At 39.4% G+C, this 235,157-nt stretch overlaps 9 protein-coding genes, 1 long non-coding RNA gene and 2 pseudogenes across 16 annotated transcripts; 7 read left to right on the top strand and 5 right to left on the bottom strand.

The window, feature by feature from the left end:
• Nucleotides 1-1,858: 1,858 nt before the first annotated feature.
• On the top strand, nucleotides 1,859-7,306 carry LOC127654099 (protein transport protein Sec61 subunit alpha-like 1). The gene is made up of 12 exons (XM_052141088.1): nucleotides 1,859-2,021; nucleotides 2,980-3,047; nucleotides 3,217-3,282; nucleotides 3,414-3,492; nucleotides 3,741-3,872; nucleotides 5,234-5,343; nucleotides 5,551-5,704; nucleotides 5,802-5,962; nucleotides 6,117-6,314; nucleotides 6,439-6,630; nucleotides 6,758-6,834; nucleotides 6,929-7,306. Exons 1-12 carry the CDS (start codon nucleotides 2,015-2,017, stop codon nucleotides 7,113-7,115), a joined length of 1,431 nt encoding a protein of 476 aa, XP_051997048.1. The 5' UTR covers nucleotides 1,859-2,014; the 3' UTR covers nucleotides 7,116-7,306.
• Nucleotides 7,307-8,906: 1,600 nt separating this feature from the next.
• chchd4b (coiled-coil-helix-coiled-coil-helix domain containing 4b) lies at nucleotides 8,907-12,486 on the top strand. The gene is made up of 3 exons (XM_052141487.1): nucleotides 8,907-9,071; nucleotides 11,687-11,785; nucleotides 11,993-12,486. Exons 1-3 carry the CDS (start codon nucleotides 9,050-9,052, stop codon nucleotides 12,346-12,348), a joined length of 477 nt encoding a protein of 158 aa, XP_051997447.1. The 5' UTR covers nucleotides 8,907-9,049; the 3' UTR covers nucleotides 12,349-12,486.
• Nucleotides 12,487-13,636: 1,150 nt separating this feature from the next.
• Nucleotides 13,637-21,695, top strand: uroc1 (urocanate hydratase 1). Its single transcript, XM_052141213.1, is given in 21 exon segments — nucleotides 13,637-13,713; nucleotides 13,804-13,934; nucleotides 14,610-14,740; nucleotides 14,884-14,977; nucleotides 15,329-15,388; nucleotides 15,486-15,596; nucleotides 15,598-15,615; nucleotides 15,738-15,799; nucleotides 15,935-16,001; nucleotides 16,718-16,861; nucleotides 17,067-17,155; nucleotides 17,250-17,312; nucleotides 17,392-17,571; nucleotides 17,682-17,779; nucleotides 18,125-18,197; nucleotides 18,276-18,465; nucleotides 18,947-19,045; nucleotides 19,133-19,232; nucleotides 19,687-19,768; nucleotides 19,941-20,040; nucleotides 20,121-21,695. Coding segments are annotated over 20 exon segments (2,028 nt in total). The 5' UTR covers nucleotides 13,637-13,713; nucleotides 13,804-13,808; the 3' UTR covers nucleotides 20,262-21,695.
• Nucleotides 21,696-29,650: 7,955 nt separating this feature from the next.
• On the bottom strand, nucleotides 29,651-49,184 carry LOC127653658 (uncharacterized). 4 transcript variants are annotated; one of them, XR_007971848.1, is made up of 5 exons: nucleotides 47,759-47,787; nucleotides 38,674-38,777; nucleotides 35,486-35,629; nucleotides 32,278-32,501; nucleotides 29,651-31,146 (listed from the first exon to the last, which is right to left on the bottom strand). It is a non-coding gene; the product is annotated as an uncharacterized LOC127653658 (long non-coding RNA). The 4 variants fall into 4 exon arrangements; XR_007971850.1 differs by lacking the exons at nucleotides 29,651-31,146; nucleotides 47,759-47,787 and adding an exon at nucleotides 49,064-49,184 and having other exon boundaries at nucleotides 32,009-32,501; nucleotides 38,674-38,755; XR_007971849.1 differs by lacking the exon at nucleotides 29,651-31,146 and having other exon boundaries at nucleotides 32,009-32,501; nucleotides 38,674-38,755; nucleotides 47,759-47,888.
• On the top strand, nucleotides 34,633-62,643 carry LOC127653656 (6-phosphofructo-2-kinase/fructose-2,6-bisphosphatase 4-like). 2 transcript variants are annotated; one of them, XM_052140426.1, is made up of 14 exons: nucleotides 34,633-34,977; nucleotides 54,081-54,197; nucleotides 54,288-54,384; nucleotides 54,491-54,557; nucleotides 54,792-54,866; nucleotides 55,019-55,075; nucleotides 55,471-55,592; nucleotides 56,710-56,917; nucleotides 57,085-57,231; nucleotides 58,896-59,000; nucleotides 59,102-59,231; nucleotides 59,322-59,384; nucleotides 60,756-60,820; nucleotides 60,905-62,643. In XM_052140426.1, exons 1-14 carry the CDS (start codon nucleotides 34,926-34,928, stop codon nucleotides 60,962-60,964), a joined length of 1,365 nt encoding a protein of 454 aa, XP_051996386.1. In that variant the 5' UTR covers nucleotides 34,633-34,925; the 3' UTR covers nucleotides 60,965-62,643. The 2 variants fall into 2 exon arrangements, with proteins under 2 accessions (XP_051996386.1, XP_051996385.1); XM_052140425.1 differs by lacking the exon at nucleotides 34,633-34,977 and adding an exon at nucleotides 48,506-48,727.
• An 87-nt stretch (nucleotides 62,644-62,730) lies between these two features.
• Nucleotides 62,731-127,251, bottom strand: LOC127653657 (inositol 1,4,5-trisphosphate receptor type 1-like). The gene is made up of 59 exons (XM_052140427.1): nucleotides 127,160-127,251; nucleotides 126,530-126,600; nucleotides 118,359-118,474; nucleotides 117,756-117,842; nucleotides 116,911-117,069; nucleotides 116,489-116,587; nucleotides 115,744-115,827; nucleotides 114,781-114,927; nucleotides 114,560-114,655; nucleotides 113,591-113,745; nucleotides 113,403-113,502; nucleotides 113,108-113,268; nucleotides 112,238-112,379; nucleotides 111,941-112,099; nucleotides 111,587-111,759; nucleotides 111,164-111,283; nucleotides 110,812-111,006; nucleotides 110,220-110,471; nucleotides 109,991-110,132; nucleotides 109,579-109,726; nucleotides 109,154-109,338; nucleotides 108,563-108,689; nucleotides 108,428-108,482; nucleotides 108,175-108,340; nucleotides 107,885-108,052; nucleotides 107,696-107,773; nucleotides 107,441-107,578; nucleotides 103,746-103,871; nucleotides 103,440-103,640; nucleotides 103,163-103,278; nucleotides 102,722-102,857; nucleotides 102,426-102,551; nucleotides 102,207-102,335; nucleotides 102,004-102,124; nucleotides 101,605-101,789; nucleotides 101,291-101,439; nucleotides 99,007-99,118; nucleotides 98,465-98,500; nucleotides 95,415-95,459; nucleotides 95,021-95,144; nucleotides 88,999-89,171; nucleotides 88,589-88,772; nucleotides 88,164-88,417; nucleotides 87,736-87,936; nucleotides 87,489-87,599; nucleotides 87,116-87,211; nucleotides 86,425-86,553; nucleotides 86,157-86,252; nucleotides 85,797-85,989; nucleotides 84,895-85,017; nucleotides 80,510-80,685; nucleotides 80,269-80,433; nucleotides 79,853-80,042; nucleotides 79,652-79,741; nucleotides 79,154-79,263; nucleotides 77,606-77,771; nucleotides 77,325-77,485; nucleotides 76,461-76,622; nucleotides 62,731-66,171 (listed from the first exon to the last, which is right to left on the bottom strand). The coding sequence occupies exons 1-59, from the start codon at nucleotides 127,249-127,251 to the stop codon at nucleotides 66,085-66,087; spliced, it is 8,088 nt and encodes a 2,695-aa protein (XP_051996387.1). The 3' UTR covers nucleotides 62,731-66,084.
• A 13,093-nt stretch (nucleotides 127,252-140,344) lies between these two features.
• On the top strand, nucleotides 140,345-141,995 carry LOC127653763 (formylglycine-generating enzyme-like; annotated as a pseudogene).
• A 131-nt stretch (nucleotides 141,996-142,126) lies between these two features.
• Nucleotides 142,127-167,657, bottom strand: LOC127654118 (uridylate-specific endoribonuclease A-like). Of its 2 annotated transcripts, XM_052141128.1 has the most exons (11): nucleotides 167,620-167,657; nucleotides 166,355-166,425; nucleotides 161,545-161,581; nucleotides 153,055-153,193; nucleotides 151,552-151,677; nucleotides 148,533-148,689; nucleotides 147,881-148,086; nucleotides 146,142-146,255; nucleotides 145,940-146,046; nucleotides 145,631-145,773; nucleotides 142,129-142,966 (listed from the first exon to the last, which is right to left on the bottom strand). In XM_052141128.1, the coding sequence occupies exons 4-11, from the start codon at nucleotides 153,113-153,115 to the stop codon at nucleotides 142,852-142,854; spliced, it is 1,029 nt and encodes a 342-aa protein (XP_051997088.1). In that variant the 5' UTR covers nucleotides 153,116-153,193; nucleotides 161,545-161,581; nucleotides 166,355-166,425; nucleotides 167,620-167,657; the 3' UTR covers nucleotides 142,129-142,851. The 2 variants fall into 2 exon arrangements, with proteins under 2 accessions (XP_051997089.1, XP_051997088.1); XM_052141129.1 differs by lacking the exons at nucleotides 151,552-151,677; nucleotides 161,545-161,581; nucleotides 166,355-166,425; nucleotides 167,620-167,657 and having other exon boundaries at nucleotides 142,127-142,966; nucleotides 153,055-153,241.
• Nucleotides 154,162-157,913, top strand: LOC127654120 (elongation factor Ts, mitochondrial-like; annotated as a pseudogene).
• LOC127654121 (myosin light polypeptide 6-like) lies at nucleotides 157,937-163,160 on the top strand. 2 transcript variants are annotated; one of them, XM_052141130.1, is made up of 7 exons: nucleotides 157,937-158,060; nucleotides 158,386-158,413; nucleotides 159,574-159,717; nucleotides 161,011-161,184; nucleotides 161,958-162,035; nucleotides 162,139-162,174; nucleotides 162,762-163,160. In XM_052141130.1, the coding sequence occupies exons 1-6, from the start codon at nucleotides 158,058-158,060 to the stop codon at nucleotides 162,165-162,167; spliced, it is 456 nt and encodes a 151-aa protein (XP_051997090.1). In that variant the 5' UTR covers nucleotides 157,937-158,057; the 3' UTR covers nucleotides 162,168-162,174; nucleotides 162,762-163,160. The 2 variants fall into 2 exon arrangements, with proteins under 2 accessions (XP_051997090.1, XP_051997092.1); XM_052141132.1 differs by lacking the exon at nucleotides 162,139-162,174.
• A 14,197-nt stretch (nucleotides 167,658-181,854) lies between the features above and the next one.
• Nucleotides 181,855-206,271, bottom strand: LOC127654228 (SWI/SNF complex subunit SMARCC2-like). Its single transcript, XM_052141323.1, has 26 exons — nucleotides 206,157-206,271; nucleotides 201,659-201,778; nucleotides 200,750-200,835; nucleotides 200,085-200,166; nucleotides 199,865-199,957; nucleotides 199,037-199,106; nucleotides 198,864-198,933; nucleotides 198,712-198,787; nucleotides 197,891-198,135; nucleotides 197,688-197,812; nucleotides 197,546-197,602; nucleotides 196,344-196,381; nucleotides 196,086-196,216; nucleotides 195,882-195,953; nucleotides 195,638-195,751; nucleotides 195,353-195,506; nucleotides 194,899-195,015; nucleotides 192,806-192,865; nucleotides 191,908-192,166; nucleotides 190,432-190,593; nucleotides 190,272-190,339; nucleotides 189,887-189,995; nucleotides 188,796-188,959; nucleotides 188,568-188,702; nucleotides 186,394-186,706; nucleotides 181,855-185,950 (listed from the first exon to the last, which is right to left on the bottom strand). Exons 1-26 carry the CDS (start codon nucleotides 206,265-206,267, stop codon nucleotides 185,886-185,888), a joined length of 3,096 nt encoding a protein of 1,031 aa, XP_051997283.1. The 5' UTR covers nucleotides 206,268-206,271; the 3' UTR covers nucleotides 181,855-185,885.
• Nucleotides 206,272-216,756: 10,485 nt separating this feature from the next.
• On the bottom strand, nucleotides 216,757-229,055 carry LOC127654272 (complement C1q-like protein 4). The gene is made up of 2 exons (XM_052141394.1): nucleotides 228,510-229,055; nucleotides 216,757-216,936 (listed from the first exon to the last, which is right to left on the bottom strand). The coding sequence occupies exons 1-2, from the start codon at nucleotides 229,047-229,049 to the stop codon at nucleotides 216,757-216,759; spliced, it is 720 nt and encodes a 239-aa protein (XP_051997354.1). The 5' UTR covers nucleotides 229,050-229,055.
• Between the last annotated feature and the right edge of the window lie 6,102 nt (nucleotides 229,056-235,157).

The following is a 235,157-nucleotide window of genomic DNA, read 5'->3' as shown; positions in this document are numbered from 1 at the left end:
GTGTGTGTGTGTGTGTGTGTGTGTGTGTGTGTGTGTGTGTGTGTGTGTGTGTGTGTGTGTGTGTGAGCGTGTATTTATCACTTTGTGGGGGCCAAATGTCCCCATAAGGATAGTAAAATCCGAAATTTTTGACCTTGTGGGGACATTTTGTCGGTCCCCATGAGGAAAACAGCTTATAAATCATACTAAATTATGCTGTTTGAAAATGTAAAAACGCAGAAAGTTTTCTGTGAGGGTTAGGTTTAGGGGTAGAGTTAGGTTTAGGGGATAGAATATAAAGTTTGTACAGTATAAAAACCATTATGTCTATGGAAAGTCCCCATAAAACATGGAAACACAACGTGTGTGTGTGTGTGTGTGTGTGTGTGTGTGTGTGTGTGCGAACAAACATATATACACACACACACACACACACACACACACACTGGTGGCCAAGAGTTTGGAATAATGAACAGATTTTGCTGTTTCGGAAGACAATTGGTACATTTATTCACCAAAGTGGCATTCAACTGATCACAAAGTATAGTCAGGACATTACTGATGTAAAAAAACAACACCATCACTATTTGAAAAAAAGTAATTTTTGATCAAATCTAGACAGGCCTCATTTCCAGCAGCCATCACTCCAACACCTTTTCCTTGAGTAATCATGCTAAATTGCTAATTTAGTATTAGAAAATCACTTGCCATTATATCAAACACAGTTGAAAGCTATTTGGTTCATTAAAAGAAACTTAACATTGTGTTTGTTTTTGAGTTGCCACAGTATGCAATAGACTGCCATGTCTTAAGGTCAATATTAGGTCAAAAATGGCAAAAAAGAATCCACTTTCGCTAGAAACTCATCAGTCAATCATTGTTTTGAGGAATGATGGCTGTACTATGCTTGAAATTGCCAAAATAACGAATATTTCATGCAAAGTTGTACACAACAGTCTTCAAAAACAAAGGACAACTGGCTCTGACAGAAAGAGATGTGGAAGGCCCAGATACAACTAAACACGAGGATAAGCACATCAGAGTCTCTAGTTTGAGAAATAAGACACCTCACATGTCCTCATCTGACAGCTTCATTGAATTTTACCCACTCAACAACAGTTGCATGTACAACAGTACAAAGAAGACTCAGGGGTGCAGGCCTTATGGGAAGAATTGCAAAGAAAAAGACAATTTTGAAACAGAAAAACAAAAAAAAAAAGTTAGAGTGGGCAAAGAAACAGATATTGGACAACAGATAATTGGAAAAGAGTGTTATGGATCGTAACCCCATTGAGCTTTTGTGGGATCAGCTAGACTGTGAGGTGCGTGAGTAGTGCCCGACAAGACAGCCACATCTATGGCAAGTGTGACAGGAAGTGTGGGGTGAAATGTCACCTGAGTATCTGGACAAACTGACAGCTAGAATGCCAATGATCAGCAAAGCTGTCATTGCTGCATGTTTTTTACGAGAACTCTTTAAAATAGTTTAAGAAGTTCTGATACATTTTTCAAACTGTCATAGTAATTTTTCACATTATTAATGTCCTGATTATCCATTGTGATCAGTTGAATTCCACTTTGGTGGATAAAATACCAATTTTTTTCCATAAGAGCAAAACCTGTACATTATTCCAAACATTTGGCCGCCAGTGAATATGAACGTGGTACTCATTTAACTAATTTAACGGTCAGTTGAGTTAACTTTGAACCTTCTTTATTCTACAAATAACAGTAAATTAACAAATAAATTTACGTTGCAAGTTTGAAAACATTTGGAATACATTCTAGTGCGCCTCGAGATGATTAAATCACTGGACGTGAAACAGAAGATCAATCGTGGCTCGCGGTTGATCTGACGTGTAGTAGAGTCGGTGTAGTGTTGACGTGTCTTTAAGAGCTCTACTCCCTTCAGCTGTTTCCCTTCAACCCTCTGTCTTTTTCTTTCTTCCGGGCGGCGGTGCGCACCGGCAGGGCTGGACTATTCGTAATTCTTTGGAACTTTAGATAGTGACCGTGACTTCGGGTAATCGACACCATGGGGAGTGAGTAGAGTGTTTTGAAGCGTTTCTAATGTGTTTAATAAAGTAATCCAACGTGCTTTTGCGTTTGTACCACAGTCCAGATCTGTTAGCACCATTAGCACGCTAGCCGAACAGCTTTCTTTGATTTGGACTCGTGATGTAGATTTATTTACCTCGGGTTACTTCTGTACGTGTAAAATATATAAATTTTTGCCCTTAAGATTATCTGTTTGTCATTTGAGTTGTTATTTATGAGTGAATTTTCTTGTTCAATGCCTTGATGATAGCTAATGATTACATGGCTGCTGGCAGTACCTGCGTTTGTCTGTGTCTGCCAGCTTTTTTTCTTAAAATCGTAAACGATACCTTCAAATATTTATGGTAAGACATTTAACAATTATTAACGGGAGATAAACCGATTTATGCATTTGTTGGCTTGACAGACCAAAGGGAAGTTGACAAATGTTTAAGCTAGTTAAGTAAGCTAGCTAGTTATTGGAAGCTAATTGTGTCCATTATTTTATAATTCCTTGTCAGTTCCCGATTACTCATTATGCACTATCAGATAAATCAGTTTATTATTGGGTATGTTCAGTGGTGAAAACCTACTTCTGGCAGACGTAGAATTTAAAAAGTCGAAAATCTTGATGACGACGCTTTGATGCTCGGCATTTCCCTTCTGTTGACTGATGTAATATAACACTGGATTTGGGAAGAATGTTCTTTAGTTGGTCATTAATTTCCGTATAAATCTTATAGCTTATGTAGTTGTATAGGTTTTCTACATTTGGTCTGTTTTTGAGTTGGTGGCATGAAAAGCGAGAAGGAAGTTCAGTTGATGTTTTTCTGCTTTTAGTGAAATTGTCATGTGTATTTTGTGCAGCCTATTTAAATGGATTTAGAATATTAAGCTGGGCAAATAAACATCATGTTTTGGATGTCTGATTTTCTAACAGTTTTCCTGTTCTTTAATTTCCAGTTAAGTTTTTGGAGGTTATAAAACCGTTTTGTGCTGTTTTGCCGGAAATTCAGAAACCAGAACGAAAGGTATACCAGTGTACGCATATATGCGTGTGTGTGTAAAGAAAAAGAAAAAAATATATATATATATATATATATGAGCATGCTTCTATATATGTAGCATGCTTATTTTCCTACTTGAATTAAACTCTTATAAATTATTTCATTTTAAACCATACTTGTCCTTACATTTCAGATCCAGTTCAGAGAAAAGGTGCTATGGACGGCCATTACATTGTTCATCTTTCTTGTTTGCTGCCAGGTACGTTTTATTTTTCATTTATGAAAAAATCAAACAAGCATTTTGTTTGTTTGAATCATGTCGTGAACCATTACATTCAATGTAACAAAATATTGACTGCTTTTCTCTGCCTCTCTTTCACTTCACCACAGATCCCTCTGTTTGGGATCATGTCTTCAGACTCCGCAGATCCATTCTACTGGATGAGAGTAATCCTGGCCTCCAACAGAGGTACATGTGCTTCTGTACATGTTAAATACAAAAAAGTTATGTTCATAGCTAGCTAATTCAAGCTTGATGAATATAACATTGCTTTGAGCGCAGCCTACATAACATATTTCCATGATGGTCATCTAAACTCCGCTATGACCCATCATTTTGTTAACGAGAAGGATATTTTGAGTTGAATAGGGTGCATAGTGTTCTCAAGGTGGGGACTGCCGTGTAGTGAAGTTAAGTAATGTGTGTGTTTTTTTTAGGTACTCTGATGGAGTTGGGTATCTCTCCCATTGTGACCTCTGGTCTAATCATGCAGCTGCTGGCTGGAGCTAAAATCATTGAGGTTGGAGACACACCTAAAGACAGGGCACTCTTTAATGGAGCTCAGAAATGTAAGTCTCTTCAGAGTTTTGATGTTTAAGGCACCAAGATCATATTTTGAATTTGTTAAAAAAAAACAAATGCATACAAATGTATTTAGATGGGTTATAGGTGATACTAGACATGTTTCCATCAAAGTTGCAAATTTTATTTATTCGAAAAACCATAATATCGCAAAACAGTTTGCAAATAAAGCCATCCTATGTGTTCAGAAGAAAAATATCGTTGCTTCAGGAGAAAGTGTAGCCACTATGACTCTTTTATTAATAAAATACTCTTGGTTTAGAGCACACAGACAAAACACTCTTAAAGCCTGAGTATACTTCCGTTGTCGATGTTGCTGATCGCTCCATGCTCAGTATGCACGTAATTTAGTCATCAGTGCAGTCCGTGCGGCCTGACCATGCTCGGCCCAAATTTTCTCGACCTGTGGGTGCAGTCCTGGTCTTTGCGTATCATCTCTGCATGCACCGGCCATTGACTGTAATGAAAGATTGTCACAAAGCAGCTGTAGTGGGCATGCGTCGAACGCATTCTTATTTGCTCGCGGTCAGAAGAGTATCCTCAGTAAGGCAACGTGTCTGATGTGGAATGTAGAAAAATGAAGTTTACTTATGCCTTTAAGAACTTGTAACATGTCTGGCAGCAACAGCGCATAGCACAGTTCTGGGAGCACTATGTGTATGCGTTCCTTCTTCCTTATGTCTTTGCCGTGTGGATCTAGAATATATTTTTTAAAATTGTCAAACCTGCTCTTTGGCACATTTCAAATTTGTATTCGACTTAATTGCTCTGCAAACTCTATGCAGGATTTGGAGTTTCTATACACCGTTATTTCAGGATGAGCGGAGCAACATTCAGGTGTGATGGTTTGATTTTTAGTCCAGTTATGAACTAGTTATTCAGTCACGTGCCTTTTTTGGTGTGCATTTTTTATTCCTAAAAAATTAAATAGGAGTTTATTTGGTAAATGTGTTCATTATGGTTTATGCACATTTTTTCTTCTCGAATAAAATATTTATTCTCCTCAATCAAGCTTAATATGTTTTTATGCAAATTTTGGAGATTTTATTTGCATCTTTCTTTCCAGCGGTTTTTATGCGATTTCCCAAAATGCGCATAAGAATACGTGGATGGGAAACCCAGCTACTGATAATTACAAAAGTTTGTCAGGACAAATGTTGATGTTGGCTTTACAAAGCCTTGTCTGATAATCGGTCAACCCCTAGTTTGTAGGTCTGTGCAGATTTTGGTGGATGTAGCTTGAAAGTTTTCGAAATTAGTGTTATACATTTTGGTCTCTGTTTAAGGATTTTGAAAAAAAAAAAAACCTGAAGCCAACATAATGATGGTAAACCCTTTTGTTTTTCAGTATTTGGTATGATCATCACTATTGGCCAGGCTATTGTGTACGTCATGACTGGAATGTATGGAGACCCTTCAGAGATGGGTGCTGGCATCTGTCTGCTAATCATCATTCAGGTAAGAAAGCATGAACATGCATTTATGTGCATATATTAGTTGAGTGGCTTTTCTTGGGACAGATAATCCATATGCAGTTTTGTAAATGATATCTGACTTTGCATGTGTGTTGTGATACAAGTGTGTGTGTGTGTGTGTGTGTGTATATATATATATATATATATATATATATATATATTAGACATTAATTGAAGTGGTGTGCTCTAGTTGTTTGTGGCAGGTCTGATTGTGTTGCTGCTGGATGAGTTGTTGCAGAAAGGTTACGGGTTGGGCTCTGGTATCTCACTTTTCATCGCCACTAACATCTGTGAGACCATCGTATGGAAGGCATTCAGCCCAACCACAGTCAACACAGGCAGAGGTAAGGATTCTGAAGGATATTGTATGGGACCATTCTTTGCTGTCAATTTTGAGTGGTGTTGACTCAATCTTGTGTGTGCGCGCGTGCTCCCATTCAGGTACTGAGTTTGAAGGAGCCATCATTGCTTTGTTCCACCTGCTGGCCACTCGTACTGATAAAGTGCGAGCTCTGAGAGAGGCCTTCTACAGGCAGAACTTACCCAACCTCTTGAACCTCATTTCTACAGTCTTTGTCTTTGCTGTGGTCATATACTTCCAGGTCAGTTTTATTAAAAATATTGTTGCAAAGCAGTTAGAACTAATTTAATGTAATTAACTTGTATATGCAAGCAATATAAATGGCTTTTAACCTTTACAAATGCAATGTAAATGTGAGTAAACAAAGATTTATTTTTGTTTTGTTCTCATCATAGGGCTTCAGAGTTGACCTGCCCATCAAGTCTGCACGTTACCGTGGCCAGTACAACACATATCCAATAAAGCTGTTCTACACCTCCAACATTCCCATCATCCTGCAGTCTGCTCTGGTGTCTAACCTGTACGTCATCTCTCAAATGCTCTCCACCCGCTTCAGTGGAAACTTCCTGGTCAACCTGCTGGGGACTTGGTCTGTAAGTGACATCTGACATAAGCATAAAGTGCTGCTTTGGTTTTTCAATAAATTGTATAAACCATGTAAAATTAGGTAAATATGAGATGCGCCATCACTAATGGCTTGTCATAATGTTTTTGTAGGACACCTCATCTGGTGGCCCAGCCCGTGCCTACCCTGTAGGTGGTCTGTGTTACTATCTGTCCCCTCCGGAGTCGTTTGGTTCAGTGCTTGACAACCCAGTCCATGCAGTTATCTATATCGCCTTCATGCTGGGATCCTGTGCCTTCTTTTCCAAGACCTGGATTGAAGTTTCTGGATCATCTGCCAAAGATGTAAGGCTCTAGTTGTGTTTGTGAATGTATGACTAACTGAACCCTAAAAGAAGGTCAAGCAAGTTGTCTAGTACTTTTTCCTTTGTGAAATTTGTGCATATTCAGAATTAAGCAAAATGTGTTTCAGGTGGCAAAGCAGCTGAAAGAGCAACAGATGGTGATGAGGGGGCACAGAGAGACCTCCATGGTTCATGAACTCAACAGGTGAATCACAAAAACACCTGCATTATGAGCTCAGTCTTTTATGTCTTTATCAGAACTTTCATTCAACTTTGGGGTTATCTGGTTGTTTATGCAGGTACATCCCCACAGCGGCTGCATTTGGTGGGCTGTGTATCGGGGGCCTTTCAGTCATGGCTGACTTCCTGGGTGCTATCGGCTCAGGAACAGGGATTCTATTGGCAGTTACCATCATCTACCAGTACTTTGAGATATTTGTGAAGGAACAGAGTGAAGTCGGCAGCATGGGAGCGCTACTCTTCTAAAAATGGACTCTCACAAATCCTACACTCATTCTTGCTGACACCTTATAAAACACTTTTATTATTTTTATGGTTCTTGTCGTTTTATTTTTTATTTAGGTGCAGTTTATGCATTCAAAATGGTCTGTCACCAGTGCTGTCTGGGGAGAATGTGTTCTCCCATTCATCAGAAGTGGCAAAACATTTCTAAAATTCACTGATTTAAGCTGAACTTCAGTGATGGGACAGTAAAGGTAGACTCCGTGAGCTCTGACTAAGAATATTGAGGAACTTTCCCTTCCTGGTCTGTCCTTCCTCTGTCTCCATGTGTCACTGAATTCCCTCATTTTCCTTTTTCGTTCTAGTAGAAGCCTGCTAAAAGGGTTTTCAGAAAGTATTGCTAATGTTGGGTGATTGATTACTCAACACTGACAATTCTGTCTCCACACACAAAATTGTTGTCTTTGCCGATCAGTCATATCAGTCTTGTATCAGTCTTTGTATGGCTGAAGACCTGTGAACCAAACAGAAATGTTTGGTTACAAATCAGCAGCAGAATAGTGTCAGTTCTAAACAAAACAAGATTACAGAGGAAATGCAGTGCTCAGTGTTGCAGCATTCCCTTATTGGTGTTTCTTTTCTTTGTGATGTGTACATGCTGGAATCCTTTTGTACAAAATTCATCTTACACTATAGGGAGCCAGGATTTTCTTTAAAGTGCTTTGTGTTTAGGAAAGGCTTCACTGACAGAACTATTTGAATTTGTTACACCGACAGTCCATTTACTTTAAGCCCTTATTACTGTGTCATTGGGTGTCTGTAGAGATGACATTTAATGCAGTGTGCAACCATGTAACCCCCCGCCCCCCCCCCCCCCTTCTTTGTAACTATGTAAAAAGAATTGTTCCGAACAAAGATTCAGCAAAGACAGATATTCTCAATAAAAAGCTAATTTTTGAGTGAATGGGTTTTTTTGTTTGCTTTTGAGAATGACTAACTTGACCGTCAATAACGGACTAGGAAACACAATTTGAAATCTGAATTTTCTAGCCTTCCAAAAAAAAATCTGGGCACAAACAAGTAATGATCAGGAAACTGTTTGGACATTTGTATGAAGGTGCTCTTTGATTGTAGTGGTTTCTCTGTTATACTTGAATTTCAACATCTAATTTCAAGTCCATTTCCAGGCTTTTCTACGAGTCTCGATACATTTACAATAAAATGATATTTTAAATCGTACACTCAAACGATTCATTTTATTAGGGGTTTAAGCACAAAGTGATGAATTGAAAGAATTTGTATTATTATTATTATGCCTGATCGCGCAAACTGTAAAGTCTCACTGGAACTCTGAGGGGAAACACGTGGGTCTTTGTCGAATGTTAATGACGTAAAGATGTTAAAACCGAAAGCATGTTAAATGGTATTTAGAGGAGCGCAGGTTGGTCGCGATTGCTTGCGAACTGTACAGTTGTACAATTGATACCGCAATACTTCAATCAAAAGGACAAGAAAAGCAGCGAAAGCTCTAAATTAACCCTGCTTCTACGAGTCTCAATACATTTACAATAAAATGCTATTTTAAATCGTACACTCAAAACGATTAGTTGTATTAGGGGTTCAAGCACAAAGTGCTGAAATTGTAAGAATTTATATTATTATTATTCTGCCCTTACAGATCGCGCAAACTGTAAATTCTCGCAGGTAATCTGAGGGAAACACGTGGGTCTTGGTCGACTGTTAATAACGTCATGATGATGTTAAAACCTAGAACCGTTTTGAAAGCATGTTAAATGGTATTGAGAGGAGTGCAGGCTGGTCGTGATTGCTTGTGAACTGTACAGTTGTACAATTGATACCGCAATACTTCAATAACAAAGGCCAAGAAAAGCCAATAGCGTCGAAAGCTCTAAATTAACCCTGCGTCTGCTAAATTTCCTTAGAATATTTAAATAGACATGACTGCACTCAACAAGAAAGGTAATACAGCCAGTACATTTCTGGAAGAAAAAAAAAAAGTTTTTTCTCTCTTCAATAATGAATCAAACTGAATATAATTGCTATAATAACTCCTCAGCATTTTATATATGTAAAACATAATTATAGCCATAATAGTGCGATGACCTTGGAGTCAATGAAGCCCTTGTCTTGTCATCCCAATTTCAAAAATTGACTGGAAAACGGAAGCAAGAATGGACATAGTTTGAGATTTATAACTAATGCTCTGTAATTTTATTTATCATGCATTAGACATGCATTGGTTTCCATAACGGGACCAAGCGATGAGGCCAATGTGTTGTGCGTTTGAAAGCTTAGTGAAGAATAATTCTTTTTTAATGACAACACAAGTGCAACTGAATAAACAGTCAAGCAAGGCACATGCATGGATACATTTAGTACCAACAACTCAATACTACGTTATTAACAAAATGAAATATAAAACAACAACAGAAAAACAAAGAGGGTTCTTTTTATTCATATTTCAACTAATTAAAGAAATAGTTCACCCCAAAATGATAATTCTCTCTTTTTCTTACTTTTTTTTTTTTTTTTAGTTTCAAACAGCACTTTGTTTGGCTTTCTGTCTTCCACAGAAGAAAACAAAGATATTGTAATGGAGATATGGTGTCTGTTTGTCTATACAATGCAAGTGAATGCTGACCAAATTTTCAAGATCCAAAATGGATATAAAGGTAATTCAAAAGACTCCAGTGGTTTAAGCCATGTCCTTTGAAGTGATCAAATTGATTTTGGGTGAGAACAGACCAAAATATAACTCCTTTTTTGCTTTTTATATTAACAGTCTCCTTAGAAATCATGATTTCAGGCTCAATTACACTTCCTAATGCCATCTAGAGCTCTGCGTATGCTTCAAGCATTAGGAAGTGTAATCGAGCCTGAAATCATGATTGTGCCTAGAGACTACAATTGTAAAATGTACAGTGAAAAAGTTACATTTGAATCTTTGTTCACACAAAACTGAATGGATCACTTCAAAAGACATGGTTTAAAAAACCGGAGTCATGTGGATTACCTACACTCACCTAAAGGATTATTAGGAACACCTGTTCAATTTCTCATTAATGCAATTATCTAATCAACCAATCACATGGCAGTTGCTTCAATGCATTTAGGGGTGTGGTCCTGGTCAAGACAATCTCCTGAACTCCAAACTGAATGTCAGAATGGGAAAGAAAGGTGATTAAGCAATTTTGAGCATGGCATGGTTGTTGGTGCCAGACGGGCCAGTCTGAGTATTTCATAATCTGCTCAGTTACTGGGATTTTCACGCACAACCATTTCTAGGGTTTACAAAGAATGGTGTGAAAAGGGAAAAACATCCAGTATGCGGCAGTCCTGTGGGCGAAAATGCCTTGTTGATGCTAGAGGTCAGAGGAGAATGGGCCAACTGATTCAAGCTGATAGAAGAGCAACTTTGCATGAAATAACCACTCGTTACAACCGAGGTATGCAGCAAAGCATTTGTGAAGCCACAACACGCACAACCTTGAGGCGGATGGGCTACAACAGCAGAAGACCCCACCGGGTACCACTCATCTCCACTACAAATAGGAAAAAGAGGCTACAATTTGCAAGAGCTCACCAAAATTGGACAGTTGAAGACTGGAAAAATGTTGCCTTGTCTGATGAGTCTCGATTTCTGTTGAGACATTCAGATGGTAGAGTCAGAATTTGGCGTAAACAGAATGAGAACATGGATCCATCATGCCTTGTTACCACTGTGCAGGCTGCTGGTGGTGGTGTAATGGTGTGGGTGATGTTTTCTTGGCACACTTTAGGCTCCTTAGTGCCAATTGGGCATCGTTTAAATGCCACGGCCTACCTGAGCATTGTTTCTGACCATGTCCATCCCTTTATGGCCACCATGAACCCATCCTCTGATGGCTACTTCCAGCAGGATAATGCACCATGTCACAAAGCTCGAATCATTTCAAATTGGTTTCTTGAACATGACAATGAGTTCACTGTACTAAAATGGCCCCCACAGTCACCAGATCTCAACCCAATAGAGCATCTTTGGGATGTGGTGGAACGGGAGCTTCGTGCCCTGGATGTGCATCCCACAAATCTCCATCAACTGCAAGATGCTATCCTATCAATATGGGCCAACATTTCTAAAGAATGCTTTCAGCACCTTGTTGAATCAATGCCACGTAGAATTAAGGCAGTTCTGAAGGCGGAAAGGGGGTCAAACACAGTATTAGTATGGTGTTCCTAATAATCCTTTAGGTGAGTGTATATGCTGCCTTTATGTGCTTTTAAAGATTGAAAATTGGGTCACAATTCACTTGCATTGTATGGTCAAACAGATATCACATTTCCATTAAAATGTCTTCGTTAGTGTTCTACAGAAGAAACTAAAGTCATATGAGTTTGAGACCACATAAGGATTAGTAAATGATGAGAAAACTATCATTTTTGGGTGAACTATTCCTTAAAGTACTTGTATAATCTTGGCAAATTTGCCAGCTTGTTTATTTCTCATAGATTTTTAGGATGGAATATAGTTACAAATAAATGATCTTTTAACTGAGTGGAGAACTTGCGCACAGTCACTAATTCACTCTTTACAGGGAAGGACCAAGTAATTTTTGTTACCAAGGAGGAACATGAGATTCCTAGCACCATAAAGCTCATTAAAGATGATGCAAATGAGGACCATGAAGAAAAAGGTGAGAGAAGAGACAATATGAGCATGGAAAGCATAATAACTTTGATTACATACTGTGGATATAACAACAGAAGAGACTGACCAGTGTTTAACTGTATTTTGTGTGTTTTGATGTGTATTTTACATACACAGAAGAAAGAAATACTTCATTGAACTCTGGGGTTCTGATTTGAACTGTAACCTAATATTTTTGAATCCACATCTACAGGTCTTATCTTGTCGAGTGGTGAGATAAATTGGGACTGTCCCTGTTTAGGGGGGATGGCAAGTGGACCGTGTGGAGAGCGCTTTAAAGCTGCAATTACCTGCTTCCATTTCAGTCAAGAAGAAGTGAAGGGCTCAGACTGCCTGGAACAGTTTATGAGCATGCAGGAGTGTCTCCGTCAACACCCTGAACTTTACCCAGATGAGAAGGAGCCTGATCCTCATACTGCAAACCCTGAGCCAAACTCACAGCTGAAAGACTCTGCCTCCATATCTGACTTCACTCTGACTTCACTCCAACCAAAGACTCTGACCCAATGCCAACTGAGTCTAATGAGATGCCTCCACATTTGCCCATAGCTAGTTAAAATCAGAGATTCCACATTATAATTTTTTTATGACAATCTATTTATATGAAAATAAAAATATTGAGACTTTTTTTCTTTAACAAAATCTTTTATGAGACAAATGTAATGTCTTAATATTTAACACAATAAAGATGGCAAGATGTTTAGAGATGGTATGCAAATAATCAATTTTTGTAAATGGTCTGCACATATATAGCACTTGTTTTAACCTCAGAGGTTACCAAATTGCATTCACACACACACACTCATACAGCAATGGCAGCAAGGCACTAGCCTGCCATTGGGAGCAACTTGGGGTTCAGTGTCTTGCCCAAGGACACTTCAGCATGTGGAATAGTGTGGGCCGGGAATCAAACCACCAACCCTGCGATTGGCAGATGACCCGCTCTACCACCTGAGCCACAGCTGCCTCGATTTTTGTTCATAGCCCACCATATAATGACCTCTTACACCTTTAGTGATTTATCAATCATTTCTTTTCCCCTTTTTATACTGTAACAGTGATTTTGGACATTTCTTTTCAATTTCATTCCAGGTGTAGGTGTATGAACATGTGTATGTTTAAGTCTCCTGAGCCTGTGTCAAAAATGATACAAAGCTTGGCTTTGTTGAAAGCCTATATTTCACATAATATATAATGTCAAATTATAATACAATTTATTATGGAATAACCATTGTGAAGTTTCATAGAATTGAACAGGATACCTGATGATGCTGCTTTCAGATTTGTATCTATCGTCAGAACAATGACCATTGATCAGTTATTAAACATGACACATGTTCTGTGTACAGTATGTGTTTATAGGACTAATCGTGATTCTTCTCCCTCTCAGTGTGTGGGCAGTTTTAGGTGGTTTATGAGGACTGATCATTACAAGGGTATTGTGCTATAAATGTGGTTTATGAGGATATTTCTAGTGTCCCCATAATACAAATATCTTAAAAACAAAAAAAACATACTAAATTATGTTTTATTGAAAATTTTAAAATACAGAAATTTTATGTGAGGGTTAGGGGACAGAATCTATAGTTTATAGAGTAAAAAAATCATATCTATGGAGAGTCCTCATAATGATAGCTGCACCAATGTTTGTGTGTGTGACCAATTTAAACCTCAATAGTGCTTTGGCTTGGGTTTTGTTTTTTGGAGAGTGCTACATAATGCCTGGCTCGTTCAATGATTACCTGACGAGATATTTACTGTTTCTTATTGGATGCAGCTAGAGGGAGAAATAAGTATATTGACCAATGGGGTGATGGGGAGGAGGTTACAGGGTCAGCAGGGCAGTAGTTGCATGAACAACCTCCAGACTGCACCTGAGCACAAGCACATACAACTTTAATCCACAGAGAACCTGTAAGTATAAGTCTAGACTCCTCACTTCTGATGTATATAGAGATTTCTGTCTGATGCTTTCATTTATTCAAATCTATACTTTGAACATAGGAAGGATGTCCAGCTTAACGGAGATCTGTGCGGGATTGCCCCTTGATCCTCTGCCCCCAAATCGTGGAAGAGACCCCAGCATACCTCATGCCCCTGTTCGTACACCAAACTTCACCCATGAAGAAGAACGGGTGGGTCACCAAATCTCTCTCACACCCATACACAGTTTTGTTGTTGTTTATTTTTAGGAATATCTCTACACCTATGAAAACGAGTGTTCTCTCATTAGATACAGTTTATTGTCAGTTAGCCCACATTAAATTGAGGTGGTATTGTTCTACACATATGACTAAAAGTAAGTAAATCCTGATAAAATTGTATATTGAAACATATATTTAAATTCAGTAATTATATTCTTCACTGTTTCCAAATTAGATTACATAATTATGCACTGAAAATCAGGGCTGCCTGTACCTTTAAAGTGTAATAAAATGCCTAAATGTCTAGTTGTATTTTGCAAATATATAAATATCCACATCTTCCATTGTATTTCAAAAGTATTCTGTGGTCAAGTACTAGATTTATAATGTTTTAAATGCTTCAGGTCCACTCGATGGTCAGCGATTGCTAACAGAACTTTCTTAAAAAATGACAGAATCCTCTCGAAGCTTTCCACACTGACAGTCCTGTCAATTATTAGAGAAGATAAGAGTGTGAGTTTTGATGGGAGAAAGAGAGCAATGCTTAGTGAAAGAGGGGCTGAGGGACAGAGACCAAACATTTTGTAACCTGATTGCATCATGACCATTCAATGAGTGGGTGGTCCATAATATCTCCAGTCTTTCTTTAACTTTCTCTCTCTCTAGCTGGCTTTGAGGAATGCTTTGAGATACTTTCCTCCTGCACTACATGCGACTCTGGCTGCAGAGTTTGCACAGGAGCTCAGAGAGTATGGACACATATACATGTACCGCTTCTGTCCTGCACTCTGCATAAGGTACAATAACAATCACCCATTTACACACATACACTACTGAATAAGCTACTGATGATCTGAATTACACAAGCCAATAGCATGCATGAACAAATTTGACTACGGCAGATCACACCATATCTATGACTGTGTGTGTTGTGTTATAGAGCCTATCCCATTAATCAGTACCCGTGCAGAACAAGACAAGCTGCAGCAATTATGCTTATGATCATGAATAATCTGGATCACGCAGTAGCGCAGGTAACTTTTTTACATTTGTTTATTCAACTGAATATTTAATAAACAGTATTATTTAATAAACCTTGGCATTGTTGAATTTGTGATTTTGATTCATTGACATGTTCCAAGGGTGTTGATTCATTTTACATAGTTGCATTACAACCACGCATATGCATTATTTATTCAAATTGTTTCTTACGTACATGTATCTTATTAAGAATTTCCTTATAATTCAGAAGTTCAATGCAGTATGCGGCAATATTTAATTTTAGGGTGAACTTGAATCTTTTTTTGTTTTGTGGTGCAACTATTGTATCTAAAGGATTGTCTCTCTTTTTTACACTCTTCTTTCATGTTTTCACACTTTCTCAGTTCCCACAAGAGCTTGTCACATATGGTGGAAACGGACAGGTGTTCAGCAACTGGGCTCAGGTATTTGTGTGGGACAAGGGGAAGATTTTTGTATAACAGTGTCAAATAACTTATCATATGCACATGTATGCACTTATGAATGTGTATGTATATGCAGTTCTGGCTGGTATTTCACTATCTGAGCATCATGACTGAAGAGCAAACCCTTGTGATGTACAGTGGCCATCCACTGGGTCTTTTTCCCAGCCTCCCTTCTTCCCCACGCTTGTGTTATCACTAACGGAATGGTAAGATACACACATAGATGAATTTAATTATTGACTCAATGTGAATATTTCTCAATATTTTGTTTCTTATTCTACCCATATGGAATTTAACTGAATGTATTTTTCCTCTTATTTGGTTTCAGGTCATTCCAAACTATTCTTCTAGAGAGGAATATGAGAAGATGTTTGCTATGGGTATTACCATGTGAGATTTCATCAATCCTCAATAACAAATAAGTCTCATCTAGAAAATTTGAAAATGCTCAGATGTTTCTTTGTATGTTAGTACATTTCAGCCAGTGTATTAACTGGTTTAGTTTGCTTCTCTGTTTATGGCCAGGTATGGGCAGATGACAGCAGGGAGTTACTGTTACATTGGTCCCCAGGGCATTGTCCATGGCACCATGGTAAGAAGAACTTTAAAGAAATATTCTTGAGTTGAACTCAATCGACAGCATTTGTGGCATAATGTTGATTACCACAAAAATGTATATCGACTCATCCCTCCTTTTCTTTAAAAAAAGAAAAAGAAGCAAAAATCGAGGTTACAGTGAGGCACTTACAATGGAAGTGAATGGGGCCGCTTTTTGGAAGGTTTCAAGGTAGAAATGTGAAGCTTAAAATTTTATAAAAGCATTTACATTCGTTACATTTTCAGCTGTAAAAGTATTGTTTTTACAGTCATTTTAAGATTTGCTGACATTACATCGTCATGGCCAGGAAGTTGTACATGTGTATGTATTTATTTATTCAATTTTGATTTTCAGGGACAGTGCACATCAATAAAAATATCTGTATTAGTGCCAGTTTAGCTATTACAGCTAATTTTCAACTGTAGACCCTGGGCAGGTATTTCATAAAAACATTGGCTATAACTTTACAAAGAAAAGGTTAGTATGTGATTTTATCACACATGTTTACACACATAGTTTGTCTTGTATCTAAATGTTTGAAACAGTGAAAAGAGAAGGAGGGAGAAGTCAAAATAAAATTTTGTGGTAATCAATATTATGCCACAAATGCTGTCAATTGAGCTTAATTTGTATTAAACCTGTAATTCCTTCAAGAAAAACAAATGATGAAAACCTCTTTACATTTAAAGAGTATTGTTTTGTATGTTTAGTTGACAGTGCTGAATGCAGGTCGAAGATACTTGGGCTCAGGTGACCTCAGAGGTCGTGTGTTTGTGACCTCTGGTCTAGGTGGCATGAGCGGAGCACAAGCGAAGGCTGCAGTCATTGCTGGCTGTATCGGGGTCATTGCTGAGGTCAGACAATGATTAGACTTCATGCTCATCTTATTGGACAGCACAACTAGTCTATCTGGACATTCTGTTTTTCATCAAGAACAAATCATGTTGAGAAAGAACGTGGGCCAATCAATGTGCAACTACTCAGATTAAATCACAAAGTAAACCAATATGCCTGTTCTGTGTCAATTACATAAATGTAATATAGAACTGGCATCTACAGGTTGATGAATCTCCCCTAAAGAAAAGGCACGAGCAAGGCTGGCTGATGGAGGTCACTAGTGACCTGAACCACTGTATCCAACGCATCAGGTAAAATACACAATATTACACATAAAACTTAACACTTGCTGATAAAAGTTCAACAGAAAGCATTATCTTTATCTTTTCAACTTCATTTATTTAGGGACGCCAAAAAGGCAAAGATGGCCCTCAGTTTAGGATACCATGGCAACATTGTGGATCTTTGGTTAGTCCTCTACTATGCATTCTACTTGCTATTGCTTGTGAGTTTGTTTTTCTTAGATTGTCAGTACAATATATTTCAGGGAGCATCTCTACCAGGAGTACGAGCAGACAGGAGAGTTGTTGGTGGATTTGGGCTCTGATCAGACATCACTTCATAACCCATTCAGTGGAGGATATTATCCAGTGCAGCTCACCTTCAGACAAGCTAATCAACTCATGAACACAGATCCTCAGAGCTTTAGAACCTTAGTACAGGAGAGGTATTCAACATACTGCAATCTGAAATGTTTAAAAAATAAGCATGCATAACTAAAGGTGACTGCTATTCACTGTATTTTATACTACGTAAGCTTCAAACTCTTCTGTGTAGCCTTCGTAGGCAGGTGGAAGCCATCAATAATCTGACTGATGCAGGGATGTTCTTCTGGGATTATGGAAACGCTTTTCTATTAGAAGCCAAGAGAGCAGGCTAGTAGAAAACATACATTAATGCATGCACAATACTGTATACCAAAGAATGAATAGATGGTTGTATCTCATTGCACTTCAAAAAAGAATAACAATTAAACATTATATTTTGCATTAAAAAACACACCTTATTATTGGGACCATTAAGGATAATGTCACATTGCAAAAACCTTAAAAATAGGCTTAATTTTCTTCATGCAAAATATTATTTATTTATATTTTTTGATTTTGAGGTAAAGTGTGAACAGTTCTTGTCAGGTTTCATGAGAATCACCAATCAGTATGTAAAAGGGTTCAAAACTAATTGTGTGTGTCAATAAAATAATATGTTTTGTTTTCTCTAAGGTGCGGAGGTCGAGAAGACAGGGGGAGGAGCTACTGAGTTTAAATATCCCTCATATGTCCAACACATAATGGGGTAAATGAAAACCCAAAAGCCTACAAAGATACGCATACTCTCTCACAAACTAGTTTTGATCTTTACCTCTTTCTGTAGAGATATTTTTTCACTGGGTTTTGGACCGTTCCGCTGGGTTTGTACCTCTGGTGACCCTGCTGACCTGGCTGAGACTGATGCAATCGCCACTGCTGTATTAGAAGAGATAAGCTCAACAGTAACTGAATGCGTACGTCAGCAATACAATGACAACATCCGCTGGATCCGTGAGGCTGGGAAACACAAGATGGTATGAGTCACAGATACCCACACGCAATTATGCAACCCTAAATAAATAAAGATGCATGCTTCATACTTCTTTAGAGAATGTCACACTAGACTTTCTGTTTCACTCACTTTCATTCAGCTGCATGCATATGAGAGTTTTCATCTTTCACTGCATAAAGTTCAAGTTTGATGAACTTTGACCAGCAAATTTGTATAGCGATTGTTTTGTTTTTTAAACCAATAGAGGATCTATAACCCTCATGGCTGAAAATATAAAGTGAAAGAAACTAGAGTAGATGTAAATGATGAATGTATTATTATGTAATCAAAACAGAAGCCATGGAGTGTGACATAATATCCTGCTGCTCATAATCGTTTTATATGATTAAAATCTAGTGTGACCGCCCTTTTAGTCTGTTTTATGAGCGGACAGATTTGATGTTAAGGTTGTGTTGTTTTGCTTTACTTGCTGTTGGCATAATATGGTTGAGTTTTGTGTTTAGGTTGTGGGTTCACAGGCCCGGATTCTCTATTCGGACCAGAAGGGAAGAGTGTCCATCGCATTGGCAATAAACCAAGCCATTGCAAAGGGCAGAGTCTCGGTAAAGCTGTTTAACACTGTGCATAGCACTCATGTCAAACATTAATAATTCTGAACACCAGTGCAAATGTCTCTCTCACCACTTCAGGCTCCAATTGTCATCAGTAGAGATCACCATGATGTTAGTGGGACAGACAGCCCATTCAGGGAGACCTCTAATGTTTATGATGGCTCTGCGTTTTGTGCAGGTATGTTGCTTACTCGCTCCCTATACTAACAGTTAACTATACTATTTATGGTATAATGTAGAGTCAACCATAGATTATCGCAAAATAAACCCTGATGGTTTGATAAGGTCCCTGACGTGAAGTGGAGAAGACTTTGTATCATCCTGTAGGGGTTTATTTTGCGATTATCTGGTTCTGATTGAAAATTATCCCGCTTATTTCATAGTTAAATCCCAAATGAATAAATAAATGAGCATGAAATACTGTGTTGATTTGAAATGAAATAATTTTATTATGTGAGAAGAGGCTGCAGTGTGATAGCGAGACTTGGAACTTGCACAGCTATGTAGGAAATTGGATGCCTGCGGTCAGTCATACAGTTTAGAAGTCATTACAAAATAATATTTGACCACGATTGACGAAATCAGAATTATGTATTCCAGAGAGCTTTAAAAGATTTTTACTTTTGTTATAGACATGGCAGTGCAAAACTTTGTTGGTGATGCATTTCGTGGCGCCACATGGGTTTCCTTGCACAATGGAGGTGGAGTTGGATGGTGAGGAGAAATTTGTTCTAAATGTTTTAATTAAGTTTTAATTCAAGTTCTAGTTATGTGTATTACAAAGTCTTTCTTATCATTATGTAATATTGTTTGAAAAAAATAATATTTATACAACATAAGCATTTGTGAATATGTTCATTATTGACTCATTATTGATTTTCTGTAGGGGGGAGGTGATAAATGGCGGGTTTGGTTTGTTTCTGGATGGTTCTGAAGAAGCAGCGCAGAGAGCTAGACTAATGCTGAACTGGGATGTCTCTAATGGGGTGAGTATGTGTTTGTCTGTGAGAGAGAGCATGGGTTTTTTTCTTCTCTCTCCTATATACTGATGTGTGTATGTCATTAGGTGGCCCGGAGATGTTGGTCTGGCAATTCAAATGCTTATGAGACAATTCAACGTACCATGGAGGACCAGGGTCATCTAAGAGTCACCATGCCTTACCCAGTACAAGACGAACACATTCTGGACCGTGCACTGCAGGGCTAGACTAAACTCTACACTAAAATATAATATTATGTATTAAAATTCAACAGAATTACAATGAATTCACCTTCATCATGTCTAACAGTTCAGAATTCACACTTAAACACAAAGTAACACAATCAGCAGAGTGCTGCTATTCTGTGAGTAAAGTGATACAATGGAAGGCTCATACCAGACAAATCTACCTAGTCAATTTCATTAAAGTAAAAGAGTTTCCTTACCCAAATGTACTGTGGTAGTACCCTGGCATACTGATGGCATCAGAAGGTAATACACTTTGATATATATCATAGTACTGAATAATTACCACATTCATGTATTTAAATACCTTTACATACTCCAAGGTACTTGAAAGAATTAATGTACAAAAAACATGGTATTACTATAAAGATAATTACTATGAACTTATTTAAAAAACAAAAATGGAAGTTCAAACTTTTAAAGATAAGTCCAGAGAATCATAGTTCTACCTTGCAGTTTTTTGTTAGCGTGTCCTCATTCAAACTGTAAATTGGTTGTATCACTCTGTCAGTGTCTACAAAAACAATTGATTACATTTGAGTGCTTGAACTTTGATCTTCTGTTTGTTAAATGTGATGTGTGGTCTTAAAATTGAACTAAACTGAGAATGCCTAAGTGCGTGACTGTCTTTTCCAAGAAAAGCAAGTAAGAGAAAAAAATATTTGACCTTCTGAGTAAGAGACTTGGATGTCATGGATAGATATGTAAACATGCCAACTGTCCACAATATTCCTGAGTCCCATGATGCTTCGTGGGCGGATGTTCCTGTTAAGCATACACAATCCTTATGTTATGAACTATAGCAGCATAAAAATTGAGAACAAATGATTACAGAATTATTACGAAGTGATATTGTTCTTCCCTGCCTATCGGTTAATGATTGCCAAATATTGCAAATATAAGCATTTTAGTTATTTGAGTCTTTTTCATAGATGGAAGAGCCTGAGCAGACTAACCTGAAAAGCTATGTATTCTATTAGCGCCTTTACAGCTGAAAAGCTGGACACGTTTTGAGAACTGTAGATAATTCTGGTTATTTATATTGAGTCTAGTCAGAACCTCAAGAGATTGTTGGTCCGAGATTATGTACTTACTGCAGATACAGGGGAGGTCCAGAAAGCAGGATGCTCATGTATTACAGGACTCGGGCGATAATACTGTCATGCTACCGTTTTTTGGATAAAATACAATTATTTTGCAGGAGATGAGTGTGTAGTAAGCTCAATCTAGCTTTAATATTGTTAGTTTACATACATAATCTCTGTATCTAAATGGTATAACCTACATTAAATATTTTAGTGTAACTGAACAACTGCAATACGTGCAATACAAATAAACATTTATTTGGACATACATTATAAACTTTGTACAAAAAAGATCAATGTTCTCTGTAAAGCAACTATAAAACTGTATGTAGTTATGGCGTTTAATGTTGGACAAGTAAAGTCAATTTTATTTGTATAGCGCCTTTCACAACACACATCGTTTCAAAGCAGCTTTACAGAAGATCAGGCATTAATATCCAGTAAAACTGTAATGTCTATAATGTTGATGAATCATCATTGTGTAATAAAATATGATTGTTAATCGTGTTTAAAAATAAGTAATTAAATAATAATTGTATTAATAACCCCAGTGAGCAAGCCGAAGGCAACTGTGGCAAGGAACACAAAACTCCATTAGATGTTGGTTAATGGGAGAAAAATAACCTTGGGAGAGACCAGACTCACTGTGTGGGCCAGTTCCCCTCTGGCTAGCATTATGAATATAATGTAAATATTACTTATGTATAGTGCAAGTCATGGTTTAAAATTATTAAACTAAATAAGTGTTAAGGGTCAGTGTTTAAACATCGATTTTGTTTGAACTAAGATTAATGACCAATGTCTTTGAAGTCCAGCCTGGATTAACTGCGGAAAATCATAATATACTTAATTCCAAACTTGATAAAACATCTCACTGCTGTAAATATCTCATCTAATAGTATTGAATAACTTAAATTTTTGGGCTCCTGTTGGTTATACTCCAACACTTAATTTGGAAAACTGTGCTTTTGCATAATTTTGGGGAATTTTTATTGGGAGAAATATTCAATACTTAACTCTTATGCAATGTAGTGTCACCAAAATCAGTTCACACAACAGTGGTCTCCTGTTGGTTATACTATAACACTTAACTAGAGAAAAAATGCTTTTGCATAATTTGGGGGAAATTTTATTGGGGAAATATTGAATAACATTACCGGTACTCTTATACCATGTAGTAACATCAAGTTCAGTTCACACATCAGTGATCTCCTGTTGGTTATACTCCAACACTTCTTTTGGAAAAATGTGTTTTGCATAATTTTGAGGAATTTGTATTGGTATGTGTAAAAATTGGTATCATACACTTACATAGTTTAAACCATGACTAGCACTGCACATAAATAAGTAATATCGGCATTATATTCATGATGTTAGCCAGAGGGGAACTGGCCCACACAGTGAGTCTGGTTTCTCCCAAGGTTATATTTTCTCCATTAACCAACATCTAATGGAGTTTTGTGTTCCTTGCCACAGTCGACTTTCAGCTTGCTCACTGGGGTTATTAATACATTTATTATACAACTATTTAATTATTTATTTACACAATTTACAATCATATTTAATAAAACTACACAATAATGACTCCAAGACTTTATAGATATTACAGTTTCATGTTCTTTTAAAGCATGATTTTCTGTAAAGCTGCTTTGAAACTGTGTTGTGAAAAGCACTATTCAAACAAAATGACTTGATAGAAGTGGATTGTAACAGGAGACTTTTTTTTAGAGAATACCAGAAATCACTGGAGCTATCCCAACAAAGTGGTCTCAATATGGGCTAAGACACTCTACAGAGAGGTAGCTACATCTTATATATAATTTAATGACCAATACATGAACAAATACAAAGTGAACCTAGATGAAAATGGAATGTAATCTCACATTGTCCCTTTCTACAAGTTCTGTTGCGCCCTGGTGACATGTCTAGCTGCTCTAAATTGGGAGGCAAAGATCTCTTCCCAGGCGGAGAAGGACAAGAATAGGGCCTGGCATGCCTCAGTACACCCAAAATGTATCAAGTGGAATATGAAAAAGCTGTACCAAGAAAATGTCACAATGAGATTGTGGGTTGGTCTCTCTACTGTAAATTATATATTATTATTAATAAATTATATATATTATTATATACACTACTCAAGGACAATGACAATATATTCGTTTTGCATATCCTCTCAACAGGTTCATATGGAGACATGTTTATCTCATTACCTTCTTTAGTTAGACAATTTTTAGATACATTCTAATAGCAAAAACATAAGCAGAGATTAAAAATAAATTGCGAACATTTCATATTGTAACATGAAAAAACCTGTCTCGTTTTTCTTTTCAGTTTTATTTTATTTTATGATATTTGTTTGTCTGTATATGTATTCTAGGAAGAAGCAATCAATTCGTTGGGCAGACCAAATGCTTTCTGGCATGGGAGGGAAGATCATGTGTGCTTTTACCTGCCAGTGATGACTCCTGCAATGATTTTGTTTCAGTACATTAAACGTACTGCTGCACCAAGTCCTGGAAACTGGCCTATAAATCATATAGGATACTCAACTTCTGGAGATATAGAAGCGCACAAGATATACTCACTCTAGATCTTTCTATTCATTTTTAACCCAAACATCCTATAAAGTCTTTTTTCATATTGCCAAACATGCTGCAATCTGCTATCGTTATAAAAATCCCCCCATCACTGTGTTGAACGATCAGGCTTCACCTTATTTTTACTCCAAGGACACTAATTCCAGAGACTTCAGCTCCAATTACCATATGTCATTTGATGCAAATGAAAACAAGCTTGTGAGGGATACAAGTGCAATAGGTTGTACTGTCTTAAAGGAATAGTTTGCCCAAAAATGTTAATTTGATCATCATTTACTCACCCTTATGCCATCCCAGATGTGTATGACTTTCTTTCTGCAATGCACAAATGAAGATTTTTAGAAGAATATCTAAGCTCTGTAGGTGCTTAAGAAAGTAAATAGTTGCCAGGATTTTGAAGCTCCAAAAAGCACTTAAAGGCAGCATAAATGTAATCCATACATTTCCAGTGGTTAAATCCATGTGTCCAGAATTGATATGTAGATGAGAAACATCAATATTTAAGTCCTTTTTACTATAAATCTCCACCTTTGATCAGCCCCTGACCAGTAGGTAAAAATGAAGATTTACATAATTCCCAATGATATGCAATTACAAAAAAGAATACAGACTGAAGAAAGAAATTCAGCTTATAGACATTTAACCATGTGGAGTACAAATGTAATGTTAGAAAGAAAATATCTGATAGGAGATGCCGCTTGTCATGAGTCGGCATAATGTGACTGATCCTAGGGTACATGCTGACTTCCCGTGTGATCATGCTGGATTCATAAGAGAATCAGTCAATTTGATTGATTTTTAAAAATCATGCACTAACAGATCCTTGAAAATGTATTGGTCAAAAAAATTTGCACTCACAGTACACACACTCCCTTCATTATTGATGTCTGCATAAACGGTAGAAAATATATATATTTTTGCAATTGCAGTAATGTTTTACATAACTGTTCTCTTTATTAGTTATACTTTATGTAACTGCTTTTTTTTATTCACAGCAAAAACTAAAGAAAGAATTTTCAATATGCCACGAAGTGCCTGAGACCGCCACAGAAAATGACCCACTCAATTGGTGGAGAGAACATCAGGACAGCATGCCAGTCCTGTCAATGTGTGCAAGACAGTATCTTTGTCTCTCTGCCACATGCAGGTTTTCTACCTTAGGTAATATATGTACTCCATGCCATACAATGATGACATCACAGCATTCTGATTTGCTTGTGTTTCTTGCCAGAAATCTGCAGCAGGTCAAGACCTTGAATGTGTAAACTGGTAAAGCACCTATGTGCACTTATAAACAGATACTTTGAAAGCATATTATTATTTTTCATGATTTTAACTTCTAAGCAGTTGTACAGTTTTGTTTTTATTTTCATAAAAAAAAAATGTCACAACAGAATTTGCATGTGAAGCAAATTTGCATTTAAGAATCTAAGTGTAACCTGTGGCACCTGTATTGCACTTGCATTATATGGTGTTTTTTTATTCCTTTATATTAATTGCATATATATTTACACATTTATCATATATTCTTTATATGATTTTTATGTAATTTTTTTAACAAAGCAGTAACTTTCCATTGCCTTTACTTGTACATTTGTATAAAAAAAAGCTAAATTCTTAACATTTCTCCTGCTATTTTATTTCTGCATTTGACTCTTGGTTGTTAAATTTAACTTCCTTTTTGACCGATGTAGATGTAAAAGCTAAAATATCAGAGCGAACATTTTCCCACGCTTATTGCATTGTTGTCAAGTTAACTCTTCTATGAGGAAATTATAGATATGTGTGCACATCCACACCAAGTTGCCGGACTTGACTGACTTAACTTGAATATCAGATGTAATTTGCTACTTTCTGATGGATAGATATATCTATAAGCAAAGTAAGCTTGATCTAACAATCTTGGCAGAGTCGGCAGGATTGAAAATGTTGCTGAATCCAGTGCAAATCCATTACAAATATGTGTCTAATTGTATTCTTCTAATGTTTTCATTGTTCAATTTGTGATATAAAACATTTTTATGTAAGATTTGCTGCTATTTTTAGCTATGCAGTTCTTTGTCTTGTTACTGACCTAACATTATCTTGTGAAGTTAAGCACATAATATCAAATATATACAGAAACATATTTCACATTCACTGTATTTTAACCACAATCTCTCTTCTTCTATAACAAAAACTACAGCCAAGTTTGATTCTACTTACTATCATGTGAATTTTCTATCATGTTTTGTTTAGTTTTACTTGTAGTTTAGTTTATATAGAAACATAAGAAGTAAAGAACAAAACAGCAATTCAAAAAAGAAAAGAGATGTGCAGGAGAGGTTTGAAACTGTACTGTAGGCCTTAATGTGATTACCTCAGCTTATCAGTGACATACATTTACTGCATCTTAGAGAAGAAGTAAAAGACAAACAAATAAAAATAACAACAACAACAAACAATCTTTCATGTTAGAATTTAATGTATTAATAACTTTAAAACTTGTCTGCTCACAGTGCTTGTATGTACAGTATGTGTGTGTTATATTAATAGAGGTCTGTTGTTTCTCCAGACACCATCATATTTGCATTAGGAAGTAGAAAGTATAGCTATGGGATTTGTTTGCACTTGTGTGGCGGGTGGCAGCATGTCAGTTATATTCCATTATGTAGATTATAGATTAGTGCACCTGTAAAATAGAAAAATGTGAACAGCACACTGTAATAGAGAGCTGGCAAGGACAATGAGATGTCACGGTTACTAAGTCTGCTCCTGTCGACTCATGAAAATTGCCTTCTCTGCAGCTCTTGACAGCAGCGTGAGTGCACTTTTTTCGTTTGTTTTTTCCCTTCTTCCATAACTATTCCTTTATTTTGTTGCATTTTTGTACATATTTATATCAGTTCTTAGAGGGTATTTATGTGTTAATGTGTATTTATATGGAGGGTTGTGAGGGTTACTTTTGAAATGTATTCCACTACAGATTACAGATTCTAAGAACACAGGATGAGATGTTACTATCCTTGTGCAAGCACTTCCAAGAGTTCATGAACAGTGAGCCTGGTGAAATTTGGGGAGCGCATCGTCAGTAGTGTACCTTTGGTTCCTAGGGTGTTTCGGCCTTTCACACTATACACCCTCCCCAAAGGCGGCCAGTGACAGGGTGATCAATCCTATGCTTGCGTCCCATTCCCAATTAGTCATAGGCGTTGCCTTGTTGTTGATAGCCAACATCCCATGGGACTATGCATGGCAGGGTCGCCCTCCTCCCTGAGTCAAGCATTGTTGACCGCATACCTCCTGGCCCTCTCACTTCGGGGCCCAGATGGGGTCTCTCCTCTTCATCCAGAGCCACTGACTGCTGCCTTCTGCCGCCTCCGACACAGCTCTGATTGCCAAACGCTGGCTCTGGCCCTTAATTCCCAGGTCTCGAAGCAGTCTGGTTGTAGATGTTGCCACAAAACCTCTGCAGCCCACCTCCACTGGTCAGACTTCTGTGTTCCAGCCATGATGCCGTGCTTCGGCAGCTAGATTGGCATAGCGCAGATGTTTTCGCTCATAAGCCTCACCTACTGAGTCCTCCCAGGGTACTGTGAGCTCAATGATGAAGACCTTCTTGAGGGAACGGGACCAGAGCACCATGTCAGGTCTTAGGGTGGTGGTTGCGATCTCCGGAGGAAACCCAAGTTGCCAATGTCAGCTAGCATTTTCCAGTCGCAGGCCAAGCGCAGCTGGTTACGCTCTAATGGTGTAGAGCCGCTCTTCGGTGGTTTAGCCCCTTCGCGGACAAAGGTTGTCCATAAGGGGTGTGATGCTGCTGGGGGTGATAGGGAGTTGGTGGCAGCTCGCTTGTCCTCCAGGGCGGACGCAAGGTTTTTAAGAACTTGGTTGTCACGCCAAGTGTAGCGTCCTTGGGTGAGGCTTGTTTTACACCCTGTGAGAATGTGCCTGAGGTTGGCCGGCATGGAACAGAGGGCACAGTCCGGATCTTCACCATACCATTGGTGAAGATTAACTGGTGTTGGAAGGATGTCATATGTTGCTCTGATGGAAAAGCTCAACCGCCTCGCTTCCATGGCCCACAGATCCTTCCAGCTGATCTTCCTCTTCTCCACACTGTCCCATCGAGTCCACTGTCCCTGTTTGGCAAGAGAGACTGCCTTGGCCCACCTTGCAGCCTCCTCCTGATGGCGTATTTCCTGCACTACCATCTTCCGCCGCTCTGGTGCAGTGGCCTTACTCCAAGTAGTGCGGCTAGTTAGCCCAAGGCCTCCTCTCCCTTGCTGAACACAGAATACATGCTGTGAAATTTCATTTGTAATGTATTCCATTAGATTACTCAAGGTCAGTAACGTATTCTAAATACTTTGGATTACTTCTTCAGCACTGGTAGATTTTTTTCACTTGTTTTGACTATAAAAACTCTCCCAATACAGGAGACAGACTTACTAGAAAAATGAAATTGTAATCTAATGTGAATTTTCTTGATAAACAAACATGATTCTGCCTGGTAAAATGTGCTTGTAAAACGGCTAGAAATAGCATTTTAGCTTAGCATAAGCTGACAGTTCACACTATTTCTTCTGCTCCAAACTTCAAACTTACTTCTCTGTCTGCTCGTATGAATGTAACACATCATAAGAAAGTGTTTCACCGCTGTTCAAATGCACTTTGGATCGCATCATTTATATGTATAAATGTTTTCCATCTGAAAGAACTAAATATTAAATGAAACAAATGACAATAAAATGCAAAGTAATCTCTTCAGTAATCAAAATACTTTGAATGTAACTGTATTCTAAATAATTGTAACAGTAGTGGAATACAGTTACTTATATTTTGTATTTTAAATACATATTCCCTTTACATGTATTCTGTTACTCCCCAACCCTGTTTATATTCAGAGCTGGACTTGGAAGATAAATCGGCCCAGGATTTTACATGGCAACTGGCCCAAAAGGGGGTTGTTCGCTGTCCTTTTCTGCATATCACAGCGCAGTCTTGTCCACAAAGAGTCACTCTATAAAAACAACTTTGCCTCCTATTTAGGAAAAGGATGAGAGCACATAAGACATGGTTTTAATTGATGCTGTATATCTAATTACTGAGTGGCTTCAGTTACACAGGTACTTAATATAAATGGCTGCTATTGTATTGTGGACAGCAAGAAAATTCTATCTCAGATGTGACCTCAAAAAGTACAGATAAAGAAGTTATATATGTGCATTGTTACACTAATTTCTGTTAAAAGCATGTTCCGGGTTCAACACAAGTTAAGTTCACCACAAAAATTTATTTTGACTTGTAACTCCTTTCCTTTAAAAAAAGCAAAAACCTTGGTTCCAGTGAGGCATGTAAGTCAATTTGGCCAATCCGCAAATGTTAAAATACTCACTGTTTCAAAGGTTTAGCAACAAGACATTAATGATTTGCGTGTTAAAATGATTTGTGTGATAAAATCCCTTACTAGCATTTTCTGTGTAAAGTTACAGCCAATTTTACAACTTTGTTTCAATGACGATGTAACCCTGTTTAAACCCTCCAAAAACTGGCCACATTCACTTTCATTGTAAGTGCCACACTGTAACCTTGATTTGTGCTTTTTTTTTTTTTTTAAAGAAAGAGGAATGAATCAAAATTAATTTTTGTGGTAATCAACATTATGCCACAAATGCTGTTGACGGAGCTTAACCCAGAATATTCCATTAAGAGCGTTTTATTTCCACCAAACACAGACATCCTTATTTGACATTTTTACAGAGAAATAAATAAAAGGTGCAATAAAGGTTGAGTCACTTTGAATATTGAAAAGTATCTTGTGTTTTCCAGCCAGGCTTTCTCAAGGCTCTGTTTGAGCAATGGTTTCTGTGCTACCCCCAAAACAGACTAGTGTTATGCAGAGCTCTCAGTATGGGTTGATGATGTACAATTGCTACGGAATTCTGTCCTTTAAAGGTGTTGTAAGATTTCATTGGCTTCCCTCACAAGTCTCCTTTTGGAAACATTCCACACAGCCTTTCCGAGAAATTGTCTAATGTTTAGATAAAGCTTCCTTCCCTGGACAGCTGTCCTTCAGATACACATCCTGAAAAACAAGTCTGAACATGTGATGGTCATTTCTTTTTTAATTCACAGGTCGAGGCTGATTGTAAGGAATCCATGTCCTCTTTAGGGCAATACCTTTTGTTTTTTTCTACTGTGCAAGCTTTTACAAAATGGAATTCTTTCAAAAATTATTTCTAACACAAATAATCAGATTTTCTGCGACACCTGCTCAAGCTGTGTTCTTGTTTACCATTGAAATGCATAGTTGCATTGATAAGATTTTTTATGATACATTGCTCGTGCTTTTTCTTATTTGTACGGCACTTTGGAGAAGCATCTAGTAAATGCAAATGTATGTAAATCTAACATACCGTTTTAATAGGAGTTTCAGTTTTTCCAATAATATATGACAAAAATAAATGATTACAAATGATAAGATTTGTAATTCATACAATGTTATTTGGTTGAGCCTCTTTGTCAGAGCACAGATTTTCTGACTGATTTGATTGTGGTAAGTTTGTTGTGTACGCACTCTTCCTCCATAGCCGTTATTAGAAACGTAGTACACAATATGAACAGCCACAACTATGGCTCAGGCATGTCTTTCTGTTTGCATTTTTAAAAAAAGCAGATTAACACCCTTTAATAAAAATTATTTCTGTATAAATGTAATTCCCATACATTATATATGTTCTTCTACTCTGTAGTATTTAAAACTGAATACTTTATATGTGATTGGACATTCATAGAGTCATGTGGAAGTTTCCTGTGGCGATGATGTTAATGGTATGTCTCTATCTCTGCAGAAGTCCAAATTGGTATGGGAACAGGAGCTGTATGCACCATTTGAGTACTCAGAGGCTTGTCCTTATTTTCACACCTTGCCTGGTGATGTGAGTGACACACCCACTGCTTCCAACTCAAACACTGCTTATTTTCATTTGTTTCGCCATCCTTTTCAGCATATCACAGCACAATTTTGTGGTCCGTTCTGCATAACGCGTGGCTCATTTTTGCTTATCGTGGCACATTCGGCACATTTCACGGCCGACCCACCGGCCCGCTCTGTTCGTCCAATGGCCAGTCCGCCCCTGATCGGCCCCAAAGTGCGTTCGCCCACCGGGACAATGCCCGGTATGCCAGATTACCAGTCGAGCCCTGGGTGATAAACAGAACATTATTAAAGTATCTTTTTACTATTAAGAAAATGGTATGAGAATTTATATAGAATTTAAATTTTTGGCCAAACTATCCCATTAAAACCATATGTCTCAATGACATGTGCAGATTCCCACTTCTCCAGCAGCTCACTCAGCACTTACATGGAGTTACAGTGTGAGGTCAGTTTCTGAATGGAAAAGACAACGTACAAGAGGTGGGAAGCAATACATACACACATTCAGGGACACTTAAAGGAATATTCCAGGTTCAGTGCAAGTTTAGCTCAATCAATAGCATTTGTGGCATAATGTTGATTACCACAAAAATGTATTATGCCCTGTCCCTCCTTTTCTTTATAAAAAGCAAAAATCAAGGTTACAGTGGGGCACTTACAATGGAAGTCAATGTGGCCAATTTTTGGAGGGTTTAAATGCAAAAATGTGAAGGTTATATTTTATAAATGCACTTACATTACATATTCTGTCTAAACTCATGTATTATTTGAGCTGTAAAGTTGTCCAAATCTACATTTTAGGGTTTGTTGACATTACATCGTCATGACAGTGAAGTTGTAAAATTGTCTATAACTTTACACAAAAGGTTAGTAAGAGAGTTTGTCACACTAAAAATCATGTTTACATGCATATTGTTTATGTCTTGTGGCTATACTTTAGAGAGAGAAAAAAAGTATTTTAACACTGTGTGAATAAAGTGAGTATTGGCCCCCATTCACTTCCATTGGAAGTGCCTTACTGTAACCCACATTTTTGCTTTTTATAAAGAAAAGGAGGGACAGGGCATAATACATTTTTGTGGTAATCAACATTATGCCACAAATGCTATTGATTGAGCTAAACTTGCACTGAACCTGGAACATTCCTTTAAGCTCATATTCATATATGAAGGTTCATGGAATTTATGCAAAGAAAGAAGCTTTCTCCAGAGGTGCACCTCAGCATAGGAGGGTAAAGGGGCATGTGTTTTTCAATGCGCGTTGTAACTGTCAATATTGTAGGCTTTTTGTTACAAATAAATCCAAAATCCTGCACTGGGGTAATTCAGTTGCAGCATCTCCAGAGAGCAGTCCCACAGTTGCTAGCACAATATCCAGCCAGTTGTGTAACTCACCACAAACTCCCTGCAGTTCTAATGAAGACAATCTTGCTTGCCCAAAGAAAGGGGCCCCTCCCACCTATTCCTCCTTATGTCAGAGCAGCCACGAGAACACTAATCCACATCGGTAGAGTGGAAATTTCGGACTCCACTATTCCCATTCCATCATGGGTGCCATCTCCTCCATCCTACCCAGCACCCAAAGCACTGCCAAGTTCAGTTGCAGTAAAGAAAAGTGTCTGTGAAGAACAATATATTCAGTATGTTCTCATCAAATATGACATTTAGAAATGTTTGCAAATGCATGTGTGTAAATCATACATATATATATATACACACACACACACACACACACACACACACAGATTGTATATTAACCTGAATGTGTTTTATGCAGGTTAAAGATTCATCCCCAGCTGGAGTGAAGCGCTTTCAAAGTTTTCATTTTAACAGTAACTCCTCTTCCCACATACTGTATACAAACTAAATCCATTCTTTTTAAAATCAGTTTTCTCCTTATAGTTGCACACACATAAAGGAATGAAAATAAATAAAAAATTGTAAAAGGTTTTTCTGCAATATGCTGGGTGCACATTCATGAGTGCCGCCATATTGAGATCACATGACCAGCCAAATATGTTTCTCTTTATATATTTGAACACTTTTAATTGCGGAATAAATACAATATGACTGCAAATAGTGAATTTCTTCAATGCCATTGGTAACTGAAATCTTTTGCTTTCCATGATGCTACGTCTACCGCTAGGTGTCAGCACAGCATAAACAAAACTTTACTGAGTGCAGTTTAGTTCTACTGATTATCTTACTGACATGTTTCTGTATTCGCAGGGGTCACGGAGGATGAATCTGGTTTTAATAATTACCTATAAAAATACCAATTTAACATTCCTCTCCATAACTTTGGCACATTATGACTCGACAACACAAGTCACCCCACTCTAAAAAATGTAAACATATTTAAATAAATATTTATGTTCTTATCTATAAATTGGAGTTCTGTTTTAATAATACACAGGAACATGTTCATATGCTTATTTTAGGATATTTATATGAAGGTCACGATATTGCATATATTGTTGCCTTTTGTATGAAAAAGTGCTTGTTTGTAGGTTGCTTTAGAGAAAAGCATCTGCTAAATGACTTCATGTAAATGTCATCAAAGCAATGTCATTTTCATAATGTGGATGGCATCTATCTTGACTGCACTGGTTACTTTTTAAATTGATTTACTTTGCAGAAGCTATTATGGAATACAAAATAAATACATACAATTCTACAGTGGCCCCAAAATGTATTTGACACTAAACACTAAAGCCACACTAAAAAAATTATAAATGTCATACCTTTAGGTCAGGGACCAACCCTGCTCCTGGCGAGCTACCTTCCTACAGAGTTTAGTTTCAATACACCTGCCTGTCATTTTCAAGTAATCCTAAAGTCCTGGATAAGCTGGTTCAGGTGTGTTTGATTAGGGTTGGATCTAAATTCTGCTTTAGGTCCTTGGTTTAAAGTAACAGCAAAACAATTGTTCTGAGAAAATCTCTAGTAATTTGTTTGGACATTTTGTGACTAATGCAAAGAAATTCATACATTTTTAAGGCCAGCATAAGTGTCCAGCTATTTTTTGGGCCACTGTTCTTACATTATGATGAAATCAAAACTAATAATACATTAAGTATGCATGTGTTCCACTAAGTTTGACAATTAGAAAGGCCAAATCCTTTTTTGTCTTAATTTTGAAGATGTTTTGTTTTAGAATTTACAACCTTATAAACGTACTTTTTTGTAAAATGTTTTGCTTAAAGTGTGCTTGTGCACATCTTTCTTTAAAATAAATGCCATTTGGTTTGATATTTTTATACAATGCAATTACATTCTGAATACATTTTGGGACCACTGTAAGAGTGGGAAATGTGTCTAAACTTCTCTAAATAGAAAAATAAATGCACAGTTGTAATAACTTAATGTTCTTTAAAGATTATCTTAATCTGACCAGCGATTTTAAATGTGTTTATCAGTGCGTAGTGACTTTATTTAATAAGTGGGTACAATCAATTTGATAACATCCTGCACAAAATGTAGCATATTTTGCTAGATAGTAACTTTTAATCAATTGCGTACATATTTTTGCACCTTCTAATGGATGATAATATGAATCACTGCGCTGTTATCAAATTCTGCAATTGGGTTCTTGAACCTTTGTTGACTTATTTTATAAGATATCAATTAACTTTTTTTTTCTCAAAAGATCCACAAAGCTTGTGTGCATTAATGCTAATGTACCTGTGTGTTTGAAGATAAACAAGGTGTTTCTCTATGCGTGGGTGTGACAGGGAGAGAACAGACATTTTGTAGTGGCATAATGTCTCCCCTTTATCCACAAATCATTTGAATGAATACCGTTGAAAAGCGATTCAGCATTACATAATTAGTATATGTGTAATCATAGGCGGTACTCTGTCCTCGATCTGTTTCTCTGAAGTCCGTGACTCCCATGTGGCTGTTTTTAGACGCGAGCCTGTTGTCTAAACGCGCGCACAAATCCTGGATATAAACCCCCCGTGTACCCAACGAGAACAAATACACACTCCTCCACACAGCCCGTGCCTGAGCACGTCATTCACTCTCAACTTAAAACCAGGATGATGAGGAATTACAGACGCTCCAGAGACGGACAAAACAAAGACGGGGCAGGTAAGGTACTTTATCAGCCTTCCTGCAGCTGTGAGCGTGTCTGTTCGGTCCGTTGTGTCTCTCAAAAGTACAATATTCATGTCTTGGAACGCTGTATGCGTGCTGAACGTGTGAAGTAAACAAACCCTTACATGTTGCGGACGATATAAAAGTATCTGGATTTTCAAGCAGATACAGTTGAAGTCAGAAATGTACATACAGGTTGAAGTCATTCAAAAAAAATTGTAACCACTCATATTAGCAAACTATTGTTTTGGCAAGTCGTTAGGACATCTACTTTGTGCATGACATGAGTCATTTTCCAATAATTGTCTACAGACAGATTGCTTCACTTTTAATTGTCTAGATCACAATGCCAGTGGGTCATTAGTTTACATGCACTGTGTTAACTATGCCTTTAATCATCTTGGAAAATTCCAGAAAATGATGTAAAGCCTTTAGGCAGTTAGCCAATTACCTTCTGATAGGCTAATTGGAGGTGTACCTGTGGATGTATTTTAAGGCCTACCTTCAAACTCATGGGAAAATCTAAAGACCTCAGGAAAGAATTGTGGACCTCCAAAAATCTGGTTCATCCTTGGGAGATAAACGTAGTTTGGTGTGAAAAGTGCTAATCAATCCCAGAACAACAGCAAAGGACCTTGCGGAGATGCTGGAGGAGACAGGTAGACAAGTATTTATATCCACAGTAAAAACAAGTACTATATTGAAATGATCTGAAAGGCTGCTCAGCAAAGAAGCCACAGATCCAAAACCACCATAAAAAGCCAGACTTGTTTTCAAGTGCACATGAGGACATGTTTGGCCATAATAAAAGTGGGAGGCACCTATACAAACTGTTGTAATTCCTACACCGTTCACCTGATTTAGATGTAAATACCCTCAAATTAAAGCTGAAAGTCTGCAGTTCTTTTAATTTCAAATCCATTGTGGTGGTTTATAGAGCCAAAAAGATTAGAATTGTGTCGATGTCCCAATATTTATGGACCTGACTCTATACTTTATTTTTTTGTGGGAATGCATGGGGTGGGCATAAACTCTGATGGCCTAAATAAACAAATTCATTATTATTCACATGCTGAGGCAAGAAAGGGGAACAGAATCTTTGCACATATTTTCTGTCTATGTAAAACTGAAGTGAACAAACTGGCTTATTGTCAGATGTTATTCGTTTTTTTTTTTTTTTTTTTTTTTAACTGTATAGGTTAAATGAGAATTTGGAATAATGAAATATCATACTATGGGATAAGACAGCTGGTATGACTATGCAAGACATTAATAGTCACAGTGATGGAGGTTGGTGTGACTCAGTGTACAGAATAACTTTGTAGTGACTGACAGCTTGAGAAATTTCAGGAATCTATTTATCATTCTCTTTCTCAGATCAAACTGAATTTGATGTCTCCTTGGTGCAGCTGCATCATGGCCAAAATAAAACAAACAATGACACTGATGTTACTTTTGGTGGTTTGTTTATATGTTGACGTGATTTTCTTTAAAGGTTCTATATGTAAGCTTGACAACAAGCATTTGAAATGGGTACTGCAGTCTAAATTCAAAATATTGAAGAGTTGTCTGCCCGGCCCCAGACTCGAAGCTCATGCGGGTTGCCAGAATGTTGACATGAAAATTAGCCAACACAGCATCCGTTTTAAAGGACTTCTGGGCTTTAAGCTGTCTCCATCTTCTAAAGGCATCTCCAATATTTGTTCTTGTTTTACTACCCCTCTGGTCATGGTGGTTTTTAGATGGATGACGATGCTTTTTAGATCGGGTGGAATCCGTTATCTCTGATCCAGTTCGTTTGCTGGCTTCCATGGCTGCAGCACGCATAGGCGGAAATTGCGGGGGGGGTTTGGTCAGGACCCCCCCATCTGAGGGTTGCCCCCCCCAAAATATCATTAAAATATGTGTATTGTAAATAATATAATGAGATATTCTTAAAATAATTAAGAAATAAAATAATACAAATGCAAACGGGGCAACAACAAAAAAAAACCTTGGTGTCCCCTTCAAAAATTGCTCTTGAGAATTGTTGTTTATTGTCCCACCCCCCCCAACATTTTGACGAAATTTTTGCCCCTGGCAGCATGCTTGTTCGTGTTGTTTGCCTGCAAAGTTGTACAAATCTGGCAACCCGGTGGAGTCTAAATACTATTGGTTTGTGGGCAGGCCAAAGCACAAACCGAAATCCCGGCCCGGAATGGCATTGTTATCGGAGAAGACCTTATTTCAACTTTGCATGTTTCCTAATTCTCTAACGACATATTATGGTGATTTTATGATTTAGTACAGTAAAAACATTACATATAGCCCCTTTAAAGCTGCACTACGTAACTGTGTTCTCTAGTGACATCTGTGGTTGAAATGTAAATTGCAAGCAATTTGCGGAAGAATTTTCGTGTTTCGACACTGCTGCTCTGGCGGATGAATCTTAGGATTTGAGGTTACCTGGACATCGCCTGTGTGTGATCATGACTAGAAGATATTCAGAGCTGGAGTCATAATGTGCTATTTTCATGTTTATAATATTACGTTATACAATTAAACACTCAAAACGCTTTTACATAGAGAACATGGGACTCTCCTGAATCACCACCAGTTAAAAATGTATTTTAATATGATTATTCAAGTGTTTATTGACTATTAATATTTGTATTATCAATTTAAGAGGCAAAAGTCGTGATACTGCTGATTTGAGTTCAATGTCAGACTTCATTATTTTTACATCATTAATCTTGTCAAAGAAATCAATAATGAAAACGTTTCTTGGAGAAAGGTTTTTTGATTTTGTCAAGGATGAAACATGTAAATGCTTCACGTTGCAACCCCCCACCTAAGTTCAAGCCAAATCCACACCCTTGAATTCTTTTAATCCATTAATCCAGTGTGTTGGGCATTTCTCCGCTTGCGCTGCATGAGATGAACTTGCTAACACTAGCAAAATGAACTGCTTTCTATCGGGGTAAATACCTCATTCAAATGCATCCCATTTATACATGAGATTCATCAATATATCCACAACATTTATATAACAACTTGCATCTGCACAACGAAACTAATGAATATGTGAACTTGAATTAATGCGCTAGTCAGAATAATCGTTATTTGCATGACAACTTGCACTGTGAATATACTGTTCCATAAGAAACACACTACACGCAATGTAACATCCTTTCCTGGAAAATGAACAAGTCTTTTAAAGCATGAAGAATTCAGAGAACAGTATGCTAACTTCTAAAAAGTAGGGGGTGTAACAAGGGGGTAACAAACCCTGGTGAAATATTCCTGGCCTCTGTGTAAGGGCTAATAAAACTTTTTCTGTCTTGCTCCCTGTGACCCATTTTATATGATTCAGTTCTCTATTTATCTTTCTTCCCTTTGTGCGGACTGTGACATCTACTTCTTGCACTTTCACATCATCTTCCCCTTATGTCCCTTATTTCTTGCGCATGTGTGGCACACTCTCCATCTCTGTCTTGCTCCCACTCTCTCTAGTTATCTGTGTGAAAGTTCAGCTCCATTCCACCAATCCCATTTAAGGATTCTGGTCCAGCTCTGTCTTGCGTCTGTCTGCAAGTATATGGGTTTAAGTGTATATGTGTGTATGTTTCATGCTGTGTCTATTAATTTGATACATTATATGTGCAGTGCGTGTTGAAACACTAGCTGCATATGTTGTTTTAATTCACTCACATATGCATAGACCGAGCAGGCTCATTGGTTTTCTGAGTTGAAAAGGCTCCAACGTCACAGGCTGGTATGAGGGTGTTTCCATCTAGGTATGAAAGGAACAAAATCTGTTTTTGAAAAGCAAAAAAGTTAGTTCAGTTGTACATGCTAGTAACTACTGAAAAAAAGCAAGAATAATTCAAATATACTGCATTAAATACAAAAACAAAAGTTCATTATTTCTCACAGATCTGCTTATTGTCCTGTGTTGTTTATAAAGATTATGTTCTCATTATTTCCCAAAGGACATTGTTAATTATTTTCCTATACTTGTTCAGGCATTATGCAGGTTTTACAAAGCTAAATTTAAAACCTTTTTAAGACCAACTAAATAAAATGTAAGGAATCAATGTGTGTGAACCCCTTTTTTTTTTTTTTTAAACGAGGATCATAAACATTGCATTTTGTTGTTATTTAGTACTGCCATGAAGAAGCTATTTGACATGACATCCTCACATATATTCCTCATGACAAAATGGTAACTTAATTTACACATGATCCTGTTAAGAAGTTTACATTCCCTTGGTTTCTAATATGGTTGCTTTCTCGATGATCAATGACTGTGTGTAATTGTTCATGAATCCCTGCTTTGTCCTGAGCAGTGAAGATGTCCACTTTTCTTAAGAAAAAAACCCAACTACATTAAAATTATTTGGTTTCTCTGCATCTTCTGCACATTTGATTGGCTATATATGAAGTCCAGATTTTGACAATTGAGGGACTAATACAAAAGGTGCAAACAATTATTGATGCTCAAGAATGCAACATAAGAAGAACCAAGGGGTGCAAACGTTTGAACAGTGTGATTTGTGTAAATAAGAGTAGCTACATTTTGTGATATGTAGCTTTTGAAGTGGAATACTACATAAAAAAAATATAATCTCTTTTAGACTATTTATATACATTTCTAAAAGGGGTGTGGAAACTTACAAATACAAAAGGGTTATGCAAACTTTTGCACTTAACTGTATATGCTATATACGGTAGTTTTTATAAATTTATATTTTGTTTTCTTCACGATTTAACATTTTAGCTTTTATTTTAATGTGCAAGTTCCAGCTAGCCTATCCATATGTCATATTGCATGTGTAATTATGAAATTACTTCACACAAATTCACAACATTGTAACCAAAAATTCAAAATTCAGCCCCCACATCTGAACATATAAGTGCTTGTACTTTGTGAAAAGTGCAGTGTAGCTGTCTAAATATGACATTGTCTGATTTTCCTCCATGTCGAGGGGAAATGAACATTACAGGAAAATACTCGCTTACATATGCACGTGCTGCAAGAAGACATGGATCGGTCAGTTTTATGAATGATGAAAGTATAGTCAAATCAACGTGCAACGCTTCGAAATTGCTTCTCTTCTCTGCAAACGATACAAAAGACAATAGCGAGAAGGAAAATGAGCACATAAAATGTTTGGAGAAGAAAAATAATCAGTGAGCCTACCACCTGAAACCAGGACATAATTACAATGTTTAGAGAATTGTCTGGACACCGAGACACACCCCTTCAAACGGGACGTCTGGTCACCCTACTTAAACGCACCGACAATACCTCATACAAAATTTAATGCCATGACCTTGTGAATTAAAGACTTGTTGCACCGATTTAAGGCATTTTTAAAGCCTTTTTTGCGGAAGGGCGAATTAAGACTCTATTTTTAGCGTGTGAGAGATATCTTAGTAAAGGCTGAATCAAAGTTGTTTTTCTTTCAAAACTACATGTTATTGGGAATTCGTAACATTACAAACAATCATATTCAAATAAATCTACAACAGACTTGATGATAGTAATACACTAACTTAGAATTACTAGAATTGTTGATGTAAATGTACTAAGGGTCAGAGGAAACTCATTAACAGTAATACAAATAATTAACAAACATTATATAATGTTTAACAGATCAGTTCTTGAACATCCAAAAATGAAGAAAAAAAAAAAATGTAAATACATGTTTTTAATCATATACATCATATAAATCATATACAACATGTGCAAATATTGTTCATGGTATTTCTAACGATGAATGGATTTTAACTATATTTGGCGATTTTAAGTTTTCAGTAATTTTTTTAAGATGAATCAAATGTATTTTACAAAGTCTTGTATAAGACTTGTTTTGCAAAGTACTTATACGCAGATTTGGTACATAATTCCACAAGATGGCACTATATACCTGCTCTCCTTAAACCGTTTACTGTCGTTGTGGACATCCTTAACGAATAGAATAAGTAGAAAAAATAAATACATGTTACTTGTGAGCACGATTTTGCAAAGAGTGTGTGTGATCACCAATGTAAAAAGTTTCCAGTTTGTGATGGTTTCACATTGGTTTCCCATATTTGCACTTGGCTTTAGTGCAAAAAAAAAAAACACACATTTCCTGCAACATTATTAAATTGAGCTAACAAAGGAAGAAAAGTGTCATTTATTTTTAAATGGATAGTTTACCCAAAAATGAAAAGTCTTTGTGGTGGTGGGGGCGTGGTTGAGCGCCGACTTGTGAATGGAGGGCGAGATGAGAATGGTAAGGATCATCACCCGGCAATGATTAGGCTTGTTTGAGATGCGCCTTGCCTAGCCTGAAATGTAGGTGAGAGTAGGCGGCTGCAGTGAGGGGAGGAGTGAAAAAAGTGCAGGCAAGCCGGACACTTCCTGAATCTCGCTGTGTTGTGGACTGAAAACGTCAGCAATGGAAGAGATCGCGTTCGCGTTCTTTATCGCAGACGAAGTGGATGCAATTGAAATACCACTGTTTTACACGAAGATGGTTATGATGAGGAGAATCACCGAAGGTGAACAGTGCTCATTACTTAAAATGCCTTAGCTTGTTTCTGTTCTGCCTTTCTCACTTGTTGCATTATATATGCTGCATATTTTTTATCTGTAAAAAGGAATTTCAATCAATAAAATAAAATTAATTCCATCATCAAGCAACCATTTTTTTTTTATTATTTTTTTTTACTCCCCATTCTTTATTGTCTCAGCAATTTCTTTGCTTACTGTTAATGTTATTGCTCCCTGGGAGTCTGATAGTGTTAATCACACATTCTCCATCTTGCTACAATTGTTAACTTTGTGGGTGCCTTTTATCATCAAAGCCATAATGAGAAATGATGAGCATACAGATGCTGCACTAAATTTACATTGTTATCCCTAATTATGGGTTAAACATTTTAGAGTGGGATATGGCACAGCTGATTAACCTAATGATGTGTATCCTACTTAAGGGATAGTTTACCCAAAGAAAAAAAAATATTTGGGTGAACTATCCCTTTTTTACATGAAAAATATTCTATATAAATATATTACACAATTGTTTGTCACCTTAATGTAAGTTTGAATTTCATGTTTAATGATTAGGAAAAGTGTGTACAGCAAATTATTATTCAAAAATAATATGAAACAAAAACACATTCTAAATTAAGAAATTAGCATGCATGTGTGGGTTTTGTTTACTGCACTCCAGGAATAAGACATACCCAGATAAAGATATCAGATAAAAACACACAAACATGAGGCCTAATTGTAAAACAGTCACATTAGATGTATGTATGCATGTATTGATGGATTGACTAATTTATTTAATGGAATAATGTGGTACAAAAATGTCAATGTACAAAATTAACACAAGCATACAATACAATAAAGAGAAAATTACAACAAACAGGACTTCAAACCAAGAAAATAAAAATAAAAGGGTAAATAAAGCACATGTACTAATTACTAATAAAGTACTATAGGAAAAGTAAATAGTATTAGGCTATAGGTAATGGACTTCTTAGATTTAAGGGAAAAATTTATCAGCTGACAATCGCAGCCAATGAGCATTAAGTTGTGTCGTCAGCAAGTCGTTTCCCATCATGCTTTTGATCAGCGCAGTCGGTGGAGAGCAACTGCGCGCGACTGCAGAATCCGACACGTGCGCCTTGGCTCGCGATAATTTTTTGACATACGTCAGCATGACATCAGAGCAAGGCGGACCGCTTTCGGACACATTTCTAACCGGCACGCATTACGCGCTGATCACCGGTGATCGGTTCTGCGCAGATTTTGCTCATCTCAAACAAGCCTATTGTCTCTAGCAGATGTTTGTCATTGCAGTGAGAGGGGAGACAGGCTTTAAGAGTGAGCTGGATGCCAGTGAGGGGAGAGAGAGTTACAAGACACAAGCCGAAGAGACTGTACTGATCTGTGTCCTAGGGCTGCACGATTTGGGGAAAATTTCATATTGCGATTATTGAGGCTAATATTGCGATACGCGATTTGTGATTATAATAAACAAATGGTATCATGAGTCAACTTGCTTGGTTATCAAGGAAAATGCACAAATAGATTACTGATAATGCTGAAATGTGTATTTCTCAACTCAAACTAGCAACAACAACAATGCAGTGTTTTCAAATTAAAATATTTTTACAAAATTAAATAACATCTTTGCATTACTGCAAAATTGTTATTTTCTCAATATTACACTTAAATAAAATGGAACAATAAATAAGAACATACACATTTTCATGAAAATAAGATTGTCCAAACAAACAGGGACATTTAATCAGGATGTAACATGTACTTTCTATAAACTTCTGAAAAGTGTTGTTGTTGTGTTTTTTAAATGACCAACTGGTATTTCCAAATCCTCTTTCTAAAAAGTTCTGCTTATCGCTGGTACCTCTTGTCCAGTGTGTGTGGATCATTTTCTGAAATCCCACTTCTTATCTTATGATGATCTCATCAATGATGCTACGCGCTGCAGACTGCCGGGGTGAGTGACGAGCGTTTCCGTGTTAAGGTGCGTACACACTGCCAGCGACTTTGTCGCTGCAGGTCGGCAGTGGTTGGCGGTGAAGTCGCTAGTGGGTGTTCCCACTAATGGTTGCCTAGTAATGTTTATAAATGATATTCACGGATGTCATTCCATTGCTGTTGACAGTGAATCTCTTTTCTTGCCACTAAAAATAAACATTTTGGAGGGAAAAGACTAAATATAAATGGAATCAGTACATAAAATGCTTTATATCAAAGATGAATGAGAAACAAGGCGTGCTGTTTGCCATAGCGGCTGTTTATACGAAAACGCAAATGCCGGTCTGTCTGGGTCCATAAAAACCCTGAGATCTCAGATACACCTTTCCACGCAGTATTTTTCGTAAAAATGTCCTTGTACGTGGGAAGAGACATATAGAGTACTGGAAAATTTCTAATAGCAAGAATTAGCCTTTCATCCATCTTTCCGTTACGAGAGAGAGAGCACGCACGTGAGCTCTCCCGTCTTCTCTCCTATTGGCTGTCGCTTCCGTTAGTCGCTCTTCATTTGAATAAAGTTGAACTTGTCTCAACTTTGTCGCGTCGCTGGACACGCCCACATCTAGTCGCCAACGGTCGCGACAGCTCGTGTCGCCGGAAGTCGCTGTGCTGTCATTGAAAATGAATGGTATGGAGTCGCTGGCAGTGTGTACGCACCTTGAAGAGTGCGCATCACCCGCCGGAACTTTATATTGCTCAGATTGTGTTTCTTCCGCGACTGGTTGAAGCGCACAGATAATGACCGTTTTAGAGTTTGTTTATTTACCTGGCACGCTCCCGTATTATATGAACTTTAATTAAGGATAAAATAAAGATATATCGCCAAGCTATGATCTGTGGTTTTATATATATATATATATATATATATATATATATATATATATATATATATATATATATATATATATATTTCATACACCTCTAAATCTACACCTCTCTCCCCGAGTCCCCCAAAAACGCCAAATAACTGCCCCATTTCCCATATCCCCAGCCTTCTACATGACGCCTCCTTGAAAGCTGCCACCCTCCCCATCTCCACACACCACTTCCGAAATGAGGGCGTCCAGCCTTCTATCCCCTTTAGATAAACCGTCAATTCAACTATCATAACACCGGTCAGAACCCAATTTATTATGTGTTATCCACTATATCAATGATTGCCCCATGGCCCAAAACACAGAGTCTGGGCCAAAACAAAACCCGAGTGCCCAACACATCACACACAAAACTCTGAACCTTCAACCAAAATTCCTGGATCTCAACAGACCACCAAAAAACATGGGCCGTGTCTCCATCCTCTGATTGGCATCGCCAGCAGGTTGGGTGTGTCATTAAGACCAAGCCTATACAATCTAGAGGGGGTCCAATAAAATCTATGAAAATCTTGAATTGCATAAGGCGCACCCTTGCATTTCTAGATGCAGACTTTGTTTTTTAGAATCCTAGCCCACACTCCCTCCTCCAATACAAAGTTTAAATCTTTCTCCCATAATCTCTTGATAAACTCTGTCCCCCAGACTCTGAATTAGCAGGGAGTAATACACTGATGCCTCATAACCTTTTCCAAAAGCAGTAATCACCACTCCCAGAGTATCTGCTGCTTTTAGTGGGGTGTATGCTACTCCCAAAAATAGTACAGAGCAGATGGCGCAGCTGTAAATACCTTAAAAACTGAGATCTGGGAACCCTAAAATTTTAAAGTACGTTCAAAGTATCTCCACTCTCATATAGGTCACAGACCGTATTAACCTCCCTCACAATCCACTCTGACCAGCAGAAAGGGGACTCATTAATACATAATTTTGGGTTCAGCCATATGCTCGAGGCAACATTGAAATAAATGTCTGAATTAAGCACTCTGGACACTTTTGTTCACACCGAGTGCAAATGCAAGATAACTGAGTGTAATTTAACTTCTCCGATTAGTTTGATAGAGAGGCTTTGCAATGGCAAAATAGGGGCAAGGACTTCCTGTTCAATACAAAACCAGGGAGGGCTCTCAGGTGGAAGCGACCAATGAGCCATATGTCTGAGACCGAATGCATGATAATAAAGCAAAATCTTGGGTAGGCCTAGCCCACCTTTGTCAATCGGCCTGTTACTTATTGAAATGTAATCTGGGATGCTTACCATTCCAAATTAAGGACTATCAAAGTGCTTGAAATAAGAGAGGGGGACATCTATAGGGAGAGATTGTATCAGGTAGTTCAATTTTGGAATACAATTCATTTTAATAACATTAACCTTTCCAATCATAGATAAATGTAATGAAGCCCACCTGCCCACATCGCTCAAACCTTTTTATTAAGGGGTCAAATTTAACAAACTAAATCACACAAATTGTCTGGGAATAAAATGCCCAAATACTTAATGCCCCGTTTGGGCCACTGGAAAAGCACCCAACTAAAAAGCCATTGCTGGGCAGTATGCTGTTTTAGACTAATTGACTCCGTATCCTGAGAACTTGGAAAAGGAATTAAAAATTCTGTGGAGGCAAGGCATAGATCTAGTAGGGTCGGAGACGAATAATAAATCTGTGTAGAGCAAAAATGTATGCACCATACCCCCTGCCACCACCCCTGAAAAATCATCTTCCCTTATTGCGGCTGCTAATGGTTCCAGGGCAAGACAGAATGGATGAAATGTTGGATGCCCCTATCCAGAGTAAAATAATCAGAAATGAATCTATTTGTTTGAACCGCTGCAACCGGGTGTCAAGTAACTTAATCCATCCAATAAAAGTATTCCCAAACCTGTATATTTCCAAAATCTTAAAAAGATACTCCCATTCTACCAGATCAAATGCCTTTTCTGCATCAAGTGAGATGGCAAAGACCGGAGTCTGACCATTCGCCACTGACCACATGATATTGATGATACGCCTAATGTTATCAGAAGAGCTGCAGCCCGAATGAACCCCACCTGGTCAATATGTATAAGAGATGTCATAACTTAATCGGTTAGCCAGAATTTTTGACAATATTTTTACATCTAGCTGGATCAGGGAAATTGGACGGTAACTCTTACACTCACTTGGATATTTGTCCTTTTTAAGAATCAGACTGATTCGGGCTTGTGTGGTCACGTGCGATTTTGACTACCTTTTTGTATGTGTTTTTTATTTGATCTGATTCCTGTTTAGACCTGTATTTAGCGCTGACCACATGTGATCAGATCACCTGAAAAGCATCTTAATACCAGGTATAAACAGCAGTGGTGGTTCTGCCTTTCTTGCCCTAGGCGAGATCTGACGTTGCATTTCTCATACAACATGAGAAACGGATCAATATTTCAGTCCTTACACTAAATCTTCACTTTTCACATCTGAAAGTCACATTTGGTTACGTTTCACTTTTACATCTGAAAGTGAAGTGGATAGAGTAAAAAGGTACTTAAATATTGATCTGTTTCTCAACCACATCTATCATGTTGCTTCTGAAGACATAGATTTAACACTGCAGTTTTATGAATTACTTTTATGCTGCCTTTATGTGCTTTTTGGAGCTTCAAAGTTCTGGCCAATATTCACTTACATTTTATGAACCTCGAGAGCTGAAATTCTAAAATATTAATTTGTATTCTGCAAAAGAAAGACAGACATGTTTCTGGAATGGCATGAGTGTGAGTAAATGATGAGAGAATTGTAATTTTTGGGTAAACTATCCTTTTAAATAAAAATAACTGGACCATGAATATAGAAATGGACGTGTGTGTGTGTGTGTGTACTGTATATACACATATACATGTATTATATATATATATATATATATTATCAGACAGGTAAAATATATATGTACACTGTTGATTATGATTAACTTATGTTTGTTCAGAATGTAAGAATACATTATGAACATGTATAATCTTAACCATATAGAGTCTTTAAGGCCTGTCAGGAACAACTCGGGGTACCTTTTCCCCATCGCGAACTTGCGCGCTCTGTGAATGTGGAATTTGTTCCACAAAAAAATACAAATAAAATGTAATTCATATAGGTTTGGAACAACACGAGGGTAAGTAAAGGATCCCTTCGAGAATAAAAATAAATTACCATGAATGACGTGCAGACATTTCAACACCCATGAAGTGAAATAATACTTTAATATTTTTTAAAACCTAAAATCCTAATTAACATGATATACTTGCACGTGTATAATTTATGTATTAATAGCGCAAAGTTCTTGGTAATATTTACGAGTTTGATGAAAAGGAACAAAATGTCCAAATCCTATTTACCTTTTAGTGCCCCTCGCTGCACACGCCACCACGTGCGCCGTTTCTGCTGTTCTATTGGTTGTCCCTTTACTGTCGGGGGACTTTGATTGGACAAAGACACGTCAACATTCACTACCCATGTGCGCTTCATGTGAACAGCAGCAGAACTTTGTTTATCTCAAACTTCTGCGATCACTTGAGAACTTCTTGTGTGTGTGCCTCCCTCCTCGTTCATTTGTTTTCTTCCGAGTTTGGCCTTGTCATTGAGAAGTTTTACGGTAGATTTTTGAGGATATTTTTGCCAGGCTATGTGTCTATTTTCTGGGTGGCATTGTGGTTTTTCAAGTGTACATTGTATTTATATACAGCGCATTTTTGCCCTCTAATCCAATGCTAATTTTATTATATAGAACGTTTTAAACACATTTGCATATGAAATGGACCGCATGTTGTTTATCAGTTAAATCAGTGCTTGCCTTGCAGAACATTCATTTCATATTCATTAGAACCACTAGTCCATGTCATAAGCTTGTCAGACAACGTCATTTTAAATCCTAATTTTCTGTCTAATGACAAAACTTACGTATTTGACTTAAAATAACCAACTGTTTTAGTCATAGACTGCATGTATTAAGTCATTAACAAGTAATGAATCTTCCAAGTTGTTACGAAATATATTGTTCCTATTTATTTTGGTAGGGAGGGGTGTTGTTTTTTAACATGCGCGATGTTTGGCGATAATACGGTACAGTCGGTCTTTGATATTGCTCAGCCGATATGACATCTAGACCACCGTAAGCAGTTCATTCCGCTCAAGCGTGACCGCGACGTTAAGTTCTCTAGAACCGGACCATGATAACACAGCCGGGATGAGCTCTACCGAAGACTTTATAATGCCGATTCCCCGAGAACTCACACAAAACCCACTGCGGAAAATATGGATGCCATGCAAGAACGGCTTGCCAGAAAAACACATTTCTCAAAAGAGAGGTAAGTTTGCTCGCGACGCTTTGATGCTACTCTGTCAATCATCTTTATGTTTGTTTTATTCCCGCGTAATTTAGTGTTACGGGGAAAATGCACTTCGCGCAGAGGTTTTATTGAACGCATGTAATCTTAGCGATTATGTATATTTTGTGTTTGTGGGGTAAATGTGTAAGTAATTGCATTGAGTAAATGCAATTTTAAATGAGTGCGGAGTCTGTATTCAGCAAATTGTCGCCATCTGTGTTTACGTTGGGTCTCGATGATTTATACAAAAAAAAATATAACCTATAGCGCTATGTTAGATAGATTTGGCATGTAACCGAAGCATTGCGACTATACCTTGTATAATGAACTCCAGGCGCGGCATAAGGCAGGACATGCTTGTTGCCTCAGACTGATGCAACCCGGTTGCACCGTAACCTGCTCCGACACCGGCTAGAAACAGCACAGTAAACTGACCTGAAGCGCTTATCTAACAGGGTGTGTAGGATTTAAGAGGACACTTTTCCTGGCATGTCTCCTGATGCTGAGCGAAGCATCGGTGAAGGAAACAATGGCAAGAGTAAATATTGAATGTTAATCATGTGTACAGGCAGTGCATCACAACAAGTTGAAAAGTGCTGCATCATCACCATTACCACCCCAACCTCCCACTCTATTTGGGTTTTTACTTGTCATATCAGTAACATCATGTTTGCATCCGGAACACTTGGATATCAGCAGAATATGAAGGCACTGCAAGGTGTAAGCACAGCTCGCGCATTCCCAGCACAGGTGTTGTGTCGATATCTGTTCCCCTTAGCGGTTGTTGTATGTATTGTGTTGCGTCTCTGGTTTTCAATTGGTTCACCCCTGATAGACTAGGGTCTTTGATTGGTCCATGCTGCACCAACATTTGCGGTCCAGTGGTGCACGTGAACGGCAGAACATCTTTGTTTTTCAGAGCTCATCAACTCATTGTCCCCCTAATGATAAACATGACACAGAAAGGGACGCACTGTATTGCTGCATTGCATTAGGTGCACTTAGTATTTTTCATATATATATATATATATTTATTTATTTATTTATTTATTTATTTTTTACTTTTAAGATGAAGACTCCAGACATATCAGTAACCTTACAAAAGCTGTTGTATTGTACATGGAGAGGGTCCTCATGGGGCGGACATGTTAGGATTAGGGATGAGCTTTTTCGAGTAATTTTGTAGTCGAGTACTCTAACCCACAAAAAACAAGTACTAGATTACTCGTAAATTAAAATACACGTTAAAAAAACACGTATGACACTTGCGTGAAACTTCTACTTTATTTAATTTGCAAATGTTACCAGTTATATTCAGATACGTTACCAATAAAGGCTATCATATTTTTGCAATTTCATGTGCTATTATTCAGAAAAACATGTGGTGAAAGTTACACGCGCACACATACATGCATACTGGTTTGATCGGCTTCCGAGTTCCCTTTGCATTTTTTCTACCATAAAAGTAGATCCTCATCTGTTGGTTTGCATGACTCTTATAAGAACGAGTATAATTCAAGAAGGAACTAAATGTTATTCTAAGTATTGCTTTATAATAAAACTTGACTTTGCTTTAGAAGACGCCTTGATATATAGTCTTGTATCCACAGCTCCCCAGTGGACTCAATTGTACAGGGTTTTTCCTGCATAGAGAATTACTAGGCAGCCGCCTCCATCAAATTTCGTGCCGCCTCCGGCTGTCTACAAAACTCTGGTGGGTGTCTTTGTGGAAAACGCTAACAAACGTTGCACTCGGTGGATTGTCATTTGTAACTACAAATCTCGGCAATAATAATAAAATAATTCCGTTGTCGAATAGTCGCTTGATGTCATTTAACATAACTTGAGATCATATAAAACTATAATGATGACACGCGAGAGGAGCGCTGCAGCTCGAGTGTCTGATAGAAACACCGATCACAGCTTGGCGATTTTAGCATCCTTAATTGAAGTTCAAATAATACGGGAGCATGATATATAAATAAGCACAAACTCCAAAACTGTCATTCTCTGTGCGGTCAGAGCTGCTTCAACTAGTTGCGGACGAGACACAATCTTAGTGGAAGTCGAGACCGGGAGAGATTTAAAGTTCCGCCGGCTGATGCGCACTCTAACACTGAGACGCTCGTCTCTCACCCCCACTGTCTGCAACTTTTAACTTGTTTTATCATTGATGAGATCATCATGATAAGATCAATCTTATGTGAAAAATAACACTAAAATGACAACAATGATAAAATGTGTGTGTATTTATATTACGGCTGTCGATCGATTACAATTTTTAATCGAATTACATGGTGTCCCGATTAATTAATCGTGATTAATCGCATATACAAATATTTGCTGAGAAAGCCCCTCATATAACAATAATTCAATATATATAATGATAAAATAATTATACATAGTTATATTTAAATATAAAACATATATAATGGACGCGCGTGTGTATTTTATTTTATTTTATTTTATTTATTTATTTATTTATTTATTTATTTATAAAATAAAAAATATATATATTTGTTTTTGGATAGACAAGATTGACGAATGCTTATCAATAATACTCTTATTGCTAAAATGTTTACAGTGTTCAGTGACTAAAATGTCAATATGAATTAATGTTACTAAAATGTGACTAAAATGTCAACAGTTTTCTTTGACCAAAACTACATTAAAAAGCCCAGACTTTGTCAACTAAAACTTGACTAAAAAATAAGTAAAAATAGGATACGGTTGACTAAATATGATAAACTTAAAAGGGCATTTGACATAGTATTAAGACTAAATAAAAAAAATAGCTGACAAAATTAACACTAGTATTCAGTTGCCAGGTCATTAGTAGTGTATTAACGCAAAGCCATCATTGAAGTGTTTTTAACGTCACTTTTTTATCGGTATGGTACCACCTCCGCCTCATTTTGAGCCAAACCCTGTTGTAACTGCGAAATTTGGTGAGAGATTAAAGGGGGAAACGGTGTAATTCAGCACTGCTCACAGCAGGGAAATACAGAAAGGAAAATGATTGGGCTATATTCGATATTTTGTATCCCCTTTTCTCCCCAATTTGGAATGCCTAATTCCCTCTACTTAGTAGGTCCTTGTGGTGGCTCGGTTACTCACCTCAATCTGTATGGTGGAGGACAAGTCTCAGTTGCCTCCACTTCTGAGATCGTCAATCCGTTTATCTTATCACGTGGCTCGTTGTGCATGACACCGTGGAGACTCCCAGCGTGGGGGGGCTCATGCTACTCTCCACCATCCACACACAACTTGCCACACGCCCCATTGAGAGCAAGAACCCCTAATCGGAACCACAAGGAGGTTACTCCATGTGACTCTACCCTCCCTAGCAAGCGGGCAATTTTAGTTGCTTAGGAAACTTGGCTTGAGTCACTCAGCACACCTTGGATTTGAACTTGCGACTCCAGGGAAGGTAGTCGGCATCAATACTCGCTGAGCTACCCAGGCCCCAAAAATTAGTAGTGTTTTAAATTCTTAAGTAAATTGTGCAGAACGAGTACTCTATTACTCATGTGAATCTCTAGTTAGGATCACAATGACTATGTCTGAAGACAAAGTCTGTTTCTGCAAGTAACATTCACATTAATTTGTTCTATAGACAAGCTGATTTTTAAGTAATATTTATTACCATGTAAAGACAGAACTACTTTGAGCTCTGAGGTTGTTTATCTGTGGTATAGACCTTATTCACGCTAAGCGCCATTTTTAATGGGAATGACAATGAGGCTGTGAGGGTTAGACGTACCATCTCTTCAATGGCACGAATGGTATAAAGCTGTACAAAGCTCCTAGATCACATCTGATATTCCACAACTCTTGTCTGGAGTTCATTGCATACTGAATGTTCTTGGACTGACATTTTAGGAATGTTTTGTCAGCAGAACAATCCAAAAACACTTTAAACTGCAGTACAGTCCATTGAAGAGACTAAGTCTATCCCTCACAGCCTCGTTGTCATTCCCATTAAAAATCAAAGATGCCTGTAGCGTGAATAAGGTCTATATGCCTCTGAAGCCATCGGTTCACATTAATTGAACTTCATTGTTTAAACTACATACCCATGGTCCAGCAGAGAAAGAAAGACCACCAATCAGAAAACCATGGCCAACAAAGCCCTTATTGTGCTCTAGTTCAAATTTGAGTTTAGGGTTATCCTTTAAATTACTTAGTGTTGCTTTAAATGTGCAAAAAGTACACGTGTGCAGCAATTGAGTTTTTTGCAAGATCACTGTGGGTCCATGTCAGCTGCATTCTTACAGGATTTTAAGAGAAAAGTTTATTGCCTATTAAAGAGCAGGTTTGCTGAGATGGATCTTTCCTCAAAGACTCTTTAGAATTCTGAGAATTAACCTCCCATGCTTAATGATGTGTGATTTTAATCTGATAATTGACCAAGGTTACGTTGGGCAGATTTGATCTGAACTGCATGAACCTGAAGTTGACTGAGTCCTACATTCAGCAGAAAATGACGCTGAACTCAGTCTCAGTAGGACACCATTTGATTTGTCAGCAGAGAACCGTACATTGTGTACATGATCTCTAAATTATCCATGTATCCATTTCAATTGGAACCAGATCAATGAAGAATCAGCAGAGGTTGAAAAGAGTCTGAGAACAACAAGTAATTAATTGAATAATTAATAGTAGTTATTTGATGAAGAACATAAAGATATAAAGGGAATAATACATACAAAACAGTATATTGGCATCAATTAAGGAAGTGTATAAAACAGAATTTAATAGCATTTAAATCCACCCCAATAAAACAAAAACAAAACATAAGGTTTAAACATCTTATGAATACCTAGTGTGATGTCATGCTATGGCTGACAAATCATTTGCATTCTTTCTTACAATAAAATGAATTTAATTTGTTCCAGACACAGAGGAAATGTGATACTGCAGAAGATAGAAATAGAGGATATTTAACGTGTGATCTCTAGTGATAGTTGGATCCTTGAAGAACAAGTTAACTTTTGCTAACACAGAAGGTTCATATGCGTCTGGTTGTAAATTTCTTAATAAATCCATTAATTTCTTAATTAACCAAAAGTATCAGCAAATCATATGTCAATCAAAATGACTTCAGAGACTGCAGAGGAATGCCACTGCACGTCTGTTCCGCCGACCAACAATTATCTATCTGCATGGTTGGCTCTTTCAGATTTTTCTTACTGACTGAAAATAAAACAAAGAGAGTATTCACTCTCTTCTTCTCTCACATTTGATCCTGTACACAGAACAGTCTGTGTTCATGAACCGTTTTTATTGAACCTCTGTCTATCTGTCTGTCTGTCTGTCTCTCTCTTGGCAGTTTGCATGACCAACTGTCCCACCCTCATTGTGACCGTGGGCTTGCCAGCGAGAGGAAAAACCTACATCTCTAAAAAACTTACACGCTACCTCAACTGGATTGGTGTACCAACAAAAGGTACTGTAATAACGCATACAAATACACGCATACACCCATGAACACTTCCTCATATAAGAACGCAGCCAATGAAACTGTGTGCATCTGCAGAATTCAACGTGGGAGAGTATCGGAGGGATTGTGTGAAAATCTACAAGAGCTTTGAATTTTTCTGTCCTGATAATGAGGAAGGGCTGAAGATAAGGAAGTAAGATTCTGCATATGTTTGAGGATCTTGTTTACGATTGCTTATTTTGCTGGTGTTTCTGTAATAGTGGGGTATCATATGATTTATTCTTTATTTCTGTTTTCAGGCAGTGTGCTTTAACAGCACTCAATGATGTCAGGCAGTACCTCAGTGTTGAGGGTGGCCAAGTTGCTGTGAGTGTAGTTTCACAAAAGTTCTGTTCGCTTTTAATTCAGTTGCTATAATTGTGCCACAGCCTATGGGTGTGATTTGTTGTTTTTGGCATTAATACAGTATTGAATTGCATAGCCATGATGGTTTTCTCTGTGATCAAAGATGGTCAAGAAGAATTAAAGGCTTTTCAAAATATTAGAGATTTGTGGCATTGCTTTGCCATAATGGTTATAGTGAACATGTTTATTTGTCAGGTGTTTGATGCCACAAACACAACCAGAGAAAGGAGGAACACAATCATGAGATTTTCTGACCAAAATGGATATAAGGTAAACAAATACTGCCATAACACAGTTATATGGCCTTTATATCCCTTTGGCTTTATTATGTAGAACAACAGTGTACATTATGTATATAAAACAGTCATGTGCAGAACCTCACATCAACACTTCTATCTGTTTTTATCTATTATTTTTCTTAGGTGTTTTTTGTGGAGTCTTTGTGTGAAGACCCCAAGGTTATTGCAGAGAACATTGTGGTAAGCCAGTTATTAAATATTAACAAATTATTCAAATTTCAAATATGCTATACTGTCTCGTCTTGGATGTATAATTGCTGTCTGATGTTCATATGGACATTATTCTTTTATTGGTTCCAGTTTGTAAATTCCAGATTTTATTATAGAAATTAGTTCCAGATTTTTTTATAGAAATTATAGATACATTTAAAAATGAATGATATATTTTATAAATGTATACTGTTTAGAGTTATCGGTTGATTTTTGTTTTCAGTTTATGGTCTAAAATACAGGAGGGTTTCATTGAGACATTAACATTGTTAAACATGTTGGAGGTTTTCCGCAAGACATTGATAATCATGCCATTTAAATGATCCCAGCATTCATTTCTTCTCTTGCTCTGTGTCGGAGAGCAGCAGGTGAAGTTGGGCAGTCCAGACTACATTGACTGTAACACTGAAGAAGCCATCCAGGACTTTATGAAGAGGATCAACTGCTATGAGAACAGTTACCAACCACTGGATGAAAATCTAGACAGGTCAGAAATAATTTCATCTGTGTCTTTGTAACATTGAGAAATACCTTTTTATTAGGTATTTCCCAATATTAGCCCCTTTCCCACACACAGTCCTGGTACTTTCTCCTTCAGTATCTTTTAGATGAAAACTCTTAAGAGGAACTGCTCACCTGAGGATAATTTTCCCTCTTGCATTCGCACACGTAAAAGAATCCCCTCAGTGACGTCATCTCCAGCAACCATTTTTCTTCTATTGTTGGTTGCACACGCGATTTAAATAGCAACAACATCAAAATCAACAGCATTGATGGAGGAAGCCTGGATTAGAGCTACAGTTATATTATGGCTGTTTTACACAAACTGTCTTCATGTTACTGTCATTACACTGGGCTATATAACAGGCAATAAACTTTGAACACTTTGTTGGTTATATGATATATCTGGTGGGGTAATTGGAAGAGTGGTGCAGTCCTCTGAGTAGCAGGCTAGCAGCTACTAGTCAGGTTAGCCATTGCTTCTGCTGACTCTGCATTTCTTGTTGGTTTTTGCACCATACGTGTTTGACGAATAACCGGTTTCAACACCTCCCGCAGTCTCTCTTCTCCCAAGAAGTATCTACCATAAATTAGGAGCTAAAAAGTCCCTCTAAACAGCTAGGAGAAACAGTAGTTCCTCGTGTGAAAGTGACGAAAAGTAGTAGTTCAGAGTAAAAGTATCTAAAACAGGCTATATTTCTTGCAGTGGGAAATGTCCTATTGTTTATATCCAAATTTAAAGCTTTGAACTCTGAATGAAAGACAAAACCGTCTTAGGTGAGAAGTTTGATCAACGCCTACGACATGTGTTCCACCAGAATTTAACATACTAAGTAAGATGTGTATTCCTATGGTCATAGAAAACCTGGTAATATCAGGGAAGTTTAAAATGGTGATTTAATGCTTAGAAAAGTCATGGAAGTTTTTGTAGTGTATAAAATGTTTTTCTTATTCTGATCAGCTAAAATATTTAATCAGTGAGTGTTTTTTGGATTTTTTTTTTTTTCTTTTATCACATCATGGAAATTGATTGGTCAAACATTTGGAAAGTCTGTTGTGTGTTTTTTTGTGTGTTCTTAAATGTTGTGTATTTTGTCTTGCAGAGAATTGTCATACATTAAAATAATGGATGTGGGCCAGCGGTATTTGGTGAACCGTGTGCTCGACCACATTCAAAGCAGAATCGTTTATTATCTGATGAACATTCACATCACACCACGCTCCATCTACCTCTGTCGTCATGGAGAGAGTGACCTTAACATAAGAGGTTGCATTGGTGGGGATTCAGGCCTGTCAACCCACGGGAAAGAGGTGAGTGAGTGTGTAACAGTATGTTCGTTTCCAAACCGTTATTGGTTTTGTGAGCAAATTGGCAAAAGTCTAAACAAAGAAAATTGGTAGTTGATTGGGAAGTCGGGGTGTGCACATGTTTTTGGACACTGGAGTTCACCATCTCCTTTCTTTTTCTTATTTCTCAGTTTGCTCGGTGTTTGGGCCAGTTTATTCAGGACCAGAATATAAAGGATCTTAAGGTGTGGACCAGTCAGATGAAGAGGACTATTCAGACCGCTGAGGCACTGGGTGTACCATATGAACAGTGGAAAGCACTCAATGAGATTGATGCTGTAAGTCTTTGTTTATTGTTTAATGCATTTAAATGGACTGTTCACCCAAAAATCGAAATTGTTCACAACCAATCTTGTTTTAAACCTATATAAATGTATTTGTGTGTAGATAGATCTAGATAGATAGATAGATAGATAGATAGATAGATGGATAGATCAGGACTTCTAAACTCAGCAAAAAAAGAAACGTCCCTTTTTCTGGACACTATTTTAAAGATAATTTTGTAAAAATCCAAATAACTTTTACAATAAAGGATTAAACCAATGTTTTCCATGCTTTTTCAATGAACCATAAACAATTAATGAAGATGCATCTGTGGAACGGTTGTTAAGACACTAACAGCTTACAGATGGTAGGCAATTAAGGTCACAGTTATAAAAACTTAGGACACTAAATAGACCTTTCTACTGATTCTGAAAAACACGAAAAGAAAGATGTCCAGGGTCCCTGCTCATCTGCGTGAATTTGCCTTGGGCATGCTGCATGGAGACATGAGGACTACAGATGTGACCACGGCAATAAATTGCAATGTCCTTACTGTGAGACACCTAAGACTATAGGGAGACAAGAAGGACAGTTGATCGTCCTTGCAGTGGCAGACCACGTGTAACAACACCTGCACAGGATCGGTACATCCGAATATCACACCTGCGGACAGGTACAGGATGGCAACAACAACAGCCTGAGTTACAGCAGGAACACACAATCCCTCCATCAGTGCTCAGACTGTCTGCAAAAGGCTGAGAGAGGCTGGACTGAGGGCTTGAAGGCCTGTTGTAAAGCAGGTCCCTACTAGACATCACCAATAACAATGTCACCTGTGGGCACAAACCTACCTTCGCTGGACCAGACAGGACTGGCAAAAAGTGCTCTTCACTGACGAGTCACAGTTTTGTCTCACCAGGGGTGATGGTTGGACTCGCATTTATCATCGAAGGAATGAGTGTTACACGAGGCCTGTACTCTGGAGCGGGATCGATTTGGAGGTTAAGGGTCCGTCATGGTCTGGGGAGGTGTGTCACAGTATCATCAGCCTGAGCTTGTTGTCATTGCAGGCAATCTCAACGCTGTGTGTTACAGGGAAGACATCTTCCTCCCTCATTTGGTTCCCTTCGTGCATGCTCATCCTGACAAGACCCTCCAGCATGACAATGCCACCAGCCATACTGCTCGTTCTCGTTTTCTGCAAGACAGGAATGTCAGTGTTCTGCCATGGCCATCGAAGAGCCCGGATCTCAATCCCATTGAGCACATCTAGGACCTGTTGGATTGGAGGGTAAGAGCTAGGGCCATTCCCTCCAGAAATGTCCGGAAAATTGCAAGTGCCTTGGTGGAAGAGTGGGGTAACATCTCACAGCAAGATCTGGTGCAGTTCATGAGGAGGACATTATTCCATTTCTGTTAGTTACATGTTTGTGAAACTTGTTCAGTTTATGTCTTAGTTGGTGAATCTTTTTATGTTCATACTAATATTTACACGTGTTAACTTTTGCTGAAAATAAAAGCAATTGAAATTGAGAGGACTTTTCTTTTTGCTGAGTTTACATGAGTGTGAGTAAATGACAGAATTATGATTAATTAAATTTTTTTTGTTGAACCGTTCCTGTGTTTTAATTAAAAAGTGGTGTGAGTGATGCTTTGAATCTCTGCATGTGCTCTGAAGGGCGTTTGTGAGGAGATGATGTATGAGGAGATTCAGGAACATTATCCTCTGGAGTTTGCCCTAAGGGACCAGGACAAGTATCGTTACCGTTACCCTAAAGGAGAGGTGTGTCAAAATGCTCCCATCTTATACACATGCTCAACCAAACAAGAGCCACATCTCATAACTTCCATACAAAATGTAACATCCTCTTTTTCTCTCTGCAGTCATATGAGGATCTGGTCCAACGTTTGGAGCCTGTCATTATGGAGCTGGAGCGACAAGAGAATGTTTTGGTTATTTGCCATCAGGCTGTGATGCGCTGTTTGCTTGCTTATTTCCTGGACAAGAGTGCAGGTATGTAGATGGGGCCTACATAAGTTTAGCATAGTCAGTGTAATATTGGTGATCTTAGTAAACTTTTACCCCCTTGTTTCCCTATTCTAGAAGAGCTGCCGTACCTGAAATGCCCCCTACACACCGTTCTGAAGCTCACCCCTGTGGCCTATGGTAAAGAAATCACATCTCTTTCACACACAGATGTTTACCTTCAATATTTCTGTCTGTTCAATCTCATATTTTACAGTATATACTCGTTGAGAGGTTGACCGAAAAACTGATAACTAAGGTGGTGGAAAGGCAATAGTTTTTTTAAGATTTGGTGCATAATGTGGGAATTTTAACTATAAAAAAAAGCCCAAAACAAACTGGAAACTCTTATTTTCCATTTACTGTGACTTTGCTCTGTTACAATGCTCTATATTTAAGTATTTACCAAATTAAGCCATTTATAACCTATATATGCACCAAATGAAGGGTTTTGTCTATACCTATTTCACCAGATGAGGTTTAATAAGAAATAAGGTTTATTATTGTTCTCAAGATATGAAGTTGGAGATACAATGTGTGTCGACAGGGCACATCTTTGCATGCCTTTGCTTCATTTTAGAACACTTGATTTTCTTATTAAAATATGCATTGAAGTGAGGATAAAAATATGGATGAATATTTCCAATAATGAAAGATTTAGATACAAATCCATATGCAATGTTTTATTTCACCTTTTGAGGCTGCTGCTATACTACAGATCAAAGCCGTTCAAACTGGAGAATCCTCCAGCACCTGCCACAGAGGATGAAAAAATTATATATATGTACTGTCGGCATAGATTTTTTTAGATGACTGATAGTTCTAGAAAGCACCAATTTAATCTGTCAAACCTATATATCGGTTTACACATTTTACATTTGTAATAATTCTCACAATTTTCATGTTGTCCAAAACCCATTTTTCTTTCCATGGAACACCGAGGGAATTGCAAATTGAAACATTCAACATCAAATTTTTTATTTGACCAGTTTTTACATCAGGGCTGTGAGTGTACACTTCTCATTACTCAAACAAATATTTACTGTCCATGTTCTCAAATTCAAATCCCTCTGCTCTTTTCCTTACAATGGAAGTGGATTGGGATTAGGTTTGTCCAAAAACACAAAATTAATAAATAAATGAAACTATAAAAGTAGTACATATTGTTTGCTTTATTCCAAGTCTTCTGACACCAGAGTATTGCTTTGTGTGATAAATGTTATTGAGTGAAAAGTTTCTTCAAGTCATGTGAGATGAAAAGACTTTCTGTACTGTCCTGCTAAGAATGAAACAACGGAACTAAAAGTAAAAGATATTGGGCTATTCAGCACTAAGGACACAACAGGTAGATATTTTTCCTTGCTAGAATCCTTGAGGGAGCATTTCTCCTTAGTTTTTGATTCAATTAAGATCTGTGTAATTACCAGGAAATATGACCTCTTAAAGTTTTACTTTGAACTTAACCATTATTTACTTTACTGGAAGTGTAACCTAGATTCTCTCCCACACTAGGCTGTAAAGTAGAGTCGATCTATTTAAATGTGGAGGCAGTGAACACTCACAGAGACAAACCTGAGGTATGCACCCCAAACAATTCAATCAAAGCAAGTCATTTTACATATGAATTTATTTTTGCTAAATACATTCTTTGACTCTGGCAGAATGTGGACATCTCCCGTCTGGCAGAAGAGGCCCTTCTCACTGTTCCGGCCCACTATTGACCCATGACATCACATTGCATACATCAGCAACACTCCTATTAGGCTATTCCATCCTTTGTCACTCCTCTCATTGGTTTCTATGTGCTGAGGACCATTGGTCAGAATTTCAGTTATGAGTCCTGAAGATTAGCAACTTTAGGGCTCATATTTTCTCCTCTCTTGATTACCAGATAGGTAACTGGAATCCAGTTAATGATTATTAACCCTAGTGTTGGGGTGTGAGTGTGTGGTTGTTCATACATGTAGGTCAGATCTGAAAGCAATTTAATTTCCTGAAGAATTTTCTTTCTGTATTTTTCTTCTGAAGATTTTTTTTTTTTTGCTGGAATCAATGACATAATTTGTTTTGAAACTGGGATAAAATAATTGTAGACAAGTGTGTATCTTCTCACATACTGACTGTTCAATGGAAGACTTTTGATTTATTTAATATACCATTTCTTTTTCTACTTTTTGAATTGTTTTTCTTTCTTTTTTTTTTTTAACCTTTCCTTGGACAATATTTTACATCTTAAAGGGTTGGTTCACCCCAAAATTAAAAATCTGTTCTCATTTACTCACCTGGATGTCGTTCCAAATACATATAGCACTTACTTTCCTCCCTGACAGATTCAGTTACCATTCACTTTCATTGTATGGAGAGAAATCAAATATGAAAGGGAATTCTGAGTAAGGCTATCGGTCCCTAACATTGTGCCTAACATCATCTTTAATCTTTACAAAAGAAAGGTCATGCTGGTTGAGAATGACATGAGGATGAGAAAATAACAACAGAATTTTCATTTTTTGGGAGAACTATCCTTTTAATCATTCAGAGAGAGGTTGTGGGCTAGATAAAGGGCTTTTGTGGTCATTTAATACTAAATGTTGCTCATAGAAACATCTTGGAATACATTTATTGTATTAAAAAATGACTGCAAATGTATCATTGCACTTGAAGTTTACTTTGTACAGTGTTTCTGAAACCAGCTAAATATCGCATTTCATCAAAAGCATTTGATTGTTGGAGGAACCATTTTATTTAGAAAGAATCACCAGCCATTAGTTTGCTAATGGATCTGAATCGTGATCCATGATGTAGAGATTTTGAGACTGTGATTTGCTGAACAATCGAAAGTGTCCAGAAAAGTCTGTTTAGGAAGCACAGTGTTACCATGCAGCTTCAAATATATTACCTCCAATACATTTCCTGCAAAAGCCAAAATCAATGTTTACATTTTTTTTAAAGCCTTGTTACAACAGCAGGCTAATTTCCTCTTTTTTTTCTTTTTGTTTTTGCATGTTAAGCATACTTGTACTTTTTGTAATTGTTTTTTTGTTTGTTTTGCACAATAGCATATACTTTATTGTACTTTTGAAATTGATTGATATGTGCTTAAAGTTTATCTTTGGTATACTCTACAGTCTACAATGTTTATGTAGATCGAGTGAAATGTTTTAATCTCTATCATGATCATGTTCAATAACTGGAATTTTTTAATGTTTTTCTATTATTTGAAGAGCACTTCTGAGAACCAAGTGAAAAGAGCTCAGTGAATTTGTAATGAATGTTTTGAGGGTCTTGTCTGTCTGAGTTCAGCTGACTATGCTAATGTTTGAAAGTTTATGGTTCTCAAATTAGACGCACAATGTGATATGTTTTAGGAGTTCAGACATTAAATCATTCTAAAAGTCATCTAGCACTGGATGTAAGTGATTTATTTATGTTTATGCAGCCTTATGGCAGACATATTCCCCAAAAGAGACTGTGCAAAACAGTTTTTAAACAATAGGCATTTGTGTTATTATTAATCAGTCTTCATGGTTTGCAATCTGAGCAATAAAAACTCTTGCAATAGAGAGAGACATGTAAGAAAGTCAAAATAAATATGAATACATTATTCATTTTCACACATTATATAAATATCGCAAACTAAATCCATTCTGATGCAAGGAAAACATAAGGGACATACAGTTGAAGTCAGAAGTTTACATACACATTAGCCAAATACATTTAAACACAGTTTTTCACAATTCCTGACATTTCATTGTAGAAAACATTCCCTGTCTTTGGTCAGTTAGGATCCCTACTTTTAAGAACGTGAAATGTCAGAATAATAGTAGAGAATGATTTATTTCAGCTTTTATTTCTTTCAACACATTCCCAGTGGGTCAGAAATTTACATACACTTTGTTAGTATTTGGTAGCATTGACTTTAAATTGTTTAACTTTGGTCAAAAATTTTGGTAGCCTTCCACAAGCTTCTCACAATCAGTTGCTGGAATTTGGCCCATTCGTCCAGACAGAACTGGTACAACGGAGTCAGGTTTGTAGGCCTCCTTGCTCGCACACGCTTTTTCAGTTCTGCCCACAAATTTTCTGTGATGGTGTTCTTCGGCTTGCAAGCCTCACCCTTTTTCCTCCAAACATAACAATGGTAATTATGGCCACAGTTACATTTTTATTTCATTAGGCCAGAGGACATTTCTCCAAAAAGTAAGCTCTTTGTCCCCATGTGGACTTGCAAACTGTTGTCTGGCTTATGGTGGTTTATTGGAGCAGTGGCTTCTTCCTTGCTGAGCAGCCTTTCAGGTTATGTCAATATAGGAATCCTATGGGAAGGGCATCCGTACCTGACCTCTGCAGAAGCATCCAGTTGCACCAAGTCTGGCTAGACAGACAGAAGCACGTGACCTATGCCCCCTTTACCTAAGAGCTTATAACGCGCTGCTGCTCTTCAGTTGACATTCGCTTCTCGCGACCTCTGTTTTTTTTATTCTCTCAGCTCGGTTGGATTTTGACTTTCACTAATTTGTCTACAGGAGGACACATCGCTCAGATCAGCCTCCGCCAGATGTGACTGTCTTGTTTCAGCCAGGTTAGCTGTTTCTTGTTTATTGCAAGCCGCCCACGCTCTCTTAAACTACCACCAGACTGCCCGCCTTTCTCTCTCAACTTCCCCTGCAAAGGATTTTACGGAGTCTCGCCCTAATATGGCATTTTCCAAACCTACGGCTGCCCTCATCGCAGCCAGAGACCCTCATCCCTTCTGTGTCGTGTGCATGGGTCTCAAACACGCAAAGGAGGCTCTAGGGTTTCCGGAAAACTGTAGGACTAGGGTCTTCCATGACTCCCCAGGCTAACGCCCCCACAGCCCTCCCCCAGTCCGTCCTCATTGAGGTTTGTGAGCGAGCGGCCGCTTGCCTCAATATCGAATGGCCAGCCCTACAAAGTGCCACTGACCAAGAGAGGGACGCGTATGAAGGGAAACTCCTAGGACCCCCTCCTGGCCCGAGAAAACAACTTTTCACAGCATGCGCAAAGCATATGAGGTATTTTTGGGGGGACCAGCTCGACCTCAATCACGGTCTCTCGGGCCTCGAAGTGAAGGATATGACGGCGATTGGCATGGGTGACCGACTGCCCGCCCGCCATCGAGCCCTGTATCCACAGACACCTAAATCCCTCTCAAGGTGGCCTACTTGCTTGATTATGGGATGTGTCAAATACCGCCTCCTTGGGGCGACCGTTCCCTTAACTGGCTTGCAGGACCTCACTGTGAGTGTATTGTGCAATCGGGGAGCTGTCCACGTCTCCCATAGGAGGATCTCGAACACGAGATGATGAAAGAGAACAATAGGTTACTCACGTAACCCCCGGTTCTCTGAAATATCAAGTGGAGAGATCCACCAACCTTGCCCCGCTTGCTGCACGAGAAGCGAATATACTTACTGAGGAGCAGCAGTGCGTGCAGGTTGTAATATGCTCTTAGGTAAAGGGGTGGGTCCTTCCCGAGCATAGGTCACGCGCTTCTGTCTGTCTAGCCAGACTTGGTGCAATTGGATGCTTCTGCAGAGGTCAGGTACGGATGCCCTTCCCATAAGTGGATCTCTCCACTCAATGTTTCAGAGAACCGGGGTTGCGTGAGTAACCTACTGATATAGATACTTGTCTACCTGTTTACTTCAGCATCTTCACAATATTTTTTGCTGTTGTTCTGGGATTGATTTGCATTTTTAGCACCAAACTACATTAATCCCTAGGAGACAGAATGCGTCTCTTTCCTGAGAGGTATGACGGCTGTGTGGTCCCATGGTGTTTATACTTGCATACTATAATTTGTACGGATGAATGTGGTACCTTCAGGTATTTGGAAATTGCTCACAAGGATGAACCAGACACATTTTTTCTTTGCTAATTTCTTTTGATTTTCCTGTGATGTCAAGCAAAGAGTCACTGAGTTTGAAGGTAGGACTTAAAATACATCCACAGGTACACAGAAGCTAATTGTCTGAAGGCTTGACATAATTTTCTGGAACTTTCCAAGTTGCTGAGAGGCACAGTTAACCTCTGACCCACTGGAGTTGTGATATAGTCAATTAAAAGTGAAACAATTTTTGGAAAATGACTCAAAAGTTGACAAAGTTGATGTCCTAAACGACTTGACAAAACTATAGTTTGCTAATATGAAACCTGTGGAGTGGTTTAAAAATTTGTTTTATTGACTTCAACTTAAGTGTATATAAACTTCTGACTTCAACTGTATTTCTGAGAAATACTCAACATTATTACAGATGTGAAAGTATCCTATAAAACCTTTTTTTCATACAGTGCAAAGGTTCTTTTGAAGTGATGACACAGTGCTAAAAAATAAATAAAATTGTATTATTCTCAATTGTCCTCAAGTGAGTGTACACTGATGTGTAAGTAACTTTGTTTATGCGTACCGTAAATCAGTGGTTCTCAACCAGGTGGACGGGACCCACTAGGGAAACTCATCACACTTCTAGGGAGGCCTCAAGATCTCTTAATATTATTTAAAATATGATAGGTTATTATTATTATATAATTATTATAATTCAACTGTAATAACTCCCTTCAACAGCTTTTTTTTTAATGAAGAATATACAGTTCAAGACATTTCTGGAATCACAAGTTTTAAGGAAATATCTTATAATAGATATATCTAATAGCCTGCATGGGGCAGGGGGGTATTTTCTCTGACAAATGGGAGCCTTGGAGTCAAAAGGTTGAGAACCACTGCCGTAAATTATATACTGAATGTACTGCCGTCCATGAGCAAATGCTTGCTTTAATGATGCCACTGCCATTGTGTCAGTCTGTCCTCTGGATCCACCTCTCAAGCCGGCTGCTGTGGGTTCATGTTGAGGTGGGCGGGGTTTCCCAGCAGACCAATCCGCTGCTTGTGTTTCCTCTGTTCAGTCATCTGGAAAACACATAATTTGCCTCATTCATGAAATGCAGCAGAACGAATTTCTGTGCAAATCATTCGTAAATCCGGTCTGATATAAATTTTCAGATTCATGAAAGTTTTCGTATTTTCCAAACATTAGTTGGTACGAACAAAATTTAACCCGACCATGTGTAAATTGACATCCGAACGTATTGTGTTCTTTTAGAAAACAAAATTTTGATAGAAGTCACACAAGTAATTCAAAATATTAAAAATTTAAAGTGTGAAATTAAGCTTTCTATTTATAAACGTTTATTTGCTGCTTGCATTAATTTTTTTTCAGAGTATAGTTTTACCCCAACTCTGCTTATTGTTTTTCCAGCAGAAAATCTTGACATGTTGTGAAAGTTTCATGGCGCAGTTTGCGTTTCACTTTCTCAAATAAATGAATAAATAAATAAATAATGCCGTTTAATGTGACTGGCTGGACATTTGTTTTTATATGAGTGTCTTGAGTTAATGGACACACGAAATAAGTACACAAGACTGAAAATTCATATGAAGTGTGCCATTTGGGACAGGGCCTATGACCGTGAACCACAATAGTCACATCTATGAGGAAAATATATATTAATTTATTTATAAAAATAAATAAAAAACACCCCAGAAAAAAGGGCACTTTCTCTCGAGGAAGAAAAAGTGCAGGTGCTCAAGCCCCCTTTGATGTCTATGTGTGCATGTGCCTGAGGGTGAGTAAATGATGAGAGAAATATATTTTTGGGGTAAACTCATTTTATTTGAAAGACTATCTAGGCACATAATAACACTGCATTGCTGTGACTGTTTATAACTATTTCAAAATGTACAAGCTCACACTTTAAATGGTCAGTGCTTTGATTTTTAAATCATTAAAATAGCAACAGATCAGAGAAAAAAATGGAGATTGAGTGATTATTTTTACATTTTACATGCCATTCAAAAACGTGGCATTTTACAACGCAAGAGAGAAATAAAAAAAACTTTAAATAATACCATTTGTACTTTTCAATGACTTGGGATGTCTATGTTCAGGGCGATTTGGAGCTTCAAAGTTCCAACAGAGAAATTCCCTCCCCCTCTCCTCCCCACACACACACAGACAGAATGGCAGGGCCACTATGTCTGTTAGAGAGAGACAGAGAGAAAAAACACAGAACGGGAGGGGGCACTCTGTCTGTCAGAGAGAGAAAAATTCCAAGAAATCCACATTCAAACCACAATATCTGACTTTCTGTTGGTCGGAGCTAATGACTGTAAATTAGAAAGTTGTTCGGCTTGACGAGAACAATATACACGCCGAGATTTGTAACTGTAGATAGAACTAACTAAGTTATAACACACTTTATGTGTCCTTTTTTAGTCCAATTTCCTCGCCACGGCCAAACCGTTCGAGATATCAAAAATCCATCCGGAATGTAGCATCCTCAATGTCTTGCCTTCATGCCGACCGAGTTTGGTGGCGATTGGATTCATTCTCTAGGAGGAATATATATAATTCCAGAGCATGTGTTCTCTTACGAGAGGTTCTCTCGTATTGCGTAAGCTAGCTTACGCTACGGGAAAGATTCATCTTTTCTGAGATATTGAAGCCAAAAAATTATCCTTAATTTTTGTATCCATTGTCAACGCAGTGCGACAGCTGCAGACCTTGAGCGGGCTAGCTAAGCGAGCTCATAGGTTGCTCTCGCGGCAACTGCTGCAGCCTATAGACGAGCTTGGGCGAACTCGCATCCAATGAGAGGCGTCCGGCGCTCACTGCAACAAAGCCCGCCAAAATGGGCGTGACTAGAGTGCATATAAGCGTAGTTCGTAGGCTGGAACCCTGATTTTCATCTCTTCAGCGAAGCTCTTCGCATCTCTGAACTGGAAGCGGCGTCGCCGTTCGAGGGGCATCAAGCAAGCGTGGACAGCGCTCGAAGAAGCCGGCCGTCTTCGCCACCTTCAGCCGTCCTGCGAGCTACGCCATCCGGCGACGTATCCTTTTAAAGCAAGCTAGTTCTTATGAACTTCACAAAAAGTACTGGCGTCTTTTTAAAGATGCCTCGCTCCACTTGCGCCTCATGCGCGCCCCTCTCAGCACCGGAGACCGCCACGTCATCTGCGCTCTCTGCCTGGGACTGGGGCACGCAGAGCTCGCCCTCGCTGAAGGCGGATCGCGATCTCTGCGAGGAGCTTCGATGTCGACCCTGCGGGCTCGACTTCGGCGCTCAGGACCGAAGCCGCCGCGCGTCTTCCATTCAGCCGCGCAGTAAAAGCGCCGCTCTCAAAGGCTGCGGAACCAGTGGTAGAAGCGATTGCCTCGCCGGAGCCCCTCCCTCGAGCATCGCCTTCACCCTCCCGCCCACCGGGCCAGCGCAGTTGCCGCCGGCGGCTGCTCTGCTGCCATCTCGGACCGAAGCGGAGGATAAGGGCTGTTCCATCATGGCTTCGGACAGCGAGGAGTGGTCAGGCTCACACGCCTCCTCCTCGGCCCAGGAATCCAGCAGGACCCGCGACCGAGTCGAGGGGAACTAACGCGCCTCCTCACACAGGCCGTCGACCGCCTCGGGCTCAGTGGTCACCGCCCCTGAGCAGGCTCCCAACGGACTCCACGCCGCACCTTTGCCCGCCCTCCGCGAGATGGCGGTCTAAGCTGGTGCTCCCGTCTAAGGCCTGCAGAACTACTTCCGCCTGTGTTGGCGGCGCCTATACCGCCGCCCGGCCAAGCGCATCTGCTCTGCATTCCATGGCCGTCTTACAGACAGAGGCTGTTTCAGATCTGACTAGCCGACTTGGGAGAAGCTGAGCGCACTACGGCCGCTCTCTCTGTCCGGTCTCTTCGGTTCCGCGGTGAGTGGCATTGTTGACCGTTCTCGAAGCCCAAGCCATGAATCTCTTTCTGCCTCGTCGCGCTAAGCTCCTCTGCAGGCCGCCCACGTGACCAGCCTCCTGCACGAGCCTCTTCACAGCGCCCAGCTCAACAAGCCAGACTTCTCAGCGTCGACAGGGCGGCCGCCCTCGATCGGCTCAGACAGCCGCCGCAGACCGCCGCCCCCTGCGGGCCTCGGCCTAAGATTGTACTGAAACCTGAGCAACCGAAGTCCTCCTAGCGTTGTTGAAAACGGCGGCTCAGTCCGCCGCGGCGGACCACCGTCAAAGCTTAGCCCCTGTCAGTCCCCTTCTCTCAGGCTACTGCAGTGGTGGATTCAGCAGCCAACAAGCCGGTGATACTACCCGTTTGCCTGCACTCAAGCGCCGTTTTCACGGCGACCCAAAGAAATCTTGTAAAGAGTAAACATGCCTTATGTGTAGAAAATGTGCCCACAATCCAGTGCTCACCCCTACACACAAGCATTACACATCCGTGTCCCTATCAGAGCACACTCACATAAGCGGTTCACGACCGGCTCGAGTGTTAGAGTTAATAACGCAGCCCACGAGCCCGTCGCGCTGCCCCTCCTCTGCCCGCTCTGTCACACGGCCAGCTGTATGTAAGTCCCGTGCGCCCCTGTCAGTCCCCTTCTCTCAGGCTACTGCAGTGGTGGATTCAGCAGCCAACAAGCCGGTGATATTACCCGCTTGCCTGCACTCAAACGCCGTTTCCACGGCGACCCAAAATAAAGCCTTATGTGTAGAAAATGTGCCCACAATTCAGTGTTCACCCCTACACACAAGCATTACACGTCCGATGTCCCTATCAGAGCACACTCACATAAAGCGGTTACGACCGGCTCGAGTGTTAGGGTTAATAAGCGCACCCACGAATCCGTCGTGCGCCCATTCTCTGGCGGCTCTGTCACACGACCAGCCTTATGTGTAGAAAATGTGCCCACAATCTAGTGTTCACATCTACACACAAGCATTACCGTTCCGTGTCCCCATCAGAGCACACTCAAAAGCGGTTACTGAACCACTTTCGAGTGTTAGAGTCTATAAATGCGCTCACGAATCGTCGCGGCGCCCATTCTCTGCCGGCTCTGTCACACGGCCAGCAAACACTTCTCTGTATGTAAGTCCCGTGCCCGTGGCTATGCTTGCGCATCACTTAACAGGCGTGACTCTTTCCCCATTCACCTCAATCGGAAGTCACTCACAGAACAGCCTGTCCATGCTGTCTGCGAGCAGTCCAGCATAAGCACAGTAAGCGCGCTCACACATTCTGTTCAGCGCTGTGTCGCGGCAATCAGAGCGATTTGGCCATTCACCCTCTAACATTACGCTTCAAAGCGTGGGAAGATATTCAGGGATATCCGAATGGGTGTTAAGCACAATAAAACAGGGCTATTTGCTACAGTTCGATCGCCGTCCTCCTTGCTTCAGAGCTGGCTCGAAACTACTGTGAACACGGAAGCAGCGTGCATGCTTCGTTCAGAAATAGCAAACCTTCTGTGCAAAAGGGCCATAGAGAGTGCCGCCTCCCTGAGTGAGTCGGGGTTTTACAGCCGTTATTTTCTTGTCCCCAAGAAAGACGGCGGCCTCAGACCCATATTAGATCTCAGGGTTTTGAACAAAGCGCTTGCAAAAGACCGTTCAAAATGCTTACAACCAGCAAACTCCTCGCGCATGTGCGCCAGGGGACTGGTTTATTTCTCTCGATCTGAAAAATGCATACTTTCAGATTCAGATAAATCCCGTCACAGGCCATTCTTGAGATTACGCCTGACGGCCAGGTTTATCAATACACCGTCCTTCCGTTCGGCCTGTCCTTAGCACCCGTACTTTCACGAAGTGCATGGGCCTGGCGCTCGCACCCCTCGTGAGTCAGGGTTTGCAATTCTGAACTATTTGGACGATTGGCTGATTTTGGCACAATCACATACGGAGCTTCTGTCTCACAGGACAGTTCTCCTCAGTCATCTGAACAGTTTGGGCCTTGCAGTCAATTGGACCAAGAGCTCACTACAGACCAGTCAGGCAATTTCCTTCCTTGGAATAGAACTAGACTCAGTGGCAATGACGGCTCGCTTATCTACAAATAAGTAGACTGTAGTCTGTGCAGCGACTAGCCGCGTCATTTCAGATGAACAGCCTCACACCTCTGAAGAAATTTCAGAGAGTGCTAGGCTACATGGCCTCAGCCGCAGCAGTACTTCAGCTGGGTTTACTGCACATGCGCCCGCTTCAGCATTGGCTAAACACCTGCGTGTCTCGCCGGGCTTGGGCCACAGGCGCCAGCCCATCAAGGTGACTCAGACCTGTATTTCAGCTCTGCAGCCCTGGACAGTGGCCGAATGGTATCAGCGGGGAGTGACAATGGGAGCTGTATCTCGCCGAAAAGTCATCTCGACAGGCAGCGTCCAACACGGGTTGGGGCGCGGTCTCGCGAGGGCTCTCGGTTTTCGGCCTATGGTCAGTTCAGGAAAAGCTCCTTCACATAAATTGTCTGGAAATGATAGCGGTCGAGTACGCGCTCGTGCGCTTTCTCCCGGTCATTCAGGGTCACCGCGTCCTGGTCCGTTCGGACAACAGATCTGTGGTATCCTACCTAAACCGTCAGGGCGGTGTCAGATCCAGGAACCTCTTCCATCTGACGAAACGCATACTGAGTTGGTCCCAGTGCCACCTGCGCTCGCTGAGGGCGGCGCGCGTGCCAGGCCACCTGAGCGGCGGCCCGGACAGACTGTCCAGAGACAATATTCCCCCAGGGGAATGGTCCCTGCACGCTCAAACAGTCCAGGCGTTATGGCACCTATTCGGCAGAGCGGAGATAGACCTCTTTGCGTCCAAAGAGAACTCTCACTGCCCAATATTTTTCTCGAGCGAGGATGCGCTGGCCCAGGACTGGCCCAGGCGCCCGCTTCGCCTTCCCTCCCGTCTCGCTATTGCCACAGGTAATGCAGAGGATCAGGAAGCAGCGTCACTCGGTGCTCCTCATAGCCCCGCGTTGGGAGAATCAGACATGGTTCCGGAGCTTACGCAGCTGTCACTGACAGCGCCGTGGCCCATCCCAGTGAGAGCAGATTTCCTCTCTCAAGCTCGCGGCACAATCTGGCATCCCCACCCAGAGCTGGGGCTGCATGCGTGGGTGATCAGCGACTACCCGTCGCTCTGCCAGAAGGAGTAATAAACACCATCATACACGCTAGAGCCCCTTCCACGAGAAGACTCTATGCGTCAAAATGGTCTGTGTTCTCAAAATGGTGCACCGACCGAGACCTGGACCCGCGGACATGTGGGGTGTCAGTCGCTGCTCGTATTTCTACAAGAGCTGCTGGATAAGGGCAGATCCCCATCCACGCTCAAAGTGTATGTGGCGGCCGTTGCGGCGTTCGCTGAACCCTGCACGGCCAGTCATGGGGTAAAAGCGAGCTGGTCATCCGGCTTCCTCAGGGGAGCTAGAAGGATGAACCCCAGCGCCCCCATCGGTTCCTATCTGGGATCTTTCTATAGTTCTCGAAACTATGAAAGCCCCCCTTCGAACCACTTCAATCCGTGGATTTGAAATACCTTTCACTCAAAACCGTTTTCTGACTGCCCTGTCATCAGTCAAGCGTGTGGGAGACCTTCACGCGCTGTCTGTCAGCGCTGCGTGTCTTGAGTTTGGACCAAGTGACTCCAAGGTCATTTTAAAGCCTAGACACGGCTATGTTCCCAAGGTGATCGGTACTCCTTTCAGAGCACAGGTCATTTCCCTATCGGCTGCCAGCACCGATAGCGACGCGGCGCCAATCTCCTTTGCCCGGTCAGAGCACTGAGATTGTATACTGCGCGCTCCGCCGCTTTCAGGCGCTCTGAGCAGCTTTTCGTTTCGTTCGAGGGCGCACCAAAGGTCTCGCGCCTCGAAACAGACACTATCTAGATGGATAGTGGGCGCTATTGCTGCTGCATACGGCGTCAAAAGACCTGCCATGCCCATTGGGCATTAGGGCTCACTCCACTAGAGGCATGGCATCCTCGTGGGCATGGTCCAGCGGGATTTCCATTCACGACATATGTGTGGCAGCGGGATGGACTTCCCCTCCACCTTTGTCAGATTTTACAATATGGAAGTGCCTGCTCTGCAGGCAAAACTACTAGCGGTTTAATACGCTACAGCTCCCCTGGTGAGCTGCACTGATGGGACACATTCCACACAGACCGGCACCGCCGCTCTGTCGTTCCCTTCCCACTATGTGCTTATGTATTACACAATCAATGACCCGCATTCTTGCCGGCCAAATATTATTTCCCCACTCATAAGGGCTCCCCGGGTTCCCCTTAATTCCCTGGGGCTCATACAGTGGATGCTTGGCCGACGGCGTTGACAATGGGTTCCGTAAGCGTAAGCTAGCTTACGCATATCACGAGAGAACCTCTCGTGAAGAGAACGTATCGGTTACCTAACGTAACCTCGGTTCTCTCTAGATGAGGAGCAGTATTGCGTAGCCGGCCGTGCTTTCGCGCCACGGCGACTTTTCACTTCAGTGAATGAAAACCAGGGTTCCAGCCTATGAACTACGGCTTATATGCACTCTAATCACGCCCATTTTGGCGGGCTTTGTTGCAGTGAGCGTGGGCGCCTCTCATTGGATCGCGAGTTACGCCCAAGCTCGTCTATAGGCTGCAGCAGTTGCCGCAGAGCAACCTATGAGCTCGCTAGCTAGCCCGCTCAAGGTCTGCAGCTGCCGCACTGCGTTGACAATGGATACAAAAATTAAGGATAATTTTTTGGCTTCAATATCTCAGAAAAGATGAATCTTTCCCGTAGCGTAAGCTAGCTTACGCAATACTCGTTCCCTCATCTAGAGAGAACTGAGGTTACGTTAGGTAACCGATACGTTTCATCGAGATCAATTAATGTATGCAGAAGTTATAACACACTTCCTGTTTCTCTTTTCGCACCATCATTTAGTTTCCTCGCCACGGCCAAACCGTTCGAGATATCAAAAATCCGCCGGCAATTTTTCATCCTCAATGTCTTGACTTCATACTGACCGAGTTTCGTGGTGATTGGTGGAATTCTCTAGGAGGAGTATTTCAAATTCCATTGCATGCGTTTTCCAAACAACCCTAAATAGACGATTTCCTGTTGGGCTGGGGTAAAAAGTAAAAGTATGAAGGCTATATGAAACGATGAGATCTATATGTGTACCAAGTTTCATATTATTACATGCAAGCATGTTTGATTTATGGACCAAGTTTTCGGACCCGTTCCAGGGGCCGTCGAAGCCCCTGCCACGCCCGGTACCAGCTTCAGCCCGGCCCTAATGGCACGGGTTCTGACCCTTGTGCAAAGTTTCAAGAGTTTTAGAGCACGTTAAGAGCCCCAAAAGTGCCCGAATAGTCGTAAGAAAAATAATATTCTAACGAAAACAATAGCCTTTTCAAGGCTTGGGCCCTAATAATAAAACCTCCCTCCCTATCTCTGGCACGAAGAGGTTAAATTATACTGTGTGTATTATATGACTCATACACATCCGCAGACTATGAATAACTTCCCGTCTGGTTTTCCCCATGTGGAGTTATACATTTTCATGCACACTAAAGAGATATACTAAGTCACTGACCGATGGGCCTGTGACCATATATATATATATATATATATATATATATATATATATATATATATATATATATATATTCTTATATTCTATAGAAGTGTTTTATACCCTGGTGCATCCAAGGGTGTTACATTACTTAGAGCACCGTGATGGGACTCTGTTTCCCAAAGCATTCAGCAATGTCTCGTGAACTGAATTGATAGGCAATGTCTCTGGTTACTCTTGTAACCTCAGTTCCCTGAGATGAAGGGAATGAGACATTGCAAACTTGGCCACACTACTACTTCAGAGTTTTGAGGTGCGAGTGATGCGTTCTTGTCCTCAATCAGAAAATTATGAAGAAATCGTGTGCGAGCGGCTGTTTATATAGGGCAAATTCCCGTCTAAATGGGCGGGGCTCAAACACCATTACCAATCATAAGATTGGTGTTATTATATAAAGGCTTCAACTAGGTAGTCGAAAAGGAATTCCCCAAAGCATTCAGCAATGTCTCTTTCCTTTAATTTCAGGGAACTGAGGTTACAACTGTAACCAAAGACATTTTACAACAGCATTACTGTAGTTTCCATATGGTAACTTGGTTTTAGTAATAGTAACCATATAATATCTATGGTTAGTTTTGTGGTTTTATAAAGTACTGTGCAAAAGCACATAAGATGTTTCACAAAAACATTTGTCTTAAGATGGTTATTTACATCTGCTAATTTAGTGTGTCAATAGGAAATATAAATGTTACACTCCCAAACATTCCTTTTGCAAATAGAGTAGAAATAGAAGAACAGGGAGCCCTGCAACAGATGGCATGGCCCTCACAGAGCCCCCCCACTGAACATTGGGTCAGTCTGGGATTACAGGAAGAGACAGAAGAAATTGAGACAGCCTAATTAAATGAAAGAACTGTGCCAAATTCTCCATGAAACTTGGAACACCCTATCTGCCAACAACCAAGAAAAACTGTGTCCAGGCATAAGTAGGAAAATTGGTGCTGTTTTGAAGGCAAAAGTGTTCACACCAAATATTGTTTTAGCTATTTTTCTGTTTACTGGACTTTATATGACGTTAACTGATTAATGAAAACTATTTATGTCATAATTTAAGAAATCCTCACTTTGAAAGTTTTTCACAAGTGCCTAAAACCTTTGCACAGTACTGTATGTGGCTTATACTTTCACATTTTTAAAGGGTAAGCAAAACACCCTAATAATTTTCTGCTTAGGCCTATGAATATATAAAAAAAATTAATTAATAATTTAAGTTACTCATTTTATGAGAATTCGTAAAAATTCAATTTATTGGAGGTATCGGTATTGGTATCTATATCGCGATATTGGCCTAAAAGTACTTGCTATCATATCGAAAAGAAAATAAGTGGTATCGCCCATCCCTAGACTGAAGCCTTCCTTATTTGACGTTTTCATGGCCGTGGATTATGATAATTGTGAATGAACGTGCATGCATGCTCGATTTAGGATCATTTGGAATTCACTAACATGCACACGTTTTACTAACATATCTGGGGAATACAAAGCGTTCGTGAATTCGGTGGAAAATTTTCGGGAAGCTCCATTTTACGCATAAATTACTCCAAATTTTTGGGGATATTTACGAAATGTTCATGAATGAGGCCCAGGGAGTTTAAAAACACCATTTTTTTTGTACTTTTGTACACAATTTGATGTACTTGACTCCTCACATAGTTATGAGGTATTATAACATAGTTAGTCACTGTCCTCAGACTTTTCCAAACATGTCCAGCAAACACTGTCTTATGACATTTTTGTTCTCTCGCTGTCTCTTTAATTGTGTCACAAATAAACACACACCTGCTCTTTGAGCTCTGTGAGCTGATTGGTCAGGTTGGAAACCAGCCTCATTGTGGAATCTAGTTTCTCCTGCAGACTGCGCAGTTCATTCTGCTCACCCTCTCCATCGGTGCTGACCAGTGACATGGCCCTCATACGTGGAAACCAGTCTAGATTGTGCTCCTAAATAGGGGTGAGAGATTTCTTAAAGGAATATTCTACGTTCAAAACAAGTTAAGCTCAATCGACATTTGTGGCATAATGTTGAAAAATTATTCCCACTTGTCACTCCTTATCTTTAAAAAAAGCAAAGATCAAGGTTACAGTGAGACACTTACAATGGAAGTGAATGGGGACAATTTTTGGAGGGTTAAAAGGCAGAAATTTGAAGCTTATCATTTTTGAAAAGCGCTAACATAAATCCTTATAAAAAATGTGTATTAATTGAGCAGTAAAGTTGTTTAAATCATCGGTTTTACAGTCATTTTAGAGTTATGGTGTTTACAGCTTATGTCATCATGGTAACAAATTAGTCAAATTTGACTTTACACAGAAAAGGTTAAGCGATTACATCACACTAAAATCAAGTTAGCATGCAAATTGTATTATGTCTTGTGGATTTACTTCTGAAATAGTGAGTACTGTAATGTTTACAGATATAATTTTTCTCAGACATGTTCTTGTCAGGCATTGTGAAATTCATCCACTATATTCTTCCTAACCATTTAATATCTGCCAAGATATTATAAAAAACATTAATTGCAGTGAGATTTGGCTCAATGACAAACCGAATGCACCATAAAAGTAACAAATAACCTAAATCTGTTCCTGTTAAAGACTCATGAGAAATATAATATAGAGAGTGGGCACCATAGGTCCCCTCACCTTGATCATCTGAGCAACGTAGCTCTCAGGGCCCGTGTATTCAGTGGAGTCTTTGACCCGCACCAGTACAATGAAGAACAGATAGTGCCACAAGTTGTGCTCTTCTTTAATGTGCTCCTCGAACGTTACTGTTTTATTATCAAATTTATCTCTCTCCAGACCTGGGTAAACAGAAACATATGACCTAAATTACAAGTCTATGTATATTATAGCTGATTTGCCTGCAGATCATTTATTTGCAGAGAAACATATTTTCATAGAGGGTGTGCTCTCTTTCTTACCGCAGATGAAGCATGTGGTCTTTAAGATCTCCTCTTTCCTCTGCTTCTCACTTCTCAGGTCAGCAAATGTGTCAATGATGACACCAAAGATTAGATTCAACACAATGATGATCACCAGGAAGAAGAACAGCAGGTCATAAACGACCCGTGCAGCAAACAGATGCTCCTATATAAACACACACACACACAGGTTTTGCTTGACTTTTTATGGTTTTAAAAATGTCTATTGGTATCGAGGCCATCTATATGCTAGAGTACTTCTCAAAGTTGACTAAAGTAACCTAGTTAGCAATATAGTTATAATATTTAATATCAGCAACATAGCTGATACTGAATGACTAGGGCTACTAATCAGATAAAAAAAAATCTGTATATTATTAACATGTGATGGGCGTGAGGAATTTGTTCAATATACGTTACTGAATTCATGCTTGATACATACTCTCACAAAACTTTAAACAATGCCTGAATAACAAAAAGCAATAATTCTAGTGATGAAAATATAATTATTACTTTTAGGGCATATGCAAAACTGTTCCTTTTCTTTACTTGTAAATCTTACCAAAAAGTACTGGTTATTTAAGTGTAAAATGATCCATCGGGGATGGAGTGGGAGTTCAAATCAGCCCAGCGGAGGGCAATGGAGACACCAGAATGGAAATATTAATAATTATACCCAGTCAAAAAATACATAAATAGGTTAGATACATATGCTTGTACACTGTTACTGATTACATACGAGTATTTTAAATTAATATTAATTGACATAAATTACATGTCTCTATTCTTTTCAAACATAAATGTTTAATTTTAGAGTATGCTTATCCAGTAAAATACTATTTGCCATCTTTTTACTCGTGAAATTAGATATTACATTTGGCATTTTCAGGACTAGCATTATTATACATTATATTCAGCATCATATAGAGTTTAATATAGTACAATAATCTGTAAACACATTGCAGAAGATTCACTCTAGTGCAGAAAAATCACATCCCAGTGCTCATTGTATTACATGCACTTACATGTTGAGGGGAAACTATTTCAAATACTTTTAAAACCAGCAAACTTTGAGCTCTGAGACATTTGTGCAATATCCATAAGAGCTGCACAATTGATTACATTGAAGCTGAAATAGAGATTTGATGTTGCTCGATTACTAAACCACAAAGCACTATTTAATCAAAATGATGGCACTCCCTTTATACATTGTGACCAGTTTGATTGACATGGATGCACGGGCTTGCTTGCTCACTGAAGTCTAATGGAGACTCGCTTGTGGTAAAGACAGTTTTGCACAATTTTCACTGGGATGTAAAGTGACTGATGGAGCTTCTCTGTGCTCACTGCACATATCCAACTAATTGATAATTCATTGGTAGTTGTTAATTTTCATTAACGATTATTATCGATTTTATTGATTAGATGTAGCAGCACTAAATGTGACGCACTATAATATTTTGTAATGGCAAAATAAACCAGATATATTGATGACTCAGTTTATTCGCAGAGGCTTATACAAATCTTTGAGCAATAAAATGTGTGTACCTCTTTAGACGGCTTGCGCAGAACATCTCCAACTCCACCACCACTCCTGAGACCGTGGCTCAGTACAGTAATCATACACATCCATAGTGAATCACATGCTCGCTCAACATCTATACAAACACACACATACATTCAGTACATGTTCAGTCATTTATCATTATAATATTTAATGCAAGAACTGTCTAAGGACTAGTGTATGACTGATGCGTAACGCTGAAAAAAAAAAAAATTCTTACTCAGTATTTTTGTCTTGTTTTGCAGAAAAAATATATAAACATGCTGAAATAATGTTTAGATATAATGTTTAGATGTGTTATACTTTTTTATGTCTTATACCATATTGCTTCTCAAGTAAATGTATCTTGTTTTAAGAATGTTTAGATATTTATACTGAAAAACAAGACAAAAATTCAGAGTAGGGCAATTAATTTTTGCAGGGATCATATAATAGATCATACAGTTTAATATCTAAATGCTTAGATAAGTTGCACTGCTCACCCTCTTCATCATCCACAGGCAGACATGACCCATTTTTCCCTCTGCAAACCCCCTCAGAAAGGAAACCAGAGGCCAGGTTAACTCCCTCCTCTGTGGCACACATATACAAACACCACAGAAAATAATTTTAACCAAAAAGTGGCAAAGTTAAACAAAATGAACCTTGTGAATTGTTTTGATATGTGTATGTATGTGTGTTACCCAGAGTGTTGTTGTGGATGTGGTTCACCTCCAGGATAAAATCATCTTTAAAGAACATATATCCCACAATGGAGAATAGGTACACCAGGATGAGACCTAGGACAGCGGTCAGCACGATAGAGCGACCGTTTCGTGTCACACTCTTGATTACATTCAAAAGAGTCTCCTCCCTGTTCACCAGGTCAAACAACTACACACACACGTACAGAAGTAAAATTACTCTTGTAATTATAATAAAAGATTAAATTCAGCAATAGAAACATTACATTTTCATTGTACATTTATATTTACACCCCTATTTAATATACAAGTCACATATGCAAATATTTGGTATGTATTTCTATCTTCATTTTAAACATATGTAAGTGTAACACTGTTTTAATAGTGAATGGTTAATATAATGTTTTCAGAGAGACCAGTAGACTGTAAAAGAAGACGTGTCCAAAAAGGCCCAGAGTGCAGATGAGAAGATAAAGCAGATGAAACAGGAACTCTCTGTCCATCACCATCACCCGGTAACCACGAGTGAATGTCCCCCGGTTACCCACAAAACTCAGCATGAACACTATCTTATTGCACACCTGCACAGACATAGAATGGGGATAGAGTCAAGTCAAGCCTTCATCTACATGTGTGTGTGTTTGTGTGTATTCTTACATTAAAAGCTCCCAGCAGTGTAAGCATATGTTGCAGACCCACTGAGAAGCCCAGCTGCAGAACAGTGGAGATGACCAGAACTCTTACTGCGTTCGGCCTCGGTGACATCAACACAAACCCCAATGAGCCCAACAGACTCACCCAAAGCAAGAGAGAAAGAGAGGGATCCAGTGGACCTGAAACACACACACCACAGGTAAGGTATATACATCCTCCTGAGACCTGAGTGTGACTGCTGTGTGCATTTTCTATTTCCTTTTTTTTTTCTCCCCAATTTGGAATGTCCAATTCCCAATGTGCTCTAAGTCCTCGTAGTGGCGTAGTGGCTTGCCTCGATCCGGGTGGCAGAGGACGAATCTCAGTTGCCTCCGCGTCTGAGACCGTTAATCCATGCACATCTTATCACGTGGCTTGTTGAGCGCATTACCATGGAGACAGCGCGTGTGGAGGCTTCACGTTACTCTACGTGGCATCCACGCACAACTCACTACGCGCCCCATCGAGAACAAACCACATTATAGTGACCACGAGGAGGTTACCCCATGTGACTCAACCCTCCCTAGCAACTGGGCCAATTTGGTTGCTTAGGAGAACTGGCTGGAGTCACTCAGCACAACCTGGATTCGAACTCGAGACTCTAGGGGTGGTAGTCAGTGTCTTCACTCGCTGAGATACCAGGCCCCCTTCCATTTCCCTTTTTGATTTGTAACTAGTAGCACCTAATAAACATGCTAAATAAATAAATAAATAATAATTAAAAAAAATTTCTAGAGCAGAGTTTTCCAAAAAACTGGATGTCCACATATGTGTACAGTGGGACTAAAAGCTGGGTAAACCTGCTTGGGAACAATATGTACTGGGAAAAGCACAAATAAACTAATATACAGGTGAAACTCGAAAAATTAGAATATCGTGCAAAAGTTCATTAATTTCAGTAATTCAACTTAAAAGGTGAAACTAATATATTATATAGACTCATTACAAGCAAAGTAAGATATTTCAACACTTTATTTGATATAATTTTGATGATTATGGCTTACAGCTTATGAAAACCCCAAATTCAGAATCTCAGAAAATTAGAATATTACATGAAATCAATAAAAAAAAAGTATTTTAAATACAGAAATGTCGGCCCTCTGAAAAGTATAATCATGCATATGTACTCAGTACTTGGTTTGGGCCCCTTTTGCATTAATTACTGGCTCAATGCGGCGTGGCATGGATGCTATCAGCCTGTGGCACTGCTGAGGTGTTATGGAAGACCAAGATGCTTCAATAGCGGCCTTCAGCTCTTCTGCATTGTTTGGTCTCATGTCTCTCATCTTTCTCTTGGCAATGCCTCATAGATTCTCTATGGGGTTCAGGTCAGGCGAGTTTGCTGGCCAATCAAGCACAGTAATACCATGGTCATTGAACCAGGTTTTGGTACTTTTGCAGTGTGGGCAGGTGCCAAGTCCTGCTGGAAAATGAAGTCAGCATCTCCATAAAGCTTGTCTGCTGAAGGAAGCATGAAGTGCTCTAAAATGTCCGGTAGGCGGCTGCGTTGACTCTGGACTTAATCAAGCACAGTGGACCAACACCAGCCGATGACATGGCTCCCCAAACCAACACAGACTGTGGAAACTTCACACTGGACTTCAAGCATCTTGGATTGTGTGCCTCTCCATTCTTCCTCCAGACTCTGGGACCTTGGTTTCCAAATGAGATGCAAAATTTGCTCTCATCAGAAAAGAGGACTTTGGACCACTGAGCAACAGACCAGTTCTTTTTTCTTTAGCCCAGGTAAGACGTTTGACATTTGAAGCCCATGTCCAGGACCCGTCTGTGTGTGGTGGCTCTTGATGCAGTAACTCCAGCCTCAGTCCACTCCTTGTGAAGCTCCCCACACATTTGAATGGCCTTTTCCTGACAATCCTCTCCAGGCTCACGGTCATCCCTGCTGCTTGTGCACCTTTTTCTTCCACACTTTTCCCTTCCACTTAACTTTCTATTAATGTGCTTTGATACAGCACTTTGAGAACATCCAACTTCTTTTGCAATTACCTTTTGAGGATTTCCCTCCTTGTGGAGGGTGTCAATGATGGTTTTCTGCACAACTGTCAGGTCAGCAGTCTTCCCCATGATTGTGAATTCAACTGAACCAGACTGAGAGACCATTTAAAGGCTCAGGAACCCTTTGCAGGTGTTTAGCTGATTAGAGTGTGACACTTTGAGCCTACAATACTGAACCTTTTCACAATATTCTAATTTTCTGGGATTCTGAATTTGGGGTTTTCATAAGCTGTAAGCCATAATCATCAAAATTATATCAAATAAAGGCTTGAAATATCTTACTTTGCTTGTAATGAGTCTATATAATATATTAGTTTCACCTTTTAAGTTGAATAACTGAAATTAATGAACCTTTGCACGATATTCTAATTTTTCGAGTTTCACCTGTATATATATATATATATATATATATATATATCATCAAAAAAGTTTTTCAGGACACTGTATATTAAAGATACTTTTGTAAAAATCCAAATATCTTTACAGATCTTTATTGTAAAGGGTTTAAACAATGTTTTCCATGCTTGTTCAATGAACCATAAACAATTAATGAACATGCACCTGTGGAACGGTTGTTAAGACACTAACAGCTTACAGATGGTAAGCAATTAAGGTCACAGTTATAAAAATTTAGGACACTAAAGAGACCTTACTACTGACTCTGAAAAACATTCTGCGTGAATGTGCCTTAGGCATGCTGCAAGGAGGCAAGAGGACTGCAGATGTGGCCAGGGCAATAAATTGCAATGTCCGTACTGTGAGACGCCTAAGACAGCGCAGGACAGGAAGGACAGCTGATCATCCTTGCAATGGCAGATCACGAGTAACAACACGGATCGGTACATCCAAATATCACACCTGCGGGGCAGGTACAGGATGGCAACAACAACAACTGCCCGAGTTACACCAGGAACACACAATCCCTCCATTAGTATTCAGACTGTCCACAATAGGCTGAGAGAGGCTGGACTGAGGGCTTGTAGGTCTGTTGTAAGGCAGGTCCTTACCAGAAATCTCCGGCAACAACGTCGCCTATGGGCACAAACCCACCTTCACTGGACCAGACAGGACTGGCAAAAAGTGCTCTTCACTGATGAGTCATGGTTTTGTCTCACCAGGTTTGATGGTCGGACTCACGTTTCTCATCGATGAAATGGGCGTTACACCAAGGCCTGTACTCTGGAGCGGGATCGGTTTGGAGGTGGAGGATCCGTCATGGTCTGGGGAGGTGTGCAGGAAGGGTACCACATATGGGAGGAGGATGTCTTCCCTGTAACACACAGCATCATCAGACTGAGCTTGTTGTCATTGCAGGCAATCTCAATGCTGTGTGTTACAGGGAAGACATCCTCCTCCCATATGTGGTACCCTTCCTGCATGCTCATCCTGACATGACACTCCAGCATGACAATGCCACCAGCCATACTGCTCATTCTGTGTGTGATTTTCTGCAAGACAGGAATGTCAGTGTTCTGCCATGGCCAGCGAAGAGCCTGGATCTCAATCCTATGGAGCACGTCTGGGATCTGTTGGATCGGAGGGTGAGGGCTAGGGCCATTCCCCCCAGAAATATCCAGGAACTTGTAAGAAGCATTTTACAAATCAGAAATTAACATAATTAATTCTGATACAAGTAATGATCAGCATCGTCTAATAACTACCAACCATGTTAAAATAAAATGATGCATTATAAATTCTGAATGTATGTACTTATTATCAAGGTCCCATGTCTGCCAAATATGTTGAGTGGTCCAAACATCATCTGCCGCCTGAAACTGAACTTTTGGTCAGATTTTAGGAATGAAAGCACTTAGCTGCATAGGAAAGCTATAGGATGCTCACTTACTCCCTATTTAGTGAATTACTTAACCTTCAGTGTGCTGTCTTACTGCAATGGTCTCAGAACAGTTAACATTTTGCGCTAAATTACTCAAATAAAAAATGGTAAATCGGATGAAACTAAAAACTCTAATCTTTTGACTCAAGCAGTTTTCAATGTAAACCTTAATTAGGTTTCTTACCAAATGTAGTTTTGTTGGTGTTTCTCCCAAAGACAAACACTGCTGTGTTCGATGTCATGTTGTTTTGTCACATGACTCAGTACGTCAAAAGTTTAACTCTTTACTGACACCCCAGAGTCTTAAGAGCTGAGATCAGTCAGTTTAAATGAATTTAAATGATGCATTGTGTATAGCGAAGCCAAAATAGGACGTCCACGCATGTGTACGTGGGGTCACATGAGGATATATGTACATATATAATGTATATACACTGGTCAGTGATATTGTGCTTATGAGAGTTGAATAGTAAAGGCAGTCAATAGAGGCACTCACTGTCGTTTACTCCATCCAAAGGGTAGAAGAAAGCCACCAATAGATTAATGAGAACAGCCAGGTTAAAAGACACATTACTCCAGAACGACATGTTCCGACTACACCAGTAGAGAACTGGCTGTGCTAAAAACAAGAAAGATAGTGAGATAGATGAATATAAGAAATAGATATCTGGGTAACTGACAAAATAACATGTGCATGATTTTTTTATAATGATTTTTCATCACAATGTTAGGATAACATTTTTTATCTAAGGTAACGTTTAACGAACTGAATGCTGTAATGGGTCACCATTACTTTTAATCTTTTCACAATTTTTCCAGTTCATTTAAATAGTCCTGCAGTGTGATAATAAGGTTGGATTTGTTAACATTAACATGAACTAACAATGAACAATACCATTACAGCATTTATTATTGGGCAATTTTTTAACTTTGTAAGTATACTAATCAATTTTTGATGCTTTAAGTTTTACATAATTTAACATTAGTTAATGTCGTCTGAACTAACATTAAAAATAACAAATAATATATTAATGACATTAACCAAGATTATAAATACCGCAAAAAGATTATTGGTCATTGTAATTCATGATACCTAATGCATACCTTAGTAATGTTATTGAATAGAACCTTATTGTAAAGTGTAACCACTTATTTAAAAAATTAAATACAAATATTCCATATGGTATATATCAAGTACAATAAGGTGATTAAAATTGCTTATAAGATTTTATTTTATCGATTTAGATGAAGTGCAGCATGTCACACAGTGGGATATTGTTGTCACAACTACCCATATAAATAAACATAGATTTTAATAAAGAACATATAAACAATGCTTTCTGCCTTACACACTAGAGAGGGAATGCGCTGACAAAAATCACACAGTCAGTGATATACCTCTTAGTATTTTCTGCCACCTCATCTCATTGATGAGGTCGTCTGCATGCAGGAAGAAGTCATTTATCTTACTGCCCTGTTCATCTCTCTCTGTGCCGTAATACACACGCAGTTTGGACTCGTTTGTCAGAAAAGAGCAGATGTTTGGTACAGGAAACACAATCTGCTCCATAGTGCGATCCTGACGGACTATCTGTATGCATGCACACACAGATGAAACGCACACAGTTGCTTTAAAAAGAATAAACAGTATACACGAATCAAGACAAATTCTGAAGTGTGTCTAATATTGTGTATTACTGATTGGAAACAGCAACTGTATAAATATTTTTAACGTTTGTAAGTGTTTGTGTATGTTACCTCTATCTGTGAGGTGTGTTTAGTGTAATACTCCAGGGCCTGGTCCTCTCCACCTGGTTTCAGTAGTATTTGCAACTCCTTATTGTGGCGGGATAGCTGAAATGTCAGAGGTTAAATCAAATCACACTAATGAACTGCACTGTGCTTAAATTAAAAGAGATGCTAAATGGCATTGGTTTACTGTTAGAAATGGCCACAGGATGATTAAATGTATTTAATGTTTACATGTGCATGGAGGTTTGTGTGTTTGGTGTGTAAATGTATGTACCTGATGTGCAAGTATATAGATGTTGTGTCCAACATTGCGAGGTGAGGCAGCATGGTCCTCTCCGTTCTCCTGTTCCTCATCCTCAAACTCTGTCTCCCCCTGCTGGTAGGCCATTTTCATCACCTCCACCTACAACGAGAACACACACACACAAGGCACTTGAAGTCATGCATGTTGCATCTGAAGAATGTTAATGATTGTAATTTATTGTCTGTCTTTGTAGACTTCATGAAGAAGGAAAATGTAACCACAAAATTAATTAAATGGCTAGTTAACTCAAAAAAAAATCTCACTTTTACTCACCCTCATGCCATCCCAGATGTGTATGACTTTCTTTCTTCAGCCGAACACAAACAAAGATTTTTACAAAAGTATCTTCAAGATTTAGAATAAAAAAAAAAAATGAATTCAATTTTGATCTATTTCTCACCCACACCTATAATATCACTTCTGGAGTATCACTGGAGTCTTACGGATTACTTATGTTTCTTTAAAGTGATTTTTTTTTGAGCTACAAAGTTCTGATCGTCATTCACTTGCATTGTATGGACCTACAGAGCTGAGATATTCTTGTAAATATCTTTTTGTTCAAATGAAGGAAGAAAGAAAGTCAGACACATCTGTAATGGCATGAGGTTGAGTATATGATGAGAGAATTTTAATTTTCGGGTGAACTATCACTTTAACATACCAGCTCTTTAGGTCTCATGTTGTAGAGGATTCTTTCTGCATTCTCACTGTCATGACGACTCTCCATGATGGCCAGCAGCAGCTTAGAAGCATTATTCTGAAAGTAGAGAACACATTTTTACAAACTGTTTAAAGTAATACCTACTACTTGCACACTTGTTGCCAGTTAGAAGAAAAAAGATAGAAAAATAACTTTTGTAATTAAGAAACGAGGTTAGCGCCGCTTTTAATGTAAAGTATGAACAATGTGAAATATGCTAACCAAGTGTTATATTAACCCAGGGTTAAAAATGATAATGTCAAGCTTGAAAAGGCCAATTGAAAACAAGAGATATTTCTTTCTTGGAATTTGAGTGCAAAGCCCTGTACAGTACCTTTAGCTCCAGAACTAGGTCCATTCTCTTCCTGCCTAGTGGATTAATATCATTCAAAATCAAAGCAATGATGATGTCAATGCCATTTGACTCATGAGTGGCAATGCAATTCTGCAAAAAAAGACATGCAAACACAGTTAGCATGGATTCAATATAGGAAATATGTATATTAATAAAAATGAGGCTATGTGTGCGAAAGAGAGAAAGAGAGAGGCAAGTATGATTGTGTTCATGTTTGTTTACATGCCTGGTTATCATGGCAGGGTCCTTGACAGTATTCAGTGAGGCTCTCTACAGTCTGATTAATTAAAGCCACATTATGCTGATTGATATAGAGGCCCAACAGCCCCAAACCTCCTGTTGTGCTGCCACAGATACAGTCCAGAAACTGCAGGGTCTCACACACCAGGTTATAGTTGTTCTTGTTGTTTTGACAGCGCAGAAAATTCTGTAGAACAGAAAAGGAAGTTAAGAAGCACACATGGTATGTCTAACCTGACCAAATTAATCCAAATATACAATTGCCTAGAGATCATTAAGTTACAGCTCATACCAGGACCGTAAACAAGGTCCTGTGACCCGAACTGACTGGCACTGTCAAAGTTTAAGACAGACCGAAAACAACAAATAAGAGATATATGTGACAGATGGACAGGTAGGCAATCATAAACACACCTGCAGGTCTCGATTGTGGTTCTCACATAGCAGCTGTAAGAAGCGCAGGATTGGTTGCATGATGAGAATGACAGGGCTCATTTCTCCCTGCTCTGTCCCTATATCTCCGCCCCCCTTGTCTCCGTCTGCAGTGCCGTACACTTCTTCAGGATCAGCATCTCGCCGATATGAACCAAAGGCTTTCTTGGTCACAGAAGATGCTTCTAACAGCTGCTCACGAGCATCATCTGTCACTATGATGCCTGAATCCTTTTCTAGAAATGAAAGGACACCATACATGTGTCACTTTTGTGTGTCAAATCAGTAAGTCTTTTAAAATTATTAAATAATTTGACCTGATGACATGGCAAGGTTAGTACAGGTTCTAATGATGAACAACTTGTGTAACCAGTCTTTGTTTTGGTCAATTGTGTAAGCAGACTGACCTCGCCACCGCTGTGGGCTATATTTGTCTGGAGCATTGTCATCAAACCGCTTGTTTCCCAAGTCACTGGTGTTGACGGAAACTGTGGCTTTGATCTCCAGCTGTGCTGCCTTCATTCTATCATAAAAAACTCTGAAAAACTTTTCAGAATTCTTGTCTTCTGTTAAACGTTTGAAGAAGGAATGCTGCAACAAGACAAAAATACAAATATAATCAAATATAATAAAGGTTTTGTGCTTTGAATTTTAGACAAAAACTAATTATTTCTAGAACATACCAGTGAACACAAACAAATGTGAACATATCATATGTTCACATTTGATGTGAACATACATATCAGATAACCTAATATCATAACACTCCAATTCTATGACATCATCACCCTTTATCAGAGTGACAGGCCTAACTGACCTGTATGATGGTGTTCCCGCCCTCCAGCAGTGCAATGGCCAATAGAATGCTCTCATGGAAGACACGGTCGCTGGTAGTATTCATGATGAGATCGATGACCAGGTCAGATGCCCCCTCACGGTCCAGATGACACTGTACCTCCATTAGGGACATCTCGGCTTTGCTCAAACCCCCTGAAGCCAAACAAACACATTCAAATTGTGACAAAAACAAAGGTGAAGTGTGCAATTTCTGCATCACTAGGAAGTGCAAAAATAATGATTTATTATATAGGTTTCAAGAACACTCCCCCAGTCTTCCATTGGTTCTATAATCAGATAGTCCTGCCACATTGTTGATACAGTTGACGTTAGAAGTTTACATATACCTTAGCAAAATACATTTAAACACAGTTTTTTACAATTCCTGACATTTAATCATAGAAAACATTCCCTTTCTTAAGTCAGTTAGGATCAGCACTTTATTTTAAGAATGTGAAATGTCAGAATAATAGTAGAGAGAATTATTTATTTCAGCTTTTCTTACTTTCATCACATTCCCAGTGAGTCAAAAGTTTGCATGCACTTAGTTAGTATTTGGTAGCATTACCTTTAAATGGTTTAACTTAGGTCAAACGTTTTGGGTAGCCTTCCACAAGCTTCTCACAATAAATTGCTAGAATTTTGGCCAATTCCTCCAGACAGAAATGTGTAACTGAGTCAGGTTTGTAGACCTCCTTGCTTGCACACGCTTTTTCAGTTCTGCCCACAAATTTTCTATCGGATTGATGTCAGGGCTTTGTGATGGCCACTCCAATACCTTGACTTTGTTGTCCTTAAGCCTTTTAGCCACAACTCTGGAGGTATGCTTGGGGTTATTGTCCATTTGGAAGACTCATTTGCGACCGAGCTTTAACTTCCTGGCTGATATCTTGAGATGTTGCTTTAATATATACACATACATTTCCTTCCTCATGATGCCATCTATTTTGTGAAGTGCACCAGTCCCTCCTGCAGCAAAGCACCCCCATAACATGATGCTGCCACCCCCGTGCTTCACGGTCGGGATGGTGTTCTTCAGCTTGCAAGCCTCACCCTTTTTCCTCCAAACATAACAATGGTCATAATTGCCAAACAGTTCAGTTTTTGTTTCATTAGACCAAAGGACGTTTCTCCAAAAAGTAAGATCTTTGTCCCCATGTGCACTTGCAAACAGTAGTCTTGCTTTTATACAGTGGTTTTTGAGCAGTGGCTTCTTCCTTGCTGAGCAGCCTTTCATGTTATGTCAATATAGGACTCGTTTTACTTTGGATATAGATACTTGTCTACCTGTTTCCTTCAGCATCTTCACAAGGTCCTTTGATGTTGTTCTGGGATTGATTTTCACTTTTCGCAGCAAACTACGTTCATCTCTAGGAGACAGAATGCATCTTCTTCCCGAGAGGTATGATGGCTATGTGGTCCCATGGTGTTTATACTTGCATACTATTATTTGTAAAGATAAACATGGTACCTTCAAGCTTTTGGAAATTGCTTTTAAGGATTAAACAAACTTGTTTAGGTCCATAATTGTTTTTCAGAGATCTTGGCTGATTTCTTTTGATTTTCTAATAATGTGAAGCAAAGAAGCACTGAGTTTGAAGGTAGGGCTTAAAATACATTCATAGGAACACCTCTAATTCAGTACAACTCCTATCAGAAGCTAATTGGCTAATTGTCTAAACGCTTGAAATTATTTTCTGGAATTTTCCAAGCTGTTAACATCTGATCCACTGGAATTGTGATATAGTCCATTCAAAATCTGTAAACCATTGTTGAAAAAATTACTTTACAAAGTAGATGTCCTAAATTACTTGCCAAAATGTCTAGGTTACTGTTCCCTTATGGAGGGAACGAGACATTGATTTGAGTGAAGTGAAACTAGGGGACTGTTACCACTGAACTTGAGAAAAGGCCAATGAGAATTTGGCAGACAGAATTTGCATGTCCCTCCCCCGGACATACGGGTATAAGGGGGGGTCATGCATCTGTTCAATTCAGGTTTCACACTGAGGAGCCGAGAATAAGGTTTGGATATTACAGTGGCTCGGCTCAGCGTTGTGGCCGGGAGGACACAACATCTTGTTCCCTCCATTAGGGAATGGAGGTTACAACAGTAACCTAGACGTTTTGGCAAGTCATTTAGGACATCTACTTTGTGCATGACACAAGATTTCAGACCACACGTGGCAATGGCGAGGTGGTAGATCCTACCTGCTGCAAGGGAGGAGTTGCTACAAACATAGCGACCTGGTGGCAGTGGGGACTGCCCAAGGGAGACGTGGGTCTGCCAGTAGGGGGACCGTACCGCAGATAATACACAGAGTGGGATTAATCCACAAATTAAGGCCCGCTGCTCTGAAAATGTCTGCTAGGGTGGTGCCGATGGCCAGTGCCCATGAGGATGCCACACTTCTTGTCGAGTGTGCTCGAACCCGCAAGGGGGCAGGCATGGCCTGGGTTTGAGAGGCCAAGGCAATGGCATCAACGACCCAGTTGGAAAGTTTCCTTACCGCTGTCACCAAAGCAGACAAAGAGTTGCTCAGAATATATAAAGCTCTGCGTACGGCCCACATAGGTACGCAGAGCACGCACCGGACACTGCAACAAAAAGGCTGGGTCTGCCTCCTCCTAGGGCAGCGCTTGCAGGTTCACTACCTGGTCCCTGAAGGGGGTCATAAGAACCTTGGGAACGTAGCCCAGTCAAGGTCTTAGTACGACATGGGTGTCTGCCGGACCGAACTCCAGGCAAGTGTCGCAGACAGAGAACGCTTGCAGGTCCCAAACCCTCTTGATGGAAGAGAGCGCGATCAGGAGGGTCGTCATCAAGGAGAGGGCTTTGAGCTCGACTGACTCTAGTGGCTCGAAGGGGGGTCTCTGAAGACCTGAAAGTACCATGGAGAGATCCCATGAGGGGAACAGGCATGGCCTGGGAGGGTTCAGCCTTCGGGCGCCTCTAAGGAATCTGATAATCAGATAGTGTTTCCCTAGGGATTACCGTCCACAGCGTCATGGTGAGTTGATATGGCAGCTACATAAACCTTCAAGGTGGAGGAGGACAGCCTCCCCTCCAGCATCTCCTGCAGAAATGAGAGCACTAAACCAACTGCGCATCTGTGTGGGTCTTCAGATCGGGAAGAACACCAATTTGCGAACAAGCGCACTTCAGTTGCCTGTTAGAGGGAGCTCTGGCTTGGTTGATCGTGTCTACAACAGCAGGTGGTAGTCCACTTAGATCTTCCGCATCCCGTCCAGGGGCCAGACATGGAGGTTCCAGAGATCTGGGCGCGGATGTCAGAGGGTGCCCCGTCCCTGAGAAAGAAGGTCCTTCCTCAGGGGAATTCGCCAGATAGGGGCTGTCAGGAGGAGCGTGAGATCCGAGAACCAAGTCCATGTGGGCCAATATGGGGCAACCAGAGTGACTTGTTCCGCATCCTCTCTGAACTTGCACAGCACCCGTGCAAGTAGGCTCACTGGGGAAAATACGTACTTGCGCAGCCCCCGGGGCCAGCTGTGTGCCAGCGCGTCTGTCCCGAGGGGAGCCTCCGCTAGGGAGTACCAGAGCGGGCAGTGGGAGGTCTCTTGGGAAGCGAACAGGTCTACCTGTGCTTTGCCAAACCGCTCCCAAATCATGACCGTCTGGGGGTGGAGCCTCCAGAGCATGCCCTGTCACGACAGCATGTATGCTGCCGCATTGAGGTTGCCAGGGATATGAGTGGTGTGCAATGACCTAAGTCGCTGCCGGCTCCAAAGGAGGAGATGGCGGGCGAGTTGCAACATGTGATGAGAGCGCATGCCACCGTGGTGATTTATATACACTGTCATGGCTGTGCTGTCTGAGCGAATCAAGAAGTGCTTGCCCCGAAGTAGCGGAAGAAACCTCTGCAGGGCAAGGATTACAGCCAACAACTCTAGGAAGTTGATGTGCCAACTAAGCCGAGGCCCTGCCCATTGCACACGGCACCCCAACCTCGTTTGGAGGCATCTGTGGTGACCAGAACGCATCGGGACACCTGCTGTAGGGGGACTCCAGTCCACAGAAAACAGAGGTCCGTCCAGGGGCTGAAAGTTTGGCGGCAGGCGGGGATGATAAACACATGGTATGTGCCACGGCACCATGCCCATCTTGGGACTCGAGTATGAAATCAGTGCTGAAGCAGTCCCATATGCATCAACCCCAGTGGCATGACAGCCGCGGGGAATGCCATATGCCCCAGGAGCCTCTGGAAATGTTTCAGAGGAACCGTTGTGCCTGGCTTTAACAAGGTGAGGCATTTCAGCACGATTGCACGTGCTCGTTGATGAGGCACGCTGTCATTGAGATGGAGTCTAACTCCATGCCTAGAAAAGAAATGCTCTGAACCGGGGTCAGCTTGCTCTTTTCCCAGTTGACCTAAAGCCCTAGACAGCTGAGATGCCTGAGCACCTGGTCCCTGTGGACACACAGTGACTCTCAAGAGTGGGCTAGGATGAGCCAGTCATCGAGGTAATTGAGTATGCTGATGCCCATGGGCTACCTCTGCAACCTTCGTAAAGGGGGACAGGGACATGCCGAAGGGGAGCACCTTGTTCTGGTACGCCTGGCCATCGAACGCAAACCGTAGGAAGGGTCGATGTCAAGGCAAGATAGAGATGTGGAAGTACGCGTCCTTCAGGTCTACTGCTGCGAAACAATCTTCGTGCTGAACGCAAGTTAGAATGTGTTTTGCGTGAGCATTTTGAACAGGAGTTTGTGGAATGACCGGTTGAAGACTTGCAAGTCCTAGATTGGTAGTAAGCCGCCACCTTTCTTGGGTACGATGAAGTACGGTCTGTAGAAACCCTTCTTCATCTCGGCGGAGGGACAGGATCTATCGCGTCTTTGATTAAGAGGGTTGCGATCTCCGCACGTAGGGTGTTGGCGTCTTCGCCGTGCACCGAGAGCATAAATCCCAATCCTGATAAGAGTAACATTTTCAAAGCATATAAAAGGAGTGTGTCATATTTCTATTATTTAAATTCATTGCATACTGTCCATTTACACTACAAACTCCTTATGAATGTGCTGTTTTTCTTTATATCGCTGGTGCTTGGGAAAATGGACTACTCAATAGGATGCAGACTCTGCAATGACTGGAGAAGCACCTTCGAATGAAATTGCACTTTACAAAGCCCATCAGTGCATTGCGCATGCAATTTTGCCAAACCCACTTGCACCTAGCTTGCACGAAAATACCAAAACTTCATGGTCATGCCCAGTGACTTTGCACTTATAGCATAGCGTTGCACTTAGCGCTAGTGCTCTTAAAATAGGGCCCTGTGTCTCTGTCAAAACATAATAAAAACCATCATAATACACATAAAACCAAATTTTGCACATATAATGTTTAAAGGATCTTTTATTGATTAATTAATAAGATTGCTCTGGCTCATATAAATCATGTTGACAGGACAAGTAAAGCAATTTAAGATGTCTGAATTTTGAAGTGGGAAAACACTCTCATTTTTGAATAGGCGACTGATTGACAACCATTAGAAAATAGCAGATTTCAAAGTATTGTTACATCTATTCATTTGGCAGATACTTTTATTTTAGCAACTTACAAAAGAGGAAAACATAAGCGATTCATCTTCAGGAGACAGTGGTACAAAAAGTGCCATATTACTAAGTTTCACTAGCATCAGAATAATACCATTCAAAACAGATTAAAGTGCTACAAGAATTTTTTTTTAGTGACTGGTTAAGTGCTCATGGAAAATATGTGTTTTTAGCCATTTTCTGAAGACAGAATGTGAGTAAAGTCATAACAGGACAAGGCATAAAGTTTGTTTATTTTGGGCTATCAATGGAGTTAAATAAATGTGCCTGTCAGCTGGAAAAAATGTGGGATAAAATGGGTTAAGTTTGAATAGGAGAAAGTATTTTAACATAGGAACAAATACACTCATAACCTTTAAGTTGTACTGTACACTTTACTGCTATTTACAGAAGAAGGAAAATTAGATAGTATGTAAATGGAACCCACCCGACTGGCTCTTGATTGGTCCAACATGTGTCAAGGTGGAGTTACTGAAGGTCAGACTCTCTCTCCGCCCACCACTCCTGAAGCCATAGTACCTATTGACAAGCAGCTGCCGCAGAGCCTCCCCCTATGATAATTGATGAGTGTTTCATTACAAATAAATCATAGGCAGATCATAGTTTCTTTTTTTTTTCACTTGTTGCCTTTGGTTTGCTCACTTGTAACTAAGGCACATTTCTTTGTAGATATCCATTGTTAGCAGTTTTCCATTGTAATTTTTTTGTTTTCTATTGTAATTCTGAAATAAACCTCCATGAAGTACACACACAGTATTATTGGTGTTTGGTTAGACAACAGGTTAGGTGATGTTAGTGATCAGGAATCAATTGTGACGTACCCTCTGTTCCTCCAGCTGTATGGGTGGCAGACTGACATCCACCACCTGAGTAAGTGAGCACATTAGACAACACAACACTAACAAACAGTTAGTATCATCATGCAGTACTCTCCAACTCTACCGTAGCAGCATGCTTGACTTTATAACATCAGTGTTCATAATTATCAAATCTATCTTGACAGTGACAGTTTTAGGGATGGGCACGAGTACTCGAGGACTTGGGTACTCAGATGTGGCAGCAATGATAGATCATGAAAACGATGATCGATAGTGATCACGCATGATGTGACTTTTCAATTAATTCGAAATCCAGAGACAATTATCTGACAACTAAACAAACATGTCTAATAGGGAGCTTATTTTTATTTATTTTGAGATTGATTACACTGTAACTTTGAGGGGTACATTGATTATCAGAGACTTCTCATGGCAAACAAACTGGCGAGACACACTCCCCTCCCATTGTTTGCCAGTTTATATAGCGTCCATTTGGTCGAACCACTTCCACTTTTCCTTGATGGTTCTGTAGTAACTTTTAAGTTTATTTACTTTTTCCTACACTGTTGGTAGGTCCAGTGGTAGCCATCCTCAGAGATTTTTTCGTTTTGCTCGTCACTAACGAATGGACCGTCTGCACCTCGTTTTTTGAACACGGTGTGGTTTTGCACACAGCCATTTATTTTTTACAATTCGAAAGTCGCGTGAACAAATGATACTGCTATCGCTGTTACTAACTATCGGGTTGATGTCACTTGTCGGAAATCCAGTGACGTTGGTAGTGACGATACTCCGTCACATTTAGTATTGGCTCGGCTCGCTTGGTCCTAAAAAAGAATCAGGTACCAGGTACTATTCACAGTGGAAAACCCTAAAAAAGTGAGCAGAGTCGAGTTGAACCGTGCAGTGGAAAAGCCCCGATACACACGCGTGTGGCAGTGTACCGAAGGCGAGTGTTTCAAACAGCTAGACAGAGTGAAGTTAAATGGAACACAATGCAACATCTTCAAAACTGAACTTCAACTTAACATGCATATTAAAACGCAATGGTTATGCGTTATAATACTGTTATTTGAAAATAGATGGTTCAGAAAGTCATTAAAAAACTTTGCGCACTTACTACGATTACTACGGTAACCTGAAGGAAGAACAGACAGACACGCGTTGTGCTCATTCTTTCAGATTTGGGCAGCGAAACTTCACATAATGACAAAATATGATGCATTATATTTTGATTATGCAATCTTTTGTACATTTTGTAACATACTATTTTATAACAGCCTATAATAATAAATAGACGATACACTGGAACAACAAGACACAATACAGCAGCCATAGACGTTTGTCAGATATTAGTGGCCTCACAATTCGTTTACAATTCAAAGGGTAACGATTCGATTATAAAAGGATTCTCGATGCATCACGATGCATCTTGTCCTTCAATATCTTTATTTTTTCCGTTTATTCAAAATTTGTTTTTACTCTCTATTTTTTCCCTTTCAGCTTTTTATTTAACAGCTGTTTTAAAAATCAGAACGAGAACATCACATTACATAAACTGACCTTTTACATTCAATATGAGCTGTGAACAAAACATGGAGCATCCACAAGATTAAATAAATGGTTCTATACTTTAAGAGTATCTCAGTTTTTCAGTTCCTTTCTTTAGAACCATATAAAAAATCTCTTTTAAGCACAAAAAAAATATTGGTTCTCCATCAAAACACACTGAATACTATTACGTCAACTGATAATATTATTATTTTTATTTTTGTTTAACCATTGTAAATCATTTAATAGTATTTAATTATTATTTAAAATTAATCAAAAATAAAAGAAAAAAATAATTAATTGAAAACATCACCAACATCTCCCGTACCGCTGCCTCGTCATTATTTTCTTCTGTATTTTCCCCCGTTGTGTGCAAATCAGTGCAATTATGGGTGCGAGCTCATCTTTCATGTTGTTTGTTGGCTTCTTATCATGAATAAACTCTCCCGTTGCTATGTGCATGGGTTTGTGAAAGAATTACCGGATCGTAGTTTCATTCGGGCACAAAGGGTACAGCTGGTCTGCAAAGAGTCGTGTTTGTGCACATGACTTTAGTGTATGCACTTAACTCGCATCTTTGTTTCCAGATCTGTCTTTGGCGGCACCACTGCTATGCCGTGATTTAAACTGAACTCAGAATCAATTCTGATTCTTTTGAGAATAGATCAGAATCATTTGAGTATGAATCGCGATGCATCGCTGAAACGATTTTTTCCAACAGCTCTATCAGACATGTTATTATATATACAATTATGAACATGTAATTGCCCCTTGAGTACTCGACGAGTAATTAGTCTGAGTATTCGAGTAGACAAAATGACCAAAATGCCCATCCCTATTTAGTATAGTGCAATTCTTAGTTAGTAATGCGATGTACACTGTTTATAAGTTAAATTAGGCTTAAACAGAACAAGATCATAGAAAGAAAGTACAGGCGCCAGTAGAGAGATTGAGTGCAAGTTAAGTTAAGAGTGTTAAGATCAGGTTAAAGCAGCAATTACATAATAAACTATGTTGAAAAAGATATTCTTAACAATATAATTACATGTACAGTGCACGCCCCAGCGAACACCATAAGTGGTCAAAATGTTTGGTGAATTTTTGCAAAAAGATATCCTTTTTGGTGGAATACTTTTTAGTCCAGTGAGCCACAAAACACTTCTTTTTTTTTTTTTTTTTTTTTACAATAACGTTTTGACCTATTGACGTATATTATGTAGAGCAATAATACAGTCACATTTGCAGCATAGCCTTCCTAAAGCAAAAAATACTGTGGCTAAATAAACGTGACCCAAGAAATGTACAACACAGCATAATAAGCTTTAAATACTGTAACACTACAACAGTAAATTGCACTAAACCACAACAAATCCACATCCATACAAGCATAAAAGTATATACACAGTATGCAATTGAAGCTCTTAATGAAGTAAGATCAAATAAGGAAGAGAAATGAACAAGGGAAAGATGAAAGATGTGATGAATGACAAAAAGAGGACGACCTCAGTGGCATCCATCTCATCATCAAATCCCATGAGCTGAAAAAGAGGAGTGAGGGACGGTTTAATGAAAGAGTGGACATACGTCAAATGAAGCCAGAGCCTATTAGTGAACTGATGGTTAACAGAAAGCCAGTGCATAACAAGGGTGAACAGACATTTGATCTTCATCATCTTAAACACAAGTAAACATGCTTTTTCAGGCATGCAAAAGGCCATAGTATGTGTATAGGACAATTATTAACTTCTGCCAACACTTGTGATAGTATGGAAAACATTTTAAGATGTTTTTATCTAAATACACTGTAGAAAGTGGTAACTTGCAATTGTTTTCTAAAAGAGCTATTATTTCCTGATCTAACCCTTGAAATTAGATTTGTTGTAACCTGAAGTGCTCAGGTTGATTCAGTGGTGTTAAATAATATTTTTGACTTGAATCAAACCAGTTAATTTAGATGTTACCACGTTAAGCATATTTTTAGTGTAGCATAGGTATATGCAGTTCTAATAGTCCTTTTTGGCTGTTCTTATTATGTGGTAAATACCTTCTCCCCATATCCTCTGTCTTTGGTCATCATCTCTCTGAGTGTCTGTAGGACTTTGATACAAAGCCTCTCCTCATTTTCTTCCAGAAGTTGCTTGGTATGTTTTATTAACCTGTACAGAAAGAGTGAACCAATATAATTAACACATTTGACGCACATTAGCAATGACTATGAAAGATCATATTAAAGGAATAGTTCACCCAAAAATGAAATTCCTCTCATCCTTTACTCACCCTCAAGCCATCACAGATCTGTATGACTTTCTTCTGCAGAACGCAAATTAAGATTCAGCTCTGTAGGTCCATGCAATGCAAGTGAATGGGTGTCAAAATGCAGACGCTCCAAAAATCACAGTCATAAAACGAATCCCTATGACTCCAGTGTTTTATTCCATATCATAAGGAGTGATATGACAGATATGGGTGAGAAACATATTTAAGATCAATATTTAAGTCATTTTTTGCTAGCAATACTTCTCACTGCCCAGTAGGGTGCGATATGCAGGAAGAATGTGAATCACTTGTGAAAGTTAAAGTGGAGATTGACTGAGCAGGGAGGACTATTTATAGTAAAAGGACATATATATTGATCTGTTTCTCACACACACCTATCATATCACTTCTGAAGACATTGATTTAACCACAGGAGTCTTAGGAATTACATTTATGCTGACTTATGTGGTTTTTGGAGCCTCAAAATGGCCACCATTCACTTGCATTGAAAGAATCAAAAGAATTGAGAAATTCTTCTAATATCTCAATTTGAGTTCAGCAGATGAGAGAAAGTCATACACATCTAGTGAGATAAATGTGAGTAAATGATGAGAGAATTTTTAATTTAGGTGAACTATTTCTTTATAGTAATGTTCCATGTTAAATACAAGTTAAGTTCTAGTGACACGATCTGTGACATGCTGTCATCAACTACACTACATAGTTATGACATGTCACACTGTTTGTAAAAACAAGGGGAAAACTCATGTACAGTACAGTAACTGTACAATGGAAGCCTATGGGGCAAGAGTACTAGAGAGCAGAGTCCTGCACGGTTCGGGTACCCGACGGGTGACCCGCAAATTTTGGTCAAACGGGTGAAAAATATCCAACTGTGTCGGATACGGATGCGGGTCGGACACGGGGAAACGCGGGTCTAAACACGGGTTCAAAACAGTCACGTGCAAATGTAAAAATAAATGCATATTTATCAAAAGATTCACAAATCATCATGATTCACAAATCGCCAAAAGATGACCATTTTGACATTTTGTCATGGTGGCAAGACCATGCTCACCTTTTCCCTAATATTGCCCAGATTGCGAGGTCTATCCTCGCCATGCATCCAGCGCTGCAAGTGAGCGAGACTTCTCTTGTGCTGGATACGTTATCCAAGAGCGGAGGAGTCAGCTGAAACTGTCAACAGTGGACGATGTGCTTTTTTTACACCGCAATTTAAAACACCACAAATAGGATCTAATCACCTCGCACTGGATTCATAAACGGGACAGTTTCACGGCTCGGCCCTAATTGTAAGGCTGTTTATACCTAGTTGCCGGTGTATGTAGCGTTTAGGATTCGCATACAACTGGACTTTTCTTTCATTTAAAATTATCACATAGCCTACACTGTTTGTTATTGTCTAATTTAAAACTGTTAAGTAGGCCGAAATTGCATTGTTTTGTGGTAACGTTAGCCATGTTCTGTATAGGCTATCGGCTTTTTGACAGCTTCGGCTGTTGTCCTTGTCTTAAGGCAATCCGCCAAAGGCAATAAAAATTTTAAAAAAGTGTGTCTATAATGTGATTGGCTAAACTGATTTTATTTCGGGTGCGGGTCGGGTCTCGGTTCAATTTTAAGCGGATCGTGTCGGGTTGCGGATTTTAATTAGCGCTGCTGTCGGAAAACGGGTTGGATGCGGTTTTAAGCACTGCAGGTACGGGCGGGTGCGGATTTACAAAATCGGACTCGTGCAGCTCTCTGCTAGAGAGTAGTTTAACAGCAGAAATGGGAAGCTTGTATTTTGTTCAAGCATTTAGCTGAATTCTTGAGGAAAATTTTTGATATTCAAGCTCTGAAAATCATACTGTTGAGTTGGGACTAGATTTCTAGGTGGATGAACTTATTGTGCTTATGCATTACCTACATAATTCCTGTGGAGTTCGCTCCATATGAAAAGTGCTTTAGGGGGACAGTGTTTTTCAAGGTAATCTAATATAGAAGTAATGTAGTAATATAACATTTTAATAACAATATTGAGGGATTATTTTTCAGATGGGAATTCATCATACTTGCAGATGAATCCTCCACTCTCACACTTGCGGTGAGCTTCAGTGTGTTCTGGGAACAGCAGTTCTGGCCGATGCAGAACATCTACCAATACAGACAGCTCAGCCTGAACCAAAGGTCTCAACCGCTCCTCCAAAGCAGACACTATATCCTACAGACACACATGCACACAAATGCAAGCATTCACACATAAACATACTGTATCACGCAATTTAACAAAGTTAGGCACTGAACTCAGCTGCCTTTAAATAGAATTATTGGAGAGACATGTGTTATTCTCAGCAAGACAAAGTGACACATAAAAACAATCATTCACCTGGAGTCTTTCAATGATGTTGCGGTAATCTCTGGAGGTGTTCAGAACGGAATCTCTGAGTGTAGCGTTGCGGATGGACAGTCTCCAGCTGAGGGCTGTTTTCTGAACAATGCTGTTGGACTTCATGAATAGATTGTTCACTTGACAGTCCAGATCCACTGGAATAGCTATGGCTCTACCTTTAGCTGTCCAACACAAAGCAGATGAACATAATTCATGGTTATACACCTAGGCAGTATGCAGACCGAACAAACAAGAAAAAGCAACAACAAAAACAAACAACATTGATTTCTGGTTACATTTAAAAGTGTTCCAATAACTTTTTAAAATGAAATAAATCTCTGAATCATGATCACAGTGAAGACTGTAAATGTAAACTGATGGAAATACAGTTCTTACCCACATCACTCAGCACTTTAATGCACGCCTCAACATTTCCCTTCTGACTTGGGAGCATCCAATTGCAGTGATACACACGGAAAACTCCCTGCAGCAGCTGCACAAACACTGGCTGTCGGGTCTGAGAAACAGAGAGAGAGAGTAAGAGAGATGTCCAGATAATGTGGAGAAGTACTGGATTACTGGTTAGTGCTCTGTGTTACCTGCAGGCTAGTGCTTTGGTCTGAGAATGGTGAGCTGAAAAAGGTGGTGACGATGCTCATGATGGTCTCTGTGACATAGTGCTCCAGAACTGTGTCAGCATGCTTACGGTCACTTGTGTTATTGCATACCTGCAAGGGGGGGGGTTGTCATTAATATCCTTAAGCCATTGTGTGAGTACCAAGACCATATTGTGCATACTGTATGTGTTTGAGTCTTACTCTGCAGATGTCCACCAGGAAATCGTCAAACAGTTTCCACATGTGATTACTTGTGTAAATCTCCTTCATCTCAACTTCTGTGTCTACATAGCAGTGATTCAGGAAGTTCACATAGGCCATCTTCACCTGGATTAATACACACCAACATATCAAGTAATATCTTCACAGATCGTACAATAATGTGATGATTTAAAATCAAACAAATCAGCTTAATTTTTAACAACACATGCACAAATCTTTCTATACATACATGAAGCCAAACACTTCTGCCCTTGACTCCCACCTCACAAACACACCTCAGGGATGCAGTCCTCATGCGTGACCACGCGTACAATATCATCAAGGGGGAGCAGTGAGTTACACTTTATCTCAGTGTAGACATTCTTCCCTTCAGTGCACACAGCCAGCAACTCCACCAAGTGGACATGATACCTGAAATAATCAGATTTCAAACACACAAACACACCATGATTGCAAATACTGAACATGATATGTACATCATATTATAAACATAGCTGTATATACATATATGGAGAGACAATATAGTACTATTACATAGTATTTGCTTTTGTTTTGTTTACTTTGTTTATTTTCAAGATTTTAGCCTTTTACTATTATTATCGGAAAAAATTACAACCAGATTCAAACTCAGGTTGCCTTTGCAAAACTACCAATGCACATGCTCCAAGTGCTGGAGCAAGTACAGAACACACAAAATCAAACATGCCCAAAAGCACCTGAGTGCACTGTTCTCATCTTGCCGTTCCCTCTCAAGACGCATCATTTGGACCAATGATTGAAAAGACGCTCTGTCATTATAGAACACCAGCACATCCTCACCTGCTGTCACCAGCTACACAAACACACACACACACACACACACACAAACCAACATACACTCATTTAGCTAAGAACATGATTGCCTAGTCAAACTCAACAAATAGCAGATTTGTTGCTAATAGCAGGCCAGAGTAAATGAGTGGTACACTTTTTGCAATAAGTTTTTGCACAGACCTCAGCCATGACAATGTCTTGGCATTTCTTGATAAACTTGTTCTCAGCCTTGACGATCGTCTGCAGGAATTTTAGGTAGTGCACACTGCGGCCATGCGTCTCGATGCAGTGCACAAAGTGCTGCACAACCCGTTCGTTAATCTCACTGCACAACTGGAAATTATTCATAAAGATATGCTCCATGGTCACTGCCTCCAGAATCTACACACAGAGAAAGAAAGAGAAGGAAAGATGAGCAGTGGACGTTGGAACACCTGGAATTCAACAAGTGGAACTATGCACTTTTGGCGTTTTCAAATGTCTTACCCCAGGGTTTAGGAACAGGTTAATGTGTTTGTGTAGAAGTGCCTGGTTCTGTTGGTTTCCAGCACAGAAGTTCTGCAGGAATTGATGGGCTAAAGTCATTATCTCCTGCATCTGAACATCCTCCCCCTACAACATAGAAAAAATACATTTCTGTTAATCACATGTCTGTGAAACTTGTTCTGTTTATGTTTTAGTTGTTGAATCTTTTTATGTTCATACAAATATTTGCACATGTTAAGTATGCTGATAATAAAAGCATTTGAAAGTGAGAGGACGTTTCTTTTTTTGCAGTTTATTTATTAATCAATTTCTGAATTTTGGACATCACCAAATTTCACCAAAGGGAGATTTTCTCAGATTTAGGAAAATCTTGACCCCCCAAAATAGCTAAGAATGTACACACACACACAAAGCATGATTTTTAGTGTTCTGAGATTATTTTTTTTTACTGTTCTGAATAGGGATGCATCGATAAAACATTTTCTCTTCCAATCCAATTCCGATACCTAAAATGTTAGTTCCCCGTCTGTCGCTCACGTCGACGTTGTGTCAAAAGAAGCGACACTAGGGGTCTCTCTTGAGAGCCTCACGCATCTCTGAACTTGAGAAAAGGCCAATGAGAAATGGGCAATAAAGGGAGGGAAATGCGTCTGTCCATTCAGAAATTTTCTTCGGAGTCGAGCGGTTGTGTGATCAGCGAGCTCCGATTCACAAGACTGTTCACTTCATCTCTATGAGCGTATGCTGTTGGATCTACGGCGCATATCAGCGGCTTTCTCCTTCTCTGCACAGCAGTGCAGCTTTGCCCCTGGGCGCTTCGACAGCGCTTTTAAAAGATAATATTTTCCTAAAAGAGTTTATTTCTCTATAAGAGCAATACACAGCTGGCGTTGAACGTCCTTTTCAGGACGCGTCTTTTTAAAAATGTTTTTCCGCCCCGCGCTCCCCTAAAACATTTCCAGAGGCTCCTGGAGCATATGGCGTCCTCCGCGGTGGTCGTGCCGCTGGGGCTGATGCATATGAGTCCGCTTCAGCACTGGCTCCAGACTCAAGTTCCGAGTTTATTACCCCCACCTGCCGCCAGACTTTCAAACCCTGGACAGACCTCTGTTTTTACGAACAGGAGTCCCTTTACAGCAGGTGTCCTGATGCATTCTGGTCACCTCAGATGCCTCCAAACAGGGTTGGGGCGCCATTTGCAACGGGCACGCAGCCACTGGCTCCTGGAAAGGGCCCCCGCTGCGTTGGCACATCAACTGCCTAGAGTTGCTGGCTGTATTTCTTGCCCTACGGAGGTTCCTCCCACTAATCCGGGCAAGCAAGTCTTGATCTGTTCAGACAGCACCGCGACGGTAGCGTACATAAATCGCCAAGGCGGCGTGCACTCCCGTCACATGTCACAACTCGCCCGCCATCTCCTCCTTTGGAGCCAGCACCTCGGTCCGGCAGACATTTACATCACCCTAAGACCGCAACCAGGCTACGTGCCCAAGTTTCCTATGACTCCCTTCAGAGACCAGGTAGTGAACCTGCATACACTGCCCTGGGAGGAGGCAGACCCAGCCCCTTTGTTGCTGTGTCTGGTACGTGCTTTGCATATCTATTTGGACCACACACAGAGCTTAAGACGTTCTGAGCAGTTCTTTGTCTGCTTTGGTGGACAGCTGAAAGGGAACGCTGTCTCCAAACAGAGGCTTTCCCACTGGTTGGTTGACGCCATAGCAGTATACAGAGGCCTATCACACCCAGGCCATGTCCGCCCACTTGCGGGTTCGAGCACACTCAACAAGAAGTGTGGCATCCTCGTGGGTACTGGCCAAAGGCACCTCCTTAGCAGACATATGCAGAGCAGCGGGTTGGGCAAAACCCAATACCTTTATGAGATTTAACAATCTCAGGGTTGAGTCGGTTTCATCCCGTGTTCTCTCAGGTCCGAGACGGTAAAACTTGGTAACGTGGTAACAACTGACCGGGTGTACCGCTTGAACCTAGTGCCCTTTCCCTCCACTGAGGTAATATCATGTGCTCTTATCCCAGGAGATCCCACTAACTCGGCTCCCTGGATGACTCCTCCCTAGCCCTCTGGTCCGCGAATTCCCCGACCAGAACCACTACGAGTACTCAAACTACTCTGTACTGGAATAGGTGCTCCACAGGTCGGGCCCCCGAGTGGACTTGTCCCCCTGTGTGTATTTTCCACGGTACGGTCCCCTTGCGAGTGGACCCGCATCTCCCTTGGTCAGTCCTCGCTGCCCCCCGGTCGTCGTGTTTGTAGCAACTCCTCCCTCCCAATAATGTAGGATCTACCACTGCACCATTTTCCACATGCGACCTGAAATCCCATGTGATGTATTTCATCACTCTTTACCTCCCAATGCCTTGGCAGGTGTGGTCTCTGCAGGGTCTTTCCCCCCTGAAAGAATAGGAATTGGGAAAGAACGCCTTCCCCGATGCGTGTGATAGCGTTAAGATGGCCCGACTTGCTCCCATGCTTGGCACTTCGCCTTGTTCCCCCCATATCAGGGTGTAGGGAACCAGAAGGTTATGGCGATTTTATGGGGCGTTGGGGGAGTTTACGTGCAGTCTGACATAGCCTGTCGCTTTGGCACGCAACTGCCTGCCCGCACCTGTGTCAGCAGCGCACGTACATGGTTCAGCGCATGGTATGATTAAAATTGGACCCCTAGTGTTGCTTCTTCGACACAACGTCGAAGTGAGCGACAGATGGGGAACGTCTAGGTTACTATTGTAACCTCCGTTCCCTGATGGCGGGAATGTGACTTGTGTCCTCCCGGCCACGTCGCTGAACTGTTATGGCCGAACCTCATTTTCGGCTCCTCAGACAAAATCCTGAATGGACAGATGCATTTCCTCCCTTTATACCCGTATGTCCGGGGGTGGAACATGCAAATTCTGTCTGCCAATTTCTCATTGGCCTTTTCTCAAGTTCAGAGATGCGTGAGGCTCTCAAAAGAGACCCCTAGTGTCGCTTCTTCGACACAACGTCTCGTTCCCTCCATCAGGGAAAGGAGGCATTTTGCCCGATACCAATCCCAATCCAATACTGTGTTGTTTTTTTTAGAATAATTATACTTCACTGTGTGATACTACATCTAAGATCAGAGCCATTTCTGTCCATTTTGGCACCCTTGGAGAGATCCCTATTGTTGCACCCATTCTAGAGGTGGGGTGTATTTGCGTGCTGGCAGCCTCCTCTTTGGCGCCCCCCGATGGAGCCTTAGGCGACTGCCTAATTCATTTATGTCTTGAACTGGCTCTGTCTGAGATGTTGTTTGTTTGGATCACTCACATAATGTGCACGGCTCTGCACGTGCTATGTATGTGTGTCAAACATACATAAGAGCCATACACTAACGTGCTGCGCATGCATACTGTATAATTACTTATTAAGCACAGCCTTTTGTGATTCTATCGCATGTCTTTAAGTGGGTTTGAATAAAATGCACAAGTCATATGGACTACTTAAATGGCTTTTCTGTCAGTTTTGGAGCTTGACAGTAACGAGCATAAAAACAAACAGCATCGGATTTGGATTTGCTCGTTGGACCGATACTCGATACGTCTATAAACTTAACTTAAGTATAGGAGCAGATACCGATCCAGGTATTGGATCAGTGGATTCCTTGTTCTGAGTAGAAACCCCTTCAGTTTAGGTTAAACAGGCTCACACACACCTTCTCATATGGGATCTGCAGGAGTTCCAGCACCACACTGTGAGCTCCCATGTTCCTGAGGAGCCGTTGTTGCTGTTTCTTATTCTTCTTGCCAGAGATACCCTCCAAAACACACAATTTACTCAGCCTTAGCAAGATCTACGTACAAAAACACACACACACACACACACATACTTAAACATAGGCCTGACTCCAAAGAACATTACATTTCCTTGTCAAATCCAACAAACTTAATAATAGAAAAACACACTCCACCTCCTTCACGACTCTGTAGTTTGAGCTGCTGGTGCTCTCCACTTTGGGTTTGTAAGATCTATTTGAGTTTTTGTCTCCCTGTCAGAGAAAAACATGTTGTTTATCCATCATATTTTTTTGCTTGATAGATTACAAATATATCTTGGTTAATTCTGTGCAGATATTAATGTAGTTCTTTATGGTCTTGACCTGGTGGTGAGTTTCAGCATTGACCTCTCCTGTGTCAAGCCCTGAGTCTGACCCCTGTCTCTTATACACCCACAGCTCTGATTTCTCTACTATAGACCTCAGCTGGTCCAGATCTGATTTGATCTGTTTGTAATTCTCCACATCCTGACTGGTCACCAAGAGCTGAACCTGGAGAGATAAAACACAAAATTACCTTTTTTGAAAGAGTAATTTAAAGCAACATGCCATGGTGGGATATGTGAATATGAATGTGTTTATTTCCAGATAAATAACCGGATGAATAAATATACCTGTTTGAAGGCCTGTAAGACCTCCTGCCTTTGGCTGAAGTGTCGGAAAAGCAGGTGTAGGGCTCTTGACACCAGCGGAGGATAGTCATGCATGGTCAGGTGCAACAGGACCCTCAAAAATGTCCGTCCACCATGATCATCAAGATCCAATGGAGTGTTCTCTTCACTACATACGCAAACATAAACATACTGTATGTACACAAACACAAAAATGTCAGACAAACTATTCTTAAGCACATCATTCTACTCTTACCTTCCTCCAAAAATCCCTTCTGCCTGCTCTTCAATGTGCTCAAAATCCAGCGCACCTAATAAACACAGGGGTATTCACACAACATTTTACACATAACAGCTGATACTGACACAAATACACAATCACTCATCCCACCTTGTACACTGGCAGGAGAGTCCTGGTTTACAGATGGCTCTGTCTGAGAAGTGCTCTCATCAAACTCTGTCTTAAAGATACAGAGCAGGCAGGAGATCCTGTAGTCCAACCGCACATTCAGAATGAACTACACAAAGGACGAATGAGAGATTGCATCTACTCAGTTTACTTAAACTATGACTTGCACTACACATAGTTAACTAATATTGGCATTGTATTCATGCTGTTAGCCAGACGCAAACTGGCTCCCCCAGCTGAGCCTGGTTTCCCCAAAATTATATATCCACATCTTATGGAGCTTTGTGTTCCTTGCCACAGTTGCCTTTGGCTTGCTCACTGGTGGTCAAAAGACAAATAACATATGTTCTGTATATACTGTATATATACAATTTTTAAGACATAATCTACAATTCCATTTTTTATCAAACTACACAATGATGACCTTAAGAAATTACAGACATCACAGCTTAATTTTCTGTAAAGCTGCTTTGAAATTATGTGTATTATGAAAAGAACTATACAATGAAAAATGACTTGACTTGAACTCAATTTTATGGGGCATCATATTTCAGATATTGGCTGTTATAACACCTGTAGGATCTCAATGATCTTCAGTTTGGTGTCCATCACCAGTATGTCTTGTTTCTTAGGTTCAGTTTGGGCTTTAACTTCATTTCTGTCAGGTGGGTTGTGGGTTGTAGCTGGCAGAAATCCAGCTGAAAACACCACCTGAGTCATCAGCTCTCCCACTCCATGTATGGACCGCATCACACTTCCTATAGACACACACACAAAAATGACTGTCAGGGTGCTTTAAGAGTAGAACTTTTGTTACAGATATTTGTTATTCACTTGACAACAAAGTTTCATTTTCTCTGTCAAATTCATAGTTATGTTCAAATTTAGCAATCATCTCAATCTCAAACATGTGTTCATGACTTAAAACTAGAAATTTAAATCTATACTAGGTAAAACTCTGAGATCCTCATTTAGAATAAAAGTGTGGAGTTTCTGACCTTTTCCAGGCTCTCTGTCCGGCTTGATGGTGAAGGAGGTGCTGATATGAACACAGTCTAGGATGGCCAGCAGAATTTTGGTCAACCTCAATAGGTCACTGAAGTTGTAGAAGCCAAAATAGATCAGGTTTCTCGCCAGGTTCACCACCTATAGCAGAGACAGTGGAAAAGCATTTTGGAAAATAAGTGGTATAATCTTGAAATTAAGGGAAAAGTGAAAGTAAATCTTAAAGCTGAAGTGTGTAATTACAACACCAATTCCAAAAAAGTTGGGGCAGTATGAAAAATGCTAATAAAAAGTAGCAGTTTATGACTAATAACAATTTATTTGACGCATCCCAGTTAGGAACGCATTTTAATAGAATAGAAAAAAAAATTACACACTTGAGAATGCAACAATGAGGTGACACACCTCAAAAGTGAGCTTGTTTTTCTCCTTGTCAGAGAACGGGAAATTCTGGCACACAACATCCCGCAGGTAATTCTCCACAAACTCCATTGTCTGAGAGAAGCACTCCTTCACTTCGTCACGTGATGTCCCGTCATTATCATAACTGCTCAGAGACAGAAAAACGATTGGCTAATGAACATGCCGCTCACTAACATGGCTTTATTTCACTTTTAACTAGAGTTACACTTACTCGTCAATGGCAATTTGTGAAGGGATTTCAGACCACAGTCGAGCATATTTGACAGGTGTGACCTGTTCCTGAGGGTCACGGTCCACGTGCATGTGCAGCATCATGCGGCAGAATGAGGCCCTGAGGTCAAAGGGCAAATCTTCATCTGACATGCAGCGCAAAATCAGGTCCACATCCAGTTGTGCTGAAATCTTGTTAATGGCCAAATACTGACGATCCAGACACATTCGTGCAAATAAATTCAGTTGATACCTGATAGAGATAAATAAAAATGTATGAAATAATGTTTTGCAATGCAACATTTTTTTTTTCATCTGTATTTTTGCCATGTTTATGCATAAAAAAAAAAAAAACGATTTGCCAACATGGTAAGGAAAAATTATTTTCCCTTTGTATTACATTTATTTTCCTTACTCCATTGGGTAAAATAATTTTTTTATTATTGTTTTTGTTTTAAGCATAAACCTCACTAAACTGATTTATTTATTTTTTAAGTAATTTTGCTTCCAAGTAAATTTATTTTGTTTTTAAGATGTTTGGATATTTTTACTGGAAACAAGACAAAAAACTGATGATGTATGTGTGTATAAACCTGTAATAATTGATAATTTCTTGGTCCTCTGTATGTCCCTCTTTGGCATCCTGAGCAAGTTCTCTGATGCTCTTGCTCTTCAACTCTTCTCTACTGTCCTTCCAGAACAACCACACCTCTTCTTCATCCTCCTCTTCCTCCTCTGCACTCTCTCCTAGCACAGTTCCTGCCACCTCGAACCGTGACAACACAAGCCTGTCACAAACACACACACACAATAAATCAGTATAATATATAATGCTATATCGGTATAATGGTCCATCTTTTTAATACAGTGACTAGTGATTCACTTTCAAGCTTTAAAAAGGATGCAAAAGCATAATAAAATTAGTCTATGCAACAGGGGCTGTACTTGGTTTCAATGAGAATGTCTGCATTAGCTGGGTCCAGCACAGCATTACAGATGAGCTCTTGAGTGACAGGAATGGACTTATTCATTGAAACACACAGATCTGACAAGTAGTCCAGAAATCTAGAGAAAAACAGATGCAGGATTGGTCAGTAAACACACTAGGTCATTCACCTTCACTGAATATACATATTTGTCCTTGCTTGTTCTTTTCTAGGCAATAGTGTAACTTCCTAATATGCTATACTCTCCTTAGGATGAATCACTTGTGTTGTAGGATTCCTTATTTGTAAGAAGCTTTGGATAAAAGCAACTACAAAGTCGCTATGGATTAAAGCATCGACTAAATTAATAAATTTAAATGTAAATTACCAAGAACAATGAAGAATATTTATGCAGATATTTCCACATACAACACAGACACACCTGGGCTCTCTGTTCTTGCGCACTAGACTGACGAATGTGTCTATCTCAGCAGCAGTGATGTGTTTCTCTAGGAGCTTTCTGTTGTTGTGCAGCAGAGCTGTGATGGTGTCTTCAGCAAGAACATCATATCCTATCTGTTTCTGCATAAAGCGGAACTGCTTTGCTATGTACTCCTACAAAGAAAGTAAGGGCAAAAGAAAGACAGAAAAAAGAGACAATACACGTAAGAAGATGGGAGTTTTAAAGGGTAGATGTTATGTAAACCCTTTTAATGAGTCTGAATACTTTACAATGTATTTGTTGTCTAATGTGGTGACAGTTCTCTAGTTTAGTTTGCATCTATCATAGCCACACCTGATTTTTCCTATAATCTTGCTGTGAATGACGCAGGACTCTGTAGCAGAGCCGACAAATGTGACGAAAGGGGGCGTGGCGTTGATCTGCAAGCTCCTCCAATCGCAGCATAGGGCCGTCTCCACTGTCAGTGAACGGGGCCTGCAACAGCTTAAAGATCTGACCAATCAAAGCAAAGGGAACATGGATTAACGGTTCATTCAGAAGAAATGTCAAAGAGATGTGTTTGAAACTCAAACCTATTAAACTTTAGAAAGGGAGAAAGAGTGAAAGATGAGCAAGTGAGACTAAATGTGCCTGTTTGAGGATGTTCTGCTCTCTCATGAGTTTCTGCCGCTCTCTGTTGGGTTTGTTGACTGTGATCTCCAGCACATCCTGAGCACTGCTAGGAATGTCCACCACAAAATAAACCAGATCCTCCAGCAGCTTCGTCACTGATCTGTGTATGTGAGAGTAAGGGGAGACAGTGTGTTTATGTAGGTGTAAGTAAACAAAACGTTATCTGTAAGATCTGTCCTAGAACACAAATATTACACATAGGCACTAACACTGTAGACGTTATCTTATCTGAAACTGGATGGTTGGATGGATGGATGGATGAAAAGGTGGACAGACAATCGGAAAGACAGATGGATGGATTGACTGGAAGGTGGATGATGAATGGATGATTGAAAGGTGGATGGGGGGATGATTGACAGGTGGATGGAGGGATGGATGGCTGGCAGGATGGATGGAAGCAATGATGGACAGACAGATAGATGGAAAGGTGAACAGACAATGTATTATCGACAGGTGGATGATGAATGGATGGATGGATGATTGACAGTGGGATGGATGGATGGATGGATGGATGGATGCATGGATGGATGGATGGACAGAAGATTGACAAGTGGATGGGTGAATGGATGGATGGAAGGAATGGTGGATGGCAAGGTGGACAGGCAGAATTATGTAAATTGATGGATGATGAATGATTGACAGGTGGATGGATGGACAGACAGACAGAAGGACAGATGGATGAACGGATTGGAAGGTGGATGGATGAATGGATGATTGGCAGGTGGATGGAGGGATAGATGGAAGGAATGATGGACAGACAGATAGATGGAAAGGTGAACAGACAGATGTATTATCGACAGGTGGATGATGGATGGATTCAACCTCTACCTCCTCTCATTCTGCGTAATGGTGCCCTTTTCAAGTTTAGCTGCGATGGAAGCTAACACTTTACTGGCATCATTGGCAAAATCCAGATCCCTGACCTCAGCTGGAGACACAGGCACAATGGCAAATGCCTCTTTATCTTCTTTTAGAGGAGATGTTCCTATCTGAAAAAAGAGAAATAGTGAGGAGAAATCAAAGGTCTGGGAAAATAAACATAATACATTAATCCATAAAAATGTGTTTTTTATTATTTCTCTAAACCCCACACACAATTAGCCACACACAAACAAAAACTCACTCTTAGCATGACTGGTTTCTCTTCATCTTTGTCTATTGGCTGGTTTGTGCTGTGTACCCAGGTATTGGTGCAGAGATGCCTAAGCCTCACATACGAGTTCCTGAGGTAAAAATAAAACACAAATTCAATTTTAGTGTGCTTAAACAGAAGATGTTACATGGAGCAAAGATGTTGTAATCATGCTGTACCTGGGCACAAGTGAGTCTCCCCCTCTCAGTGTGGTGGGGTCGAGCTCAAAAATAGACGAGATGTCATTGCCGTCAGGAACAGACACTAGTGTGTACATAACCTTATCCTGAGGGTTCCGTGCACGTGCCCGCATCACTTCATGCTCGGAGTTCAGCTGAGGTGCAAGTAAAATCACCATTAATCACCATTGACATCACAGCTCAGTCTGCCATCTCTTTAAAAATTGTATAATAGCCTGTTTTGTTGTAAATGATGTGAGTTCAAAAGAGACCCTCAATTTGCTCACTTATGAAATAAGAAGCTTGTATGAAGGAAAAACACAGACACACACGCAAAGAACATTGTTACTACTCAAAAGATGCTCTTTTATAGCTCAGCTAAAACACTTAATCTAGTTCTCAGTTGTTTAATCTAAATATCAACTTTGTCTTAGATGTTTCTATTAAAAATACAGGCTTCTGATAAATCCAAGATAATGCGGTAATAGTTAAATGAGAAATAGTTGAGCTCATATTGAAATCTCTGACTTTTGATTGCAGGCTTTGGTGTCATGATTGTTGAGAACTATCGAGATCTCTTCTGAAACTCTAGAGAAGACAGAGATTGCTGGGGTCTTTTTCTTGAACAGCAGAATACTTCTGCAAAAGCATCCATTTGCTCTATTATTTAATCTCATTGATGTCCAAAAGGAAAAATTGAGAGTTTTGAAGCGATTTGGGTGATTTTGCTTTACTATGGGCACACACAGTCTCTCAAGCACACACTCACAGAGGAATGTGACTCCATGCATTCTTCTTCATAGTCTGGATTTACCTGATCACAATAAGTTGAGAAAAATTAGATAAACATGTTGCCTGTTTTCTACTCTGACTACTACTGCTAACATCACACTCAGAACTATTTTTAAAAGCGCAGGTGTGTTTATGTAAGTTTGGAAACTCTTATTCTGGGTAACATAGCATTCTAACCTCTGCAGCAAGGTAATGGCCTGTCGCCAAGTGTTTGAATCTAAAGAGGCTGTTCCAGTAGCCCGCCCCACCTCTGCACGGATCATGCTGAACTACCTGCAAAGCACACAAACATATGTTTAGGTTCCCAAACTAATATAATCAGACTCACCTTCACATGTTTCTCAAAGTAAAAAAAAGTCTCTCTCGCTCTCACAAGCAATAATAAGTCCTACACTTACCTCTACCTCCCAGAGTGCTTTGCTGCTGGTAGCAGATGTTGCAGACTGGCGCCCAGTGGTACGCAAGAACACATACTGCTTTTTTCTGTGTTCATCGCACGTTAAAAACTTCTCTTGCTCGGCATGAAATAGCCTGACCACATCGCCCTGATAACACACATACTTTTGTTTAAGGATCAGAAATATTTATGACAAAAGCCACAACGGTCTTAAAAATATATATTTTTTTGATAATTTACTCACCCTCGTGCCATACCAGAAGTGAATGCCTTTCTTTCTCCTGCCAAACACAATGATTTTTAGAAGGAAATCTCAGCTCTTTAAGTCCACACAATGCAAGTACATGGTGACCAAAAATTTGAAGCTCCAAAAAGCACATAACGGCAGCACAAAAGTAATCCATATGCCTCTAGTGGTTTAATCCATGTCTTCTGAAGAAATCCAATCGGTTTTAGGGAAGAACAGACCAAAATCGAACTTCTTTTTCAATAGAAATCTTGACATCAGCCATCTCCATGGCGATCATGATTTCAAGCTCAATAACACTTCCTAGCACCATCTAGTTCTATGCGAATTTGCCACTCATTAGGAAGTGTAATCAAGCTTGAAATCATGATGGTGCCTAGAGACTGCAATGCAAGATGTACATTTGATTGGACCGCTCGAGTTATATGGATTACGTTTATGCTGCCTTTATGTGCTTTTAGAACTTCAACGTTTTGGTCACCATTCACTTGCATTGTATGGACCTACAGAGCTGAGATATTCCTCCAAAAATCTTTCAAGAAAATCGATCTGGGATGGCATGAGGGTGAGTAAATGAGAAATAGAATTTTCATTTTTGAGTAAACAATTCCTTCAATACAAAAAAAAAATCCTTGAGGTGGGATTTAAAAATGTAAATATAAACAAAAATATTTTTTTTTATTCTGTTCATTGATTATTTATGTGTATGAAACATACTCCTTTCAAGACAACCTCCTGGTTGTCACTCCATTTCATGAAGAGAACAATTTTCCAACTGGTGGTGCAGTTCACTGAATTCACCTGTTTGTTACAGAAGAGAAAGAAAGAGAGAGAGAGAGAGAGAGAGAGAGAGAGAGAGAGAGAGAGAGATCAAAACAGACAAGCAAAAGAGAGATGTGGCAATATTTCCACTGTATACTTCTGTATACAACTTGTCACCCCAAAAACTATTTGGACACTTAAACTACGCTTATAAATGCATAAATTTCATTGCATAGATAACAAAACATGGCAATCTGTAAACCAGTGATGTTAGACCTTTACTCTTACTAACCTGACTTCAATGGACTGGTCTCAAGGTCATTTGTTTGTGGATGTATGAAGTCAGTTCCCCTCAAGTTATACCATACAGGTGCCATAGCAGAGTAACCGAAGTGTAGTTTCTTCACATTAACTATGGACATGTTCCACTAATTCGACAACCAGAAAGTGTTAAATGATTTGTATTTAAATTTTTAACAGTATATCAATTGTTTTAGAATTTCTTAATTTCGTTTTGTGAAATGTTTAACTTGAAAAGTGTGCCTGTGCTAACTTTCTTTAAAATTAATGCCACTCAGTTTGCTATTATGTTCTCTAATGCAATCCCATTCAGACATTTTTTAAGTTTGCAAAAGTGTCCAAATACTGTAAGTTTTGAGGCCACTGCATTTGTGTTTGTGCTTGTGTGAGTGCGTTTTACTTCATTGCATCCAGGATTATCCACTAGAAGATGGCCACTAGCGTGAAGCGGCTGTCCAGCATTTACTGGGTTTAACACAACCTTATCTCCAATAACCACCTGACACATACAAACAAACATACGTAAACCATAGTAGTAGACCTCTAGCATTATCCTGGTTAAATATATGGGTCAAATAAGCAGCAGAGGCCTGCAAATTAATCAAAACAATACAGCTCCATGCATGCCCACAACATTCTTTTATGTATTTAAGTAAAGTCTTTACATCATAAAATTAAGTTTATAACTAAGGATCAGATGTTGTGAAGAAATTGTCCTGTTGTCACATTATACCATGCCACAATCTGTTTGTCATAGAACACTGAAAGATAAATGTTTCCACTCTTCTTAATATACCACAGAGTGGTGATAGAAATACTCACATTGTCACCTATCGAGCGGAGCTTGTAGAAAGGTTGTATGTAAAACCAAGAGCCTTCATTCCCAGCAGCATCCAGAGTCACACGCATGGCATTCTTCTCCAGTAGAGCCGGCAAACGCTTATTCACTGTCAGATACTTATTACTCTTTATATGAAGAAGCTGCAGGTATGTGTGCACACAAACACACCATTTTAAGTTGGTGTTATTTATTTCAACCCAAGTCGAGACCTAATTAATCAGCATTTCTAAATTAAATTAATGTTCCAGGTTCAAAACTATTTATTCTCAATTAAAAGCATTTTTGCCATAATGTTTATTAAATTCCCTAGATTAAAAAGAAAAAGGAATAATTACTGTACAGTTACTGTAAGGCACTTACAGTAGAAGAGGCCCATATCCATTCAAATACACACCATTTCAAACGTCAAAAGTTATAAGTAGTAAATATTAACATGACTTTAGTGTGATAAAATCAGGGATATATCGACATTGCTGTGTTTTACGTTAGAGATTTTCTCACACTATAATCATGTATAATGTGTTTATGTTTTGTGGCTATACTTTGGGAAGAGTACATATTTGAATGTTTATGGATGGGCCCCATTAACTGCTTTTGTAAGTGCCTTACTTCAATTGCAATTTTTACTTCTTTTTTTTTATAATCAAAGGATGAGTTAAAAAACTTTTTTTGTGGTAATAAACATCATGCCACAAATGCTATTAATTGAGCTAGTTTTGTTTTGAACCTGGAACATTCCTTTAAAGGGCACCTAATTGTTCTGTATATCTACAGACAACTAAAATGCATAATATAACATTTGGGAATGTGTTTGTGAGAGATTTACCTGGATGACGTTGCCGTACTGAATAACTGTTCCTAGAAGCTTTTTGTTCTCTGATTCATTTTGTTTTTTCTCTAATTCAGCAGCATGCTAAATAAAGCAATGAGAGAAAGAGAGGGATGAAGACACACTGCATACCAGACATGAACCTGAATCACCCATATGAGCATCATGGCTCTACATTGCAGGAGCACGTGCACTGGCTGCTGCACAACAGCAGGTCTTGAAAAGACAGTTTAACCCTCACTAAATCTTGGGGGGAGCATTAAAGACATTGATAAATATACAAGGCAATGAACTGTCTTCCAAACAAGAGGATGTTTGTTAACTGAATCTGTTGAGCAAAAAACACATTTTGCTCTTCTTAATGACACGCTTTTAACGTTGTTCAGATGGCCCACAAAGCATTCTCCAGAATCTGCTTAATTTACGAGCATGTCTGTTTGTTTTTGAGTTTTCAGTAACTTTTCTTCATTCTATGTATATACAAGGTGCATGTTTGTGTCCAACCACCTGTCGGCTTCAACCAGCTTAGCCACTGTTGTCCATGGATGTAAGGGGCAGTCAGTGGTGAACACACATTCAAACACACAAACCCACACTTACATGGAGCTTGTTGAGCAGAACTGTGTCTGTAGTGCTGGTTCCTCCAGGTTTGGCAGCTTTCCAGAACTGTTTTTGTGCCGAGTATCTGTTCATGGGACACAGTCTGAACAGACAGTCTACGGAGAGAGAGAGTGTGAGAGAGAGAGAGAACAGACATTTCATCCAAGCACAGACAAACAAAATACAAGCATCACTCATCATTACTGTTGCAACCATGTACATACACAATCACACAAGTGTTTAACACTCACACAAATGCTGCTAAAGATCAAGATGACAGTGTGATCATAAATGGTAAGGAAGTACGAAAATCAGTTTGTAAACTGTGAGTGTCTTTAACTGTAACAAAAAAGGGATTAGACATAGTCTCTCATATAAGATTCAATAAAAAGCATTATAAACATTTTCTATTGAAAAAAAAGCCTCTCGATATTGTCCCTTAAAGTAATTAACTCATCATTAAAATGATGATTGTTTTCAAACAGGTTACCTACTCATTTTCCATTGTTTGGCAAAACAGATAGTCCAGCCCCAAACTCAAGCAATTTTGTCAGTCCGGCGGTAAGCTCAAACAAACAGAGCAATGTTTGGATAGCGTGTCAACCTACAAATGGTTTACTTGAAGTTGTCTCTGCACATTCAGCTGCAATACAAATATAAATTTAATATCCCCCCCCAAAAATAATGCACAATAAATATAATGGAGTTTCTATTTATATTAAGTTCAAATATCCCATCTTGTTGGCAGAGGCTACAGGTGAACTGGTTAACGTTTTAGACATTTAGTGGGTTAAGAGTACCAAGAACTATTTACACTCCAATAGTCTGGTGGAAACAAAAGAGTTTACGACAAACTGTGCCCCTATGTGACGCTGTAGTGGCTCATGGTGTTACTATGGTGTGAATGTGTTTTTTCATGCAGATGATCCAGATTCGAATTCCGCCTTTTGTCATCCTTTTTCCCATGTCTCCACTCTTAATATTTCCTATAATACCAAATATTATAATAATAAAGTGATTTGGCTACAATGAAGGTTAGGGAGTTGAGAGAGGTTTGATCTGAATAAAATTAACCATGGTTTTAATGTAGTAATATTATAGTAACTATGTTTTTTTTGTGGAAACTATAGTTTTGATGCAGTTAACAATGGTGTTACTACAATAATGTGTTGTTAATATATTAACCATGTTAATTTTGTGGTTACAATGATTTTACTTGAAAAATACCATAGTTATCCTATGGTTACTGTTGTAAAACCATGGTAATTTTATTTAAGGTATGGTTAGGTTTAGGGGTAGGGGTTGGCGTAGGGTATCTGTGGGACTCCAAATAAACTATACAAATGCTGCAGGGATGCCCCTATACTGTAAGTAATCTAATTCTAATGCTCTTTGAACTAAGTGCAAAGAAGATGCTTTTTTTTTGCTTTTTACACTTAATGTAAATAGCATCTGTTGTTATTTGCACATAGTGTAAATAGTATCTCTATTTGCACTTAGTGTGAATAGCATATATTGCTAATTACACTTAGTGCAAATAGGCTCTGCCTAAATATAAATATGGGAGTAAAATCAAACGCAACCAAATGACATACTCACATAGACTTTCTAGACAAAACTGACAATAAAAGCATTCAGAGAGGAAAGTGAAAATGTACTTCTTTCCAGCAGAACTCCAGCATTACCAAATAAGGAGAGAGGGGGAGTCAAAAAAAAGAGAGAAACAGATAAAAAAAAAAAAAAGGGGGGTCTGTTCTCTGTTTCTAGTTTCTGGAGATTGTGCTGATAAAACACCAAAAAGCTTTGGGGTCACTAGAGGAATGTAGGACTCACACACACACACACACACACACATTTAAACATATGCTTTCACATGCCATCTGAATATCTGATGGACAAATCAGAGTTAAGAGTTACCAAGACATAGCGCATGTGGAGGTTTCACGCCATCCACCACAACATCCACACACAACTCACCACATGCTCCACTGAGAGCGAACCACATTATAGCAGCCATGAGGAGGTTACCCCATGTGACTCTACCCTCCCTAGCAGCTGGGCCAATTTGGTTGCTTAGGAGAACTGGCTGGAGTCACTCAGCACACCCTGGATTCAAACTTGCGACTCCAGGGGTGCTAGTCAGCGTCAATAATCGCTGAGCTACCAAGGCCCCCCCTACTAATTGTTTTAATATTATCTCGTTCTTTCACTCCTCAGAAATTAAAGAAGTAGTAGGCCTATTACTTTTTTTGTGGAATTGTTGAAACATACATTTAATAAACATATTTCTGACACATATACACACACACATACACAAACAAACAAATAAAACAAATTATAACAACAGAAAAAGGACAATCACGTGCTTCCATTTTGCTATGGCGTGTGTTTATACTTGAAGGAAATAGTATGCATTCCTCTCAACTGGGGCCCACTGACCATCAGACAATTATCTCTCTCTCCCTCCCTCCCTTTATCACACACAGACATGGACACACTTTGCAGAATAACATTTTTCTGCACGTTTATTGACAGAAGGATTGAGTTACAGAGATAAATATGACTTAAAGTGAGAGGATAACATTAAACTACATACGATTAAAGGAATAGTCATTTCAAAAAATGACTTCATAAATAAATAAAATAAATTCAGTCTTAGAAATGTTGTCCTTTCGTTCCATGGAAAAGAGCTGCGTTAACATTCTTTAAAATCACTCCTTTTGTGTGCCATGTAAGAATGAATGTCAACAACATGAGCCTTTGGAATATGTTTACAACAACATGAGAGTAAGCAAATTTTTTGGGTTAACTATCCCTTTAAAATTTAGTGACCAAGACTAGTGATGAAACATACACATAAGCTATGTTCAGACTGTCAAACCAAATCCGATTTGTGTGCATATTAGGGCTGCAACTAATGATTATTTTGCTATTCATCTAATCTTACGATTATTAGAATGATTATTTGCCTATTTGGGCGATAATTGCAATGATTAATCATTACCTTTTAACCGATTATTCAGCTTGTGCCGATAGTTAAAAGGTTGTATTAAATGTGCTTAAAGAGGACAAAATCATCTTTTAAAAACACTTCTAAATGACATTCACTTGTTTTCCATTTTCAATTGTCTGACAATCCTTAAAACAAGATACATTTACTTTAGAAGCAACATATAAGATATTTAGACTTGCTTTAAGAGAATGTATCTTGAATATAAGAGTATTTTTTTCACTTTGTTATACTTCTGCAAGTGCAGTAAAGACAAAATATACTTATATTCAAGATCTATTCTCTAGAAGCAAGTCTAAATATCTAGCTTCTCTGGTGAATGCATCTTTTTTAAGGATTTTTAGATATTTTAAAATATTATAATTTTTTATATTATATTCAACATTCTCAGATAACAATATTTGCTTCGGCAGTATAGCTCCTAATGTAAATGTAATTGTTTTAATATATATTTATATTGGAAAACAAGCCAAAAAACCACATATCTAACTTTATTCACTTCAATACATCTTTAACTCACACACACAAAAAACTCTTATAAATAAAGCTGCATATTGGTGATTTTCTTCACAAAACAAAACGTACAGTGACACATATATTATGATCCAATACATCTCGCAATCACATTATATTCTATCTGCAGCAAGCAGGCGCTTGAGGAAAGAGCAACCATGTGACAGATTGTGCATCAGCCCGGATGCAGTTTCAATCTCTCCCCCTTAGATCGGGACACTTCACTTAAATAAAGGATGCATCAAAGATATAATGCCGGGGTGTTTCCTTCAAAGACGCTCGATATGCAAGTTTTGCTTGAGCGAAACGGCAGCTCCGGCTCCGCTTTATTTCACAATGAGAGCGCTTCTGTATTTACTTATTTTGTATAATTTGTTTTTATGATTAATATTTTTATTGATTTATTGGTGACAAAAACAAAATATATGTACAATGAATCAACATTTAACTCCCACTACTAACCCTCCCCCTCCCCAATCAAACAACCCCACCCCATCCCCCAACGAACATCCCTGTGGTAACACATAAGTACATACACACAAAAAATTATAAAACAAACAAAAAAATATATAATAATCATTCACATCTAAAACCTCACCTCTCCCTTCACAGTCCCTCCCAGAGAGTCCCCCAAAAATGCCAAATAACTGCCCCATTTCCCATCAAATTAATTGCTGATCCCCTGCCTTCTACATGACACCTCCTCGAAATCTGCCACCCTTCCCATCTCCACGCACCACTTTCGAAACCAGCCAACCTCCATCCCATTAAGATAAGCTGTCTACCTATAATAACACTGGTCAGAAGCCAACTTCTTATGTGTTTATCCCCCACATCGCCCAAAACACAGATTCTGGGGCAAAACGTAACCCGAGTGCCCAACAGGGAGATTTGGGAATCCCAAAATTTTGAACCAAATTTTCAAAGGATCGCAACACTCCACTCTCATATAGGTCACCGTGCATATTAACCTCCCTCACAATCCCCTCTGACCAGCAGAAAGGGGATTTAGTAATACATAATTTGGGTTCAGCCATATGCTCAAAGTAACATTTACATAAATATCTGAATTACACACTATGGACACTTTTGTCCATACGAGTGCAAATGCGAGATAAAGGGGTGTAACGTAACTTCTCCGATTAGTTTGATAGAAAGGATTTGCAATGGGTTATCGGATTGCTCAAGTCCGGTATTTCTCTAAAAATTTTGTGAGACAGAATTACATAACAAGAAATGTATAAAACAAACTCCAGCCAATATGCGGGATAAACACAAAGAACGTGTAGATTCATCCACATAACTGTACCGAAGTTGTGTTGCTCCACAAAACATGCTACAGTTGCTAGCGGAACCAGCACCAAAAAAAAGAAAAAGCTGTCCAGTTTCCTCAGGCAGTCAAATGAATGTTCAGTGAGCCGGTTGTTACATGAGTGCAACTAATTACCTAATCACTCCAATGTCCTGCAGGAAATACTCCACAAAACAAACTCCAACCAATGGCAGGCATAAGCACAAGAACATGAAGATTCTTCCACAACACTGTCCCAAAGGAGTGTGTAACAAGGTCAAAATGGGCAAGGAGGAGGCGGGAACCAGCTGAACAGTCAAAATAATGTTTAATGAAAACTTAAAAGACACAAATATAAACACACAAGGCAGCTTCATGTGGCTCTCTCTCTCTAGAACTGCCACATCTGGCTCTGCTATATCCCTCTACTCGGCTGATTATCTACATCATATTATTTGCGATCTACATCAACTTAGTCTGTTTGGAAAGTTTGGAGTGCGTCTGAACTGTGAGCTGTTCTTTCTTCCTCTCCTCAATCAAGTGCTGCTCTCCCGCATCTTCATTAGCATTTCAAAAGATCTCATGTTGTGTTAAATGAAATAAGATGACTATTCGGCAACTAAAATTTTTGTTGACAATTTTTTATTGTCGACATTGTCGATAATGTCAACTAATCGTTTCAGCCCTAAGTTTCATATGATCACATGTTACGTTAAATTACATCAAACGACTATTCGACAACGGAAATTTCCGTCAGCAATGTTTTATTGTCGACGTTGTTGATAATGTTGACTAATCATTTTAACCCTAGTGCATATCCGATTGGAATCCCATCATATTTAGCAAGTCTGACCGGCAAAAAAATCACATGAAATACGATTTGTACAAACCTGTTCGAAGCTACATTCATATGTGGTAATCCTATTCAAATCACACTTCTGGAAATCCATTCATTCTGACCGCTCTGATCAGATCTTAAGTGGCTTTCTGCCATATGTCACTTTTTCATATTATGTAAAGACACATTATAAGTCACACATTGTTCTAGGAAACATGCTGGCAATGGTGGCTGAAATAAGCTGTGTGGTGGTGGAGTGTAGGTCGGGCTTAGAATTTTATTAATGGAATCTTCCTAGACATATTATGAAGTTCGACAGTCAGGTTGTTTCATATCGACGATGTCTTGCAAAAATCCTGATACCAATTGTGAACAAATGGTGATCGACAATATCGGGAAATGGCAAAACCATGGATCTGGGAAGCCGCCAAATATATAACAGTGGCCAGGGTGTGAAACTAGCACACACCACCCACCAAATGCGACGAGGTTGAATCCAGTCCGCAATCCAAATGTATTTTATGTGTGGGTAATTTTACTCATCTACCTGCAACAGGTGGGCGACCTGTCTCAGAGTGACACAGACAAGAAATGCTGTTAGTCATAAAGACATGCATTTGAAGAAACACACTTTATTATATTTTTAAGAACAGACAAAAGAAAAGCCGTCAATGCTTGTGTCTGATTCGCTGTTTGTTCAGAGGCAAAAAATCACAGACCCTCGGCAGGGGGGTGGACGATGTAATCGGATATCGCAATATCGCAGTATTTTTAAGGCAATTATCGCAAAAATATTTTTTACATATTGCCCTGCCCAATGCAGATAACGAAAATGAAGCCACAGGACACACAAATTAGATCAGATTAGTCGCAATATACAGTGCGAACAGTCAATCATGAAGATCGGATTCAGATCGGATACAGAAAAAATCTGATTTGGACTGACCTGAACATAGGCACAGATGTATGACACACACACATACAGACACACACACTCCTACACTTGACTTCGCTTTTCAGTGTCACCAGCAGATGCATTGTGAGTTTACAGGTCAGTTAGCATCAACCATACAAAATCTTGTTCAGTTTTTTAAGCATGATCCTTAATCAAATCCCTTTACCAATTAAATTAGTGTTGTCACGGTAATTGTCACGTCAAAATTGCAGTAGTCGGTACCGATACAAGTGAAATTTCACAGTTCTCGATACCAATTTCGGTACCACAGCATAAATATGCTAATATGACCATTTGCTTTTGAACACACCCATTTAGCCTATTTAAAAAGTTACAATTCACTGTAAATAATAAATTAAAAGTGTTTTTCAATCAAGGATGCATTGCTTAAGTATTTTTAATTAGAAATCTGTTTTATTCTTTATCAAAAAAAAATTTTCTTTTTATTAATATTATTATTTTCCAGAACTCCATGTTTTAGAGGTTAATTTATTTTAATCATTAAAATGGTGTCTAATCAATTAATTCTTAAATCTTTTAACAAGTGAAAACAAGGAGGGCCTGAGTAGCTCAGCAAAATAAAGACAACCCAGATTGAGGCGAGTCACTACACCACCAGGAGGACTTAGAGTGCACTGGGAATTGGGCATTACAAATTGGGGCGAAAAAGGGGAGAAAATAAAAATAAATAAATAAATCATACTAGGACAAACCATGATTTTAATTTGATTATTTGTCTCAAAATTAGCATTTTAAAGCAGTTGTCTGTCAGTCATACAGCATGCTGGTACTGGATGGAGTAGGTGCTCAGTACTTCCGGTATTGCAGAAACACTGGTATCGTTATATCTTTTTTATTTTAGTGTCGACTTGGTACTTAAGTACCAGTACTTTTGAAACACTAAACTGGATGTGTGTTGCTAACAATTTCCACAGTAAAGTAAATGTCCACAGAAATGAGATCAGACTGTTCTTCCCAGGGAATTATAAGGTTAAATATTTGTTTGACAGTAATAATAACTAGTGTTACAATACAATGGTATAATAATTCAAAGACTGGCTTGCTAAATTAAATGGTCTTCATGAAAATGACAACACTTTTCTCCTGGGTAAATATGACCTTTGACTTCACAGTCCAGCATAATTAACAGAATGTCCTGTTTTAACTGAAAATAAACCAGCTTCCCACACACACACACACACACACACACACACACACACACACACACACACATGTTGTGTTTCCATGTTTTATGGGGACTTTCCATAGACATAATGGTTTTTATACTGTACAAACTTTATATTCTATCCCCTAAACCTAACCCTACCCCTAAACCTAACCCTCACAGAAAACTTTCTGCATTTTTACATTTTCAAAAAACATAATTTAGTATGATTTATAAGCTGTTTTCCTCATGGGGACCGACAAAATGTCCCCACAAGGTCAAAAATTTCGGGTTTTACTATCCTTATGGGGACATTTGGTCCCCACAAAGTGATAAATACACGCTCACACACACACACACACACACACACACACACACACACACACACACACTCCTTACCCCTAAACTTCTTTGGTGGGTTATTCAGATCCCCTGAGTCTGGTTGGACAACACATCGGTCATCAACCAACCTGTTTAAAACAAACAAGAGTGTAACTGAGTAAATCTCCCTCCATGTGTGTTTGTCTGAGTGTATTTGAGAGAGTAAATAATTGTGTCCATTTGTATATGTGCACTTAGATTTAGCCTTTTTTGGACCAATGCAGGAGCTTACTGGACCTAATCCAAATTCCACAACCAGTCAGCCATAAATATGGACACATACACAGAAACACATTGAGAGTTAAACTGCTGACAGCTAGTTAGCAGAATTACAGTCTTCTCGATTATCAAATATCCTTCAGTCCTCTTAGTCAGGAGAAAACACTGGGAGGTTAATGTTGAAGTATTAATTGATAAAGTCCTAAAGATGTCTTTTTCAATCAGTGGGGCCATACATGTGTTCTAACAAGTGAGTGAAAGAGCGGGTTATTTATTCAGCTTGTTAATTTTTTATTACCCGTTATAATTACTTTTGAAACAAATGTATGAACCCTCTGTGAATATAATATATCTGCACAGCATTCGACAAAACAGTAAATATTTTGAACAAGTGATTTCAAAGAATTTTACAATTGTGAATGAACTCACCCAAGTGTGCTTATGAAGCCACTGGTTGAGCCTTCAGCATACAGGGAGCACACGTCCCCAGTGTGCAGGAAGCTTGACATTTTGTCCACCATGGCAACCACTCCACCACCTGCAGAGGTCAGAGGTCAAAAAGTTACGTTATTATCAAAAAGTAACAGCCTTACAGGAGCCTTAATCATAAATAAAGTTTTTTAATAGACTTAAATAAATGTTTTAAAGTGTGAAGCACAAAGCTCTTTAAAATTAATGTTTCCACATGTAGACAAAGAAGGAAATTTAACATCAAAACTAATTTGATGTCCTCAAAGACAACATCATTGGCAGAAAACCACAAGTGGCTCTCCCCATGAGCCTAAAATAAACAAGTCATCTGGGAGAGAAAAAAAATCAATCATGGGAAACCTGTTATAGGACCAAGAAAAACAAGCTTGTTTGCTGTTTGAAAACTCCAAAACTGATTGCAGGACATTCATTCTATTATACTTTTATTTTTACGATAGCTTCTCTGTTTTTATTTTAAGAAAGCTAATAACTGAAAGATTCCTAAATAGACACTTATAAACTATAGTTCCCAGTTATCCTTGCAAATTCTGTTCATCCTAAAATCTAAGTATGAATTTCAATAACCAAAAGATGGAAAATTACAAGATGGTAAGGCCTCTATTCAAAATGCAAAAGAACACATTCACATGTCAAATTCACAATTTCAAATTCAAAAATATTGAATGAATATGTGAATGAATAAAAAATAGATGAAACAAATACATAAATGTCTTAGTTTTTGTGTCCAAGATAAAGCAAGTAGTATTCAGCTGGTCATGTGATCATAACAAAGCAGCCCCCATAAGGGGACCCACTCCATGTAGATTCAAACAGCTTTTATATAAGTATGGACATGACTGGAGTCTTCAGTTCATGTGAGTGGTCATGATGCACCTTTAACTGATTTGGGAGCAGGCAACATTTGTAACAGTTCCACATAACGTTTTAAGACCTTGTACAGTAACACCATCCATCCGTTACTCTACTAGATTTGATTAATAAATGATTAGCCAACCAAAACGAAAATATGCACACAGAGAGAGAGAGAGAGAGAGAGAGAGAGAGAGAGAGAGAGAGAGATTTCCAGTTCAGCAGAAACAGATCAAATGCAGGTGTTACTGGGGGAGGACAATCATGCATCATTTGCAGCTATATTCATTTTTGAGCTGCACACCCTCAGAAACCAATTACTGCCTTAGTGTACTTCGGTTACAGTATTTTTTTCTTATGTTCATAATGTCTTGTCAAATGCTTATTTTATTTTATATTGTATAGTGAATATTGTTATTATAATTATTAATTACTGTATTTTATTAATTACCTGGCACTTTATTTTAATTATATTTGTATTGTTATCTGTTACTGTTTTATTATTATTATTATTTGTCTTGTCATTATCTGCTTTGTGTGTATTAATGCTTTGGCAATATTTTATGTAAACACGAGCATGTTCTACAAATTGAAAATTTTTAAAAAAAGAGAGAGAGAGAGAGAGAGCGAGAGAGAGAGAGAGAGAGAGAGAGAGAGAGAGAGATTGCATGCGAATAATTTTCTCCAGCAAAATACCTGTTACACACAAAAGCTAATTGCAGAAAATTTGCCTGATTCTGCTGTAACCTGTAAAATAAACTCTGTTTACTTAAATGTTTTGTGGAAGGGAAATAAAATCCCAAGACATACATAAATTAGACTGTTCCTGAATTGTGAATAAGACATAACCTTGAATCCTCACGTGAATCTAGCAAACGTATTTTATGAAACGCAGAGCAGTGCCCTAAACGCGCTTAAACTAACGGCACCAGACCCATGAAGACTTCTTTACATTTTCGTAACATTGTTCTGTGCTAAATAGTTACAATATATCGAGACGGGGCATCTAACACACTTCTGTCTTCCTCGCTAAATTTGTATTTTTTCTTTTCTTTTATTAATCTATCCTTTATAAGTTTCTCATGGCAGTTTTTCTAACCTAGGGGCGGGTTCCTCAGGGCGCGCGATGCTCTCGCTCTGCAGATAAGATAAATATTTAATAAAACACAATCGCTTGGCAAAACATCTAAATGTCGATGTATGCTGGTTTGTACCTCGTTCGGGTGAAGTTGAAGGAAAGGTGGCCGCAGTTTTCCTAAACGCTGCGTCCTCCGTTTGAGAAAGTTTATATCCCGACTCCTCACACAGTCCAGCAGCGGTCCATCGCCCCTATGTTCGTCTCTTTTCGACTTGCCGAGTGACTCTGTCGACTGTCAGTCATATTTGGTTTCTGGGAAATTGAGTTTTAACGTTGCTACGTTACAGTTAATTGCTCCACTCAAGAACTACAAGCCCCATATTATCCCTTTTATTGTACTACTAAAATAATATTAATAGAGTCTGTAAAGAAACTGAATTTAATTATATTACATTCGTTTGAGTCTACAGCATTTGATTTTCGCAAAATTAATTATTTAACATAATTTTTAATTTTTTATTATTTTGTATTACTGACAAACAAGACAAATCCTTCAAGGACATAAGGTATACTATAGAATTTTGTCAGGAAAAAAACTAGGCTGTGAGGGATGGTCTCTTCAATGGGTACTGTTGTTTAAATAGATTTTGACAGCACACGAAACAATAAAAAAACATATTTCCAACAACTTTCCAGTTGACAAAAACTCCAGAAAACACCGGTTTTGAAAATTAGATGTTAAATAGGACATTTATCCAGCTTTATGCAGAGTATACCACAGAAGAGACATTATATCTTCACAACCTCGTTTTCATTCTTGTCAAAATTAAATATGGCACTGCTCTGAATAAAGCCTGTTTGAGAAACTTTGCATAACATCATATGTTTCTTTCTTAATCTTCATTATCTTCTTTGTTATAGTATTTTGTCAGTTGTCTTAAAATAAAGGACCACACAACATGCAGTTAAATACTGTATCATTAAATAAACCACTTCAGTTGTTTTCTGTTTTCTACCACATACTTTTTACAAGTTACATTTATGACACTTTTGGAAGATCTGAAAACAGCACACTCAAGATGGTCTTGTCTATTAACCTTATTCAGCCCCAGCCATAGTCTGAAATGATGATTCAGTCATCCTGTTTGTATTAAAACTAAGTAGTGGAGGGGGTGTAAATGGACTCCCACGGAGGTAAATTGGACCTGGCAGATCACTTTGAGTCAGCTATCTGCACTTTTTCATAATACAAGCGTTTAATTGTTTTATGCGTTATTCTGCTTAAATTTCAGGTTTCAACTTGTTCATAATTTGTGTTGGAATGTGTACTTGATATGAAATTCCAACTGTCTGTGTGTGTGTGTGTGTGTGTGTGTGTGTGTGTGTGTGTGTGTGTGTGTGTGCGTGTATTTATCACTTTGTGGGGACCAAATGTCCCCATAAGGATAGTAAAACCCGAAATGTTTGACCTTGAGGGGACATTTTGTCGGTCCCCATGAGGAAAACAGCTTATAAATCATACTAAATTATGTTTTTTGAAAATGTAAAAATGCAGAATGTTTTCTGTGAGGGTTAGGTTTAGGGGTAGGGTTAGGTTTAGGGGATAGAATATAAAGTTTGTACAGTATAAAAACCATTATGTCTATGGAAAGTCCCCATAAAACATGGAAACACAACATGTGTGTGTGTGTGTGTGTGTGTGTGTGTGTGTGTGTACCACAGTATAGAGGTAGGATATTGTATTATCATGAATAAAGTATTATTGTTTTAAAATCTCCATGCTCTGCTTTCATTCATCATGACATCCCCTGAACATTTTTAAATACTCATGATAGCTTTTGACAACGCTATAACCAGTAAATCCGCTTCGTTAGCTAATTACATAATGACATCAACACCATAGATATATAGAATCGCTGGAACGGAAACTGTCAAGATGGCTGCGTACTAGTTTATCTGGCGCATAAGGGCACAAGGTAACGTCCGCCTGGTGAAAGTCTCGCAAGAGTTGCATGCGACATTCATACACAGTTGTTTATTTGGCGATAAACAAAAACTCTACACCTAAACCTTAACACTATCCCTAAATCTAACTCTAACCCTAACCTTAAAACAGCAAATGAGACGCTCGCGAGATTTTACCATCCGGACATTTATCTTCTAAACTCACCCCTTCAGAGAAAATGCCACTGCAGTGAATTAGAGACCTGTCAGCTGACCGATCACATTATAATTTCCGGAAGTTGGTTCATAAAGAAAACAGTTAATTGCTATACCAATATTAAACAGTTTTACTTTTTTGTTTCTCTGCTTGGAGCATTTATTAAATTTTTTTGCAGTTATAGTGTGACTCTGAGAGTGCGGTGGTCTTGGAGTCGCAGGCCACAGATTGTGGTTGTCAGAAACTGAAAAGCAATGGTGCTGCTGTTGACCTAAGTGAGGAAAACAAATTGAAACACCACGATGGTTAAAACATATTCCAGAATAGCTTATTAAAATCCACACACACCAGAACATGATGTACGTAGCAAAGTAAGTTTATTGTCACATGTTTTCAGTTGCATATGCTTAGCTGTAGACTTGGGACAAATCTGTCCACAATAGTGAGCTAAATCTCTTAAGGGTGGTTTTTGGGTTAAGTCTAGTAATTACAGTTTATTTAAATACATTTATGTAAAACCATTATCAAAAGTCAATTTAGATAGCCAAGTAAATATGTTTGTATCAGCTGGTGCTGCTGCAGGGAGGTTGGTTTATGGTGGGTTCAGATGACCCTGGAATACCGCAGGATGGAGAGGGTCCTCAGAGGAGTGTGTGGCTGGACCCTTTTACATTGAAAATCATGAAGTTACAAACCAGCAGTTCCAACACTTTACCAACCAGAAAGGCTAAAATACAGAGGTAAAACATGCACACACTTACAGGGCCATAATTCAAATAATTACCACAAACACAGGCTAAAACATCTTTCTGTGTCTGCAGGCAGAGCGTTTCAGAGACTCTTTTGTTTTTGAGGTACTTCTGAGCGAGGAGGTGAGCACTCTGTCAAATGCAGTGAGAAAAATCGACAAAAACATTTGATTATACATGCTTAGTTTTTCTTGAATTGGATATCTCTGTATTAATTATATTTTTACTATAGAGTTGGCTACATACTGTATGATATAAAATGTAAAAATATAAAAAGCTTCTGAAAAAATGGGTAGTTGACATGTCAAGCAGTCACGGCAAAGTTGAAACATAATTTTTGTACAGTTTCTTTTATTTATTTATATATATATATATATTTTTTTCTCCATGTATATGCTTCCCCTGGGAGTATTATCAGGAATCGTGGGATAAGTTTCCACTGCTATGCCAACGATACTCAACTTTATATTTCTTCAAAACCTGATGAGATTTCACAACTCTCTAAATTAGCAGCGTGTATCAATGAAATAAAAGATTGGATGGCCAGAAATTTCCTTCTACTCAATTCTGACAAACCAGAGGTACTAATTATTGGACCAAAAAACTAAAAAAATAAGTCACTACAATATAATTTGACTCTTGATGGATGTACTGTTACATCCTCTTCAACAGCGAAGAACTAAGGTGTTATATTTGATACCAATCTGTCCTTTGAAAATCAAATTACCAATGATTGTAGAACAGCATTCTTCCACCTAAGAAATATTGCGAAATTACGGCACATGCTCCCTGTTGCTGATGCCGAAAAACGAATTCATGCGTTCATGACCTCAAGACTAGATTATTGTAATGCATTACTGGGAGGATGTCCAGCAAAATCAATAAATAAACTTCAATTAGTTCAAAATGCAGCAGCCAGAGTGCTAACGAGAACCAAGTAATATGATCATATTAGCCCAAATTTATCATCGTTACATTGGCTACCTGTTAAATTCCGTATTAATTTTAAAATTCTGTTAAGTACATACAAAGCTTTGAATGGTCTAGCTCCGCAGTACTTAAGTGACCTTCTACCAAGCTATATTCCATCACGTTCATTACGATCACAAAATTATGGCCTGTTAATAGTTCCTAGAATATCAAAATCCACAAAAGGAGGAAGATCCTTTTCATGTATGGCTCCTAAACTATGGAATAGTCTCCCTAACACTGTTCGGGACTCAGGCACACTCACTCAGTTTAAGTCTAGACTAAAGACTCATCTATTTAGTCAGGCATACACTTAATTTATCCTCCAAACCACAATTAGGCTGCTTTAGTTTAGTCTGCCGGAACCAGAAACTTTGATCATGATTTATATCGCTGCAATAAATTTAATGGCATCTATTCTTTTATTATTTAATTTGTTTCCATGTCTCAACCTCAGGACTCCTATCCTGAGGTCACCAGAACCGACTGGATCCAGCACCATTCATGCTTCGCGTTGGATTCCACTGCTACGTGTCGCTGAATGATGATGATTAAATGCAGCCAGTGCCAGCCAAACATCACTTCAGTCTATTATGATGGGCTTCAGAGGATTAACTGATGCCAACTCCAACCAAAAGACATGGGATACTTCATATGCCATTGTCTGAACCTTGGATTTAGGATGGACCACACCGAACCTCACCGAAATTACTGGCCAGGTTAAACTGCGTTTCACATTCCTGATCTCTGCTTGCATCACCTCAGTCTATTGATGGACTACGATCTTGAAATGGAATGCATAGACTAACAATTGCCAACAAAAGCCTTCATCAGCCAATTAACAAGGACAATTACATCTATGTGAACTTCTGCAGTTAATACAGGATGGACTTCAAAGACATTGGTCATTAATTTTACATTTCAACCAAAATCGATGTTTAAACACTGACCTTAACACTTACTTAGTTTCATAATTTTAAACCATGACTTTAACTATACATAAGTAATATTTACATTATATTCATGATGTTAGCCAGAGGGGAACTGGCCCCCACAGTGAGTCTGGTTTCTCCCAAGGGTATTTTTCTCCCATTAACCAAAATCTTATGGAGTTTTGTGTTCCTTGCCACAGTCACTTTCAGCTTGCTCACTGGGGTTATTAATACAAGTATTATTTAATTACTTATTTTTAAACACGATAAACAATCGTATTTTATCTAATTACACAATGATTCATCGACATTATAGACATTAGTTTTATCATCTGTTAATGCCTGATCTTCTGTAAAGCTGCTTTGAAACGATGTGTGTTGTGAAAGGCGCTATACAAATAAAATTGACTTGACTTGACAAGGAATAAAGGAGATGCGCACGCGCATATGAGATTCTACGTCTGGTTGCATTTTTTTCTCAATACCGTAGATAAGCAAATTTACATGGTATGATAACCGTCAATTTTCAAACTGTGGTATACCGTGAAACGAATCGGTTACCTAACGTAACCTCGGTTCTCTCTAGATGAGGGAACGAGTATTGCGTAAGCTAGCTTACGCTACGGGAAAGATTCATCTTTTCTGAGATATTGAAGCCAAAAAATTATCCTTAATTTTGTATCATTTGTCAACGCAGTGCAGCAACTGCAGACCTTGAGCGGGCTAGCTAGCGAGCTCATTGGTTGCTCTGCGGCAACTGCTGCAGCCTATAGATCGAACTTGGCGTAACTCGCGTCCAATGAGAGGCGTCCACGCGCTTACTGCATCAAAGCCCGCCAAAATGGGCGTGGCTAGAGTGCATATAAGCGTAGTTCGTAGGCTGGAACCCTGGTTTTCATTGAATGAAGCGAAAGTCGCCGTGGCGCTGAAGCACGGCCGGCTACGCAATACTCGTTCCTCATCTAGAGAGAACCGAGGTTCCGTTAGGTAACCGATTCGTTCTCTTACGAGAGGTTCTCTCAGTATTGCGTAAGCTAGCTTACGCTACGGGAACCCATTGTCAATGCCGTGCGTGCCAAGCATCCACTGCATGAGCCCCGGGGTGGGGGACCCGGGGAGCCCTTGTGAGTGGGGAAATAATATTTGGCCGGCAAGAGTGCGGGCCAGTGTGTGTGTAATACATAAGCACATAGTGGGAAGGGAACGACAGAGGCGGTGCCGGTCTGTGTGGAATGAGTCCCATCAGTGCAGCTCACCAGGGGAGCTGTAGCGTATTAAACCGCTAGTAGTTTTGCCTGCAGGGCGGGTACTTCCAGATTGTAAAATCTGACAAAGGTGGAGGGGAAGCCCAGCCCGCTGCCACACATATGTCGTGAATGGAAATCCTGCTGGACCATGCCCACGATGAGGCCATGCCTCTAGTGGAGTGAGCCCTAATGCCCAACGGGCATGGCAGGTCTTTTGACGCCGTATGCGGCAGCAATAGCGCCCACTATCCATCTAGACAGTGTCTGTTTCGAGGCGGTGAGACCTTTGGTGCGCCCTCGAACGAAACGAAAAGCTGCTCAGAGCGTCTGAAAGAGGCGGAGCGCGCAGTATACAATCTCAGTGCTCTGACTGGGCAAAGGAGATTGGCGTCGCATTCACTATCGGATGCTGGCAGCGCCGATAGGGAAATGACCTGTGCTCTGAAAGGAGTACCGATCACCTTGGGAACATAGCCGTGTCTAGGCTTTAAAATGACCTTGGAGTCACTTGGTCCGAACTCAAGACACGCAGGGCTGACAGACAGCGCGTGAAGGTCTCCCACACGTTTGACTGATGACAGGGCAGTCAGAAAAATGGTTTTGAGTGAAAGGTATTTCAAATCCACGGATTGAAGCGGTTCGAAAGGGGGGGCTTTCATAGTTAGGATCCCAGATAGGAACCGATGGGGGGCGCGGGGGGTTCATCCTTCTAGCTCCCTTGAGGAAGCGGATGACCAGCTCGTTTTTTAACCGTGACTGGCCGTGCAGGGGTTCAGCGAACGCCGCGACGGCCGCCACATACCCTTTGAGCGTGGATGGGGATCTGCCCTTATCCAGCAGCTCTTGTAAAAACACGAGCAGCGACGACACCCCACATGTCCGTGGGTCCAGGTCTCTGTCGGTGCACCATTTTGAAAACACAGACCATTTTGACGCATAGAGTCTTCTCGTGGAAGGGGCTCTAGCGTGTATGATGGTGTTTATTACCCCTTCTGGCAGAGCGACGGGTAGTCGTTGATCACCCACGCGTGCAGCGCCCAGCGCTCTGGGTGGGGATGCCAGATCGTGCTGCGAGCTTGAGAGAGGAGATCTGCTCTCACTGGGATGGGCCACGGCGCTGTCAGTGACAGCTGCGTAAGCTCCGGGAACCGTGTCTGATTCTCCCAACGCGGGGCTATGAGGAGCACCGAGTGACGCGTTTCCCTGATCCTCTGCATTACCTGTGGCAATAGCGAGACGGGAGGGAAGGCGTAAAGCGGGCGGTTGGGCCAGTCCTGGGCCAGCGCGTCCTCGCTTTTCGAGAAAAATATTGGGCAGTGAGAGTTCTCTTCTGACGCAAAGAGGTCTATCTCTGCTCTGCCGAATATGCCGGTTTAGGTAGGATACCACAGATCTGTTGTCCGAACGGACCAGGACGTGGTGACCCTGAATGACCGGGAGAAAGCACACAAGCGCGTACTCGACCACTATCATTTCCAGACAATTTATGTGAAGGAGCTTTTCCTGAACTGACCATAGGCCAAAAACCAGAGAGCCCTCGCAGACCGCGCCCCAACCCGTGTTGGACGCGTCTGTCGAGATGACTTTTTGGCGAGATACAGCTCCCATCGTCACTCCCCGCTGATACCATTCGGCCACTGTCCAGGGCTGCAGAGTTGAAATACAGGTCTGAGTCACCTTGATCGGCTGGCGGCCTGTGGCCCAAGCCCGGCGAGACGCGCGGGTGTTTAGCCAATGCTGAAGAGGGCGCATGCGCAGTAAACCCAGCTGAAGTACTGCTGCGGCTGAGGCCATGTAACCTAGCACTCTCTGAAATTTTTTCAGAGGCGTGAGGCTGTTCATCTGAAAGGACGCGGCTAGTCGCTGAACACGGCGCCGCTGTGTAGATAAGCGAGCCGTCATTGCCACGGAGTCTAGTTCTATTCCAAGGAAGGAAATTGCCTGACTGGGCTGTAGTGAGCTCTTGGTCCAATTGACTGCAAGACCCAAACTGTTCAGATGGCTGAGGAGAACTGTTCTGTGAGACAGAAGCTCCGTATGTGACTGTGCCATAATCAGCCAGTCGTCCAAATAGTTCAGAATTCGCAAGCCCTGACTCCGCAGGGGTGCGAGCGCCGCATCCATACACTTCGTGAAAGTACGGGGTGCTAAAGACACGCCGAACGGAAGGACGGTGTATTGATAAACCTGGCCGTCGAAGGCGAATCTCAAGAATGGCCTGTGACGGGGATTTATCTGAATCTGAAAGTGCACGAGGAGTTTCCTGATTGTAAGCATTTTGAACGGTCTTTTTGCAAGCACCTTGTTCAAACCCTTGAGATCTAATATTGGTCTGAGGCCGCCGTCTTTCTTGGGAACAAGAAAATAACGGCTGTAAAACCCCGAATCGCTCAGCGAAGGCGGCACTTTCTCTATGGCCCTTTTGCACAGAAGGTTTGCTATTTCTGAACGAAGCATGCAGGCTGCTTCCGTGTTCACAATAGTTTCGAGCCAGCTCTGAAGCGGGAGGGCGGCGATCGAACTGTAGCAAATAGCCCTGTTTTATTGTGCTTAACACCCATTTGGATATCCCTGGGATAGCTTCCCACGCTTTGAAGCGTAATGCTAGAGGGTGAATGGCCAAATCGCCCTGATTGCTGCACACAGCCGCTGAACAGAATGTGTGAGCGCTTACTGTGCTTATGCATGACTGCTCGCAGACTGCAGGGACAGGCTGTTCTGTGAGTGACTTCCGATTGAGGTGAATGGGGAAAGAGTCACATCTGTTAAGTGATGCGCGAGCATAGTCACGGGCACGGGACTTACATACAGATAAGTGTTTGCTGGCCGTGTGACAGAGCGGGCAGAGAATGGGCGCACGCGACGTATTCGTGTGCGCGCTTATTGACTCTAACACTCGAGCGGGCTGTGTCCGCTTTATGTGAGTGGGCTCTGATCGGGACACGGGAAGTGTAATGCTTGTGTGTAGAGGTGAACACTGGATTGTGGGCACATTTTCTACACATAAGGCTGGTCGTGGTGACAGAGCGGCCAGAGAAGGGGCGTCATGCACGGATTCGTGGGCGTGTTTATTGACTCTAACACTCGAGCGGGCTGTGTCTGCTTTATGTGAGTGGGCTCTGATAGGAACACGGGAAGTGTAATGCTTGTGTGTAGGGGTGAACACTGGATTGTGGGCACATTTTCTACACATAAGGCATGTTTGCTCTTTACAAGATTTCTTTGGGTCGCCGTGAAAACGGCGTTTGAGTGCAGGCAAGCGGGCAGTATCACCGGCTTGTTGGCTGCTGAATCCACCACTGTAGTAGCCTGAGATAGGGGGACTGACAGGAGGTGAAGCTTTGACGGTGGTCCGGCCGTGGCGGGACTGAGCCGTCATTTTTTCAACAAGGCTAGGAGGACTTCGGTTGCTCAGGTTTCAGCGCAACCTTAGGTGTCTCTCGGTCACAGTCAGCGAGGCCATGCACTTCCCTAGAGCTTGGGCTGCAGCTTTGGTGGCGCGAAGGGCGAGGTCCGTCGCGCTTCTTAGATCTGTAACAGCCTCTGGGTGCCTGCCTTTCTCATCCCACTCCCGAAGAAGGTCCGCTTGGAGGATCTGTAAGACGGCCATGGAGTGCAGAGCAGATGCGGCTTGGCCAGCCAACATAGGCGGAAGTCGCTCTGCAGGCCTTAGACGGGAGCACTGGCTTAGACCGCCATCTCGCGGAGGGCGGGCAAAGGTGTGCTGCTACCGAATCCTCGACCGGGGGGATGAAGGAGTAGCCCTTCTCTGTGGCGCCGTCCACCGAAGCGAGAGGGGTGGAGACGTGGGAACGGATCCTGGCCGAGAAAGGCGCGTTCCACGACAATGCAAGCTCAGTGTGGAGTTCCGGCAGGAAGGGAGCGGCCCGGGCCGCGGGTGTTGCGCGGCGACGGCTCTGAAGAAAGCAGCCGTCGAGTCTGTTGGGAGCCTGCTCAGGGGGCGGTGACCACTGTTAGTTCCCCTTCGACTCCGGCGTGGGTCCTGCTGGATTCCTGGGCCGAGGAGGAGGCGTGGGAGCCTGACCACTCCTCGCTGTCCGAAGCCATGATGGAACAGCCCTTATCCTCCGCCTCGTCCTCCGAGATGGCCGAGTGCGGTCGCTGGGCGGCAACTGCGGCGTCCCGGGGCGGGAGGGTGAGAGCGATGCTCGAGGGAGAGGCTCCGGCGAGGCAGTCGCTTCTATCACCGGTTCTGGCAGCCTTTGGGAGCGGCACTTTTTCCTGCGCTGGGCGGAATGGAAGGCGGCGCGGCTTCGGTTCTGAGCACTCGAGTCGAGCCCGCGAGGGTCGACATCGAAGCTCCTAGCAGAGGTCGCATCCGCCTTCAGCGAGGGCGAGCTCTGCATGCCCCAGTCCCAGGCAGAGAGCGCAGATGATGTGGCGGTCTCCGGCGCTGAGAGGGGCGCGCATGAAGCGCAAGTGGTGCGAGGCATCTTAAAAAGACGCTCGTTACTCTTTTGTGAAGTTCGTTAAGAACTTGCTTGCTCTAAAAAAGGATACGTCGCCGGATGGCGTAGCTCTCAGGATGGCTGAAGGTGGCGGAGACGGCCGGCTTCTTCGAGGGCTGTCCAAGCTTGCTAGATGCCCCTCGAACGGCGCACGGCTTCCAGTTCAGAGATGCTGAAGAGCTTCGCTGAAGAGATGAAAATCAGGGTTCCAGCCTACGAACTACGCTTATATGCGCTCTAGCCACGCCCATTTTGGCGGGCTTTGATGCAGTAAGCGCGCGGACGCCTCTCATTGGACGCGAGTTCACCCAAGTTCGTCTATAGGCTGCAGCAGTTGCCGCAGAGCAACCAATGAGCTCGCTAGCTAGCCCGCTCAAGGTCTGCAGTTGCTGCACTGCGTTGACAAATGATACAAAATTAAGGATAATTTTTTGGCTTCAATATCTCAGAAAAGATGAATCTTTCCCGTAGCGTAAGCTAGCTTACGCAATACGAGAGAACCTCTCGTAAGAGAACCGGTATACTGCTGCAACCCTAGTCTGCACCTTCATGTATTGCAGCTTATTGCAATACAAAACAAATAATATAATCAGATAATACTTGGTTCTGCTTGTAAGTCACACACATTTAGGTTATATTATTTACTTAATTCTCACTCTGTTTCTAGGATGAATCATCCCGTGCTTCATGTGTCCTGGTCTGATGCTCAGGCGTACTGTCATTGGGCCAAGCGCAGACTCCCTTCTGAAGCAGAGTGGGAGTTCGCCTGTAGAGGTGGCCTGCAGGATAGGTATGTGTGTCAGTGTTGTGCAATATTTTTGTCCATTAGTCTGTATCCATGGAGAAATAAACTACTACCCAGGGGGCAGCACTATGCTAATCTGTGACAAGGAGATTTCCCTAATCACAACACAGCAGAGGATGGCTATGTAAACACATCCCCGGTAACAGAAAGAAAGAATTAGTTGAGAGAGAAGGATAAACTAGGTAGTATATTGTCATATGTTAATGAATTCTGTGTTGTTGTTTTGTTTGTTTATATGTGTTTACAGAGGAGAACTTAAATGGATAGTGCACCCAAAAATGAAAATTCTCTATCATTTACTTAGCCTCATGCCATCCCAGATGTGTACGACTTTCTTTCTTCTGCAGAACACAAATGAAGGTTTTTAGAAGAATATCTAAGCTCTGTAGGTCCATCCAATGCAAGTGAATGGTGGCCAGAATTTTGACGTTGCAAAAAGTACAGCATAAAAGTAATCAATACAATTCCAGTGGTTTAATCCATGTATTCTGAAGTGATATGATAGATATAGGTGAGAAACAGATCAATATTTAAGTCCTTGTTTACCATAAATTATATTCCCTGCCCTGTAGGTGGCGATATGCACAAGGAATGCAAATCGGCAAAAACAGAAAAAGAATGTGAAAGTGGAGATTTATAGTAAAAAGTAACTGACTTAAATATTGATCTGTTTCTCACCCACACTTATCATATCTCTTCAGAAGATATTAATTTATCCACTGAAGTCATATGGATTAAATTTGTGCTGCCTTTATATGCTTTTTGGACCTTCATGTTCTGGCCACCATTCACTTGCATTGTATGGACCTGCATAGCTGAGTTGCTCTTCTAAAAATATTTGTCTGCATTCTGCAGAAAAAGAAAACCATTCACATCTGAGATGGCATGAGACTGAGTAAATGATGAGATAATTATAATTTTTGGGTCAATTATCCCTTTAAAGAACATAGACCACAGATGTTGATCACATCTATGTCAGGTATTTGGTGTCTTGGACAGGTAATGTAATTTCCCACCAGTGGCTTTGGCCTCTAGGACATGGTAGGGAATGCGTGGCAGTGGACGGCAGACTGGTCGAATGTTCATCACACTACAGAAAACAACTACAACCCTTTAAGTCTAATTTGGACGAATGAGCAAGCATGCATACTAGAACACTCTTTATATTTTTCTTACAAATGAGGCCCTTATCCTAGAGTATATGTCCTAAATTTTCCACAGAAAGGACCAGAATCAGGAATAGACAGAGTCAAGAAAGGAGGCTCTATATGTGTCACAAGGTACACACAGGTTCACACAGATGAGTGGAGTGAGTGTTCACATATTAACCAAACCTTTATTAGCAGAAAACACATTTTTTAAAAACTAATGTTTTTAGTTTTTTTATTCTATTGAATGTTTTCTCTCTGTAGTCATTCTGCTACAGGTACAGGTGTGCGGCCCGTAGTCAGAACACCCCAGACAGCTCTGCCTCGAGCCTAGGCTTCCGATGCATATCTGACCCTGAACCATAACCTCAAATCTTTATTTCCTCCATAATTCATTGTTGTGCCATAGACTGAAATGTCACTTTAAATCTAGAGAAATACTGTATTTTTATGTAAATAAAACAGCTTATAAGAATTTGGTTTTATTTGTTCTGTTCTTTTATTGGGTCTTTTTTTTGTTGTAATTAGTAGATGGGATAGTAAAGGGATAATATATTTAGTTTACTTACTGTAGCTTAGGTAAAGATAGCAGTTCTTAATATATGCAAAGGATACTGATGTGATGCCAAATTTTGGTAAATGTGTGAATGCTTTAGTTTAATTCCTTGATAATTTATTCACAACATCCACTAATCTTATACAGTACAGAGTCAAGGAAACTGTTTATACCGCAGTGTTTACATATTCAAGGTGCTTCAAAGAATACAATTTCTTTACCATCATGGTAGTGTCCATGAAGAATGGTATACCATTGTACTTTTTTTGTACAAAGCTTAGTCAGTTACACCATCTTGTCATTGAGTTCATGGCAACAGAATTAAACTGTCATACTTTATTTGTGGTATATTTTTTCTTAGCTTATCAGTTGGATAATCAATCTGTTTCTAAATTTGCTGTTTAAAAATGTGGAACATCTACCTTGCAAGACATCCTGAGTTCCTTGCATAAAATCCTGAGTCATTGCTTAACAATAGAGTTAAAAGTATGTGAAGTTATGACAATACAAGTTTGTGAATGTGTATGAGACAGATTCATATTCAAGAAAAGACAGGGAGGTGTTTAAAATAACAAAAAGACAAACTGAGGAATATTAAAGATTGATGTGTTAGCCGTAGATCATATAGTGATGGTCTGATAATATCAAAGTCAAATCATTTTGGCATCAGGGTGTGGCAGGGTAGGCAGAGCCAATGTACTTCTTTCCATCCCCATAGCTGCTCTTATTCCAGGTGTAAGTCTGAATGCCCTGGGTCTTTCCTCCCAAACTCAGATAACACCTGAGAATACAGACAAGCATTTAAGGTTAATGTGCTTAATAATGGTTAAGGGCTAATATGGCTAATATTTTCTGGGAGAAGTTGGAGGACTTGGTGAACCGTAGCCGGCAGAATAACGTCCATATTGTTGTAATTCCTGAGGCCAAAGAAGGTCAGGATATGGTGAAATTCCTGAATGGGCTGTTACCGATTCTACTCGATATAACAGGCAATAAGCTGGAAATCGAGTGAGCTCACAGGGTTCCGGCTCGACGATCCACTGAGGGAGACAGACCCCAGTCAATTCTGGCCACATTTCTGAGATCATCCGATAAAGATCTTGTGTTACGAGAGGCGAGGAGTAAAGGAAGGCTTTCTTGGATAAACCACAGCATTTACTTTTTCCCATATTATGGGCAAATTTAATGAGAGAAACGTGATCGATTCAAGGAATGCAAGATACTCTTACATCAACAGAAGGTCCCATTTGCACTGATGTTCCCAGCCAAATTAAGAATAATCCCCAGCAAGCTATGTCCTTCATAAAGTCAAAGGACTGGGTAAGTTATTTACTCATGTTGCAGCCAAATGGACCGACTCACTGAACATCCACTTGACTGTCCAAGGAAACTGAGTGCCTTTTTTGTTTCTTTTTGTGCTGGTTCCGCCTAGCAGCTGGAGTTTATTTTTGTGACATAACACTCCTTCGGGACAATTGTGTGGATGAATCTGCAAGTTCTTTGTGCTTATGCCTCCTATTGGCTGGAGTTTGTTTTGTCGCTGCCATCTCACTTGATGCCGAAAAGGCATTTGATATGATAGATGATCATTTTAAGATTTTGGAAATGTATGGGTTCGGGAATACTTTTATTGGTTGGATTAAGTTACTTTATACACACCCGGTAGCAGCAGTACAAATGAATGTATTAATTTCAAATTATTTGAAAGGGTTGCCCTCTTTCCCCATTATTGTTCTGTCTTGCCCTGGAACCATTAGCAGTCACGATAAGAAAGGTGCATGATTTTCCAGGGGTGATGGCGGGAGGTGTGGCGCATAAGCTTATTTATTATTTGTCTCTGACCCTACTAGATCTATGCATTGCCTACACAGAACTATTAATTCCTTTTCTAAGTTCTCGGGATACAGAGTTATTTGGTCTAAATCCGAAGCTTTGTCTCTGACAGCATACTGCCCTGTAACAGCTTTTCAGTTGGGTGCGTTCCAATGGCCCAAACAGGGCATTGGGTATTTTGTTCCCAGCAAATTTGTGTGATTTAGTTGGAGATAATTTAGACCCTTTAATAAAAAATATTTTTGAACGATGTGGGCAGATGGGCTTCATTACATTTATCTATGATTGGGAAGTGTAAGAACTCCAAGTTCTGAGATGGAAGGGAGGAGACGGAGAGCAATGATGCAGTCAAGTAAGGCTCTTTATTTCTCTGCCTTCAACACTCTGCGTGCACTCTTCACATAGCTTTTCTCAGTTCAATCAGATCAGTGTCACACAAACTATTTCAACATAAACTTCTCTGAGACTTCAGCTTCACAGTACATATAAACTTCAGTATAAACTCTTCAGCTTCACAATAAACATTTAATAAGACATGCCAGTCACTGGTCACTCGTGTCATTCAGTCTCTCTCTGGCGGTAGCCTGGCCGTTTATATGCAGCTCTCCCCATGCTTACTGGAATTAGGGATAGGTCTTAGACAAAATTTAGCTCAGGTGTAAGCACCCTTATCGCTTTGTCTCTCTCCAGACATCCTTCATTTAGGATGGTAAACATCCCAGATTACATTTCAGTGACTTGCATAGGCCGATTGACAAAGGTGGGCTAGTCCTACCCAAGATTTTGTTTTATTATTATGCATTCTGTCTCAGACATTTAGCTCATTGGTCGCTTTCACCTGAGAGAGTCCCTCCCTGGTTTTGTATTGAACAGGAAGTTCTTGCCCCTATTTTGGCATTGCAAAGCCTTTCTACCAAATGAATCAGAGAAGTTAAGTTACACCCCGTTATCTCGCATTTGCACTCTGTATGGACAAAAGTTTCCAGAGTGTTTAATTCTGACATTTATTATATGTTGCCTCGAGCATATGGCTGAACCCAAAATGATGTATTAATAAATCCCCTTTCTAAATCCCCTATATATATATATATATATAAAAATGTGTGTCTATAATCATGTGTGACCACAGGGATGCTGTTTAGAGTAAGGGTGGAGTTTAGGATTGTGAGGGGGAGGGGTAATGGTGGGGTTAATTGTTGATTCTGTGTATACAGTATTTGTTTTACTTTTGTTATCTTTGTGAATCAATAAAAAAATTTAATCAGAAAAATATGGCTAATATTTTTTCATAATATAGTTACATTAATATACTTTATATTATCAAATTATTGTAAAAAAAATAATATGATGATGTAACCATAAAATAATAATATATTTTGTTCATTATTTGAAAAATAGTTGCTAAGAAATTGTAATTTTGATGAATAGATGGATTGTATACACAACTGAATGGGTGTATAAAACTAATACATGGTCACATTAACTGATACATCTACTGAAGTAAACAAAATAATTGGACTGGATGGATGGATGGATGGATGGATGGATGGATGGAGAGATGGAATATAAAATGAAAAGCTGAGGGGTAGTGAGACTAATAAGTACAACTCACATCTTCCCAGGGCGGGTGATGTAGCAGAGACTATAGACAGCCAGATCAAATTCAGGACTAGCACCAATAAAGGAAGAGCCAACTTCCTTAAAATAACCATCCCATTTGAACTGCATTCCCAATACATCAGGATATGTGGTCCACTGAGGGAGAAGTGAAAATTTTATTTTAGTAGACCAAATCTTACTGTATTGCATGAAAACATCATCACTGACTCTTGTATCTTGAATGTGTACTTTAATTACTCTACAGTTTGGTTACACATGTATGTTGCAACAGTTACCGTAGATTAACAGATGAAATACTCACAGGGCCATTGAAACTATGGCTGTAGTAATTCAGTAGTCCTTCTTTCTCATTCAGATAGAACTGCAACCAGTTGTGGAAACCAGATATTTTCCCACCCTTAATTTCCCCTGTACTCAGACATATTACAACACACACACACACACACACATTGTACAGAATGCTCTCTCAGCCTCACATCACTTTTGATCATACGCAGACTGACCTACAAAGATGTGCTCAAACCCGCTGGAGTCCAGCTTGCCATCAGATCGAGAGTAAAGGCCAAACCACATCATCTTCAGATCCTGGATAAACTCCTTCTGCGATGAGTACATACCTGTCCCATAACATATGAAACAGTGCTAACACCGTGCAACTGGGTTGAACCTATAATTATTGAATTTTCTTTTGACCAACAAAAACAACAAAATTTGGTCTCATTGCAAAGAAATCCAAGTTACTCATCATATTCTATTTGCGTTTGAATATTCAGCAGCACACTTTTTGAAATAGATTTACTGTAATCCCTAATGTTGTTATTACTGGAAAATCAAGTTGTCTTTTATTTTTTATTTATTTTATTTTTTTATCGTTTTATCGTGTGATATGAACTTGAAGCGATCCTCTGTGTTCTGCAACTGCTTTCGGGTCTTTGAATAACTTACAACGTGCGAATAAGGGCAGCCGGTGGACTTTCTGGTGCCCTCCAAGAGTACGATGGTGCCCCCCGAGGGAGTTAGTGCCCTACACAGACTGCGTAGTCTGCTTATAGGGAGCGGCGGTACTGATTTTAAGTGTCAATAACACAAACGATTGAGTACAAAATTGAGGCTATCGGGAATACCCACAATGCCTTGCACTTCATTTATGTTTCTTTGATCAAAGGGAATTATGGGGGCATTTAAATAGTTGTTATTAAGAATTCATAGAGCGTTTCGCTATTTTGTGTTAATATTTATGTTGTTTTGATACAAATAGTTTCTGTGTGATGACTCCACTGGGGTGATCTGTATCCCCTTTGGTCAATTTGGACCCTGTTAAGTCTACCTCATTTCTCCTTTAGCGTGTGAATCTTAAGTTAAGGCATATATGCATTTCTGTGGAGAAATAATTTTGTTTTATGTTTGACCTAGAATCAGATGCATCCAGTTATCTTAATTTAAATACTGTAGTTAAGTTCATTCTCTATGAACACCACTCTATATAAACACCAAGATATGTAAACTTTTGGAGATGCCAACACTCAGTCACTCGAATTTACTCAATCAATTGAGTAGAGTCAATTTAAAAGGGTTTGCAGTGTACTGTACATAGCACTGTGAACACAACACTACAGTAATGTCATTAAAAATAGTTCCTTCCATCTAAGATCTGCTGCAAAATTGAAACACTAATTTTCTCGCGAGGACCTTGAAATTGAGATTCATGTTCTCATCGCATTTAGACTACTGAAACTACCTGTACGTCAGCCTGCCTCAATTCGTCATCATTAGCTATTTTTAAAACTATTTTAAAAGGCCTATTTTTATTTTTTAGCTTTTGATACTGTCTGAAGTTTTACTGTATCTTAAAGTCAACTGATTTTGCCTCTTCTGATTGTTTTCATTTATTCAATAATGTTTTTTGCTTTATTTAATCTATTTTTATTATTATTATCTTTCTCTTTTGTTTGCTAAGTTTAACACTCTGTCTCTAAATTGTATTGAATTGGTTCAACTCCTGTTGTTTTTAAATGTGCTCTATAAATAAAGTTTGACTTGACTTTATGACTCCATAACTCCACTTTGCCCAACAAGCTGTTTTCAGACTTTTCAGTTTCTCGATATTACTCTTTTGTTCAAAATCGTTCTGCTCATGGGATAACATATTTTTTTTCTTTTCTAAAAGAAAATTCTGAGTTGTTGTAAAAGCAGCATTTTCATTTTGTGTTTAAATAATGTATTTAAGCTTTCTATGTAGTACCTTTAGAGTAGAGGAAATTGTAGAGCTCCCTGCCAATCTCAGTGTTCAGCATTGTCTCTCTTAGAAAAGTGTCCTGTTCCTGCACCTCCTTAGAGGGGACATACTCAACATCTCCTGTCGCCCATCTATAGTTGTCAAGCAAACTCAGGAGAGCTTTATACGTGGGCTTGGAAAACAAAGTATCCTCGCTCACATACTTGAACAATCTAGAGAGAGAGAGAGAGAGAGAGAGAGAGAGAGAGCATTATAATGCATATAACATCCCAAGTTTATGAATGTGTACAGTGGCCCCAAACAGTATTTGGACACTTAAGTCACACTTAAAAATGTCTGAAAGGCATTGAATTAGACAAAAATATCAAACCACGTGGCATTTCTTTAAAAAAAAAGATACCACATTATCTCATAAAAGAAGTTTATAAGATACTAAATGAAAAAAATAAATAATTCTGAGACAAGGTCTAGCTTTGTTTGTTAGAAGTGTCACTTGGTTTACTCTGTTTCTAATGGAATAAAACTAAAACATTTTTAAGTGTGGTTTATGTTTCCAAATTATTTTTGGGGCCACTGTATGAGTTCATATACAGTATGTGTGTATGTGGTTATCTGTATGTATGTGTGTGTGAGTACATGTACAGAATGTGTGTCTTACGGGCGTGGTGAGAGGTCATTCTGAGAGTTGGTCTTAGAGGAAGAGATCTGTGCTTGAGGGTCAATAACTAGCTGTGAGTCTGTGGCACTGTTAGAGTCCAACCTGAACAGTGTCTCAGACAGAGTCTTGATCTCATTGTTAGTGACAATAGCTGACACTGAGGACACGAGAGAATCCGAGACACAGCAAAAAAAATAAAAAATGAATTAGTGCAATTAGGGAACAAATACACAAAGAAGGAGAGAAAGCAGTAAAATTATAGAATTGAAGTAAGGAGGGAAGAGTTTCCAGAATTGGAAATGTGTTTTAGTAATTATAAGTAAATTAACTAAAAGTAATTACTAAAATGACAAGATCTGTATATTTTCTGAAGAAAATGTAAGTGGTGCTTGCCAATGCAAAAGTTGCCTTCATAATGCAACAAAATAATTGGACGGATGGATGGAGAGATTCTTAACCACCCTCTTGGTGGTTCTGAATGTTCTGAATAGTTCAATACATTGCTATGTGGTTGCTAGGGTGTTTTTGGGTGGTTGTGAGGGTGTTGTCTAGCCCAATAAGTCTCTATATACTGGTAACATATGGCTCAGGTCTCTCCTTCAATGTACTGTAAGTCTAAGGGATTTTTATTTATTTACTTTTATGCCAATTTTATTGACACCAGGTGAAAATTGTCTGATTGCTTAGAAAAGCTATAACACATCTCTCCTCAATTAGCTGCATGATTTGGAGTATCATTCATGCCCATAGCACAAACATGCAGCACGAGTAACAAGTTGAAGTTTAATTCTTTGTTTAGGGTTTTTTTTCAAATCCCTAACCATAACCCCAACCCTTAACTGCTAACCCTTACCCTAAACCAAATCCTAACATAACCTAACCTAACCCTAACCTTAAGTACAGTATTAGTAAATTGATTTTTAAACTAGTTTTACAGAATGACAAACAGCTAGGTAGATAGTTAGATAGACTGTCACATTATCAGATAAACTGTAAGAAAGATATATACTCTATTCTATATATACACTACTTGTCAAACCTTTTGAAACACTTGACTGAAATGTTTCTCATGATCTTAAAAATATTTTGATTTAAAGGTGTATGCTTAAATGTTTGAAATTAGTTTTGTAGCCAAAAATATAATTGTGCCACTGTAAAAAAGGTTTTGAAATTGATGACTTGGTCCAAATAAGTTTAATGCCCAGACTTTTCAGCCGGACGCCTTCCAGTGGCCCAATCAGGGCATTAAATATTTGGGCATTTTATTCAAATTTGTCTGATTTAGTTAGAGTGATTTAGTTACACCCCTTAATTAAAAGGTTTTCGAGTGATGTGGGCAGGTGGGCTTCATTATATTTATCTATGATTGGGAAGGTTAATGTTATTAAAATGAATTGTATTCCAAAATTTAACTACCTGCTACAGTCCCCCTCTCTTATTTCAAGCAATTTGATAGCAAAGCGAAGTCCTTCATTTGGAATGCATAAATCCTTCATTTCATGCATTCGGTCACAGACATTTAACTCATTGGTCGCTTCCACCTGAGAGAGCTCCTCCCTGGTTTTGTATTCAACTGGAAGTTCTTGCCCCTGTTTCACCATTGCAAAGCCTCTCTATCAAATTAATCGAAGATAAATTACACCGTTATCTCGCATTTGCACTCGGTATGGACAAAAGTGTCTAGAGTGTTTAATTCTGACATTTATTTAAATGTTGCCTTGAGCATATGGCTGAACCCTAAATTATGTTTTGAAAGGTCCCCTTTCTGCTGGTCAGAGCAGATTGTGAGGGAGGTTACTACACTTGTGACCTATATGAGTATTTCATCTTTAGGTATTTACAGCTACACCATCTGCTCTGTAATATTTTTGGGAGTAGCTCACACACCTTAAAGCAGCAGATACTCTGGGAGTGGTGATTACTGCTTTTGGAAAAGGTCATGAGGCATCAGTGTATTACTCCCTGTTAATTCAGAGTCTGGGGGATGGAGCTTTAACTTCTATCAAGATTATGGGAGAAAGATTTCAACTTGATATTGGAGGAGGGATTGTGGGCTAGGATTCTAAAACATTTCAAGTCTACATCCAGAGATGCAAGTGTGGACCTTATGCAATTTAAGATTTTACATCGATTCTATTGGACCCCCTCTAGATTGTATAGGTTTGGTCTTAAAGACACACCCACCTGCTGGCGATGCCAATCAGAAGATGGAGACACAACCCATGTTTTTTGGGGGTGTGCTAAGATTCAAGAATTTTGGTTGAAAGTTCAAAGTTTTATGTGTGACGTTTTGAGCACTCAAATTTGACTTTGACCCATACTCTGTATTTTGGGTGATGGGTCGGTCATAAATTGGGGGGGATAACCAATTTAAAAATTGTTAATCACTATTTAGATTTATCTTACCTTTAGGAACTTTTGCAACTTTGTTTTATGAATAGAAATACATAGGTTGTTTTTTTGTTTGTTTCAAATTTGTTTGTTTTTGTTTTTTTGTTTTTTGCCTGAATATTATTGAGTCCTTCATTACAAATTCCCTTTAACCATGAGTATTCTGAGTAACTCAGAGATGTGTGAAAAGGTGAGTGAAACTATACAGGTGGACACAGCAGAGCTCATTACCAATACCAGTTTAGGGTTAGTGTTGGCCGCTGCTGCAGAAATAATAAAAATACCCCTTAATTTTTTCATCATTACTTTAGTTAACAAGATTAACACAGAATATGACAGTTTGACAGCATTTAACAGGGGGTGCTGCAATACAGACAGGGGGTTCTGCAGCACCCCTACTTCCCACAGCTATGACTGTCAGTGTTTGTTTACAGTTTGCAATACTTTGCAAAGTGATTTGTTTGATTTGTGATTTTTTTGTACCTTTTGCCTAATTGAACAAGGAGTATCTTTTGAGAAGTTACACCTTATTTGTTAAATAAAATAAAAAAAATCTTGTTTTATCTGAAATGTAGACACTCTACATAAAGTATTTGCTATGTTTAATGTTATGGATATTAAAGCTCACCTCGACGACCACACTTCTTTTCATAGTCATTGCAGCAGTTCTCATACTGCTGGCATTGTAAGTCACAGTGGCAACGGACCAAGGAACTGTAGAATTTTCCACATCTTCCTTTACAGGAAAATGACCCTTGAAGGAGATTAGACATATTGCATATGCTAAAAACAGCCAAGGCATCACTGAAATTGTTTACTTGACTACCCTTTGGGTTACACTTCATGTGAGGGAATAGCTCTACTAAACCAATACACTTTATTACGTCTACATCAAATTACTAATGTACTAGTATTAGTATTTGGATGAGTCGGAACTGACTATGATATAAAAGCAATTAGACATAAGGCACATCATAAAGAGACTGTTCACACAAAAATAAAAATTCTGCCAACATTTATTCACCCTCATGTTGATATTAGACAGAATGTTAAAGGGACTGACAGCCTCAGTTCTTATTCTCTAGCATCTTTCCTCCATACAATGGAAAGTGCTTTTTTTCTTCTTCATACAACTGAATGGTTACTGAGACTGTCATTATGACTAACGTCTCCTTTTGTGCCTCATGGTGGAAAAAATACTGTTAAATGGTTTTGGAACAACTTGAGGGTGAGTGAATGATGACATAATTTTATTTTTGGGTGAACTATACCTTTAAGACTTAAGAAGACTTTGTGAATCATTACTTCAGGCCCAGATGGAATCTGCACACGCAGATTTCCACACAAAACTCTGCAGATTTCCGCAGAATTGCGACATATGTCATTCATAAAAGTTCTACACATTCCTCATTCTTTATATGTTTGTTTATTAAATATTTTGGCTAATTTCATGATGCTTTTAGCTACCAATAATAGTGTAGTACTCTCAGGTCCATGTAATACATTTTGCTATGTTTAAATCCCTTCTGCAGATTTTCCCTAAAATTCAGCACAGAAAATGTCAAAAAAAAGTCAGCAGATTCTGTCTAGGTCTGGTCATAATGCAAAAAATGAAGAAAGCAAAAGTCAGTAAAATTCAGTATTACACATCTCCACAGTGACACTTACTGTATCGAGAATCTGAGAAAAAGACACTCAAAAGAGAGGGAAAGACAGTATGCATTGTAATAACTGTCATGCTATATAAAAAATAGATACATAAACATAAACATTTGTCATATTTCTTTCATTTAAAGAGATAGTTCAACTATACAAGAAAATTCTTCACTTTCATGTTATTCCACACATTTCCAGATTTCTTTATTCCATGGAAGTCAAGGTGATGTTTGGCAGAATATAGGGATTGAAACCCCCAGTCACCATTCACTTTCTTTGAATGCTTTTTATGCCATACCATGAAAGAAAATGGTGAATGAGGCTCTCAGTCCCTAACACCTCTAGTGAAAAAAAGTCATACATGTTTGGAACAACTTAAAGGTAAATTATGGCAGAATGTTCAATTTTGGGTGAACTACCGCTTAAATAACGAATGAATGTAGACTCATGAAAGAAATTACAGATATAAACTTACAGCTGTAGCCCTGAGAGATCAGGGAGATGGTGAGAGAGAGAATGAGGATGACCGTCATCATAAACGTTTGATGATTTAGATGCACAAGCTGCAGATTTTGACCGAGTTTGCTTATTTATACCTGCTCAGGTCAATGAGTCTGTAAAAAAGTCACAATAATAACTCCAAATATTTGACAAGAAAAGACCAGTAGACTCCGTATCACTGTGATCAAAAGGGAGGGTGGTAAATTAGAGGAAGTTGTTAAAATTATAGAAATTATTCAGTCTCTGTTCCTCTTTGCTCGACAAAGATAGTCAGTTTCTTGGTCGGTTTCTCACGATCTGTGAGAAAATCAGAAATGTTAAGTTTCAAGTTCCAAGAATGGTGGACACCTGGTGAAAACAGATTCGATGCAGCATTAGAATTTAGTATATATAGAATATACTGTAGCATGCAATGTAATATTTCTATACTTTCTTGAAATAATGCTCTGCCTCTGTTTGGCAAGTGTTCTTGTGTCCAGGTGGCTCCACTGCAATCATGATCATTTTGTCAAAACCTTCCATCTTTAGGCTAGTGCCCAGAGTTGTCACCTGCTCAGAGATGTGACACTGTTTTCTATGTCAACTTAGTTTGTGCCCTGGTCTGTTGTTAGTTTGACAGTTTAGCATCCAGAATCATGAGATAATTTTTGGAACCACTCCTAAAGGATCCTAAAGGGAAATATTTGATAGGATTCCAATTCCAACTTAACATTAAACAAAAAGTAGACCTCAATAGTCTACGGTTTCACAATAAATGGATTCTGATCACTAATGGGATAAAACACCCCTTTTGAACATCAAAAGGAATTTGAAGAAAGCCCCCCTGTGATTTCCTTTAACTGCCCAGTAGCACGACATTTTTCAATGCAATGAGAAAAAAATATAAAATTATATGAAATAAGAATAGTAATAGTAATTTCACTTTATCCAGTAAGATCTTTTTTTTTTAATTACTATTATTATTCTTAAGCCATTTTTACACTGCAACGGTGGCACATAACATGATGACCTTTCTCTCTCTCAGTAGAAACCATGTTTCGATGACATTCCAGTGACTGTCGTAAGGGAAACCCATTTAGAAATGTCTTCATATTCTTTATTTCGGTTTGTCAAAACCGAGCTAGGCAAGGTGAGCATTGTGGAGTGGGTACACCGCAGTCTTCAGTTTTCAAATTATACATAAGAAATGTCGACGTTTTTTCCATGTCGATGTTATGGATCAACTGGGGATCATGTTAACTGGGGATGTGCGGCGTGCATTTTAATAATTTTACTTGCCTTTTCAGCAGATTTGTTCAATGTGAATTGTCAATGAGTAAAGAAAAGACATTTTGCACATTCTAAAAAATTTTTGGTATCATTATTTTGTTTCATCAATGTCTGTTCCAATAAATTTGATGAAATTGTAAGAGCGATTTTAACGGTTTCACAGGGTAACATCTGGTTTCCCATGCTAACATGGGTCATTGATTTGAATATGGCAACTGCGATTACACTTGTCAGAGCAGTAAATCATAAGTGGAACACTTTAATTTGTAACACTAAAGCATCATAGGCTGAAATGTGTCAGAAATATACTCCTAAATTACTTCCATTTATATATATATATATATAAAAAAAAAAAACTGTTTTAAAAGTTTAAGAAAGTAATTGTTTGTGTATCACAGAAAAGCTGGTTGGTCTAGAGGTAGCATGTTCGTGACTCTGGTTCAATTCTCCAGTTGACATCTGTCAATTTAATTCATAGTGATGTAATGATATTCTTTACTTGTCGTATATTTATGATTACAATGACACGACCAAAAGATGATCTTTAAAAAGTGCAATTTTGTTTTTGTGTGGAGACTGGAGAGCAACAAAGACCAAACTGACCAATGATAAATGATACTCTGAGAAAGCATGAGAAAGGAAGATCGTAAGATTTGATCTTATATCTTAAAATAGTTTGACAATTTAAAAAAAGCCTGTAAACTATAGACAGCTTAGGTCATAATTTTCTTCTCGCTGTCAGATTCGGTTGCAATTTTGATACAGTAGATTTGCTTAAAACAATATGATAAACTGTCCCTGTGTTTTACAAAATAGTTTTCAATAAGCCTCTTATAAGATAAAAATGCATTGTGATGATACAGGATTTGAATCTGGGTCGCATAATGATGTTTCAGCATGATTAACCACTGAACGTTACAGTTCTAAAAGATTACTTTGTTAATTTTTAATGGTAGGAGAAACTTTCCCAAACTATCATGGTTAATTAAGCCATTATTGATTATAAAGATAGGAAAAGCAATTGAAAGTATATTATTGACACACATAAGCCTATGATGCTTTAGTGTTGCATACAGGGGTGTAGATTTGGGGGGGAGGGGGGATAACTCCCCCCAATAATCAAAACAAGCAAGTACAAGCAAGTACAATTCATTACGTTTTTTCTTTACTCATTGAAAATTCACACTGAACGCATCTGCTGAAAAGGCAAGTAAAATTATTCACATGCATGTGCACATCCCCAATTAACACGATCCCAAGTTGATCCATAATTCTGGTGTTATGTCGAAGTCTGTTCCCCCTATGTGTCCCCTTTAGGTTAGTGTCGAAGTCTGTTCCTCCTATGTTTAATGTTTAACTGTGCTGTCAAGCTCTGTTCTCCCATGTTTCCCCTTAAGTTAGTGTTGAAGCCTGTTCCCCCTATGTTTAATGTTTAACGGCACTACAGGGAACACTAACCTAAGGGAAACAGACTTCGACACAACACCTGTATATTAAAATTTTACAGCTTGTTATGCAAATAATGGTGTACTTGAGATAATAGTAATAGTAATAGATGACAGATTGTGTAGACTGTATAGATTGTTTTAACGGTTGTGTGATGTCGAGTAGCATCTTTGGATCATGTGTCATGTTACAACAATGTCATTTTCATGTAGGTCTCACGCAGCATGTTCAGTCTCTTTACACAAGCTTCCGAGTTTAGCGGCAGACAAAGCACTTTTCCTCAAATTACGCAAATCTACAGGCTACACCTTCATCAACTGCAAAAAGGCATAGGAGAAATGCAACAACGACATTACACAGGTGTGAGTCAGTGTTCCTCAGAGTGTGCAACCTTAAGTCTCTACATTGGGTTAAATATCATATGATTTGTCCAATTGTTTGCAGGCAGAAAGATGGCGGCACGAACAAGCACAAAAAGAGAACTGGAGCAAAGCAAGCCGACTTGGAGGGTCAGAAAGCAAAGGAGGGACCGGTTGGTGTCATGGTTGAAGTACACTGTCATGCAGTCATTATTAGACATGTTTCAATGCACTCTAACCTCACAAGGTCAAGGTAGCTCACACATGTATCTAAAATGTACATGGGATGTGTTCAAGGTGAACTGTGAGACCGATTTGTGGCGAGGAATGAAAAGGAACAAAAGTTTCAGCAGTTGGTGAAGGATGTTGTTTTGTCCAAATGGCTCACCACAATATCAAAAGACAGTCTGGCTTTGTTAAGGTACATGCTCATCCCTTCACTTGCATTGACAAGAATAATTCAATTTCCTCCACACCCTCTATGATCACTGAATCTGCTCTGTATTTCAGAGTGTATTGTCTTAAGGATCTAACTAAGCTTCATTTGCCTGAGGGACTCTCTCTGGCAGGTCAGCTTTCCTTGACTATAGATGAGAATAAAGCCCTTTACATTACATAACCTTTTAAATTACCTTCTAAAACCTATTTTACCTGTGATTCAGTTATAATCCAAAACTCTTCATTTATTTGAGTATGTCTGAGCCATTGCATGGTAATCAGTATCTAGTCACGATGTTGCTAAGCCATGGGCTCCAGACACTAATCTGGTAGCAGTTATGGTTGTGGCAGTTATTTAAAAACTTGCCCTAGTCAGGAGAAACATGTGCATTTTGTTGTATTGTACTGAAAATTATATATTTACATGCTGTTTTTACATTTTGTTGACATGATGTGCACAACATGAAATGAACTTTTAAAGGTGAAATCTCCCTTTTTAAGGGGCATTTCTTTGCCTATATGAGGGCATATTTTTGTTTTACCTAAAATATAAACTATTGTTTATACCTTATACTTTAAATTATTAATTAATAAAAATGAGTAAGACTGATAGTTTATCTTAATGAAATCATATGCAATAGCCTACATATTTTATGCCATAACATGTATAACTAGGATTTTAATAGAATATTAAAGAAATGTTTTGCCCCTACATTTTGAATATCAGGTGCTTTTTTTTATCGTTTTAGAGTCCTTAAATTTCGGACATTGTTGCTAACCCCATGATTTTACAGAGCAGTCTGAATTTGATTTTTAATTGACAAAAATCAAAGAGGGGGGCGGGTGGCAACTTGGGCAAAATTCTGATCAGCTATACCCATTTTATGAACTTGAGCGCCATCTATCTATTTTAATACAGAAAGCTGTAATTTCCCATGTTCCTAAAATGAGTCTGTTTTTTGTCTTATAAGAAATCTTATCATCTGACAGGACACTAGATTGCTCCAACCCTAAAGCTACATTAACAGTGTTACACCTCCATCACTGAGGTACACTATAAATTCTTCAGATCAAACCAGACCATTTACATCTGTAATAATCCCCACAAATTACTCCCCACACATCGTCAGTTTAGCTTTATTAAAAGTTATTTATATGGTTGATTGGATACCACAATATGTCATAAATTAATGTTTTTAAATTAGACTAGATGTGTCTAAGAGAGATGTGAGGCGACGACATTACAATTACGGTATTTACCGTGTTTTTTTCTGCGCATGTGTTACAAACACAGTGGTAATGACGGAAGAGGGAAACCAGCGCCCGCTCTACTTGATAGGCCGATTCTGATTGAATCCAGTGGACGTGACGTCATTGTGAATGTATAGTGTGTGCGTGCTCATACTGTAATTCACATAGCGCTCGCGCTGACGCTTCCTCAGCTCCATCCTCAACCACTGCAGCTATGGTAAGCGCAATGCCATCTCTCGCCTATTAGTCATACAACCGATAGCTTTACCAATATAACCGTTAGAGGGTTTTGTGAACTGACTCATACAGTAGCCTACCATAAGCATTTTAATCCTCCAGATGCTGATTAAGATCTCACACATTTAATATTTAATTATCTGTGTTTTGGTTCGTTCTGAATGTTGTAATTTAAATGAGAATCTCAATATTTTTGTATTTTTTTTAATAACCCAATTGTCCGATATCCTAATTGAAATATTTAATTTATCTTCTGTGTTTTAATGATCTGTTCGGTTGCCCCTCCTCATCCTTGGCTTGGACAGTCTGACTTTTCAGAGGACCAGATCTGTGGTGAGTTATAAGTGTTGACAATATGAATATTATGATAATGTGAATTATATGTATTCTGTGCAATATGACTTACCTGCCACATTGTACAATATATGCTGGATTGCATTAGAATCTATTTCAGTTGTCTTATAAATATAAAGGCCTGCACCTCAGTTTGCACCGAGTGACAGCTGTACAGTATAATAGCAATTGTTTGGCACTGGATAATCATAATGCGATAGCACACGCAGTAATTTAATTGAATAGCGTTCAATTCGACAGGACGTTTCTGTGAAATATGAATATGTCTGGAGTGCAATTTACAGATGCGTTGCGTTTGAAGGACCGGAAGGACTGGAATGTGTTCAAGATATATGAAGATGTCTTTGAATTAAATTCATTTTAGTGATAGGTCATAGCAACAACAAATCGCTCCGGTATAGCAGTCACAGGGCGTGTCTCAAACCTTAGGAAGCTGCCTACACAGACATCATTTGTGGGCGCGTACAGCACGGCTGTGCTGGCCAAACATGCTGTCTAATTAGAGATATTTTGAGACACGGCATACCCATCACCACATATCTAGTAAGTTCAGTACGATCTATATTGTACGAACTATATTAGATGGTGGCCAGCACGGTGTTCCCTTGCTCATCATTGTACAATATCCTCCCTGTTTAGTTAGAAAACATTCTGGTTGATGGAGTGCGCGTTCTCTCGCTCTCTCTCGCTTCTGTCCATATGGATAATCGGAGTATGTGTATAGTATGACACTGTTAAGATCTTTTTTCTACATTCCTGTGAATGTTTGTGAAGCGTCAGTAGTTTCAGATCACTATCTTAGTGCGAGTCTCCCCAGGCAAAGTCTCAAACTAGATGCCTCACGATTGTAGATTAAAACGTATCTGCTGCTTTTGAGACAAATCCCCACGAAACCATGACAAATCAGTGTTATTCTCATATTTCAGATCACCTAACTTCCAGGTTTATTTATTTATTTATCCAGGAATATTCCAGGTTCATTTTATGGCATAATGTTGACTTCAGCAAAACTGATTTGAACTTGTCCCTCAAGGTTACATTGAGGCACTTAAAGTCCTATAGGTCACACACTATACAGTACATATTCTTGTCTATGCCAGCTTTAATGCATTTTCTTGCTCTCTTTCTCTCGATAACAGAGTTTAAGGAGGCCTTCCTTCTGTTTGACCGAACAGGAGATGGGAAGATCATGTACAGTCAGTGTGGGGATGTGATGCGTGCTCTGGGGCAAAATCCTGTCAATGCTGAAGTCCTCAAAGTACTTGGCAACCCGAGTAATGAAGGTCAGGCCCTACTTATGCATTTGGGAAGTCACTTTACATAAATGTTCCTTTTGTTCAGGGATTATAAAGGGGTTTATTAAGCACTAATAATACATTTACTGATGCATTATAAATCAGTTATATACGGTTATAACAAAATGCATAATAAGCCTGACTTTCATGCAATACCTGACAAACTTTGCCTTGTGTTATAAATGCTTAACAACACATCTTATATATTAGTAACCAAAGAAAATGTACCTTAATGTAAAGTTTACAGTGGTAAAGCATTTATTAGGATGTTGCCAACATCAGAAACTATTTTACCGGCATTGTGACATAAATCACATCAAAAATTTTGCTTTTGATTAAAATATAATGAATAAGTGTAATTATTAAGCAGTTATAACATGCAAGTAAAAATGCTCACTAATTGTCAAGTATTGGACAAAAGATGCCCTTTTTATGCATGTTTCTGTAAATGCATAAAATGACTTATTACTCATTAATGAACCCCTTTATAAATCCTTAAAAACAATGTTAAGTGTTACAGAAGTTAAGAATATGCAAGGTTTTTTTCTCCCCTTTTTCTTGCCAATTTGGAATACCCAACTCTTATAATGTTTACTCCATTACCATGGAGACATAGCACGTGTGGAGGCTTCATGCCATCCACCGCGGAATCCACACACAACTCCCCACGCACCCCACCAAGAGCGAACCACATTATAGCGACCACGAGGAGGTTACCTCAGGTGAATCTACCCTCCCAAGCAACTGGGACAATCTGGTTGCTTAGCAGACCTGGCCCCTACGAATATGCATTGTTAAACATCTTTCACTTTCCAAATGATCAACAAATATTTAAATGTGGAACCTTTAAGTAATGCTGATTCATGACATTTTACTGACCAATGCACCAATGTCAATGTTTAAACATAGGTGATGAGTACCTTGTAGCAGTATAAATGCAACTCAGTATTTCATATGAAGTTATGTCAAAACAAAACATACTAATTGTATTACGTACAATGTTTTCATCAATAAAGCAGCAATGCTTTTCTACATTTCATTAGACAAAACAATAATATCTCTTTAATCAGTCTAAATACACTCAGGACCACAACAAACAGTCCTGCGGATTTAATCTAGTTGTGTGTTGTTTATCCTCCACATTTACGATTCAATTATAAATGCATCATTCTGCTTGAATCCTTTCTAATCTGGCTGATTTGCAGTGGGTTAGATGTGAATTATGTTGGTGTTAATACATTAAGAGTGATTGTAATGTCTTGTTGTGGTGCTTGTTCTCAGATATGAACATGAAGATGCTGGACTTTGAGCAGTTCTTGCCCATGCTCCAGGCCATCGCTAAGAACAAGGATCAGGGTTCATTTGAGGACTTTGTTGAGGGACTTCGGGTGTTTGACAAAGAGGGAAATGGGACCGTGATGGGCGCTGAACTACGGCACGTCCTTACTACACTGGGTAAAGAATCATAGCTTCTTTTATAATGACAGTACAATACAATCTAAAAAGAGTGAAATTAAGCAGCTGGAGTACAGTAAAGCTGTAGAATACAGTATAATCAGTTGTGATTCCACCCAAGGTTTCTTTCTCATCTTACCTAAACATCTTAGTGAGTTTTTCTTGCAATGATTGATGCCTTTGGCTTGCTCACTGGGTTTTGTAAGGCACTATTTTATTCTAAGAAACTGAACTGAATAGAACTGAATTAAAGCACTTGAAAGTCTGACATGAATTGCACTGAAACTGGTATGGTATATGCCTCTGTGTACTTTAGGTATAGTTCATCCAAAAATGTAAATTGCCTCATGATTTACTCACCCTCATGCCATCCCAGATGTGTATGACTGACTATTTTCTGCAAAACACAAACAAAGATTTTTAGAAGTATATTTGCAAGTGAATGGTGGCCAGAACTTTGAAAGTCCAAAAAGTACATAAAGGCATCATAAAAGTAATTTGTATTACTCCAGTGGTTAAATCAATTTCTTTAGAAGTGATATGATAGGTGTGAGTGTGAAACAGATCAATATTTAAGTATTTATTTACTATAAATTTCCGCTTTCACATTTTTCTTTTTATGTTTTTGGTATATTCTTCATGCTTATCGTCACATTCTGGGCAGGGAGGAGAATTTATAGTAAAAAAAAATGTAATATTGATCTGTTTCTCAATGTTGAAACATTTATTTTAGGAAAACATTGACATACCTGTGTGCTTGTCTTTGATTATAGGTGAGAAAATGACAGAGGAAGAGGTGGAGACTCTTTTGGCAGGACATGAGGATGCTAATGGCTGCATCAGTTATGAAGGTACAACTTTCAGATCCCTTTTGGTATCTGAATGTCATGACGTTCACGCGTGATTAGATTTAAATTGTTGTGCATTTAACCCATTAACTTTTCCTCCTGACAGCATTTGTGCACCACATTATGGCTGGCTGAAGAGAGGGTATGGGTACAGAAAGTATTGTAAACTGTCTTTCAGTTTTATATTAATTTATTCTTCTTTCCTGCAGCTCCCCTCTGCTGCGTTCTCTGGCTATAGTCTAGCATGTAGCATCTCTGCATGTCCATAGGCATCTCCTGACTCCCACTGTTGCCATGGTGATGCTGTACTGGTGCTAACTCTAGTGTGAACAAAGTTTGCTGGTCAACCTTATGCCATCTCCTTTGCTCTAAATTACAATTTAGACACTAGAGTGATGACAAGTCCCCACTATGATGTTGTCTTCCAAATCCCTTTGGTTTTAGTTTGTAATCCTGTCACATTGCTGAAGGCCGGTCTTGCTTTCTCTTTGTATATACAATATGTAATTTATCTCCTCTCCCATTGCCCTTATAAGGAGGTATGCTATCTCTAATACATTCAAACTTATAGGCCTGGATAATCTCTTTCCCTCCCCTTGCTGTCAAATTATTCTCAGACTGCTGCAAATTCTGTTGTGATTGTTTCCAGGGAAAACTGCACATACTATGGTCATTGACTATTTATGGGTATAGGCAACTTTGCTAATCTTTCTCTTTGTTTCTCTACAGAACTCGTAAGGATGGTCATGAGCGGTTGAAGATTTGAAACACGTCTGTTTTATTTTATTTTGTCTGTCAGCCCCCCCATTTATGTAATTCTGCATTTCCATATTGGCTTTTTTAAATGGTTTGTCCCTTATTTTTTTCCTTAAGTGCCTTTTATCATGTTTCAGGAGAATTATTGCTGGAATACCTTCCATTCAGCCATTACATTCCACCTCATGCCTTCCTGCAGTGTTACCATTCAACCCTAGTCATGTCTTAAACTGTGAGGGACATTTTGATTGGCTACAATTGTGTTTGGTTAACCTCTTTTTAAAATGGCCAAAATGTGTGTGTTTGTAATTCATTTGACACCCCTTTTATCATCTGCTGTTCATTAACATAATAAATGTTCAGAGTCTTTGAAACACCTTTGATTTGGAAAATCATTCTTTATGTCAGATTATATGAGTGTGTTTGTACAATATGTGTAGGAGAGAAAAGGTTGCCTTGTAAGGCTTTGTGAATCAACCACTTCCATTTAAGGATTGTTCACTTAAGTAACACAGGCTTCTCTCTCCTAATAAGCATCTTACAAGGCAATACCAAATTAGAAGTATGTGAAGGTGTTTGAATGTATTAGCTGGGGAACATTTCAAAGTGGCCCCGTGTTTACATATTCTGAACAAAACCAAAAGTTCCCTGTTTAGATTGATGGTATGTATACTCACGGAGCACTTTATTAGGACCACCTGTACACCTACTTATTCATGCGATTATCTAATCAGCCAATAAGGTCGCAGCAGTGCAATGCATAAAGTCATGGAGATACGGGTCAGGAGCTTCAGTTCATATTTATACCAAGCATCAAAATGGGGAAAAATGTGGTCTCAGTGATTTTGAACATGGCATGATTTTTGGTGCCAGACAGGCTGGTTTGAGCATTTCTGTAACTGCTGATCACCTGTGATTTTCATACACAATAGTCTCTAGAGTTTACTCAGAATTGTGCCAAAAAAACAAACACAACAACCAGTGAGCAGCAGTTCTGAAGATGGAAAGGCCTTGTTGATGAGAGAGGTCAACGGGAATGGCCAGACTGGTTCCAGCTGACAGAAAGGCAGCGGTAACTCAGATAACCACTCTGTACAATTGTAGTGAGCAGAATAGGATCTCAGAGGATCAGACCATAGTGTTCATTATAAATTGCTCGGTGAAATATTGGTCGAGTATTGGTCACTATTTTAAATATTGGTCGAGTGAAAAATACAATTAAATGTTAAATTAATTGAAAATTAAGCATTTTAGAATGTACAGTGATGATATTAAAGGAATTAAAACGAGAGACTGTTTGGCCACAAGGAGGAGCACTTGTGTTGAAATTAATGGGAGAAATTGGAAAGCCCAATATTGCAGATGGAGAAAAGGAAGTCCCACCATACAGGTAAACAAGCCAATCAATTTTCAGAAACTGACATTGCCTGTTTTCTAGACTGAAATAATATTTTTTTTTGTGATCTGAGCTAAAGGAGAACAATTTATGTTACCATTGTTGACAGATTTAACTGCCGATTTGAAATATATTCTTTGATAGTTATCTTGCCAAACAGTTTTAATGATTTCGATCTTTCCTTACTCAAGATGTATCATAGAACATTGCTGCCCGGAAGCATTCTAAAAGAGGTGGCTAAGTGGACTGACTTGTCTTGAAAGCCACTGTTAGGAATGAATACACACAAAACTTCTACCATCAAGAATTCCTCGGTCCCTTTCTGTGCATGCCCAGGTAAGTGCCATCAGGAGTCTGCGTATCTGGAGACTTCATGAAGGGTGAAGAAAGAACGACAACACACGGTTGTTTCTATTCAATCTACTCAAAGTTTATTACAGCAAGCATAATATTTATACCTTTCATAGAACAAAGAACAACCAACAGCCAATAGTATAGTGATAGCAAGACTTGCGAGACAGCCAAGGACAATAAATGTTGACCGGAATAGCACGGGAACGGTAATCATATGAGGTCAAGCAGTCCTAGATATTTGTTATGTTCGACTGAGATATTTAGCTCAAGGAAAGAGTATGTGCTTGTTGGAGCGCAAAACATTCTGAAAGAGGATAAGACAAGAGAAACTAACAGCATCTATGAAGGTCATGGACTCTTCGTGCGTGTGGTGTGATTCTGTGATTCGCACACATACATTCAGAGTTAGATGTCAAACTAAAGACAGCATGTACAATTTATATTTCTCACAGCGACTTTGTTAAAACAGTCTGCACATCCTGCTCCGAATAGTAGTGTAACCAAACACCCGTCCATCGATCTGTCTATGGACGATAGCCGTTTTTCTAAATAAATTAAGCCAACTTGAATGCACTTGGCAGTAAACATCAGCCATATTTAATCATTTCTTTGGAGTAACTCAGCACTACACCATGCGTTATTCTAGCACTATCATGTTTAATAGTATCTGAGCGAGGCGATTATCACTGAATTAAAGTGGCAGCGCATTGATCACATTAAAATAGACATAGATTGACAAGAAACTGTAATCATTTCATCATATATGCATAATTTCAGTTAATGTGTTCTACAGTTACTAAATTACAGGGTCAAGAAAAACAAAAAAGAATGATTATAATCCCAAAAGTTGCAAAATGCCATCCTATATGATTTTTTACCCTAAAAAAAGACAGAGTGAACGCAAATGCGTCTCATTCTACTCCTTCTTAGCAACAGATATAGCGCGATAGCTTTTCTTCAACTCGAACTACATGTAAAACAAAGAATCACAATGATTAAAATGAATTTACATACTGTTTCAATGCCTTAAACAATCTCAAATTTAACGTTTGTGTTTAAAATCAAAATTCCTTACACATTTTTGATTTTGTGGCACACAGATTCTGCGGATCAGTAGCGCACTGCAAACGCAGCATATGTGAAAGCACTGTAGCGCGTGCTGCTCCTGTACCGTATACACACCGCATACGCACTGCACACGGAGTATGTGTGAAACAGGCGTCATTGGTCATGATGTGAGTCTCGTCAATGTTTGGCATCCCATTCAGCACACAGCTGAATAAAACAGGCTGGGTGACACTGATAAATGATTACTGCCAGAGTAACATTCACATAGCCTACAGGTGTGAGGGACTTCAGCATTTTACAAAAAACACTTTCCTTTCTCACTTGGTTTTGCTCGCCTGTCCCCTCCATGCAGGGGTGCCACCAGGAATTTTGGGCCCCATGACAAAAAAATCTAATTGGGCCCCTTCTGCGCAGCTGTTGTCACCACATCTCTAGGGCCTAACTTTGCCATCAAAAGCTTTACATAACTCTAATCAAAGGCTTGCAACTTCTTGTAGTTCAATACTAGCACTACATGCAGGTTGAGGTAAGCTACTCATTGTTTCTAACTGCATCCAGTACAGACAGGATGACATAATTTTTTTATTTATGTCATAATGGTCATTATGTGAGAAAATAATTTGTGTTTGATTTCTGTCATTAATAAATATTTCATTTTCTTTTTTGTTATGGTAAAAAGAGCAAGAGAGACAGAGAACCCCACAGAGTGCCTGGAATGATGCTAAGTCATTTACACGATGTTGCTCACCTTCTTCACAGGGACAGAGAGGGGTGCAGTTATGGGGAGACTGGGGTGCTGCTGACTCATCTGTAAGTCTGCTAAAAGGGGCATGGACAATGATTTAATATGAATATCTTGCTAAAAGTTTCCCTGCACTGATTAAATGTTGATTAAATGTAGGCTAACACCTGCAGCTAGCTAACTTATTTATTTTTTTAGCTAGCTAGCTTATTTCACTAGAGACTGAGCGCAACGCGTCATAATCTGAAGACCACGCCCACCGGGAGGGAAGACAATCCAACCGTCTCGTGACTTTGCATTGCGAGAGGCTTTATGACATATAACAAAAGACAGAAAATGCCTAACTAAACCCAGAAATACATTTTTATAATCTTCAGAACCATAAAAGCCAGCCTTTAAGGAGACAAAAGTAGATACAGGCAATAAGACATGAAGCATCAGAAGGAAGAATTTGTAAATTGAATATATCTCCTCCTCTCAGGTTCACATAGGGTGGTGAAATAAGCAAACGACATGGTTAAAATTATCAATGTTTTTTTTCTTTTTACAATATCATGTCGCGTTCCAGTGGGCATAGATCTCAGAGTAGTTTGGGTAGTAGTCTCCTTTTATAACCTGAAACAAACCGTTTTCTGGTGTCGACAGCTTATAAAAAAATATTTCTGGGTTATTTAGCTTGTTTGCTGTATACCTCGTCACACAGCAGCTTTTAAACATTGTTTTGTTTTTTTGTTATAAGTCATAAATGACAAGGAGGCAGTCTCTCGCAATGCAAAGTCAATGGAGACGGTTGGATTGTTCCGTGGCCTAAATACGCTCTGTCTCTATGGACAACAGGTTAATACCACTCACAGACTAAAGGCTACCCACCTTTCTTGGTGAAAAACTGGGTTAAAGATTGATACCCTTTCCTTTGTCTTTCCTCTCTCTCTTTTCTCTCTTTCCTTTTTTGAAAACCAGATTTTGTTATACTGCTCAACATTGTAATCTGCGTTTGTGGCGCATCGACTAACTGTCTGCAACTAAACACCGTCATTCACTCACTGATGAGCGCGCTAAAGCAGGACCAAACCATTTCATGCAGATACAGGGGGTGGTCGGTCAATATGGATGTTTACTTTTTGGTCAATGGGGATATTTAACTCTTATTGCCAAAATAAGTAAAATCAAAGACATAATTAATTTTATTATTATTTGAAATATACTCAATGATGATGGTTTATATAATGTATAATATAATTGAAAAAAAATATTAATTAAATTAGTTTTACCTATTTGTTGGGGCCCCCTGTCATTCAGGGGCCCTTGGAATGGTCCTAACTTTTCCCCCCTATACGGGCGCCCCTGCCTCCATGTGCGAATTGGGATTTTACTAAAGTTCATCACTGAAAATGTCTGCTCGCGGACTTGGTACTAAACAGCACACGCAGCATCACGTGATTGCATCACATTTTTCTTTGAGCATAATATTGCACTATTGAGGACTTAAAGTTTTTTTCCAAAGAGAGAGAGAGAGAGAGAGAGAGAGAGAGAGAGAGAGAGAGAGAGAGAGAGAGAGAGAGAGAGAGAGAGCACTCGCAAGCATGGTTGCCAGATTGCTTAAATTAAGTATGACATGGTGAAATATTTCCTATTTGTGCAAGTATAAATCTCTGATTGGGATGTTGCATCTATTATCTGGCAACCCAGAGCATATTTATGGCTGCACGACAGTCCCCAAAGCCAAAATGAAAGCTCTAATTAAAAACCTTATTTTTAAATCACGCACTAAAAAGCAGTTTGACCTGGGCCGCAATTGAGGGTGCTCTAAGGTTCGTTTGAGGGTGCTTAGCATCCCTGTTGCCTGTTGTAGACACTGGGACAGTTTCAGCTCAATGTTTTATTTGCATTGCATTGGGTTGCGACTCGTGCGTGGACGCTTCAGTCATCGCACTCAAACCAAGAGGCTATAATTCCGCGTTTACAACGATCTAACCAGTTAATTTCTGTAATCGGACACTGGGATGTAAACGTTTCTGTATGTGAGCATTTTTTAAATAGATTTTATATCATACATGGAGATTATATAAAGTAAGAGCATGAAAGCAATGTGGTCATTATCATCGCAAATACTATGTACAGTCTTTACTCGGAATATACGTTTTTTTATGACTTATTATATACCCATGTCTTGTTCTAATGTTCTTTCATGTGTAAAGGTACTCTTGTTTGTATATATTCTTGCGTTCATTTTATATATAAAAAACGTAGGCCTACTTGTGTTAAGTGGTCCCTGCTCACATACATCCTGTTTAAAATAATAAAACAACATAGGCTATCCCTGAGTTATGATTGTATGGTGAGATAGGTCTGTTTAGATTAAGTATTTATGATGAATTGGTCTTAAAATAGGCCATAATAATTCTGCGCTGAGGGCACTGCCATAGACGAAGTTACTGTTTACAAACAAATACTCCGCCCCGCCCCATCCCTGTTCTTATTGCCCAGAAAATAACTGCTGTTTATTGGCTCTTCCCTCAAATTGCACTGCAACTGCCAAAAAAAGTGCTGTCTGAGGGGTTGAAACACCCCGTTTCCCACAGATTATAGGACGATTATTTAGGGCTTCATTAAAGTTTCACTAGATCGTTGTACCAGGAAAAACTCAGAATGTTACATAAATTATGATAATTCACGAGTCATCGTCATTGTAATCGTGTCTGCTCTATTAGACACAATTGACCTGCAGCAGCGATAAGTAGGCCTAATAAATGATAAGTGAATAAAAATAATATCATACAGCGAAAATTATGTCTTATCATTCGATTTGAATGCATTAAATAATATTGTTCATTCAAAATGTCTGTTATTCATTTTTGATATGGAATATTATCAAATTGATGTAAAATAATATTTATTGTATGTTGGTTAATATTTTAAGCAGTTAAGATATTGTATGTCTGATGGTAGTTTTCATTTCTAAGTACACAAATTCTTAGACCTTAAAAGTGTGTTAAACGTGATGATTTGTGTTAATCAACATGTTACATGTCCGACATAATCATACAGGCTCATTAAACCAAGTTTAAACTTGTTTTGCCGGTAATTCAGATAATTTATTAACTGTAAACCATAGATATTCCTTTATAATAACTTTTATTGTAATTAAAAGACATCATTACATTCTATAAATCTTAAAAGATTAATAAAACTGCAGCACTGCCTATTTCAACCATTGAAATTTGCTGCTTGAAAGAACCCGGAAGCATGGTTTCCTGCGGTGTGATGACAGAGTAATTTCATCTGTAGAAACAGACTGCAGCATAAGTTGTTTCACACTACTAAGTGAAGCTTCCGCTCTGCGAATGCAGAAGTGTGATAAAAGCCTATATTTGGTCTCAACTCCTTAAACTGAGTGTTTTCATGCTACTAATACACTAGTAACAACCAAAAAGTTTTTTTTTTAAAAAAAACCTGACAAGGCAAGAGAATGTATTGGTTACGTTCGTAAACTTTGTTCCCTGAGACGAAGGGAACGAGACATTGTGTAGCAATGCATATAGGGAATACCTTCTTATACGACCTATTGGAAACCTCTCTACAATAACGCCAATATTCTAATATTGGCTATGGTGTTTAAGCCCTGCATGTTTTAGCGCAAAACTGTCTGCTATAAAAACAGGTGCACAAACACCATTTGCTCAGAATTTCTGATTGAGGGGACTTCTGGTTTTGCCATGTAGTGAAGAGACGCGTGGTGTTAGCGCTCTGACGTAAATTTCATATTTCTTTTCCTCATAACACTACTTTTGGGGCTTTTTAGCTATTTTTGTACTACAGTTGATCTTTGTTAAAGTTATATGATCCAGATGAGTAAGGGTACGCGAGCTGGTGGTAAAATCAACCCGCAAACCAAGGCGCCTAATTCTGGGTATGAAAGCGGCAAGATGTCGGACGACACCTCAAACCCGCTAACGACTGACACACTGGTGAACGAACTTGATAAACTAAGGAGAAACATAACTGGTGAACTCACCGCGCTGCTGAATTCGTCGCTGGAGTCCATTCACTCATCCATTGCCTCTATTGGGTCTACTTTGGCAACTCAAGCGACAACCATCACTGACATGGAAACTAGCCTATCCGACCACAGTGACAGGATCACACATCTCGAACAAGAGGTCTCTACTCTTCAGTCGAAGTTGTTGTCGGCGACGGAGGAGAATGTCGCTTTAAGAGCTAACGTGGAAGACCTCGTTTCGTGGTCCAAACGGCAGAATATTCGGGGAGGATATTGAGGGAAGGGACGCAAGGCAGTTTATGGCAGATCTGTTCACCGAGGTCACCGGCGTCGCTCTTCCCTCCCCACCGGAGCTTGATCGCGCCCATCGGAGCTTAAGACCCAAACCCCGTCAAGGTCAAAATCCCCATCCGATTATAGTGAGATTTCATCGTTACATCGAGAAGGAGGCTGTCCTCAAATTCGTGAAATCGTCAAAAGAAATTACTTTCAAGGGTAACAGAATCAAATTCTATGAGGACTTCTGCGCTTCGGTGGCTAACAGGAGAGCTTCGTTCAACAACATCAAGGGCCTGTTGTATAAACGCGGTGTTCGTTTTGGCATGATTTACCCGGCCAGACTTCGCGTGTCATACAACAATACGGAGCATTATTTCGACTCTCCTGAGGATGAAGAAAAATTCTACCACCAAAACTTTGCTTAGAATCGTTACTAGTGGTGTTGGCGATAAGGAGACCCTCTCAACCCCTCTTTTTTTTTTTTTTTCTCCTTCTGGAGTAAATTTTCTTACTAGTGTTAAATTGTTTGTTGGAGTCAATTCCACTACACAATCGGTTGTGATAACGTTTTTCTGGCAACTCGTCATGTCTAAGTGGTCGAGTATCAGAAGGGATCTTATTTAGCTATTTTTGAGCATGTATTTTTGTTCTCTAGGTTCTGGGTATGTTCGGGAGTTATGTTCGATGGAGGATTATTTTGTCTTATTTGGCTTTTAATGATGTCTCTTACACATGCTATCATGATTGAGCTTAAAAAAGCATTGCTTTTTTCTTTTGTACCCAATTTAGATTATTATGCTCTACTTTGCAGTTTTATGAGTAAACCACCTGTGAATTCTAAGGGGGGAGGGGTTGGACACAATGTTAGAATCGTTACATGGAACGTACGTGGGATGGGTGGCCAAATTAAACGCTCCAGAGTTTTTTCTCATTTAAAATCACTGTCCTCTGATATTATGTTTCTTCAAGAGACACATTTGCGTACAGGTGATCACACCAGACTGCGTAAACAATGGGTTGGTCAAGTATTTCATTCAAGTTTTAATAGCAAATCCAGGGGTACTGCAATTCTGATACATAAAAGAGTCATGTTTCTAGCAGAGCAAGTACTTTCAGATCCTGAAGGCTGCTTTGTAATCGTCAGTGGTATTCTTTTTCAATCTCCAGTAGTCTTAGTAAACGTATATGCCCAAAATTGGGATAACCCTACTTTTATGTCTATGCTTTTCTCAAAAATCCCAAATCTTGACACTCATCACCTTATTTTTGGAGGGGACTTTAACTGCGTTATCGATAATAATCTTGATAAATCTTCGACTAAATCTTCTTCTCTCTCTGCTATGTCCAGGTCTCTAATTTCGCTAACAACTCAAATAGGCTGCATAGATCCCTGGCGCTTTTTTCATCCCTCTGACAAGGTATTTTCTTTCTTCTCTGGTGTGCACCATGTTTACTCCCGGATTGATTATTTTTTCCTTGATAAAGCCCTTCTGTCTTCGGTTATTTCTTCAGATTACTCTGCCATTGTTATTTCTGATCATGCCCCGCATGTGTTAGATATTTCCTTTAGGCCGGCTTTTAAGAGCCGACCTCAGTGGAATTTCGATGTAGGGCTTCTTACCAGAACTGACTTCTGCAAATTTCTATCCAAAAATATAGACTTTTTCATTGAGACTAACAAAACGGAGACCGTGTCTGCTTCTGTGGGAGACATTTAAAGCTTTTATTCGTGGTCGAATCATTTCCTTTAGTGCTCACTTAGCCAAGACAAGAAAATCTCGGCAACAAGAGCTTATCCGTTCAATTTTAGAGATTGATGGACAGTATTCAAGCGATCCCAATCCTGATCTTAAGCTAAAACGTTCGAGGTTACAAACTGAATTTGATTTGCTTTCAACAAATAAAGCCGAATATTTGATTAAAAGAACTAGAGCCACCTATTATGAACATGGAGATAGAGCAGGCCGTCTTCTTGCCTCCCAGCTTAAACATCAGTCAGCATCACGCTACATCACGCAGATTTATGATAACCATTCTAACGAGCTCGTTACTGAACCTCAAAAAATTAACTCTGTCTTTTCCTCCTTTTACTCCAGTCTTTATACTTCTCAACCTCCTTCTGATGCTTCCTTAATGGAATCTTTTCTGCACAATTTAAGTATACCCACTATTAACACATTAACAGAGGAGACATTAGATGTACCTCTCAGGCTAGATGAAATTACCACCTGCATCGGTCTCATGCAATGTAACAAGGCTCCAGGACCTGACGGCTTCCCCTTAGACTTTTATAAGAAATTTTCAGCACAGTTAGCCCCCTTATTGTTTGATATGTATAAGGAGTCATTTGAGCAGGGTTTTCTCCCAGCCTCATTAAATCAAGCATCTATCTCTCTTTTATTAAAAAAAACTAAAGACCCAACTTTATGTAGTAGTTATAGACCTATTAGTTTATTGAACGCTGACAATAAAATTCTAGCAAAGGTGCTGGCAAAGCGCATCGATGCGTGTCTCCCTGATATTATTTCTGAGGATCAGACCGGGTTTATTGGAGGACGTCAGATGTCATTCTGCCAGCGATTGCTAAATATACTCTTTAGTCCTTCTCTGTCTAAGACCTCTGAAATGATAATTTCCCTTGATGCCGAAAACGCATTTGACCGTGTGGAATGGAATTATTTATTTAATGTATTAAAAAAGTTTGGCTTTGGTCACAATATTATCTCATGGATTCGCCTTCTATATTCGGCTCCCTTTGCTAGTGTTAAAACTAATGCTGACAGTTCATCATTCTTTTCCCTCTCTCGTGGGACGCGCCAGGGTTGCCCTGTGTCTCCTTTGCTCTTTGCTTTAGCTATTGAGCCACTTTCTATCGCCTTAAAAGCATCCTCGTCTATATGCGGGATCCATAGGGGAGGCACAGAACACCGTGTTTCTCTTTATGCCAACGACTTGTTGTTATATGTACAAGATCCAGTTGGCTGCGCCAACGAGATTATGCACTTGCTCGACACCTTTGGCTCCTTTTCAGGTTACAAATTAAATTTCACTAAAAGTGAATGTTTCCCCATAAATGACGTGGCTAAAAAGATTTATAAAGGTGCACTACCTTTTAATTTTTCTCCTTCAGGGTTTCAATATTTAGGTGTAAACATTTCACATTCTTTCAGTTCTATCTTTAAGAATAACTTTACAAATTTGGTTGATCAAATTAAACTAGACTTAAAACGATGGGACAGCCTACCCCTTTCTCTTGTTGGGAGAGTGGAGACCATTAAAATGAATGTTTTGCCGCAACTTTTATTTCTCTTCCAGTCTCTCCCTCTTTTTCTACCTAAATCTTTCTTTAAATGTCTAGATAAAACCATCCAAATTCCTAAAGTGAATAAAACTATCCTGCAACGACATAAACGCGATGGAGGTCTAGCTTTACCAAATTTTCTTTTTTATTACTGGTCCGCCAACATTTCTAAGATTTTCTTGTGGTGTAATGCGCTGGAGGTCAACTGGTGTACTCTAGAAGCTGCTACTTGTCTTTCTTCTTTTCTTCCTGCACTTGTCTTTGCTCCTCTGTCTCTGCGTCCCTCTAATTATACTAGAAATCCTATTGTGTTATCAACTTTAAAAATCTGGAAACAATTTCAACAACATTTTTGGTTGGAGTCACTATCTGTTTTAAGTCCTATTTGCAATAATCACCTATTTTTACCTCCAGCTATTGATCACATTTTTAAAAGATGGAAAGATAAGGGGATGGCCTGTTTTTCAGATCTTTTTATTGATAATTATTTTGCTTCATTCATCAATCTTTTGTCCAAAATTAACCTGCATACTACAGGCTTATTCAGGTATTTTCAACTCCGAGGTTTTGTTAAGACAAACTTCCCTAGTTTCCCTCAATTACCAGAAAAATCTCTGGTTGAGAACTTATTGTCAGCTTCTACAGGTGGTAGTCGTATATCCTCTATCTACTCCATGTTACTTTCTTCTAATACGTCCTCTCTCTCCTGCCTAAAGATGACTTGGGAAAATGAGCTGCGAATCAAGTTATCGGAGGAGCTATGGTCTGAGGCCCTTGCTTGAGTTAATTCTACTTCTATATGTGCTCGGCTGAGTCTTATTCAGCTAAAGTCTTTCAGCGAATTCATCTTACCAAGGCTAAACTTCATAAATTGTTTCCAGAAACAGGGGACTACTGTAACAGATGCTCCTTTTCTCCTGCCGATCACACCCACACATTTTTTAGCTGCCCAAAACTGGACTCGTATTGGGCTTCTTTTTTTGACTTCATGTCTAGAGCTCTCCACGTTTCTCTATCTCCATGCCCACTAGTCGCCATTTTTGGTGTGTCTCACTCTTCATCCATTACGAGACAGAAAGCAGAGGTTATTGCTTTTGCTTCTCTTATTGCTAGAAGGTGTATTTTGTTACACTGGAAGTGTCCAACCCCCCCTCCAACTACATCTTGGTTAAAGGATCTGATTTCATTCCTTTCTCTTGAAAAGTTGAAATACTCAACCCAGGGCTCAACTGATAAGTTTTATAAATTATGGAACCCTATTTTAAATCTTTATGACTCTGTATCCTCACTAGATTCTGACTAAATATATCATGGGTATACAAGATTTTTTATTTATTTATTTATTTTTTATTGTATAGTATAATCGCATGTAGAGACTGCCGATATTTCTAATCCTCTTGGGTGGGGTGGGGAGGGGTGTGGGGTGGTGGTTCCTTTTCTTTTTCCTTTCTTTATTTAGTTATATGTTGTTAGGGAATGTATAAAAGATAAATGTGCAGACAATGTTTTCTCTTTTATGCCTGTCTCTTTAATGATTCAATGTACACTTTTGTTTTGTCTGTACAATAAAAACCGTTTATAAAAAAAAAAAAGAATTTCTGATTGAGAACAAGGAGCGCATCACTCATACCTCAACAACTCTGAATCTTGTAGTGTAGCTAGCGTTCGCTACACAATGTCTCGGTCTCTTTGTCTCAGGGAAGCGCGGTTATGAATTGATACGACTTTGAATTGATACGCTGTTCCCTAATGCAAATCTCAACAAAACATCCTGTGATGTCATACAATTTGGATATGAAAGTAAGTATCCTTCAGATCTATCGACGCAAAGCAATTGTGTGGGGGAACATGAGATACAATCAGTTTCTGAGTAATAATTTTTAATAGCCGCTTTATAAGTGCATGATTTAAATGTCTCAGATCCAGGATTGGCCGAAGTCCGCCATCTTTCTTTGGAACAAGAAAATAATGGCTGTAAAACAGTTGTTGTGCTTGACAATTTGGCACAATCTCTATTGCGTTTTTTAAAAATGAGATTGTGTATTTCGGCTCGGAACACTATCGTGTCTGAAATACCCATTAGGGCTCGCCACGCATCCTCTAAATGGGACAGAGGGCAATTTGGTTTGCTCACTGTATGATATGATGTGACGCTCACTATAGGGAATTGGTTGCGCATAATGTGTGTTCTTTGAAGAGGAAAATGGTTCTTTTTTGAGATCTCATGCATTTGTAATGAGTGCTGTATTCTTTTTTGCACTTATTGCATTTTTTTATTGCATTCAATTGAGTGCAAGACACAGAAACATTTTGAACAACACTGTGAACATCAATATTCCTTTCCAGACAACCAGTAGTGGGTAGATGGGGAACAGCGTTTTGTGTCTCCAATCGAACCTTTTTTGGAGCAGACCCGGAGGGAATCGTGGGCTCTGCTTTCCACTTTAAAGGGTTGTGCAAATCAGGATCACTTTTACTGCTCATGCTGATATGCAGGTGCTGGTGACACAGTAGGTATGGGGCTCTTAGTCAGGCTCTTACTCAAAACAGAGCAAGGGCGAACTGGCTGTGATATACTTCATCTGGGCATAAAGTGTCTCATAGCCTGTGACTGCTGCTGAGTCGCGACGCAACAATCAGCAAACTTATTCACAGAGCCACCAAAAAGGCTGGCTGGAGACACTGGAGCATCCAAATGAGTGGCTTTTTCCTTATCACTCATTTCTGTGAGGGTCAGCCATATATATTGATCCAGAACTACTAGATTGCTTATGGACTTGCCTATGGCCTGCACAGTGACTTTCGTGGTCTGCAGCGCTAAGTCTGTTGTGGTGCGAGCTCTTTGAATGTCTCTGGATTGAAGCCGTGCTCGTCTATTTGCCCGAGGAGCTTGGCTTGAAATACCTTGAGCAACGCCATTGCATGGAGTGTTGATCCAGCCTGTCCTGCCACTGAGTAAGCTTTTCCCGCCAGTGAGGATATTTGTCAATGCAGTTTGGAAGGATGCATTAGACGTGATTTCCATGCTCTGTTACTTGCTAGGCAGAGGTGTGCCGCTACTGCCTCCTCCACAGGGGGTAATTGGGCATAACCGTTTTCTTCTCCGTGATCCTCATTAAAGAGGATGGCGTCACTGCGCAGGCACGCCGAGAAGGGTGCACACCAGGACTTAGATCGTTTGTTATGAACTTCGGGGAAGAATGGGGAAGATTTGCAGGATGCTGCCATTTTACAGCGTCCGGACTGCAGGAACCATTCATCGAGGCGAGACTGTTCAGGTTCCTCTGGGGGAGACCACTCAAGGTGAAGCTCTTTGACTTCCCTTGTAAGAACACTGAGCATCTCCCTGTCAGTGGCGCGAGCATGTTCCTTCTCTCTTCCTTCTCTCGCTGGGGGGAGGGGTGGCAGCAACATCCACTGACCACTCGCCTGATGCAGCAAGAGACATGACTTCATCATTATCCCCAGCGACAGAACTGCTGCACGAGATGAGGCCGCCCGCCTTTCAGAAGTTCGGAGCTCTTCTCGCACATAGCGTATCGGAAAACATGCACTTCGAATAGATTGAGGGGTTCGCGGGGCGTGTGCTGCCACGAGGATAATCTCAAAGTCATCCTGCTCGACCTCGCTGCCCCACCGTGCCTCCTCGTGTGAAGTCAAGTCAAGTCAAGTCAAGTCAAGTGGTTTTTATTGTCGTTTCAACCATATACAGTTAGTACAGTACACAGCAAAACGAGACAACGTTCCTCCAGGACCATGGTGCTACATAAAAACAACAAAGGACCAACACAGGACCACATGAGACAACACAACGAAATAAAATACCTATATAAAAAAACCTACATATACCTATATAAAGTGCACGTGCAAACATTAGTTGTTGAACATTAGTTGAACATTTGTTGGGCAGTACAACAAATTTCTGACAATGAACAGGACAATAGACAGTGCAGCGCCAACCAGTACTCAGTAGTGCAAAAAGATGACAGTTTCTAAAAATGTAAACATAACATACTATGAGATAATGTTCTATGCACATAGCAGTTATTGAGGTAGCAGACAGTTATAAAGTGACAGTAATTAAAGTGCAACTCAGGACACGTGTGTGTCAAACCAGTCTCTGAGTATTGAGGAGTCTGATGGCTTGGGGAAGAAGCTGTTACACAGTCTGGCCGTGAGGGCCCGAATGCTTCGGTACCTCTTGCCAGACAGGAGGAGGGTAAAGAGTTTGTGTGAGGGGTGAGTGGGGTCGTCCACAATGCTGGTTGCTTTATGGATACAGTGTTTTTTGTAAATGTCTTTGATGGAGGGAAGAGAGACCCCAATGATCTTCTCAGCTGTCCTCACTATCCTCTGCAGGGCTTTAGCGTCCGAAACGGTGCAAGTCCCAAACCAGGCAGTGATGCAGCTGCTCAGGATGCTCTCAATAGTCCCTCTATAGAATGTAGTGAGGATGGGGGTTGGGAGATGTGCTTTCCTCAGCCTTCGAAGAAAGTAGAGACGCTGCTGGGCTTTCTTGGTGATAGAGCTGGTGTTGAGGGACCAGGTGAGGTTCTCCGCCAAGTGAACACCAAGGAATTTGGTGCTTTTGACGATCTCCACAGAGGAGCCGTCGATGTTCAGCGGAGTGTGTTCACCTTGTGCTCTCCTAAAGTCAACAACCATCTCTTTTGTTCTGTCGACATTCAGGGACAGGTTGTTGGCTCTACACCAGTTCGTAAGCCGCTGCACCTCCTCTCTGTATGCTGACTCGTCGTTCTTGCTGATGAGACCCACCACGGTCGTGTCATCGGCGAACTTGATGATGTGATTCGAGCTGTGCATTGCTGCACAGTTGTGAGTCAGCAGAGTGAACAGCAGTGGACTGAGCACACAGCCCTGGGGGGCCCCAGTGCTCAGTGTGGTGGTGGTGGAGATGCTGTTCCCGATCCGGACTGACTGAGGTCTCCCAGTCAGGAAGTCCAGGATCCAGTTGCAGAGGGAGGTGTCCAGGCCCAGCAGGTTCAGCTTTCCAATCAGGTGCTGGGGAATGATTGTGTTGAATGTTGAGCTGAAATCTATGAACAGCATTTGAACGTATGAGTCCTTATTGTCTAGGTGGGTGAGGGCCAGATGGAGGGTTGTGGTGATGGCATCGTCCGTTGAACGGTTTGAACGATACGCAAACTGCAGTGGGTCTAGTGAGGGGGGCAGCTGGGTCTTAATCTGCCTCATGACGAGCCTCTCGAAGCACTTCATGATGATGGGTGTAAGTGCGACGGGACGGTAGTCATTGAGGCAGGACACTGAAGACTTCTTTGGCATGGGGATGATGGTGGTGGCCTCGAAGCACGTTGGAACGACGGCGCTGCTCAGAGAGATGTTGAAGATGTCGGTAAGAACATCTGCTAGCTGGTCTGCACATCCTCTGAGCACTCTGCCAGGAATGTTGTCTGGTCCAGCAGCCTTCCGTGGGTTGACTCTACGTAGAGTTTTCCTCACATCTGCCGTGGTAAGACAGAGCACCTGGTCGCTGGGAGGAGGGGTGGACTTCCTCGCCATCACGTCGTTCTGCACTTCAAACCGAGCGTAGAAGTCGTTCAGCGCATCTGGAAGGGAGGCATCTTTGTCACAGGCAACTGATGTTGTCCTGTAGTTGGTGATGGCCTGGATGCCCTGCCACATGCGCCGCGTGTCACCGCTGTCCTGGAAGTGACTGTGGATTCTCTGGGCGTAGCGTGCTTTGCCTCTCTGATTGCCCGTGACAGTTTGGCCCTAGCTGTTCTTAGGGCTGCCTTATCGCCTCCTCTAAAGGCGGAGTCTCGGGACCTCAGCAGCGTGCGCACCTCCGCAGTCATCCACGGCTTCTGGTTGGAGCGTGTGGTGATGGTCTTGAGAAAGTGACATCATCAATGCACTTGCTGATGTAGCTGGTCACTGATGCTGTGTATTCCTCCAAGTTGGTAGAATCGCCATATGTTGCAGCCTCCCTGAACATGTGCCAGTCAGTACACTCAAAACAGTCCTGAAGAGCAGAGATGGCTCCTGCTGGCCAGGTTTTCACCTGCTTCTTTAGCGGTTTTGTGCGTCTGACGAGCGGTCTGTATGCTGGAATTAACATAACAGAGATGTGGTCTGAGTAGCCGAGGTGGGGGCGGGGCTCCGCCCTGCACGCCTGGGATGTTTGTGTAAACAAGATCAAGCGCGTCGCCCTCTCGTTGCAAAGTCCACATACTGATGGAATTTAGGGAGCACTGTCTTGAGATTTGCATGGTTGAAATCTCCGGCGACAATAAACAGTCCGGTCAGGGTGAGCGCTCTGCAGTTCGCTCATAGCCCCATACAGTTCACAGAGCGCTTCCTTAGCGTTAGCTTGGGGAATGTAAACCCGGTTATGCAAACAGTGGTGAATTCCCGTGGTAGATAAAAAGGTCTGCATCTAACAGTCACAAGCTCCAACAGCGATGAACAGTAACTAGATACTAGCATAGAGTTCTTGCACCATTCCGTGTTGATGTAAACACACAAGCCACCACCGCGAGTCTTACCGCAGAGAGCTGTATTTCTGTCGGCACGAAACGAGGCGAGCCCGTCTAGCTGAATGGCGCATCCAGAACTCTGTCGCTGAGCCACGTCTCCGTGAAAACAAAGACGCAGCAGTCTCTAAACTCATGCTGCGTAGCCTGCTGGAGTCGGATATAGTCCAGTTTATTGTCCAGGGAGCAAACATTTGAGAGCAGGATAGACGGAGAGCCGGCCGGCTAGGGTTTGTTTTTAGCCTAGCATGGACCCCCGCCCTCTTTCCGCGCTTCCGCTTTCGCACACCGCTACGACGCCCTCTCCCCGGCCACCGGCATCAGGCGACGCCGAGGGCTGGAGGCCTGGTCTCCGCAGCAAGCCGAGTACGCGTAGCGCCTCCTGCAGGTCATCATGCAGCTTGGTTTTTGCATGAGTCTTATATTTCAGTAGTGTCTGGCGATGGTAGACACGAACACCGGTTGCTCCGATGTCCGTGTGTTGCAAAAGTCGGGCTTTTTTAACAAAAATAGCACCATTGTGGATCCGGAGTGGCCGCTGCGTGCTACCGCGCTGCCATCTTGGATCAATAATGAATATTAGACTATTGGCATTATTGTAGAGAAGCTTCAATTAGGTTGTATAAGAAGGTATTCCCCGTATGCGTTGCTACACAATGTCGAGTGTACTAAGGGAACCACGTTTACTTGAGATTTGAAATCATTGGATTATTCTGTTTTTGACCTTAAAACATAAACAGGCATGCACACATCACATGTGCTCCCGTAAAAGTGTTTATATGCATCGCGAAATCGGGGTAATGGGCAAAAATCTTTGTTTTTTTTTTTTTGCTTAAACCATTTATGACATTTCCCTGCTAAAAGAAAGCCGTTAAAAGTCATCAGACATATCATAGTTTTTTTACATGGTACTGTATATACTGCTAACCAGTGGCTGAATCATGTACTAATACACTGCAGTGCGAATGAATCATCAGGATGCAGCCCTTCTCAACCTCATGTCACTCAAGACACACAATTTTCTTTTTGGAACACTTTATCCAAGCTGCTATTTTCTTTATGATGGAAATTAATAGTTACACTGAACACTGATGCGCTCGAATGAAAGTATTCAGAAACCATTCTATACCTTCATGTGAGAAACTGATCAAAATGTAAGTAATTATTCACTTAAAGTCTTGCCTTCCACTCTTATGTCTCAAATCTGATTCACATTTCTGCAAGTTAAAAAAAATGACTCGTTCACCATACACAACAAAAATGTAGTTGTTTACATTTAGCTGTAATATTAGGATCAGTAGATTATTCATTTGAATTTTTGCGTGATTCCTCCAACTATGAGTATTAATCAACAACATAAAATTGGTTTATTTTATACTATATGAAAACACTTCACAGTTCATTTCACTGATGATGTCTTTTATTGTGCAGAATCTTTTGAATGTTTTTGAAACCAAAACTGATCCATTCTGTCAAACACAAATAAACAGGCGCTAAACAGCTCCTGCTACATCACCACAAAGGACAAACTAAATGTCCTCAAACATACACACATCTCAATGCATCGGTTACCAGCTTCTTGAGTCATAATTAAAAAAGTAAAAACAACATGTAAAAAACAAACAAAAAAAAATCTATTTATCGGTATATCACTACAATGTAAAAGACGAAGACCAAAAAGTTGAGCAAATTGGTCAAATGACGTTTTCAACACTGGTTATGAGGCCTATGGGTCTGTGAGGTTGACGTGAACGTTCTGTCAGTAATACTGCATATTGGACTACTGCATACGTGTGAATTCACTTACATGTGTGAGAATGTAAACTGCAGGTAGTATCACAGCGGGAGTGTTTTTTGTTGAAATGGATATTGGCTTTCTGATATTACGTTCATCAATGCAAGCATTTGTAGTCTGGAATTAAAGAATAGTTCACACAAAAATTCAAATTCTGTCATCAATTACTTACTCTCATGTCGTTCCAAACCTGTTAGACTTGTTTTCTTCTGTGGAACACAAAAAGAGAATCTTTGCATGTTTGTAAATACAATGAAAGTAAATGGTGACTGAGGTTGTCAGTCATTCTGCACAAACATATCGTATTGTGTTCCACAGAAGCAAGTCATACCATTTTGGAACAACACAAGGTGAGCTATTTTGGGTGAGCTTTCCCTTTAATGCAGATAAAAAAAACAAAAAAGATATGTGGCAAATCAGCATGCACAACCAACACATTCGAGTCCAGCCTTATTAGATAAAGCGACTGACACTTTCACATCAACATGTCAATAATAAGAGAACATCCACAATCAGAAAGAGAAGGTAACATTACAGACATGTTCAGTATAATATGATTACAGCATTACATCAGCCGTAATAGTGTAAAGAAACATATAAAAATACAAAAATAGGACAATTACAATGTGCAGATATGAGATACACAGACCACAAAATTAACATTAAAATCCCTTATCAGTACTGATCAGGTAGTTGCCTTGAATTACAAGTAACGAAAAAAATGGTTTTCCTTCATTTAGCAAATACTTTCAGTGGGTTTGGCCTGGTACTAAAAACTCCCATACATACACACACAACATTCTTTAACAATCTGAAATGTAACATCAGTTCTAGCATTAATGTAAGATGAAAACATCTGAAACCAGCCTACAATGGTTTGCTACTCTTAGTTGGTTTAAGATGGTTTCCCAGTCTTGCAAAGCAGTTGCTCATCTGGGAAGTTGTGTTGCCTCCCAGCCTGACCAGTGGTGCTGAAAAGCCCTCTAAAACCAGCCAACCGACCAGCCTGACAAGGTTAGTAAACCAGCTTAATTCTGCGGGCCACATTAGGCTGGTTTAACCAGTTTTTTTTTGTTTCGTTTTTTCAGCAGGGATGTGTGATATGATATCACTAAAATGGCAGCAATTTCATTGAACTGATTAAAACTGATTTGACCATTTGTATTTTTTAAAATACAAAACATATTCAGAGTTTTGTTGTCCTGGAATGGAACCAATATGATTCCCAGCTGCGTTTCCCATTCTTTTTTCATTGGTGATTAAACATTAAGGTTGGCATGAAATAAAAATTCACCCTGTCTATTTTCTAAATGCATGTTATTGATCTTATTGTGAACGATTCATCCATGCATGTGTTTCTATTTTTTGTAAAACGTTTTTGACCTCTTAATCTTTAATCAGAATTTCATAACACGAACTTCCAGTGAAACAACAGACTTCTCTCTGGTGACGTATGCAGGACTTCTCCAATCATTTAGTCAGCTTCAACCCCGCCCCTTTCTTATGAATACCACAACCTTGCGTAGAATAAAACAAAGCGTCAATCGCATGTTGGTGAAGATGGCAAGGTGTATTTTCATCTGTTTACTTCAAAACTATCATTCCTTAACCCAAACGTCCTTGGTTACGGGTCAGCTGGCTTGAATTTACATTTCGAATGAGTACGAATAAAGGTGAATTTGCGGTTGTGTTCGAGACATTTCACGGCTGAATTGCTGAGGTCATCACTAATGAATACAACGCTTTGGATGCCTCTGAGTTTATTTATATTTTTTAATGCAATTTTCTTGGGATGCACAGCACAAGTAAATGTAAGCGCAGCGTAGTTCTAGCGGGAAGACTAGCAGCTGTTCATCATCACACCATTAGCTGGGTAATTCCTAGCCATTCGCATATAAGCCATTGCTTTAGAAGTCTGCTCACAATCTATCACATTGCTGTTTCAGTGTGCTAACAAAGCAACCTCCACCACCCCACCACCACCAGTTGAGCCCTGTCCCGCACGGGGTAGGCTCCTCGCCCCTGCCTCCTATCTCCGGCAGGATAGACGGGGCCTACGCCAAAGAGAGACATTACTTTTCTGTTTTACATTCATCAAATAAATGGCATCTTAAACCTCACAAAAGCCTGCATGTCTTCCTGATAGAAGTGTTTTTTCCTTTAAATTGAGTGTATTATGATTCAAAACGTTAAAATATGGTCATCTTCTACTCACTCGTTTTTCAACAGCTACAGTCTCTTCATAAGGAAAGACTTATGTACTTGTGCGTTTATGTTGTCAGTTTGATAATAAATGCGTTAAGATTGTTGCTCAATTTGACAGATAGCTGGTTCTGACTCAAGCTTCATGGTGGTAGGGGTGTGTGTCCATTGCAGACTCGCATTCAGATCTGCCTCCTTTCCGCTTTGCAATGCCCATATTTTCACAATCCAATCAACAACCAGTGGATAAACTAAAATCCCTGGCCTAAATTTATTTTGCTTAAAGCTGATAAGTACGTACTGAAATACAGTACGTCACAATACGGAAGTAAAGCTGGTCGCAACTTCCGTTTCATAATGACTTTTAAGTATTCTCTCATAAGCACAACAATGGCATGAGAATGGATAACAAGACTACTTTCATCTGTTAAAAATGTAGAGCAACACTGTATGATGTGATGACGTGTATCCTACAAGCACACATACTCAAAAAATAACATGCAAACATCAATTATTGATGACATGGTTTTTCAGGTTTACAGTACATGTTGTCAGAGACACTTCATACAAAGTAAACAGATTTGATACTAATTTGCTGTTCTCTTTTTTCCTCATGCTAATATCTAATTATACATAAAAAACAGGCCAAACCACTAAAGCTTTCACATTGTCCCAAGAGCAAAACCAACACACACACACACACGCACGCACACACACACACAAAGTAACAATTGCAAAGTCATGTTTCGGACTTACTCCAAATTAAGTGCTTCTATGAAACAAATATATGTGATAAAAGAACACTGATAAAAGAAAACATTAAGGGCTAAGTTTGACTTAATGCTTCACCCCTCCAAAATTAAGATTAGGGAAACATTCTAAAAGTGCAATTTGTCTGTTTTTCTTTTTCCATTTCCATGTGAGACTTAAGTACCTGAAGTGTATTGAGGTGCTTTTGGACTGCAGATCACAGGTGCCTTTCTGGATCCTGGTACACAGACATATGAATCCTATATTTTGGCGAAAGATGATAAGACTGAAAAACCTTCAATCCTTTTTAGGGCTAAGATTGTTTGTAGTACTTGGATACAGGCTGTTGGGGGGTCTGGAGCACTAGGAATTAATTTAACAGGGGCTCGGATTTAAAAACTTTCCAGATGACGAAAGGTCCTCTTTCTTTTATTTTTTTTCCCACCTGTTTCAAGGTTAACTGGGTTTAGCTTTATCAATTTGAACTGTTTCATGTTCAAGACCCCGGCAAAATTCATTTATATAATTGTTTTCTCCCAAAAATGATGAAAGTGACAAAAAAGAAGATCTCGATCCCTTTATCTCCCATCTCTTTTTCTTTCTATTCCACTGTTTCAATCGTTCTTTCTGAGCTCTTTCCATTTTCTTCTCTGAAATCATTAAAACTTGTCTTCTTTACACATCCTATTCTCTCTTTACTGTGTTGGGGGTACAGGGGCATTTGGATAGAGAGAATCCCCAGGTAGTGGAGTGCTGGAATCTGAAGGAAAGGGAAAAAACAAAATGTTTTTTACACCAAACAATAATATGATTTACTTTTAAAGGAAGAAAACATAATGTTATAGAAACTATTTTTAAATACATAAATAGAAGGGGTGTTGAAAGCATGGAAGCATTAGGATGCATTGATGTGACCATGAAAATTCACTGCATCAATAATGGAATTTAATAATCAATTATAATTCATTAATGTATTGTACTAATACTATAAGCCAATTCTTGACTTAATTTCAGGCATAAAATTCATAAAAAAACATTTAATCAAACTAAATCATAACAGAATTTCATATTTCTGTAAAGAATATTCAAAATTATGATTCAGTTTCAAATTGGAAATTGATTTGTTAGAACAATGGAGACCCCCTAATAAAAAAGTATGTACAGTATACAGCCTTCATAATGTGTATGTGTGTATTTTATTACTGTGAGTGTGCACTGCTCCAGCCTGTGCGTTGGTGGGGGAAGAACTGTGAGAAGCAGGAGGAGGAGCTTCATTTTGGGCATTACAGGTGTTTGCGGGGGCGGAGCTTGGTGTTGGGGCCGGGGCAGAGGCGTTGGGGACAGGCTGGTGAGGTACAGATTGAGCACTGCCTGATTGGTTGCCAGGTTGGTTACTAAGGTGCTGGTGTTGGATCTGCTGGAAGTGTTGCTGCCGGGCTCTCATCTCCGCATACTTCAACTGCTCCATGTGGAATGACTGACGATCAGCAAGAAGCTGCTGCCTCTGATACTCCAACTTTAAAGATATTACACATAAGTACATACTTATTTCTAGTTAAAGTGATTGTTCATCAAAAATTAAAATTGTGTTATAATTTAAACACCTTTAAATGATTACAAACCTGAATGATTGTTTTTCTATTATGGAACACGAAAGGGGATAAGCTCCACTTTTCGTGATTAACATTTTATCATTGATTCCCAAATAAATACAAAATAAAGCACAACGTACTGTAAAAAACAGAATCAACAATTATCCCTTTTAACCCCCATGCATTTTTGAGAAAATTAAAATATAACAATCACCAAATAATGAGAGAAAAGGGCAAAAGAAAAAGTCCACAATGGATACAATTCACAAATTTAACCTTAATCATGTTTCTCTTTACATGGTCCTCACTGAAAGCATTCTAGAAAGGTCAAGTACATGTCCCATTTCTTACCATGCACGTCTAATCTGCCAAGCTTTTTGTACGACATCTTTTCAAATGCTGCCACCATGACCAATTTGGTGAACCATTCTTGAAATGAGGGAGTGCACTAAGAATTATCTGTCTGCTATTCATTAAGCTCCACTTTTCTTTACAATAAAAGTTAAAGCTGTAAAGATCCAAAAAGAGCAATAAAAGTACTATAAAATTAGTCCATACAATTTTATTCCATGTTGTCTAAAGCCAGACGGCTTTGTGTGAAGAAAAGAATTAAAAAAATTGCTTTTGAAGACTTTTATGAATGGAAGAGTCAGAAAAGCCCATAGAAGATGGCCCATAGCATTTCATTTGTATGGATTTCTTTTATAGTCCTTTTTCCAAACTTTATAGCACCATGGTCACTGTCTGCTGTCATTGTTTGGAAAACACCAAATTGGACAGATTTTGGGAGACATGAAGATAAATGATTCCTTTTGGCAACAGAATACGTACAAAATTAGTGGTAATATTTCAAGACCCTGAGGGACCTCTGAACTTAAAAGGAATGGAAAAATTGTAATTCTCTCATCATTTATCCTAATACACCCAACATACAGAAGTACTTTTGAATAAATGAAAAATAATTAAAGAAACCATATTTAGAAAAGCAATTATAGGGCATAAGACAAATCTAAACACATTAAAGTGTTACTTCACCCAAAAATGAACATTCTCTCATCATTTACTCACCCTCATGCCATCCCAGACGTGTGTGACATTCTTTCTTCTGCTGAACACAAACAAAGATGTTTAGAAGAATATCCCAGCTCTGTAGTTCCATACAATGCAAGTACATGGAGACCAAAACTTTTAAGCTCCAAAAAACACATAAAGTCAGCATAGAAGTGATCCATAAGATTCCAGTGGTTTAATCCATGTCACCTGAAGTGATCCAATTGGTTTTGGGTGAGAACTGACCAAAATATAACTCCTTATTCACTATTGCAGACTCTCAGCACGATCATAATTTCAAGCTCAATTACATTTCCTAGCATTTGACACAAGAGGAGAGTGCTAGATGGTGCTAGGTAGTGTAATCGAGCTTAAACCATGATCACCAAGGAGCCTGCTGATGTCAAGATTTATAGTGAAAAATTAGCAATATTTTGGTCTGTTCTCACCCAAAACTGATTGGATCGCTTCAGCAGACCACTGGAGTCTTATGGATTACTTTTACTCTGCCTTTTTGTAATTTTTGGTGCTTCAAAGTTTAGTCACATTTCACTTGCATTGTATGGACCTACAGAGCTGAGATATTCTTCTAAAAATGTTTGTTTGATTTCTGCAGATAAAAAAAAAGTCATACACATCTGGGATGGCATGAGGGTAAGTAAATAATGAGAGAATTTTCATTTTTGGGTGAAATGTTCCTTAACGTTTTTAACTGAATAACCAAAACTGCCTTACCGCCTCTCTTTCTCTGTCCATGATGGTCTCCAACTCTTCAAAGTGTCTGAGTTTAATCTCCAGTTTCTTCATCTGGGTCTCCACTAGCAGAGCCACAAGAGACTTGATCTTCCTCTCCTCCACTGCAGCCAAGTGCTGAAAGGAAGGAAATCAAGGAGGAGAGAGTTTCAGGTTTAATTGGTAAGAAAGGTATTGGTTTGGCCACTGGGATGTTACTCATTCACTCACCTTAGCTTTCACAGCAGCAGCAGCAAGAGCAGAGGCAGCGGCGGTGGCCAGGTTTCCCTCTCCTACATCTCTCTCCACCTTTGCTTTCTTCTCTCCCTCGCTCTCTCCATCCCTCTGACCCTCTTCTGATCCCTCCTTCCGCTCTTTCTCCTTCTCACTGTCACCTAAAGGAATCCAAAACAGCTCAGGTAAGCGTGTAACCTCATCTATGGATCTGCTGTTTATGAATATTTAAATTTCTACCTCTTAAAGGGATAGTTCACCCAAAAATTATAATTCTCTCATGATTTACACACCCTTGTGCCATCCCAGATATGTATGACTTTCTTTCTTCTGCTGAACACTAATGAAGATTTTTCAAAAAATATTTCAGCTCTGTAGGTGCATACAATGCAGGTTTGAAGCTCCAAAATCCCCATAAAGGCAGCATAAAAGTAATCCATAAGACTCCAGTGGTTAAATCCATGTCTTCAGAAGCAATATGAGGTGTGGGTGAGAAATAGATACATTTTAAGTCTTTTATTTTGTCATAAATGCTCCTCCCTGCCCAGTAGGGGGTGATATGCATGAAGAATGTAACTCACCAAAAACACAAGAAGAAGAATGGGAAAGTGAAGTGGAGATTGACTGAGCAGGGAGGAGAATATATAGTAAAAAATTGACTTAAATATTGATCTCTTTCTCACACACACCTATCGTATCACTTCTGAAGATATGGATTTAACCACTGGAGTCTTATGGATTACTTTTATGTTGCCCTTATGTGGATTTTGGAGCTTCATAATTTTGGCACCCATTCACTTGCATTGTATAGACCTAAAGAGCTGAGAAATACTTCTAAAATCTTTGTTTGTGTTCAGCAGATGAAAGAAAGTCACACACATCTGGGATGGCATATGAGTCAATTATGAGAGAATTTTCATTTTTAGATGAAGTAACACTTTAATGTGTTTAGATTTGTTTTATGCCCTATTATTGCTTTTTTAAATATGGTTTCTTTAATTATTTTTCATTTATTCAAAAATACTTCTGTATGTAACCACAAAAAGACAAAACTAAGAGTATGTCTGCATCTATGCTCTGAACCGCACCTGTTTCTGAGTCTGTCTTCTCTGTTTCCCCTTCTCCTGCTCTCTCTTTCTCTTTCTTGCCATTCTCTCCTTGTTTCTCTTCTTCCTCGCTGGGTCCATCTTTGCTCACCTAGATGTTCACAGAAGCAGGAATAACACATGTCAATATTAAGATAACCTGTCAAAATATACATTTTGTCTGTGCCGTTGACATGCAGATGTGGGCGGTAATGTTAAGTATGTATCTTGTTGACATCAGAGAGTTCATTTATGCAACTTAGATTCTATCATAAGCCATTTTAGGGTTATGAAATACAGTGTGTTTTCATAGCAACTCTTCCTTTAAAAGATCAAGGAAAATTACTCATGATATGACCACTGTGTTGTTCTGTTTACACACAGTTACCTTATTATCTATCTTATCCTGGCTGGACTGATTCTCACTGCTCTTACTCTCCTCACTGCTCTCCTCAGCTGAAAGCAAACACACACAACATACAGTTAGTTTCTCTTTCACTACAGTCCTAGAAGTATCAATCAAAGTAAATCAAATGCGTGTGTGTTACCGGGTTTGTCAGAATCCTCAAGGCCGGTACCTGCGATGCCGCTCCCCTCTAGTCCATAAAGAGGGTCCGGCCTGCCACTGGCTCTGGCTGCTTCCTCCACCCTACGCACGTGAGCCTCCACCAATGCAGCTGGCACCTCCTCCTTCATCCGAGAGAACTCCTCTGAGAAAGAGTAATGAAATATAATGTTCAATCCCCCTTCACATGAACACAGAATTTTCATTTCAATAATTCAAATGTTAACGCAATATTTAAATAGATAAACATATTTGGCTTGCTGTACATAATGGAGGGCTCGAGCTTGAGACTCGATCTGACCTCTAAATACCCCTCAGGACTTTACTTAAATTGAGTTTAGTAATAAACAGACACAGAGCCGGATTATCCATAAGGGCACTTGGGCCAGTGCCCAGGGGCACCAACCATTCACAACCACTAGGGGGCACCACATGACACAAGCTTTAAAAATATTTTTCGTAAATTGTTATATTATTAACTTGAAATTCTTGAAAGACCATACATAACTTGTTTATGAACACTAATTTAACAATAATAATAATAATAATAATAAATTATAAATAAATGAAGATTACATGACCACTATCACTCCCCCTCCCCAATCTGTCACAGTTGAGTTGGTCCACAACAATTACTTGCAAATGTGTCATTTTTTAACGGCTACTACAGAAAATGAATCAAAATCCAAAATGGACAGACGGCAATTGAGTGGTTTCAGCAAAAGAAGATTAAAGAAAGAGAAGGATGCTAGACGTTTAGCTACAATAAAAAATGTTCCAGGGATCGACAAATTTTTTGTTAAATCACTAGTTTTTGGGAGAACACGGAATTGCAGACACCAGCAGCACTAAGTCTGACACAGCTGGCGCTGCTAGCGGGGAGATGCAGCAGCTGCTAATGTTAGTCAGGGCGTCGGCGATGACCGCCAGGCTGAATGAGGATATTCTCCTTGTCCTTGGGGAGACAGGAGCGAGGAAGACTTCGGGTGAGGAAGAGGACATTAATGAAGATAAATATTAGGGGTGGGACGGTACATGTAAGTTATTCAGTATTGAACCGAAACGGTACGGGCGTCACGTCTCGGTGCACGAATTTACACGGAGAATACACGGTATAAAAATAAATAAAACTAAATAGCGATACATATCGCTCTATTTCGCATAATGAACAGTCTGATCAAGATTGCAATGCTGGAGTGTGTGTGTGTTTGTGTGTGCGCGCGCGTGATCGAACTTTTTTTTGGGGGGGGCTTTTGAGGTATAGTGCCCAGGGGCACCACACTGTCTTGATACGGCCCTGAACAGACATAAGGTGGAGTTGGGGTAAATGTAGCAGCAGTGAGGTAAGCTGCGGTTTATATATGCTTACTCTAGCGTTGTGATTGGACGGATTCAATTAACATGCTCCTCCAAACTCTATTTTTGGATTAACTGTCCCTTTAATGATGTAACTTCTCACCAAGGGCAGATTTAGCTGCAGCAGAGGCCACTCGAGGATCGACCACAGAGGAAAGGAATGCCACAGTGCTCATGACAGGATTTCCAGCTTGACTGAATGGGATGGGCTGATAGGCCAGTGGGCCCAGGGAGGAAGAGCTATCCTCCAGGAAGGGGTCTTCGATTGGTAGACGCAGGAAATGGAGGATGCACTCATCCTGTGTGCGGCTGCCTACATGTTCTGATACTTTATTCCAGTCATCCTTACACATTTCTAGACCCTGTGAACAAGGAATAAAGAGGAAATGTTGTGTGTGAGACAGAATGAGAGAATGAGATGGAGAAAGAACATTGTCACTAGTGAAAATGCTTTTTATAGTCTATTATAGGAATAGTTTAGGCAAAAAAGAAAATAATGGTGAAAAAGGAGTCATGATTTAGTCTGTTCTCACCCAAAATCACCCAAATTGCTTCTGAATATATTTAACCACTGAGGTGTATGGATTACTTTTGTGCTGCTTTATGTGCTTTTTGGAGCTTCAAAGTTCTGGTCACCATGCAGTTGTATTGTGAAGAGTAAATGATGAGAGAATTTTCATATGTGGGTGACCTATTCCTTTAAAATGTTTTCATTACAAATCATATTGTCAGCATTAAATAAAAAAAAATGATCTGAAATTCAGAATATCTATATAGAATCTTCTTCAGAATAGTTTTGATAAGACTCTTTTTTTGCTTTATATACAGTATGCACTCAAGCTGGGATTGACACTACAAGTTTGTGCAAAACTTGATTCATGGTCATCCACAGCATCTTGAAATCTGATCTTCTGAACAAACTGATTAGCATGGTCAGTATCATAATTTGAGTAATGAAAAAGTCTCAGACTTTTGGACCCCACTTTATGCTCAAATGTTACCTCCAACAACAGTAGTGTTTCCTGGTCAGTCCATTCCCGAGTGGCACTGGCTGCACTTTTCTGTAGAATGAAAGAACAAAGTGCACAATCTCTCTCATAGCTCTACATTTCAAAACCATTTTCGTACTTCATTTTCTAAGGCTTTGTTCACACTGCAGGGGAAATCAGATTTTTTTCTCAAATCAGATTTTTTAGACTGACTGTTCATACTGTAGATTATATTGAGGACAGAACAGATTTTTTGCTGTTCAGACTGTAGTCGCTTTTGCTAGCACATCCATTCCTTGTCATAGTAACAATGCAAACTTCAGTATGCTCACCATGTGTGACAGTTTAGCAATGGATGTTTTCATGAGGGCAGAATCCAAATATTGACACATTCTTCACAGAAAACGGCTTAAAAAATGGGAGAAGTGGCATATGCAATTTTTTATTGCTGCTAAGGTTTACAACTGTCCCGCTGCCAGACGCCCTGTATTTTATCCCATACGGGACGCCTTTTGTCCTGTATTTTAATGGTAGCGATACATCCCGGATTGAAGGCTTGGTGTCCCATATTGAAGCATAAAAGGGTCGGACAGCGAAACTCTTGAAGAGGATAAAAATGCTCAAGCATCCCGTTTTTGTGTGAAACTTTCAAACTTCACAGTGTGGTAGCTCGCAGCTTGTGTGTGTTACCACACCATAGCACATCTCTTTGGGTGATTAAAGCCAATGTCTGTATTATTTAAAAAGATGTTTGGTCATACGTTATATTAGGTGACCTTAACTACTATGTAATAACATAAAATACATACAAAACGATGTATTTACTGTGTAAATACATGTTGTTCTGCAAAATGTCCAAATATGCTGCTACTGAGTTTGAGGTATGGGTAGGTTTAGGAGTAAGAGTAGGGTTAGGATTAGGGGTTAGAGTTAGGTTTTGGGGTAAGGGATGGGTTAGGGGTAAAGTTAACAGTGTAACTACAATTGTAATTTAATGCAGGTTCTTTAAATGTAGTTACAATGCAACAACATATATGTTCATAATAAGTACATTGTATCACACGGTTAAGTACATAGTAGTTAAGGCCACCTAATATAAATTGGGTCCGATGTTTTCACTGCTTTGTCTGCCCTTTAACATATAAATGATATAATGGGTACGTTCCATTCAGAAGTGATAATCCCTATTCCCCTCATAGACTTTACCTTCCACTGTCAAAAGATGTAATAAAACTGTCATTTTTTCTATTTTTATTAAATTAATAAATTCTCTTGTAATGATCCTACAGTGTGGCCATAATTTTTTATTTTTCTCCACTTTTTCTCCCCAATTCCTGATGCCCAATTCCCAATGCGATCTAGGTCTTCATAGTGGCATAGTGGAGAATGAACCTCAGTTGCATCTGAGACAGTCACTACACGCAATTATCATGTGGCTTGTTGAGACAGGAGACAGCACGTGGAGGCTTCATGCTATTCTCCGTAGCATCCACGCACAACTCCCCATGCACCCCACCGAGAGCGAGAATCACATTATAGCAACCATGAGGAGGTTACCCCATGTTACTCTACCCTCCCTAGTAATTGGAGCAATTTGGTTGCTTAGGAGACCTGACTGGAGTCACTCAGTTTGCCCTGGATTTGAACTTGCGACTCCAGGTGTAGTAGTCGGCGTCTTTACTCGCTGAGCTACCCAGGCCCCCTGTGGCTATAATTATTGTTTTTCCTTCGAAGTGCACTGTGAAGGCATCCTTTATGCTGTTTGTAATGCAGAAAATATGTCTTCTCATCGCAACACCTGACGAAACAACCTGTTGCGCACAACGAATGATAAAAACCACATAATAAATCAGATCTGACTGAGACACATTAAGAAAAATCTGATTTTAATCGGATTTCAAACCACCTATGTATGTAGTTTGGATCAGGCTTGTAAAAATCTGTTTTTTTGTGTTTTTGTAGTGTTTTGGAACCCTAAACAGCTTTGAGCCAGATTGGCCAAAAAAATCAGATTTTTTCAGCCTGTGTGAACATAGCAAAAGATCCCGATCAGTCCCACACATTCTTACACATCTACTGTATGTCACTGATTGGGCAGCTCTTACTTTAGCTGGGATGCTCTTCTTGCTGTACACATCATTCCTCAGCCCAAAGTTCTGCAGGTCGGCTGGTTTGTCTTTCACTTTATCAGGGAATGAGAGCATCTGCTGAGAGGATGAAGTCTAGAGGGAGCGAAGGGAAGAGCACAGCTTAGATAACCAATAGTTAAATAAATCTAACACCGAAACTGTTTTATACTTGAAGTGCTGTTAACTGTAGTAGCAGCAATATAGACAGTGTTCGTCTGTGCTCTCCTACAAAGGCAAAACGCAATAAAAACTACATATTTTGTCCAAACTGAGTTATGACGAAACCGAGTCTCTTTGGGCATTTGTAGGATCGTTTGGCTGTGTACCAAAACCCAGTGAGCTGCCTACCTAGACAGTATTTTTGCCCAGAAATGCTGTCTAGGTAGGCAGCTCACCTAGGTTTCACTAAGTTCAGTGTTTGTTTATGCACCTGAGATGTTTTAGGCTGTAGTGGTACCAGACTTGAAGGAGTGTCTGCCAGCACATGAAAGTGTGAGGTAGGTGGAGGTCCCATGGGTGTGGGCCGGCTCTCTGAATCCACTTGATAGTTAATCAAGCCCCACTGCTCCAGAAATGCATGGACCCTGTTCATACACACACATCATTTTACAGTCAAAGTATCCATATGGGTCATAAAATAGCAGCAGGATACAACATTCAAATGGCTGTCTATAGACAAAAATGTTTTTAAAGAGCTGTTTCAGAGCTTCCAGACCTCATGATGGCACAAACATCTCCAGCCAGGTTCCTACGGCAAGCTGTGGAGGTCAAATACTCCTGTGGGTTCAGTCGGTATGTGTCGATCATGAAGTTACGGTAAGCAAGATAACTGCAACAGACAAGAGTAAAGAGAAGAAATGGGATAGAGTAAAGATGGAGCTCTTGAGGAAATACAGAATAAGATGAGATATGTGAGGGTCAGAACATGCATCCGAGTTTAATTACTCGAATATACTTACATTTCGGGAGTCTTTGATTTGTTTTTCCCATTGAAAAACTCAGGCAGAGCTCTGCGCTCTATAGCATGGACACTAAAGAGAGAGACTGAGACTCAAGTGATGTTCAAGTCAGCAATAAGCAGGAACATGCCCTACTTGGAAAAATCACAGTCATCAGACACAATTGTTGTACTGCAAGGGGACAGTTGTATGTAGCTACACTACCTGTTGTAGTCAAACCAAGCAGCATAGCTAGGTATAATAATATGATGAGTTTGTTCAGTGACATTATCCTCATGAAGATCTGAACCCTTCACTGGCTCTCCCTTCACACTGGGGGAACCCTCTTCCTCCTCCTAAATACAAACACACAGAAAGAAAGGTAAGATACAGCCATCTGCACAGGGCACAGAGATCATGATCATGGCAATAGCAAATATTAACAGTAATTAACAAAAATATTTCACTGAACTAATGCCATACCTTTCCTACAGTCTCCATTGGCTCATCCTCTTGTTCATCTATATGTGACAGACAGAGAGGGAGAGAGAGCAAAAGAAAATCAGTCTTCACACTCGCATAAATGTGAAGTGTGCAATGTTTTTTTTTATCTGAAATACTTTTTATAAGCTTAAACAAGCAAGCTTAATGTGCAGAGAAAACTATAGGTAAGCCATTCGATTTATAAAATACAAACAAAATGCAGTTAATTGTGCAATCAAATTCCCAATAATGACAGGTAAAAAAATGAAGATTTTGTGCATAAGGCAGACTTTTATTTATAAACAAGCCTGAAATACACCAGTGACTCTGATGAAGATTTGGTGCTGTTACAACACACTAATCTGTCATTAAATATGTACCAAATTAAGCTTTTTATGGCTTATATATTAACCAGAAGAAGGGTTTTGTCAATATATTTTTCACCAGATGAGGTTTAATGAGGAATAAGGTTAATTACTATTCACAAGATATGAAGTTGGAGACACAATGTACAGGGTGGCCCAAAAAAATTATTCTGGCCACTATGTTTGATTGCTCATATCTTAAAAATGCATAAAGGAGTTTGCACGATTTTGGCATACTTCTACGACTTTTTGTAAAGGGGGACATTTCCATATAGTCGCATTTTTCTTTGCATGACCTCACTTCAATTATGAGCACTTGATTAACTATCAAAATGACAAAATATGCATTGAAGTGAGGATACAATTCTGGATGAATATTGTCAATGATTAAAGATTTATAAACAGTAAATCTCCACGAGTTGTCAGAGATAGAGGCCACTGTACTATAGAACCAAGATATTCTAACTTGAATCCTCCAGCACCGGAGAAACACACACAGAGGACATGCAGGGGAAAAAAAACAATCTACAAATATAGACATAGATTTTTGCCAAAAAACGATCCTTACAAAACGCAACTATCGGCACGGATTAATCGGTAAAACCCATATATTGGTCTACCTCTAATTTCTAATAAGCTTCTTAGCAGGGAATTTATTAGTTTATCTGAAATAAAGCACACAGGTGGTGGGAGGAGTTTTAAGGACACCCGTATGAGAACAATCTTTATTTTTGCAATTCTGAATAGTAGTTAATGGAGCAGAAATTACACACTTGACCTTCGTGGTTAGTCTGCGTGGCTGGTGTGTTAGAGACAGACACTATGGTAAAGACATACCCAGGTCAGTCATAGTGCCTCCTTTCACTGGAGTAGAATCTGAGTCCTTCTTAGTCACTGCACACACACATACAAACATCACAATTACACATGATCTAGACAACATTGTTAAATAAAAACTGCTAGATGTGAGTGAATCTACTATTTTTAGGTAGCGTAGCTTCCTCCACTGCAGGTATAGGTGAGGGTTCATCCAGTTCTTTTGTTAGATCTTCCTGTTCCTCATCTCTCTGTCCTCGCTTGGACTTAGTGTAAGGAGTAGTGGGCCTAAAACACACAGTTCCTAGTTCAGTATGGAGACACTGTATAATAACCCTATATTATAACTAGTCACAATTTGAATACCCTTTCTTGGTGTTTTTCTTCTTGCTCTCCTGTGGTGGAGGGGTAGGTGAAGGAGAAGGGGAGCGTTTCCTCTTTTTGGCACTGCTGGGTTTTTTATCCCTCCTTTCATCTGGAGTGCTCACCTCATCAGTGAGAGTCTTTGCTGAAATCCTCTTCCTCCTTGGCCCCACTTCCCCCACCTCATAGTCTTCCTCATTCATCCACTCATTGAACTGATCCAGGTCCAGAATCCACTTGGCATGAACCTACACACATACAAATTTACAATCAGTGACAGTGAATTTCTTAGAAACCCAATAAAACTCAACATAAAATAGTAACAAAAACATTTAGAGCAGTGATGCTGTAAGGAAACATGAGAGAGACAGAATTACACACATACGAGATTAAAACTAGCACTCGATAAAAAAATCCTAGATAAAATTTTACAGTATCAATTAATCTGCAAATGATGGTAGGAGTCAATGCATGGATGACTGAATGTCATGCATAAAGTATTATTATTAATGTAAGCACAGTTTTTTGTTAAGTCTTTAAAAAAAATAAAAAAATAAATAATAATCTATTAATCGTCAAAATAAGCCACAGATTCCTTTACCAATTACCAATCAATAGTCAAAATGTGTCAAGTCAACCTTTATTTATAGAGCATATTTAAAAACAACAGAAGTTGACCCCAAGTGCTTTACAGATGAAACAAACAAAATGAGAGAGTGATATAAAAACAACGTGTTTGTAACAAAGGAGAAGGAAAAAGACAGAAATAGAGAGTGTGAGAATAAGAGATAGATGGAGCGAGGAAAAGGGAGAGGGATTCAAACCTTCCTGGGTTTCTCAGCGGTGGGTGGATCCTCCACTGCAGCCTCCACTTCATTGGCTGGGATCCATGTGTCATAACTGCATCAAAAACACAGTATATTAATCCTGCATCCATATACACACCTAATGTCTGTGTATGTGTGTGCATTCTCACCTGTCGGGCCAGTAGCCCCAGTGCAGCAGCATCTGTTTATCTCTCTTCATAACTGGACGGACCCAATCTTCTGAAAACCACAACATGTACAAATTACAACCGATGTTCCTAATTAAAAAGTAAACATGTGCGGATATGTATGTACAATGGAGTGAAACTGTGGAAGAACGTACCTTCCTCCAGACTAGAAGGAATAGGCACCACTACATGAGAGCTGGACAGCTTATCCTCAGTCACAGACCCCTAAACACACAACATTGTGAATATTTCAGTGATTTAATGTGCTTTTTATTTTGCCAGTTAAGTTTTCTAAAGACCATGCCAGTGGGCTAGTTTTACATACCCTAATATTGAGTAGGTTGGAACCGATCGCTAATCATTTTGAATCAAAATCAATTCAAAACACAGATTCAGCTATTTGTTTGCACAATCACTGAAAGTGTTCACATTTTACATGTTTTAAAAAAATAAAACATATGTAAATATTGCTGTTTATTTTTTGTGTATCGTTTAATTGGTATAAAATAATGTGTTTATTTAGTCAGTGGAAAACATGTCTTGATTATTTTATCAAGAATCTTACTGTAATTTAGTTCATTAAACAATTTGGATTTACTTGGTAATAATGGCAGTTTGGACCAATTTATGAATCCTCCTTTGTTCCAAATAACACCCTTTAAAGGGAAACAGATTAATATTTAATCCCTTTTGCTTGAAATTTTTCTCCCTGCCCAGTACATGATGCATGAAGATTGTGAATCACCAGAATTTTCATTTTTGGGTGAACTTCTCCTTTAAAGCCATTTCAGAGAACACATGCAAATGTGTAAATGTACTGTATATTAAATGCCATAAAAATGCTAAAAAAATAAATGGATGTTTTAAACTACAGTATGTCACCCAACACTAATTAGATGCGCTTTGTACAAGCCAAAACTAATGGTTATAAAAACATGAAGCATTGAAAAATATGTTTTTCTCTTTCTCTAACAATCAGGTACCTGGTGTCGTTTGATGATGTCCTTTAGTTTTCCAAGTAGCTTGGGCTCTATCTCTGAACTCAGGTAAATCACAGGTCGGGACAAACAGTTATTCTACACAGAGAAAGAGCATATCTGGCATTATTCAATCTCACATATGTACCTGTACATACTAACAAAGCCAACAAACATTCATATGATTGGCTTACTGGGTGTGTGAAATAGTTTTTTTGGTACACACCTGTACCAGAGACTTTTCTATAGTCATGAACATCTCAACATTGCGGTCCATTCTTGAAGGGTTCTGGAAGTCAAATCTCCTCCTGATGGATACAAACGTGTATAATCCACAGATGAACAGTTGATGAGCATTAAATAACACAACACATTTGCATTCAAAATTCACAAGAGTTCTAAAAAATGCCAAAATAATTGCAATGGAAATGGAAGTAATTAATAAAAGGACATACTATTGCTCTCACCACTAAGACAACAGAGGAAACTCATTGTTGGCTACAAGCTGCTCAGTAACTTGAAATAAGTAAATAACTGGTCAATATGGAGCCTGTCAGCTGTATGAAATCACAGTCACGGTTTCTGATAGGGATATCAGACTGATTAATAATAATTGTTCAGATGATGCAGCACTTCATGTGTCATACTAAATTACTTCTACAATATATGTAGGTATGATACACAAAGTGAAAGTTCAAATACAGCAAAAATGCCATGAAATTTATTTAGGAGCATTTGGACCAATTCACACCATGAGGGAGGTGACTCACGAGTACCCTGACATCACGGTGTATCATAAGGTTAAGTGTCAGAGAAACACCATGAAACTTTCTGAAGGCAATATACTGTATGTGTAATAAGTGAAAAAGAGGGATGGGGGGGGGGCATTACCATCCTTGATCACTCTTGAACTTGTAGGCTGCAGCCAGAATATGACAAAGAGCTCCTCCAGATTTGAAATCCAAAGAACACTTCATCTAAGTTGTGAGAGAAGAGAGACATTAGAACTAGGGCTGGGCGATATGTAAAAAATATTATTGTGATAATTACCTTAAAAAACATTGCGATATCTGATTACATCATTAACTACCCTCTGTGATTTTTTTTGCTTTACTGATTTTGCTTTAAAAAGTATTTAATTTATTGAAACACGAAAAACATAAACAAAAGACATTTCTAAATGCACATTAAACTAAATGAAAAAGCAATAAAACAACAAAGTGATCAAAAAAATCGTATTTAACCACCTCCAAAAATCCAAACATTTACCGTCTTCAATGGCTCTATTTGCATCACTGTATTCGCAATACATGCCAACCGCAAGGAAATAAAGAATTATACTTTTTATATAAAAAATAACGATAACTTTCAGCATTATGATAGACTACATCATTCTTGCAAACAGGTTTCAGAGGAATGATTGTGAAAACTCTTTACAGGAGCTTGTTCCATAGTCGTCCACCTGTTGCGGGTAGATGAACAAAATTACCCGCGCAAGAAATACATTTGGACGATAAACTTGTGAACTGGATTCAATCTCGTCCCATTTGGCGGGTGGCGGGTGCTAGTTTCACACCCTGGCCATTGTTTAATCTATTTGGCGACTTCTCAGATCCAAGGTTTTGCCATTTCCCGATATTGTAGATCATCATTTGCTCGCAACTAGGATAGGAATCTTTTTAAGACATCATTGATAACCAGTTACATCACCCAATCACCCAGCCCTAATCAGAAGAACACATATTCTATGCATGTGTGATTCTAGTCAATGCTATTATGCAAGAAGGCTTGTGTGAGTACCGGTAGCTTAGTGAGGGGAGGGTTGCTGACATGCTGGCCAAACACTTCCTCCTGAAACTGAAGCAGTTGAACCACCAGACTTGACAAAGATTTATTGGTAGGGGGCTCTGCCTGAATATACTATAAATACAAAAAGAGACAAAGAGAAAATTAGAGTTAGTCACCATAACAAAAAGCGACAGAATAAAGGGACATTCTAGATATTGTAGACATAATTTTGGTAAAAGTTGGCACGTGAAGTATTCCAGTGAGTGTCTGATGGGTATTAGTTACGGAAGGATCCAGATTTAAGAAATCTCTGTGTTTGTGGCACCGCTAGTCAACGGTTCCTTCCAAACTTAATCTGCATAATTTATACAGTAATCTATGCTGCAACGAAGGGAGCTTTGGACTTGGCAAAATGCTAATTGCAATTGTGTCGCTATTGCTGTTCCTTCTGAAAAGGCAGAAAGAGTCAAGGTTTGGCAAAAATGATTTATCATATTTGGAAATCCTGTTACAGATATCTACAGACATTACTTGGACTTAATTTATACAGTTCAGACAGACTCTTTGTATGTCAGTGAAGTATTCCATAATCAGTTCTTATTGCCTGTTAATATGATGTGTCAATATGTGTTCCTACTACATAATTTTATTTTAACGGGTAGAGTTTTATGTAATTCCATGCCGGTTTGCACAAAAAATATGTCTGCAGTACCATGTAAAAACATGAAGCCTAAGCTCTAAATTGTTTTACTTTTGTTGATTTCTGGTAATGTTAAACCAAATCCTGGTCCTGAAACACAGTATTCAAACACCTTCTGATTTTAAAACAAAGGTCTGGACTGGGAATAATTAATATAAACATTCTCATTAATACCGGATGTTGAGTTATCATGTAGCTACTTACAGGATTTGTTTTAGGAGTATTGGATAGACATGCTCCTCTTAGAAAATATAGATTCAAAAATAGGCACAGTTACTTCAGAAAACTGAAGTAAACCCCAAAAGTTTTGGAAAACTATTAAATCACTGACATCTAATAATTCTGCAAGAAGGTAGAGGTGTTGAATTGTTTTAACAGGCATTTTGTGTCATTTGTATTAATTCTTCTCATGTTATGGATTGTTTTTTTTTCTCCTTATATTAATGAAACTATGAATAGGCCTGTTGAAGTGGAGTCTAAGTTTATTTTTGTAGCCTTTTTAGTTGGTGAGGTGTATAGAGCGATTAAACATCTTAACCCTACAAAACCAGCAGGTCTGGATGGCCTGGATCCTTATTTTTTTTTTTACTTTCTGCAGATTATATGGCAAAACCACTGATTTATCTTTTTAATCTTACTTTGATCAGTAATAAAATTCCTAGAATTTGGAAAAAGCATTTGTTTGTCCACTGTGAAAAGGTGGTGAAAAGGTGGTGAAAAGGTGTGTAGATATCACTTATGAATAATAATAGACCAATATCAAATCTGTCAGTTTTAGCTAAGATCTTGGAGACCTTAATAGGTAACCAACAAAAAGAATATTTGGAAATCTGTGCTCTTTTAAATAATATTAATTCGGGTTTTAGAAAGAATCTTAATTCCATAACTGCGATAAAAAAGGTAGTGAATGATATTATTCAGTGTCTTGATAAAAAGAAGCATTGTGCTTCTCTTATTATAGATCTATCTAAAGCTTTTGATACAATGGATAACAATGTAATGCTACAAAGATTGATTAAGATTGGATTGTCTGAACTAGCAGTTGGATACTTTATTAATTCTCTTGTAGGACAAACACAGTGTGTTAAATCTGTTGAAATTTTTTTCAGATGTTTTATCTGTTTGTATAGTGGTCCCACAAGGCTCAGTGTTGGGTCCCCTATTGTTTATTATTTATATTAATAATTTGGGATGTTCATGAAGCAAATTTTCATTGTTGCTGATGATATGGTTGTTTATTGTTCTGCTTTTAAATTGAAAGCTGCTTTGGAAAATTTACAGTTAGCTTTTGAAAAAATAGAAACACAATTTGAATATTTAAAATTCATTTTAAACCCAGACAAAATCAAATTTATGATTTTCACTAAATAAAACAATTCTCAGAATGACTGATCAGATTCCAATAAAGACTGTTCAGGGGGATGAAATTGAGATTGTGTCAACTTTTATATATTTAGGTATTTTATTAGATAATACTCTGATGTTTAAACCACACTGATAATTTGGTGAGAAAGATGAGAGCGAGGTTGGGATTCTATTTTAGAAATAAGTCTTGTTTTCTTTGAAAGTTACAAAAAAAATTGCTGCAGCTACATTTGTACCTGTATTAGAATATGGTGATATTTTATACGGAAATGCTTCTGCTTCATCATTATATGATGTTTATCATGGGGTTCTGAGATTCACTGCAGGATGTAAAGGTTTAACTGTGTGCTGTATGCAAAGTTTGACTGGCCTTCATTAAATATGCATAGGTTGTTGCACTGGTATGCATTTATTTATAAAGCACTGGTTGGTTTGTTTACATCACATCTTACAATTTATATTTAAAATTCAGAGCAATTTACATTATATTTTACGGTCTGAAGATTTATTACCTGCATTCGTAACTAACGTGAGAACAGAATTTGGACTTTGTTTTTGCTGCTCCCTCATTTTGGAATAGATTTTTTTATTCCAGAACTTTGGTCAGTGTTAGTGTGTTAATGTATAGAAAGACTTACTACGTCTGTGCCTGTCTGTGACTGTCCTTTGTTTGAATTTGTATGTGTATTGTTGAATTGTATTTAATCAGCCAAGAGATTTTTAATCTCAAGGGATTAACCTGGTAATATAAAGGTTATAAAATTAATGTCACCAGCCATTTACTGTATGTCTAAGTTGTCTATCAACTTTTCTTCATTCATTGAACAGCGACAATTTTATCACAATTAGCATCTTTTGATGTTTTTAAATGAAAGCTAATATGATAGCGATTAACCTTGTAGGAAACAAGATTTGTGTTAAGAGTGTTTAAAACTATAATAATGTGATAACTTCAAAAATATATAAATGCTATGATTGAATAATTATCTGTTAGGACTTTGATTATACTACTAAAAGTAATATAAAAAGTATTATTTTATTTATAACATTAATTATATGTTAAAGTCAGGTAAAAAAACATCCTTATTTAAGGAATAGTTCACCCAAAAATAAAAATTCTCTCATCATTTACTCACCCTCATGCCATCCCAGATGTGTATGACTTTCTTTCTTCAGCAGAACACAAATGAAGATGATGTATTTAGAAGAATACCTCAGCTCTGTTCATCATTACAATGCAGGTGAATGGTGACCAAATCTTATAAACTCCAAAAATCACACAAAGACCTTTTTATGTTGAAAAGTAACCCATAAGAATCCATGTCTTTTGAAGCGATCCAATGACACTTACTAGTGCCATCTAGCACTCTGCACATGCATCAAGCACTAGGAACTTTAATTGAGCTTGAAATCAAGATGACCAAGGACTGCTGATATTTATAGTGTAAAAGGAGTTGCATTTTGGTCAGTTCTCATCCAAAATTGATTGGATCGCATCTGTTGGTTTAAGACTCAGTTGGATTACTTTTATGCTGCCTTTATGTGCTTTTGGAGCATCAAAGTTTTGATCACCAGTCACCTGCATTGTAATGATGTACAGAGCTGAGATAATCTTCTAAAAATCTTCCTTTGTGTTCTGCAGAAAAAAAAGAAAGTCAAACACATCTGAGATGGCATGAGGATTGGTGAACTCTTTAACACATACCTAAAAGTGTTTATTTACACACATTAAAACAAGGTTTAAATGTATAGCAACCTGTGTGTGTGTGTGTGTGTGTGTGTGTGTGTGTGTGTGTGTATGTATGTATATATATATATATATATATATATATATATATATATATATATATATATATATATATATATATATAAAACCTAATAATGTATGTTTAAATTAAGTGTCCATTTGAGGGGAATATACTTATTTCACTCTTAGCAGGATACATAGTTTCCATGTCTCATGAACGAAGTAATTTCAAAGGTTTCATTGTAACAAAATTCTTAACATCAGGATGTGAATTTTTCATCATGAGTAAACACATTTGCCAGCTTTACTTGTACAAAACGTTACACATCTGGATTCGCGCGCTCGCGCTGCCAATACCGCAGCCAGTTAGCGAACTGGCCTTTCCCTGGATAAAAGAGAAAACCTCATTCTGGCCATTCATAAAAACCGATTAGACACGGTAGGGTGACTATCGTGACGTGGAAACAACATTACATATTGAAAATTAAGACATTTCTTGGGTGCGTCTAAAGACTTTTCTCAAGACGCGCATCCAGCATCTTCTATTGTTCGAGAAGCGTCAGACTGTGGATTTAAACAGCTGGATTTCTCTCCATCTCCTTTCCTACCCTCCCCTCTCCTTTCTACATACCGCCTGCCCTTTCCTTCACAAATATCTCAATAACTGCTCGTGCTGGTAACAAATAAACGAATGGTACCTTTTTATAATTCTTGCCCAGCCAAACCCGGACATTGTCGAACTGCGAGACGGTATCAGACGCTTCGAAAAATTTTACATTCGGGCCGCCGTCTTTCTTCCGTACCGCCATCTTTGTCTGCTCGAAAGTTTTGCCACCCACCGCCCCCTAGTGTTCATTTGTTTTAGCTAGAAAAGTCGAAAGGATTGTTGGGCGGTCATGAAAAGACTTCCATTCTGGCTCAAATACTGGGATTGCACTTCCACTACAGATTTGGAGAAACGAGCCAAAATGGCGGTCATATGTAGACAGAAATCGTATTGAATACTAATATTTAGTTGTAGTCCACATATTTTGTAAACTTAATGACCCAGTAGTACGTGGTCCTAGTGGAACTAGTTTAGCCTCGAATTTTTCCTCAATGGTAAAACTGTAACGAAAGATCACACAAGTCACCTAGTTTGTAAATGTTCAAAAATGTTTGTCAGGGCTCTGTAAACGAACTAGATCTTTTCAGCACCATGACGAATGAAATCCAGTAGGTGGTGCTGTTGTATAGAATGTGAATTCCAATATTTTAGGGCTGACCATCATGTTTGGTTAACTTTGAAATATGTAATACCTGACTTTGATTTTTAATCTATAAAATATTGGGTCTTTTTTTCTCAGTGGTGATGTTGAATTTTTGGGTAATAATATTGTGGTTTTGGCCAATTACTTTATACATAAATAGATAAATACATAAATCTAGATTTTTTTAAGAATCCTCCCATCCTCATGCATTTCCAGAAGGAATTGGCGATCTTCCTCAAATCCTTAAAATGTATGCAAAATAAAAAAAGCCCTTAATTGTGTAAACTTTGGAGACATACTTTGATCTTTTTTATTTATCTATTTAGTTATTTTGTATTATCATTTATTTTCGTTATCCCTTGGTCATTTACCCGTGTTTATTATGTGTATTTGTTTGTGCTGCTATTTAGCTTTGACGGTATGTGTTAAGTTTTATTTTTAGTGTGGCTTTTTTTTTATTATTATTTTGTATTTTCATTCAAGCAATAAAAATAATAATAATAATAAAAAAGCGTTCACTGATCTATATAACTGGATTGCTCATATATCTAAACTGCCAGCAGTAGGTGAAACTACCGGAAGTGTTCTGGCGGCCATTTTACTATTCCCTACCGACAGAGGGCATCGCGGCATGTGCGGCGTTTAACCGCGAAACAACACTCACTTATGGATGTGGCAAAAGTGCCCACAGGTTGTAATTTATACAGACTATGTACCTATTAAGCACAAATTAGTCGTTATCCCCATGTAGAGTGGGCATAACGATCATAATAATAATCAACAGAAAAATACAACACCAAAGTGTATTAATGAATACCTTTTTAAAGCAAAAGTATCTAATTGAGACATCTGCAGATTGTTAACGGATGCGTTTCTCTGCCTTCATAGTTTAAACCTGTTGTTGCTCATTGTTCATAAGGTTGACAAATTATACATCTGCATAATTTGCACATCAACAAGTTTTAAAGTTGTTAATAAAAACGACTAGCTTTATGTTGATATTGTAACTAGACACCTCTTAAGAATAAATACAAAAGAACCAAATATAAAAATGTAGTACACACACACACACACACACACACACACACACACACACACACACACACACACACACACACACACACACACACACACACACACACACACACACACACACACACACACACACACACGTTGTGTTTCCATGTTTTATGGGGACTTTCCATAGACATAATGGTTTTTATACTGTACAAACTTTATATTCTATCCCCTAAACCTAACCCTACCCCTAAACCTAACCCTCACAGAAAACTTTCTGCATTTTTACATTTTCAAAAAACATAATTTAGTATGATTTATAAGCTGTTTTCCTCATGGGGACCGACAAAATGTCCCCACAAGGTCAAAAATTTCGGGTTTTACTATCCTTATGGGGACATTTGGTCCCCACAAAGTGATAAATACACGCTCACACACACACACACAAGTTCATATGCAGCATGCATGAATTTACCTTTATTTAATGGAATTATCCATTTGCATTTATTTCTGGAATATGTACATACTCTTGTGAGCATTTAATTATTTCAGTAATCCCCTGATCTTTCAAATCATAATCAGAAATAAGTTTATTGACATATGCACACTCAAGGAAATCATATTTATTTGTTCAATAACAAAAGCTTCCAAGTAGGCTACACACAAAAATTGACTTAAACCGAACAATACAATACAAATGTGCAGATATATGGGGACAAATCTGCTAATGGATTTAACAACAATCCCACATTATTCAGCTTTCAAAAGAATGGTAGCAAGACATGCCATCAAAACTAGTGGCAACTGTTCTCCACCGGAGAGTGACACTGGAGGCAACATCTTCTGATATGCTGGCATTTCAGGCAGTGACGTTCAGCCTGAAACAGAAGACACAGAAAAAAACACCACTGTATGTCTTCCCAGCTTGTCCATGTTCAAAGAGGCTGTGGTGGGGTACATGTCAGGTTTTGCAGTTAAAACAACTATGAAGAACATTCTGTGCACTTCCTGTTTATCAGCACTCAGTGTCGAGAGCTCTTCCCAAGATGAACACACTGATCAACATGAAGTCCTGAGGTGGATTTATAAGACCGTCAGACAGCGTCCTGAAAGTCTGCAAGACAGCTGAGAGATTTCTTCAACAGCACACACTCACAAGGACCATTTCTGTCCCCACAAAGCACATGTTCAACCTAGAACCATACAACAATCACATCTTCATACTCAAGTGCATTGCAGAAAGCTGCACTAACATCAGGATCCACTTCATTGCCAAGGAAACGTGCTGCATCACACTCCAAACGGCTTAGGAAAACTCTGGGCAAACTTGTACTGCAAAAAAGAAGAAAAATGCCCGGTATGCCAGATTACCAGTCCAGCCCTGCTCCTCATCAATTCCAATTGATCACTTTAGAATTTATGCCCATAAGATGGGCTGTATTCAGGCCTGCACTGCAAAAAGTATAACACACAGATAATTAATGCAAGCCCACATTATATTCATCATATGTAACCGGTGTTGATCTGCAAGTAGATATTCAACTTGACTAAAAAAGCTAACTTGGTGAGTTATAGGCTACTGTTATTCATTGTGGTTATTTTCCTAAATTAACGTGAGCTGCATAGATAATATTCATTTAGCCTAAGAAAATAACCACAATGCACGTTCAACGTAAACAAAAGCTACAAAGAATAATTATGTATTCAAAATAAAAACTTTAAAGCCTACAAAACATATGTTTGAAAATGTCTACAATCGAGTTGCATTGTGGGATGGTACAAAGTAGACTTCCCTCAGTCAGCAGAAACTTCCCTCACTCACTGAATGTGGGACTGACTTCTAAAATATTGGCTGGGATTCCCCCGAGGTGAAGTACTTATGGGAATTAGTGAGTGGATGTTAAAAGTGAAGTGGAACGCATCCTAGGTGTAGCGTCTGTTTAGTACAGTCGTACTTATGGTGCATATATAACGCAAAATTATTCGCCTTGCATTGCTCACGCGAGTTTGACCGCTGGATTATAAATGTATGTTTAAACTTGTGTTTTCATGAGCAACGCAAACCCACAAGTATTCCCCTTTCTCTTCTGGAAAAGGACAGGAGGATGGGCTTCTATGACTTGGTTCATAGTAAAGTACAACCAATAGCTGGAATAATTTCTGCATGTTTTCTGCATATTTTCAGAACTGACCAGGTAGTCCAACTTCTTTGGTCACATTCCTCCAATCATTTCCTCGATGTCTTTTTTCGTCTGGTCTCTGTACATGTATGACGTTGTGTCATACAATTCCGGGTGCACATACACACAGCTACAACAAATTTGCTTCTATTCACATCTTTGCGTTAACTTTGTATGTAATCGTGCCAAGCGAAACACTTGCTTCGCGTTGTATGTGAACGCACCATTTAGCCTTGTTTATACTTTCGCCTGGAACAGTAGCACACCTGAATGCAGACTGCGCGTTCAAGGTTACTATAGTCATGGTTACTAGTAATTGTTAATACAATAGTACTACAGTAAATCCATGGTAAGGGTATCATTTATTAACAAGGATTACAAATCATTATCAATGTTTTAACAACTGTGAATTTAAATAAACCTGTAAAAATAGTCACACAAGCCCATTATAATAAATGTCCCATCTATGCTTATCATATCAGTGTGAATAACTTGTGTTGTTTTTCTGTCATTACCTCAGGAAAGCACTGCTCCCTATTTGAACAAGCACTATGACAGAAAGTGTGAGAGCTGTCTGTGACTGCTAGTGTTTTTTAGCATTTCTGCGTGTCAAGATGAGCAGAAGAAAAAACAGTTCTGGTGCCATGCAAATATTCGCTAGTATAATAAGTTTATGAGATGCATTCATATTCATGTAATCTAAATAATAAGATCGCTTGTTTAAAAAAACAAAATTTTAGAATCAATATTTTTATGTGAGGATCAATATTCTTGATACCACATCAGTATATTTATGTTGTACAACCTCACAAATGAGACAAACTATGAATCAGGCTTTATGTAAAAAATAGTGCCTGGCTGTAATAGTGACACTTGGACCCCGGATAGTTTTAATAGCTCAAAACATACTTAACCATTTTTACATTTAAGTAGCCTATAATAGTGATATTTTCTGACTTTAAATATTTTATTAGAACTGATTCTAAACAAAACTTGAAAACATGCCTCAAATGTCCTCCATGAAATGTTACTAACGTCTGGTGTCCCAGAGAGCCCACGTATGAAACATGAATAATACGAATTCATTTCACAGATATTCTGATGGTGTAGCCTACACATTGTAGAAAAACACTCCTGCCAGTTGTCTATTTGAATTTGTATTGTGTTTTTGTGTCAAATTGTCCCTAAACAGCAAAAATATTACCATCCTTATTATCAATCAGTGCTGGGTAGTAATGGATTGCATGTAATCTGGATCATGTAATCTGATTTCAAGTATTTGTAATTAGATCAGATTTTATTACATTAAAATACTCTAAGTCAGACTACAGTTACTTTTTATGGATAACAAATTTAACATGTCTAATCTGTTCCAGCATATGGATGGTGTTTGTAATGCCAAAATTAACATTTAAAGTACCATTTTTATTTCAATCAAAAACAGGCAAATAGCTAGAAAAACACATAGACACACAAACACACACAATATCACATAAATTCTCATATTTTGATCCATCATATGTTTTCTATCATGTATATGTGTATAAGCAACTTTGCGTAAAATTGTACCAGTTTATACTTCTCAAATGCATGTGAAGTCAAATAACCAAGAAACAGGTCAAAACTAATCCAAAAAAGTAATCAAATTATAAGAGTTTATGTTACTGACTACAATTTTAGTCATGTAATATGTAATCAGTGCCAGATTACAATTGAGATGTAATTTACCCATCACATTCAATCACTGTTTCTAAAAATGCATTATACTTCATGATACATTATACCTGCCTATTAGATTTTGATTAGGTCAGAGGAACATATTAAAATAATTAGAAGCGAAAACAATAGGTTAATTTCGAAAATAGTAAAACATAAAGAAGTCAATCTCAACAGACCACGATGGTTGAAGAATACAACAGTAAAATGCGATTATCTCTGATGGCTAAGTCCCTTTTACTGTAAAAATGTGAGGCTTGTTGGAGACAGATTTCATTAGATGTAGATATTCTCAAAAGTGTGCCCAGTGATTTTCTCTATTTCTTTCATGTGTCCACGAGTTTGTGGGAATGTTGTGGTGCTTGCCCTTCAATACTTTTTTAAAATGATTGTGAAAAGTGCGATTACGATGTCTTGTGTATGCCATCAATTTGAGCTGTAGAGACCTGGAATGTCAGTGCAGATCGACACACAGTGAAACTCTCCCCTTGTTTCTGCCAGAGTTATCATATTTTCTGAGAGCGTTGGCGTTACTGTCTAGCGAACATCTCTTTGACCTTTTTGTTATTGTCCTTTAAAGGATGTCCAGCCATCTATCTCCCCTCAATACCAAGGAAATGTGTGTGTGTATGTGCCTGTTTGTAAGTATGTGAGGCACAGTAAATGGTAATTGTGGCAACATGGGCGTCAAGAATCCATCCGGGGAGAGAGAGAAAGTGGTAGGGCGTTTGTACCTGAGCTAGATTATGTTTAACACCTGTTTCTAATTTCAGTGGGCATGGGGAAAGTGGCATATAAGCAGCCACATCACCAGCAGAGAGGAGAGAGTGTCTGGCACAAGGAAGACCAAGGCGCTTCTGAAGCTGTTGCGTTTAATCTATTGTGTTTGTGAATCTGATGTGTTTAAGTGACTACGTGCCTGTGAAGCTGATGTGTTTGTGAAGTTGTAAAGCACTGAAGTGGCTGATTAAAAGTCTTATTGGAGCCTGGACAACCTCCTTCCCTGTGTTCTCCTTCCCTTTTGCTGTGAAATTCCTTACAGTAATCAACACTGTCAATAGCTTCCTGACAAATTAGTGGAGTGTTTGAGTGTGTGTGTGTGAGCGTGTATTTATCTCTTGTGGGGACCAAATGTACCCATAAGTACAGTAAAAATATACATTTTTGACATTGTGGGGACAATTTGTCGGTCCCCATGAGTAAAACAGCTTATAAATCACACCATGTTTTTTTGAAAATGTAAAAATGCAGAAAGTTTTCTGTGAGGTTTAGGGGATAGAATATAAAGTTTGTACAGTATAAAAACCATTATTTCTATGGAAAGTCCCCATTAAACATGAAAACCTGACGTGTGTGTGTGTGTGTGTGTGTGAGTGAAAAAGAGGTTCTGTTAACAACTAATTTTGTTGTGTATGGTAATGAGCTGATCTAATTTATTCTGTTAACTGTATTTCTACCTTAAATGTTCTGTTATTTTTATAGGAAATTTGTACCTGTTTTGTATTGGATGAGGCAGGTATCGATTATATGTTTGTTAGTAAGTGTCCTGCTTTAATTTGAAATGGAAGGCAATAAGTTGCCTATTCTATGTTCTCCTCATAACAATAGACACCAAAGTGTTAATTTCATTTTTATTTATAGCATGTACTCTTTAACATGCCACAATAAAAGTCTATAATAATGTAATATAACTGCAAAGGTTTACAACAGAAATCAAACTACAAATAGAATATTTTAAAGAAAATGTCTTACAATTTATATTTATATGCACACACACTTACGTTACACACATTGTCGATGCATGCATACACACACATACACAGAGAAACTTGATGTTGAATGATTACAATTGATCAGGTCACCTTTAAATCTTTGAGATGTTTTGTGACATTATACAGAGAGTCACTGATTTCTAATTTCACAATAGTCTCAAAGTTCCTTCAGTATAAACATAGTGTACATATTTAAAAGACATAGAAGTTAAAAACATTCAGTTTCCATGCCATGAAATGCATACAGCCTTTTTGTTTCATCAAGTTTCTGTTATGCAGTTACATGCACACACATAAATTCATACACTGGCTGCAGAGGGAGAATGGTGATCTTTAAATTGCAAAAAGATAATTCTGGGTTTTCCTTAAAATAACTTTTCTTTTTAGTTTGATGGGAGGTTGATAATGTCAATACTACATGAAGTTTGCAAATGACACATAACATCATTAATTTAAGGAAGCCTGTCATTGTTGTGGTTCAGAACTTTTAATTAACATTATCAATTTCATAAACACTCCAATGGTGGGCTATTAAAAGTAAAGTAGCATATAAACCATGGTTAGATCCAGAAGACTGTTAGCAATTAAAATAATGTACAGTTATATAGTTTTATATATATAGTCTAATTTTGAACGATTCATCAGTGCACACTATCATTATCTCTAGTTTGTGGTGTTGGGATCCTGTCACCTGTCTTTCTGTGTTTGTGCCTGTCTAGTGTATCTAGTGTCAGGATCCTGACACTTTGGTTGGTCTTGTTTATAGTTTTTGTGGCTGGATCCTGACACTAGTGTGAGTGCACTTGGCTTGTGTTTTCTCATTACCATTTGCATTCATGTCTATGCTGTCATAAGTGAAACCCCTCCCCCTTGTTTGCCTTGTTATTAGTTAATTAGTTTCACCTGCCCCTTCTCGTTACCCTCCTTATTTATCTCCTATTTATTCTCCCTTTTGTTTTAATTCTTTTTCTAGTTCGTTGTGGGATGTTCCTTGTGTTTTAGTCCCCTGTTAGGTCCCTGTCGGTCGTGTTCCCTTTTTCGTTTGGATTCTTGTCCGTTCCCTGCTCCCGCCCAGCCTGGTCTGTGTTTTTTCCATTCAGAGATTTTTTTTTATTGATTTTTGCATATTTATTTAATTAAATAAAGCCCATTGTAACACTCTGTGTTTGATCCCTGAACGAACTGGCCTGTACAGGACTCAGCGGATGTGTAATGGGCATCTTCCTCTTCCCATCTCCTAGCCAACAAAGCTCCAGCAGCCAAAGGTTGATCCACCTCAACCAGCCCTACTCCCTCAGGAATGGGAGGATGATGTCAGAGATATCACCTGAGACTTCCTCATTGCAGCGGAGGGGCTGGATTTCAACAGAGCTGAGCTTAAGGACATTTTCAACACCTGCCTTAAGAACCCCCTCGACCCCTGGGTGATAGGAAGGCGGGGGATTCTTCTGTTTTGTGAGTTTGTGAGCTATGTGCACCATCGCAAGGTGTGGATAACCACTGACTATGGGCAGCCTACCTCCTTAGATATCTCCATTCTCCCAACCTGCCAGTCTGGTCTCTTGGCAGCGACCGCTGCCCAACCTGGACCATCACCACCGGTCGCCGCCCTGCCTACCTGAGAGGCAGTTTCCCTGCTGCTGCCAGCGCTTCCGGCCATAGAGGCCATTCCCCTGCTGTTGTCAGCGTTCCTGGCCACAGAAGCCATTCCCCTGCTGCTGCTAATGCTATTGGCCACAGAGGTCGTTCCGCTGCCACTAGCGTTTCCGGCCACAGAGACCGTTCCCATGCCACCAGTGCTCTCAGCCACAGAGGCCATTCCCCTGCTAACAGCTCTCATGGTCTTTGTCACGGAAGTCGGTATGCCAATGGATCTTACCATATCATACCTGGCTACCGCCCTCCTGTGTGTTTGGGATGCCTATGTTTCCATGGTCTCCCCTACGGCCTTTGCAAACCCTGACCTCTCCCCTACTTCCGCAGCCGCCCAGCCTGACCCCTGCCCAGCGACCGCTACCATCCTTCTCCTCAACCCTGTCCTAGAGCTGCCAGACCTAATCCCCACTCTTGGTCTGCCAAGCCACGTCCCTGTTCTGAGGCTGCCTGACCTCACCCCGTCTCTGGACCAGCCAGACCCTACCAGCTTCCTGGATCCTCCTCCCAGGCCATCGGACCCTGCACCCTTCCTGGAGCCATCTCACCTGCCACCAGACCCTGCCCCATTCCTGGATCTTCAACCCAGGCCACCAGACCTGGTCTTTTGCCCTGGTCTGTGCCTCCAGCCCTGTCCTGTTCTCTCTATACACCCCCCATATGTTGGAATTTTTTGTGTGTTTTTGTTTAACTACAAGCCTCTGTACTATTTTTGTTTGTCTTCTATTCAGGTTGGGATGCCTGGAAGTTGTCCCATGGAGAGGGTGTAGTGTCAGGATCCCGATTCTAGTTGAGGTTTTGTTGTGTCTTTTTGTGTTTGTGGCTGTCTTGTGTATCTAGTGTCAGGATCCTGCCAATTTGGATGGTCTTGTAGTTTTTGTGGCTGGATCCTGACGCTAGTGTTGTGTGAGTGCACTTGGATTTGTGTTTTCTCATTGCCATGTGCCCTCGTGTCTGTGCTGTCTTAAGTGAAACCTCACCCCTTTACTTGCCTTGTTATTAGTTCATTAGTTTCACCTGCCACTTCTGGTTACCCTCCTTATTTCTCTCCTATTTATTCTCCCTTTGTTCTCTGTCTTTTGCCAGTTTGTTGTGGGATGTTTCTTATGTTTATGTCCCCTGTTAGGTCTCTGTTGGTTGTGTTCCCGGTTTCGTTTGGATTCTTGTCAGTGTCCTGCTCCAGCCCATCATCTGGTTTGTCACCCTGAACTGTGTTTTCCTTGCATATCCTTGGAAATCATTCTCTTCCTTCTACAAAACCTGACACACATTTTATTCCAAAGATTTATTCTGAAATGCCTCTGATACGTTTCTAATTTTCTTGATGGCATTTCCAAGCCATCTTATTTTTCAGTCTCCTCCATCCACTTGCCATATAGTAGACCTACCATTTTTTTTTCTCATTTAATATCACTTTTCATTCAGAAATGTCACATACTGTAAGTAAAAAGGGTTGCGAATGTCATTCCATGTTGACTTTAAGACTATAAACCAAAAAGCATACTTTCGGTTATAAAGTTAACAATGAAATTGTTATTTTGTAATTGTATCACTGGTCATGCTCCCCATTTACAAGTATAGTATAATAGTCTAATGTTGATGGTGCTGAATACATCTTAATGTAGATCACTAGATTTATGAAAGTGTGAGCAGCATCTGTAACTATTTGTGAACATGTGCTTTGTGTATTTTTGAATGAATGTGTATGTGTTAGTCAGGGTAGACGAGAAAGCCGCTAAACGTGCTGTATTTGTTGGTGTTTCCTCCGTGCACTTTCCCACCATCCAGCTGGACGCAAACCTCATCTCCCACATCTAAATGCAGGATCACACTGTTAGAGGCGTAGTCATAATTCTGATCTGCGTCTTGAGCAATTGCACTGGCCCTCACCTGAAATAGGGACAGAGAGAGAAATAAACAGAAAACAGGTTTTTATGTTCTCAAGAATTATATATATTATATATATATACTGTATATAGCTAGATTAAATAGAAGGCAGGTTAAAAAGGTTTAAACAAGCCAACAATCACCCCATCCCAAGTTCAGATAAAACAAACAAAATTTCAAATACTGGCAGACTGATAGTGGGGTTATTTCCATCATTCACCATGAAGAGTTGCTGCTCTACTTCTAGTGAAACACTATGACCACACTGAATTAAATCCTCCTTTTCTGATCATCTATCTCTTTCTTTGCCACTCTCTTTATAATGTCATAACTGTATGTTCCTTACCATCCATTGGGCATGCTCATCTCAAATAGATGCCTTTAGATCCTCTAACCTAATTGGAAATCTCTCCCTTTTCTCTATCTAAAACACAAAGTTCTTTTGACTTCTGTTTTCTTTTTTCTTCACTAAGCATTATTTGTGATACATACAACAGGCAGAAAAAAAAGAAAGAAAGACCAAGGTCCAAGGGAATGAATAATGGTTATTGCATGTGTTTCATGTAATTTATTGGAAAAGTTATTAATTGTTAACTTTAGCTTGGGAACATCAATCGCATACGTGAAAACAAACAGAAAATCACACATACTGTACTTATAAAAGAAGGGAAATAAGAGATGACTAAAGCACTAGGACTCATCATCTGATTATTTGTATCATCAACACAGGAAAATCAACATTTTCTTTTGCATCTTATCTGCTTTTGAAGTTTCAAGACACTGATTGTCATTAGAGCTTCAACCAAGTTCTAATTTTATCTTGAACTGCTAATTAATGCAGGAACCTAGTCTAATAACCAAAGCATAATTAATGCTTTGAATTCAATCCTGTGTATATGAGAAAAGTCTTAAACTACTTTAATTGATTAAATTACTGACTACTATATTCACTGCTTTCCAACCAATGTATGATGTCTTAATAATACATCTAGTTTTTCTTCTTCTATTTCATCTATATAGACTTGAGTATTTTGAAGAAGAATGTAATGAGAGTGAATTATCAATTTCCACTTATGTAAAACTTATATGTAAAATGCCTTTTAGTCGCGTCCCAAATTGATCAACATTTTCTTATGCTTTTCTTAATTCTTCTCACATGGACTCATTAATTATCCCTGTCTTCCCCTCATCTTTCTTCCCCCACCACCTCTCCTCCTTATCTGTTCATTTCTTGCACCATCTATCCATCATTTTCTCCTGGAATCGTAATAATATGCAGGTCACGCGCGTGTCTCCACTGCGTGTCTCATGTTGGTGCGTGTCCCTGTTCAGTCTAAATCGGATTGATTAACGGCGCGAGGTGGCAGATCCCACGGGAGGCCTAGGGCTGCGTCGGGGCCTTGCTGGCTCGGTAATTGCACAGCGCAGTGGCTCGGCTGTTGCCCCTAATGGGGCCCCACTCCTCAATAACTCCACTGTATCACAATAAACTGAATCTCCACCAACCAGTGGTCAAATGGAGCAACCAAGTGTGTGTGTGTGTGTGTGTGTGTGTGTGTGAAATAGAGAGAGATATCTGGTAACAAATGTCTAATTGAGGAGGACATGGATGTTGAGTTTTATTGAATGTGCATTGTGTATCCCCCAGTGATTTGAACAGCCTGTTACTTGATTAAATCTCAGTTTTCCAGTAAAAACAATACCCAGTTTCTGACAGAAAAACATGATCATAAGACAAACAGATTCTTTAAACAAATTCAGGAGCCAAATAATACAAGTTAAAAAAACTAAATCCAAATATCAGCAAATGAAAGAAACACACACACACACACACACACACACACACACACAACAGAAAAATTACTGGGTGTGAACTGTCACTGTAATTTATTTTATTTGACATTTATTATAACTGCATTTATAAACTGCACATGGCACAAGACTACAACAATTGTTTTAGGCACGTATTTATTTATTTTGAAATAATGTTACTTTGGCTCTTATTTGCTTGCTTGTATGTCAAGACACAACAACAACTAAAAAACACCCATAGTATTCAGGGCAGTTTGTTCCTTAATTCATTTTCATATATAGTGTGGTTGATTTCTGAATATTTCTATAAATTCCTATAAAAAGTTTAAATTTGAATAAGATTGATTACCACAGAAAATTAATTTAGACTTGTCCCTCCTTTTCTTCAGATTAACTTTTTTTTTTTTTTTATTGATTCACATAAATGAACACCGTAAAACAAAACATATATATACACAGAATCAATCTTAACCCCCACTATTACCCCTTCCCCTCCCAATCCCCAATCCAACCCTGACCCCAACAACATCACAGTGGTCTCAAATGATATAGACACACACACACACACACACACACACACACACAAAAGATAAATAAACAAATACAAAATATTATAATAATAATAATAATCGCATATCCATAAATTACATATACCCAGCCCATTTCTCCATGAACATGTTGTACCTCCCCATTCTTCTAAATGCCCCTTCCTCAAAGGCCACCACCCTTGCCATCTCCAAGCACCACTCTTGAAATGAGGGTGCTCCAGCCCCTTAAAATGATCTGTCTGGCGATCATGACACTGGTTAAGACCCAACTCTTTATGTGTCTATTTTCAATGCCGATGACCGCCCCATTGCCCAAGATACAGAGTCTGTGGCAAAATGATACCAGAGTGCCTAATACATCACACACCAGACTCTGAACCTTTAACCAAAACTTCTGTATCTCAACAGACCCCAGAAGACATGGGTTATGGGTCTCCGTCCGCTGATTGGCATTGCCAGCAGGTGGGTGTGTCTTTAAGACCAAGCCTGTATAATTTAGAGGGGGTCGAAAAGAACCAATGTCAAATATTTAATTGCAGAAGGGACACCCTTGCGTCTCTAGATGCAGTTTTGACGTTTTTTAGAATCCTAGCCCACACTCCCTCCTCCAATTCCAAGTTTAAATCTTTCTCCCATGATCTCTTGAGAGTGGTTGAGGCTCCGTCCCCCTCATGACCTTTTCCAAAAGCAGTAATCACCTCTCTCACATTATCTGCTATTAAAGGGGGGTGTATGCCATTTCCCAAAAAAATAGTACAGAGCAAGTGGCGCAGCTTTAAATACCTGAGAAAACTGAGATCTGGGGATCCCAAAGTTTAACCAAATTTTGGTTAAACTTTGGATCTCAACACACTACTCTCAAATAGGTCACAAGTATAGTAACCCCTCTCACAATCCACTCTGACCAGCAGAAATGGGACTTAATAATGTATAGTTTGGGGTTTACCCATAAGCTCGAGGCAACATTTAGATAAATATCCAAATTAAACACTCTGGAAACTTTTGTCCATACCGAATGCTGTCCGTCCTTTTCTTAAAAAAAGCAAATATCTGGGTTACAGTGTGGCGCAATATATTTCCAAAATTCCAGCCACAATATATAAACAATATGCATGTTAACATTATTTTTATAAAATCACTTACTTAGTTTTAACAGAATTATTGTAAGTGCTTTTATAAAATTATAAATTTCACATTTCTACTTTTAAACTCTTCGAAAATTGTCCCTATTCACTTCCACTGTAAGTGCCTCACTGCATCCCCAAACTTTTTTAAAGAGGGATGAGTCTAAATCATTTTTTGTGTTAATTAACATTATGCCACAAATGCTGTCGATTGAGCTTAACTTGTAGTGAACTCAGAATATTCCTTTAATAAGTTGTGCTACCAGCTGTGTGAGTTTGTGAGAAAGTATTTAGAGATTCTGCATGTAGCTGCTGGATGTTTGGTAATGTGCATACTGGAAAACTGAATCATCAACTGTCATAAAAATATAAATAACAAAATATATTTAAATATATCGTTTTTAAAAATAGCATTGCAGAAGGCATGTCCACTCCTTGTTTTGCATTTTCTGAGGAGGACAACTTAATGTATTATCCTTTCACGTACACAGACTCAGAGGACATTTAGCTTTATGTATAACCTGAGAGCGTGTTCTCCATTACTAAAGGTTAACATTGTGATTTATGAATTCATAAATTGTCCATTTATGTGCTGTAATTTTGTATTCACACAGATCCCCTGTCTCTGAGTAACATTTAAGAGGCTAATTGGTAATATGACTGCAGGCCTCCCTTCCTGTATGACTGCTTTTGCTTGAAGTTTCGTTCACTTATCTTATGAAAGATGCTTTTCGTTCTACTAATTTGTCTTCATCAGATATAAGAAAGTAAAAAAATTTGAATTGCAATGAGCAATGATGGACAGTTAGAAGAGTGGGAAATGCTGCTTTTTAAACTCTCTATATTATAGAGAAGAATTATTAATACAATTTGCTAAATATATGCACAAACACTGCTTCACTCATGGGAAAAACCAAAGTGTAGCTGAGATGAATTTGCAATTATTTCCATATACCAAATCAATTCTTCCTATATGCTTCTCTCTTCTGAGTTGCTCTTCAAGGCTGAAGGCTTCAGGTGTGTGTTCCTCGTGTGTCCTTAAATTGTAAAAAAAATGAGCTCTATATTTGAATCTAAGTGCCTTGTATTATAAAGCAGTTTCATATATGAGTGTTTATGGTGTGTACCCTCCTCAATGGGTCTCTTCACAAACACAAACTGACATTAATCTCAGAGTTTGTACTAGCGACCTTTTGGCCATTCAAAGAGCATTGAAAGCACAGGAAATGAGAGCTAGAGAGGCGAATGAAGAAAACAAGCAGAGAAAGTATAAATCTGGAAGCAGGGAAAATGGGGTATATGAGTGTCTATTTCAGCAGCTGCGAATGCCTGTCAAGGTACTGTGGGATTACATCATTAACTATAGTAATTAATTAATTGGAGGATGTAAACTCATTAGCTGCTGTTTAATTGACAGGATATTCTAGCCTTTTCTAACAACTTTTCCATATCACACAGTAATTAGTGCTGTGTTACTGTAACAACACCAACGTTACAGAGAATGAGAGGTTTTTTTTAAGAGCGGGGGGAGGTGAAAAGCAAAAGACGGACAGAGCAAAATGATCGTCACACAGTAAGATGAGAAGAGACATGTTTACATAGCCAAGAATCAATGACTGAATTAATTAACTGAATTTGTAATGAGAAAAAAATTGGATGAATATTTTATTTGAGTGACATTAATTTTGTGGGTGTTGGGCTCCCTCCTGCACCCCTCATGATGCTTTTTGTTTTTCATTTCTTATTCAGCCCCATCTGTTGCTGCCTACAAACGTCTTGCCTATATCTTCAGCTACACTATAAGGGGATTTCACAAAATAATTATATTTAGAAATCTCTCAAAAGAAACTCTCTCAAAATAACCTCACTGCTATAGACAAGTTTGAAGATTTTGCTTCGCCCAAAGTATAGTACAATCTACAAAAGGATCACAATAATTATACAAATGCATGTGTTTATATTGTCAGCCTATACAAACCTATGACCTACAATACAGTCAGTGGGTTCCTTCTCTCTCTCACTTGCATGCACTCACACTTTCTCTGTCTTTTTGCTCATCTATCTTACTTACACTGATCTGATGCGGCCTGTGTCTCTGGCCTCGCAGTAACACTTTCTCTCGACCTCTCTGTCGGCTCTCCTCTGATTAGCCATCCATCTTCCTCTCCTCTGCTCATCTCTCTATCATCCCATGCCATCTTACTGCGTCCCATTTCACAACCTCCTCATCTGTGTGGGCTTCTACTTTCAGATTTGACCTCTGCATCTCTATTTGGTTTTAAGAGATTTTTATTTACACTGAAAAAAAAAAACCTTTTACATGTGCAGAGGATCCAAAATTCAGAAAAGTAAACGATATGAATTAAAATTAATAAGAAATATTTAAGATCCTGCACATTTCAATGTCACTAATCAAATAAGCAAAATTTTTAAAAAAAGTAATTTACTATATTTACTCCTTTATAAAAATATAAAATGTCCTTTCTTTCACTGCACACAAGATGGTCTTTAAACATTCTCAAATCATGCTGGGCTTACATGAATAATCAGGTTTTAAGCTCGAGTGCTAGTTTTTATTAAAGCAAAAGGGGGACATGTTGCACTAATACTAAAAAATGATAAAATTTGTGTTTATTTATTTAATTTTGTGTTCATTTGTTAAATTTTTCGCCCAGTTTGTTATGCTGATAATATAATTTTTAAGCATTTTCACTAGTGGTCCCAGATTTTTGGTCCCCATTGTAGGCTATATATTATAAATATTATTTTTCAAAGCTCAAAGCTTTTTCCTGGGATGTTGAAAGGGACTGGTGTGGTTGTGTGTATGTTTGTGAGAGTGCTTTGAGAGGACCTTGAGATGGGATAAATAATTTATCTAAAGGGAAAGATAATTAATGAGGCTATAGAGATAGACATTTGGTAGAGTGTGGTTCTGTGTGTTTGTGTGTGGCACAGGTGGAAAAGAGGGAATCTCATCTTAAAAAGATGAATGATTTATCCAGAGAGGAGATCACTGGAATTACAATATGTGCAATACAGCATGCCATACACTGGCTAAGACTACACTCCTTATCTTTTAAGTTTGTATCTCGTACTCCACTTTATGGAGGCAGTGTTGAATCCCTAAGCAGTCTGGTTATGGCCCACAACACATGAGCTATTTTATATTTACCAATAAAATGTTTTTAGTGTATGAGTAATAGTAGACCTTTCTGCTTTTCTATGAGACAGAACAAATCTCTGATTGACAACTGTTTTTGTGATTGCTCAGCTATTCTGCGAACTGCATTTCAGAAATAAAGTAGGGTGAATAGACCTTATTCACGTTAGCACCATCTTTTATTTTTTAATTGGAATGACAACAAGGCTGTGAGGGATAGACTTACCATCTCTTCAGTGGCACGAATGGTATAAAGATTTATAAAGTTCCTAGATCACACTTGATTTTCCACAACTCGTTGTCTGGAGTTCTTTGTATACTCGATGTTCTTGGACAGGTATTTTATCAATCTTTTGTCTGCTGAAGGATCCAAAAACACTTTAAACTGCAGTACAGCCAATGGGTGAGACTCAATGTAGTAAGTCTAACCCTCACAGCCTTGTTGTCATTCCCATTAAAAATCAAAGACGGCGCTAGCGAGAATAAGGTCTATTTAGGTAAACTGATATGTTACTATTAGACTCACTAAAGGATTTTCATCACTTCCGGTAAGATAAATCTGTCACAAAGAGCTGAAAGCTCAAGGAAACATTGTGTGTGAGAGAAAGATTAAAATACAGAGTATAAACTCATACATGAGTGTAAACTCATGATACCAGGGGAATATTTCATATCTCTTTGGATAATCCCTGCTTTCTGTTCCACTACTAAAAATCAAAACTGAGCGGTTGAGTTGAGAGCGCCTGAATCCCAGATCCGTGTCATGTTTCACCAGATGGAGAGGTTTTTTCTCTCCTTACTTTTTCATTTATTCTAAACCCACGGGTCCTATGAGGACTGACTCCATCTGTTGCATTTCGTTCCACTCCAGAGAAAGAGAAAGACAGTGTGTTGTGTGTGCTTGATTAAATGTGTTATTAATGCAACACTTGAAGTTGGAAACTGTTAACCTATAACTCTTTCTGACTCTAAAAAGAAAAACAGGTTATTCTGTTAAACTGATCCAAATAGAACTGCACACCTAGTTCACATTTGAACCTATTCGGATAGATCACATTCCCTCATAGAGTATCATACAAGTTAACGCTTCAGCGCCAACACAAATGACACAAACCATGCTCTTTATAACAGTTGTTTTAATTGTCTTCTATATCTGCACATCTAATTGGTTTAATACTTTAGCTAATTTCTGTTCTGACTTGGCCTTACTGTTGGTAGAGTAGGCCTTACTGTTACTGTTCAGCAAGGCCTCAAGTGATAGGCTAATTGAGGAACTACCTTTCTGGATACTATTTGAATGTTAAACCTATTCCTTAAACCTATCTCTGTGAATAAAAAAATATTTCACTCAAATCAAACTCTGTTTATGACACAACTCTGCTATGGACCCTTTTCACTTACGGGATTTGGAATGCATAAGTAAACGATTGAAAGGGTAAACTTCGACAGCAGTAAATGGGAATGAATAGATGACCAAATCTAATTTTACTTTCCCATTTGCATCAACATGAAAAGAATCAACACTTTTAGATTTCCATAACTTTTCAAATGAAGAAAAAATTGTGAGTGAAGGATCACAACAGTCAGAAGAGATGCACACTATCCAATCTGGTCTCATGACAAAATCATAAGAAATTGGATCGTAAAATTTTTTACAACTTTTACTCCCATAGAGAACAATAAATGAACAAACATACTATGTTATAACGATTTTTCCTAAGTTTAACCCCTAACCCAAACCTAACCATAAAGTCTAACCCCATTACCCAAACCCTAAACCAGAAATAATAATAGTAAAATATCCTGTGTACCTTGGAAGAAAAAAAAAAACTTACAAGCACATTACAGGTTACTGACATACTATACATCAGTCATTTGTATTGCAAAAATCTATGTAATGAGTAACCAAATTTGCTCACAGAATATTCCTTTCTTAAATAAAGTTCCCCTTCTGTCGCTCTCGCCACGTTGTGTCGGAGAAGCGACACTAGGGGTCTCTCTTGAGTGCCGATATATACCTCTGTTCAAATACCGTCTGGACGGTATTTGCATATCCCGCCCTTTGCTTCCCCAGGCTTAATTGGCCGCCCCGGTTCCTTCCCAGACGTGCATGACGAGCTGAGCAAGCCGAGCTTCCTCGCTCCTCCACTCTCGCTACCTCGGTGGTAGAACGCTCCCAGATCGCTCACCCCTGCACGCCATGGCCCCCTCCTGCAAGTCCACCAAGACAAGGCACTTCAAAATCTGCATTTGGGTAGTCCTGTTCTTGACGTGCCGCAGGAACTGCACTCGAACAGGCGATGGCCACCCCCGTGGTCCAGAAACGCAACACATGGACAGGTCCTGGTCGCAGTACAGGAGGCAGACAAAGCATGCTTTCTCAAATGCTCCCGTCTCCCAGCTCCGTCCATTCGGCGACACCACTTGGCGACTCCGCCCAGCAGTTTGCTGAGTTTGTTCCGGGGCTGCACAAATACGCATTTCCCCCAGTGAGCCTTCTTGCACAGGTGCTGTGCAAGGTCAGGGAGGACGAGGAGCAAGTCACCTTGATGGCCCCCTATTGGCCCACTCGGGCTTGGTTCTCGGATCTCACCCTTCTCGCGACAGCCCCTCCCTGGCGAATTCCCCTGAGGAAGGACCTTCTTTCTCAGGGACAGGGCATGCTCTGGCACCCACACCCAGACCTCTGGAACCTCAACGTCTGGCCCTTGGACAGGATGCGGAAGGTCTAGCCGGTCTACCATCGACCGTCGTAGACACAATCAACCAAGCCAGAGCCCCTTCTGCCAGGCATCTTTACGCCCTAAAGTGGCACCTGTTCGCAATTTGGTGTTCTTCCTGGGCTGAAGAACCACAGAGGTGTGCAGTTAGGTCAGTGCTTGTGTTCCTACAGGAGAGGCTGGAGGGGAGGCTGTCCCCCTCCACCCTCAAGGTGTATGTCGCCACCGCCGTGGCTCACCACGACACAATAGACGGCAAGTCTCTGGGTAAGCACGACTTAATTATCAGGTTCCTAATAGGCGCCCGGAGGCTAACTCCCTCCCGGCCAAGCCTGTTCCCATCCTGGGATCTCTCGGTGGTCCTCAAGGGCCTCCAGAGACCCCCCTTCGAGCCACTAGATTCAGCTGGACTCAGGGCCCTCTCTCTCAAAACGGCCCTGCTGATCATGCTCCCCTCCATCTAGAGGGTCGGGGACCTGCAAACGTTCTCTGTCAGCGACACTTGCCTGGAGTTCGGTCCGGCAGACACATATGTGAACCTAAGACCGGGCTACGTGCCCAAGGTTCCTACCACACCCTTCAGGATCAGGTAGTGAACCTGCAAGCGCTGCCCCGGGAGGAGGCAGACCCAGCCCTTTCATTGCTGTGTCCGGTACGTGCTTTGCGTATCTATCTGGACCGCACGCAGAGCTCTAGACGTTCTGAGCAGCTCTTTGTCTGCTTCAGGGGACAACAGAAAGGGAATGCTGTCTCCAAACAGAGGCTCGCCCACTGGGTTGTCGATGCCATTTAATTGGCTTATCACACCCAGGCTGTGCTTTGCGGGTTCGAGTGCACTCAACCAGAAGTGTTGCGTCCTCGTGGGCACTGGCCAGGGGCACCAACACCTAACACTTTCACGAGATTCTACAATCTCCGAGTTGAGTCAGTATCGTCCCATGTTTTCTCAGGTCCGAGCCTGTAGAACTCGGTAACACACTGGTTGATTGCTCCCAAGCCTTCATGGGTCCGCAGTTCAGCGGAGGAACTCGCCGACCCAAGCCACTACGGGTACTCTATCTACCTTGTACTGGAATATGTGCTCCACAGGTTAAGGCCTCCTGTTCGGACTCCCCCTATGTGTATTTCCACGGTACTGTCCCCTCACGAGCAGACCCCCGTCTCTCCCTTAGAGAGTTCCAGCTGCCTCGGTCGCGTGCTGTAGCAACTCCCCCCTCTACGAGGCTGGATCTACCACTGCGCCAACTTTCCCACATAGGTCCTAAACGGCCATGTGATGTATTCGCCACCTTTACCTCCCCTGCAGGGTAGGTGTGGTCTCCGCAGGGTCTTCTCCCCCTGAAAGAATAGGGAACTGGGTAAGACCCCCTTCCCTTAATGCATGTAAGGGCCCCGGCCGTAATTGCTCTATGCGAGAAACATAGAGAGAAAAGAGGCCCAACCAGGCTTGGCCCGTTCCCAGGTTGGCAAGCATCACCTTGTTCCCCTCACTAGGGTAACCAGAAGGATTCTGATGACTTTAATGGGGCATTGGGGAAGGGTACGTGCAGCCTGATACAGCTGGTCGCGTCTGCACATAAGAATACCTGCCCGCTTCTATATCAGCAGTTCACGTACACGGCTCAGTGCATGGCATGATTGAAGTGGGACCCCTAGTGTCGCTTCTCTGACACAACGTGGAGAGAGCGACAGAAGGGGAACGTCTAGGTTACGTATGTAACCTCCGTTCCCAGATGGAGGGAACGAGACGTTGTGTCTTCCCCGCCATGTCGCTGAGCCGAGCCACTGTTGTGGCCGGACCATTTCCGGCTACTCAGAAAAATCCTGAATGGACTCTCGTATTTGCCCCGCCTAAATACCAGTATGTCTGGGGGCGGGATATGCAAATACCGTCTGCCAACTTCTCATTGGCCTTTTTTCATTGAACAGAGGTATATATTGGCGCTCAAGAGAGACCCCTAGTGTCGCTTCTCCGACACACCGTCTCGTTCCCTCCATCGGGGAACGGAGGTTACATACGTAACCTAGATGTTTTGGATAGAAGGCAAGTTAAAATTTGATGCAAGTATTGTACTGACTTGAAATTCTGTTTGCTGATTAATGGTCTAAAAGTCATATATTTTTGTATGAGTCAAGTCGTACAAAGTCTTACGATTTCGCCATCTCAACGAATCATAATGCGTTGTCATGACACTATGTTACATTCTCCTACCTGTCCATTCTTCTTGAGGTCCGCCCACATGCTAGTTCCATCTCCCCCCCTCATAAGCACGTGATAGGTGAAGAAATAGATCCCAGGAAGAGGGCAGGTAAACTTGCCAGTGGTAGGCTCATAGTAATTCCCAACATTTGTCACCACATCATCAAACTTGAGTATCTCACTCCCTTCATGTTGCTTGCGCAGACCAGCATAGAAGGCTATTTTGGGGCTGTAGAATGATGGGGTGTATCCCCCTGGCCCTGGACCTGGGGGTCCAGGAGGACCTGGTTTTCCTGGTTCTCCAGGGGGCCCACGTGGGCCTGGGGGACCTGGTGGCCCTTGGTTACCACGAAAACCTGACTTACCCCCTCTGCGTCCAGGAATGTCATGAGGAGGAGGGGAAACAGGTGTTAGTTCATTGGTGGGTGTTAGAGAATCACAGACCATCTTACAGCTTCCAAGCATCTCATAATGCGTACCTCCACCTCCTGACCCACCCAGTTTGGTGCTGTGGACCAATAGCGGAATGGCGACCAATAGTACTAGCACCATTGCCACACCTACTGCTGCGCCAATAACGCGCTTCCTGCGGCTGAGGCGTGAGGCAGCAATAGAGAGGAAGTCCTCCTCTCCTTTAGAAGAAACAGGCCCAGCCAGAATGAACTCGGGGAAGGAAAAAGTGCTAAGGTGAGATATAAACGTTAATTAATGAGGGAATAAGACACAATAAAAAATAAAAAAATTCTATATGAAAAATCCACCTTCAGCAATGAGAAGAATCGAACATCCTAATTGGAACAAGAATCCTTCTTTTGGGCCTAAATTTTTACAGTGTTAATTTCTTTTAAAGGTTTCAATCTCTGCAATTTTCCCCCCTTCTGCTTGTGTTTACTAGATAAAAAATCAGAACAGTCAGCTGACTAACCACCACCATCACTTCTAAATGACACAGTCAATCCAGTTATCACTCCATATAAACTGCAATTCTCGATGATCCGGAGGGTTTATATGGTCATAGAAATATATATAGCTTGTCTGATATGAGCAACATTGGGGATTTGGTGCCTCCAAATTTTGGTCCTCAGATGAAGATTATATCAGGTGATGTGGAGGTGAATTTCTGTCTCGGGAGTTGCAGTGCGGCGTTGGCGTCTCCTTATAGATTAGAGGACCGACAGCAGTGAGGTACTGAGTAATTTTTCCATGAGAAGATCAAGAAGCGGCATGATTCTGGAGAATTCCCAGGAGAGTTCATATCCACTGCAGCACTTAAACAAACTCTGCCCCTCCTCGCACAGAAGAAAGTTGTGGTTGCGCTCAATTTTCCTGATTCAAATTTATCAAGAAAATCCTCTACTTTTCCACACTATATATTATTTTTCCATGCCTGCACTCTTCAACCTTTTATCGCTCAAGTGTAAGCGCTTCAATTATAAACATCTAGTTAGCCTTATTGTAAATGGATGGTGATATAAAATTGTTATCGGATTTACAGCGCTCAAGGTGTGTATTAGTTCCAGCAAGTCTTCTTTAAACTTTAGGTAAGCAACATTCAGGTCCTAAGATCAACCACCTCTGACATCTTGACATATCTCACTGTTTTTCTAGAAGGAAAAATGGGGGGGAAAAAAGAAAGAAATTAGATGAAGTGAAAGACTCCTGAAAAGAGCTACCAAGAGAGGCAATATTGTGTTCAATACTGAGCATTTAAAAAATGTGCCTTTATGCAACTATAAAAGTGTTGCATGTGAATTATAGGCCTCCTGATTGTGATTAAAATACCAATTGAAGCAATATCTTTAAAACATTGTTTATATATTTACACACACACACACACACACACACACACACACACACACACACACACACACACACACACACACACACATATATATATATATATATATATATATATATATATATACTGCCATCAGGATTTGCAAATAACTTACATTATTACCCCTTCTCCAAAGCCACAAACAGTATCAATGATCACAGATCATTTAAGTAATCAGATGGCAATCAATGTGGTGGCAGCTGCATGTTTTCATAGGCACTCATAAATGTAAACAATTAACTTCTTAAATCAATTTTTTTAAATAAATTTTGTCATTGCTGTCAGGTAAATTAATGAAAAAAAAAAAAAGAATCAATGAAAACTATGCAAAACATTTCTAAGGAATAAATAATCTTAGCACAACATAATACTACATACCTTTTATGCTCCAAGAGAATATCTGATGAATGATTTCACAGCTCCTTTCTCGCGCACGAACAGCTCAGCATGTGTCAGAGAATTCTCGCGCCTTCTGGCTTTTTTTAACGGTCACTCTGCTCTGTGTTTTCTTCTAGTGTCCGTCTTCACCTTTTGCTGCTACTGTTCAACCTTTTGTGGTTCTTTCAAACAGTTCACTTTGTACACAGTTCACTTCTATCGTTGTATGGAAACTCTTGAAGGTAAGGCTTAAATATTTACTAACAACAAGTGTTAAAATGGGATTTTGTTCTGTATCATATTACAAAATAGAGAGATGATGATAATTCAAAGGTAAAATGTGGTCACGCAGTCGTTTAATTGTGAAGATATCGTCAAGAAGCAACAGTTTCTCACTTGTTCGATTTCTGTTAGGAAAATGCGCTTCCACCCGCGGGATGTGCGTCTCACCCACCCCCCACTCGCACCAGTCTGCAAATCAACAAATCGATTTTCCGAGGAGCGACTTGCCGAAGATGTGCATCCTAATAGGGTTATTGCTGTCTGCCCAATTAATACTTATAAAGCAGGTTGTACTGGCACGTTACCACTACAAGCAGCAGAGAGATGTGTAAACAAATAATAGATTAGCACAAGAATAGCATATGTCATATTCACCTGTAGTAATAGTCACCATAATAAGCGTTATTCGCAGAAACTTAAACGCTCATTAACTGCTTGACTATTAGTCAAAGAGAAGGAAAATTTTGCCATTACACACGAGTCATTATCTTTGCCACTTACTATTCAGGCGCATTGATAGTGCGAGGATAACATACAATTTATATGTTAAAAATTATGGCATAGTTTAATATGCATGAAAGATGGTTTCTTAAAAAAATACGAAATTATTTTGCACAACTATCTCCAAATTTTCCATCTTTTTTCCACTAAACTTTTTTAATCCCTCTCCCATTTCACTGCATGTCCCTTAGAAGTTACCCTGACTATAGAACACACTTGCCACAATGAACATACATCAACTTGCCTATTTACTGTTAATTACTGTGCATAGAATGCATAGAATAGCGCTATATAAATGTAAGGAATTATTACTATTACAAGTCAAATAACATTTTTGTGGTTATTAACATTATACCTAAAATGCTGTCGATTGATCTTAACTTATATTGAACCCAAAATATTCCTTTAAGAGAGGGAGAGAGAAAGAGAAGAAAAGGGCGAGAATGCTACAGACAGAGGGAGGGAGAAAGACTTTTTAGCTGTGTTTTCTAGTCTGTTTTCATTGTCTCTGTTTCTATAGACTTCAGAGCTCATTAGCAGTGACAGACACACACTGACAACCTCCCCCACACACTTTAACTCTTACTCTTTCCCTATCATTCACCATCATTTACAGTATACCTCTATCACCAACTCCCTGTGCGAATCGGTATTTGTTTCTATTTTACTAAAGCACACACCTCTCCTTCCTTCTTTCATCACACTTTTGTAGTTTTCTCTCACACTTTCATGTCCCACATGGACATTTCTACTCATTGCAGTCATATTATACTGTAAATCCCTGTTATCTTGTGTTTTTGTCTCAATTTATTTATTTACTGTTAAGTCATATTTGTAAGCAATTCCTGGGATTCAATCTATTTAAAGGGCTGTTCTCATACCTGTTAACATTCATCATCTTTTAAGTACTGCCTTTTTGTCAGTCCAACTGATTATTGAGTAGTACTGATGATTGTTTATTGTGCTGTACTTAAAGGAATAGTTCACACAAAAATGAAAATTCTCTCATGATTTACTCACCCTCCTAGCATTTCAGATGTGTATGACTTTCTTTATTCTGTAGAACAGAAATTAGGATTTTTAGAAGAACATGCTCTGTAGGCACTCACAATGCAAGTGAATGGGTGCTAAAATTTGAAGATCCAATATCCTCATAAAGGAAACACAAAAGCTGCTCATATGAATCCAGTGGTTAAATCAATTTCTTCAGACACAATTTAATAGGTGTGGGTGAGAAACAGATAGAAACAGATTTTTTTGTTAAATAAAAAATTATCCTCCCTGCCCAGTAGGGGGGGGGATGTGCATGAAGACTGTGAATCATCAAAAATAATTTGGTGGCGTAGTGGCTAAAGCACAGGGCTGTTAATCAGAAGGTCACAGGTTCTAACCCCCCAGTCACCACCATTGTGTCCTTGAGCAAGGCACTTAAATCCAGGTTGCTCCGGGGGGATTGTCCCTGTAATAATTGCACTGTAAGTCGCTTTGGATAAAAGCGTCTGCCAAATGCATAAATGTAAATGGAAAAAAGACTTAAATTTGTATCTGTTTCTCACCCACACCTATCATATCACTTCTGAAGACATGGATTTAAAGCTAGGGTGTATAATAGGCTAGCAGTTAGCAAGCTAGCTTTGAAAGCATAGAGCCCGCCCTCGCTTCAGAGGTGTCTTCAAAGCCACACCTTCTCTATCACACATGAACACACACACACACACACACACACACACACACAAGACCAGAGTCTAAGCCCCAGATGTTTTTTGTTGTTGTAGAAGTTTCTAACACAGTCTTTCTTTTCTTGTTTCCTTTTACTGGTGGTTCAGGAGGAACATAAGGTAGCTGCGGTTTGCCTCCCATTCGTGCACTCGCTGTGCACAGTGTCAAGGAACCCTTGCTGATGACGTGTGATTGTCTGCGTGAACAAGTTGCTCAGCGGTATGAAAATATAGATTGACAGACTATTATCAGGACCGATTGCACTGATTGGTTGATCTTTTTTTAGTCCTGTCCCTTCTACAGAAGATATATATGTATATATTTTTTACATTTAGACCACTTCAATTATTGATTGCTATCAGGATGTGAAGAGACTTTCAACCAGAATAAATGTTTCTGGAAAAGATTGCACACCCTAGCTTTAACCACTGGAGACATCTGGAGAACTTTTATGTTGTCCTTAAGGGGATTTCGGAGCTTCAGAATTTTGGCTTCAAAATTTTGACACCCATTCACTTACATTGTATGGACCTACAGAACTGAAAAATTCTAAAAATCTTCATTTGATTTCAGCAGATGAAAGAAAGTCATGCACATCTTGGATGGCATGAGGTTGAGTAAATAATGAGTGAATTTTTATTTTTGGATGAACTATCCCTTTAAAGCAATAGTTCACCCAAAAATAACAATTCTTTCTTCATTTACTCACCCTCATGCAGATCCAAACCCATATAACTTTCTTTCTTCTCTGGAAAACATAAGGAGATGTTAGGTATAATGACAGCCTCAGTCACCATTCACATTGTATGAAGAAAAGATGCAATGAAAGTGAATGGTTTAACATAATGCTTAACATCTCCTTATGTTGTGCATATGGGCATAAAGTCTTGGAACACCATGAGGGTGAGTAAACATTAACATAGTTAAAAATACAAGTTTGATCAGAAAAACAGAGTCACATGCAGATGCATTAAAAGTGCAATAATAGTTTACACAGTATGTCTATTAGAGGGCAGATACTAAAAATTGATTTCCAGAGAAGTTCAATCAAAAATTATTTCAGATCATTTTCTCACCCTCATGTTGTTCCACTGCAGGATGAGAAAGAGAGAGAGAGAATTACGGGCAGCTGCCCATAGGTAAGATAGAGTTTCCAAGTCTTCTGAAGCAATACAATAGTTTTGTTTGATGAACAGACCAATTTACTACATAAAGCTATTCTCTGAAAATCTTCCCTTTTACCATAGTTCCTAAATGTTATTCTTGTACATTGAAATGTATTATGTCAAGGCACCTTACACCAGGTTTGATGTCAATGACAATTCTAACATGTCAGTTGATACATCTAACCTGTTGCTATGCCTCTTTTTATGTCACATTTGACAGTATGCATAAGCAGAACTTTCTTTATAAAAAATACTTATATATTCCATGGAATAAAGAAAATCATATGGGTTTATGGGCAATTGTTGTTGTTGTTTTTTGCGGGGGTGGTGAATTAAGTCATTTTATGAAGAATGTTGCATTCTGCATTCTGATTAAACAAAAAGACTGAATCTTAATTTTAATTGATGCAATTTTTTAATTGTAATTCATTTAATGCAGAATAAATTAGACGGATGTTCTAGTCTTGTAGCTTCCTCTTGTAGCAATTAAAAGCAACTACCTTTAAATTCTAGACAGAGAAAAGACACTCTTAATTCTATTGCTAGTCACTGGAATACAGAGAGTTCAGAAGAAGGCCACCCTAAGGCCTTGGAAAAGAAAAGGCAATCTTATCTCTTTCTGCTCACTGGTGCCACTCATTTTGTAAGTACACTGTGTGTGCAGGGTTGGGAGGGTTACCTTTAAATGTAATCCGTTACAAATACAGATTATTTAGTAAAAAAGGTATTCTGTAACTTAATCCCTTTACCTCAATAAGAAAGTAAGAATGCCAACGA

The sequence above is a fragment of the Xyrauchen texanus genome, chromosome 13, assembly GCF_025860055.1.
Source record: "Xyrauchen texanus isolate HMW12.3.18 chromosome 13, RBS_HiC_50CHRs, whole genome shotgun sequence".
Classification (NCBI taxonomy): Eukaryota; Metazoa; Chordata; class Actinopteri; order Cypriniformes; family Catostomidae; genus Xyrauchen; species Xyrauchen texanus.
The sequence above is the reverse complement of the archived record's forward strand: the minus strand, read 5'-3'. Positions and strand labels throughout refer to the sequence as shown.

What these genes read in the sequence shown, in the direction of transcription:
- LOC127654228 (XM_052141323.1), bottom strand. Translation starts at nt 206,267, where the DNA reads ATGGCGGTACGGAAGAAAGACGGCGGCCCGAATGTAAAATTTTTCGAA. An exon ending in ACATCATCAAACGACACCAG is followed by an intron (nt 199,107 to 199,864) that starts GTACCTGATTGT and finishes TTGTGTGTTTAG; the next exon opens with GGGTCTGTGACTGAGGATAA. An exon ending in TGAGGATTCTGACAAACCCG is followed by an intron (nt 190,340 to 190,431) that starts GTAACACACACG and finishes GTTTGCTTTCAG; the next exon opens with CTGAGGAGAGCAGTGAGGAG.
- LOC127653657 (XM_052140427.1), bottom strand. Translation starts at nt 127,251, where the DNA reads ATGGTGGACAAAATGTCAAGCTTCCTGCACACTGGGGACGTGTGCTCC. An exon ending in GAAGGGATTTTTGGAGGAAG is followed by an intron (nt 108,341 to 108,427) that starts GTAAGAGTAGAA and finishes TTGCGTATGTAG; the next exon opens with TGAAGAGAACACTCCATTGG. An exon ending in TCCTGGTGGACATCTGCAGA is followed by an intron (nt 102,336 to 102,425) that starts GTAAGACTCAAA and finishes CCCCCCTTGCAG; the next exon opens with GTATGCAATAACACAAGTGA.
- LOC127654121 (XM_052141132.1), top strand. An exon ending in GCACGTCCTTACTACACTGG is followed by an intron (nt 161,185 to 161,957) that starts GTAAAGAATCAT and finishes CTTTGATTATAG; the next exon opens with GTGAGAAAATGACAGAGGAA. An exon ending in TGGCTGCATCAGTTATGAAG is followed by an intron (nt 162,036 to 162,761) that starts GTACAACTTTCA and finishes GTTTCTCTACAG; the next exon opens with AACTCGTAAGGATGGTCATG.
- LOC127653656 (XM_052140425.1), top strand. Translation starts at nt 48,607, where the DNA reads ATGAGCTCTACCGAAGACTTTATAATGCCGATTCCCCGAGAACTCACA. An exon ending in TTATTGCAGAGAACATTGTG is followed by an intron (nt 55,076 to 55,470) that starts GTAAGCCAGTTA and finishes GTCGGAGAGCAG; the next exon opens with CAGGTGAAGTTGGGCAGTCC. An exon ending in CACTCAATGAGATTGATGCT is followed by an intron (nt 57,232 to 58,895) that starts GTAAGTCTTTGT and finishes TGTGCTCTGAAG; the next exon opens with GGCGTTTGTGAGGAGATGAT.
- LOC127654272 (XM_052141394.1), bottom strand. Translation starts at nt 229,049, where the DNA reads ATGGTGCTAGTACTATTGGTCGCCATTCCGCTATTGGTCCACAGCACC. An exon ending in ACCTCAAGAAGAATGGACAG is followed by an intron (nt 216,937 to 228,509) that starts GTAGGAGAATGT and finishes TCCCTATTTCAG; the next exon opens with GTGAGGGCCAGTGCAATTGC.
- chchd4b (XM_052141487.1), top strand. Translation starts at nt 9,050, where the DNA reads ATGACTGCACTCAACAAGAAAG. An exon ending in GACTGCACTCAACAAGAAAG is followed by an intron (nt 9,072 to 11,686) that starts GTAATACAGCCA and finishes CACTCTTTACAG; the next exon opens with GGAAGGACCAAGTAATTTTT. An exon ending in TGAGGACCATGAAGAAAAAG is followed by an intron (nt 11,786 to 11,992) that starts GTGAGAGAAGAG and finishes CCACATCTACAG; the next exon opens with GTCTTATCTTGTCGAGTGGT.
- LOC127654118 (XM_052141128.1), bottom strand. Translation starts at nt 153,115, where the DNA reads ATGATGACGGTCATCCTCATTCTCTCTCTCACCATCTCCCTGATCTCT. An exon ending in AAAGAAGTGTGGTCGTCGAG is followed by an intron (nt 148,690 to 151,551) that starts GTGAGCTTTAAT and finishes TCGTGTCCTCAG; the next exon opens with TGTCAGCTATTGTCACTAAC. An exon ending in GCCATAGTTTCAATGGCCCT is followed by an intron (nt 145,774 to 145,939) that starts GTGAGTATTTCA and finishes CTTCTCCCTCAG; the next exon opens with TGGACCACATATCCTGATGT.
- LOC127654099 (XM_052141088.1), top strand. An exon ending in TCTTTCTTGTTTGCTGCCAG is followed by an intron (nt 3,283 to 3,413) that starts GTACGTTTTATT and finishes ACTTCACCACAG; the next exon opens with ATCCCTCTGTTTGGGATCAT. An exon ending in ATGGTTCATGAACTCAACAG is followed by an intron (nt 6,835 to 6,928) that starts GTGAATCACAAA and finishes TTGTTTATGCAG; the next exon opens with GTACATCCCCACAGCGGCTG.